We start from the raw sequence: 286,999 nt of genomic DNA on the forward strand, positions 1-286,999 counted from the left end.
GAAAGTTTTAGCCGCTATTAATTTCCCACTCCACCCCTTTTTTCGAAACGGGCAAAAGCTGGGCTCTCTGTGGGGAATATGAATTGCAGTTGAAGAGATTTACCGACCATTCGGGGTCCAGAACGAAAGAAAAACAATTTGATTTCATTTGATAAATGTTGGGTGAGGAGAGATATTCAAGAATCTGCTATATGAGTTAATCATGTTGGTCTAAAAACAGATTTCACTCCTTTGTGATACTTAATAGAAAGCAGAAAGTTTGTCTTAAAAGTTTTTTTTTTGAAACTGCAGCTTTGCCCTAATATACAATCAATGTTAGTCATAAGAATAAAGATTGTTAAAGGATCTCAAAGTGCAGTCAAGCAATATGTTGTCCTTTCAATAGTCGTGTGTTTCAGGGTTCTCGGGAAATAACAAGAGACAAAGTAACATTTTATATTAACCCATGGCTTGGTAACATTCATTTTCCTTCCAAATTACCAAGTAACTCCATTTTGCACGAAATTTCGAAAACCATAAAACATTGTGAACGATAAATTTCATTTTAATGGCTGGAGAATTGCTGGGGAACGGCCCTTTTGGCCCTCTCAGTCGCACTCAGTTACTTTGTGTGCTGGAAACATTTTATAAAACATTTATTTGCTTGATTCCTAGCCTCATTTCCGCCAGACATTTCGCACCCGCTTCGAGTTCCACAACCCCCCAAAAGCCCAAAGCCCCGTTTTCCTCATTTTCAGCTGAAAAGATATATATTTTGTCTGCACTCCAAGCGCTATTCCTTTTTTTGGGCCATAATGAGGCCATAAAAAGGGTTAAATAAAATGTGCAGCAATTGCTTTGCTAAAGCCAACGAGGTCTAGTGTAACACACCCCTTTCACCTCGTTTTCCCAATGCCAACCATTACGTTCCGACCACTGACAGCGAAAATTTGCCCGATTTTCGCGCCGTTGCTTAAGAATTATCGACGTCTTTTTTATTTGGTCGAGGAATGTCAGAAGTAGAGGCGTTGGCTCTTGGGTTGGAAAGGCACTTGGAGGGAAAACTGGGAGGAAGAGCTATGAGGAAAAGTGTGTGGCGGGTGGGACGTAGAAATTACAGCTTGTAGCTACAAATTGCTTCCGTTGCAGGCACTTCGGGGCTCTTTAGCTGGGAGGAGGGCTGCCCAAAATAGACACATCAATGAAATTTATTAGTTTGCATGTGCAAGTGCAGCTGGCGGTGGTCGGGATTTTCCATTTCCCGCCGGACCGAGGTCTAATTCGCTTCCCCGCGACCTCTCTTCTCCTGTAAAAGCCCCGGCCTCGCCCTCCATATCCTACTCTTTAACGGATGTAAATTGCTGCTAATTTGCTTTGTACACTGAAATTAATGGAAACTCAAATGAGAGCCAGTTCGCTGGAGTGCCGGTAAACATGATAAATGCATTCTAGGGCTTCATTTATTCAAAGGTATATTAAGTTCTGAGTATAATTTACCTTCCATTTTCTGGCAATAAGACTTTAAATTTAAAACTGTTTATCCTGGTTGTGTGACATCAGTTTTTCAACAAAAAGCAAAATCTGAAATATTTATTTTAGTTTGGTTGGCAATATTATAAAAAATTAAAATTAATAACTTTTAATTAGGGTATGAAACATCAGGGTTATTAAATTTTTGTGATAATATTCAATAATTTTTATCAAATTTTTAGCTCTAACTTCATAAAAATGGGCCACACAGCTATTAGAGTGAAGGAAAGATTGGGTTAATGGCCAATATTAACGACCCATAAAACGATTTGGAAAAATGGCAATTTTTGGTAAATTTTCGAATTTTTTCAAAGATTAATTTTTGCAAAAAATTTGCTTAAAAAGTGCACATTTCAAGGTTTAAATGCCGGTCGATTGGAAATTAATTTAATAATTCAACGATCAATTTTTTTACTTTGTTATGGGACTAAATGAGAGTAAAATCAGTGTGGACTTAACTTTAGCATTTTTGAAAAAAAATTGATCAAAAGTTTAAATTCTAAGCTTTGGATTCAGTTCGTTCCAACGAGGTATGTCATTCCATAATCCGACCACTTTTTGGTTGTTATGAGAAAAATACTTAAAAATGTCGGTTAATATAAATTTTAATGTAATAAACTAATATTTAAAAAATCCGTAAAATCCGTATTTTCCATTAATACAAATTTCAAAATTTTTTCGTTTTTTTCTATTTCGCGAGTTGCGGAGTTTGTTTCCCGAAGGGCTTTGATCTTGCCGCCCGCCTTTCACACATTTATGGGTTTATGATGCGCCCCATATGCACGACAAATGCAGCGAAATGAAACTTGAATTTGGCTTCCCGAAACGCCCACCACCCCCACCAATCCACCCACCCATACTCTCCCCCTCTTGTTACCTTTGGCTGTCTCGCTTTTACGATGCCTCAAATGGTGTGATAATTAGGTGAACAGACGTCTGCCAACGTGTGTCGGGGCAACATCAAAGCGAGCACCGCTTCCCAACGCCCCTTGCCACTCCCTCCGCCCACGAACTTATGTAGGTGGGCGTGTGCTCGTCGCGTTTCCGCCCCTCTGAAATGTGCGATGACGAATTCCCAGAACTGTTTGCTATGTCAGTTTACAATTGTTGGGCATTCCGCGGAACTAGATTTCGAGATTTAACAATCCCGAGGGCCATGTTTGACTAGGCGTCGACATTTCGGATGTTTACTAGCTGATAGGTTGGTTATTTATTTAACCGACTGCCTCAGATGTGTAGTAAAAGTCTGGGTAAACAAGAGTTAGGATAGGAAAGATACAGGTATATCATTTAAATCTTGGCATCACTACCTAAAATATCAAAATAGGAACACAAATAAAGAGAGGTTTTCTAAATAACTAGACAACATATGTCAATGCTTCCAATGAAAACCTTTTTGAATAAATTATACACTCTTAGAACCAATTCAGTATATCAATTAGCCAGAATAAGAACCTCAGTTATTTATTATTACTACCAAAAGTGGATGTGGTTATAACCCACTTTGTTTCGAGATTTTTGCTTATGATTTATGTACTGGACAATCAAGATCAACCCTATTAACCATAGTAATAACAGAGGTTAAAACGTGCTGCAAACCTTGAAGCCGAACTGACCAAATAAAACTCATGAACAATGTGGTCTGGCCTGCCATATTTAGTGGGCCTTTCCACCTGCAAACGGCAAATAATGTTGCAGGTCACAACGATTCAAGCGCCAACGGAACGGAACAGCGGTGTCAGCCACTTTGCAACTCGTTTGTTGCCCCTCGATGATCCGTGGACACATGTTGCGGCATCGTTGTCTTGTCTGTCGTGAATATATCTATATATCTATATATATATTACTCTATCCAGTTGGTTGCATGCAGCGAAGGCCTGTCGTTGATTAACATCGCCATCGTCATCGCCACTCGTGTCAGCTCCGCAGATAAGCCATTGCCCCCAACATACTGCCCCCTCTTGATCAATCCCATGAATATCTATATATATATATAGATATCCACTGCGCTGCGGACCGGCATCGATGCCACAAATCATTGCCAAACATGATTTCTTATTATGGCTTGGTAAGGTGTGGCTGGAATTCGTGTCTGCCTTCCAGTTTAGACTTGTTATTTCTGATTTAAATGCTTGTAAATTTAATTATAATTAATTAGGTATTTATAAATGTGTACAGCTTGATTTATCCTACAGGAAGTTAGTCGCACAGCAGGTGTACATTTCAGAGGGATATGATAATATAATCATATATCTGGTCATTCTGTGGCAAATCTCTTAAAATACATAACCTTTATGAACCGTAGTTCAACTTTCTCAAGTTAATGCTTTGAAAAATGTTTATTTTACATATCTGAATGGGCCATGCGCTTAAGTAAATATATCAATTTCGTTTTTAATCCGAACGTGAAAGCTTCCTGCTGAGTTCTCCGCCCCTAAAAAGTGTCTTCCTCTATCGCTGCCCACATGGAGTGGGCCTCCGCTCATTAGCTGCTGCATTCGGAGATGCTGAACAAGCCACTTAATTTAAATTTAAATGTTTACTTCTCGCTATGCGTGGTGTTGTGTGTGGGGCCAAGTATTTTGTCTGCTTTTGCTTTTAGTGTTTCCACCCCTCCCCAACCGATGTATCACTCCTTTAATACACTGCGAAAATAAACAGCAATCAAATTGTAAATAAAATTTTAAATTTTATATGGAAACAAAAGTCACGTTTTCCCATATCTTTGAAAATGTGTTAATATAATTTCTGTATTAAGATCAGCTATCTTTTTTCTTAAAGTTGTAATAAGTTTTTGGTAAACATCATTTCGAACAGTGCATCATCCGCTCTGTGTCACGACAGGGCAAGATTTATTTTCGGTATTCCATGGGCGACTAAAATGCGCTGTCAGCGCAGCAGTTGCTGCCATACGTCGCCATCGCCATCGCCATCGCATGACTTCAGCTGTGGCTATGGCTTTGGCTATATAGATACATTAGCTGATGGTGGTCCGGATTCAGAGCAGGGGTAGTGGGACCCACAGAGCGATCGTTCCCCCTCATTGCACTTGACACCCGAAATTGATGCGCCACTGCACCCAAGCCGGGCCACATTAATTAGGCAAAATATTGACACGCTGACGTGTGGTGTTGGCTATTGATTAACGCATCTCTTTGCTTGTGGGTCGGTTTTATTGGATTATTTTTAGTGGGATTATGTCGGGATTGGTTTGGCTTAGTTTGGATCTTCAATGGTGCATTTTGTGAGTGTGTGCCTAGCTATTGAAGAAATCTAGTGGATGCGCTTCTTTTTCGGCAGGTGGCAGGCAACTGGGTTGTCTGAAACGCACTGAGCGGAATTCTTCTTGTTCTTACTGCATCCATGGAAAGGACGAAGGATTCGAATGATCAATTGCATGAAGGCTCCCCAACGCGCATGACCTAAGATTTAGTTAGTACTTTGGTTTTACCTACATGGGATTGATCCTTTCTGCTAGTATAATAGGTTCTTACCATATTCCTGGGCATTACTCTTACAGTTGACATCCTTCGGGCTCGATACCTCTCCCTCCTCTGAACTGGTAACCACATTTGAGTGCAGTGATGGAGATGCTTTAGCCTTGGATATCTTAAACAACTGTGGACTAGGTTCTGGTACCACAAATGTCACCTCTACGATGCCCGAGGTTGTCTCTGATGGAGAAAGTTCTTCTGTGTTCATGCCACTGGCACCTGCGAAACGGGCACAACTTTCCGTGCTCTTTTTCAGCATGAACCAGGAGTGCTGAAGAACATTGCCGTCTTCTATGAGTTTCTCATAGCCATTTAGAATGCGCCGCACATCCACGTTGATCAATTCCTCTGGGACCTCTGGCAGATCACCAAAATCCTATAGAAGTTTATAATGTGTAAGTATCGGGCATAATAAAGCAATCTTACCTGGGAGTTCTTGCGCAGATCCTCGAAGCGCTGGATGAGCTGTTTGATATTAAGGTTGCCCTTGGACCTCTTGGTGATTCCGGCCACTCCATCAGTCTCAGGGTTCTCGCCCACATTTCCTTCCGGCAGGTTGTTGGGCACTGGCTGGGGAACTAATGGATCCAAACTGGAGGAGCTCATCCGGCTGAGAATCTTGGCCGTCTGCTCTATGAAACTGGCCTGCCGATCGCGAAGCTCCTGCAGACGCATCTTCAGCTCATCGAGGTAAGCCAGCTGGCGGGGAGTTGGGTGCTTCGTTGCCATGGTCAATTTTGCGGTCCCGGTTTTAGAAAAACTCAAACATCTGATTGGGTACCAAAATACAAAACCAAATTTTTTTGGGTTATTTTTTTGGGCTATGGGATTTTGTGTTGGGCTTGTCGGACCTATTGTGTCTTGATGGAGATGTCAAGGGATGAATAGGAGACTGTAATGGGAGTGACTACTCAGTGCTTGTTAACTCTGTGAACAGATGTTTTAAGTTGGCCACCTGAGATTGTATACCAAGTACTCCAGATCCTGCATTTTATGAAAAATATCCAAGAGTAAGCTATAACGCCCCAAAAAAGTATGCAACATACTAGGAAAACTGAAATCAGAGACAGGTTTTCCAAGAGGATGGACCTCTTTCTTAATTGATTATAAAATAATTATTAAGCTAATTAATAATTATATTTTTAAGCACTACAATAATACTAATTCCAAGAGTATCTCCTGGTCGGAACGTATTATTTTAGGCCCCGTGCTTTGGACATGGCCTATTACTCGTTATTTTTATGAGACCCAAATTGAGATATCGCCTGCAATTCTGGTTGAGCTGAGCTAACTAAGTTGTAACTGCCCGCTCCCTCGCAATACCCGGCCCTCCCCCGCGACTTGGGACTTTCATCCGCCTGTGGTTGAACAATGGGGCGATGTGGCAAGGACAGTGGGTGAGGGGCGGGGCTCTATTCCTGATACACCTATATATCTTCGGTTTAGCCTCTTACTTGACTCGCCTTTGCGATGCTGCGGGTGGTTGGGGTTAGTTTGGAATTTCACGGTGGAAAACGTGCCGCTGCCAACGGCTGACGCCTACAATGAAGAAAAGTGGGCGTGTCGGCCACTCTGTGACTCCCAGACTGCTGTTGATTTCCCCTGGAGGTGAGTTCCACCTGCCCTCCTGCCCCCCTCCTATGTATCCTCCTCTCAACCGACGAGTGTGCAATTGTTGTTTTCATATTTTAATGCCTTTTTGAGTTGGTAGGCGTGCCACGACACGATTCTTCTTGCCGATAAGCTGTTATTTTTATGGGCCCCCGCCGAATCGGATCGAGTTGGAGTGGAGTTGGTGGTGCTGGGCAAGCCAGGGTGGTGCCGGATGGTGCCGGGTGGTGTGCCGTGGTGTGCGGTGTGGGCTGGCTGCCGACTTAAAGAAGTTAAAATTATTACACCGCAATTGTCTTGATCGTTGATTTATGTGCGCTTTTGTTGTCGGCTCACGGCTCTGGATTTTGGTTTTCTCGTTCCTCGTTTTTTGTCTTATTGAAGTTTGCAGTTGGCCAACAGGCAAATTTGTGTGGCTGTTGATATTTATTGGGCATGGACCGGGCATTGGCATCAATTGTGTATGCAATATGGGAAGTTGATTATGCCTCTCATTAGCCACCGTATTTTTGCCTTGTGCACGAAGTGGCGACAATTTCATTCCCATGGATAGGACCAATAGTTTGAGATAGGATGGGTAGTAGTTGAAGGATAATAGGAAACTTTAGAAATCAGTTTTTGTCGCAAAGTGTGAGATGGGGTGGGGGTTTAACCCAGAAGTAGAGTAGAAAGCCTGTGAAAACTTTTTATAATTATAAACCATATTTGGATTAACACAGGATATTCAAATAATACCCCTTAGGTATAAACCTTTTCCCAAACATTATGTTAATCCTTCTTTTAACCATTTTAAAGGCCTCCTCTAATTGAGTTTTTGTTTCGGCGGCCCTACTTCCTCCTTAACATTTTTCGGTGAAGTGAATGTCTGGCCTGTGTCATAACAGCCGGGACAATCTCATCGCCTCCCTCCGACCAAGCCAAGCCAATGCCAAGCCCAAACCCAAACTCAATTCGATCCGATCCGAGGCCCATTGTGCGACTCCGGCACGATTAAAGCCAACCGCATTCGTAGCCGCCTTCAATTGCCTGCAAACTTAATGATTTCATCTTTCATTGAATTCAAATTTGTTTCCCCATCGGGCCCCCACGATGTCCGAGTGCGATTTGCAGCTGTGCAGGGAGCACGATGTTCGTTCGGACTCCAGTTTTTTGGGGGCTGCTGAATGTGGGCGTGCCTCTATCATACGCCCCTGGAGTTATTGTCGTTATTCGCCGACTGTTGATAGCCACCACCACCACCACTGCTGCCGCAGTCTTGGTTGGCCGAGCCTCGAAAAATAACGAATTTATTATTTATTTCACCTGACAGCCCGAGCAACAGACTCTATAAATTTCCCTAGCCACTCGACTCCGGCCAAGGGGAATCATATTTATGGCCCCATCTGTATCTTCCTGACGATGCGCATATGAAAACGAAATTATTGATAAGGCTTGCATAGCACCATATGTATATCTGTATATATAAATCTGGCATGCCCTTATTTTTCAGCTCTGATTGAAATACCGCTTTCGTCTGGCATTGCAACAGCTTCATTTGGACAACCGTGCAAAAAAGAGGAGAAAACGAAAGGTGGAAATCAGCTGCAGCAACAAAGTTTATTGGCAACACACAAGGAGGTAAGAATAATAAAACCTTAACCCAATATCCTGCTTATGGTCATAATTTTTATGCTGCTTCCAGCGAAGAAACCGAAAAAAGAAGAAGTGGAGATCGACCGCCTGGGCTCAGCTTATTGCAGTTGGTCCAGGTCCAGGTCCCAGTCCAGATCCAGGTCTGGAGAACTTTCCCTCCAATCCCCAACATGCCGCGTATTTCATTATGAATTGCTCTTAACGATGTTCCATTTTTCATGAGCGCATTCATAAACCTTTTTCTTATTTTCGACTTGAAGCGGATTGTTGTTTGCATCTCGCCGTTGCCTTTGCGTTGCCATTGCTATTGCCTTTGGTTAAAAAAGAGGAGATTCTGTCTGGCGGTTTGGTTGCCGCCAGCACCCCTCCTCCGCTCCGGTTAGCAAGTGAATGAATAATTGCACCAAGGTGTTGTAAGGAGAGCTCGACTATCCGCTATCTTCTTCAGTACAGTGGTTATTCTTTAACAAAAACAAGCATTTTGAATATTCAAATGGATATATATTGTAATATGTAGAAAAATAACAAAAACTGTAAAGTTATAAATTAAAATATGTGAAATAATAGGTTTGTATTTTCAATAATAAATTATTATATAAAAATTTATTTAAAAATTTCTAAGCCATTCTATCTTTTTCCTTCGTCACTTTGAATTGCCTTAATGATTGACAATCCGCTAAAAAATATTTTAACTAGCTTTGGTAAAAGTAATTTTTCAAATGCCAAGCAGAGGCCCCTAGGGAGACTTCACCCCTTGCAATGCCCTCTGTTTCCGCTTCCTCCATTCCCTTCCGTTTTGGCGAAAACCAATTCTCTTTTACAATTCCGCGGCTCTAAGGCAAAGAGTCTTGGGCTCTGGACTACACTGAGAACAATTGTATATTTATTCTGAGAATAAGTAATATATGTTGCCCATTAAAAATACACTCCTATCTTTACTAGCTTTATAATGCAATCTTTTTATATGGAATGAGTTCTTACCAAACTAATCTAAATTTCTCTCTGTGCCTGGAAGGGTTTCCTTTGACCGGATCGGTTCGGGCTGCTGTCAAAGGCGCAGCGGGCAGTCGTATAATCGCGGCAAACACAATTGAAAAACGAGCGGGCCGTGGGAGCGAGACGGGCCTAGTCGGTGCAAGTGAGACGGGGATATTGGTGAGTGAAGGAGTGCGGCGGCAAACACTCCACACTTGTCAGCAGCGGCCTTAGCCGATTGTGCCCCGTCCAATCCCCTCTGCCAAAGCCACCCTCCCCCTTGGATGCCCCTGACTCACGCTTATGCCCACAAATCATAAATTGCCGCCTTAAAATTTATCTTCAATTTTCGAGACCCCATGTGGTGCTTAGCGAATGGTGTTTTGAAATTTATTGCTGCATTTGCAATAAATATTGTCAGTTGAGTCGGGCCAGCAGAGAGGAAGCGAGATGGGGGAGTCCTGGCCTGGTGTGGGTCGGAGCGGGATGGCCATAATGGCGGCGTTTGCTTGCTTTTTGCATGATTGCCGCTGTAACGCCTCTGCCTGAGCCCCTTGGCCCCCTGCTCCATGTTGGTTTCTTCTCGCCGTCCCCTGGATTGTTTATTGTTTTCGTGCATATTAATGTACGCTGATTGCGGGCCATAGTTAGCTGCAAGAGGGTCCTTCTGCCGCAGGGGTATTCCCCCCCGCGTGGCAGTTAGCAGCTGCCGTGCTGTGTCCTTTCCCGCCGAAATCCAACCCCCTAACCCCACACCGGCGATGATTGTTAATTTACAGCGCGAGAAATTGATTGCCATTTTGTTAAGATAGTGTGTGCGAACGAGCGGGGAGCTGGGGAGAATTGAGGGCTGGCCAAGGGGGAAAGTGTTTGGCAGGGGCGTGTCCTTCAATATTTGCGGGTTAATTGTGGTTCCCTTTGTACTAACATATTATTTATCGTCTGGGATTGGAGTTGGGCTAATTGGGGTGGAGCTTTAATGAAATCATCAAGATGAAAAGATTTGACAGGCCAGATTTTAGCTGGTTTGTCTTTAACTTTCCCTGGAAAGTTAAGTAAAATAGGAAAGTAAAGAAGTTCCCAATGTTAGTGTTAATATTAACTAATCAGTGGAGCTCTCAAACTTTTTTGCACACTCTAAAATCTATCTGCAAATCGATGGGTCATATTTAGTGCACCACCGCTTATTGAGATCTTCGGAGTACTTTTGTTTTTTGAGCACGGCAACTATAGTAAATATAAGTAAGCTCGGAAAGCTTCAACGAGTCGTTGGCCGTCAGGCGGCATTGGCAGACCCATCAATCAATTGACGGAGATCCCAGACACGGACACTCGAACCGTAAACCTCGTAAACCTCGTAACTCGGGCGCTGCCTATCGAGTCCGAAAGAATGGAATAACTTTCCCTGTGGCCCCCGCACTTCCTGTCGCCACAATTTGTTTGCACTGCTGTCAGGCGACGATGACTCTCTCCGTCTTCCTCTGACTCTTTCCCTTTCCGTTGGCTTGTAAAAAAGCGAAGCGGGACAACAGGTACACGGAGAAAAATTGAATTAATATTAGACAAAATAAGATTTCCAGAACTTGAGAATGTTTCATTAAGATAGTTAAATTGGGTTTAGTATCTCGTTTTTCCTTCAATTCTGGAAAATAAAAACATTGAAAAACATTTCTTCCAGTGCAGAAACAAGCAGGCCTTGCACAAACCCATCGATTCGAGCATGTGACAGGCATCAGGCAGAGCTCATCAATCTCCTGTCGGTCCAAACAAAATATGCAATATGTTCACATTGCGGTAGGGAGAAACCTCAACACGAAAGGCGAGCATCGAAGGGTTTGGCGAGGGAGCGGTGGAAGTGAGATATACAAACAAAAATTAGAACTAAACCGAGCCGAACCGAACCCCTTTCTTGTTACTGGCGGCCTAACCGCATTCAGTAAATATTGTACTGAAACCGAAAACAGAAAAAATTAGAGAGTATGTGTTGACAGCAGTCATCAATCAAGTGACACAACTTTTGACATGTCAAATGAACGAGCGAGCGCATAAATTACAATGGCAGCAACCATTTAAACGACCCCGAAAGTTACAGAATCGAGTAAGATAGTGGTTTTGGGCCTCCTCCGGTAGCCGATGGAAAGGTAAACATGCCGGCAATTGGAAAACCGATTTCATCAGGGGGAAATCATGGGTATGGGAAGGTATATGCGGCGTGTTAAATGTCATTACACTTATCGATAAGATTGATAAGTGTAAACGGTTTTGCGTGTCGCTGCTTTTTCTGAGTCATCCGCTGCACAACAGAAGCGCCGCATTTAATCACTCCCAAACTGAGATACTCAGTTGCCCAGATATACAGATTCCCGTACTTACACCTCAACGCAAACCATCAGTTTCCCGGCAGACAATCTGTCAAACAGTCACGCTGACAGGCATTTCCACTTAAAACAATGCCAACAACAGCAACAGCTGCGGAAAACTCCTCATTTCACTGTAATTTATCCGGGACTCGGCTTTTGGGATGTGGGAAAGTAGTTGAGTCGGCAAAAAATTCAAGATTGAGTTTATCTGCTGGAGAGTACTTAACTTGATAGTTTCGAATACGATCGGATTGGGTATATTACAAAATATCGTATTAAGCTGGAAAGATATTATCTAAGAGAATGACTTTATGAATCACTTCATACATTGACCCTTTTGTAAGGAAAACTTTTTGTTATTTATAATAAAGAATTGGAAATAGAGCTTTTCGAACTCCAAAGCAATCTGCTCACACGACCAGAGATAAAATGGTTAAAATGCATAATAAAAGCAGAGTTGGCAACAGTTTGGAGTTTGTTTTTCACTTTTCGCGTTGTTTCCGCCGTGACAGATTTTACTTTTTGGCAGGGCGTGTCGATGGGTGTGCGGTGGGTGTGCGTGTGTGGTGTGTGCGCCGCTGGCAGTGACAAATCCTTTAGCGTTATTTGCGCATGTCGACACTTTGACAGGCGCCGACACATGCGAGTCGCTCCACGTACGCAGTCGGCCAAAGCCCCTATCATATTTCTTGGGGTCTCAGTGGATTCTCTTTGTTGCCGTCGCTTCCTGTCTGCCCAGCTTGCGGCAAAGTTTTTAATAAATTTGCGTCGTTTTCAGTGTGTTTTTTCTGAACGTATTTTTTTGGCTTTGCGGGTGAGCGAAATCCACCGAAAACATTTATTTCAATTTTCCCCTCATGTCGGACAGGCAGCGCAACATGAGAAAGGAAAATTGCTGCTGCCAGAGTACTTTACAAATTTGTTTCCGTCTCAAGAGCGGCGACAGGCGAGGAGCGTTGACAGCTGTCAGTGGAGCTCGGCTCTTGAGCCGGAGCCAAAAAATATTGACAGTTATCGTACGTCACATGCAAATCAAGTTGGACGCGGTTCAGTCGTGCGATATGTTTACCGTTGCCTCTGCACCAAATTGGAAAATGTTTGTCTTTTTGGCTCTACAAGTTGATTTAGCTGAGACAGGCATATATCTTTTTCGCACACTCCGCAAATCTCACAAAATATTAATCTTTATTAAATTGAAATTCAAAATTTATCAAAAAAAAACTGATTATAATGATCTTTACCCATTTGCCTGAAGTGAATCAACAATAGAAAAACGTAAAGCTAAAAATTCCACAAGTTCGGAGGATAAAAATAAAAATAAATTGGCAAAAATGTTCGAAAAATTCACGGTTTGCCAAAATGAAACGCAGCGAGACGAAACGAGACGAATTGAAATGAGAAAATCCTTTGCAATTAAGAACTGTCAACGGTCTTTTGTACACACAACATTCTTGGAATTGTTTGCGAATTCCGAAACACTCATTTGATTTACGATTTACTGCACCGTGTTGAAAGTAATTTGGCGCTCGATTTTCCTTTCCGAATTTCCCTGCCGTCGTCCATGCCGTCAACCACTTCGCCTTGACTGTTGTTCGCCGGGCTGTTTGTTGCCTGTCTGGGGCCTGACATGTTGGCATCTCTTTGTAATTGATTTGCCAGCGGGGTTATTCACTGACACTGCTTGTCGAATCCAATGAGAACAGTCTCCGCTCCTCCTCAAGGGACCAGATCTCGACGAGAGTCTTCGGGGCGTGAGGTGGGTCCGGGTGTTTGATTGATGGCACCGATCGCTAAAATCAATTGATCAGCCAACACTTTTATGAACTCCAAGAGGTCATGAATCATTCAGAAAACAGTTTGTAGTACTGATCAGTGGATATATGCATCTTTTAGGTTTTTACTAAATTCATTTAACCAATCCATATATTCCATAGAGAGGAAGCCAAACACATATTTGCTTTTAGATTTCATCTTAATCAAATAACTGAACAATTGCTTTGTTTGCATTGGAATTATGTGGCGGTTTACCCTCATCCGTCCCCTTATCTCGGCCAATGTTGATGTTAGATTGTCGCATTCCGCTCGCCGAGTGATCGATGAGAGGCCATAAAGCTGCCAAAGTGTAATTCCAGTAGGCGCCGTAGTCGAGCGTCGGCGACTGCACTTAACTATATAGTATCTATAAATCCTATTCGACCATATTTATCTTGTGGATATAGTGATAGATAAGCGGCAAGTAAACCCAGTGATTTACAGTCCCTGGCCTGCGTCCATCAATCAAAACCGGAAATGTCAGATCGTCGCCTTTAAATTATGATCTCTCTTTGGTTTCTCCTTTCGAAATAACCCTCTTTTATGCCTCCAGCATCGATCAATAATTCGCCGCTTATCGGGAATGCAATTTATAATACAAAATGGCAGTCGAAAGCCGCTCGAGAAAAAGGGACCATAATTAATATTTAAAAGCTGCAGCAACAATACTCTGCCCCCGGCTCCCCATTTCCTGGCCCATCTGGTGTGCTCTCCTGTTGCTTCATCGGCGATTCCAATCAGATAACATTAGCACGTCACATCACACAGCGTGCAAAAATTATTATTCATTGAATTTGTGATAAATGTGACAGGCCCAACAGCACTCCGAGGGGTCTCAACAATGCAGACCGACCGACAGGCAGGCCGACCCGCCTGCATATCGAGAACCAGACCAATATGGCCAGGCCAATACGGACCAAGACCGAGCCAAACCAGGCCGCATCGAAGCTGTCAAAAATTTGTTGCAAAAAGATATTATCTGGTATGGATGGGAAGGACCGGCGATGATGATGACGGACCCTGTCTTTGCCTCTGTGTGCGAATCAGTGATGGCAGCTTAAACATATTCCAGCGGGATTCGACATTATCTCCCTTATGTCTTTATCAATATAGAAATGAGCCTTTCTTTACATCCAAAATTGATATAATTTTAAGTATTTTAAATATATTTAATCCTTTTACAACGAGCTCTCATTTTAGAAGATTACCTTCAAATCATGGCTATATTTTGGCCATGTTTTTCTTGATCCTGAGTTTAAAATATATTTCCCATCTCTGACCAGTGTGTGTGTGTCTGCTTCGGGCTCATCAATAATGAGGCGACGAGGATGTGGCTCGTCGGCTTCGTTGCTGATGATGGTGATGACCATGATCGATGATTGACCTGTTTTTGTTTTGCCCATCTTTAGAGTGACGATTGCCGGCGAGTCTTCCTCTGGCTCTGACCACACCCATTGACAGGCATGTGCAATGTGCAATTATTTGCGGAGAATCACCGCGGCAACAGCAACAGCAACAACAACAACCACAAGGGGAGTACTCAAATGGAATTGCCACATTGATTGATGTGCTCAATAAATTGCACGACGAGCATCAACTGTTTCTGCAGTCTGGCACTGGGAATGTGGCATGTGATAAGGCCAATGGGAGGTGACAAGAAAATCGAGCTGCGGAGCCTTTAAATGTCCAATAGCCGTCGTAACAATGGCATCAAGAAAAAGATTTAAGAGAGAGCTAAAATGGAATAGATTGATTGGCCAAGATAACTCATATATCAATTAAAAGACATTTGCATACCAAAAGTTGAGGCAGTCGAAGTAAAATGGATAGCCAAATTTTTTCTGCTTTGATATGCTGGAAAATCTTTTGACAAGCTAAGAATTATTTATGAAAAGTTGCAGTATTTAACAGATGGTAAATTGTGATTTTGTAACCCCAACAAAATGCTATGACCTTTCATAAGACATCTTTTTTTGTTTTGCAGTTTTCGCATATGCTGCAGGGATTGGGACTTGAATACCCAGTGGAATGCCTTTTGGCGCATGAATCATTGGCAAGACCCCACAGTCTTCGGGAAACATTTTAATTATGGTTTTTAATTTCACGGCCCATATCGTCGGCTGTCAGGTGATTTCCCCTGAAATATGCGCAGAACACACATCTATCAAGAACGCTTGGTCGAAGGCACTGGCTCCTCAGCGAGGAATGCGCACTGAGCGGTGAAATATTTCACTCTATTTCTGTTTTCGTCTTTCAGAATGAAATTAAGTGTTAATCTCATTTGATTTGTCATTTTCACATGACGTGATTTGGCGGCCTTCGTAGCCACTGGCAGCAATGAAAACGATCGCCTCTGGGCCGTGATGTATGGGAAACAAATGTTTCTCTGACACATTTATTTGTTTAATGAGACGTTGAATAATTAGTTGGATATGGCACAGGCTGAAGAAAACATACAGCCGAGTACAAAGGCGAAATGCACAACTCGCATCGATGTGGATTTCCATCCTCACACCCCCACACACACACACATCAGTTGGCATAGCAATTTATAAATTATGATTGACGACTCTCTGTGTGTGCGGAATTGTGTGACCCATCGCAGTTAGCTCCGTCCCTTGCCCCTTTCTACATTCCCCCACATCGAAAGCCCCCGGCTCCATCATGTGAGACTCGTCTGACATTTTTCTATATAGTTTTTTGCCCTGGCCTCGGTCATTATGGCTGACAGCGCGCCTTCAAAATGATGAGTTTAGATTGATGGCCGCACATCACTCAGCGAGATGGCAGCCACACCGAGTGGAGACGGTGAGCTGAGTGGATTCGCCGAAGCTGAAATACCCTTTCTTAAGGACACACTATGGGTTCATGGGAAAGATCTTCACAGAGCTAAAATAAAACTATATTAATAAAGAAAAACATATTTCAGATTTGAGATGAGAAAAGGTAATTTCTACTTTTAGCAAAATTTTAAATTAGTCTATATGATTTTTATTTATATCTCTCTTAGGTTTGACTAACAAACCCTTATGTTAGTTAGTTAATCCAATCCGATTGCAGTTCTTGTGGCTTCGGGCTCAAATACTCTTACCCATCTGGCTCGCCTGTTGACATGTCACTAATTTCGGAATCGCTAAGCTGATTTTGCTGGAAATTTGATTTTCGCTGTGAGCCAGCCCTTGGGACATGTCCCCACTCCCCTTTTGAAACTTGGTCGATGATTGATGTGTTTGGCATATGAAAAACCGAACCGAAAACAAAAACCCTTTTTCGAAACATATTCTATGTCATTTTGTGTGTGCCACAGCAGAGGAGACAGGGAGGAGTGGAGAAATGTATTAATCATTCGTGGCGAAGCCAAGCGAGCCGAGGTGATAAATTAAGTTTGAAGACGATTGGGAAATGTCTGTCGAGTAATTAGTGATCTGAGCTGGGTCTGGGATTGGGGTCTCTGTTCGGGTCGTTCGTAAATCGCAGTTTCTAGGCGGCAGCGGCGGCGGCCTAAGAGAGCAATAATGATGTGCCTGACAGAAGAAATGCAAGAGACCGAAATTAAATATGATAAAAGACCCACACAGTCTGTTGCCATAATTAAGTATGACATGCAAAAGTATGAATTATCACTGAAATGTCAAAGTGTCACAGCTGCCATCAGGCAGAGATGGAGAATCTGGCGGAAGGCATAAATAAAACGCCAGAGGAGAGAGTGCAAGAAGCCGACAACGAACGCCGCGTGTGGGATTAACTGACTTGAAAATTTATGATATGAAAAATTACTTTAGCCTGGCAGACACACATACAAAACTGCAAAACTGAGAGATGCAGAGTGCCATTGCCGTGGATACTCAGATACTCAGATACTGAGATACAAAGAGAGATGTTTATTTTGTATTTTATTCGTCGTCTCCCATTGAGCATCGAGAAATTTGTGGCCCGAACAAATTTCCCAAAGTCTCTGTTGAAAAATTAATGTGCACAACTGTCAGTGCAGTGACAGAGATGCGATGTGAATGGGGTTCATATTCAGATGCGGATTGTGATGCGGATGGATGCTGATGCTGATGCCGAGTCTCATGCGGAACGGGGCGTGAGGGTTGCTGTTGTGAAAGCTCTTGATAAATGATTTTGAAATGTGACAAAATGCTTACGAGCGGGATTAACGGGGACGAGACGACGACGGCCCAAGGATTGTTCGAAAAAGAGTTATTTGCCATCTAAAGGGACCGGCAAAGTTTGTTTTGTGCCATCGGAATCAGATGGGATTACAGAGATTTGCTCAAATGAAGTTGTAACAGAAGTGGATGTTGAGATACGTTAGGGGAAGGTGCGTCATGTCCTTAGCTAGACGAATAAAATCTCTATGCCAATAAAAATCAAATGAAATTAGATTTGTTTTGTTAGCATTTCCAGGAAATGGATATAGTATTTCACACAAGATTATTGAAAGAAAAGGAAAACGGTTCGGTTTTTGGAAGAAGGTGGATAGAAACGCAAGGAATTACTGATAATATTTCCATATTTCCTTATATAAGTACCTCTCATAATTTATGTATTCCTTTTCCGTTGGCCATAGCTCATCAAGGCATCCATCAAGCAATGTCGCGACATTATAACGACTCGAAATCAAAGACACCACGAGTTAAGGTCTCTAGACGCCCCCAGAGATATCGAACTGCGACGTAGACATCAACGATCACTTGATCGGTGATCGGTGATCGGCGATCGACGCCTTCTGGCGTTTCCATGCCATCGATCTTGTTAGTTTTGACGCATCTGTAAGTGGCGGCGACACAAGTCGGAAAGTGAAATGCAAAGCGAAAGATCCCCTGCCAGATCGATGGCCGGATCGCATCGGGGCCACAACATCATCAGTCAAATGGCGCGACTGCGTCCGTGGCCGGGTCAATTCGCGTGACAGCTCTCTTGATTTATGCGCCAGACACTTGAGTTGCCCACGAGATAATCACCGAATTCCCCGCCAGGGCGCACACTATTTATCAAATAATTAACCGATCCGATAATGTTATTACACTGTCTATAAATCGGACACTGTGAGATCGGGACTCCCCTGATAGATTGACCGTATATAGTGTAGAATGTGGCAGGTGTCTCGACGGGTCTGTTGGGAAGTGGCAAGTACTTGGGCTGCATTTGACACGACGGTAAACACAGATATAACCCAAGGGTGGAGTCTCAAATGCTGGTCTAGCTGGGTTCCTGGGAGATCGGAAAACACGATGCCATTCAGTTAATTGAAAGCCCATATCAATATATTTAAATGACAGGGTATTAAGGAGATTCCAGGGTATGCTAGATTGTTGAACTGACTTGGGGTCCTAAGTATATATATATAGGCAATATCTACTGTAGAGGGATTACAAAGTATAATAGGCATTTATGGGATTTTTAAAGGAAGCTTGTTATGTACCCAAACTTATCACATATAACAATACAGAAAACTTATATTAATTTCGAACAGTGGGAATCTTAAAGTCGATACAATCGACTCGCACATCTCTTTGTTTGGGGGCGATTAAGCGAAAGCGCCACTCCCTAAACTCCGAGCAGTGTCCACTTTCCGTTCCAGGCACCCCATATAAATCAATTAATTTAAACTGTCAGGCAGCTGTCAAATTGTGTTGCTACCGGGAGCGTTTTTCGTTTCGCTTTTGACTCGCTCGGCTTGGCCGGGGTTTTTGTTGTACTTTGTTATGGGTTCTCGAGTTGCGGGGGAAGCCGGTGGCGAGTCTTTTGGGTACGGCGACATGTCGAGATTTACTACTGAGTGATTGACGACTTCATGTGTCATTAAATACCGTTAGCAGTCGCTTTTGTATGGCGAACACTGGACCGGACCGGAGTCATTTTTCATGCCACATCGCTAGTGTTTAGTGAAAGTCGCCGCAATGCCTTATTTGCCGCTTCGGCACTTACAGCTGAACATGAGGCTATCTGAGTGTGATTAGTTGCAATTAGACATCCCGCCGCGGGGGCGGAAATTACTCTCACGCATAAATTAGTTAATACAGCATTCCAGGGCTAACAGACATATGGAAACTAAAGGAAGTAAAAAAAGATTCTGTATTTTGGGGTCCCTTCTCCTATACTCAAATATTCTTTATTCGATTGAATCGATGGCATATTTCAGGGTCCACTCACGAGCTTTTCTTAAGGCCTTATCCTCATCTTCCTTCCATAACTGGGCAACGTCGTTGACCAGTGGATCGTCCGGATTGGGAGCACTCAACAAGGCCTGGATCGAAAGAAGAATGGTGCGGATTTGAAGAGCCGGACTCCATTTGTCCTTCAGCACATCCAAGCAGATTCTACCCAAACGATCGATATTGGGATGATAAATCTTCGTCAAGAACCGAACCTTCGGGGCCTTCATTGGATAGTCATCCGGTAGAAACAATTCTAGTCGAAAGATTCCGCCTTGAAAGGGAGTCTCATTAGGACCGGCGACGAGGACATGAAAGTACCGGGCATTTGTTTCGTCTGGGGCTGCACTAATCCCAGGAACTGGGTCTTCGATGAGGCGCTGTGTCTCCTTAATAATTCGACGGGATAGTCCAGACATTTCCTTTGTATAAACTATTATTATGGTTTTTGTTTTAAGCTAATATGTTTATATACCTTCTTCTGGTTTCTAGTTTAAAGCAAAAGAATTTCCCGCAGAAACTGATAAATCTAATAATTTGTCTGGTTTTTAACTTCCCTTCTCAGTTGATTTAGTGTGAAGTTTCCTACTGAAAGACCTACTTCGTTTCTCATATAGGTGATGAGTTAGCCTGCCAATCAATAGTCATGGCTAATTCGATTACCCAAATCATCTCAATAGTAACGAATCAAACGCTCAATTGCCATACAATTATCCTTCAGAGGGCAAAATTGAAATTGACTCGAGACAGTCGCCCTTTCACCCCCATTCCCTAGCCACACAACAATAAAGCCGAGCCAATGCATTCCCATCCCGCAATCCTTGAGTCCTTGCGAAATCCCGGGTGAACTGGCAATGTTAACTGGCACTCAACTAGCAGCTTATTAGCAAACTTTCCCATTGGATTATATAGTTGAATATTATAATAATCGAGTTAGGTTCGTGTAAGTGGGTGCTCCGCTGGCCCCGCAATCCGCAGACTTTGGGGGCATGGTTAGCAGTCAGCTTTCATGCACAATTTCCGTTTTCATGGCTCTGGGCATGAAAATAAGCCCACAGTTTACGAGACGACGACGACGACGAGGACGTGGACGTGGACGAGGACTAGGACGAGGACTTCTCATGTTGGTGTAACAAAAAGTGGGCAACTTTTTAGAGCGACTAGGAAATACTTTGCTAAATTGCCAGGGCAGTGAATGTGGCTCCCTCCTTCTGCTTCCCTTTGGGCCTGCCCTCCTGGAATGGCTACAAAAACCAATAACAGGACGTAATACACTCATGTGAGTGTGTGTGTGTTGAAGTTGGGGGGATTCCAACTTTTACAAATCGTAAGCATTTCGCACGTTTATTGAGTTGTTTTTGTATGTAAATTGGTTGCATAACTTTTGCCATGGAAAGTGTCGAGTGGCCGGAATGGCAACACAAACGCAACCTAACCCTTTCACTGCTCCCGCACTATTCTACACTGGATTATTGTCTGTAGATTTCCAGATACGCAAACGAACATTCCCTGCCCGCCTGAATGTCCTCGTGTGCATAAACTTTGATTCCACATTGAATGCGCCAGCGCATGCTAAACACATTGGAATCTCTATGTAGGGAGTTTTGACTTCAAGATACCCTTGAAGGGAATATATTTCAAACTTATAGTGGTTATAATAGTAAATTTGCATTTAGGGATGCACTATATTAGATGTGTTTTTATAGATCATTATAAGAACTAATTCAGGAAGTTAAAAAATGATTGTTCCTTAAGATATGATCTTCCTTGATTCCTTTTACATTTTCTTTAAAGCTCAATATACCCTCATCATCCACAACTAGCAGCATAAAAAGTTTAAGCTATTTTTGCGTATCTCGCAGAGCAAAGGCTTTTCCTAGTGGGAAAATGATGAGGGGAAAGGTCGCTCTGCCTGTGGTTGTCGGTTTGGTTTGTCTGTGTTCGCTTTGGTTTGCTTCGGTGGTGCATATTTGTCGTTTGCGGGTTTCAGTTGCAAATATTATAGCAAATTGAACTGTAAATAGTTTTTATTGCCCTTTTAGCCGCAGAGCCGGAGTCAAACAGAGTCGGGTCGAGAATATGGCCGGGATGAAGTGCAGCATACTCGCAGCTCTGTTTTTGTTTTCCAACTATATCGTGGGCTTGCCAGGCCGCAGTTTGTCGGCAGAAATTCCATTTTCTAGCCAGCCCAGAAAAGCCAGCAAAATGAAGTTGTGGAAATTCACAAAGATGAACTCGGCGGAATACCATAGTAAATAATTGACTTAATACGCGGCATTGCTTTAAGTTTGGAAGTAATGAAATGTTTTGTAAATCAATTTAGTAACAAAATCTTTACTGAGAAATATTGAAAGTGCTTTTAATCAAACAAACTACTTAAGACCCCTCACTTACTAAAATTTAGAAGTTTGTGAGTTTGCTAACGAATCACTTCCATTGTTTCAATTATGGAAATTAGGCAGCATGAATTCACTTAAGTTTAAGCACACTCCGGCAACGAATTGCCACCTTTGACACCGAACCAAAAGAAATCAAACAGCATGGGCGACACCCCCTCATCGGGTGATTAATGGCTGGCAAATTAATATGAAATTCCGTCGCCCGACTCGAGGGGCGACGTCGTCATCATCCTCGCAGAACACGAAACTAATAATTTGTGTGCCGTAATTTGCATAGATATATCATTATTATTATATTTCTTTCCTTTATTTCGTACACGCCTCGCATTTTCATCAATCAATCGGAGTGCAGGCCAGGCGGGGGGAAATGACATGACATGAAAAATATGTTTGCCAGTCGATGGAAAAATTATAATTTATAAAAATTTTAAGAGCAACTGCAACGTGCGCCACTCGCGCCATCAATCAAAAAATCTCGGTGGACTTTGGAGACGGACGTGGAGGTGGAGTGGACAGATGGACGGGCGTCTGTCTCGGATCCGATATTACGACGGTAGCCATCAGTGGATCGGACCAATGACCGACGCACCATTCACTTACGTGAATCTTAAAGTTGGCAGTAAATTGATACCCTGCAAAGAAGTTTCTTTAATATGAATTATTTTTCTGAATTTAAACATTTTATTAAAAAAAATGTTTAGAGTTAAATTCCTTTTTTATATAATATATAGTCTTTTATAAATTACTTACGTGGTATTCTAAGTGCCTTACCTGTAGATACTACTTTTCTGCAGTTATAAATGATTCGAATTATGGAACCGACAATGAGATGAAGACCATGACGATGCTGCCCGTCTTCTGGCGATGATGATGTTTGGTTCTCGCTCTTTGGCCATTGTTGGCCCGCCATGGCGGATGTTGAAAAATGTGAAAATTGTGAAAAATTCTACAACAATTCGAAATAACAAATGCGCCCCAGACGGAAATGGCGGAAAAAAGAAGTATATTACATTTGTTCCACGCCACGACAGGCCCGGTCAGGCGTCCAGGGGCATCAATTTGTTCGCTCTGGAGCGAGATTAATGATGTTGCACAAACAGGGGGCTCCAGGGGCCATCTAACATTAAATGCCAGCTAATTAATGATCAAACTGTTGCAAGATACGACACGCCCCCAGAAACATTATGTGCCCACATTTCGCACGATTGGAGCTGAGAACTGAGAGCTGAGAGCTGAGTGACACAGTAGTCACTCCATATGGATGATGATTGCCCTCCTCAGTCGCACTTCCCTTCCGGTTTTGTGTGTCCCATGATTAATGAGCTTATTATGTACTTTGCCACTCGCTCAATCTCTCCTTCACCCGGCTTTAGTTTCTGTGGACAAGTCAGAATTTCTTTTCTTTTTGGCACAGGCCTCATTACTCTTCATTGTTCATTTGGCGTAGTGTGCCAGAAAGATTTATTACGATCCCACTGGGTTGGCCAGGGATGGAAGAGCTCTTAGATTATTCTTTAAGAGGATGGGAAATTTACAAATTCAATCTGTTTGCTGTTAACACATTAAATATTTTACTGTGGTTTTTATCGATATATATGTAGTAAGATAATTAACCCCATTAAAACAGTCCCATTGGATTTCACTTTGATGCCTGCAATTTATTCGCTCAACGCAACATCGCGTTCCCTTTGGTAGTGGATTAAAATGTTTATCGGCCACTGAGCTCAGCAATTTGCAGTATTCCCCAGCTAAGGCTGCTGCAACATCGCAGTGGCAACAAAATCAACGAACGAACGCGCTGACAGCTGTCAACGTGTCGTATGATTAATGTTGGCCAAATGCGGTTGCATTTTTGTGCGTTTCGCGCTGTAAATGAAATGATAAATTGGGTGTGCAAGCATTTTTGCCTCGTTCCCCAGCCATTGGAGCGATTTTCAGCTTAGTAACGAAATGAAAACAGAGCAGGCAGCGAGAAGTCCCTCAATTAAATTGCCTTTCACCAGCAGAATGCCATTCAGGAAACTTTGCTACATATCCGTTCGTTCATTCCACACATGGAGTTGCACAAACAGTGGATATTCTTGTTGTTATTGCTATTGCAGTTGTTGTTGTTTGTTGCTGTGGCTGTTGCTGTTGCTGTGGCACACCTTTGTTGACACCTTTGGCCAACACAACCTCAACCTCGGGCGCTTTCGTGGCGTGTGTGAAGTGGCATGTCCACATCCGTTTCGCCTCGCGTTTGATTGATTGAAACTGCAGTTGCAACTTGCTGGCACCAAAAGGCGTTGACAGCTCGCCTCCAGCAATCAAGTAAATAGAGGGGAAGGCAGTGGGGGTACACCTTACAAAGTGCACAAATCAACACTAATAATGTGAGACCTTTGCTCTCGTGTCAGTTGAACGCGACTCGGGACACGGCAGAATTCACTTCAATGGAAATCAATGAATGAAATATCAATGGAAATTCGCTGAATGGGAAAATCGAAAGAGTTTGACGTTTGCTTCCCATTTATTTTCATTAATGAAATAGCTAAACATCCACGGAAGTAAGGGAATTAAGATAATAATAAACAACGGAGTCACGTTAGTTTTTATTATTGTGAGAACAAATCTTTACTACTTTGGCTATTCATTTTATGGCACTTCAACAGCTTTTAAGTTATCCGCGGACCAGCTTGTACTGTTAGGAAAGTAATTCCCTATCGGAATTGGCTCTTTGATGTGGATTTTAAACGAGGAAGACCGTAAGATGAACTTTATATACTCAAGGACTACAGATACCCAAACACCTCGTATTACAGCTAAACTTACGGGCTAAGTCCCTGCTGACTAGTGTAGTTAGTCATTTTAGCTTTGTCACTCACAAAAGTCATACACCTAGAATGCTCCTCTACCTGATTGTACAAAACCTTGCCAGTTCTCTAATGCGTACAAATTGCCCATTTACATCTTCGGATGCGAAGTCCACACGTCACCCAAATCGGGCTGCATTTGGATCCAAATTCAGTCAATTTCCTGTTGCAACTTCAAATGCACAACTAATAACATGACGAGCCGGCAATTTGGCTTGCCAAGGCAAACATTATAAATGCAACCATAAATGCGTCGTAAGGCAGAGGCAGCAACACGGAATCAAGGATTGCGGGGTGCTGAGGGATTTCATGACGATGATGGCAGCAGCGTCGCAAAATATGGCCGAAGGCTGCAAGCGGCAACAACATAATAAATTAATTATATGCAACATCAGCAACAGTAACCACCGTCCCCTTCCCCATCACTTTCGAACATATTCGCTTGAGTGATGTGTGGCATAAAGTCGTGAGCGTGAGCGTCTATTAGCAGTCAACGTTGACGACGTACAACAGAACCGGCAACGATCCGCCATGCCCCCTTTTCTGTCTCTTCTTCTTCTTGACAAGGCGCACACGAGCGCGAACAAACAAGGGGCGTGGCACGGACGGGGCCAAGGGGGCAAGGGCAGGGCAGGGCAGATAGTTTAGCATGTGTGGCATCTCGGAAAGGCGAGCCAAGTCAAGACAAGTCAAGTCAAGTCGGGAGTGGAGTTGAGTTGAGCTAAGTTGGTTTTTGCGGGGCTTGGGGTATTGGTTATAGGGTGCTCGGTAGATAGGGAACAACGGAGCCAGTCAAACGGGCAATCCATCCATCAGCCGCTGGCAGACAGCAATTGCAAGCTGCAAGTTGTGCGGCTATGTGGCACATTCGATGTTGCTCTGCACTAACCACAGTGAGCCACTTATTACTACTGTAATGCTGCTTTGGTTTCTTGGGGATTTACTTAGCGAAAGGGATTTTAATTAGTCCATGAAATCATAAAGGTTGTGGTGTGCGGTGTATCTTAGAAACACCTCTATTGGCAGATTACTTTGTAACTTGGAACTCGGAAACTTTGAACTTGGCTTGATATTTTATATATGGATTATCCAAAAAAACCCCCGGCCGTATTTAACATGGAAAGTTTTACCAGATTTGAAATAACTTAGTTACTTACTGGTGCTTATACACTTACCTCCTAAAAGAGTATTCCTAGTTCGGTTCCTAGTTAGTCACTTCGCCTTAATAATTCTCGGATTGTTGCTGCACAGACGTTGCCACAAATGTTGCTGACGTTGCTGACTAGCCAACTTGAAGAGACGCTGGCCGTAGATTGCAACGGGCTTCGAAGGGGGGAGGCAAGGAGACTGTTCTGATTGGAAAATCAAGTGTGTGCATCGGATGGGGAGAACGCTTGCTGCCGGGGCATGTTTGCCTGCTTTTAATGGCCCCAACTGACAGAGACTGCAGCTCCGCTAATTGCGAATGCTTGACGCATGTTGCAGCCACTCATGGGTAGACATGGACGGAGGGCTTTCGGATGGGATATGGGTTGGGGGCGGAGTGGCAGGTCTTTTGCTTAGACAGCTCCACTTCGTTGCGCTCCTCACTCAATTCGTCTCGAGTCCTCGAAGCTCGAAGCGCTGCGTGATTTTTAATTAGTTTTCTTAGAAATTAAATTGTTAATTTGATCGACGCATTTTCCGCACTCGCCTCCACTTTCCGTCTGAATCCCAATCCCAATCGCTGAGCTGCTAAGTGGCCTGTTGCTTTGACTTCATTACGGTGTTTGGTGCTTGGTGCTAGCTGTTTGCTGTTCGCTTGTTTGAGCTCTTTGTCTGCTCATTAATGCCAATTCTGGCGCGCCGGAGTTGACGCCTGCCACCATATTGCCCCTCTTAACCCATCTGCCGCCTTTGGTCACGGCCATCATGCAAGACAAGTTGCACTCGTGACTGAGTGCGCGATTCTCGGTTGTTTATGGGTCTTTCGGGGAACGAGCTATTCGGAAATTGCGGCTGCAAAGGGAATGGTATAGGGGCAAAGTGGTCTATAGTCAAACATATTTTGCAGTTAAGGGAATGCAACGTAAGAAATTGCTTGTTGACATGCAACTTGTAAAAAGTAATCTAAGAATGGATTGATGGATGAATCATTAGGCAGGACCAGGATGGTGGAAACAGAAAGGGAAATGCTCTGAGTTATGATTTTCCATTATAATGATTTCAATCTTTATAAAAAATATTTTTCATGATACTAGAAAAAAAATGGGAAAACATTATTGAACAAATTAACTTTCTCAAAATTAGACTTACATTTTATGAATCGATAGCTTTGGTCACTATCTAATCAGTCAGCCATTTAGCTGTACGGTTAGTACTGACGAAGTTAAAAGTAAATAGAAACAGGAAATAAAGACACTTTTTTTATATCTTTCGACAACAACCGAACAAAAAATATTTCGACTAGATTGATTTTTAGTGCAATATATAAAAGGTTTATCCTTTGTTGCTACTTGCAAAGCGCTGTCAAACAAAACTAGTTTACCAGTAACCCCTTCGCACACAAAAACGTCCACCCTGAAACATCTCAACTGAATGTTGCCGACGACCAAACAACTTTCGCCTCCAATCAGTCAATCAATCAATCAATCAGCGCTGAACTGACAATTTCGAGACCACTCTCCTGGAGCAAATGGCATCACCACCACCACATCGGCGGCTCAGTCACGCCCTTTACGGTGGTGCAACGTCCACGGCCAGGTGGTTGGGGTTGTGGTGCATGTGAATGTGCATGTGCCACTCACTGGCAATTAAGGCCGAAATAAAATAATACACCGAAAATGCCAATTAACCTTTGAATGCCATGCATGACCACGTAGCCTGTGCTGGCTCGACTGTGCCGTGTCCACAGGATGGGGTTATATGCCATTGTGTGTGTTTTCGGGGGCCAAAAGATAAAATAATTACCCAGACGCATAGCTCGAAAGTAAAATATAAATTTAATTTATGCATGCATGCAACAACGGCCAAGGAACAGGACAGAGGGAAAAGCACCCGGATCCGTAGCCAGTGCAATTTATCTCACGCGGATCGCAGATATATATACATCCATATCCATCCATCCTCCTCCCGATCCCTTTTTGGGCCCACCACTTCGACTGCATTTCGATGGCGGAGCCCTAAATATGAAATAATTTATGATGCGACATTTTCATCAGCAATTCGTTAAAATTCATGCATGCATGCATTTTTAAGCAGTTGTTGGGCCCCCCTTCCGAGCACCTCTCACTCCGCCTCTGAACCACCCCTTTGGGTGCCGTATTTATAAATTTATTAAGCCGCGCATTGCATTCGCTCTGAAAGGAGGGGATCACTCCTTGGCCCTGAGTTCGGCAGACAAAGCCAGGCGACGACAACACGAATCGCATGTAAAATTCTTATTTTAATCGATGCAAATATGCAGCAGCAGAGGCAACAACAATTGTTGATGACGCCGATGGTGGTGCATGCTACATGACAGGCGGTGGTGCAGTGGAGCGATGGTGCAGTGGTGTGGGGCATGTGTGTGTCGCCGGGGAGGCCTGCAGGCCTGAAGGGAAAAAGAAACTCGGCCATCGCGATAATAAATCAATTTTCACAATAAACAGTTGTGTGCCCTGACGGCATACGATGTCGACGTCTGACTGTACAGTAGAACCATGTACAGTGGGATCAGTCACAGAAAAATGTGCTTGTAATCAAGGATTTTTAAGGCGACCTTTAAAGGAGTGCATACTTAAGTTCAAGGTACTAGAAAAGTGATGGTTGTGAATTAAATTTGTTTTATTTGCCCTTTCAATCTTTTCATTGTCAGCTTTTTTAGTATCGCCTTCCGAGATTATAATTTACAGGTCTGTTCTGGGCGTTTCGCCTTAGATCCGTGATTGGGTAGCTACCGCCTTGAGCGGCTGTCTCAACGGGTGGACATTGTGGAATAACATTTCCGAAGACTGGCAGGGCAGCCATCGCGACAACAGCCAGCATGGCAAAGAGAACAACCTGACGGATTTAAAGGTGTTAAATATTTATTATATTACTTCTTAAGCAAATGCACTCACCATCAACTTCATCTTGAACAGGACTTCTGAATATGGCTTCTGCTCAGGCTGCAACAGCTTTTATACCCCATAACATCGGCTTATCACTTTCAGAAATGATGAATTATCAGCTTGAGCTTCGATTGACACAATCTCTTTTCGCGGTAAAATGAAATATATATAAATAATTCCTGCTAATTTGAAATAATATGAGAAATATTTCGCTTGAACATAATCTTAAAGTGCATTATATGCAATCAAGTGACATATTTTTCCACGGAAAGAGGCAAAAGTGCAGTACGTTAGGCATTGGGAAGAGTTTTAGGAATTTCATAAATGAATAACTTATTCAAGTTACTGACTCCACTGTGCATTTCGTTCGAATACGCTGCGAGGGGCTTACACTTCTCGCACCACTTAATGTCTTGGCAGCGACATAATAAATTAACTGCACTGCAATTATTTTCACATTTTCGCAAAGTGAATAAAAATTATAAAATTATGTGGGAGCGATGAAAGGGGCGGAGTGCTCTCGAGGGGGCAGGTCGATAGCGTGGACGCGAAAGTGAGAGCTTATGTAAGGGATTATCCGGGGGCCAAGCAGCTGACGTCTGACCCTTGGCCTCGGCCAGCACCACTGTCACTCCCCACCACCTTGAGCGTGAGTTTTCCCCACTCAGAAAAACAAGTCCAGCCTGCAGTTAATCAAAATATCAAATTAACTGTCGTGTCTGTGGCAAATAAATCAAAATAAAAGCCGGTCCCAGGCTTTGAGCCCAGCTGAACTGAATCGGGCTGGAGGAGAGAAATCCTCCCAATCCCCCCTGTGAACCCCATTTGGGCGCCCAGGGCCACCTCCTCAATCAAGCCAACTGATGACGCTCCCCTATGAAAATTTCACATGCAGAGACTGGCTGATGAGTGAGCTGAATTTATTATAGGCCATGGCGATGGCGATGTACGTGATTTTATGAATGAGCATCGAGGTGTGAGGCGGCGGCAGGAGACGGCGAGTATTGGTGTGTCGTCAACGCCTTTGGCGGTGATTATTCAATGTCAAAACTTAATGTCCCCAAATTGCAGTTGTTGTCAGCGGTCAGCCATGAAATTGAATGCATGTCGCCCCGGTGCAGAAGGCGGGTGCTGCGGCAGCTGTTGCATAGTTTTAGGCGTGACACATGTCAGCTCCTCCAACCCTCGAACCCTCAATCCCGACATTCTGCGATTATCCCCAAAAAGCAGCCGGCAATTTAACCAAGCCGGAAAAACGAAATAATAAAATGGGTTGCCTTGGTTACCAACAAAGTTGGTCAGAAATCAAATACTCTTTTTTCTTATTTAATTTATAAATATGGACTAACAATTTGGAAAAGACCTTTCAGCTAATTAAACCTATTTATTGTAAAACATAAAAGGTTTAAAAATACCACCGAAACTCCTAACTCAAACTTTGTAACCCAATGTTAGGGTATCAAAAATAAACCCCAATCCCTGGCCGGCCAAACTCAACTCGAGCTCAACTCATTTGCCAGCAGCTGCCATGGGGCATGTCCAGTTGCAAGGAGGGAATGGGAATGGGAATCGAGATGGGGAAAGGGGGCGAGTCCGAGCTGGGGAGAAGCTTGTTACCATAAAATTGGTGTAAACGAATTGCAGTCATCGTCATCGCCGTCGTCGTCGTCGTCGCTCTGTCGGCATTGCAAAAGTCCAAATCGCTCGTGGAGCGGGGGGTGCGTCATTGTGAAATGTCTGTAATTTGGACAATTTGATGAATGGTTATTTGCCACGAGATGGCAAAGTGGTCATTATTCTTTATCTCCTTCACTGGCTCCTTTTCCACTGCCCTGCTGCATTTTTTCGGTACCATTTTTTTTGTTGCTGGTTTTGTGTTCAACGTTTTACTAACTTTTTCATTGCACATTTGGTGCAGCTTTTTAGCATTTTTTGGTCACCTCTGCAGCAGCGGAACTAAGTGCATTGTTTGTCGGAGGGTATCATCAGTCGGTCATTAGGTTGATGGAGGGCAGTGGTCTTTATTAAAAAAAGGGTATCAAATTGTGAAATTTCCTCATGGTATTTCGAGCTATCGTAGAGACCCTCCACTGGGCTATACTTATATAAATTTCTTACTTAATGTTATTCTTCGTTAACTAATATACATTTTTAAACAGTTTTTTTGACAATGTGCCTTTTTTATTTTCATTTAAATTTTTATATAAATTCTCCTTTTTAATAATCAAATAGTCTTTATATAAAACTATCATCACAAAGTGAGTATGGAATATTTTACAGGGTACCTGTAACATTACTGATATAAGCTCAGTTGCCCTCCTTGGTGCTTTATTTTAATGACTCGCTTGATGGTCGAATAAATGGCATTCGCTTGGCCTGCAGCTCGTTTCATAATTCAATAAATTCAAAAGGCGTTCACCTGGCGGCTGAGGAGCCGTAATATTGTCATTAACCCTCTTTTCCTCGCGGTTAATGGGGTTTTTGGGTGTAGATGATTGGTTGATGGGGCTGGAGATGGATTCGTGACCCGTTATCATTTGGGCCCAGTGATTGCAGTCCACAAAATGCATCCACATTGGTTGGTTGGCCGTTTCGGCCTGGTTGGCTATGTGTGGTCGCGGTCAGCTGGAAGCCATCTGTTTAGCAAAGCTCCCCTGTTTGACCACAAGCCGGTCGGCACAGCCCTTGGCACGCCCCCGCCCCTAGAACGCCCTTGGGCATGGCCCAGAATGCGTTCCACATGGCGGCAGGCCTAATTACATTTCTCGGCAAATGGCAAATGGAGAATGGCGTGATTGCACACGCAAATGCGCTCCGTTGTTTATATGCGTAGCAAATAGATTTATGCGCTCGTAATTTACACGCTTAATTCCTTAAGGCAAAGCCCCTAGAGCAACAGCGGAAGAGGCAGCTGAAGCACTTGCTGCACTGCACTGAGAGAAATTACTAATTTAACGTTTGGAAATGCTTAATTGAAATATTTATTTTTCTTAAAGCATAATTGTATACTATATAGGTTACCAATCTCAAAACTGATTACTAATCTTAAAATTGGTACCATATTACCAACTTCTTTAAGTGCTTTAACCCTCTCTCCTTTCTGGACATTATCCCACTATTCAACTGAATGGATATGCCAGTTCCTGCCTCTTTCTGTGGCCATTCTCAACATAGGGTCCATCTTTTGGTTTGTGGAGTACGTGAGACCCGCGACGAACGACCAACTCGTGCAAGTACTTAAATTACCAAATGAGTTATGCCCTCGCAAATACTCCAGAAATACCTAAGAAAATACAAGGGGACTAAACGAACCAAGCTAAATGCAATGAAATTGAGACTAAGCTGAAATAGCAAGAGATTCATTTAAACGATTGGTAGTTTGGTTTTATAACATGCTCCAATTTGTCCGTGTGTTTTATGAAAGTATAAAAAAGGACTTAAAAAAGGCTTGCTATTGAGTCAAAGAGACCTCTTGAAACTCTCTTAGCTCATAGCCAGCCCGGGAAACTCATTGACCTGATCCCCTACCATCCGAGTGTCGCCGGGCCGGCACTTGCTTTGCTGTTTAATTTTCCGACCCAATCATTAATCAAACGTTGCCTTATTTGCATTGGCCCAGCTTCATCCGTTCGGGCCTTTCCCCCAACGGATCCCTCACCAACATGGTATGCGAATTCCCGGGTTTTATAAATGGGCTATGAAATGGCCTAGGCAGTCTCACCCAGCCACCCTGCCATACTCCCCTCTCTGCCCCTCAGGCCGCTTAATTTATTTGTAAATATTAACACATAAATTTTTCAGAACGAACGTTTCGCGATGTTGTTCTGGGGATTTGCGTGGAGCCCTCGGGTATTTATCAATATTTTATTGGCCCCATAAGCTTATTAATTGTCCGGGTTACCTTTCTGTGGGGGATTTAATTAGCCGGCAGTGGCATTGTAATTGCATTACCAATCCATCTCCATGGATTGGTTTTGTCGGTGGAAAGTCTCTCCACATGCGAAGATGCGTGCGTCAGTGGTCGGCATGGTAACACTGACCACAAACGAACTGCAAGGACAACGGAGATGGGGAACGGAATGGAATGGAATAAAAGCGAATGATATGGAAGGGGATGGGAGTGGAACGCACCGGACTGGCTGTTGCTCCTGACAAGTGCACACGAATGAGTTTCATGAGCTGGACTCATCCGGACAGTCTCCGGGAATCAGGGACATAGGGAATACTCTCCCATCTACTAAGGGGTATGGTTCCCTACATTGCAAGATATGTAAATATCGCGAATATCTATAATTGAAATTTCGTTAAATTTTAATATTTATAAATCTATAGAATTAAGTTTAGTTATTAGAAATATTTCTCCCAACTGACTTTCTTAATAATTTACATCCTCTTTACATCCTTTGCCCAACTTTGTTAGGGTATCCCGGCATTCTTCCTCCGGCCTGACTGAGTGACAGCTGCTTGCCAGTCGGACATTATGTGTGGCTCCAGCTAACCGTACTCGTATTCCTACTCCTACTTCCAGCCCCAGCATCCAGATGGCTCCTCCGCCTGCCTGGACACATGAAGATGACATGACTTGGCCCGCCCCTGGCTGTAAACTCTGATGATGGCCTCTCCTGGCAGGCAACTCATGCTGAAAAATCCTGTTGACGAGGATAAAATGCAAAAACAGACCGAGCGGGGATAGAGGAGAAGGAGGATGAGGATGAGGCGGAGTTAAGTGAAGTGTAGACACAGTGTCGGGCTTTGCATCCAAGGACGGGTCTTGGCTTGGGATAAGTTTATTGTTGTATGTGCCACACGAATTGTTTTCTGGTCAAATCTGTCACTCGGCCTGTCCAACTGTCACAGTCTAAAAACGAGAACGGAAAGCCAAGTTGGGGAAAGGAAAGGACATGACATCGACCCTAAAAACCAGGACCAGTTAGACTCTAGACCCACTCATTGTTAGGTTTTGATGCCAGAGATTGATGATTGTATTGTGTTGATTGTGGAGAATGTGTCATAATCTAATGGCAGGGGAAATTGAATATGAAATCTTCACCTGATGAATGAACTGGAGTTACGTAGCTATTAAAAAAATGTAAATTAATCCAATTTTATACCCAGTTCATTGTAAGCGAAAACTTTTGGAGTTCGGCTGGGCCTAGATGATTTGAAGTTTCCTTCAACAGATTGGGCTGAGAAATAAGCCCCTGCGGCTTGTGCTTATGCCCGATTACACACAAAGACATTTCGCCGACGGCTGTCTGGGATCGATCCCCGATATATACCGCCTTCCTGGGGGGCACCATGCTGATTTCAATTTCTCGCAACGCAACATGAAACGCTACAAAATAATAATGATGACGATTGGCCCGTTCCCCGGGCATTACTTTCCAGTCAAGTATCTCGAGGCCTTGCGCATTTCTTGACTTCTCAATGATAGAGCCCAGCATTTGTCGGCGTCTTTTCTTTCTTTATTATTGTTCAGTGGATTTGGATTCGTCGATCAATCGAAGCGACCGCATGTGGTCAAAACTCACGGCCGAAAAGAAAAGAAGAAATATATGAGCCTGGGAGAGAAACCGTTTGGATTCATTCATGAAAACCCTCGACTAATTCGAGCTGAAATGTGTGAACAACAACGGTGGAAGGCAAGCCAACCAAGCAGCCTCGTCTGTTGATTAATGTATGAACGCACAGAGTCGTCGGCGATCCCGCTTCTTTCCTTCCTCTCCAGAAATCCAGTAGCCATGCTGCTCTGTCGATCGGGCTGAGTGTCATTAAGGTTGACTGGAGCGCAGCTGGAACCGCCTGCGGATTCGAGTCCCGGACTCCTAACTAGAACTCGGGCGCGGAGAAAATGTCAAATCGCTTTTAGCGCAAAATGCGATTTGGTGTAACTCAATACAGGCCCAGTTTGCTGGCCGTAATTGCCGGCCAAGTGAGTTCATTTGAGCGATCATGCATCATGCATGATGATGATCGAAAATGGGAATGGTACGGGTACAGCTACGGGTATGGGTTTGGTTACTGGGGATCATAAGTACTGGATCTCTGCTGACGGGGCGTAAATAAATCCAATTTGTTGCGCGCGTGAGCGTTTGACTGTTTTTCTGTTTTTTTTTTTATACAAAGATCTCTACAGAGATCGGTCGTTGTGCCTCTTCCTCGAGTTGGCCATCCATCTACGATCGTATAATGTCTTGGCTTTCCGGTTGCCACAACATGTCAATCATGCTCCATGCCATATCAAACGCATTTTCCATTGTTCGAATTGATATTTTCTTGTTGATTTCTTTGGCTTCGTTTTATTTTTTTGCCATAATTTATTGTGATCGTTTCGTTTTGCAGCTTTGGCTGATGATTTTATAATGGGATTTCGGTTCATGCTCGCCTTGGCCAGTTAGATGAACAAGTCGATGACGGGGCACAGTGCGGATGAGTTATGGCCGTAAAGTGTGACGAAGCTGTCTTGATTGGGTGTAATTATATATTTAGTTTGGGGAGAAAAACAGATCATTAGTTAACCAATGTTGTGTTCCACTTTTAAATACAAATTTTATTTGTTAATTATATTTCAGGGTTTGTTAACATATTCATATCATCGTTTATTATAGTTTATTATTATATAGTTTATTTTTAATCCATAAATTGATTTTGATTTCATAACCCTCAAAAGGGGAGAAAATATGAAATACTTATGAATCGAAGACCCTTCATAAACATGGCAACCATACTGTATCAACAAATACCCTAATACAATATATATGCGATATACCAGATCATAAATAACCGGAAAATGTAAGAAATTGCTCGAGGGAAATGGATGGTGGAAAATGCCTTCGCATAATATCAAAGTTTTCGTTAAACGATTGCGGGTCGAAGGATGGTAGGGCGAGTCAACGCAATGGGAAAATCCAGACCGGGCCAGAAACCCACCGAGAACCACTTGTTTTATGGCCAGCTATATTTTTGCATGCTGTGGAAGGAGGGGAGGAAGGAGTATCACCACCGCCGCCGCCGCCGCCGCCTGAGAGCGACAAAAAGACGTTAATCACGTTGAGTTATGTGACATTCTTATATCTCTGCGCCACCAAAGTGTCACGTACGCATTTGTTCCAAGCCAAACCGCTTCGTGTGTGGGTGGGTGGTTCAGTGGTTCGGTGGTTCAGAGGGTGGATGGCAGTAGCTGTTGCTGCTGCTGCTGCTGCTGTCAGTTGGCCATTGTTATTTGCTGCAATTTTGCAGTTTTCTTTTGCCGCCTCGTTTCTTTTCAACCAGTTCGTTTGGGGTTTTATCGCAGGGATAGCGAACAGAAACCGAACTGAACTTCACTACTGGCAGCTTCTTCTTCTCCTCCAGCATATGCCACATATACTCAACAGAAGGGGTTTTATTTTCCTCTCCATTCCCCTTGTTTTTTCTCTTTCTGCAAAGTTTTCCGTGATTTTTTCCACACTCGTGTTACAAAACACAACACAAGACAAAAGAGAGTTTTCTTATTTTGCCTCTGTCATGTGTGTTTGTGTTCGTAGAATTCGTTTGTTTGTTGATTTTCGTTGTATTTGTTTGTTTGTCATTTCTTTTGTTCTTTCGCTGCTCTCTGCCATTGTCAACACTCTCTCCTCTTGTTTGCGGCTGTTTTGGGTGCAAATTGCACTTTTGTTGGAACAAATGCGATGGAAACAATGCCACCAGCAACAACGACACATTTGAAAGGAAACGAAAGATAGACATAGGCGGAGGGGCTCTTGGGTGGAAAACTCCTTTTCTTTTCATTTCGCTTAACTTTTCACTTTTTCAACTCATTTCAGGCAACGCAACTTCACCCGTTCCCCAGGAATTGCTGCTCTTGTCTGATTGTCTGCCTGCCGTTGACAGTTTGACTTATGCGACTTATGCAATCTGGAAATTACTCTTTTAGTTGGTTCTCCTGGAAAATGACATTTTTCTGAACAGATGAGAGTGTCTGATGCTGGATGATAGGGTTAGATATGGCAACGAACGAAAGGTAAGTCTTTCTTTAAAGAACACTCTTTGAACATATCATTTTTGAGTTCTTTCCCCAAAAAAGATGAAGTCTCTTTAAATCTTTTGTTTTGACTTAAAAATAATCTTAATCGTGTTTCCTAGACAAACTAATTTTATGTAATAATTAATAATTTCAGCCAAGCATTTTTTCCGTATTTTCCGCATCAAAGCTTTGCCGCCTCTGGACACTTTCCATAAATACTTTTGGTAATTTTGACAAATCGTTGCCCATCAGCGGCAGAAAGCGAATTGTCCCAAATGGTTTAGAAAAATGCTCGAGGCACATGAAAACAAAATGAGCCGACCAACGAAAAGTAAATTAATTACGCATTTCAATCATTTTGAAATGTATCTTTTTCCTGCCCCAAATTGGGCGCATCATTTGTCAGAGGGCAAACCCCCCCTGCGGAAACCCCACGAGTCTTGCGTGCTCGTGTCAGTTGGCCTGGTTGAAAGGCGTCAATGGCGTCGAACAAAGTATGGTAGAAGGGGTAGTATGCCTTCAGGGGAGTGGGTTAATCGAAATCCATCAATTCGAAGGCGGCGGCAGAAGCAATAATCAAAAGTTGTAATTATGTATTATTTATTTTTTATTTATTGTGCATTACTCACAGCAAGAATCGTTACCGATACGAGGGACTCGTCGATTCCCAGCTGATTTATTGTTGATAAATTTATGAAAATTTTTCTTAACCGACCGGAGACCCTTTCTGGCCAGAACTGCCCTGGCTGGCTAGCTGGTCGGCTGAATGGCTGACTGGCTGTATGGCTGTATGGCTGGAACTCATCAATATCATTAATCATAAAATTAAGTATCATTTATATTAATTTATTATTGTGCCACAGAAATTTCAACAGAGCATTCGTTGCCATCCTCAGCACCACCGCTGGCTCCACTGATTTATCATATAATGCTCATTATCGTCCTCATATTTATCATGATGATGTTGTGCTCATTTTCGTCAGTCTCACGTCTCTCTAGCCCCGTCTCGCTTTGCCCGGCTCACTCTGTCTCTGTCTCATTCGCAGGCCGTCATTAATCAGCCGCCGCTCGCTCCTCATTAGCCCCCTCCCTCTCTCTCTATTTCTCTCTCTCTCTCTATATATCTCTCGCTCGCTCCTTTCGTGCCCAGCTCGAAGCGGTGTAATTAATTATGGTCTTTTGTATTCCACCGACAATTTTCAGTGCTTTATGGCTCTCCTCTCCTCTGTGCTTATGAAATATTGTGTATAAATTGGAAGCACTTAATCATTTCGATTTACATTTTAATTAAAATATTATATATCAAAATGGGTCCCCGATGATCGGTTGGCGGGTGCTGGACGCCAGGGGGCGCTTAACCCCAAAACATGTGTCGATGGATGAGGCCGCAAAGTGTCTGGCTTCTGCGGGGGTTTCCCCAATTAAAAACAAATATTTTGTACTTTATAAACAGGCAAAAGCAGTCAATTAAATAAGCCAAACTATGAAAACAGTGTACATTCCAGTTATTCTCTTTATGGAAGGACATTTTAATCTACAACATTGGGTGTCAAAGGGCAGTCCAATGAAAAATAATAATGGAATCCTTTTGGCCCACTCAACAAGAAAGGGACTCAAAGGCAGGCCAGGAGTCAGACAGGAGTCATTGCCGAACAAACAATGAATGGCATGAAAGGACCGGGGCTCCGGGCCAAAACAGGAGCCAATCTAGCGACCAACTAAAAAATTAAAACGAAATCCAATGGCCAGGCCAACACACACAAATCGAAGAGGGAAAATGTCTGGGGCTCCTTGGCCAATTCACAATTTAACAAACTAATAAATATTTTGCTTTTGCCTTCCGGTGCTACAGGCTCTGAGCAATGTGCTCGCTCCAAAGGACATGGATGCTTGTTCCTGGAAAAATGGAGCAATTCCTTTTGGCATCAGCAAAGTGCATGGTACTCAGGGGGTGAGCAGAGGAAAGCACGGAGGGAGAGGACGTTAAGAAGGGTAGGGCAGAAATATATAAATCAAAGGTTGCACTAAACTTTAGCCTGCTCGATGTCGTTGCCAGGATAACAACAAGAACGATGAGTATTGCTGGTAAAATGCGTCTAGAGATGGCAGCGTGAGTCGTGCGGGTAAGTTAAGCGATGAAGAAAGTAATAAGTAATATATTTTTAAACTAATAATTTTAGTTTTATATGATTTATTGTATACATTACTTGTTTGTTTCAGTGAAGAGGGTGCAAGCTGCCGAAGCTCGTGGCACGCTGACATCGCCAATGGGATCAGCAGTGGAAAGCCTTTGGCTGCTTGATAACTTGATAGGTGCTGGCTGCATTGTTGGTGCCACCGTTGTTGTTATTTCTATTGTTGTTGTTGTTGTTGTGCTGCTGCCAACAAGGACACTTCGGTGTTGGCCTTAAGAAGGAGGGCAGGATAGCGACTGGGGCTCCGGGATCCGCACATGGCTTGCAACTGCCAGGCTGTCGGATATGCACTGACATAAATTGCTTCAACTGACAACGCCAGCGGACAAGAAGAGTAGGGGGAGGAAGAGAGGTGGCATGTGGATCGGCAGGATGGATACTGCCGTGCCCAGGACCTTGCCCCATGATTACTGCCTCTGTCTCTGTCTCGGTCTCGGCGCTGGCAATAACTTTTCTGTGTCCGGGGCCCCGTCTGCTGCTTTGGGGTAAAATTAATATTAAAATGGAAGCATCGCCTTCGCCCAATGTCCGACGCATTGCAATGCCAGCAAGGACCTCCATTTTCCACTACCACACTTAAAAAAATACTCCCAACATACGATAAATATATCTTGGGTAAGGTGATACACCCACTTAGGAGATGATCATTTTTGAAATAAATTTTAATTTGTAAATTACAAACTTTAATGAAAAACCACTTTCCCAAGTTTCCTCTAAGCAATCAACAAGCTATCATTTTTCTGAGTGCACTCTCCGAATTCCCCTCTTGGTAGCTCATGGGGGCACTGCCAGGGCAAAGGACATTTCCAATTTATTTACGCTCAGAGGCACTTTGTCTGCTCCGCTCTTCTTGGCCGAACTCCTCTGATGCTCCTTGTTCGGACTGCTCTGCTCCTCCGCTCCTCGTTCACTGCTTTCTCCTAGTCCTTTCCCGCTGCATATGACAGTATTTGTGTAGCTTGTCAGGGGGCAAACAGATTGGCAGGAAGGGAGGGATCAGAGGTCGAATCTCTTTGCCTCTTTGCTAGTCTGCCTTTTATTTTTGACAGCAAAATGTTCCTTCTGGTCGTGTTAGCGTGAAAAGTGTTGAAAGGTGTGAAAATGAAAATTTACTACTTGGCCGCCAAGATTTATGCTGGCCAATATTTTCGCTTTTTTCTTGAAGAGCAAAAGGGAAATGAAGAAAAACTTTCAAGGGACTAGAAGTGACCAAGGACTCTGGTGTCATGATATTTTCATCTAAATAAAATGAAAGGAGTGGCACGTTGTCCTTGTCGTTATTATGTCTGTAACTTTTTACTTTTTGGGATGTTTTAATTTGTCTTCACTGTACCTAACTAATTTGTAATAGTACTACTTATTCGTAAATCGCTGTAAAATAGTTTTTCAATTCCTTTTCAGCGTACATCGTTTCTAATATATTTTTTCTGCAGATATTAATTTCCTCTACTGCAACGCTCTAATATCAATTTCCGCCTTCGCCTAGGATCCATGCAAATGTCCTCCCACTGATTGCCTTATCGATTGCCAACAACCTGATCCAATACTTCACTTCCGTCTGTCACTCGCACTGTCGTCGATTGGCATCCCGACTTGACATATCCCCACAGCAGCAGCTACAAATCTTGTGTCAAGCATCCCGACACGCACTTGATAAATTATTATCTGCAGTCTGGGTGATGAAAGGCAATGAAGTCAGAAGTAAAGGAAGGCCAACTGCCCCCACGGAGTTCACATCGTTGCCCTCGTTGCCCTGCACTTTGCACTACGGCACAATTTATATTTAAAAGACAGGGGGAACTTGCAGCGGGATCCAAATGGATTGGCATGCACAGAGAGAAATAATGGTGATGTTTCTACGATAGTTAAGTGAAATTTGAAAAATAGTCCTATATCTATTAATAAGAAAGCACCTAAAAATTTCCAGTTCAAAAGTTGCTAAGAGTGGGTCGATTTTTATAAACATCATTTCCTAAAACAGAATCAGTACTGATCATGACAAAGGCCAGAACGGCGAATAGAAAAATCGGTTGGTTTTTTTTATGTTAAATATGTGTTTATTAATGTTTCTTAATCAAATACACTCACCAACAACTTCATGTCGGCAGGTATTAAAATTCTAAGTATGAGTTCTCCTCAGAAGGCAACAGCTTTTATTCCCCAAAGAAGCGACTCTTATCGCATCCACGAGGGATTTCTACTGAAAGATAACTTCAATAGTTCCACAGAATCTTTTTTCCCATATTAAAACTAGGCTTTCTTAGTATTGATCGATGATTAATTTATAATTTATAAATATTGAAATACATTATATTTTAAACCTAAGTTTAAAGTTTTTCCTTAGTGAACCTAGGGTGGGCAATCTCTAGCAAGAATAAGGATGAAATGGGAAGGCGTTGGGCCAGTAGTGGCCGGAAAGTGTCCAGCAGTTTTCAAGAACGACGCGTAAGTGGAGCGGTAAACAAGTGACCCGACCACGCCCACTGGCCACCCACAAAGAGGCCACAGGATGTTAGCAGTCGAAGGAGAAGGGAAGAAGCTGAGCTATGTGGCTAAAATGTTGGCTGCAGTCGCTCAACGGGCGGGCGCCATTTACCAAGTGTCAAAAGCAAAGCTAAAGCTATTGTCGACATGACTTTGGACGACAACAACAGCAAGAAGAGTGCTTTTTCCCACCGAAAAGTGAAATGCTTTGTTGGCAATTGCCGAGGAGTTTCCCGGAGCAAGTCGGAGAACTTGCAGCTGTGCAGGACCTGCAATTCCTGCTGCAGAGAAAAATGGGAGAAGGAGAGAGCAGCATGTGTCAACTTCTTTTCAGACCGAAGAAGGGATTTTCCTCTCCGGCGGGTCAAGAAGAAGGCGGCACCGATAGAAAAGTGGGTGACAAGTAACCGGAAAATGTATTTTATTGTTTGCATCCGGACATTTCGTTTTTCCGACCTCTGCCCTCTGGCTGTTCGGGCATTTCCACCCCGCAGCAGCCTCGCAAAACCGACCAGTGACTTGGTCTTCTGGCACTAAATTTGTCGAGTAATTGATGATATTGCACTTTTTCCCCAAGTAGGTTCGAAAAGGAGAGCTGCAGATGTTCTGAGAGTTGTGGGCGTTATTGTGGTAATGTCCTGGTCGAGAAGAGTGGCAGGGTAATGGATGGAGATATATCCGCGTGGATACAGGGAGCAGGAAATGCTGCCTTCGACGCCTTGAATAGAACTAGGACTATAAAGCCATTTTTTTTTGACGATTACGCATTAATCTTGGTAAATTTATCACATATATTATGTGATGTTCACTTAAATGAATATTAACTCCAAATCTTTCATTATTATCATTGAACTCGGGCTTTGGTTAATATCTTTTTCACTAAAAATCCATAAATCTTTATAGAAACTATAAAATTTTAATGGATTTCATTAGGAGGTTAATGTAAATATAGAGAACAGAAAAATTAATTCGATAATTAGTGCCCAACTTGATGGTTTTGGTGCATTGAAATAAACACTGATTCCTAGTCTCTGTGCACCTCCCACGTACCACCCATCAGAGCCAGTTCGAGCCAGGCTAACTTGATAGATTGTCTAAATGTGCTGCGTATGAATGAATGAATGAATAAGCGAGTGCGAGTGCGAGTACAGCCCCTTCTACCAAAGCAACCCCCTGTTATGTACCATCAGCCAGTTGATGGCCACCTCGAAAACGCCCGATGGGTCCGCCTGATGCTTCTCCGAGATTGATGGCCAAAATGGCTGTTGAAACAACGGCAAAGCGAGGCGGGGCGAGGCGAAGCGAGGCTAACAGGCAGCAGCGACTGCCGCTCAATGAAGAAAAATAATCACCAACATCATTTATTTTCCGTTTTGCCTGCCGACGTCGTACAGCACACATCAATCTTTTGCAACAGCAACAGCCAACTATCGACCATGACCAGGCCTGGACTTTGGCTGAATGGGAACTGGGAATGGAATCGGGGGACTAACAGGGAACTGGCAACTGAGAACTGGGACTTTTCGCCGTGATGTATACTTTTGTGAGCCTGACAGCTTCTGACGTGGATGTGGACGTGGACGAGAAGCCAGGCTTCAGCTTGATGTTTGATGTTTGATGCTAGGAGCCTGGAGGTTGGTTAGAGGTTTGGAGGCTGACAGACGACTTTTGACGTTTGCCTGCAATTAACGATGCCATCCCACTGGCTCAGTGTTGAAAAATGACTGCAGCTGCAGGTGAAAATGGCACGCCAGAGTGTTGGTTAATGACACGACAACAGTTCGAGTCAGCCAGTAAAGCAAAGGACCCCTCCCCCGCATTTAAATCATTAATTCCAATGACGAGGACCCCACACACGCAGCCCCATCACTCAACCAGAGTGATGTCAAAGATAGACGAGCAGCCCGGAGCAGCGGAGGATGTCTCTGGTAGTGGAAGTGGATGTGACCGGGGCAGGGGGCAGTCATCATCAAAGATGGGGATCTAGAGACGGCGTCAGAGTCAGAGTCGGTGTCGCGTCCTCGTTTGCTAAGACTAATTTGTGGCCCTCTTCTGAGACGCCCACAATGAGTGCCATTGCACTCAGAAGAAAGGTTTTATAAAACTTTTTTTATTTAAAATACCAAAGAAGTCCTCTTTTGATAAAATATTAAATATTTTTCATAGCATACTTTTTAGATTATAACCCGCTACAGAAAGGATCGTAATTAACAAAAGATTTTCCACAGTGCAGGCCCAACTTTTTGATCCTTGCTGAGGCTCGTTATGTGACTGGTGACTTGGTTTTGTTGCAAGTCACTTGAAAAGTCATTAATCATTTTGGGGGATTTCGCTTTTTGCGCCATTTGGGGCGTAGTTGTGCGCCGAGCTGTCGGAGTCGCTGGATTTCGACTCGGAGTGCTGCAGAAATCCATCACGCACCCAAATGGCAGCCACTCGCATCAGCCACCACCCATCCAAACAGCCAAACAGGCAAACGGCAACAGCCAAACAGCCAAGAGCCAACAGCTAACAGCCAACATCAATGTCAACGTCAGGCGGACCAGGACGCGGATGTGTGCGCGGATGTAAGCGCGGACAAGGCGACGGCAGCGACGTCTGACAAGCGGAAGAAAAGAGCCACCCATCAAGTGAGCTGAGCAAAAAAAAAGAAGAAAAACGCAGGCGGGGTGGAGCAGTCACTGAATGAAAGTGCTTTGTGATTAGGAGTCAAAGCATATGCTTTTTAATTTGCATGTCAGCTCGCGGTGCCAGTTGACGTTCTACATGCTCGGCTTGGATTAGGTTGCCTGCCCATCGTACCGTGAGATAGTCAGCAGGTTACTATTCGCAATTTGAGCTCTTGTTACGCGGGTTAGATGGAAGATACTTTAGTAGGACTGCAGTATGTTAAAAGGACACTAGAGACCAAGACATAGAAAGAGATTATAAGCTCAATAGTCAAAGATGTTATTATGAAATTATGCCAAAATTGTTTTTTTTTTTATTTCATTTTTATATCCTTTTAAAGACAAATTACTTTCACGATTCCATTAATATTTTCTTCCGGTATTGTAACGTATTCTCGAGTTGCGCATTAAGTCAGTGATTGGGTAGTTACCGCCTTGGGCTGCGGTTTCGGCAGCAGTGGGTGGGCATTGTGGAATGACATTTCCGAAAGCGGGAACGGCAGTCATGGCGACAACAGCCAGCACGGCGAAGAGAACAGCCTGAGAGATTTATAGGTGTTAAAAAATAATGCATTATATCTTAAGAAGATAAACTCACCAACAACTTCATCTTAAATATGACTTCTGAATATGACTTCTGAATGTGACTTCTGCTCAGAGTGCAGCTGCTTTTATACCCCAGAGCAGCTTCTTATCATAAGCTTACTCCTCTATTAGGTGGCGATAATTCAACGCAAGGTTACTTCTGGTAAGTAAGAATTGCAGTAATATTTCAAAATAATTGCAATAATCAAGAATTCATATTTCTTGGTATTCTTGAGTGAGAAATTGTTCGCTTTAGTTTTATACGGGTATATTACATTTTATTTACATTCTAATATCAAATAATAAAATACTCTTTTTTAATATACAGAAATTCACAGATTTGCAATAAACACGACTAACAAGATTATTAATATAGAAATAAGAAATAAGGAATTATTAAAATTTTCCTACATTTGTTGTTTTGTGTTTTCTTATCTACATGTGTTTATGGCGCCATCTAAGGCAGACCCAACGACTTATGTATGTATTTTAATCTTACATTTAGACTGCAAGTTATCTACATTATTTTAAACTTATCAAAGTCATATTCCAAACATGCGTTGGTTCTTGCCTTTGCTATATATTTAACGAAGTACAGAAACTGCTATAAAACTGAACGACACTTTAACAGAGCTGTTAGTTCTTAACAGAATGTTTTTAACATTTACAATTATATTATATTTTAAAAAATAACATAAGGAAAATTTTAAGATGTTATTTACATCATTAAAAAATTTGTGTAAAAATTTAAATTAAATCTTAAATATCTTAAATGCATTTTCAGTTTCCAACGAAAATCCCCAATCGGATTTTATGTTGTTATATCAAATTTAAGACTGAGTCAAAATAAAATAATTCAAACAGATAATAACAATATTTTAATCAATAATTTTATACATTTCACTAACATTTGTTTTCTCTTAAAAATTATAAATAATTAATTTTTATCCATAAATCTGAACTATATTTTCGCTACAAATAAAGGCTTTAAAGATGTAAGATGTAACTTTAAAATGTAACTTTAAAATGTACGTATTTATTTTAAAGTATACAGAACACAGCCGGAAATGTAAAGGGACTCAAAAGGAGCTATTACCTGTCACCTGTCACTCGGCTACGAAGTTTTCTACTAAAAGCCGGCCAATTAATAACGCTCACTCCATCTCCCACCCAAAGCCAGTAACTTAATGCAGATTCGCTGGGTGCGGTGGCTAATTAAAACAGCAGTTAAATTAGCCAAGAAAAGCTGGGCGAGCAATTGACAAATTGTTAACCAGATCTCCATACAAGACCAAAACCGAACCGATTTAAGTCGAATCGAAACTCGGCGCATCGATCAGCGGCGACAGAAACACTTTGCCTGTCGTCTGTCGGAGTTTGGTTGGTTGGTTTTGGCCATCTGGCGGACACTCGGACTCACAGAGTCCACTTGGCCAATTCCTGCGCCATAAGATGCCGTTAAATGGACACGCAGCGCGAGCCACATTTAAAGAAAGAGCTAATGCCAGAGCCCCAGACTTCAGACTTGCAGCAAGTTCTCGGTCTGCGTAGCCAGAGATGCTTCCTGTTTGATAAATTTGAAAATCAATTGAAAATGCCCGAAAGGCCGACGCATCTTGGTGGCAGACAGACACACATACAAGTCGAGAGAGATTCGCGGAAAAGCAGCTGGAAGCTGTTCCGAGTTGAATCGGAGATGCTGCCCCCTCCGGGAACTGGAAACGCCAGTCACTGCTTGGCCAAATTAAGAGTGTGTTTGTAGGACAGGAATTCGTTTAAAAAAATAATTCATAATAACAAATACATGTTTTTGGATTGTTTCGTCTTTATTAACATGAGAAATAAGTATCTTTAAAGTATTAAGTACCCGATTCTCGTAATTTATCCACCTGCAACTTTGTTTCCACCTGTCACGACCTTCAGTCACCAGTCACTACCACGCACTTGCAGCCGCATCACTGGCACTGGCCATAACCTAGAATATTTTAGTTTTTTATTGATATTTTCTAGCCATCTATTTACCGCGGCTGGATCATCTACCCCGATGCCCGATCCCCGCGCCAATCGATGCAAATAAATCACTATGGAAAATGCAGTCGATGAAAAAAGCGACGCGTAAGTGCCGCCAAATAAATTTCGCAATTTATTTATTGCAGAGTCCGCGCGGGTTGCCGTTCAATTAGGTTGGGAATGGGGGATGGGGGATGGAGAATGGGGATTCCCCTTGCACTCCCTGCCTTTATTTTTGGAGTCCATCGTTATGGTCAGGTTTTTGGCTATCGACAACAAACAGGCGCGTCGCGGAAGAAAAGTATTTTATTTCATTGCCAGCAAATTGGCAATAAGTGAAATTTGTTGGCCCCGCTTGGCAGGTGTGTGTACGCCTGCGTCTGTGTGTGTGAGCCAATGGCGATTGAAGGAAAAGGAAATTTGAATCGCACGCGTATTCCCTTACTGGGGAAATTGGGTTAGCAATGCCAAATCTTTTTCAGGGGGCGTATTCGGGGCCTTTTAGCAGGTCCTAAGGAGCCACTTAATATATCATCGTATGGTTTAATTCACCAATTAAACCGCTGCAGCAGGCACCTGCAAAATTCCAGGGAAGTGCAACCGTAACCGATCGACTCTGACCCATTTAGTTATTGTTAACATTCACTTTTGTGTCCGTAATTTATTGTTATGCCTGCACCTTCAACGGCATCATTTTTGCATAAATAAATCAGCCGTGGATGGGAGTTGAAGGTGAGCGCTGTTTGGTTGGGACAGGAGGGGGCCAAAGTGCAAATGAATTAGCATTTGTATTCACCCGATTCCCATACGCATCATTAGCCTAAGAGGCGGGCTGCATCAAGTGTAATTTAACCGTTAACAAAAGCCCATTGTGGGCTAACAACCCATTGTTGGTGAGTGAGTGTGTGGAAAGCCTTTTACCCGCCATCCCAGAGAGAGAAAAGAATCCGCGCAGACGCAAATTGATTGAACGCCGCCGCGAAGGAGTCCCAGTCGAAGATGGAGTCGAAGCTGGAGTTGGAGTTGGAGATGGAGTTGGAGAACCTGGCTAATGACCGCAAATTAACACTGGCCAAGGAGCCGCAAGACGAGTGTCATTAACAGAAGTGTTTGCCAGGCGGTCGAGTGGCAGCCACTCACTTTGGTGGGGCTTTTGGCGCGGGCTTTTAGCATATCTTCTAATAGATCGCCAACTTGGCATACTTAACTTACGTTCCGAGTTAGTGTTTTCCTTAACTCTTTCTGGCCAGTTGACCATGCTAAGTTGGGCCATAAATCGGCAGTTAACGCTAGAAGATCTCCAGCTACCGTCCTCGCCGCGGGCATTCATAATTTAAAGATTCTTTAGGTTCGGTATGGTTGGCGAGAGTAGTCTAGGCGAACGTATCGCAAATGGAGCATGAGTTAAGATTTTAATATAAAATGAGATAATAAATGTATTACCACATTAATCACTTTATTCAATACCAGGAAGAACAACCAATATTAAAGATAATCCCTGTTATAATGCACTTCCTATCTGGCTTAATATCCAACCTTCACTTGCTTATATGTGGGAAGTATCGCCGAACTAACCCAAATCTCGGCCAATTATCTACCACTATATAAAGCTATCCGGCCCACCCCGCTCTTCAATTTGCAATTTTGAAGCGAAAATCCGGGGAAAATGCAAGATTTCGTTTGCAAATTGCTCGTGTGTAGGTTTTGGACAACTTTTTCTGTTAGCATCTTTCTATTCCTATAATTACCACAGAAATCGCATAACAAGCTGCTGCCACAACGATAAAAAAACTGAAACCAAAAACAAAAAAACTGTACGAAATGGGGGAGTAACTGGGGAAACTGGGTCAGCTGTGTGGCATTATTGGTTTAGTGGATCAAACCGACAACGACTACGCAAAAGGCAATTTGAGTTGCAGAGGAAAACGAAATAAAACAAAAAGCATGGACCTCCACCGGCCACATTTATTAGATCAATGTCTCGGCAACAGCTAGGCAACAACGAGAGCAGCGGCAACCATCTAGCTATCAGGCTAAGGCTACCCACAAGACGTTAGTCTTAGACTGCTGAATAAATTGCAGAGGCTGCGGCCTACTCGAGTAGCAACAAAAAATCAAAAAAAAACTAAACTAAAAACAAAACAAAAAGCTGGGGAAAACACAAAATCAAACGAATGACTAGCATGAGGCCAATATATAATAATGGTTAAACGCCCAGGCAGCAGCAGTCTCTGCACTGCACTTTGGCAACATCTAATAACAGCAGCAACATCTGCAACATCGCCAACAAGAGCAACAAAACAAGCAAACATCGAAACAACCGGCAACCAACTGCCCATTAAACGGAGCTCCAGAGAATCCACCTCGATTGGCATTGGCGAAACAATTTAAATAGAATTCGCCAGCTTGAATGGGAAATTCGAATTGAATTTGTTGCTGATGCATGTCCATGTTGCTGCTGTTCATGTTCAATTTTCCAGCACCACCCAACCAAAAAATTCAGAGAGTGAAGATAATCATTAAAATAAATTGCTGGCTAAATAAGTTAGAGATTTATATACTCTTGATTACTATTACTGATAAAAGGGAATTGTAAATTTAGATGTTTAATAAATAATTTTATATTAAAATTTTCACAATATATTAAAAAGATTTATCTAAGTAATACAATCATTTTAAAAACTCTTTCAGAGGTTCTTACTCAGAAATAACTTGACATATATTTGGCACTTGCTGAGTCCTTTTAATAAACCCACTAACTAAGCAACTGACAAGCTGAATAAAAAGTTAACTAAATCTTCTAGAAAATTGTTTCCATATTTTACCAGGAAGAATCTAGTCAAATTGGATAAATATCCATTGAAACCTTCTTTCTGCCAGGGTAGAGAGCAGCATTCGTTGGTAACGCATAGGCACACTTGCCGCAAGATTTATATGCATGCATGATCGGTATTAGAAAATTGTCTGAGCAAATGTTTTCGGCAAGCATGTTGCACATGTTGCTGCCGCAAAGCCGCATAGTACATACTTGCAGTTTCTCCAGCAAGATCAATAAAACCTGGCCGGCTACTGGCCTTGCCTTGGTCGGTTCCGCCTATTGCCGTTTGTTGCCTGCCTGCCTGCATATTAATTTATGTTTCGACATTTGCCTTGGCCCGGAGAATTTCCAAACCAAACCAAACCACACCCAACTACAATTTGTTGTTTGGACTCTGCCTGGTTGGCTGTTTTTTTTTGCGTTTTTTTTGGCCCCTCGCCTGACAGGCGAAGCCTAAAATTCAATTAAAAATATTAAGGCTGAGCCTGGGCTACTGCTTATTAGACTTTTGGGCCGAACATTTCTTTATGGCATTTGATTTGGGGTTCTCCCGCCCTGCCCTCGCCGGTGGGTTGGAGAACATTTTCGATCAGAGATCTCAGATCGACCCCTTAAGCCCCTTTAACCAATGGTTTTAAAGATTGCTTTGGCTACCGATCAATGACCGAGAGCTCCTCCAAAAGTGTGTTTATCCAGGCCGAACCGCAAATTATCACTGCTCGTAAAGAACAACAGCTACTTTTTATGAGTTGATGGATTGGACTTATGGTGACGATTCTCAAGAAGAATCTAGCACAAAAATAAATCTCAGTCCTTAAAATATAACATTTCAAGTTTTGAGAACTACATTTAAGTCAAGCTAAGATCCAAAACCTAAAGTAGTTGTTAGCACCTATTTTAAACCAGTTAATGCTTACATTTTTTACATTACATTATGATTAAACTCTCTAGTACTGCTTCAAAACGTTTATTTCCCAACGTTTTCCCTCTCCTGTTGACGATCTTGATACTTCAAGAATCCCGACGATGATCTTGACCATGTTAATTCCCTTGGGGGTGTGTGCTCTGTTACGTTAACTTTAGCTTCGAGCCGAAAAAAGACACGCACTGTGCACGCTCCGTTAACCGGCAGAAACGAGAAACGGTCGACAAATTTATGACTTCACAGTTACCCACGGATGCAGATGCAGATCCCAGAAGGGGGAGATCCCCCTTTGACTGTGTGCCCAACTACCGCACAATTTACGATCGGTTCATTTAGGTGGCCCATTGTCCACCGATGCACCGATGTTTATGCAATGTTTTTGTGATTTCATATCGGCCAGCTGGGAATTTGTAGCGGCAACGCCTTTGCCATCGCCATCGCCTTTCATTGTGGGCGTTGGGATCTGGTCATCTTCCTTTTTCTCCTCCCAAAAAACTGCAAATATTGCAGTGCCATCTCCATTGGATCTTTCCCCACATTTTTCTTTTTGTATTTTGTTTTTGTGGGAGAAGCGCATCCTAGCCAAATATGTGCGAGCCAAAAACGTGAGCCGAACAAATTGTTACTGCCTTAAATAGTAAACAGATTTTTTCGTTCATTCCTGGCACGGACAAAAACGGGGTCTGCGTATTACGGCAGCGACAGGCAAGAGGCTGAATTCGATTCTTTCCAGCCGATTCCCATAGGGTTGAGCTGGGTCAATCCTCCTCGCCAGAGGTCCCCAGGAGCATTTAAAAATCAATTTGGGCGCATTTATGTTTCACACGATGGCCCAGAGAGAACCCGAAACAGAAACAGAAACGCTGTGAAGCCTGAGCCGGGGAAGTCTCGTTTGATGATTATCTCGGTTTGTGTGACTTTCGGTTTCCAAGCTCGTGTACGATCCATGTAGTATATGGTGTGTGCCTGGAAAATGGATGGAAATGTGTGTCACCGGGTCTCTGTGTCTCCTCCTCCTTCTCATCCTCCTTCTGGCTGGCAATCCTCTAACTTTAGCTGCAACTTCCATTCCCAATCCACTGGCACTGCCTCTGCCATTTCCATTTCCATTTCCATTCCCAATTCGAAACAATTACCAATTGTTTATTTGTTCTTACAACTTGTTGTCGACTTCCCCAGTGGCCCGACGGTGCTAGTGATTCCACCCCCGTTCCCCTCGCTTTCCACTTCGCCTCCACGAATTCGTCAATTGCCACACTATCTTGATCTCGAGTCGGCGCACAGAAGTTTACTCTGTCGAAACGGTCCCAAAACGAAACTTTCCTTGGCCACTTTGACAGTCGGCACTTTATCTTCGCCAGCTTTTAATTTCACTAATGACAATTGATGACCGTACACGTTTATGAAAATGGAAAATCTAATGAAACTGAATTTTCCCAATGAGAGCCAAGTCAAGAGAAGCCAGCCGCCCGAAGTCCGATGTCAATGTGTTCAATCAATCAGGAAAAAAGTGCAAGAAGCTGTCCGTTTTCAAAATTATATATTTTTTACATTTTAAAATATATTATTTTAGATATTATTTCTGAAACTTTAAGCTGTTAAGTTCTATGTAAAAGTCTTAGAATCTTGATAAGAAAACAGTAACCAGCTAGGTTCCGACTCTTGAAAAGTCTGCTAGTTTTGTAAGCTCTTAAAATGTTTATTCAGTATTTAATGTATAAATTTATGTTAATATGTTTTCAATCTAATTATTCATAGAAATATAAAAGATTTTTTTAAAGTGGTTTTTGAAGTATACCTTCCAATTAGCTCAGTTATTGAATAAAATGTGGCACTGCCACACACATTTGGTGAATGCTCGTGGAGGCATTTCAAGATCGCGGCACTCGTAAATCGCCGACCAGCCCACAAAGCGATCTTAAAGACAATCCGCAACAGGGTTGACTAGAAAAGTATGCCAGCAGCGTTTTCGAGTTGGTATTGTTGCTGCTGCTTCTGCTGCACAGAAGTTGTCATCGTCAATTAGTTTAAAGGCAGCATAAATTTATGTTAACAGCTACCAAACATAATATCCCCTGAGAGCCCGGAGTTGCAGGCAGAGCGAAAACGAAACGAAACAATTTTCCCTTTTCACCAACATCAACGCCAGCTACCGTTTCTGCCACTGTTGCAAGTTGCAGATGTTGCTGTTGCGCTGCTGCTGCTGTTGCTGCTGTTGTGGCATTGTGTTTTGGGGCGCGCGATTTCGTGGCCGTTATAACAGGCCCAAAGAATCCGAGGCGGACGTTATGCCTCAATGAAGTCAGACTCTGAGTTGGATTTCTCGGATGCCCCTTGCCTGAAAAGAAGAAGGCCAATTGGGTCGTGGCTGGGCCTTTGATGTTGTCGCAGTTTGTTAGATTCTGTTGCGGCAAGGAGCAACAATAAGAAACGAAAAAATTGCACATGGGCCCAGGCGTAGCATTATTTAATGTAATCGATCGTGATGGGTTTGTTCTAATTTGCGGTGATTTTGTTTTTGGCGCTTGTTAAGAACAACCAGAGTGAAAGAGCCATGCGAAATCCTTTGAAGTTGGCCAAAGATTTAGTGTCGTATCTTTTATGGTGTATCATAAAAGTTTACGGGCCCCTGTTTAATTAGTTGGTGGGCATAAAGGAATCAGTGCGGGACGTGAGTGGCTGACGTGCCATAAATTGCTTTTGCCTGTCGAAATTTTAGCGTCTGAAACTATGGTTTTATAGTAATTGGATTAATGAAAGAGATAATCGGCTGAGAAACCGAAACTTTTCGGTTGAATTTAGTTTGCCTTTTCTAAATAAATTTTATATTTCAATATATATTTAATGCTAGCAAACATACTAAAAGCGTATTTAATTTCTAACAAACTATTTGACTATGAATAATAAATAAAAATGACAGCTTTATGAAAATGTTTTCTTATTAAGTTCGAGTTTCTTTCTCTGTGTATTACTGGTTTCGTGATTTGTTCTTATTTCTAGTTGCGTATCACAGCCTAATCAAAGCTCGTTGGTGCATTATATACATATGCGAAGACTTTTCTCAATTCCAGGCTTGGAAATTGCATGGACAACTAGATGGTAATTGCAGGTGTGCAACATGGTAATGACGACTTTGGCCAGAGGCCAGGTATTGGGTGGAAGTGGAGGCCCCAATTGGGGGATGATTGGATGGGATGGAGCGAGATCGAGAATTGCGTTGGGAAGAGGCGGACATCCACCCGATCATGCTCATTAGAGGGAACTCGTTATGGTTACCAATGACCAGATCACAGCCCCCCGAATCATAGGTGACCCGAATTTTGTGCCGGATATGAATTACAAGCTGCCAAAAACAAGGCGAGAAGCTTTTGTGGATAATTAAGCTTAGACAAAGCACAACAACACTTTTGTTGTCCAACGGCCAATGACCATTTCCAAAAAGTATGTACAGATCTACCCCGAAAAGGATAAAATGCCAGTATAATGACCTTCGATTGAATCACCTGCCTTCGCTCAACCCCGTTTGATCCGATGCCACTGAAGTCGGCCTCCCAATCGGTTGAATTAAGTAATTTCGATACCGTCACGTCAGTCAGCAACCCACGCGACGGCAGCTGAGGAGATAATCAAATAAAATGGATTGTTAGCCAGGTTTCGAAGTTGAAAGAAAAGCGCCACTCGGGATTATTTGCTTTCTTAAATGTCCCCACAAGGGTCAGGGACAGGCAGCGAAATGAAAAGCCGGGCAGAGCGAGGGAAAAACCCAAACAAATTGTATCGATGGCTTGCCAATGAAGTGAAAATCGTGATTCCAAAGTCAAACAGCGGCCTGTAATTTCCACTAATTTCTACACGTTTTGTTTTCCTTCGCTTTGAATTAGCTTGGTTTTTTGGTTTTGCCTTCGTCAACATTTTGTCGAATTGCTTCCCAAGTAGCTAAAACAATTATGCGAATTAACGGCGACTGGGGAATGAATCGCACAATTTCAATAGCCATTCCAATTGGCAAAAGTTCAAATCAATTGCGACTCATTTAAAGTGACGTCACAATCGCTATGCCAAAAAAGGCAATCGTTCCAGAAGGAAAACACAACTGCAGCCCAAGTGACCAAAGCAGATATCCCAGAGTTCTCGGGAAAAACTCCATAACAGCAAATGCATTCTGCATTTTAAACAGACCAAAGGGTTTTTAGTCCATCACAGTCGCACGTCTCAAGGGAACGTTAGTTGACATTTATGGAATGGGACTTCTGTGTTCCATCGATTGCTCAGTCCATGGGCGTAGTCCGACATGTATGGCTTAGTTTAAAACCTTTTTATATCTTTGATCAGTGTTTGACAAATCCTGGTTACTACTTATTTAAATTTTAATATGTATATTATCTATATTTTTTGGGCCTAACCCCCTCTTGATAAAATCCTTGCTACTCCCTTGTCCCAGTTGATGTTCTTTTTTCACCTTTCTGAAAACCATTCCGATGCGGCAGACTGCTTGGAACCATCGATGTCTGAGCAAGCTCATTTATTCAGCTGTTTCAGTTGTTTTTTGCTGACTGCAGTAGGAATTACTTGAAATGGCTTGTAATGAGTCGAGTGCTCTTGGTTGCCCTTTTGTTTTTTGCCCGCGTCTTCAGTTTTCCTGGAAAGCTTGCGACAAATTTAGATGGGACCAAAGCTTTATTTGCACTTGCGCATGGAGTGGCCTCCATAACAAAATGGAATTTTAGCAAAAACCGCCCAACTGGCTCGTTGGTCTAGGGGTATGATTTCCGCTTAGGGTGCGGGAGGTCCCGGGTTCAAATCCCGGACGAGCCCAAGAGATTGTCGATTTTTTTTTTTTAAGTAATGTTTTGATATTAGAAAATGCAATCTAAGCACTTTCACGCACAAGCACAATAGTAACAAGTAAAATCATCATCAAATCATTTTCATTTTGTTGCTTATAAAGCCTACTTAATAAAATCAACCAGTACGCAAACTCGCTTATGTTAAAATTAACCCAAAAAAATAAACCATCTTGGGCTCGTCCGGGATTTGAACCCGGGACCTCCCGCACCCTAAGCGGAAATCATACCCCTAGACCAACGAGCCAGGTGATCGTCGCGGCTCACTAAATCGGACCAATTTCCCGCTGTAAAAGTTGGTTTTGTTAACGGTTTCTGCAGAAATATTGGTGAAACGCAAGTAAAAACTGGTTTCGTGACGAGTTATTTTCAATCAAGGCCAAAGCTTTTCGTTGACCATGAAAGAGTACTTGCAGTAAGTCATGTGGGCATTTTGACAGACCACCAGCAACTGGCTCGTTGGTCTAGGGGTATGATTTCCGCTTAGGGTGCGGGAGGTCCCGGGTTCAAATCCCGGACGAGCCCAAGGAAAACAACTTTTTTATTTTATTTTTTTCAAATTATAAACATTGCTTATAGTTTTTATTTTTGTTGCACAAATAACGACTTATGGGTAAATAATATTAACATTTGTTGTTTTGCCCCTCTTATTTAGTATGATTAAAATTGCATTAATTTAGGTAAAATATATTTGATTAATACCAATGGTTAACAAAACAAAAGTAAAATTAGATGATTTATTGTTTGTATTTTCTTTATGTATAATGCATTTACATGTATGTAAGCTGAAAAACAATTTCGATATATTTAATACAAACGAAAAAAAGGGAAGCAAATAAGCATAATTGCCTGTCGCTCGCTTCAAAGCTGACCTATGAACTACATAAACATAAATAAATGACACATTTTGTGGACATAGAGAATTGGATAAACGTACAGTAGAATAACATACAGATACAATGATAGAATAGATGATAAATACATAAATTTGGCCCAAAATTGTTGTTGTTTTTGTAGCTGTTGATGACGCAGTGGCTGCTGTTGTTATTTTTGTTTGGGGGTTAGTTTCCATTGCTCGACGTCCCTTCCACATTTTACATTGGAGGGGGGTGAACAGTCGTTGTTAGCTTAACTCCGTTTGAAATCTGAAGCTCCTGATAGATTTTTATGTTTTACTCGTCTGCTACATCACCAACATCATCATCATAATCGTCATCGTCATCATCATTATGATCTTCAACCAGTTTTGCGCTCTGTTAGAGAAATGTTATTCGTTTTATGTACATACATCATGGATGTTGTGCCGTTCGATTTTTGTCTTGCATTTGGTTGCTTGGTTTTTATTAATATATTTTAAATAATTATAATTATTTAGTTATTATTAGCACTAATTATTCTTTGGTTGTTCCACTGGTTCGGTTTGTTGTTTGCTTGCTCTTGGTTATTGCATTTCATTTTCGATTTGTTCATTGTGCTTTTTCTTCCTGGAGTTCCTGTTGCTGAATGTTAATGACGGCAGCCGTTTTAAACATTTGCTTGTGACTGGGCTTATTTGGATTGGTTGTTAATGCTGTTGCTGCTGTTGTTGTTGTTGTTGTTAGATCTGATGATGCTGGTGATGTTTGTGCAGCGGATTTTCTCAAACTCTTGCCAAACGTGGAGCTGCCCTTCAGACCTGTAACGAATCAAAAAAAAAAAACAAAAACAAATGATAGCCAAAATTAGTTTCTTTCGTTTTTTGCATTTTACAGCCAAATTAAAGTACAGATATAAAGTATATACATATGTGAGTATTTATATTGAGAGGAGCACTGAAAAGGGGTCAAGAGAGACAGAAGACAAAAGCAGAGACAGCCGTGATGATCATGATTGTGTGTGTTGTAGAATGTAGAAGGAAGAGTGCGCTGCCCCAGGAGATTATAGAGTTGATCGAGTATGGCGTTTTAGCGTTTACCTTGGAAGCTCAAACGATTCTGATAGATGGCGAATATATCGAAGGGCCTGTAGCATGGCTCGTAACCATCCTCGGGCCCATCGAGATCTCGATAGAGTAGGGATCTCTCACTCTGATCAGAAGCGTTTGCGGCAGACACGGGGGAACAGTTTAGCATATGGGAGGGTATCACGAATAGACTTTGCTCCATTTTCTCGGGTGGCGCTCGCGATGAATCGGCGGTTTCTGTATCGGAATCGGGATTGGACTCAGTTTCGCTCGAGGCCGCTGATGTGGTTGCTGTGGTTGTTGTGGTTGTGGTTGTGGCAGTAGTTCTTGTTGCTGTTGCACCCTCTATTTGTGGTGCAGGCTTGGGTGGTTGTTTGTAGTTGTGGTGTGTTTGTTGTTTGTGTTGTGTTTTTTGTTTGTTTGATTTTTTGGTTGGGATAGTGGAAGATGGTAACAAAGTGGATTAGTTGTTGTCTGCTGTTGTAGTGATTAGTGTTAGTCACAATTTATACTAATTGAACTAGTGTTAGTTTAAGGGCTCTAAAGTAGTTTCATGCTAATTTCTTACCTCGCTATCTTCACAATCGGTACCTTCTCGAGCGTCGGTGGTCAGGCCCTGCACGAAGTGAACATCGTTTGATGGATCATCGGAGGCCAAGTGGGCTCGAAATTGCTTGTTTCTGCAGGATATCATAAGTTGAAAGATCATTTAGGACACAAGGGGGGAACCTTACCTTAGCTCCAATTGCTGCATCTGCTGAAAATGCCTCAGCTTGCTGTTCGCCATATGCAGTTTCTCCTCCAGAGCTGCGTTTTCCACGCACTTGATGGAGTACTTTTCAGAAAAGGAAAGAATTTCCATTCGAAGCTCTCCGAGATCCTCCCTGAGTTTAGAATATATAGTTTATTATATAAATTACAAGCTTATTCTAAAAAACATTCTCATTTTTCTAATATATCTAATGTTTTAAATCACAAACTAAAGTCTTTACTTACTCCTTAAGTTTGGCTCCATCACCCCGCATTTGTTCACCCCTTTGGACCTGGCGCAGGAACTCCTGCTTGAATCTTGCGACTTCCCGCTGAACCTCACTCTGGTGTGCCTTTCTCATAGCATCCAGAGCAGCCAAGGTGGCCTATTAATAATAATAAAGTAAGGAAATACAGAATTTTGAAGAGTTATGTAAAAAGTGCTATTCCCACCTGAGTCTCCTCGGCCAACGCGGTTTCCTTCTCGGCAAGCAGGCGCTCAATCTCCATCTTGTGTTTTTGCTCCAGGTCGCAAGTAAGCCGTCTGTGCGAAGTCTCCATGGCACTCAGTCCCTTTTCGCAGAGAGTCTAAAGTTTAAGATTTAGAATGAAAAGTTGAGATAAGTGAAGTTTAGTTTTATTCTTACCCTCAGCTGCTCAATCTCGGTTTGATAGCGCTTTCGGAAGCTCTGCTCATCGGCTGCATTGGCGTGTTCGGTGTGGTAGACCTCCCTCAAGCACTCCAGTTGCTTGCCATGTTCCCGCTCGAGGAGCTCCAGACGCTTTTCCAGCCGACGACAACGCTCCTGTTGCCTTCCCAGTTCCTCGCTCAGTTCCTGGCGCTGCTGCAGGAGTAGTTCCTGCTCCTGTTCTTGGCTGGCGCACTTCTCCAATGCCTGGGCTAGATCACTTTCCCGCTGCTCCAAGAGCTGCTCACTCCTTTGCAAATCAGTTTCTGTTTGCTGTTGCAGGGCGGATAGTTTCTCCACACGCTGGCGTAGATCGCAACACTTGTGGCAGGCATCCTGCAAGCAGGTCAACTCCATCTGCTCACTGACCATCACACAGGTCTCGGCCAGAGCTCGTTCCAGCTGCCTCAGGCCATCCTTGCGATCGTTCATGGGTGAAACAGAACGACGTGTCCTTTGACCAGCCCGTATTTGCTGCAGTTGGGTGAGACTCTGCTCCAGACGCTCCTTGCTGCCCAAGAGCACGTGCTCCAGGCTGTGGAGACGCTGCAAAAGATGGGCATTCAATGGTGACTGACTGCTGGATTCGCTGCTGGAGGATTCGGGTGGTGTGCCCTCTTTCCTTTCCACCGTTTCCCTTTGCAACTCGCTTAGTTTCAGTTCCAGTTGCTCCTTTCCCTTTAAAGACAACGAACGCCGCCTCTCGGACTTCGCCAACTTCTGCTTAAGAGCCCGCACCTGACGCTCTGAGCTGCTGTATTTCAAGGTCAGATCCTGAATACGGGCTGCCATCAGTTGCAGTTGAGCTCCATCCTCGTGTTGTCGCCTCTCCAGTTTCTGTTGCAGAGCAGCTTGTGCTAGTTCCAAGGCATCATATTGGTTTTGAGACTGCTTCAATTCCCGCTTCATGGCTCGGATTTCGTTGACAGCCTTTTCGAAGCGCGATCTCAGCTCATTGTATTCCTCGGCCAGCGAATCTCGTTGCAGGCAGTAGGGATCAATGTCACTGATGGTGGTCAGATCGCTCAGCGAGTCCATGCGTTTGATTTTGTGACGCTGCAGGTTGCTCAGTGTGCCACCGCCACCGTGATCCTGCAATTCCCTTAAACGCTTGTAGAGTCCTTCGTTCTCCTCGATTCCCTGGGCCAGACGATCCTCCAACTGCTTGATTTGGCACTGACTCTCGGTTAGCTGCAGTCCCAGATTGTGCATCAGTTCGGAGGCACTCTGCTTGGCCTGGCTCAGTTCGCTATTCAACTGCGTTTGCTGCTCCTGCAGCCGGGCAGTCAATTGCTGTTCGGTTCTTTGGAGGGTGGCCAGTAGCTCAGACATCCGTGTTTCTCTCAGAGAGGCTTCTGCTCGCAGGGTCTCACACTGTTGCTTGAGTTCCCTGCTCTCGGTTGGCTGCAGTTCCTCGGGAACCACCAACAAGGGCAACTCATCACTGGCCACACTGTCCACGGTGCTGCGCCGTGAACTTGGTGGTGAACTGCGACTCCTTTTGTGCAAACTGGCCAAACTGCGATTGCGCAGGCAACTTCTCAGGACAGGTGGAGAAGGTGACAACGGGGATCCCCAGTCTAAGCTATCTCTTCGTCCGCCCTCCGATGCTGTTCTGTACTCCTCATCTGACGAAAAATGCGGACCCGCTGGTGTTCCTGGAGTTACAGGACTCGATGATGGCTGTTGCTGCAGTTGAGCCTTGATAAAGTCCTGCTCAATATCCGTCTGTTTAGGCGGAGTGTCCAGTTGTGGCAATCCAGCGGCACTTCGTAAGACCGCCAGCCAGCTATTCCTTGAACTAGGTGACAAACTGGCCAAAACCAAGCGCTGTTTGTCCCACGTGGTCAGCTGAAAAGCGTGCTGCTTGCTGGCTGCAGGCTCCGCCAAAACGCTGGTCAAACTATTCACATCCAGAACGCCGTCGAGGACACCTCGCTCTTCACACAACGGATCCCTGTAGTAGAAAAGCGCCGCGCCACTCAAGGTGAACCAGTGCTTGGACCACTCGCCCGTCCGGTTGTCCTGCTTCATTAGCCAACCCTTCTTGGCATTCAGGGACTCCTCTGTGGCCTTTACTGGAGGCTTTCCTTGACCGGAGGAGGTCTTATTATTCGCCTTGCCTACCGATCTCAGCTCATCTGTTTTGGCCATATAGTTAACACACAGCTCGTCCAAATTGCATCCGCCATCGGGATCGCCCCTCTCGTGCTGGTAATGTTTCGGGGACTTCAGGTGCAATTGCAGCCTGGCAGTGGGTTTCGTTTTGTCTCCCTGCTCCATGACCGTGGGTATCTTTTTGACTATGGCTGACACTATCGCTGGTGTGGAGTTGGATGCCAGTGGCAGGGATTTTGGACGCTCGCTAGTTGTGTTCGGCGTTTTGGTGTTGCCGCTATTGGAGGATACTTGGAAGTCCGTTTCATCTCTGGATGTCACTTGGTACTGACTGTGATGGCTGAAATGATGCTGGTTGTTCAGGGCATTGTTAACCGCCGTGGACCAGCGTTTGTTCTGCTGCTGACTCAGATTCGTTATGGTGTTGGCAATGTCCTTGATCGTCTTCTCATCTCGACGAATGTCCTCGATCAGCAGGCAAGTTGTGGGTTGGGAAACTGAAATGGATAAGAATAAAATGGGTTAGGTAACAATATTTATTAACTTAAAATAGCATCAACAAGTTAACAAAATTTAAGAGTAAAGGTTTCTAACTATTGAGTATTTAATGACCGCAATAAAAGGAAATCACCATCAAAGTATAAAGGAAAGATCGTTTAACTAGATAATCAGGCAATTATAACTATACGAGCTTGCCGGTCATCAAGGATCATAAATTCCCCATCAGCCTTTGCCCAAAACAAACCCTGGTCAGCAATCTACGCATTCTTTTCTTATAATTGGCTCAACGTCTTCATTAAATACTTTGAAATATGAGCATGTCGGTAATTTCATTTTGCCGGCTGTCCAGGTTTCTCTCTTGGCTAAGCAAACCATATCAATGCCATTGACTGAAATTAACTTAGACGGAGGATCGTGTGGATGGTGAATGGTGGATTGAGAATTGAGGATAGCAGATTGAGGACTGAGGATTCGGAGGTATACTCCACACCCCTAACAATATTTATGCCCAACATAGGGCCGTAAAACGCGGCGAGAGAACCAAGTTATGTGCGGGCAAATATAATAAAATTATTAAAACGGGCACACGGTGTATTGTAAGGGGATCCCAGGGATCGCGATAAGCCTGGCCAGAAAGATCCCGAGAGGGCTATGGCAGAGTGCCATAATTTTATTAACACCCAAACAAGCTGAGGAGGACAAACCATCAGAGACGAACGAACCAGACGAACCAGAGAGCGGTCAGCTCCTCCAAGTTGTCCCATAAAATATGTGATTACAAAATATATATTTAGACCTGTTCCAGTCAGCCGCCACATTTAGGTTTATTATGATTATGATACAAATTTCCGACTGGCCATAAAGTCGACCGTCTGAGGACTGGTACTGAACCTGAACCTGAACCCAAACTGGCGAGTCTGACTCTGATGGTCTCTGAGTGCGCATCAATTCGGTCAGTCGAACAGGTTGGTCGCTTTTCGGCTGCTCCACCGGCGTTTATCTTGATTATTGAGCTGTTGCGAAAAGCGAAAGGAGGTGGACCAGCAGCCTCTGAACTCCAGCTGCAGATACGGATGCTAAAGCTACAGTTCCAGCTTCAGCTCCAGTCGCGGAGATCGGTATTGGGGAACCAGCTCAAGCTCTGACAGAAACAGAGCTGGCTGGTGACTGACTGACTCACCGAGCAGGTTCAAGGTTACTGTGCTAACTGCGCCAAAGGGGAGGTTACGGGTTACGGGCTGATGACGATGGCGATGGAGATGGGCATGGGGTATGCCTTTAATTGGTCGACTTGTCGGGCCATCGCGCACAAAAGCAAAAGGCTGACCAAAGTGGCCCTGGCGACTATACGTCGATTAGGGTTTGGGGCCGGGACTATGTCAGCAATGGAATTTATAATGCTTATGATATTACACATAGCCGAGAGGTAGGACAGAAGGACAATGGTTCTTTACTCCCTGAATGGGGTTCATTATGTTTACGATGCTGGGATCTCAGGGATCAGGGAACTAAATACTAATGATCCATAGAAAAACTAAACAGCAACAGCTTGAAAAACATATGATCTTAGTAACTAATTCAAGGACCCTTTGACCCAGACAAATTACTTTGCAATAAATCAAATTTTATTTTTAAAACTTAACATCTTCAGGAATAACCCAAATAAACATAAACTTTATTTAAAAACCCCATGGCGTAGGCAATAAACAGCTCTTTTTAAGATCTAAAGCTTACATCAAGGAGCTCTCCGCTGGATTACAGGTCATTTCTTATTCGTTACTGGATGCACCAGCCAATTGGCCCATAAAACCATCCCCACTTGCTGCTTTATTATCTGTGGCTCTTTGTTTCGCTTTTGTGGCCTGCCCTTGATGTGTTTTGCACCATTTAATATTTATTGTGGCTTTTACTACGCGCTTTCAAGTTCAAGATCAAATCAGAGACCAGAGAACAGAGAACAGCGAGTCCAGTGGGGCAGCCAACAAAAAAAGACGCGTAAGGTGCTAAGTGTAATTAAGTTGATAAAAACAGTGTTCGCAGATACATGGGCTGGCAAGTGGCTTGATGCCGCTGCTGATGCAGAGAGCCCTATAATTATGGTTCCTTCAGAGAGAGATGAGGAACTCTTTCGATGAGACAATGCAAACGGTTGGGATCTGGAGAGGGGAGGTGGATTTTTGAAATTGTCTCTGGTGGCGACTTCTACTTTTTTCATTTCTTTAATTAACAGCACTTGATTAATTATGACCACAATTAAGCGCACTCAGAACAACCCACTCAATCATGCCCGGGCTTCCTGCAAATAACTCCCGATTTCCACCCCTCTGAACTAACCGATATTCCCCCTCGCTAGGCCAACGAAGCTCCGCCTCAGACGCAATAAATAATCAAATTGCAAGTTGATTTACCTGCCCGGCTCTGCCTTTTGGGCGAACGAAAGCGAAAATTGCCTTTGGATTGGAATCGCTCCCGCCCGTCGAAACTCTGCCCTCCAGCCCGAGGGCTCCCTCACACGATGACTTTGAAAAATTTCTAACTTGCCCCGCTGTATATGTATAAAAAAACTCTGCCAGACCGGACCCCAGCTTGTTGCATAAATTTTGCTTGCAAGTCGTTACACTTATGAATATTGATTGGTTATAGGTGATGGTGGTGGCTTCTACTGCCGCTCGTTCTGCTTTCGAGCTCTAAAGTTCTGCAGCTCAGGAGTTCTCCCCAGATCTTCAGTTCTCCAATTCTTGAGTCTCGTAAATCGCACAACCTGCATCGTTAGCTGCCGAGACGCCCCCCGGCCCCATCCACTGCTGTCATTTTGCATTTGCACAGAAGTTGTCCGGCCTGAATGGACCTGGGTCCATCGTCCTAACCACGTTTGTTAACATGCTTTTTCTGTGTGGCTCATAATGGGGCTTCTCAATAGAAAGATAATGAATTCACAGCAGAACTAATGGAACTCTCTCTCCTTAGTATCCTTTAGTATTTTACAAAGTTGCAAAAGGGTTGTAATTAGCGATTGATATAGTATGAAGGTTAGGCAACGATAACAACGCTTGCTAGATAGTTCAAATGCAAGTTCTATGTCAATTGAACACTGAGAAAAATAGTTACAGATTATTAAAGTGACTCTTATGAAAGGTTTTAGAGAGACATCATAAACATCAAGGAATCGAAAATAACGACTTCCTCAGGAAAAATGTGTAACATCTTAACGATTGCTTAAGAGAAGTCTTAAGATATTTATAATTTATGATTTCCTTTAATCTCCTAATCGATTATCATTCATTCTTTAAGAAGGGAAACCGGCAACCCTTTTCTCAGTGCCACAGATTAATGGATTGTGCAGCTACTTTGTTGCAATCATAAGTAGTTACTTCTGCCCGTACTCTGGTCTTTTACAATTTGTCATTGTATTACAATCTTGCACTTAATTCTTGTGAAACCCAAACTTCTTCGTAAACTTGTTTCGGTTGTAATGGGCCCTAGGTTGATGCTTTGATTGTTGGCCTGGGATTCGTCTGGTGATTAATTTTTTTTTGGGGCGTTTAATCGCCGGTTAGCTGAGAAGCTGTGGAGCTGCATTTCGTCACCTTTTGCCGTAAGGCTGTTGAAATTTCTAAACTAATCCACAGAGCAGGGCCCTTCCACACCAGTCCCCGAGATTTATTTGCACTGTAATTATTCACTTTGCCGTGAAACTTTGCCCATTACAAGTCCCAACACACATGGCTAGAGAAGCCACATGGTAGATGGTGTACTCATGTCCAGAGGGGCTATCATGTAGCGCTGACTTGGAAAATATTTCAACTGGCCCCGGCCTGACATTGGCCTGCCGACGGCTATTAGGTGTAGACAGTTTATAATCTTTGTCGTTGTGCATTTTAAGAGCTTTTTTTCCCTCCATCCTCGACAGCCTCTGTATCCTCCATATCCTCTATATCCTAACACCCATTCAGAAAGTGCTTGCCCCAGCGTAGAGACCAATGAATTGCCTCATTTGCCGCACAATTTTGCTTATTGATGGAATGTAATTAGTCTGTGTCAGCACCAGTGAGCGAAATGCCCTAAAGTCCTACCATGGTAACTGATCTCGTCCTCTCCAGACAACCAGACCCATTACTAGCCAACGGTGCATCGCTAATCGAAAAAGGTGGCAAATGTGAGTGTGAAAGCTGGCCATTAGAGTGGCTCCCAGAAGCGGTACTTTCCACAGGTAAATGCAATAATGAAATGCATTCTTCGGAGAAATTATTATTATTACGATTTGTCTGGCCAAGGTAAATGACTATATATGTAATTTTGGGCGATTACTTACGATCTAGAAGAGTAGTTCCACAGATATGAAAAAGTTTTCATCATTTTATTGGAAAACAAAGTGCTAAAAGTCCATAAATAAGACTAATTCTTAGTCTGTAACTTCTGGGATCATAGCTATAGTTGCGTAGTAAATTTTCGCTTTCCTTTTCGTGGGCTACAACAATTCGAACTGGTTCACGTATTTAACTGGCGATTTATCAACGGAATAATGCCATTTGATGTAGACGCTGAGCCTTGAATTTGCAACTAAGAAGGGAGTTGGCCAAAAGGTTCACCACTACCACCCTCTTTTGACTCCAACCGTGATGGCACAACAACGGATCTGAGGGCAGACACACTATAATTTAAGCGTGAATATCATTTTTCCATGAACAAGTATCCTGCAGCAATGTATGTGAGAACATTCACAGTAACTGCAATTACCGACCCACCAACCAACCGACCAACCGATCCTCACAACGGACCAACTCAGCTCGAGAGTCTGCCTGGGATCTAAAGAAAATTTATGAAGCCTACCATTATACGATCTTAAGTAGTGGCGGGGATTCCTCCCCAGCCAAACAGAGCGAACCAGCCAACCAGCCAGCCAGCTATCCAGCCCTGCTTCACGTTTGTCCCTGTCTTTGTGTGTGAATTCAAGGTTAATTTCGTGGCTGCGGCTTTAACTAGCTGCACGCACTGCCCTCCATCTCCATCTCCATCAGCCGGTTCCCTGCCCCGAATATTCCTGCAATCCCTCAACGGAGTCTCTCTGACTCCGTCTGGGCCGAGGTTGATAATTTTGATTGCTGCAAGCCATAAATGATCATAAAAATTATAGCAGCCGATACGAGCTCAACCGAACTTTACTCCTCATCCAAGGAAAAAGGAGAGAGAGAAAAGCAGAGCAGAATTCGCAAAAAAAGGGTTGGAAATACAGAGCAAAAGATAGCTAAACTTAAAAGCCATTTTCATCAAAAAGTAAAAAGTAAAAAAAATAAAAGAATATTAACTACTAATTTTATACTTAATATTTGTAGATTTACTAAGAATTACTATATTACTAAATAAAGCGAAATACTATTTTTTGAAAGCTTTCTCTCATTATAAGGTTTGTGTTTTTGCTAAGCTCCAATTTTTCTGATCAACTTTTGGGAGAATTAATTAACTAACTAAGAAATTAGTTGAAAATATAAATTTTGAAAATAATATATACAAATTTGATAAGGAAGTATATATGAAAATATATAAAAAATATAATCATTTTAGGAGTTCTTTCTGCTGAATATAAAATTTTAATAATTAAACTCACCCCGATTTGTGATCTCATTGCCGGCATTCCGATTGTTCTCGTCCTGGCCACCCATACTGACAGTCTTTGACTTCCTGGGTACCGTTTCATCTTCTTCGTCCTCCTCATCCACATCCTCGCCCGTTTCCACGCCATCATCCTCCTCGTCGTCGGCTAGAGCTGTTTGGTTGGTGGTGGTCATTGGAGAACCACCTGTTTTCGTAGAGCTTGGGCCCAGATCCAGGGTGCTCAACAGATTACCAGCAGATTGCGATGACGTCAGAGTGTCCTTGTGATATGAGCTGTGCCGATTGCCCAACTTCGTGGAGAGTGTCAGATCACCATTGTTAGACTGGCGAAGACTGCCCACCACTTGACCTCCGGGCAAGGTGGCGCTCCTCTTATGGCGACCCTTCGACTTGGGAAAGGCGGCCAGAATGTTGAGCCACCACTGGGACTCCTCCGAACTGGTGCCCTTCACAAAGGTAACGCGCTCCGGAGCGGTTATGGCGATGGAGTTGGGATGACCTGTTACCTCCACGGCGCCGGTCACCTCCAACACTTTGGTCATGTCAACGCATGCCTGCGGTATGGTTTCGGGCTAAAAAGAAAGTAATAAGCCATAAAATAAAGATGATTAAGGGTGTGCTAAATTAAATATGGCATAATTCTACTTAATTTATGGCTTATCATCTTTATTTTATGGTGCTATTTAGAAAGCTTTAAGGAATAAATCAATCTAACAGCTATTAAAAAAATCCACTTTAATTCTTTCACTTCATAAATTATTTGCTGATTAGAAGTGGGGAAAAGTGTTGGTAGTGCACGTTTGCACGCTTCGTGGATCTACTGATAAGGCATTTATATGGTGTCAAGAGCAAGGCCATAATTAGAAACTTTCCTAGTGGACCGTAAAATATTTAATTAGCTATGTTATCTTTAATTTTTGACCACATCATCTATAATAGTTTCGAGTTCTTTCTGTTGTGGTTTGCTATCAGTGGGGAACTTTTAGTACAGTATTCAAAACAAAACAAATACATATAAAAGAATTCTCGTTAAGTAATTTTTAGTACTGAGACGTTCTAGCAATCTTTTAAACAAAATACTTACATAATCATCAACCGAATACGTCAGCTCGCCGTCATCATAGAGAACAAACCATCTTCTCTGCCAGCGCTGCAATAGAAAATAAATAACATTTTGATTAGAAATTATTTTGTAGTAAAGTTATTGAAATAAATGTAATCAATATTAAAATATTTTTAACCGTTTGTTGACAATAAATATTTTCCATTATTTATTATTTGATCTGCACTTATTCGTAAGTCTAAGTTTATCGCGATCTCTCGATCTCATCACTCTAGAACAAATTTGCATTGTCGCCTGCAATTTGCAAAACGAAAGGTGGGGCAAGAAATGGCAAGGTGAGACAGAGTTGAAAGGGGGTGGTAAATATTGTTCAACGCCCCCGACAGAAATCATAATTCCTTTATAATTCGTTCTTTCATATATTTTCTGGCGTTGTCATTCCCATGAAAGGCAACCAAGCCCCAACGCCTTCGCCTGATTCGGTCTGGATCTGGATCTGAATAGGAATCTGGATCTGATTCTGATTGTTATTGTTGGTTGCCAGAATCATAACAAACGTGCAACAGCCACAAGGGTATAGGACTCAACGTGTGTCTGATATTTATGCAAATTGCTAAAAGTCAAAGCAAATTAAGCTCAACCTTCAGCGAAGATGACGTTGCCCCATTGCGTTTGCAAGTTGCTAGTTGTAAGTTGTAACTTGCAACTCCCTAAAGTTGATTTCTCCTCTCAGCCAACAATGTGAGGCAAGTGAGAAGGAGTGAGTGTGGTGCTGAGTGCTGAGGTGTGTCGAGCGTTTTATTTATAAGGCCTAGAAGAAGGGAACCTTCTCGCTCACGAATAATGAAGCCTCAGCACCATTTTTCACTTTACGCTCTAGTTCTTTATATTTTTCGTACTTTTTTCACTTTGAATTCATAAATATTGAATTGAATCTATTGTATGTTCGAAGCCACAAGAATGTAGGTATTAATGAAGTGAGAGGTAACGATTTCTTTCACATCTGATGGGCTTTCTTTTGGCTGATCAGAATTTGCGGAGGTAATAAAATCGAGGTGGTTATGATTGAGAAATATGGCTAAGACTGTATTTTTATGAAGATTATTTCCATGGCTTCAGGGCATATGAATTTAACTAATAATAATCTTAATACAAATTATTTTACTTATGTACCCTGTATTTAATTATTTATTAGCAATAGAACATAATATGAGTGAACAGTTTTGCGGTTTTTCCTCCCGAGACCTCAATGAAAAGTCAGGAAAGCAGAGGGAAACCTGATCAGCTCGCGGGAAAGATTCTCTGCACTCAATTACGTCAAACCAGGTTGATTTCCTCCTTTTCGCTGTCAAGAGATTGCCAAGAGTCAAATGGGTCAGGCAGTGGAATAGTAAATTAGATTATGTTTGCATCGAAATGCAATGCGCCCCAAATATATCATGTAGAACATGCGTTAGGATTCCTCTGACCCCTCAGAACCCTTCGAAAGCCCACCCATTTTCCCGTTTTTCCGCCCAACGCCTCTTTAGATTTCTCACATTCACCGTATATAGTCTATTGTATAGTATACTTGAGGTAAGCTGCTTAGAACCCGGCGTTTAGAAGCCCCAGTTTCGTTTCAATAGGCAGACACACTCACAGCGGGAAGACAATGCCAGCGGCTTAATTAGCCCGAGGAACGACATCTCAATGCTGGCGAGCGTGTACTTATGGGCATGAGTGTACGCGAGTGTGCGAGCTGGTGTAAATAGGTTTTGACAGGTACGCCGTTGGCGTCATTACCCCCGCAGAGGTTGAATGTCACCGGCGGCATGACTTGGGGGCCAAGCCGATAAGGCCCACACACTGGCCACTGTACAGTGTGCACATGGAGAAAAAATAATTAATCAAATCATAAATAAGATACTGTACACAGGTAAAGTAAATATAGTATACATCCCCTTACTAGCATTAATGCCATTTTTTTTACTTAATAGACAAACTAAACTTAAGTTATTTATTACCAAAACAGAATTATATTTCAGAATATGTTAGCATCAAAAGCTTCAAATCCACAAACAAAACAAAAATCTATAAATATTTTCCATTGCTGACGTAGGTAAAAAATAAGATCAACAAGTTTGTCAATATTTTTATTTACTATTCACCATATTTGCATATTTCAGTCATACTTTAGTGCCATATTTTTCAGTGTAGCTAATAAACGTAAAATATCGACGGGTTTCGTTGTGCCCCAAGCAGTCCGAAGATGTTAGGCACGTCTGCTGATAAGGAAAACTGTATCCCAGACTAGGCCAGACCATATTATATTAACGTCTGGAGGCGGGAACAGTCATACGATGTTGTTTATATATGTTTATTATTTCCCTGGCCGTTGCCAAGGTAGCAGAGCGCAACTCGTTCGATTAGTGGGTCAATTCGGAAAATGAGTTATTGATGGTGGGAAAATTTTGAGCCTAAAATCCTAATCAGTGACCGAAATTTTCCAAACATGCATTCTCCAAGTGACCAATGCTTGGTTCAGTGATAACGCACTCAGAGCGACCCCCAAAGATTATCAATAGAGTATTCTTAATATGAATAAATTAATAGAAATAGACAAAGTAAAAATAGGTTAAACTTTTATGTATTAATAATTAAGCAATCGTTGAAAGCTTCCAGAGATCCCGGCCATATAAGTCCCGACTTCTGTATGGATTCTAGCCCACATCTTTGCAGCAAATTAGGTGAACATATGCATACGTATGTGTATGTGTATACAATAAACAGGTTCAAGTTTTTTTATGCAAATTGAAAGCTTATTTCTTCCGCATGCTTATCTCTTTCGTTCTCATCACACGTGCCATTGCAAATACAGAAGCCTCCTCCCTCATCTATTTTAACCCCATAAGACCCAATGATGCAAATTTCTGATTTTTCAGGCAGTTTAAAAAATATTTTAAAATATAATAATAAATAAATATTCTTTACAAATATATAAATGCAATTTAATATTAATACTTAAAGACCATTGGGTGCAGCTTAATTGATATATTATATATACATACATGGGTATATATTATATATTAATATAAGATATGATAAAGGATTAAACATATCAAGATATGATTTAAGGATAAATTAATACTTTCTACTTTAATGGGTTAAACTTTAACGTCAACTGTACGATGTACTGCTGCACTTGAAACCGCTATTCCAGCTCGGCTACAAAGTGGGCTTGGTCGCTGTTGTGGACAAGTGAGATTGCTAATGAGCTGCTTTTAGGGGGCGTGTTGTGCTTGCCTTCCTACTTTTCTAGATTGATTCTACCCTGCCTCCAGCTAGCCCCCTTCAACCCCTCTTCGAACCCCTTGGACTCCCTCTATTTGACTTACACGTATGCAAATTAAGTCGAAGTTCAATTGCGACCACAGCAACAACACAGCCTGGAATCTTTTTACACTTCTGCTAGCTATGCTTGACATTCACAAGGTTAAAGCTCATACTATTCTGTAGCGCGGGCTCTACACTAAAGAAAATTATAGAACATACTAAGTAGAAATATGGGTTTTAAAATAAAAAAAAAAATGCTGTTACGGCATAAAAAATTATTAAATACCAACTTAAAAATAAAACCGACGATTTGAGTGTTTGCAAATGCCTGCCAGTTTCTTTTTCAGTGCACTTTCTGTTGCTCTATTTTCTATTGGGCTCGTACCCGGCATTTATTTGCAGATCATTTGTTTGCGTATTTTTATTGCATTTTACATATTACAAATTATTTGAGCGTCGCTGCCGCTGTCGACGTCAACGTCAATCGCCCCCACTGGAGAACAGTATTTAAGGAGCTGCAAGAGCTGAAAGCGCCGATTATTGTCTCAGTGCAGTTGTCAGTTGCAGTTCAGCAGACCGGCTAACGAGTACTTGCATTTATTCAAATTTACTCAATTGATCAAGTAAGTGAGAAGAAAGGCTCCCACTTGATGGGATAATAGGACTCAAGCTATTTCAATTTGTGCATAACAAAATAATTTCATTAACGTGGAAAAGTTCTATAAACTTGTAAAATTACAATTCAAGCATATAAATCCATTTTATAGGATTAGCTTTCAGTGTAACGCGGCATCTTTTAAACTCAAAAAATAATCAAATTTTAATTTGGAGGCCTGTGCTTTGCTCTAATATTCTTATTTGGAAAATCACCTGTTAGTTAATTTCTAAAAATAGCGATCTTAACATAACCCGCCCCTGTTGGCCGGCGCCGTGCCTTCGTTAGCTATCTCAAAAAAACGGAGCGCGTGCAGACCAGCAGTAATTTTCCAAACATCAGACATAGTTCGGTATAAATTATAAACATACAAACAGAATACTAATCTAACCAAAAAGCTTTGCCGGTACAAAATCCCAAACAAAAACAAACCGAAGTGTGCCGAAAAATAGAAATAAAAATAAACCATAAACGAGGCAGCTCTGCCACCGTTAGCTTCGTATTTAACGTAATGAAGATCACGTAATAATAGAGATAATGAACAAAAAGCTTAACGTAAGCGAAGCTTCGGCAGGGAAGATCTTCCTATAAATACGGGGCCATTCCGAACTGGAAACCAACAACTAACGGAGCCCTCTTCCCATCCAAACAGATCGAAAGAGCCAGCAAAAAAAAAAAAAAAAGAAGTCACCATGTCGACTACATTGACCAACAAGAACGTGATTTTCGTGGCCGGTCTGGGAGGCATTGGCCTGGACACCAGCAAGGAGCTGGTCAAGAGGCCCCTGAAGGTAACTATCACGATGCATTTGGGTCTCCACCAGATGGGGGTTTAATATGTATGTATGTAATCCCTCCCAGAACTTGGTCATCCTCGACCGCATTGACAACCCGGCTGCCATTGCCGAGCTGAAGGCAATCAATCCCAAGGTGAATGTCACCTTCTACCCCTACGATGTGACCGTGCCAATTGCTGAGACCAAGAAGCTGCTGAAGACCATCTTCGACCAGCTGAAGACCGTCGACATCCTGATCAACGGAGCTGGTATCCTGGATGATCACCAGATCGAGCGCACCATTGCCGTTAACTACACCGGTCTGGTCAACACCACAACCGCCATCCTGGACTTCTGGGACAAGCGCAAGGGTGGTCCCGGCGGTATTATCTGCAACATTGGATCCGTGACTGGTTTCAATGCCATCTACCAGGTCCCCGTCTACTCCGGCACCAAGGCCGCCGTGGTCAACTTCACCAGCTCCCTGGCGGTAAGTTCTTAGAGAGAAATAACTATTATGGGTTTAAAAATAATTATGAAACCTACAGAAACTGGCCCCCATCACTGGTGTGACCGCTTACACCGTGAACCCCGGCATCACCCGCACCACCTTGGTGCACAAGTTCAACTCCTGGTTGGATGTTGAGCCCCAGGTTGCCGAGAAGCTCCTGGCTCACCCCACTCAGCCCTCTTTGGCCTGTGCCGAGAACTTCGTCAAGGCTATCGAGCTGAACCAGAACGGTGCCATCTGGAAGCTGGATCTGGGCACTCTGGAGGCCATCGAGTGGTCCAAGCACTGGGACTCGGGCATCTAAGCAAAGTGATACTCCCAAAAAGCATATAACATTAGTTCATAGGGTTCTGCGAACCACTAGATATTCACGATGGCAATAAGGCTGATTCGATGCACACTCACATTCTTCCCCTAATACGATAACAAAACTCACCATGAATAAAAACTGAAAAACAATATAAATATAAATATGAAAATTGAGAAATCCTAAAAGTGATAAGCTTTCTACTTAATTAAATTAGATAAACGGGTGTGGCAGGTCGAGGAGGAATGGAGAAGTAGGGCCAGTTGCTCCAACCAATCAGTCGTAAAACAGAAGTCTTGGAAAGCGGAAAGAAAGAATGTTCGATTTGACGGGCAAGCATGTATGCTATGTGGCGGATTGCGGAGGAATTGCACTCGAGACCAGCAAGGTTCTCATGACCAAGAACATAGCGGTGAGTGGCTCGGGAAGCTGGGTGCTGACTGCTAACTGCTAGCTGCTCTGGGCTGTGTTTATTGCCCAGATCGAACTCGAAACTAGTCCAGCCAGTCGCTGTCGAAACTAATTAAGTTAATGAGTTTTTCATGTTTGTTTCGCGCGCTGCAACAATTAAGTTTATGTTTCAGTTTCGGCTTAGATTCGGTTTAAGGATTTAGCACTTTTCTTTGTCAGTTTGAAAATATATTAAAAAAATATAATGATTGTGGTGTACTTAAAGGTGCAGTAAAACTTAAAGTAAACTAAATATTTGTATTTGATTATAGGTGCCAATGAAGTCTTTTCTTTCAGAAATGATAAGAACTTTATCGTTTGAATATTTATATTTTTTATCAAAAGCTTTTATTGACGTTTCGATATTAACCCTCCAATGAAGTCTATTTTTATTAGGCAGATAAATAAGTTTGTTGTTAAAATATTTGTATTTCCAATCTTAAAAGGCATTCGAATTGGATATGATAAGTTAAAATATTATTTGGTTTTTATTTTCCTTTTCAGAAACTGGCCATTTTACAGAGTGTAGAAAATCCCCAGGCAATTGCCCAGCTTCAGTCCATAAAGCCTAGTACTCAGATATTTTTCTGGACCTACGATGTGACCATGGCTAGAGAAGAAATGAAAAAGTACTTTGATGAGGTGATGGTTCAAATGGATTATATAGATGTTCTGATCAATGGGGCTACTTTGTGTGATGAAAACAATATCGATGCCACTATTAATACAAATCTTACGGGAATGATGAATACTGTAGCCACGGTATTGCCTCATATGGATAGGAAAATGGGGGGATCTGGTGGACTTATTGTGAATGTTACCTCGGTTATAGGATTGGATCCATCGCCAGTTTTCTGTGCCTACAGTGCTTCGAAATTTGGTGTTATTGGGTTTACCAGGAGTCTAGCTGTGAGTTCTAAATTCCTATTCAATTTTTTAGCTTAATATAATATTATTTTTAGGACCCTCTTTACTATTCCCAAAATGGAGTTGCTGTCATGGCAGTTTGTTGTGGTCCCACCAGGGTCTTTGTGGATCGGGAACTAAAAGCTTTTCTGGAGTATGGTCAATCCTTTGCCGATCGCCTGCGTCGTGCTCCCTGCCAATCCACATCGGTTTGTGGCCAAAATATTGTCAATGCCATCGAGAGATCGGAGAATGGTCAGATATGGATTGCAGATAAAGGCGGATTGGAATTGGTCAAGTTGCATTGGTACTGGCATATGGCGGATCAGTTTGTTCATTATATGCAAAACAACGATGAAGAGGATCAGGATTAAAGTCGAATCAAATAAACCAACGAATTCCACCAAAAGTAGGCAATTCATTTTAAATATGACAATAGATATGGGTCATCTATGGGGTGTGAATGAATAATGACATATAACGGGGTGCCTAAAAGTATGCAGCAAGTTTCGGTGGGAACTATAATTTGATGCGTTTAATTAGGTGGTTCGGGAAATCTTTTTTCACTGATTTCTATAAGTCAACAGGCTTTGGGAAAATGCACACAAAGAAAGCAAATTTCCAATAGTTTGCCTTGATTACTTTTACACCTCCTTGCACTTCCTATCAAGTGCTTTCATTTAAATTTTCTCTCCTCAACCTTTGATCTGAATTGCAAATGTAAAATCAAGACCAACTACTCAAGGCTTTTCCGCCATCAATATCCGCAGCATTTTCGTGCACATTTCTAGACCGTCTCTAGTGCATCTCAACTATGCGAATGCGAGTCGAAATTTTGCCAGAGCAATGCCGTGCATTGAACTTTGGCACATTTCCAAACGCACAGCCAGCCAGGCAGCAAAAAGGAAACCCAATCGGACGACCGAGAATTGAATGAAAAAACAAACAAATCTGCCGACACATTGCCCAGGAATATTCGGAGTGAGTAGCTATAGTTACAGTCAGAGAAATGATATAGTATTTTGTAATATTTTCAATTTTTCGTACTGATTTAGCCGCAAGAGCGGCTAGAGCTTAGTACGCTGACTTTTTCATCTTTCTAATCAATCTTTTAATTTCTGTTTTATGTATATCTTAATTAATTTTTGTATTAAAAGATATAAATAATTTTTAATTACAAAAGTATTCAGATTTTCTCTGTATGTATATATATGCCAGCTATATAGTAGGGTAAACTGTGGGCACTCCGCCTTGGCATACTTCCCATTTGAGTGCGTTGTCTTCCTTCTAGCCCCTAGCCGGGGCCATTCGGATCGTAAAAAAATCAATAGCCACCAGACCAAAAAGAGCCATCGGACATTGAGGACCCAACGCAGCGGAATGGAACCAACGGAATCGCATGGATTGGAATCTGGCCAGGCCATATCAAACCATTTTTCCAGAGTGTTCCCCGTCCCCCGACCCCTTCATTTTACCTCTTCTGGCGTTGCAAGTTTGCTTTCCTTTCCGCGGCGCAACTTAATTCCAAAAATCGATTAGTCACTGTAAGCGAACCATGCAATTGTCCAGCATTTTTCATTTATAACTCCTTTTTTTCGTTTAATTTTTTGCTGGTTTCTTCCTCTTTTTTTTGGCACACGCTTGATTAATTTGGTCGGCAGCCAAAAGAGGGGGAGTAGGGGAGGACATTTAAAAATGCAGGAAGTAATCGATTGGCTAGGGCACAATAGCCAAAATGGGAGAGGCCTTGAGACGCGAAAAATGCTGGGGTAGGTTGGCTTAAGGAAACGGTGAAAAATCTTGAAAATTACGATACAAGAAAAATGGCTTTTAAATAATAAATATTCTTTGCTGGTAATTGACCAATCACACAATTATCTTTGACACCGATTTCTATGGCTTACAATTATTCTTTATTTTTTTAAAGCAAAGAACTAATATTAAAGATCTATGTGCTGTGGCTGTTATCTTTCTAGATATACTATTAATTTTTGTAAAACTACACTCATATATTTTAAGAGACAACCATTAATTTAGAGAGTATCTAGGCTTCGACTAGTTCTAGTATTTATGCCACCGCTGTAGATCGAACAAAAACATGCGACCGACCGGTTGCCGGCAGTAGGTGGAGATTAATCAACAAAAAAATTTACGGAAAAATGGAGGTAAAAAAATAACTGATGCTTTTTAAATGGCAATACGTGCCTGGTCACCAGGTATTTTACTAATTAACCTGACGGATGCACGCCACCGCCGAAGAAGATAGTGATTATGCAACTGCATGGATCGGCGAGGCAGCAGCTGTCTGTACATAGGCGTTGTGAGATAATAAAGCTCCGATTTGATGGGAGTTTATACCGAACACTGATAATGTACTCATTATGGAACGTAATTGCCATTCATTACTTACTGGCAAAAAACTAAAGGTATTTTAGTAATTAAGCAAAGGTTATCTAACTAAAGTTCAAACAGGATGACTGATTGTTTCTTCTAATCATTTTGCTCTAATAATTAGTAGCTAGTACTAGGCCATAGCTATATCCGAGATCTATATCTGCGTAACTATAAAAACTGAGTTGTGATAATAATTACTTTGACCTTATTACATCGTACATCGACCTTAATTTCATGAATTACTACAGGAAACATTTAAATGTTATTCGTTTTAAAATTTCTGCTATGATTTGTTCTACTAGCTATAATGCTGATTTCCTGATCTAGTTCCCCACGGGTAGAGTTCACCAATCTCGGACTCGTTTCATAAGACATGAGGCAGCTTGGCAAGAAAACACATGAACACATGTTAGATATGGCTAGCACATGCCCCGTACCCGCACAATTCGCTCTGATAGTTTGAGACTCTGAAAGCCTCTAAAAGCCAAGACCCATTTGTATGGCCAACTGGTAGAGTCTATAACTTTGGCTGGGGCCATAGAGACTCAGATTTAGACCGAGTTTGGAGCGGCGCATAAAGATTATCTACGGCCGCACATGGCACCAGGCGGTCAGACAAGATTATATGCGAAATGCGAAGCCAAATAACAAGTGTTACTCAAGGCAGCAAATTAATAGCCAACATTTTTCTAAACTAATCACGACAAGTGCTCCGGGTTTGGGGCTGACACAGAAACTCAAACAGCCGGCACAAAAGGCAAAACGCCAACTTGGCCAAAACTGGCGGCCAAAAAAAAAAAAAAAAAATAAAAGACAGATAGATCAGAGCCTGGCTTAAATGCCAGAAAATGCAGTAAGCGAAAAATAAACATGAAGAAAAATGACAGGCAAAAACGTTACTTGCCCTCCGGGGGTCGTCGCTTCCACCTCATTCCCTCGTCCCGCTCCGAATTTAGCACCATACGAGTACGAGTATACACCATGGACCACCATTCCTGATTCGGGAGTGGAGCACAGAACCTGAGCCGTCGATCTCAGATTCCGACACGTGCCGGGTGACAATGGTTCCGCCAAATGCCCATAACAATGGAACTCGAGTACAAAACAGCAAACATTTTGTAAATTTGCGTCCATTGACACTCTTTGAATGATACAGATCTCACGCTGCTCTCGATCTTGGTTCCGATGGAGAAGGGTCACCCTGTTTAACCGGGAGGGCCACCTAGCCGGCAGATTGGCCCACGCAGAGTTCCTGCCCCTCCCCTATTTAGATCCCCCTCCTCCTGAACACCACTCACGGTACCCATTTCAGCCTTGAGGCAGCAAACCACTTTGTATGTACAAGAGACGAATGTGAAATGATGTCGATGCACTGCGATGATAAGGATCCCCAAAAGGGCTTAAGAATTTAAATTAAGAAAATAGTTTTCTTAATAATTTTAATTGGAACCTTTAAGGCTATCAGTATGAGAAGGAGGTTCATTTTTGAATTCATAGGTTATTAATTGTACATTTTAAACCTCATCTGATTTAAAGTTTTTGCATCTTTTGAATGCTTCTCTTTTTGCAGTGTGAAAATAAGCAATATTCTCAGAGGGGTAAGCGGAAAGGGTGACGACTGAAAAGAGGGGGGACTCGGGACCGGTCCTGGGTGCATGTAACACAATCAGGAAGTAATTTTTATGCTATGTACCCATAGCATGTGTCGCCGTCATCGTCGACGTAGCTGATGTTGCTGCTGTCGCTGTTGATTTTGATTTTGCCCAGTTTGTTGGTGTTGGCCCCAGCCGACGTGAATGTGGATGTGGATGTGGATGCGAGTGATCTGGCCAGTCAGTGGAGGCAGTCGCTCAGGCAGCCAAGAAGTTGGCAAGTTGGAAGTTGAGCTGGGTTCGGAGTTCTCTCTGGCGAGTTGAGTCGTGGGGAATTGCATTCGCTTGCTTGGGCACCCTTCTCCCTTTGGGAATTGCAGTCGAGGAAATCGAGGGGCACGGCATTGATTGCCAAGATGATGATGACGACGATGATGTGAGGCAATCGCTGAATCAATCTTGGCCAGTAGTTCAACGTTTACTGTTATTAGTTGCTGGAACATTGCATTTTGATCGGTACCAATATGGTTTGCTCTTCGTTTTTCGATAGAAAAATGCCTTGGGGCAACGAAATGGGTTGTGCACTGGCAATAGAGCTTGGAAAGTAGTTTTTCAGTTTCCATATGATTGAAATTTATTTAAAATATTGTTTATGATTTTTTATAATCTCTTTTTGCTGAAGTCATTACAAATTGAATGATTTTTGAAAAAAAAGAAAGGTTTTGTAGCTAAAATATCTTTACAAACCAAATCGAAAGTCATTAAAAAATTTTCAGATTATGCTTTAAATGTTTCCATTGCAGGTTTGATTTGGTTTTTTCGTCTCTGTCCCATAGTTAATTATGACACTTTAATAAGCGGAAAATGAAATCGAAACCACTCGGGCTGAACCATCCAATCAACAACTCTATCTAAATAACAAGTATCTCGAATGCAATTTAAGCTGCCCCACGAAAGACCTGCGAAATGGGAAACTAACGGAAAAACAACGAATTGTGAAATAATTTGGCAATTTCAAAATTGATGCCAAACTTCAAATTGAGGCAATAGAAATCAATTAGCGCCACGCTTCAGCTGACCGGACAAAACTTGGAGCGCCGAAAAAAAAATTAAGTTATCGAAAATGAGGAAAATGTTAAGTAGTAAACGGACTCGTGCGGAATGCGTTTGGTCTATTCTCCAGTTTTCCTCTCCGGAAAACTCATTCAGCCATTAAATGCCGTTATCTGCTGATTACACAATAAAAACACAACCACAAAGCAGCAGCAACAACAACAATAAATGCTACTGCAGCAGCGCCCAGAGCTAGGAGACCTAATTCGAGGCGCATCTGTAGAAGAGTTACGGCAACTGCAACAGCAACGGCAGCAACAGCAGCAGTAACAACAACAACAGCAACATGCAATACTATAACGTAACATTTAGAACGTCTTTGTTGTTGCTGCTGCTGCGGCTGCTGAAACTTGTGCTGCTGTTACCCACAGAAAAGCTGACCAAGAGAAAAAGCTGCCGCAACCATTTCTCGCAACATTTTGCTGCCTTGCATCATTTAGAGCTGCACTCAGAGAAAAAGGGGTACTTTTTTACATTTATATAACCATTTAACTGCAATTCTTAAATCGTTTTTCGATATTTTAAAATACCTGAAGCAGATCTCTTACGGATTACTTCTTTCTTAATGAAGATTCTTGAAAATTATATCCTTTCTTTCTCTGTAAAAACTGCGTTTACTTAGTGGCATCTGAAGGGGAGTGGCACACGCGGTATGGAAAAAGTATCTGCAGCTGACTAAAAACTGAAAGATTTGTGGCGTCTGCTTGCTTGCAAGGATATGTCCGAAGAACTTCCCCAAAGAATACGTAAAAGAAAATAAGAAGATTGGCATGAAGAAATTAGAGAGCCTTTCACCACATATTTTCTGATTTTTTATGGAGAGGTTTTCCAAGAGGGTTTGTCTTTTTTGGAACTTGGAAGCATTTAATCTTCGTTTCATTTCATAAAAAGGATTCCTAAAAGTTAGAATCACCAGAAGTTTCCGGGCGTACTTCATTATTATAGGAAAAGCTTCTTTGGGGATCTTTTATGATTGGATTTCTTTCATAATACTCCCTGTTGCCAACTAGTTTACGAGACATGGGCAAGAATGGCAATCTTAACATAAAGAGATACTTTAAGGTCGTTTCGTATCTTTAGACCTAATATTGAACACAGGCTTCTACATTATTATACCCTTCTAAAAGGTTACATAGATTAAGGAGCTGAACCTATAATAAATAAAAAATGCCTCATTTACTACACCTCTTTAGATGCATGATTTACCCTTAAAGAAAGGTAAGGGTATCTAATGAACCTAATTCCTTTAGCTTTCAGCTTTCCTTTCTTGTTTGGAGAGCTGAGAAAATGCGGTTGGCGATTGCCTGTTTGCCTTCCTACCTGGGCTGCCTTGTATCTAGGTGCAAGAAATCGAGTCTCAAATTGCGCCAAAGCCGCAAACTGGCCCGCTCCGCTCTTGGCCATTAGTTATTAGAGCTTGGTCAGCAGCAGCGTGTGTGCCGTGTGGCTTAGGAGAGCGCCTTTGTATGGGTGTCTTGGAATTTTCAACAAGTTTTGCTAAAATATGATATTACCCAAGCAGGTTGCAGCCGAAAAAAAGAGGAAAAAATCAGCAACAAGCGCTGCAAAAATATTTGTATGGATATTTGGAAATGGCGCCCCGTTCCCAGTCGGCGTGGATGGGTGAACAAACTCCAAAAGTGACTTTGGTTGCAAGACCCAAAAAATGCATATAATGTTTTTGTTTCTCTTACGAAGAGTGGCGGGGTGGGGTACCATAAACATCGCCAGTCAGCTGACCAATTGATTGACGTTGATTGTGTTGGCCCGTTTGGTTTGTCGCGCGTTCAGTGAACTCATTTACAGATTCGGTTTCTGGTTTTTTGCAGTGACACGGCATTAAATGTCAGCCTGGAGTACTTCCAATTTTTTCTATCTTTTTGCCAGCCAATCTGACAGCTCTTTGTGTGAGTTGTGACCATGGCGGTGGAAAAAACACTTGCGAAGGAAGATGGGTTGAATTAAGATAGAGTCATAGAGATAGCCATGCACGTGGCTAGGCCACCATTCGGCAAGGCATTTCGCACGATAATGAAGCTTATGCAAAGTGCCGAAGGTTGAAGGTCTCTGCTGAGCTTCATTTGTTGTCAAGATTTTCACGTTTGATTTATGAAAATTGCAAATGTTTTTCCTTTGTGCAAACAAAGTGGGCAGCCCTCACTGCCGCCGGACTTTGGAATTTTAAGCAGTTCCAGTTTTCTAGCTGTACTAACTATTTTGAAACTAGTTATAAATTGGCCAAGTCGTCGTTAAGTTTTCTGGCAAGATTAAGAAATATATGCAAATGTTTCTGTTGAACTAGTTTTTGAAATGTTTTACTGGAACATTACTAAACATCATTATTTATAAAAGTATGTTTCATTTTTCATTAATTTTTTCGTGGCAAGACTCTGATTGCAGGGGTTATCTAGGGTTTATAGTACTTAAATATTTTACTAGGCGCCTTGCCATAAGTTTATTCTAAAATCCTCAGTCAGTTATATTTATAATCTCAAGTCTGTAAGACGAATATTTCGATGGATCGCCAACTGATTAAAATCTATACATTTTTCATTACTTTCCTCTGGATCTATATAGTGAAAGACGATAATGAAATCGCTCTAGGACCTCGCGTTTTGCATTTCTTCTGGAAAGTAACAACTCGAAAAGTGTTAAACTACGAATATTAAAAGCAAATATTGTACTGCCTTTAATATTTACATGGCTAAATCTTCATTTATCCATTCAATTAACCCACTTCTGATGTTTATATCTCAGACGTAAAAACAGCTTTTTTCATAGTCCAAAGTTTGCGCAAATAACTCCCACAGTTCAGAGTGTAATATGCCATAATAAATTGATGCAAATGAACTTTTGACTAACGAAGGTCAATTGTCTTTTGTCAGTGTTTTTTCTGTGTTGTTTATTACGGTGTGTTGTCATAGCCACAACATAGAAATAGATGGATTGATGGATGGATGGATTCGATGAGGCTCCCCCGAAGCACACACAGATAAGCTCGGGCTAATTACGAGCCACGGACCCCCGGTCCCTCTCAACTAATTGAATTGGCCAGAGTAACGAAAAATATATAACCAAAACAGAAAAACAGAAAAGATCGAAGAAAAATGCCATAATGGGTTCACTAATTGCTTCAATTAGACATCGACTGTAGCTTTTGAAGGCAGCTCGGGCACAGCAACAGAGCAACAGGTGTGCAAAACGGCCAAACGACCGACAAAGTTGTGCAATATCTATGGGACTCAATTGCAGTGGGTCTCTCCGTTTGGGGCCAAGTACTCGGATCTCTCTATTGTTTTCGAAAGTTCACGATATGTCTGTTGTTGTTGCTGTTTAGCTTTTGCGGTCACACCTTTGTGGATTTTTCAATTAAACGATCAACTGACCTTGATACTTCTAGCTTCGCAATTGAGTTAATGCGATATTCTCTCTTGATTCTGTATTTGATCTTCACTCACCTGAAAGAAAAGAAAACATTTGAAAAGATTCATTAGTGAGTTATTAGATGCAAGAACACGGACTTAAGGAAAACAAACACACTTCCTCATTGCCAACGGGGAAGATGCCTAATCTGTCCGCCCGTTAAAAGCCCAAGAAACCTTGATATACACTGAGAGAAAAGTAGTAGCTATGACCTAAAGCCAATTTGAATACAAATTCTAACTTAAGGCATTCACTTCCATGCTTTCGTACTTAGTTTATTAAATTAAAACCAAATCTCTTCTTAACTAAACATTCTTCTCAGTGCTATTAACTCCTTGATGCCTAAGAGATCCCAGCAAAAAGCTGGCTGGCATAATGAATTGTCAATCATTATGCAATCTTCGAGTGAAAAATGATGCAGCAGGTTTCCCTGCCCTCCACTCGCTGGGATATCTTTCAGCCAAAGAGAATGCGTGGGCCGCCAACATTTAGACAGACTACGAGACAGAAAGACAGTCAGTCGGACAGACAGACAATCTTGTGATGTGCAACATGGTCTTAGATCTTTTGCCGTGGCATGTGGCGCTAGAGTAAAAGGCTTCAGAGAGAAAGAGGCTTGAGCTCGAGCTCGAATCTCGACTTGGAGTTTAGGCCCCATCATTTATAACACGGACAGCTCGAACTGGCGTTCCTTTTTTTCGGTTCGCTTTTTGGCGTTTATTATGTGGCGTTCTCGTTTGCATTCAGAAAAATACGTATACGCATATATATCAGGTATATATGTAGCTTCCAAAGAGCTGGGCCCTTTTAGGAGACAAGACAAGTTGCGCGATGATGGATGCCACAAGCTGGGCTCATAAATTGAGCTTGTTTTTAGCCCTGCCACAGAAGATGGACAGATCTGCGGGGGCGTCTATTGGTTAGCCTTGTCAACACACCCAGTCTAAATGGCTATTGGGAAATGCCTTTGTGATCTGTGTTCGATTACGAAAGAGTTGGAGATGATTGAAAATTGGTAGGAAATTGAATTTGTGTTAACATGTGCATGTTTTCTATGGTTATGTAACCAAATCTAATTATTTTTTTTACAAAATTAGGGAAGTACAAAAACTCTCAAGACAAGCTTATAAAGTTTATTGAACAAATTTGGCACAAACATATTAAGTTCTTTTTATGCACTGAAATAGATGCTAACAAAAAGTTCTATTCTGCCGCTTTAATTGACAATTAAAAGTTGTCCCAATAACCAATCACCGCAAATTACATAACAAACTGAAACACTAATCAATGCCATAATGATCAAATGCGATTGGCAAAGCACCGCAGGAAGTCAATTATTGATTTAGTCATTACCAAACAGCTCGAGGCTCTCATTTTCAATATTCGTAAATTGATTATTTCATTGTTGTTGTTGTTTTTCTCGGGTGAATGCAACTTCCTTTGGGGCGACAAAAGAGTACTTGTTGTGGTCATAAAAAGTTAATAGAGTTGACTATTAACTTGTCAGTGGGCCCCACAGCAGTGCACTTTGTTGGCCATTTTGCAAGAGGCAACACCATTGCAAAATCTATATATATATATACGAGTATATACACATATAGGAGATGTAGACTGAGAGAATGAATCCAGTGTGTTGGCAAGTCGTCAAGTCACCAAGTCGTCAATCATTTTCATTTCGTTAAACGTGTCAAATGACGGTCGCGAGCGGAAATCGTTCACTAGTAGTTATTTTCTTTTATGGGGGAATGGGCTAACTGCCGGCGACTGGGAGAGCGGCAATTGGCTTATTAAATGCGCCTTAATGCGATACGTGTTAAGCGGTGAGTGAGCAGCAAAAATAGCAAAAAAAAAAAAATGCAGCATAAAAAAAAAAACAATTGCCACATCGCTCGACACGCCCACAAATCTGCAGCTGCCGGAGGCGTTGTTTTTCGTAATTAGTGCGAACGAGACACTCTCCAAACAGAGCTGGAAAAACAATACCCCGCCCCGAAACAGAGGGGTAACACAAAAAAGGTAATTACGCGGAAATCAAACATCTCTAACGTCTCCCTGGTGATTTTGCAAAAGTCGTTACCGTTATGATGAAAACTTTACTGTGACTGTTTCCCTCCCCCCTGCCATAGTTTTTTCACCCAACTGCATTATAGTATCCCCATCTCTTTTTGTTTGGCTGCACAATATTGCAGACATGGGCCAGATGACAAAAAGCGAACTGCTGCAGCGTATGAAAAACACAAAATGCCGACACAAACGATATACGAACTTGCATAAAACAGCAGCCATCAAATGAAAAAAGTTGAATAATACCTTACGTTGGGGAGGGGTGTGCACAGAGGGGGGATCAGAAAGATGAGTAGAAATCTCATAAGCGTTCAAGTTTCTCAGTTTCGAATGGAGTGTACGCTAGAGCTGGCCCAAATCATATGTCTAGAATATACCGGAAGTGTTACGTGACAAAAGCTTAGATAAACCTATAAATACAGTCCACAAGTAATGACTATCAAAAAGGTTAATAATAATTTCTGCCTTTTAAATCTTATTTAAACATTTTATTGATACATCCCAAAAGCTGTAAGTCGTGTAGGTATATGTTTCGTCCTAAACAATCATCTTCCCTTTACTTCGTTTGAAAACTTTAAGTAGTATATATTATTCTTAAACAAATTCCATTCCCTAAATGATCATACTCCCCTATTTCCCCATCTAGGGTATCCACCAAACCGAAACAAAAACCAAACATTTTTATTAAGGCTGGCCCGCTAGGCTTGATGAGCACAATAATAAAACCACACCACAGTTAGAAATATAGCCTCTCTTTCCGCCGTCAGACAGTTCGTCAATGCAACCACACATGGCCTGCCACTACGCCCCTCCCTGCACCACTGCAACATAGCAAAACCACCTCTCCCTCCGCTGCCCATCACTCATAGCGCGGCTCCATTCAACGACAATGACGGCGTGGAAATCCAATACGCGATCTCTCCAAGTCAACGTCATCTCCGTTAGACGCTCGGTCTACGTAAGTCTCGCCTTGTCTCCAGCTCAGTGTTTTATGTAATGGCAAGAAGCAAAAAGCATGGCAAAAGCACTGAAGGCGAAGGAGACTAAAGCTAGCCATATTCCATTGACAACGCTGTATAGCATATAACACTCAATGGAATACTGACTGAAACTCTATCGAAGCTCTTAGACTCTTTCTGTGGTTATGTAATTGAAATCAGATAACTTTTAGCTTTTTAACTAGTGATCGAAGTTGAAAAATACAGTTCTTTAGGTTTTTCTTATCTCAGCTAAAAGTTAGCCCTAACCTTTAGTTTCTGTAAGTAATGGAAGTTCCATAGTTTACACGATTGGCAGTGTCGTTATTATCTCCAACTACAGGGTATCAGAAGAAAACCGATTGGTTCTTGGATGATTGTCATTTTGAAATATGACTTTAAACAATGTGCACAGGCAATACTTTTGTTGTCTAGTTTTTGCTGACTTTCTGGATGGATGGCTGAACGACGGCGATGAGTTTTGTTTTCGCAACTTATTTTCCCCCTGGTTTTGACCTTTTTGTTTTCCTGCCATTGAATTCTTGTAGCATTGGTGGCCTTAGCCTGCAGCATTTACCGTTAGCAATTGTGAGCCCTGAGAGACGCGAGCAATCAATTAACACACCTTCAGGTGGGTGGAAAAAGCTAAAAAAACACAAAAAAGAAGGTGGCAGGCGGCTGGCACCCACGTCGAGAACTCCATCCACAACGCTCCATCCACTCCATTGTTGACAGTTGCAAATGCATCAGTCGGTCGGTCGCGAGTCGTGGGCTAATTTGCGGTTTCAGCTTGCAGCCCAACTAATTAACATATAAATTTAGAGGTGTTGCACTTTTGTATTTATTTATGAATGAAACTGACAGAGACAAAGAGACGAGTGGTCGTGGAGGTGGAAGAGGAGGCCGGCAAGTGGGAGAGTTTACTAAAAGTGTGCACTGGCGGAAAGAGGTAGGTGATAGTTGCATGTGAAGAACTACTTCCCTTTCAAGAATTTGTCATGGCATTTTCTCCTTCTAACTTACTTTCTGAACCTTAAGATGTGTTCTAGTTCTTCGCTTTCATTATTGGTCACACATTTTTTTGCCAGTGTAAAAATCTCCAATATCCATCTCAGACTCATATGCGAACCAAGGTCGCCTTCAGTTCCGTTCAAATGCAACAGCAAAAGCACCAACAGCAGCAGCAGCAGCATCGACAACAGCCGATTGCAGTTTATGGAAAAGAGTTTAGCCAGCCAAGATTTATTGGCATGTTATTCTAATTGGTATTTATTAGCGGTGGGAGCAGAGCAGCTGCCTGGCTGTCTGACAGTCAGTCATTCAGTTAGTCATTCCATTCAATCGTTCATGCAGCCATTCTCAACTTGGCAGGCCGTCAAGTGTGCAAATTAGTTTGTTTGGTTTGCATTTTATGCATGTGCTTAACCCACTTGTGCCGCTGTGTGCTCAGAATTGATCACCACCAAAAATAACTGCATATTTCTTAAATATTTACAAAATGTCAAATAACACTTTGTTTATGGTTGCCAAATAATAATTGTTAATCAAGATATCTCATTACCTAGACGGAAGTTATGTAATCTTACTTAATACCTGAATTGCTTTTATTGGCTATTAATCAAATTAAGCTGTTTTCTCACTAAAATGCAATTAACAGCTCTTAAATCTTAGTTGTGATGTAAGATTTCAGTGATTTCTTTACGTTTAAAGTCCATCATTAACACCCAATTAACAGGCACATAAATTTGAAAAACAACTTCTTCAGACTTACAGCATCGTGATAGATTTGTTTGGAGGTGATCGATTGTTATTTCCCTCCCAGACTGCATACTCATTAGTTCTGGATTACAGATCTCTCACCCATTCATCCGCAGCACCCACATCCTCACCGGCAATTCATTTCCACTTCCAACCCATTACAATCGCCCACATCGTATTCGACTGAATGCAATCCGTAGCAAAGTTAATCGATAGTCTCCATTCCTATCATCCGTTAATTGCGACTAATGAATTTGCTTACGTGTAGACAATTTTCAGTTAATATTCTAATTTGTTTTTCACGATTCAGATACCATCCTCCTCCTCCGCCGACGCTCCTCCTTCCATCCCATTTCGTAATTAGTTTCGAGAGGAAATTACAAACGACTACGCATACTGTGGGCGTAAAGCGAAAAAAATCGAAAAAACGAAACCAAATAGTTTCTAGTCTCTGGATTTTATTATTTTTTTTTTTAGAAAGAGAACGGGCCGGGATCGTAAAATGTTAGATGCTTATTTTTATAGCGGATTCTCTTGGCTATCAAAATGCCATAAACCGAGTCTGGGTCTAAGCCTGACCGCAAATCGCAGCTATTACCGCTAGAGAAACTAAATTAATATGCAGCATTTCGTGTAATTCGCCCACCAAGCCAAAACACTTCCTTAATAAAGCCCAGGGAGACCGCCAACCGCCAGCTAATGCGTGCATAATTTTTAATAAATATTTTTCAAGATCTTCACCAGCAGCTGCACCAGCAGCTGGGTCTTGGCGAGTGAGTGAGTCAAGTTAGTCAGAGGACTGCCTGCGGAGGCAGGCCAAAAACGCTTCCTGGTTTAATTAATAAAGCCACCGAGAGAGAGAGCAAGGCACCGGCACAGTCCAACTCCTGGTCAACTTGTCAATCAACACAGTGGCCAGCCAGCATAGCCATGACCATGATGATTGTGATTATCAATTTCATTATCAGGCCCAAGCTGCAGATCAACCCGAGGCAAACACTTCCGTTTTTGGTTGGGGGGCTGCTACACGCTTTTAAGGAGCAGGTCCATTGAACTCCCCTTGATGCTTCCCAACTCAATGCCTCCTCACGCAAAAGTCGTCATTATGAAAATATTTCCCCGCAACTTCAGCATCTCTCTCCGGCAACGAAAAAAGAGAAGAAAAAGCTTATCGGCTGCTGCTCAGCCAGCGCTTATGTTGCCCACGTGTCCGTCCGTCCGACGTCGCCGTCTTCGTCGTCGTCTCGGGAGCAGGTTTTTCCTTTCTGGAAATTATGCACTTTGTATGCAGAAAAGTTGGCGAGGCGATAAAAATCTGCATAATTCCAAGCCGTAAGTTTATTGCCGTTTCCTAGCGCATTCGGGTGCAAGGGAGAAAGATGCTCAGCGGGGAACGGTAGAGCAAGATAGCTAGTAAAGGAGGAAAACAGAGCCAAGAGATTTCCCCCTTACTTCTGCTTTTTGCCCTTTTATAATCGTAATCAATATTAAGTTATATGATAAATTATCGGATACCAAATTGCAGCATTTAACTTGTCAAAGGAAATTATCGGAAATTATGCTAAAAAGGGTTTCAGCGCCGCAGAAACGGGGAAATTACTTTCGGAACTCCAGACGCATAACTTAACTGTCGATTTGTCTTAAGGGTTATGAGGCTGATCGAGGGTAATGGGCCGATGTCTCAGTAAACTTGTAACAGTTGTTAATTGATTTGTTTAAGAATGTAAAGGGATTATCTTAAGAGTAATATGAGAAAGATCATATGATATTCATACCAAACCAGCTTTCTCCTGATAAACCATAATTGATTTTCACTCACTTACCACCCACAAGGCCTGCATCATGCACCCTGCAAATCTAATCAAAAAACCATAGTAAAACATAGCCAGCTAAGCACCTTGAGGCCTAACAATCAAGTTCAGGTGCATGGCCAAGAGACCCACAACAAAGCCAATCCTAATAATGTTCAAACAAAAAAGTGCCAATGCAAAGAGTCGAGACAATAAGAAATTGGCTCCACCTGCACCTGATGGCGGGGAAGTGGTTGGGGTCTTGGACTATAGAGCACGTAATTGCCCCACTGGAGGAGGCACATTATGGCGGAAAGGCAGGAAAGGAAGCAAGCAGAGCAACTGTTCTTTGTGGGTAACCCAGAGCCCAGAGCTGTGGATTTGCTAAAGGCCAGGAAAGGGGCACCACTTGATGACTGCTCAACGGAGATAAAGAACTGATGGCCAATGGAGATATTCGCCGAGAAGCTGGGAAAGTTAAGCAAAATGATACATGGACTTTAGTGAAATGGAAATTGAGTGGGGAATTAGCATCGAAAGAGGAATTTAGTAAGTGATATAAAGTTACTTTGAGGGAAGGAAGGTGATAATAAGATAATAAATAGGAAATCTAAAAATCTTAATTAAAAAAAAAAACCTTTATTATTCTTTCCTTTTTAAGCTGAAACTTGGTGAATTTTCATCATTAATTCAATTATTTTTTCACATTCGCCAAAAGAAAGTCACCGCCAAACACTGGTTAGTTGGCTGAAATTTATTTCCTTCCCATTCCCGCTCCAGCACCACAATTAGCCCCGCCCTCGATTCAAGACACTTGATGACTGCCTTCCCCGCTCGTTGAATCTGAGTGCTTTTCCAGCTTCGCACAAACACAGCTCGACTCTTGGCAGAAAACAACATCCGGTTTGAGAGCTGGAGACTGAAACTAAGACTGAAACGGCGACTGCGACAGCAACTGCTTCTGCACAAATGTTAATTAAATACCTGTCCATCTATTAAAAAACATACGTAAATTTATGTTGTTAACAAGGAAGTGCGCTCTGCGCATGCGCACACTTTTATTATTATCATCAGCATCGCTGTCTATTGCTAGAGTTTGACGGAGTTGAACGTCGCTCAGCACAGATCAGTGGAGGCAGTGTTGGCCATTTGGCCATTTGGCCATTTCTACTTGGCCAACCCACCATAACCACCTGCCTCTCCCTTCCTCGAAACCACCAAGCCACCTGTAACTGTTTGCAGCCATTTGCATATGTCGCCGAACGTTTGCGTTGCGGTTTTAACGATGCGCTGCTGTCGCCACGTCGCTACGTCATTCGCTAATTGGTCGAGATACAAATCGCCACGAGAGAGTGAAGTGACGACGTCGAAGTCCCCAGTCCATAACCAAGAGCAAGTCCAAGATCCAAGATCCAACTCCCAGGAAGAGGATGAGGATGTAGAAGAGGCGTTGCCGGTATTGACTATCAGCTGATGCAACTGCGGGTGCTGCTAACAGTACAGTACAACTACACTGTTACAAAAGTCGTAAACTAATAAGGTATCCCATAGATCATAAACCTTATCAAATATAGTTATACTCTTTACATAAGTTTACCTCTTAGATAGTTTTCTTCCTCCCTAAAAATTATAAAGAACAAATGTTGGTTTTATTTTCTTTAAGTGTATCAACTGCCAAACTGTCATCATTACCATACTCTGTCCCCTCCCCTTCGAGTCACCTTTCCCCTAGCCAACAACCTGCGGCACTTTCTTTGCCAACCGTCTAAAAACAAATCGGTGGCTGTGGTGCGTCGCCTCTGTACCGCCAGCCAGATGCTGTCAAATATTTGCTCAAGTGTTTCTGCTTTTCACACCACCCCGTCAAAGCCGCCAAGCCGCCAAGTCGCCACCCATGACCAACCCAAGCCCCTCCCCCCTACACACCCCGTTTGGGGTGGACAAGGCTGGCAATTTGCTTTATGGGATTTACTTGTAGTGGGGATAGGCGGTTTGGCATTTTTGGGAAAGTGGACATCGGAAATTTGGTTAGCCTTAATGCATTCAAGGTGTGATTTTCTTCTTTTCGTGTGCCCCCAAACGAACTGGTTCGCCAAGTGTGGAACTCTTGGGATGAGGATCTCTCTAAACAGTCAGTTTAGTGGAGAGCTCTTCCGATGAGATGCTACACTGGCAGCGGTCATTAGGTTCACCATATGTACTCGATATGAATCTAAGTAGTTTTTCCTGAACTAGTTTTTAATGGTTTTGAGTATTCTGCTTAACAAATAAAGTGGAGTTTCTAAACAAACTAGTTGGGTTGGTCTCCAAACTTTCTATCTTTAATTTGTTAAATTATAATTTATTAATTAGTCTCTTTTGTTTGTCTGACAAATGACTACTAACACCGAAAGCATTTCAAAGAACAAATCACCATGTTGTTTTTAAAGAGGTCATAAAGATATCAATACCAATATTATCATTAGAACTCACCTTTGTTCTGTACAATGGATTGCTGAAGTCCCAGTCTGGCGCCACAAATAGATATCCGCATTTGGAGACCTTTCGCGAAGCCTAAAGAAATGTCGAAAGAGAATAAATAAAAATTATGTTAATAACTTGGTTAAGCAAAAGTGTCACATAAGACTAATAAACACATTTCGATGCTGATTGGTTATGGAATATAAATTACATAATTTGGGCTTGAAAATATTTTCTACCATGGTTGATAACAAATGTTCAATAAATTACCGAAAAATACATTTAATCTTAATTAGCAAAACAAATTTATACGAAAATATCATTGGCAAAAAACCAAAACGAAAAAATTGAAAACCAACGCAGTTATCATATCTTGCTTATCGCTCTACCGAAAAAAAACACAAATTTAAATGTATTTTTAATTAAAAAATGCCAAATTTCCTAAGCCCCCTTTTTGGCTTGCTTATCGCGCACGTGTTACGTTAACAATGCCGCAGCCACACATACAAACTTTTATATAGATTTTAGCCGAACTATTCGTCTAAGCCATGACTAATGTTAATGACGTGCGCCAATTTAACTGTCTGCGTGGTATTTTTGGCTTTTTGGGGCGATAGGGGGTTAAAGCAAATAAAATAAATTACAAGTAGAAACAACAACTACAAAAACCAGACCACTGGCTGCCACACATCGGCGGGGTTTCAGGGGGTCTTGGCCTTTGCACACCTCTAGTCTAGGCTCTAAGCTGGCGAACAATAAGCGACAATTGGGCCGCATTTAAAGTGGATTTCGGTCGTTAGTCGCGCCCGCCATTAAGCTGCTGTCGGTCTCTTGTTTAGGATTGTTTTGGTCTGCTTTTCTGGTGGGTGGTGGTCTACTTGTCTATATATATAAATACTTTTTCGATTTGACAAACTGCAAATGAGAGTGCCAAGTGGGGGGATAGCTCAGTGCTCCCTGCCAATTGAACCCAACTGAACTGGCATTTAATTTGTGGCAACTCCGACGGTGGCCTTAGGTTCATCAATCAGCTGCTAATTAAAGAAAGTGAGGCAATCTTGCAATGGGCACTAATTTGTGTAGATTGGCAAGTAAAAGAAAGAAATTTAAGGAAAATAAAATACAAAATACAAAAGTTCTAAGTAAAATAAGGATAACATTATGCAGTATATTGTGCTACTTTTAAATCTTTATTTATTTTTTCAAAATTTCTTAACCTTACTCAACTGTTATTTAAGATTTTTTACTGTCACACCGTCTACATTACCAACAGACCACCAATTAAGTCACCTTTTTTCTTTGCAAATGACCAAAGCCACCTCAAATATTGCCTGGGATCCCGATTTTTGACTCGATCCCAGTCGACCCCGATCATGTCTTGTAAACCGACACCATAAAATGTTAACAAAACAATAAAATGGGAAAAACGAAATAGGAAAACCAAAGCCCAAAAACGAAATGTGTAATTCGGTAGGTAGTTCCCGGCCACTCACTCCAGAGCCTCCAGAGCTCCAAAACTAACCAACAACTTAACAAAGTTGGTCAAACGAAAAAAACATCAGATACCTCCCACTCCTCCTCCACGGAGGTCTAATCGAGGTACTCTATATACATTTTTTTATATCTCGTTTTTTTGGGCTGTCTGGTTTGCAATTACGCTGGCTAATTTTATTTATCTGGTTTGTGTTTTTCTTATTTTTTCTTATGATATTCTCTGTGGTTGCTGCTGTTGTTGGCGGTGGTGGGTCGTTTAAATGCGCCATTAACATTGATTTATGTGAAAAGTCGCACGTTTGTATTCAAATAACTTGGGGATCGAGAGCAAGAGAGAGAGAGAGAGAGAATGAGTGAGAGACTTGCAACAGTTGGCCGCAACAGTAGCTACAATTGCAAGTTGCAGTTGCAGTTGCAGTTTTCAGTTTGCAGCTGCTGTCAGGCTTTCATCAGGCTAAGCCAGTCGACACGTTTTCCACATAAATTTCAATGGGTCCGAGAAGTTAAGTGACAGAAATAGGTTCAGGTTTAGTGGGTAGCTAGGTAGCTAGGTAGCACCTTCTAACGACCCCTTTTCCGATCGTTGGCTCACACGATCACCAAATTGCGATCTACTTTTGTCACATTAATTTTGCCACCGCTAAACTGTGCGACGTGTGGCAGCGACTCCACTGGAGTACCGTTGGCCACTCGTAATACCCGTAACCACGTAGCCAACGGACTCCACAGACATTCAAACATAAATTATCAATGCCAGCCAGGTCGCTGTTTTGCTTGTTTGCAAAAAATACAAAAAAAAAAATGGAAAAACTAAACAAAAACTACAGGCGAAAAAAATAGGAAAAATTCGTGACTAAATGAGTCACAATTGTCTTCCAAATTGTGCGAAATGTTTGTCATTTTTTCTGTCCCCCAGAATAACCGATCAAAAACTACTTATATGGAGGTTATATACCCCCAGTTAAGAGTTTTTAATAATTGTTTTGGCAAGCGGTGGTTGTGGGAAAGAATTTAGTTCTCATAAGGTCAATCATGCACTAAGATTAAGATTATAGGTTCACCTTTTACACAGTGTAAGCATTTAGTGCCAATTAAGTTTAACTATTTAAATTACAGCTTTGAGAAGATTACAAGTGGACGATATGTAAATTATTGCAAATCTGTTAAACCAACAAAAAAGTCAGAAAAATGAAGGTTAGGTAGTTTGGAAGTTACTAGTTAGATATTACTAAGAGTTAAGTTAAGTTTAGAGTCTTAATTTAAAGCCAGCTTTGAAGAATTAACCCCACCCAACTTCTGTTTTTAGGGTATTTCGAATCAAAACCAAGCCATATGCTGAATATTTATGCATGTCGCTGCTGACACACAAATGGGAGAAAATGGGGCGTAGTAAGCGAGGGGCGGTGACAAGGGTTAGCTGCGCGTGCAGAATTTTGAGTGAGCCTCTGGGATAATGGGCGTGGCTACGCCCACGACTGCCGGCAGCTAATGAAGCAAAGTGCGCCGTGCAAATGTGGTCTGAATAAGACCAACTGATTGATCACGCCGAGTGAGTAACTCAGTCAGTCTCAAATACGAATGCTAATGACAAATCAAAAGGTTTTGACTGTTCGAGAACTGGCTCCCAAGGTAAAGTAAGGCTTTTTGGGCAATTTGTTTTCCAACAGCTCTTAATTGAAAACCATTACCAATCAGAAGGTTTTGTTTTTTTAAGGCTGAAACTACTTTATTTGCTATTTTAAGTCACTACAAAGTGTTGGTTTTATAAATAGAATAATTTGAGACAAAGGTTTTTATTGATTGATATAAATAAACATCTGTAAAATAAAAAGTTATTATTGAAAAATATGATATATATGATAAAGTAATGTTTTTCAAGTTTACATTTTGAAAAATATAAAAATTTAAACAAGAATTTCTAATGAGAAACCAAACCTTGGCTATATATGAATAAATCACATACAGAAAACACTGGATATGAAGTCATGCAAACGCAATTATGTATGACAGAGAGGCACAGGTAACGATATATTCGATCTTAGCTCATACTTATCCGCAATATATACTATAGAGTATGCAGTCTTATACTTACTGGTTCTGCCAGATTCGACGTGGAACGCTATTGCGCAAGCGTGCAAGATACGAATAGAGAATGCATTCGGTTAGTTGGTGAATTAAAAGAGTTAATGGAAAAGAGAAGGGGCGATGAAGAAGAACCAAATGACTCAATTAGCAGCGGGGAAGATGTCTCAGATGAGGCAGATGCATTTTGACATTTAGCCATATCCGAGATGACATTCAAGACGCTCGAGATGGGGCCGAGCCCGCAACTTACCCCCAGCTGCATCGGCCAAATGAATTTAAATTGCATGAGACCGACTTGTTTTCGATTTAATTTGATAAGAAATAAAAACCTAAGGAGAGAGACGGGTCGCGGTCGGCGTCGTCATCGCATACTTATGACTGTGAAATGTCAAATCAAAAGTCACGTTTTTCACTCACTGCCGAGCAGCTACTAGCTGATTTATTGGCAGCAGTTGGGGCTATTAACTGAATCCGTACCACTGGCCATAAATCGGAGCCAAGAGCTTTGGAGCTGAGAGCTTCACTTGCAGTGTTGTGGAAAATTTCACTTTTGCTGCCGCAGCGGCTAATAAGCCAAAAACCGATTGACAAATAAACAATTTGTGGCATCCCCTCCACATATCACATATCTATCGTTATATATATAGATATACGTATATATATATATATATATATCGCGTTTAGTTAGTGAGCCGCACGCACACGTGGATCATGTCCAAGTCCAAGTCAAAGTCAAGTCAAGTCAAGTCCCAAACAAACCAGCCGCTTCAACTTCGAGTTGGAGTGGAAAGTTGTTTGCAGCTTCAATCTCGTCGAATCTCTTGGGCTTTTAACTCAATTTCAGCCCCAGCTCTAGCTGCCTAGCTTTGTTTGTTTATTTATTTTTGTTTATTTATACATGTGTATTTTCAATCTTGCCATTGCAGTTGTTGTTTCGCTTCAAGTTTCTAAGTTGCGGCTTAATAGGCAAGCCATTCGACCAACATCCTCAACCGCAAAAACAACAACCACAGCCACCGACTAACTCATCATTAGCCACCACATCCATCCAGTTGGAGTTTAGGTGGCAACAGGTTTTTCAACCGACCCCGCATGCTATAAACAATTTTTGGTTTTCTGATCACTAACTTCTGCAAAAGTTACCGAATAGTTTTTATTTCGAATTTGATAAAGCCATTAAAGTCAAATATTATAATTAAAACACGCGCCCAACATTGCAAGTTGTTAAACAATAAAAGTCGCATGATTAATGTTCTTTAATCATAAACAATCAGAAAGGCTTATTTTTTAGGTTTATTGATGCGCCTTTTAATAGAATCTCAATGAAACTTCCAATCACTTCCGCAGAACTTTAAGCAATATGTTAATTAAATGAATTCCCTTGAAAAAAAAATAAATAAAAAACTGCTGGATAATCCCAAGCTGCTTGAAAATTCCCAAACCCAAAAGCGATTCTTCAGAAAGCGAAATCTTTGCGGCTTTTGGGAATTTCTTTTGCATAATGCTGTATGGGACATGAAAATTACATGCCATCAATTCTTATAATTGAACCATCAAATTGTTAAGTGGAAGTCTGGGCCTTTGTCATACGGTTTGTACCTTCAGTAAAGTGGGCCAGCGCGATCGAGAAAAACAAGATTGAGTGAGACAATTGGAGTTACTTGACTTGGCCATCATCAATGAATGAAAACCATTTTTTTTTTTAGCAGTAACAGTCATTTTTCCGGTTATAAATCGTATCAATCAATCGATTGCGATGGGGAGGTTACCGAGGAGCATAATTAATGTGTGAGAACAACTTTCTTCGCTGACCATGAATCGAAGCGTTTCAGTGGCTTGGCATCCGACTCCGAGCTGAAATAAAAATGAAAGTGGCCCTCGAAAATGTTGTTGGCCAAAAGGGCCGTCGCCGATCGTAGGTCCGATTAAGCCAATGATGGCTAATCTCTGGCTCATTCATAAGTATAAGTAAGGCTACCTACCACCACGCATGGCGGCGTCTCCACCGACATGAAATATGATTAATAAGTTTCGCACGATTATTAAGTCCCCCCGACTCCGATCAAAATGTAAGAGACAGCAGGCTGGGAGAAGAAAGTGGTTTGCGATCTGGCCAAGACACAGGTTGATTGACTTCAAGAGGGCAGGGATAAGGGTTAATGCCATGGGCATATTTATAAACTTTTTTGTGGGTAGGCTTTACTAGTACGGGAGTTGGTTTGAAGTAAACAAAACTGCAGGTAAATGTACTTTACATATACCAAAAGTTTATTGAACTAATATTTAAATACCATAAAACCATAAAGCCAAATAAACTTCCTTCCCACCTTGATTTCCAATTTAAAAACATAACTTGCTAATTGCTTTCTATTTTCTTAAGCAATATTTATTAAGACATATCAAAAGCTACGGTACCAAGCACCATAAACACCTTTGACAACTTATTCAAGGGTATGGAAATCGAAAGTACAAAAGAAATCGAAAGCGAAACTGCGCAACAGTACAAACGAAACTTGAACAGCAAACCGAGAGACGAACATCAAGTGCAACAAACCGATGAACCGTCGAGCTGCGAAGGGGTCGCCGTGGCTTGGGGAGCCACCGAAAAGGTGCAGAAGGGGAGGGGGCCGTGTGGCAAGTGCATGGCACGGCATGGCATGAAAATATGGTGTGCTATGGCACTGGGTAGCAAGTGTGACTGACCAGCAGCTCTGAGAGAGGCGACTGCAGTTGGAAATGAAAGCGAATGTCGTCGTTTTAGCGGTTGTGTGTCGACGGTTTGGTGCACTGAGAAAAATAGTCTCTATCAGATTAGTTACATATTATAAAAAGATTTTGATGGAAAGTTCGTATGCATTAAAGATATATAAATATTTTATAGGGAATTTAGTTTTACTAAGTATAAGTTCGATTAAAATTTTAAGTTTAATAAATAGGCGTACTTTAGTATATAATTTATCTTATACAAAAGTTTTTAAAATCATTTCATAAAAGTATATTATGATCCCTATCATTACTACGAATTTTGTCTATGTGTATTCGCTTGATCATCGCCTGCGGTGCGCGGTCGCGCTTCAAGCTCCATTTACGAAAAAAAAGCGGATCGAAGCGAGGGCCAAAGAGATCCAACTATATAGTGAAGAGGAAGGGTAGAAGAGGGGCCGGCAGACAGTATGTCTGTTTGTCCGATCCGATCCGATCCGGAACCGCTGGCAGCGATCGAATCCGATCCGAGGCGAGTCAACGTATCCCAACATCCGACCAGTTCTGCATTGCATGCCAAGAATTTCGCCTGCATCGCCCAGCTCACAGTGGGAAAGTTTTTTTTTTTTTTTAGGCGCAACTTTGTGGCGCGGCCTCGGGAGTTATTAACATAACATAATATTGACTTCGATGGGCGTTCGGCGGGGCCATTGTGTAATATTTAAGAAAAACAAAAATGAAATAAGAAATATTGGAAATTTTCGACTTTTTCCGCCTCTCTTCCTCATTTCTTTCTTTTCCCGGTTTCACTTTCGTTGGCCGCTCTGTGGGCAGTGCATGTGTGCATCATGCTGAGTGGGAATGGAGCCGACTCCGATGAGATCACCTGCATGGGTGACATCGTTTAGGCCCGGTAATTAGTCACCATTATGAAGTGGAGAAAGGGTGGCCTTAATAATGTGGGCATTGGGAATGGCATATAGGAAAGTTATTTAAAAAAAACAACGTATAGGTAAGGTGCTTTATGAGTTTTATCGATAATAGTTAATAGGCAATTTATTACAAGAAATCTTTGAATGTGTAAATAGAGGAAATAACACCAAAATTCGCTCAGATTGAAGCTTACAAAATTGAATTTCTTTTTTCTAACGTTTTTAATATTTTAATAGCAAATAAAACCCTTTTGTCTTGCCTCCATTATTACACCACTCTCACTTACAAATCATAAACAAACTGAACAACAATACCCCTATTTAAGCATCTTAGAAAATCACAAGAAATCTAGACCCCTCCTTAGATCTCTTTGTAATAAGTCTAATTGCGATTTCCGTCGATTTTCACATTATTGCAACCTCAATAAAAGACCAACCGCAAAATCAAATTACACAGCCATAAGGCAACAATTAAAGCCAAGATTACAATTGCTAGAAAAGGAAATCTCGACCAGACCAAACTAATTAAAACTCCGCGGGTAGGTCGTAAAAAGCCAAACCAAACAACTCATAAAGAAGTGAATTAAATAAATGAAATAAAAATCCAGTCATCCAGGCGGTGACCACACACAAAGCCAAAGGAAAACGCAATCCTTTTTTTCGTTTTTTGTTTTTTCTTAGAAATTACAATAGAAAAAACTGTCAGAAATTGATTTCCAAATGGGAAAACAACGCACGGGGCAGCAGCAAATAAAAAAAATAAGACAAAAAATTACAAAACAATAGTTTAAAGGCAACATTTCACTTTCAATGAATAAATGGTGAGGCCAGAAGGTGAAGAAGGGCGATGAGGAGGCGGAGGAGGAGGCTTTTATTGGTAGCTTCATCATCTTTCGCATCTGGAGAGACTTCTGCGTGGATGGATGTGGATGGGGATGTGGATGTGGATGTAGATGCTGCTGGTGGTTGCCTCTTCATTTGAAAGCTCAGCATTTGAAATCGACGTCCGATGGTGGAAAATCGTGCACATGAATTTCAGTAAGTAAAAGTAAAAATCACCTTCAACGTTTTTGGCTTCTTGTGCGCCACAGCAGCAGCAGCATATGTTTGCATTTGATTGTGTTTCTTTTTTTTGTTTCTTTGATTTTTATTTTTATTGCCGCACATGAGTTTGCAAGTTGCCGGAGACTCAAACTCAACTCAACTCGACTCCGTTCCGACTTTTGGGCGATAGACATCGCACATACACTCGCTCGCACAGGTCGTGTCTGGCGACTTCATGTTGGCAGTCCAACAAAAGGGGGGCAGACGGTATTACAATTCATTTAGAAATGCATTTAAAAATACATAAAATACTCTATCCATCGGCGTGGAGTGAGGTGAGTAGGGGAAAGGGGAGTGGGCAGTGGCAAATGAAAATGAAAGCGAAAAGAATGCGAAAATGAAATGGAAAGTTTTCGCAGTCCATAGTATGCATCATATGTGCACGGAAAACTGGTAAGACTAGCTCCTCAAAGACATTTTTGCTTTCGGTTTATTTCGGAAAAGGTTTTATTGAGTTGGCCTTCAGATAAACTTGAAGTATATGCCCTTGAAAATGCTAATAAAATTTATTAAACGTTAAAAAAACACTTCAAAATTTTTAATGTTGATTCTTATATCTAAATTAAGTTTAAGCCTTCATAAAAATAAGTTGTAACCATTTCTTTTTTTTTTAAACAAAAATAAATTATAGTAGTTGCCAAAAAATGCTTAAAAATTAAAAAGAACACCAACACCATATTTTTGGAAATCTTGAATAACAAATCGAGGTTTGAGACAGACTGACAGCAATTTAATCTCACACCAAAACGCCGCTAACAGATTTCCCAACTTTTCAAAATATATGCAATTACATGCAATTGCAGAGTGGCCAGCTTATTTAGTTATGCACAGAGGACAATCAAGATTTCCCCGCATCACTTGCCGCCGGTTACATTACCAATCAACAGCAATCATCGTTATTTATGAGAGTTGCACAACGATGATCTGTAAGAAAAGAGCCAAGACCGACAACAAAACCAAGGAGGGAGGCGACCAGGAGGACCACCTGGATCGATTGTCTTTAGGTATCCCCAAATTAATCATCTGTCCGATTTCAAGGAAAACAACGCAATGAAGGGCCATGTCTGAAAGGCAGAAGGGGGGAGCCTGACAGATGACCAACAGCGAAATGATTCGTTGTCGTGCCCTTGTGTGTCATATTCATCATTAAATGTCAACGCTTCGGGGGACCTCATGCGAAACTCTCGCCAAGTCACAAAAACCAAAAAGACCAAAAAAAGCTAAAAACCAAACCAATCCAAGATCGAACTGCTGTGTAGGGGGAAAATCGGAGAAGGTGCAGCCAAAAAGGTTAACAACTCGATGCCAATTGAGTAACTTAACAAGGAGAGCCACAGGGCGCTTAAACGGAGCCAAACAAAGGCGGAAAACTTGACAGGGCTAGGGAAAATGGTATGAAATCGATTTGCAGTTACCCTGGATCTACTGTATGTGTTATGTAATAAGATTTAATAACAAGCTCAAGGTTATAAATATTAATGATTATATATAATATATTCGGGTAATCGCGCTTAGGTTCACCTGCCATTTCTTAAACCCTTTACTGTTCTCATAACCTTGACAACAATATTTCCCTTTCTTCATGAAGTTTCTTTAAGCTATATACACACATATACATATTTATATACATAATCCAACCCATAACAAGGCGTCTTGCTACGCGAGAAAACTTGCAGCAGGAGAAAAAAGCGAAATAATTGCGCGACTGCATAAATTTTCGCAGGCCAAAAGACGACGGCCAGACAGACCAACTCACAGCTACTTTCGTTTTTAATTTAAAAAAAAAAAGTACGGTACTGAAGGAGGAAAAGCGCTTTGCGGTTGTGTGTGTATATACATATATACACACATATATATATGCAAGAGATCGTTGATCGTCGATCGCCGTCAAATGGCAACGAACCTTCGACAGACCGCAGTCAAGTTTTGCCTTTGCACATAAATTTTGTTTGGCCATCGAAACGGTTGAGGGGGACAACCGAGAAAAACTGAGGAAAAGCGAGGAAAGCCCGAGGAAAACTGAGGAAAAAGGGGCTAACCTAGGGTACTGCCGATGAAGATCGATGATTGTCATCGTCAGCAGCAAAGCAGCCGCTGCTGCTGTTGACACTAAGTGAAAGTGAACTTGATGGGGCCACGTCATGATCGCCGTCATTCATGATCGACTCCGTTTGATCTTAGGTTTCCGTTTGGCCACAACTGCAGCTCTGCATTTTCCCTACCCCTTTGCGTCCCCTGCATTCATCCAATTAGAAATGTTTGACATTTAACATTGTTCCGGGATACGCAATATACGAGTATTTTCGTGGCACCAACAACCACCAGCAATTGCAGCATTTCCCAACTGGGCGGCTTAGATGAAAACCAAAGCTTTTCGCAATTTGAATGGAATTTTCTCTACACTCGTATATATTGAGCCACATGAGCCTGTGTCCATTGCCAGCAATTTGCGTTCGATTTTGGCCAAGCAAAAAACCGAAAAACAAGAAGGTGAAAAGTGAAATATGACAAAGAGTGACGATGAGGGGGGCCAAAAAAGTCTTATCTGCAGCTGCAATTCAATTTCTGGTTATTTTCAAACCTCCTCCTTTTTCCGCCAAATCGATGTTGTATTTTACAATTTGGTTTCTTTTTCAGTTTTTTTTCAGAGTTTTCAGTTTTTCGGCCAGTTTTGATTGCACTTGGCCAGATTAGATAAGCAAATGTTAAGTTATGCGATCGTAAACTAAAGCTGCGGGTTTTTCTTTTTTCCTTTTTCCCCTTTTCCTCTTATATGGTTTTCAATAGTAAACCATAAAAAAAGCGCCGTAAAATATAGGAATGTTGGGGGTTTGAACAATTTACAGGGAAAGCTATTTGAGAAAATGGTACAGGCTAAATAAGCCATTAGTGAAATATATTTCTGGCTAAGTGTTAGAGGGAGTCATAGGAGGAGGAGTACTTAAGTCCTAACATTTTTATTACAATTGGTAATAAAAATCGGTTATGTTTTACTGCATGTGGAATTCTTACTCAGAGAAAACTTTTAACGATTACAATCGTTTAGGGAAAAACTCAAAAATTAACAATTTTACTATCCACTTAATTCCTAAATACTTTAGTTAGTAGAATCAGTTTTCATTTATTTGTCAAGTTATTTATAATTTTTTAACTTTATCCTCTTAGTCTTGCCAAGACTGAGTGCCGACTTGGTAATCTGAAACATTTTGTAATGAAATTGTTGATAACCAGAAATTAGATGACCTCTAACTTATTTTTAGTGACTGCCACAACATTCCTTAAGCCCTTACCAAACAAGAATTTTATCTCAGTTTTTTTTATTATCAACAAGCTTACGTATGTTTTTCTCTTCTGACCGACATAGATTGGGAATGGCATTATCGCTTGGGGTCTACTGGTTGTTTGTGCTTACCTGCAATGAGATAAAGAAAACGGTTTAAGAAAATTAGTTCAGTTTGTTTGGTTATGATAAATACTATTATTTGTGTCTGCTGCGGGGCCACCACAGACAACATTCATTGAGTGGTGCATTGGAAAAACTGGCACAAATGACTTTATTCGTTTGGCAGTAACAATGCACACACACACACACGCACACAAAAGGTTGGGTTAACTTATATGGTTTTGGGGCCGATCCGGACTTGTGTGTGTTTGTTGTAATTACAAAATTGGTTCGTTTGGTAGAGAGAGAGTTTCCCGATTTTCCCCACCCCGCGCACAATCTACTAACCATTCTGATGATTTTTATGAATGAAAACAGAGGCCAGAAACGGTTCAGTGTTTGTCTATTTATGGCCAGGCGGCAATGCATGTTGTCTTTTGGCCGGTTTCACATTTCATTCACTGGAAAATCAGTTGCTCAATTAGCGAGAATCGAAAAAGTGGGACACTACCGCGTCGGCGTTGCAACTTCCTTTTTGCCTCTCTTTTTTCTTTGTACCACTCCTCCACCTTATTGTCGCATTATTATTTAAGCCAGAGAAACCAAAGAGAAACAAACAAGCAAGCCAGCGAGCCAAATTCAACAGAAGAAGTCACTTAAGTGCCAAACGTAAAAACGTTTAAATGCCATTGCGCATACGCCACGTCGAATGGCGTTGCTTGCTATGGCGAAGGGGTCGCCAGACGGTCGCTATGCTATTTAACATAATTTGGTCATGCCATTGCAAGCGTTATTACTTTTACGGCAAGGTCTGTATTACTTGGCATTGCTTGGAAATCACTTCAAAAAAGATTATGCAGGTTGGGATTTGAGATTGGAAGCTGATCAGGGATTATGGTTATATAGTAACATAGGAAGTTGCTTAACATGTTTGTTAGACAACATTATAGAAAATATATTATCTCTCTATATACAATAATTTGTATTTTTAATATTGAAAGAAGTCTCCCACCTCAAAACCAATCACTTTTGGCTTCTCTAACTTTACATTTTCCTAGGGCATTCCTCGTTCTAACTTGGAATTTCCTACCATTTCGAGAGGCATATTTTCCTTTATGGCACTTCAGGCCCCAATTCATTTCTCAACGTACATAGATGGCTTAGGAGTGTGTCTCATTGTTGCCTGCCTTGCTGGGCAGTTATGTTTTTTTCGTTGTCTTTCGGAATGTTTGTGTGTCAGTGGGCCAAAGTTTAATGAAACGAAACTGCTGCAGTTTTGGTTATTTTTATGGACTTTTGGTTTTCGGCTTTGAGCCAATGCAATAAACCCCACGTCCACGCTCAGTTACATAAAGGCCGAAACTTATATTGCCTTGGGCCTGATTTTTTTTTTTCGGGTGTCAAATGCATCTTGGCCGAAGAGAAATAAAATCTTGAGACGTGGGCCGAGCTGGACTTATACTTTCGCTGTTATTTACGACCACATACTAATTTTCGAATCTTCAAAGCCATAAAGATTAGAGGGAGACGGAGCTGGGAGCTGGTCAAGTACCGCTAGAATGAAGTTTGCGCGCGCCAAAACAATTCCACAAAACCGACAACAAGAATCGCAAAAAGGAGCCAAGACGTTGCAGCCTGGCAACAAATTCGCATGACTTCCGTCATTGACATACAACATGACAGTTGATTTCTGTATTTGATATCCCAGCGAATTTACCACTGTCTTTCGTGTGTGTGTGTATATTGGGAAAAGACTCCAAAACACACAAAAAAATAAGCAAAAGAATCTCTTGAGGAAAATGTGTGATGAGTGCCAGCCAAGTCCAGAAAGACAGGAGACTCCCGGAGTCATCTTCTTGGCCATGTGCTGTGTGCAGTTAAAAGAACATTTCGCTGTGCCCCAGCAGTGGCATCTGAAAACTGGGAGACTCTCGTCGGGCAGTCTTCGGGAACCGTTAAATGGTACAATATTGAAATTTATTTTTATGCTGATGATGATGATGATGATGACGATGAGCATCATCATTTGGCTTTTGTGGAACCGGTTGCTATGGCCCTGCTCCTGGCCATGCCAATGCCATCCATTGCAAAGTTGCCCGTTTGCCTGTTTGCCTGGTTCCCGGGAACGCTGTGTTTTGCCGTGTCCCAATGCCAATTGGCCAAATGTCAAAGCAACGCAAATTCATCATCAAGACAGTGACAGCAAAGCCAGAATGGCAGAGGAATACTGGATGAACTTTAAATATGATGGGAATTTGGGAAATGAGGAATGATGTGGAATTTTGGCATTGAGAATAAGGAATGACTTGAATTTTCAATTAAATCTTATGGATATATATCTAGTCATGGTAACTTCAAAAGTCTTTTCGTTTAGGTTAGTTTCAGGATAAAATTAATCACATTTCTCGATATAAAATCAGGAATTAAAATCTATTTAAGAACATATTTCCAAAACTAGAACAAGAACGAGAGTTCTCCTTTATTCTTTTCATATCATCAAATTTCGGGCTCTCAGTTCAGCAAGTTCAGTGGAAATATGCACATTAACCCATTCCTGGGTGCCATGTGTCCCACAACCCGCACAGTGGCTACAAAACATAACCAATCGAGAAGAATTGGTTGTTAGACGGTTAGCTAGCCGGCTAGCTAGCCACTGCGTGCTACTTATCGCCGTCACTTGGCCAAGAAGTCGAGGTGGAGGATGAAAATTCAAGTATAAATTACCAAACCAAGCAAAGAACCTGCTACCAAGACTTATGACCGTATTTGATATTGCCTAATGGTCTGCTGGCTGTTTGGCTGCTTGGTTGGTTTTTCTATTAAATGTTTTTCTCTTTCTGCAGCGCTTTAAGGAGAGAAGCAGCAACTTGGCTACTTTTCAACTAGAAGTAGGAGTTGTTGACTGGAATTGCTCAATTTGTGTGTGCAGCAGCAGCAGCAACAGCAACAGCAGCAGTCGCACAAACAAAGCCAAACAACAAGCCAAGTTAGATGACGATGCTGCTGGTGAATGCTGACGTACATTCGAAGCTCGTCCGCCTCACAGGCCGGCGTCTTGCCAATCGAATTCTCTTGGCTTGGTGACGGCATTTCCAGCTAACATTGTTGTCCCAAACAGCGGCAACACCAACGTAGCGCGTAAACCAACAGCAACAAACAGTAACAACAACCATGGCCACAACTTGGCAATTGCAAGTTGTATAATTTATTTATTTTTCCTATTTTTCTTCTATTGTGGTTATACACTTGTTAGAAAAACGGGCATTGCTAGCTATCAGTGGAGTTTAGGTTTTAAAAAATAATAGTAATAATTTAAATGAATATCACTTTTAAAGGATAAAATATTTTAAAAAGTTATTTTGATAAATTTAACCTGTACAATATTTTCATTTTAATACAAAAACCAGAAAATCTTAATCACCTAAAAATAGCAACTCAATGCTCTATAATTTGCAATATTAATCAGATTAGTTTCTTAGTTTTTTTTAGTATTTTTTCGCTGTTAGTGTAATCAATTTGCGTCAAACTTTTGTAATTAAGTCAGCCGCCTATCTATTCCTACTCTATTCTGCTATTTTTTGCTGTTCGAGTCATTTTCAATTTTAAATTGTACAAAAAACACTGGGGGCTGCCTCTGAGCCTGGCGTTGTAGTTGCTGCTGTAGATCGATTCAATGAATTTAAAATGCATTTAACTTGAAATTTAGGTCAAAAGTTGTTGCTGCTGTTGTTGCAATTGCTGCTGCTGCGGCAGTAGATGTTGCAGTAAGGCAGCCGGTGTAAAGCTGCTACTACTGCAGTATCCACTGCACGTTCATCAAGTCTGAAATATTCTTTGGCTGGCATTTGGAAAACAACTTGCGAGTTAGAATTGTTTTTGCCATTTTGCAGTTAGACGACTGACTGGTTTTTTGACTTGGCTATTAAATTGCGTAGTCCCGGAAAGTTGGCAAAGTGCGGCAATGCCCTATGCTATCCTATGTCTTCTATTCCCCACTCCCCGCTTTCCATTCTAATTGCAAGCTTTTACCCCCTTTCTATCGACAATGAAACTCTGGTGGAATTACTTAAAACTAGTTTGCCACTTGTTGCAATTGCGATTGCGATTTGCGGTTCGTAAATATTTATGAGTTTTCAACTGGCCAATGGAATCAAGTTTCCAGATTTGCCGGCATCCTAAGATACCGTGAAAATCTTAATCAAACAAATAATTCGCTGATTTTCCAGGTGAAAATCATCTAATTAGATGAATTTCAAGTTCTATTTGTCTTGGCCAGACTTGAATGTAATATATCAAAGCTAATTAGTCGACATCTGGCTACTGTGGATGATGCTGCTGCTGCTGCTGCCTGCCTGCATTTACCAACTTTCACACTTTCCATTTTCACACTCGGAAATTAATCAAAAGAAAAATTAAGCACAGGCGACTCTTATTTATTTAAACTTTTTTGTTGTTTAGCTTTTAGTTTGTTTTGGTTTTTGATTCGCTGGAATGCTTTGAAACTATAACAAATATTTTTATTGTAAATTGTTTTGGGCCTTAAATGGGGTGAGCGGCAAACAGAAACAAAAACAATACAATGGGCATTGTGGCCAAGTGGAAAATAAAACAAAAGCCATTGAAACTAAATAATAAACAGAAAAACAAAAGTAATGGGAATGGATTTTAGTAGTAAAAGAATTAGAGATGAGCTATATAGAAAGATTGTTAGATATTTCCAAATTTCATAGTTACAAGAACGTATTTATCAAAAATTGTTAAATAAATAATACTATAATTGAAGGTCTATATTTATGATCATATTTTCTATATTTTACATCAAAGCAAATCTTTATTCCTCAACCAAAAGATAGGTTCCCCTTTCAGGCTTTTTACAAATTTGCTAAACAAAAATATTTATTTATTTATTCCACCTGGAAAGCTTTTGCGTCACCTGGAGTTGTACCTCGACGAAGTTGGGCAGCTTTGAGGCGTTCCATAGATCACTGCACATATGCATTTGTGGGATCTGCCCCCGCCACCCTATATATCCCACTCTCACATCAGCTAACTGCGGTTTTCACCAGAACTCTTTGTTCAATGGGAACAATGCTTTGAACTGTTACCGAGTCCAACCAGAAAACCAAAAAAAAAAAAAAAACATCTCGTAAATGGGTTGAGATTCGGGGGCGTTGTCGTGTGGACAAATGTGTTTTGTGTCGAATCCCAAAAGGCCAACTGGGTCAGTCACACTAAACCAAAAAACAAAAAACGAAAAAAAAACCAAAATGTGGCTTATATATAAATGAAAAGTATTCCAGAAAGAAGAAAAACTTTCTCGCACTTGAATCTAATGGCCTGGGATGTCTGGAATACCTTAGGAATTCTGGCCTGCAGAGCAGGAAGTAAAGATGGAGGAATCAAACGGAGACAAGATCACTTTTCTGGACTTGCATTATCAAAAAACAAAAAGAATGGGGGACTAGGCAATGGACTGCACCGACTTGTCAATCAAGCGATTGACTTTTGCACAAAATCCGCAGACAATCTGGATGCCAATGGAGTAGAGAAGACCACGACGACGACTACGACGATGATGATGATGATGATATCTAAGCTGGGCTCAGCTCTCCACAGACCACATCGAACGGATCGAAGTATCCAGTATCCAGTGACCAGGTCCTCCCAACAAGCCTAGCGTAGTTGTGGCATTTCAGCTTGGCCTTAAGCGAAAAAATTATTCCTTTGCCTAATTTGGTTTAAATGGAAATTCCGCACACCATATTGTACCAAGGACTTTAAATGACTGAACGACGACGACGACCAAGACGACTGCCCAATGGAAGGGCAGGGCAATGCCAAAGACTTGAGGTTCGTGTCTTGTTCTAAGTGAACTATTTTTGGTATTTCTCCTCTTAGCGGAACGTTTGCGATTTGGTTTGGGTCCTCCGACCAAAGGGGCCCAAATTGATCTGGGGATGCGTCCAATCACTGCGAAATGATTTACGATCACGATAAAGAGATTAGTGCTGGCCAGACTTCGGTTTCAGTGGAAAAAGCGAAAATAAATGAGTTTGGCAATCAAATCGAAATCAAGAATGTTTTTCACTTCTAGAAAACTTGTAAGAATGACTGAAATATAGGCTATAAAAACGAACTGATTCGCAGTTCATGTCAATAAAATTAATTGAACTTGATCTTAAATATAATATAAATCTAAGTCATAGGAAGTTTATTTAACAAATGTGCAGTAAGGAAACTTGTTATACCAAAATATGAACAAAGGCCAAGACAAACGATCTCTGGCGAAGTGAAAACAAGTTTCGTATGCAGATCTTATCTCGATTTAATTAAGTTGATATATTAACCATTAACCAGTAGTAGTTGCATATAAACTAGTAAATTAACTTGTTCAGATGTTAAGTTTTCCAATAGTTTATTAAAAAACTGTATTACAGGGCCTAAGATCGTATATTTATATAACTTAACTCATTTTTTAATCCTTTCTCTGGCAACTCATCCTCGGACTTACGATAAATTCGCTGCAATAAGCCGGATTAAATATAGCAGGTCGAGTCAAAGACCAATAAAAATGCATTTAATCCCCCAACCATATAATTTATAACATTCGCCGACGAGCCAAAGGCAAAAGGCAAACAAAAGTAAAAGTACAGAGGTCCCCGCCGCAGAGCCTATAAATACCGCATACTATATGGTTTTGGGCCTGGAAACCCCAATGAGATTGAGATACCTTCACATATATAAAGATATATATACTGGAAATATATATATATATAGGGACAGACACAACAGAGACTGCAACGACGCATGTGGCATGGGGCACATTTGAACTTTAACACACGACCGAGCCACAATAAAAATTTCAAGTTTGTCCAAGAGACATATGGCCAAAGATCCCCTGATCCGCGGGGTCAACGTTATAAAATCGCAAGCGGCAGCAACAGCCATGGCAACCAAAAAGAAGAAAAAATAAACAAAATGAAAAAAAAACAGAAAAAAAGGCAGCAACAAGCAAATAATTTATGACCAACTTGATGCATGGTGGCCATTTAAGTTATGGACTTCTCCGAAGGGAGCCGACGGCGGGGTGTGAACTGCCCGATCAGCAATTTCAATTGCAACTGCAATTGCAGCATATATAACAGGCTATATATATAAATATATATATCTATCTATATATACGTATAAACAAAAAACAGATGACGCATCGTCTGCGTCTGCAATGAATGCACTTTTTCTGCAATTTGACTTTCGTCTAGAGGCAGTCCACAGCCCAAGCAGACGAAGCGGATCGTAGTTTGGGGATCGGAAATCGGGAATAGGGGGAACGTTTTATTGTCTTTGTTGTTGGTTAGTTGTCAAAAGTCAGCGGATGAAAGGGGTCCAAACTGACAGACACAGCTGGCCCGGCCCCTCTTCTCTCTTAGCCAAAATCTAGTCAGCCTTATTTCCAAGTGGGCGTGCCAGACTTTACTTAGACGCACTCAAAATTTCGTAAGACAACAATGTTGAGAGAAATATATTACGAAAAGTTTTCAAGGAGCGGTCGAAAAACGAAGAGGGATGCCCTTCAAAGAAATTTTTCTTTTTGAAAGTGAAAAGTGGGAAAACAAGACTTACAAGATAGATTAAAAATGTTATTAAAAGTGTATAGATATAAGCACAAAAGTATATCAGATTAGTTAATATAAAAGCATTTATAACAATCTGTACAAAAATATGTAATAAAATAACTCAATTTTAAGCCTCATGGAAAATAAAGATCAAATAATTTCCTAAAAATATCATCTCTTAGGAAATATACAAACTTAGAGAATATGAAAAACTGTGAGTTTTTAAATTTCCAAAACGATTACAAAATATATATACTTCAGCCACAGATCAAGCGAACTTAAACATGATTAATGGGTCGGTGTCCAAGGGATTTAGTAAATGACTCGTCATCCGCCTCTTCAGCCTCATTTTGCTTCTTTAATTTTGGGTTAATTAGCATATACGCATAAATGCATTTCACCGAAATCTGAAATCTGTGTCACCCGAAATGATGGGGCTGAAATCTTTCTTTTGGCACCAGAATCGTGCCCAAGAAATTTACCCACCAGCAAAATGTCTGTCCAATAAAAATAAACAGCTCAGAGCCGCAGAAAACAAAACAAAAAGGCGAAAATGCGGGGAAAAATGCACATTGATGTTAATTATTTTGGCAGTTGAATGCAACAGCCAACCGCCAGCAAAATGTTTATTTTTATAATTCTCCTTCTCACTGTAAAAATGGGCGCAAAGTGCATATTAAAATGTCAGTCGAAAGACAAAGATTCAGAGGACAGGCTGCAAGCTGCACAGGTTAAAGAAATGAAAATACAAAATAAGAAGCGCTACTTTTCAAAATTACCCAACTGCCAAGCTGAATTTTCGCCAAATTTGCCAAATTTGGCTGGAACAAGGCAAAAATTAAACGACACAAAAAACCGGAGAACAAATAAATAAACAAATTCAGTGCTGTGTTGAGTGCTGCTGCTGCTGCTCACTGAGAAAACAGTCGGTTCAGCAGAAAAAATATTTATACCAAAAAACCGTTTTTGATGCAAGATATCAAGTTGTGTCTCGACTACTCCGGCTGCCGAAGTCAAGATGGCTGGCCAAGCCAATGGGTTGGGCCCTGGCCAAAGTAGACCCATTGTCGACATTCATCTGTCCGTCTGTCTTTATTGGCGGCCTCTCTGGAGCGGGCCAATTAACCCTTATGCCGGAAAGATCCTAAAAATTTAATTTCATTTTTGAGCTGCACTCACACACAACATGACAAATGATGTGAAACATTAAGATTAATGGTTGATTTTAAGTTTAAGTTTAATTTTAAGAATGCAATTTAAAGGTCTGAATTTGTATACAGTTTGGTTTTAATTTAAAACTGCTTAATATAAATATTCATGTCTACAAATTCTTGGCCATTGTTGGGTTAAGGCATTCCTTTTGGCTAGTCAAAAGACAATCCGACAATGTCGTAACTTGGCGCTAAGTTAAGCGGCTATGAAAGCCAGTTACTCCACCTCCTGATCGTGTCGCTTTTGTGGCCAATTGGCCCGGTGGCAGTTCCAGTTTTTAGCTGTTTTGTTTTTTGTTTTTTTTTTTGTTTCTTAGTTGTTGCCAGGAAAAGAAGCCAAGAGCACTAAGAGCCAAGAGAAGAACTGTAGAGTCCGCTCATCAATTGACAGGTAACCGCTACGCTTTGGACATTGATATGATTAGCGACTTTTAATTTAACGCTTCTCTGAAGCGCGTTAGAGCAGCAAGACCCAGGATGACTTCGACTATGACTCCTCTGGGGCAGATCAGATCTGGAGTTTGCATTTCCGCAACCAAATGCAACACAAAGTTGTACGTGTATACGGAGAGTCGCGTAACCAAAACCCTGACCAGACCCAGACTCTCGGAGTCGTAATTTGTCAGCTTTTAGTAATAACTTTGGACATTTACCGTAAGCGACAGCGATCGCGATAAGTTTTCAACCTGTTGTCTTGGGGCAGCTCGGGCTCAGAGCTGGTGCTCTCCTGGAGCAGATAAAAGACCAGATAGCCACGATCCACGGATCCACCGATCCACCAGATACTTTCCGAGTCCGAACTGCGGCGCCTAATTGATTTTCGCATGCGACGTGACGGCCTCTTTGGCCAGCCTTTCGGTATTTTCGCTTGTGATTTTCTTATTTGGTGGCATAATTATTGTCATTCATAAATTGTGGGCTCGTTATCTATAGGCCAAGTGAGTGGACTTCATTGGCCTGGTCTGGAGTGGACTGGAGAGTAAAGTGAAGTGGCTCGGTGCGGGAGATAAATGTGCAAATGATTTGCCAACTGAGATTTATGCCAGCAACGGCTCTTTTTCTCGCTTTTTATGGACTGCCATAAAATGTTCCAGTCAACGGAGCTAACTCCTCTCACCAAAACAAAACCAAAAGAAGACAAGAATTTTTAATTCGCTGTCGGGTGCAGGAGTTTGGGCCAAAGACAGTTACGGTGTCTATGAACTTTAGTTTAGGCAAAGAAAGAACTTACATTCTTCTCAGAAATTTCTTTTGATTAATAGTAGAAATATTAAAAGAAAATGTTTAATAAATATTAAAATGTATTTAACCTTTTCTACGTTGGAAACGTAGTAAATGAAAAAAAACTCTGCAACTTTACTTTGGCTTACCCTTAAATAACCATTTCCCTTTCTACCTTCTTGTCAGCCTATAATTTGCAACCTACCAACATGATTATAGCATTTTCTGTGCGAAAAACCAAAGACAACCAGTTTGTTTAAGTCCCCATTTCTGTGTCGGTGGTTATCGTTGAAAGCTCATCTCGATTACACAATTCTCTGCCCAGCACAAAAAAACCGAAATTGCAATTGTTGCAACTTCAGACTGGAGGGTAAACATTTTGTAAATATTTGCTGCATGTGAGGCTTTCTTATTTATTGAGTTCGGCAGTTTTTTGTCTGCTCTGCCCGCTGCCCGCTGCTGGCTGTTGCATTTTGTATTTTTTGGCTTAAAGTCTTGTTAATTTCAATGTGAAAAAGAAGTCAAGTGAGGTCGAATCTGGGTATGAACATTTAGTCGTTGAGGCTAATAACAACAACCTCGAAAAGAGTCTGCGACCCATTGCGGTGGGTGAGATGTTGTGGGTTTTGCTTCTCGTTTTTTTCCCCTCTTCTTTTTTTCTTCTTGTCTGAAAACTTTTTAAATTGTTTTCCAGCTTGTTTTTGCCGCTTGTAATTGTTGTTATTATACAATTTGCAAAAAGCGGCAAAAAATGCCAATAACAATGTTAACTGCTAAGCAACAATAAAACTTTACAACCAGTGGCTGTTTTTTATATTTGTTTTTTGTAGTTTTTTGTGGTTTACTTCTTATTGCATATTTGACATTTCACTTGTGCAGCTGTAATAGTTGCAAGTTGCAAGTTGCAACCGAGGGGTAGCTTGAGTTTTATTTATTTACTTTTTTATGTGGATTTCAATGATATTTTGTCGAGATTTTTCATGGCAAAATATTTAAGATTTCTGCGATAGATTAAACAAATAGAAAAAAATCAACGACAGGGCCTTTGTATTGTTGTGGTTGTTGCTGTTGCAGTTGCCTGATTTATTGATTTTTCCGAGCAGATAATGTGTGATTTTTCTCATAGACTCTTGCAATTGCAATTGTTGTTGTTATTGTTATTGTTATTGTTTCCTAATGTGAGAAACTTGTGTGTCAAGAGAGCTTTACCTATTGTTGCATAAGCTTTCTGGCGCCTCCCTCCTCTGCTGCTCTGCCCCTCCAAACTCAACCTAACCGAACCCAAAGCCAACCTACGACGACGTCAGTGGAACTTATATCTTATGTGAACTCCAAAAGGCGGTCTCGGCATGCTCGAAAAAACAAAAAATAAGGAATGAAAAGATACAGAAACGTTTTAAACAGGCTAATATGACAAAATTTTCAGACAGCTTGTCTGCCGAGTTGAAAAGTGGGGGGCCCTACAATCGAGGGTGAATTAAGTAATTGCTTTCGTTATAGGGATGATAGTTTCTTTTAATTACTTTATATTATATTTAACCAAGAAAATGTCAAATAAATTTTTAGTATTTAAGATTGTTATTATAATTTTTAAACCATATTTAACTGCATTTTATTGTATTTATTACTATTTAGCCTACCCTTAAATTTAGTACTTAAAGTATTTAAGCCTTGCTCAAGCTATTCAAGCCAACTCATTAAACGCCCCTCGCCACCTGTACAGGGGGAGTAACCCAAGCTGCTGGAAACTATCTTACCTAGCCTGCAGCCAAGTAACGTAAGCGTCGCCAACAGCCACCATAAAAGGTAATTTGCATAATTTCTAATTAAAATATTTTAAACTGGCAAGCCAAAAGCTGCAGCCGCTAAGAGAAGGCAGACAAAGTTCCATTCGGTTTCAGGTTTGGATTTTCTTGCCTTTTTGTTTTGGAAAAACTCTTTTTGGGCGTCTAGATAAAAATTTCAATTAATTTAAATTTGATTTTTATAAGCATTCACCTGCAGGAGAAGACAACGAGCCGACAAACGACTGACCAAAGAAAAAAAATGTTAAAGTCGGTCTATGCATTCGTAATTAATTAAATCGCTTTGAGCTTGATTTTTTTTGTTTTGTTGCTTTTCGATTTCAAATTAGAGGAGTGGCATTTAAAAGGGGCGATGGGGAGGGAAAAGACTTTTCTTTTTGTCAATTATTTGAAGTGGGAACGTGCTGCGGCAATGAAGTGAAAGTTGTTTCAATATCGAATCAAACTGTCTTCGCTGGAAGTGAAAAAATTAAGTAATTTTTCTGTTAAAAATAGAAAATAGAAAGAAAAATAATAATACCAACATTACAATGCTTTTGGGGTTTCTCTATAAATATATATAGAGATACCTGTAATATAAAAACTTGTTACAGTTTAGTTAGAGGGTTCCAGACCTACAATGAAAAATAATAACAAAAAGCTACGGACCGATCATCATCACTTCACCTGTTTTTCGTTTTTATTTCTCATTTTCATTTTCTTATTTGTTCAATGCTATAATTTCGATTTTTTTATAGCAGATCCCATTGATAATGATCTTGCGCCAGTCACTCATCCGAACTTGACTCGTCAGCCGGTTTTCGTAGTGTTTCCCATTGTGTGATCGACTTTGTCCGTTTGTCAGTTGATCAGTCGCTCAGTCAGTCAGTCAAGTCAGCCAGCCCGTCAGTCTGTCAGGTGTATTGAAGCATTCGAAAATTGTATCGAATTATAAGCCCGAACGTATTGTAATCAACTTGACTGGACTTCAGCGCTAAGATCACAAAGGAAAATATGATATGGAATGTGAAATGTGCAAAGGTATCAAGGAAAGTTGATTCGGAATGCAAATCTAGGGGTTTGGGGTTTGGGCTTAAAAGGGGCAACTTTAATAAAAACAAACTATCTGAAATCTACTTGGAAAATAATGAAATATCTCAAAATTAACCCATTTCTTAATAACTCTTTATACTGATGAACGTACGATGTAGTTCAGAGCTTTCATCTCTGACATCTCAATGAACCTGTAAACTGTTTTGTAAAAACTGACCTAATTAGGGTATTTAACCTTCGTCGGTAAAACGTTTCAACCTTTTTTTTTTACTTTTTGCTGTTGTTGCTGTCTGACTTGCCATAATAAGCGCCCCTTTTTTTTTTTTTGCAATGCATCACAATTTAGTGCTTCTACCTCACCGTTGTTGGAACCCCAATCCCTGGCTCCGTTTATAAATCATTTCTCCGGTGGATCAGCAATTACAAACACATGGCAGATGTTTAAGAGAGTGAGGGGAAAAAGAGGGGGAACCCTGATTTTGATTACAAACGGCGGATAATGGGCAGATATGTACTCAGATGTACGGGTACAGACATATAATTTAATAGAATTGTTGTGTGTAAAAATGTTTACCCAGAGAGTGCGGTTTGAGGTTTTCATTCCGATTTCGATTCGGAATCCGATTCTATAAAGCTCGACTCTACGACTGCGCCTGAAGGTGGTCGCCCAATATACGTACAGCTGAGTATTCAGTTTTTATTACGGCTAATGATAATGCCATGAACATGAAATGCCAGAAAGCCAGCCATTTGGCTAGCCAGCGAGATACGCATTCGAAGGTTGCTAAACACTGAGGAAAGTCCTACACGATTTGCATGTCTAACGGTGGTTTCGCCGCTCCGTATATGGCCAAAAGCGTATCTGCCAACAATGGTGAATGTTGTTTTACATCCTACGATTATTTATTATTGCCACTTGAGACAATAAAGTCAATAATTCAATTTCACATTGTAAACTGTATACTGAGTATATTGCAATACATGTGAAAGTGCAGCAGGGGCAGAAACGTTTTTGGCGAAAGGCTCGGCCGGACCCAAAATAATCTAATTAGTAATGCATTAGTGAGCCCAAACATGGTAAATCGGGAAATGGTAACGGTTCGCCTTATTGTTTTCCTATTTTCCAAGCAATGTTTTCTTTATAAGCAGCGCCATTAAAACGAAAAATAAAAGCTGAAATCTGAAATTCCCCGAATTCGAAACAACCAACAAAAACTTCAAAAGTTTCAAAGCCGCATTTAAAAGAGATCACTGATCAGTGGGTGTTCCTCCATAAATGGGTCATGGCTATATCTCAGCTCTCCCCTATATCAGTATCTCCATAGTTGGGGCTCCTCATTACACCCGCCATGACACACTTTCGATCGTGCTAAGAGATCGTGAAATAGGAGCACACAGCTTTTGTTTGATAAAACTTGAATTGAAATCGAAATCGAAATGATTGATTGATTGATTCAATGATAATTGAAAAAGAGAGTAGAAAGATCTTTGATAGTGGAAAAGAGGCTGAACGAAGTGGAATAATGAGATCTAATAGGGCATTGATGTGATGTTCTAAATAAAAAGTTTTGATGGGAAAGCCAACTGTGGCGAATGAATGGAAATTGTAGAAGGAAAGTTTATTTGATTGGTTCTTTGTTTAAGTTTGGCTTGAAAGAAAGTAAAGCTTAAGCTAGATGGATTACTAGTTCTTAACTTTTAAAGGAATTTCTAAAAATCTTAATTTAATGATTACATCATCCGTGATCTAAAAGCCAAGCTAACAAGCATTTGCATTTATCCCAAATACCATGGGAACCCTCTATAATGGTTCCTTTTTCAATTGGATTATTTACGATTATTCTAGATTATGTTTTCCATTTCCCTTTGAGAACATCTCAATCGCGTTGAAAGTGCCTGCATAATGACAAGCCACAAAAGTGAATGAACAAAAATAAAAATCGTAGAAGTAGTAGGAACCAAAATCATTACAATGGCCAAGCCAAGTCTTTGGGCCTTTGGTAAGAGACGCACCGGGGCAAGGCAGGCTGTTGCAAACACAATGCATTTGATTGAATAATGAAGCCCAAGTAATGGCAAAGCCAAACAACATCGACACAGAGAGGGGGAGAGAGAGACCAACATACAAAATAAAAACCCGATTCCAAGGCAAAACGCATTCGTAAGCAGAGGTAAAGGCAAAAGTCGAATGATAAACAAATGCAGATATAAAGAAAAATAAAGAGACGAAAAGAAAACATTCGAATAACAAAATAAAGTAGTTACAATTTCGAGGAAATTACATAACATTAGGCATGAGCATTTTGAAGCAGCCGCGCGATTGTTGGGCAAGGCAAAAGTCATCGCGCGAATTAATGAAGTGGAAAATAAACAAAATCGTATACTATAATATAATCTACGGTGCGGGGAGGGGAGAAAACTCAAGCAAAAAGGGGACCCAGTTTTCCTTTACTCGACCGACAAGGCTGACGGAAAATGAAATTAGCTGCGAAAGACAAAAGACTATGACAATTTTCCAACGTTACATAATTTTACTTCTGCTTTATTGTCATTAGGGTTAACCCATTGTGTGTCTTTAACCCTGGTCACTGCCCCCCTGATGGGCTTTTTTGGGTGGGTGGCGAAGGAGGGCAAGGTTCGGCCGGCTGTTCTGGCAAATTACCTAACAAATTGCCAATGTTACACTTGTTAACTCGTTTCGATTTGCTGAGCCAGAAAGTGAACTTCAACTCCGGCTTATAACAAAGACTTTTCGTGTACTTTTTTTCTTTTCCTTCAAACAATAAGACAGTTTTTTGTTAAAAAAAATGGTGTGAAATTAACATTGAAATTTGAATAAGAAGTGGTTGGGCATTTCTTTAATAAGCAAATAAAATAAATTCACGTTGATATACTAGAAAGGTAGTAAATCATTTCTTGGAATTACTTATTTATTTTGAGAAATTGGTTGCTTTCTTCAATTATTGTTTTCCTGGAATTTTATCAGCTTATTTTAAAGGTTCATAGATTAATTTTGACTTTTAGCACCACTTTAATTTAAGTTCATATAAGTTTATTTATAATTAATGCTCAAACTTCATTAATCTGTCAATTAAGATTCATTTATTTTTAAATTCTTGCGACTTATCTTGAATTCAGATTTAATTATGCTGGGAATATTTGTTTTTAGGGACAATCACCTTTACTTCAGAGTAGGCGCCTTTTCGCTGATCATTCAGAACACGAAACCGAAAAAGAAGAAGCAGTCAGAAGAAGAAGAAGACTCTTCAGCTCTCAGCTTTCTTCAAACGCTTTTATTGCTTAACGCTTTGCCACGCTGAGTTCTAACTGTCATGATGGACAAACCGAAAGACGGGACGGAAATAGGTAGAGAAATTGAGGGAAGAGTGCTATGCGAGTTCTCAATGAGTTTTACAGTTAAATGTGTTTATTTTTTCCATTATAATTTTTTACGAAATGGGAATGGGTCAAAACTCCCGCTCCATTTTGGCCACGTGTGATGGCCGTCATGGTTTTTTTTTTATTTGGGACTGAGACTCCCAAAAACCACTTGCTACATGGCCCCTCCTTTCGACACGTTTTACTGATCGTGCCAATAAATCACTATTTTTTGTCTCCATCTCTTTTCCAAATCGGCTAGCCGTCTCTCTCTGTTTTCGCCTGCTACGGCTGCTGCTGCTGCTGTCCAGACAAAGCCAATAAATCAAATTGCAACCGTCAATTGCTGTTAATTTCTTTGGCGTTGCATGAATATTTTTGTATTTATTTTTTATCTTTTTCATTTCGGTTTGGAAAACTTATATATACATTTTTTTCACTTTTAAATGTGTATAAAATATATGCAAAAGCGAAAAAAATGCATAAATTATTTATTGCTAAAAACCAAAATGTCATAAGTGTCTGTCCATGTGGACACTGTGGGAACCTTTCGGTTGATATTTTCTGCATGAATTGGGTTTGGTTTTTGTTTATTTTTTAAGGGGCCCTCTCTTTCTGCGGCTTGTGTCGAAATATTTCGTCGTTTTGTTGTGTCAATTGGCGGTCTTGCAGATAGATTGCTCGGACATTGGAGACCCAAAAAAAAAAGAAAAGAAAAATCAACCAGCTGGTCGATTTTCTTAGTCATGAGGTCCATGGTCTCCGGAAAGCTTGTTGTAAATTTTGATGTATTGATTAGAGTAGGTTCATGAGACTCACTTATACACCGAATGACCAAAGGGGTGAGAGGTCTGACTCGGCCAAAAGACATAAATTCAATAGTCAACTAATGCAGTGAACGGAAACGAAAACCATTTATTATCATGTGAGTTTATTGTGAATAAAATGTCACTTCATGTCAGCCAAAAATGCCATTTTTATAACCTTTTGCATGCTTAATCACCTTAGAAAACTTTAATTAAATTATTAAAAATTCATTTTCTTCCCAACTCAACACTTTCTTCTCACTAAAAACTAAAGGTTCTATTCTTAGAGCAACTCGCATTAAAATTAATTGCTTCACATGTACGGGAAAAACCTGTTAGCGCCGCTCTGGCCGGCTTTTTGAGCCCTGAAACGGCAACAAACAAAAAAGGTCAGCATTTTTTATTGACCCAAAAAAAAGGCAACAAACGAAAAACCAAAACAAAAACAACAGAAAAACTGAAAAGCAGAAACAGCTTGAACGCCAACGCCAAGTAAAGTCAAGCATTTTTCTAGTTTTTATAGCGGCAAAAGCAAAAAAAAATAAAAACGAAAAACTTTGAGATTCCAAACGACAGTTGATAATTCTCAGAGGTCTTTTAATAGACGAGGGATCAGCTGATAAGAGCCCCAAGTTGTCGTGAGTTTCCCGTCTATTTGGGTTCAATTGAATTAATTTGGTTTTTATGGTTCATTTGGATGGGCCATTTCGGGGCGCTAATTGAAGAGCCCAGATCTCCGATAAGTTCAACCAGATGTTGTGGGAAAAATAAATACATAGTTTGAAAATCACTGTGCTTTGAAGGGGCAAACAAGAAATTAGTTTAGAAATAAAGTGTCAACACAGATAACGGTGTTTTCTTCTTTGAGGGATCAATTTCAACCTGTCAATCAAAGAATTTATTTGGAATTCGGTTTTATATGGTCAGAGGTTCAAGGTTTCCAGATAAACATAATAAAGGTGTGGACTGGCCAAGCTAATGACTTGTAAAATACTTTTCTTATGATGGGATGGGGGATTCACTCAAATTCAATTTCGGGAACCTTTAATTTACTGATCGTGAATCAAGAACCAAATTCAATATTAATAAAGAACAAGCAATGCACTCTTACGAAATCACCTTCCCAACTGCAGAACACAATCTTGTTTCCATGTTTTCTTTGAGAGCAATTTTACAAGAATTTCGCAAATTTTGGTATGAGAAACAGGGTAAGAAGCGGGGTAAGAAGCAGAAACCTTATGAACGAATATCATCACCTGGAGTAATCATAAAAATTTGCATAAGAAAAATAAAGGCTGCGTGTAATAACAGTAAAAATGCCTGAAATAAGAACAACACAAGAAACCAAAACAAAACAGGAACGGAGAAAAAAAGAGCGAGTGGAGTACATAATAATAATATAATTTTCTATAATAGAACTCAATGTGGCGGGGGTAAGAGATCGTTGGGGGGAGAACAAACGAGCACAGCAGCCACTGATTGAGGGAACACAACAATAACAATAACAACATTGCCAGAACACACAAACACACGAGACACACACACACACGGGGACCAGTTCAACAACCTTTATTCTGAAGGAGTATCTGAAGACAACCAGAGAGATAGTGCACTGAGAGAAGTTAGTGTAAAGTTATAATAAATGTTGTTAAAAAAATGACGTGAATTTTCAAAATCACACTTTTTCTACCTTTCACTAATTCCAAAATTATTTAGTTCTTAGTACCTAAAACCTTTTTCTTCCAGTGTAGAAGGAGAGAAAGAGAGATCAATTGGATGGGGAGGGCTGGTGAAAAGTTGAAGGGGAGTGCAGGGAGGCGAATGGGGCGATTACTTCACTCACACCACGCATTCGGGGCATCCACATCCACATCGATGATGATCATCGGGAAGAATCAGAAGAAACTCAAGAAGTTCAGGAAGACAAGGAGAAAGAATAAGCAGAAGAATGAGGAGTAGACTGGGCGAAAATTGCCCACAAAAGGGCGCCAACAGAAACCACACAATAACAACAACGAACGGTATTACCTCGAGGAGAATCTTGAAAATTTTACAAATCAAATCAATATAATTGTTTTTTTTTCCTACTTCCCAGATGGTTATTGATATATGAAAAGAATGGGTTAGGCAAGGGGGAATAGTAGGTAGAGAGAGAGGGGGCCCAACAATTACCTTGTAAAGATGAGAGTAAAAAAAAAGATTTCCAAACGGAAGTTGCTAGCCCATGGCGTTTGTTCTTTTACCGATTGGAAAAAATCATCATTCTTCTGGTTTTTTATTTACCCTTATGTGGTACTTTCTATTTGTAAAGTGCAGAAGCCGTGCTTCAGTATCAGATACAAAGATACATTAGCTCTTGGCTTACCTTGCCCTAGGTTGTCAGTCATTTGCATTTGACGAAGATTGCGCCATGAACCGTGGCATGAGTACTCATTCACACTCATTCGCACTCACTTCAGTCACATTTCCAATGACTTTTTGTGCCGACTGTGGCGCGTGCAAGAAATCGAAAATGACTGACAAAAAACGAGTGTATATGGTATATATATATATATATATATATATATATTCATATTCAAATCAGTTGTCCAACTTCGCCATCTCAACTGACAAACGGGGCTGCACCTAGACCTTGTCAACGGGTCCGCTTAAAAAACGTCCAATCGCAAAATCAAAAGCCCAACTCCTTCATGGCGCGATTCAAATTGAACGCAAAAAAACAATGAGAATTGATTTTTTTAATTTGTTCAAAAAGTACAAAAAAAAGAAAAAAGAAAAACGAAAAACAGTTCAAGTTAGCAATGCACATAACAAAACTTATTCACTGTGCTTTATGTTTGGTATTTTTTGCCAGGTTAAGTTGAATGTGTCATAAGCTATGATATATATAAAATATATATTTTATATTTTGATTTAAATACTTTAGAAATTAGAAACACAAATTATGATAAACAAACAATTATGAAGAATAAAAATATGAATATTAAACTCCCTATGAAAAATCATCTGCTAGTCATCTTAATTTCAAATTTCTTGACGCCTTTTGTTTAATCTTCACACTTGCTGTACCTTTTCAGTGTATTAACCGTTTCCATTTAATAAAAGTCCAACTTTTTCATCTTGTTAGTGGATTTTTCTATTGCTGTAGCTGCTGCCTGCTGTCTGCTGGCTTCTCCTATGCCCCAAACAAGCCACTCAGACCATAATCTAAACGAATTGAATGGAAATAAAGTGGGCCACACACACACACTCCACATGCTGCTGCCACATTTGTCAACTCAAATGAAAATGAATGAAACGCAATGAAATGTAATCGAAATGTATCGAATGTGTGAGTATACGAGTATGTACAACCGTATCAAGTCAAAGGCCAAGCCCACCTAACGCCTCACAAAGAGTGAGTTGAAATTGGACTTGGAATTTCTGTCTCTGTGTCAGACTCAACCTCAATTAGGTCTGTCATTGTCGGAGTTGAGAAATAATCATGTTAAATGCAAAATAATTTGATTAATTAAATTAAAATTACTTAATTTGTGTGAAGGAACATACGGAAAGCCAACGAGACTTTCACACGAAATTCAGCTCAGCTGATGAAGCGACGACATTAGCCCAATTCGCTTTGATGATTTATTAGATTTTTTCTAGGTTCTGGAAATTATTTTTTCAGCTGCTGCTGCTGCTGCTGCTCTTTCTTCATTGGCAGCCGCAAAAAATAAATTAATTTCTCTTCTTTTCTTCTGGCGGAAGTAGGTTAATAACTGATAACGCTGCGAAAATGTAAACATGGCCAGAAAATGAACGTGCAACTTTGCGGGCTAAACGGTGAAACAGTAAAAAAGTGTTGAAAAAGAACACAGATTTTGTTTGAAAATCATATTCTGGTGAAGGAATACACGTTGTCTTTTGTATCTACGTAGGTGTTGTTGTATCTTTTACTTAATTGATTTAACTTTTTACTGCTTTACAAACGAAACGTTGCCTTAAATTTCTGGAAAATTATTGCCCAAAAGTTGAACTCATTTCGGTACATCAAATAAATCAGACAAATAAAAGCGAACGAAATTTCGGTTCTTCCTTTCTTAATTAATTAATTTCACTTGTTTGTCACTTTTATTTATGTTGACTTTTTGCTGAACGACCAATAAAAACGTTATTCATGCCTTTTATATGTTTTTATTTATGGCTCTGGGCCTTGCTAAAAAGCTTTTTATATTTTTGACTGATTTTATATAAAGCTAATGGCTGGAAATAAACAATGTTTGTCCATATAAAAGCATAAATATTTATTGACCGGTGGTATGTAAATAAATTAGAAGCCAAGAGTTTAATGGTATATTGCTAGAATGTCTCATCAGCTATAAAAGAAGATAAAAAACAGAGGGAACTAATGATCAATTCTTAGGAATAAGCCTTTTCTTTTTAAAACATTAAAGGTCGAATGTTTTGAATACTTTTTAAGGGTTTTTCCTAAACCGACATTTGCGAATATGTGGTGATTATTAATCAATAAGTTCATTTGTAATCCTTGAAAGCGAAAAACCTTAAGCTAATACCATTAGAACCTTCCAATTTGTTAATTTGCAAAAAAGTTTTTTTTTACTTAGCTCCCGCTTAAACGTAGAACATGTTATGGCTTTTCATTTTCGTACATACCTGAAACGAGAACGAGAAGAGAAACGTAGAAACAAATTAGTGAGTTGATGTGAAAAGTTTGTGAACGTGTTCGAAAGCCCCTTGGCCAAATATTCTGCGGGACATAGGACCGGGGGCGTAGGGAAAGAGTTAAGATAGCTAATCACCATATAACCCAAGACACAGCATCATCAGAGGTAGCATCATCATCAGCAGCTCAACCCGTAGAGACGAAGCCAAAGTTCTTATCTCAAATGATTCATAATTGTGCAGAAAGAAAACGTGTTGTTTTCCTGTTTTTGGGGTCAAATATTTGCTTTCGAAAAATATTGTTATTTCAAATTTCAACAACAACTAATTATGCCTCGAAAATGCCTATTAATGGCCACCATGATAAATGGTCTCGGATAAGGGGGCAAAAGACAAATTAGGGCCGCAATTTGCAAGTCAACGTTTAGCAAGCTATGTGGTAGTTAATTTTTGTTTTTTTTCGGTTTTGGGTTTGCTGCCTCGTTTTCTCGATTGCGGCATGCCCCAAACAATACAACAATCGCACTCGCAATCGCTGGCCAAATATGGCCAAACAAGAAATATATCTAAAATATCTTTAATTAAAAGTACAAACGTACTGGGAAAATTATGCAAGACGTGCTCAAATATGGCAAACACCTAAATATTTCATGACTTGATAAATTACACGCATATCTCCAAGCCCCAGTGACACCCGCAAAACAAAATATTTCCGTACATATATATCTTGGATCTGTTCTGTGCACATGATAATGCCGACTGAAGCTCGCCCATTTAAAGCCCAAAAGATTCAGATACTGGGTAGCTAAACCCAAATCGACAAATCCACAACGACCCACGTACTGTGGCAGGCAAAAAACAAATCGAAGACAAAACATAAACATCGCAAATTGTGGGTGACTTGGTCTTGGTGGTGCGGGTTGTGGTTGGGTGGTTCAGTGGTTTGGCAGTGGCTGGAAGTTTGGTAGGTTGGAAGTTTGGTAGTTCCAATACAAGTACACCCACCAGTTGCCATCGTCACAGCATGCGGAATCGAAAAGCTTATTAAAAATGCATTTTTCTTTGCGTTTCTTTTTTGTCTGCAGCAATGTTAAATGTTTGCAAAAATTGTTCATGAGTTTTGACAATTTCTTGAAGCTCAAAACAAAGATCTATATATCAAAGTCAGCCTTGCATATTTATTAGTTGAGTGTATAATAGGAAGTGATGATATATGGGGATCTAATTGATAAACATGAGATGAAGGTGACTGTTTGTTATAGATTTTTATTGAGTTTTAGGAAAGGAAATTTCATTTTGTTATATTGTTTTACATAGGATATTAACGTTCCTTTTATTTCTGTAATACTTTGTACGCAACCTCTTAATTTTTATTTAAATTAAAAGTTCAACAAAGAGCACCTTTGGCTTCTCTTTGAAAAACCTTTCAAATCATTTCAATTTCACCCACCGAAAATGAAACTCTTGCCCACCAGTTGGAAGCTCTAATTAATAACGCCTTCTGCCCCAACTTTAAGCCACCCTTTTATATCCGATTTTCGATCACTCATCATTTGCATTGTAGTTGCCACAAATTTACAGTAATTGCAGACCGAGTTTGCTTTTTTTTTTGGCCAGCAAGACAACAAATTTATTTTATTTAAATGAAATTCCCCCGAGGGCAATGGCGGCGGTGTTTGCTATTTTTCAGGGCGCGGCTTCAAGCTTGGATTTTGCGTTCATAGGGGGCTGGCTGGCTGTGTGTGTATGTTTTCAGGGTGTCTGCAGCAAAGCGAAATTATCATGTCCACCTACGTAATTTAGCATGTGTTGTTGTTGCCGTTGTTGTTGCAATTGCCTAAATTATTGGTTATAAATAAATGCCTTTTGCCTGTGTCTTGTTCATTTTGTCTATTTTTGGGTATGTAATTGCCAATTTCTTGGGTTTATTGTTTTTGCTCAGGTTCCCCTATATGTAGTGGGAACTCTGTTCGTATATCAATTTGAGTTTATTTTTTTTTGAAATATTTTTTGGGACTGTCTGGGCCTGTCTGAGATCAAGCCAAAAAGATCTTCAAACTTCCATTGTTTCCAAAAACCAAGTTTCCGAGAACCAACCAACCCATGGCAAACGTTTTTACGCACAGCAGAAACAAAAACACAAAATCACCAGAAATTCTAAACTGCCAAATAAATGGAATGTATTTTAGATGATTTATCTAGACGCGAGACAACAACAACAAAAACAATAACAACAAAAACAAACATAAAATTGAAACTTCTACCTGGAAGTGTTAAAGCTCCTCAGCTTTATAGGCCGCGCCCGGCTCGCTCTTCCTCACCTGCCCGTTTGGATTCCTATTGAATTTCGACTTGACTCGACTTCAACTCGACGCGGCTCGATCACCTTGACCGCACACCGAACAAATACAACAACACAGACAACCTAACAGATACTTAGATACTGAGATACTAAGAGAGAGAGAAAAAAATTTACATATCGCCATTTGCCACGGCCCCAAAAACCGAAAGAATCTTAAAAAACAAGCTAAGCGCGAAAAAGTACGGCGATCAACAGCAATAACAACAAATTGGCAAGGCGAATTTTGGCTTGGAAAAGCTGGGAAATGGAAATCTTTGAAAGCAGCGCAGATGATCATAATCATTAAAGTTGCAAAGGTGAAATGCCAGATGCTAACAATAGATTTTATTTATATGCATAAGCATCTTAAAATTAATCTGAAAATCAATCATTTTTGCTGCTTTATTGGGGAAATGCTTTTCGTTTTAAGGAAAATTAGAACTGTTTATAAAATCTATCTTTTTATGGCATTTATTCGATTGTTTCTCTTATGAAATTCTCCTACTATCATACCAAATCATTAATCAAAACCTTAGTCGCAATAAAAATCTAGCTTCTAGCTCATGGCTGCTTGCTATTTGTACACATTTTGACAGGTGATTTTATGATTTATAAGATCTGTCTAATGTTTATTCATGAGGAACAGGCATTCTTCGCATTCAGAGTGTATAACCCTCGAAAAACAACAACCTGACTAATGCATACATAAATATTTATTTATTTATTTCGTTTTAATACGATTTTTTGTGTTAGTTATATAGGAAATTAGCATTTGATAGTTAATTGCAAATGCCCGAGAGCCAGGCAATTTTTCAATATATATTTTTGTATTGGTTACTTTTTGGCCTGTTTTTCGGTGCCAAAATATGCGCAACGTTAAATATTTGGCCAGGCAAGCAATTCACAAATAATTGCGGCGACGAGGAGGTGTGGAAATGTGAAAATGTGGAATTATGGCATGCAGCGAGCTCTTGGACTAAACTAACGATTTCCAGCGAGAGAGCTCCGCTTCGGCAGAGCTTCCGATATCGTGCAAATTACTTTCCAATTAAACAGCAATTTCAATGGTCGAGGAAGAGAAAGAGTGGAATGGCAAAATACAGGTTGCAGTCGTGGCAAAATCATAATTATAAACTAATTTGAAATCAAGATGCCCTTCTCAACACGTCATTATTTCAGGAAAATGCCAAGGCGCGATACTCTGTTACCCAGCTCCCCCCTCTTTTGGGATCTCTTCCATGGCCACCGTCTTTATCGCTGGCAATCTAATGGTGTTTGCCCGGTGTTACCCCTCTGGAACCCGGTCGGTCTTATTATTCCAACTCTATCTCTTTCAAAGCGAAGAACCGTGCCCAGGGGCAGGTGTAAAGATGCCATAACTCAGAAGATTTCGCAGCGCGGCATTTGAACTGGAACTTGGGTCTGCTGCTGGTTCTGGTGCTGGTAGAGATGGAGATGGAGGAGCTTCTTTGGCCCGGAGTAGGTAGTATTGTGTCTTGATTGAGTGAGCCCGGCAAAGAGAATAAGAATTCAATTATGCAGCAAAATGTCACATGGGACGGCTGGCGAAGGGAGGAACAATGGACGGAGGCAGTTCATCTGCCCCCTTTTACCTCGGGCTCTTCCCCAGGCTAATGATGATGATCATTATGATTCTGATGATAATGATGTTGGCTGATGTATGAAGTGGCAAAATCGTTGCAGCCAGGCAACAAGTGAATGTGCAACTTGGAAATCTTCTTGGACTGCTCTCTTCTTAGCCAAATGCTGCGGCAGCGGGAATGGGAATGGGTATGGGGATGAGTAGATGGATGACTAGATGGCATGGCTTGGAAGTTGGAACTTGCAACTGCCGCGGCTACTGAACAGAATTAGCTTTCAATTTGAACAGCAAAAGGAAGCAGGGCCATTGCGATAGATTATGTGTGTGTTGTCTTTCTCGGCACAGTGGTTAGAAATGGAATTGGCGTAAGGGATATCTAATTGGTTAGTTAATTGCTAGGAAATGTTATAGTTTAGCGCTAGCCGTAAATCATAAGTTCTTACTCTGTTTTCAGGGTTGGCCTCGATGTTTTGATGGCCATACCAAAGCAATCTCAGATTTTCATTAACTGGTCGTTTAAATTACGCTTCTTCAGAAACTTTTTAGTTCTTTAACAACTATTACTTTTAGGATTCCTTCACTTTTTAATCTGCATACGAAAAGATATCAACTTAAACTATAACTAAACCGATCGCTTAAAAAATAACTGCAAAACTTTCGAATTCCCTGGAAAACGATATCAGAGCTTTTCCACCTTATCTTATCCCACTGTTCGACTGGCCTGAAAAGCCGACTTAATTAAGGCATAGCGCAGAGATAGAATAGGTAGACAAAAAAAAAATGAAAAAACAAATAAATAAATAAAATGCCGCCGAAGCGGAAGATGTCGCCGGGAGTTTATAAACTAAACTCTTGAGAGCTCAAACTGAATCAGAGAAGGCGGGTGGCGGGGAAACTCAACAACTAAATCCGCAGATAGGTCTCTCTTTTTGCAGATCTTAGTTTGAGACTTGAGTTTTGCCGACTTCAGCTTGTTTTTTATGAGGAAATCTAATAGTCAGGCAGGGCTAGGAGAGATGAGGCTAAATCTGAAGCAGCTGCAGAGATGAAGCTGTTGGCGTTAAGAAGTCGATTTGGTTTTGCCGCTGCTGATGCCGCTGCTGAAGTAGATGGTTGCTAGTGGAATGGAATGATTGATGATTTGTTGGCTGTGTATCGCGATAAGGTTGGTGGGCCCATTTGTTGTTGGCCCCCATAACTGAACAAAGGCAGAAAGAGCGCCACAGATTGTGGAAGAAGCAGCCGACTTTCTGGGCATTGTCTTGGGTTACCTTTGCTCATGTTTTTGTTTTTTGAGCGACAGAGAAGTTCGTGCTGATAATTGTGACACGGCCCCATGCAAAAAAGAAAGACGGCGCAGAATCGAGAGCCAAAGTGCAGACTGTCTTCAAGAATATTCAGACGGAGCCTCCTGCTAATTGCAACCACAGACACGGGCAGGCAAACTCCAGACAGACAGCCAAGTACAAATAGCAGCAACAAAGTTAGATAGATAAGCTCAACGGCCAAGAACGGGAGAATTCTTAACTAATAAGTCGATCTTTAGATGCTCTTTTGTACTAGCTTTGTATTTGGAATAACTCTTTAAGGTCAGCACTAACCATTATATTGCCTAACAAATTCAGAAACAAAAAAGGGAAATTTAAATATAATTAAGCATAAATACGTACTCCCATCATTTCCTTTATAATTATCTTTCCCAACATTAACTAGACAAGGTGGAAAATTGTGATATCCATTATCTTCAAGTTTCGAAACACATTTTGCTAGAAAACATCTGTTGCAATATCTAAAAACAAGCTTTCACATCAAAACGGCAACATGATAGATAACCTATTAGAAAGATTAGGCCAAATATTATATAAACTCCAATGGGCCACCTGGACCAGGTTTCTTAACTTCGCGGCAGAAGAGTTGAGTTCTCTTATCTGGATTGATGGTGCTTAGAATGCGCCAACTGCCAGCTATACTATGTATATAGTATCTTGCAGAGTGCCTACTGCAGAGCTGAGTGTATCTAGCAGATACGTCTTTGTTTGAAATTTATTTATCAGGTCTTTAGCTAGTTCTTTTGTTTTCACACTTGCACAATTGTTTGCCTTGGCCTTATCTCTTCGAAGTGTTACCTTGATGTTTAACAATGCAACTAACCAACTATAGATTTAGATAGCACCCCCCAAGATGACCCCAAAAGCGATCAGGTGAGTCCCACTAGAGCGGGTTCAATGCACTTGACTCCGGCGGAGGCAAGATAGCCTGCCTATACATAACTAATTAACCTAGAAAAATGCAAATTTCTGCAACACACCCACTTCACATAGAGAAAGGGAGAGAGAGAGAGACGTGAGGAAACAGAACTGAGAACAATTTCTAAGCCAAACAATCAATCAACGTGGCTTGTTGCTGTTGTTGGCCACTTGAGCACGTTGAGACTGGAAACGAGGATACACGAAGGTATGCCACAGGTGCGGGGATGGGTGTACAGGATGGGTGTGCAAAAGTAATATTTATTATGTGTATACTTCTCTGACAAACAACACACACAAGAACTTGGCCCAGGCCCGGGCTGAGCTGCCACAAACTGGGAACTAGCCTCAAAGGGCCAAAAGGGGAACACGAGGGACCCCGAAGACCAATACCAAGACACCACGAGAATGAGGTCTATAGCGACTCCATTGGAGACGGAATGGTGTATATACCATGGTATGGGAATCCCAGACCATGCCTCGTCTCCACTCTCATGGCATGCTGCCAATAGCTCAATAACACCCCGGGGACCAATTGAGATCTTTTTGGTGGGATAGGCAGGCCAGCACCTAGGACACCGATGATGGCCAGCCGACTTAGACAAACAGTGTGGCATCAGCAGCGAGGTGGTAATACAGGAAAAAAAGGCAGAATCATAGACAAATACTCAACGGGGGCACATAGTTCACAAAATGACACCCGATGGCCAACAGTGAGTCCCGAACCTTTTCTTCATTTCTCTTTTTTTTTTTTTTTTTTGTCATAAAATATTTTAAACAAAAAGTTGTTATAGTTATATTTTGCAATGTTAGAATACAAACTTCCTTCAACTTTGTTTTTAGTTTTCCTAGTTCCTAAGCCCACGGTGTCCCATGCCAATTGTTTTGCCAGACAAATAGACGGCCGCCGAAAAACAGCAAAAAGTCCACAATTACTGGCTATAGGTTAGACCTCTTGGTGGTGCCCAGGTTTAGTTTTAGTCCAAGTCTACGTTGAAGTCTTGGTGGGGTGCCCAGTCACGCGCTGAAAGATGAGATTTTCTCGGGGCCTTTTTGCCTTTTTGAGGCATCAGAACCCGAAATGCTGCAAGCCTTTGACCTGACCTGTCAACATGGCACAGCCTCCTTACTCCCACCACCGCCAAAAAAAAACGAGCTTCATCTTCTCGAATATAATGGGTTTTGAAGTGGATAGGTTGCCTGTGATAACTGAAATGTTCCGCTCCATTGACTTGACAATGCATTCTGACATCCGTTTTGCACCTCGCCGCGTTTTCTTAGCCTTTGTTTTTTTCATGTTTTTTTGCGCATTTTCCTGTCTTTGTATACGGTTAACTACAAAGGGAACCCCTAACGATAGGTGGTCCCTATACACTATATATGCCATCCCATCCGATCCCATGGACAGGTAATCCGAGAGCCGTGTTAGGGACGCTTTTGCCGGCTTCATTAGCCTTCAGATCGGGCGACAGACAATGCAACAATTATGGCCCAGCATTTATGCACTAGTCAAAACCAAAAGCAGAAGACAAGCCAACATGGACACTCTGCTTGGAGAGCGAGAAACAAAAGCAAAAGTGTTGCTAAATTTAGAACAACTCTCGGAGAGTAGGAAAATCAGGGGGCCTCAAGGGGCGGGGGCTGAGCCTGTGAGGTCTGTCGGTTGAGTAACCGCAAAAGGGGCACCTCTGGAGGGAGTGATGGAACTCTTGAGGGGTCTTGGGGAAAGGGAAGGGGACTGACTGCTGCCGACGCCTTCTAATTGTTGCTCGACGAGCGGAAGCCAAGAGTTGAGTTCTATTTTTACATACATATACATATTAGCTGCTCGGAGCAACTGCATCGTCGAGAAGGAGAAGGGGGATCCAAATGTGGAACAAACTAAACCGAAGGAGTAGTGCATGGCGAACATGGTTTCCAGTGTTGTTCCCAGATTTGACTTTAAAATGTCTACAGCCAGAGGGGCTGTTTAACGACAACCGTAACGAGGTTCCACAGTTTTAAAAATAGTTTCTTAGATTGACTATTGCAGTTGCTTTTTTGTGGACTAGAAACTGAAAGATAGATCTTAGAATATCTTAAACAGTTTAAATCCATGAACATTGACTTACAAACCCACACCTTTACGCATTCTAGGAAACACTTGAATAGTTTCTTAGTTAGGGTGTTTAACCTTAGATCTGACTACTTATGGTTAGCAAACCCCCGCCCCGGTTCCACTTCCTCTTCCACTTCGCGATCCCCGACTTATCCATCGACTTGTTGACACAGTTGTTCTACCCACTGGCTATTGACTCAAATGACTTTCACACTCAAATAGTAAAGTTTATTTATTTTCTTCTTTGTGAACACTTGACTCCAACGCTTCGCTCAACGCGGGTAATTCAATATTGTAACTCGAGTTATTTATAAATTAGGAAATGCTGCCAGGAACAGCAGCTAAGCCAACAAATCGATCAACTAGTTCTCCAGTTTATGGATCATTAACATACTGTACTATATATATACCAAATACCCCCTGCACTCTGAATTCTCATTTCTCAATTCTCCCCGAGAGGGCGACATTTTTCACGGCTGTCAAGTGCTGTTGGCCTCGACTCTTTCATAGGGTATTTCTCTATGAATTCTGCTTGTTTTTCGGGTCTGTGACTTCCTCAATAAATGGTTAAAAAACAATACATTTTGTATTTGTGTGTCTAAGCATTTTGTGCTAATTTCATGGGGGTCATTCTTAACACTGTTTTTTAAGATCAGTCACGCCGTTGAAGTATGCTCTCCCCTCCTTGTTCACGGACACATTTGAAGCTTTTGGAAAACAAAAATTTTGATTTCTACTCGCACTTAGCCAACAAAAAGCCAAACATTTTACCCCTCGGGCAAAACTGCGCTAGAAATCTTTCGCGTATCCGTAAAATTTTTTTGGGTGATCAATTAAGGCAAAACCTATTCCAATTTGGCAAACAGACAAGAGGCAAGCAAGAAATTGTTTTCGACAATCGTATAATTAATTTTTGCTGGCTTCTCGAATAAAAACCCAGCACTTGTGACCCGTCAATATCAACTATGAGAAAAACTGAATAATAAAACATTTGTCGACCCATAAAACACAGACGAAAACTGCACAAAATTCCCTGTCTACGAAATTGAGAACGAGCACAGCTATAAAAGCAACAACAGATCACAATTTATTAGGGTCATGTAGTTTATAAATACATCTTCACAAACTTAAAACGAGAACTAAAAATGAGAACAGAAATTATAAATTATTAATTAATGATGTGACAGAGCTAGTTTAAAATAGCAGAAAGAGAAGAGGGAACCTTATATTACTCAAACCTTTTCTTATATTTTTACAAATCTTAGAATATCTCCTACATTTCTATCTGTATCTCAACTCTTCCATCTCTTACACTATCTTAATCTTCATAAGAAATAAGATTAGATATTGTCTAACCAAATGATGCCTAATCTGGAATCTGGAATCTTTATCTTCCGACAAGTGTTTAGAAGCAGTTGACATATCTTTCCCGCTGTTATTCTACCAACTTCATTTGCATAGTTCAAACTGAAAACTGAAAACTCGAAACTTTCCCAAAAGGGTAAACCACTCTTCTGGTTTTATTTTTCAAACAGGCGGGACCGCTCTTAGTTTTCTTCGATGTTTTACGACGACGATTTTATGTTTATTAAATACAAATTCCAAAACTTATCATGGGCATAAAAAAAAGGCCTGACTAAGGGACTCTTTCAGTTTGGGGCGTTGTATTGTCGTAAATTTTGTTGGTAACCCAACCTCGAACCCGAGTAAACATAATAAACGATTTTCACTTTTTCTTCGGCTTCTCTCCCAACTAGGTGGGTTTTTTTTTATGTTTTCTATGCTTTGATTAGTTTTTGTTATTTTAATTAGTTTTCAGTGGCATTTTTTGGTTCGTATCGGCATTTTCTTTCCCAAATTCTAAGCTCAGATTCCAGCGAAACGAGAAAGCGAGAGTTTTCCTTTGTCGCGCCGCGATTTTGTTTGTTTTTTAAATGTTGGTTGTCTTCTGGCCTTTTTTTGTTTTTGTAACTTTTTGATTGAACGAAAGTTTTAAGATTAGAAAATGATTTGGCCCGAGGGCGATCGATGCTTTAGGTCAACTTGATGAATTAATCGTGGTCAAAGCTAAGCTAAGAATTTCTTTGAATCAAACTAAATTGTGTCAGCTTCGACAGCTTTTACTGATCAGATTAAGTTGTTTTATTTTAACATGTTTTAATTAAAATGAATGATATTAATGATGCCCGGTCATAGCTCATAAATAACTAATGACAAATATTTACATAAATTTAAGAACATTCTGGATTGTAAACTTTCACTAAAGAGCAAACTAATTGCCATTAAAATTGAATCTTCAAAAAGAATATTTCTTGTTCACAACTGAACTTAATCCTGGGAAAGAAATTCCTAATAAATTTTACCAAACTTCCTAAATGTCTGGCAAGAGGCACAAAAACCAATATTTGAGATCAAGAAACTAGAAACTATAATTTCCCGAACAAAAGAATAACAAAGAAAAGCCCGCACAGAGCTGGAAACTAAATAAAGATTTATATAGCACACACGAAACTAAATTTATGCACTCGTTTTTCAGGGGGGCGACTTCTTTTAACTTCAAAGTACAGTGAACATTCGTGAAATTGAAGTTTATAATAAACTATTTTGTAAAAAAGTGTTTTTAAAAGAATTAATATTTTTACCATTTTTCACAAATTTTAACTTTTATAGTAAAAACGGTTTTATCTTAAAAAAGGTTAGGGTTTGGACTTGAGATGGTGGAAATTGGTTACAAGAAGTCCCATATACTCCTTAAATCTAAACTCTTAAAAACAGTTTGAATCCTTGGACTTACCCTATTGCATTCCAAGGCGGCGGCCGAGTGCTCCTCCCGCTGTCGAAAGCAGTGGCTGCACTTGCTCTTGTTGAAAATGTTCGGTGTGAATTTGCGGCAGTCGGCGGTGCGTGCGTTTGTTGTTGCTGCTGCTGCGGCTGTTGGTGTGGGTGGTGCCGACTTTGAGGGGGCGGCAGGCACCGTTGTTGTTATTGTGGCGGTTGACATTTCGCTGCTGCGGCTGCTGCGTTCAATCAACAATAAAAAAAAGGTGGAGAAATTGCAGAGGAGAAAGAGAGTGCGGAAATGGAGGGTAATGTTAAACTTTTCCCAGCAATTGCATGGCTATTTTTTGTTTTGTTTTATTTCAATTTTCAATTTTTGGTTTGTTTTGCTTTGTTTTTTTCTTGATTCGCAAGGATGCTTTGTTATGTAAGCCAAGACATTGGCTTGTTTTTGTTTTGGCCTGAAAATGCCAGCCTTTGTTTACTATCTCACTTATTTTAGCCTTTATCAGCCTTTGATTATTTTCTTATTTTTCGGGTATTTTGGTTAAACACTCAGTGAGTGTGAGAGAGATAGGGAGATGGGGAAATTATTCAATTTCGCTTTGCACTTTGATTCTTGGCTTTGGCACACACGCACACAATTACGCACAGAATAACACACACAGAAAGATGTGCGCGTAAGCCACAGAAATTCACAAACACACGCGCGTACGCAGAGAACCAGAGCAGAAGTTTTGGGCTTTTTCTTCTTTTGGCCTTCTTCGCCGCCTTTTGTTTTGTTTTTTTTTATCTGTTTCGTATTACTCGTACTTTTTCGCTATGGAGCTGTTGTTATTTTTTTAGTGGTATTTTCGTCGACCCGGTATTATTATTGTTATTTTCGCGCAGAAAGCGCGCTCTTTTTTGAAGCGACCGAACGCGCACGCTGCTCAAAACGGAATGAGAGCGCGTAAGAGCACCCGCACCGTTAAGGCCAACAAATACCGACAAAATACCGAGATACCGAAAAATACCGCAAACGAGAGAGATAAATATTTGCCTTCGCCACGTCGAGGGACTTATACTCTTTCGAAAAACATTTAAGTGGACACCTTATAGAAGCAAGGCACTAAATTCCTTAGTTATAATAACTGGCTGACTATAATTTTTTCTTTATTGTGAAGAAGGGAATTAGTTTATTTTAAGCTTTCAGGTTAAATCATCAATATGTTCGAGTTATAATAATTTTAATGTTGTTACAAACATCTTATTAATAGTATAGTAAGTTTTGCTTATAGGGCATTACAGTTAGCTCTTTCTCTCTGCTTATGTACTCTCTCATCTGAAATGTTATGTTAACCGCTTTTTGCAGCAGTAACTTCTGTTAAATAAATGTTTAGGCAGCAAACTATGCCAATCTGAATTTTTCTTTAAACTTTGCATCCTAGCGTAAAATTACCGTTATGAATATTTGGTCCTTGGAAAGGGGAATTACCGAAGAACAGCTTTTAAAAGCGGAAGTAGATTGGTGTAAGGTGAAAAATTTAAAAATAAACATATTAATTTTAAATTTTTAAATAAAGAGCGTCTAATCATCAAATTTAAAAAATTAATTAATAAGCAATTAATTTATTGTTCAAATGTATTCTTTAATTTATATCAAACATTGAAAGGTATTTAATGATGTTACACGAAAATGTACCAGAGAATATGTATCATATTTAAATAATTATTTTTTATGTTGGTTAAATTAAAACTAATATTTCTTAATAATTAATCTTATATTTTATGATATGGTAAGATTATTATTATATTGTTTGGAAGGATCCAATAGGAATATTTTAACCGGTTAAGTCTTTAACAGCGCAATGTTATGTTTACTCTCTTAATCTCTTATCGAGATGTTGCTAAGTCAAGTGCACTTGTTGCGCGATGTTGCCAAGCTGAAGCCATAAGTGTTGCCAAAGCATTTACTCTAATAAGATAAAAAGTAATAATAATGATATGATATTGTTATGCAGATGCTTAAAATTCGTAAAAATCATTTAAATACCAATATGCCATTTATAATTTTTATACCATTTCTTTAAGAAAGCTCAAAATTTTCGGTTTATTTCCTTAGCAACATGTTGCTAGGCCTGCTACACGAATGTTGCCACACTTCCGACTTGTAATTGATGAGTTTTTTGACTCTCGAACTGGAAAAATGAATTATGCTGGTGGAAAAATCAAAGCCGGCAAAGGCAATCATTTCATTTCACAAACAATTTGTTTACTGATCTCCCCAGAAGAGACCAACAACACAACAACAACAACAACGAGAGCAGAGCGGTACCAATAACAATAACAATTAACTGCACGCTTCATTAACAGCCTCGGTCAACAAATTTTCAAGTGCGATGCAGAACCATTAATGGGGGCAGTGGCAGAGGGAGAGGGCAACTAAGATGAACCCTTTTCACGCACGAGAAAAAAACAAAATGTATAAAACAAATCTACACTGGAGAAAAAACAAGATCTTTTCGTTTAACATTTAATCTGAAAATTCATAATATGTTATTTTTCTTAATTTTCTGTTAAAATTATTTATAAAATATTGATAAGAACAATATCAAATACTTTTCAGGTAGATTTTTTTCTCAGTGCATTAACAAAAATTGATTAATTGCGCTGGTCGAGGGTTCTGGCATTTGAAGGGGCTTGCAGTTGAAGAGTAAAGACCCTTGAGGATGGGGGGAAGGGGCAAAAGGAGTCGGCCCTCGATCAAATATTTTGACTGCCACCTACCTTCTGAGGCTCTAGGTAATGAGGGGATAGGGTTGGGGAAAGGAAAGACTAATGTGTGGCGCTGCCCTCAAAGAACGAAAAAGGAGGAGCAGCTGAGAACGAATCTAAAAAGAAAAAGCAAGAAAATTCAAGTTTGATTGTAGTTTTACTTATTTATGTTTCATATTGGTAAACATTATGTTGCTAAGAAATACAAATCTGAACATGAAGAAGGTTACTACGAGTAATGATTAATTCTACCATTTTTCAAATTGTTTTGGTCAAAATACTTTTCTCTTATCGAAAGTGTAATCAGTTCGCTCAACGAGGTATAACGTTCCATTTTCCGACCATTTTTGGCTTTGTTATACCAAATTTTGAATTTTCGGAATTTGTTCGTCAAAATTTTCAAAACATGGCAAAATTTTTACAATTCAAGGCTTGAATGCAGTTCAACTGGAAATCTGATAACGAATAGAACGAGGTATGATATTCCTTAAACGGATTATTTTTGGCTTTGTTATAAAAATAAAATCACTTTTTGGAGTAAACAAATTGGGAAAAATGGTTGTGTCAAAAATACTATTTATTAGTCTATTTCCAAATCATATATTTAGAAAATGAACTTACTACTTACTTACTTACTTAGTAACTAGTAAGGTCATCGACCACCTTAGCCACTCGGTCTGGCATTTACGGTAATTAGTTGATTTTAAATTTGATTCGAATTCGAATTCGGCTTGGTCTTGTGCAATTGCCGAAAATGTTTTGATTGCATTGGCAGCTGCCTTGCAACCGAACGTTGCATGATAATGGCTTCTTTTTGGGTCCATTGTTGTGTTTAGTTGTTTTTGTTGTTGTTGTTGTAATACCTGCATAGCTGAAAAATGCATTACCGAATATTGATTTCGCTGTGGAAGGGGGACACACTTTGTGTGCGAGTGTGTGTTGTTTTTTTGGTAGCCACCGCCGCTCGTTTTGCACATTTTCCACTCTCATTCAAATGTCAATCGAGTCACGAGTTGAGTTGTCCCCTTTTAACGCCCCCTCGACCCCGTCTCCAGCCAACCGCCGGCACTCAAAATGAATGCAAAGTAATGTGGAAGACAAACAATGAAGAAGAAAAACCTATTTCCCTAAATATTTTCCAGGAGATCGTTAAAATTCTGCGGCTTTCAAATTACCTAAGAAATGAAATAATCTTTAAGGGGCAGTAAAATGACTTCATCAGGTTTTGGTTTATTGTTGGGAACATGAAAACTAAAAACTTTTAATAAAGATATTAGCTTTGAAGGCATTTAGAAGCATAAATATTAATCTTAAAACAAAACTTATTAGTTTCTGATGGAAAAACTGAAAAATATGACTTTCGAATGCGCATAAATCCAAGCCCATAGCTGAATCTGGGCGAATGTTTCCCAAACATAAAATTTCATGTATCATTAACTGATCCGCTGGCAATTAGTCCGTTGGACTTAGTCATGGCAAGCTGGCGAACATGCAACATGGGGGCAGGAGCAACAACAAGTGCATCCGATCCCGCCTTCGGGGTGTGTGACCAAAAACTTGGATCACGCTTCTTGTCGGAGCACTTGGGTTAATAAGTATCTCGTCTAGCCATGCAAATCGTGAACTGAATTGAAAATCAAAGCACTGAACTTGAGGCAATCTGAGCTGTCAGCCCCGAACCCCTCCCACCCCTCCTACAATTTTTTGTAATCTCCGCGTGGGCTGGCACTTTCCATATCGCGTCTGAGGCATTTTCCCAACTTAGAAAATAAGTCTTTAAAAAATCGAAAAGCAAAAACAAAAATTATCCACACTTTGAGCCCTTTTGACAGCGAGCGAGTCGCGATCCATGGGTAATTTAGAGAGAAGAGGGCGAGGTCTAAACGCTGCACATGATGTTTGGCTGGGTTGCAGCCGCTGCTGCTACATATTAAATAGATTGCAGCTGCAACACTTTCACTTTTTTCTATGCTAATTTTTTCAAAGGAAAAAACAAAACGAGTAAGGAAAATGTTTGGGAATTTTGAGAAAGAGCCTTTTTATTTAAACTACCTTTAAGATTATCCCATTGTAGTTAAATATTTTATTAAAAATAATTTAAAATCATTTATTAAAACCAAAAAATGACCTTTTGGTTTAATTTTAGGGGAAATTGTAGTTGTGAGAAGTCATGGAAATTTAAAAAATAATTTGTTTTTGAGTTAATCTTAGATAAAAAGGTAAAGCCTATTAAAGATTTTCCACTTTTTTGGAAACAGTTCGCTAGAAGCTCGCTAAACTATATGTTTTTTGTTGGTTTTTTGAGTTCCCAATATAAGTAATTCTATAAATATTCCCTTAAGAGGCAATGATTTATGTTGAACTTGCCACCAAATTCGAATCAAGCAAGTTTTGGCTTAACTTGACTTAACTTGGAGATGAGTTATGAATAGATTAAAAGTCGAAAATAGAATTAGACGTATATGGAATATTTATGGAGACATTATTGTTAGATATTTTATGGCATTTTTCTGAGAAACCGTAAGAAAAAGGGATTTTTATAAGAATTTTCATGTTTTTTTTGTAAAATTTGTTTACAAGTTAGAGAAAAGTCTAATAAAATGGTGATATATCCAGGTGATTTATCAGATAAATGTTTTTTGTTATTATTATTAAGTTGTTAAGATTTGCCATATGGTAATAAACACAACCCAGTTCAGTACTTAAGCTTCGTTTTCTCTAAGCATTAATTTTACTTTTCAAGAAACTGCCCGTACTTCCTGCATAAAAAAAACACTTGCGTTTAAAAAAAATACGCAAATGTTTTTTTGCATGCAGAGTCATGTTTTTTGGGCGTCAAAATGACTCCATAACTGACCGAAGCCAACTGAAACCTATAACGAAACCGATCCAAGGCCCCGGCCGAAACATTTTGACTCGACTAACGGAAACCACCTGCGAACAATTTTCATTCGGCAGCAGCGCTAAAACGAAGAAAAGCCAAACGAAAAATGCGGCAAAATCGACGTCTGACAGTCTTTTCTGGCTGGTTGGTACTGGTACTGGTACCAATTTGGCAGCGATTCGCGACTCACGCCAATTCCAGGGTGTGGATTCGGCAGGGGGAGGCAGAGGAAAGGGGCTTCAAACGTCCATAGACCTTTTTGTGAAAGTGAAATTTTTCGCAAACAGTCCGCTCCAGAGTTTTGCGAGTTTGCCTGTGTCTGGCTAGCGTCCGTCTGCCAGTCGGTTTTCCTGCACTTTTATTAGGGTAGCATTACACCTCTCTCAGGCAGTAAAAATCTACTATTGCTTAGAAATTGCATTATATGGAAGATAATAAATTTCATTTATATTTATTTTAATTACTTTATTGGCAAGAGATTTTTGTATTATAACTATTTACGAGAGTTTACCCAGGGAAAAAGGTGATTCAAATGTTTTTAGTAGAAATTTATCTTGGAATTTATAAAGTTGAAAAATTATTGAAAAAAGCCAGTTTCTAGTCTAAAAACTTTACCAAAAATAGAGAACAAAAATCTTGCAAGAGCATTCCCAGTTCGATGAATTTTCCGGCACAGTTTTCCGCTATCCGGGCCTATATATTTTTTTGTCGGTTTTGATAATTGACTCTAAGCGCGTGAATAATAACAAACAGCAACGGCGGCAGTTGCAACAACAGACGTCAGCGGCAACGCCGGGCAGCGCTAGGAAATCGCGTTTCATTAACATGGAAAAAGGAAAATGGAAAATTGAAAATTGGGGAGGGGAAAAGCGTCACAGCCGTGACATGAGACGTGTGTTGGGAGAGGGGTGTAAGGGGTGAGGAAAAGCGTTGAAGGCTGGCCTGCAACCGGCTAACATTGCGTATACTTGTTGCGGTCGCCAAACTTATCTATTTGAGTTGTTTTATTTTTGGTTTTTCACTGGTTTTCCTTTTGATATAATACCTTTCGTTTGCTCGTTTTTCGGGAAAGCAGAAGCAGAAAAACTGCAGTATATTTTTTATTATTTTCTTGCGACTGTGTGAGTGCGACAACATAATTTACCGTTAACTCCTCATCAACGCAACTCGGCACGCAAAGCAACCAAAACCGTGGTGCGAGGAGTTTCCCATTTTCCGAGTCTCCCATTTGCCCGCTCAGTTTTGTCGTGTTTTATGATTTATTTGACATGACAGCCAAACGAACAATGATTTATTTGTCAATGCAGCGTTTTTAATGAATTTTATTTTTAATTAATTTTATTTTATTTTTTTTATTTGTTTTTTGTTTTTGTTTTGTTTTCTTTTTGCTGGCAATTGGAAAAATCCAGATGCCGACCAAACACGCAATTCCGACGCCCAGTTGAGCAAACTATTCTGCACTTTAAAGCCACAAACGTGGGCTTTCTGCTAGCACCAATTTTGTGCACCTGCTGGCCAGACATCGAATAAATAAACTAAAAACACAGCCGCAAATAAAAAAAAGGAAACAAAAACACATACAAGTAGCAAAACAGAATTCAATTATGAATCACTGAAGTCGCTTTTTATATTGCCAATGAAAAAGCGTAGCAGTTGTTAGAATGAAAAGTTACTCAGCAAGGTGACAGGAAATAGAACGCTCTACCTTGGATGTATAAGTTGTGATTTAATATTATACAAGAATTATTTCCAATAAGATCTTCCAAATTTATATTAAGTTACTTAGGATAATGCATAATTATTTAATACTATATTTTATATCATATTTTTTTGAGGTGGCTTGGCAAAAGTTTCAGCTTTCTCTCTGCAAGCAAATTATGCAATTTGAAGAACAAATTATATTTACTATTAGGCCAAAATACATAGTCTCATTCTAAGGCTATTGATTCGATTTATTTTATTGATTTTTCTAAATTTTTTGGACATCTAGAAATAATTTTGATAAATATTGCAAAAATGTTAAAAATTGCAGCTAACCAAAAATTGATTTAGACGTTCTTTTTTAGAAGTTTTTTTTCGTGAATATAGGCAAATATAACGCTATGATGGCTAATTAAACATTTATTTAATTTATTCTCCGCATTACAAAGTTAATTTTAATAAAAAATTAAGCTATTTAAGAATTTCTTACACCAAATCAACTTTAAACTAGAAATACCCAAAGTTTATCTTCCTTTTAGCAAGGGCGAGCAAATATTAATTTCACTTTTGACTGCACTTGACCCACTCTCTTTTTAACTCAAAGTGAAGTGCATCTTCGCACAGCATCAGCTACAGCAACAACAACAACAACATCAACACAAACAACAACAACCAGGCCCAGAGTAGTATGCAGATAAATCATATAATAAACAGAACACAGCAGGATATCCCATCGCTGGGTAGGATGGTCTCAGCAGACTTCAAGATTTGATTCGATGACGAGTTTTTCCACTTGCAGACCAAAAGAGATTTCACGAGTTGCTCTTGCTGTTGCTGCTGAGTCACGGATGCTAAGGAATCGGCTAAAACAAATTGAAAGCGGCCATAAAATTGCACAAGAAATCGATAAACTTAAGGCTGTAAAACAAATTAAATTATGCTCTTGAGGAGTTTTTAAAACCGAAACCGAAAGGCGCAAAGTAAAAGTCTAGGCCATAAAGCCTCATATGATATGCGTATTTAATTGAAAATTTTTTTCTTTCCACATTTTCCCTGCTTTCCTAAGTCGCCTTTTTTTTTATAATCCCCAATGAAATTTTTGCCCTGTGGGATGGTAACTCCAACTTCCAACTCCCAACTTTTGCCATTTACAATACCCAAATCTCCTGTTGGATTTATCAATCTTACATAAGCCAAGCAACAACATGGGATTGCAAGCTGCATTTGAATACAATTAGCAGTTTATGATTTTCACTTTTTACAACATTTCCAACATTGAGGCAGCTCTGAACAGCACTCCTTTCTTACTACCATCGAAGTCCATCGATAAAGTGCAATGGCCAGCGGACAACACGTGTGCCGGCCGAGGTAATTTCGAGTCGAACAACTCATTTTCGATTGCGAAACAAGTGGCAAAAGGGCAGGCATGGCCATCCAGAGAGCGCTAGACAAAAAGCCAACTTAATAGGACAATTGATTGCTTTGGGAGTGTTACAAAATCTGGCTATAAGACAGAAACACCGAACACCAAACACCAAACACCCAATGTAACCAATTACAATCGGTTGAAAATGGAAAATCAAAATGATGTATGAGTATGTGGAAACTTCTATGAGGGTCCGATGATTGGACATGGTTTCAGAGTTGCCAAATTTTGTGTAATCTTGGGAAAGACATCAAAATGGTAAACTCGAAATTATAAGTATCTATCAAATACTTACAGTTTCTTAATTATTTCTTTAAGAGTCAAAACTTATTACATTGCATTTACAACAAACTCCAGCTGAGGTCTTGGAAAATTATTTTATCCCTCGGTCCGTCATCAACTTGACCCAAACACCTCATCAAGTCTGTAAGTATCACTTTAAAACGTTTTACAAATTACGACTTAATCGCGTGCCAGCCACCACAACAAAAAGCTACAAGAAAACAACAGACAGAACAGCGTCAGCAGAAACGCCGTCAAGTTCAAAGTAACAAACTCAGACCACAAGTTGAAGGGAAACTCTTTTTAGGCCTGCGAAGTGGATAAGGTCATTGGAATTCCCCGGTCTTCAAGTTGAAGTTTTTAAAGTTAAAACCGCTTAATTCACACCAGTAACTGCTAAATGCAAATTACAAAAGGTTTTTAAGATTTTATTCTACCTTTCTCAGATTCTTTTCAAGCTGAATGTTTCACTGTTGACTATCCAAAAGCTTTGGCCTTGACTCTCTGAAATATTAATGGACTTGGCAGCTGAATGATGACTTTGATTACTTGATTTGATTTTAATAATTCTAATTGCTTTTCGGATGCATTTCCTTCTCAGCCGAGCTCTTGGCATTGATTGATGAAACGTAGCTTTGACTTTGAAATTGGTTCTTGACATTTCTGTCGTTGGCAAGCCACGGCCAACTAATACAGATCCCAGAAAATCGGAATGCAAACAACAAAATTGTTAGGCAAAAGAGAAAATACAAGCTAGACCAGCATTTCACTTGTTAAAAACGAAAGACAAGTGTCAGGCGAAATTTCACACGACAGAAAATGGCAAACGGCACTCAAATCAGAACACCGCATGAATATGAATATTCGATTAAATGATGAATGCACCGCCGGCCAGACCACTGTGTTTCGCCCCCACTTACAGTCAAGACCCCGAACAAAGACGTGCCAAATGTATGAATGACGGACTGGTTGACGGAATGAGGTGGCAAAAAAATAAACGCCACGGTTAAACAGTGGGTAAAATTTGGGTTTTATTGCCAATAAACAGGGTTTAAAAATGAGATATTATTTGTGGAAATTGAAGTTTATTTTAAATGGATGGAAATGTTTACTTTATCTGTGAAGAACTTTACGTTAAAATCATTTGAGTTGAACATTTTATTCTAATCATGACAAAATTCAAATAATATTTATCAGCGACAACTTTACCTTTAACACCTTAAAAGAACACTTTTTCCCACTGTATTTCCGCCAGATCATCGAGTAGGAGTCAAGTGGCAGTGGAGTAGTGTAAACTGAAAAAGTGTAAGTAGCTGTAGCCTCTGTCTTGCCGCTGCCTTTGGCTTCTTGGCGGAGCAGCTGTCGCTGCCGTTGAAGTTTCCCTGTCTGACAAACGCCAAAAAATGTCGGCCTCTTCCTCGCCAAAAAATCAAAAAACGAAAAAAATAAACTCAATATAATAAAAATTGGAATTGCGGTTCCTGTGCCACACATGAATATTCCGCTTGGGGAGAGTGTTTTTGCCTCTTCTGCCCACTGCCCCCTGCCAAACGGCCACACGGCCACATTTGCATTCGTTTTCATTCGGCGATTCGCTTTTTGACAGTGTAACGGCCGCAACCTGTCATAATAAAAAATAAAAAATAAAACGTAAAAAGTAAAAAAAAAAGACAAAGTTACAATTTATGTTTGATGGACATTCGTCGGATTGGTTGGGTGAAATTTTGATGGTGGCGACGACGTTGATGACGTCCACAGATGGACACTGATGGCAGTGAGTGCGCTCTTTAATTAGCTGCCCAGAAAAAACGAAAAAGAAAAACACCTGGAAAAACGAATGGAAATGGGAAACTTTTGACTTTGGCCTGTCAACAAGACAGCAATGGAAAAACTGTGTTCGAAATGTTATATATGTAAATGGGGAATATGGCTTACAATCCGATCGGAGCTTGTAGATTAGCCAACAGCTCAACACTCTCTGGCAATCTGTCGACACTTGTCGGGGAGTCGTAAAAGGCCACACCCAGTCAAGCCTAGGCACTCATAAGTATTCATATTCCACGCTCTAAACTCAACTCCACCCAAAGTTATGTTTATGTTTTACCTCAAAAAAACGTTATTCTAATTTGATGTTTATAGATTTTCAATGGCTGATAATGATGATCAAAGGGATAGCTGAAACAGTCTTTAAAATATTCCTGCTAGGCTAAGGCCATAAATAATCGATAATCAATGTTTGATCAGTTATTTTTCTGGTTTTGTTATTGTCACAAAAATCATGAAAAATAATCAAAATCTTTTGAGTATTTTATGGTTATTTTAAGATATTTTTACAGATTTTTTGATAGTGGTTTAGATCTAACAAGCTGGCTAGAAACCTAGCCAAAGTGATTTATAAAATGTGGCGCATCCGCCTAGTGGCCAAAATTCAAAGAATTTTCTGCAATTTCTTAATAATAGCTAAGAGTAGCACTCTTTGCCCCTCACCATCTTTGGTTCTACAATTTCCCTTCCTCCTAATAAGAACTATAAATATCCACAATATGCACATAAAAATTATTCCCATAAACAAATAGAAATCTTAGGCATGCCTCATAAGCTGCCTAGAATTAACAACAAATGAGAGAAACGAATTTGAATGCACGTGTGTTAATCATAAATTTTAAACATGTTTCAAATGCAGTCAGTTGTTGGTGGATAAATGGACATATGGATAGATTGACAGAGGGACAGACTGCCAGAGGGACAGACTGATGACTGGAAACGAAACGGCGGTGGCGGCGGCGTCCAAAAAAGCGAACCCAGCTATAATAAACGCATGAAAATATGCCTGAGGCGTGCGCCAACCGATTTCACCTACAGATATATATATATCCCAAGCAGGGGTGGAGTAAAGGGGTTTTTTCGGGGGTAAAAAGGGGGCTGGTCGCAACCACGTCGGCTTGTCACTTTTTTGCATAAACGCACCCAATTTTCGATGCGTATATGAGTGAGAGCCAACATTGCCTTTGGTTTTGGTTTTGGTTTTGGTTTTGGCCACATGCCAGTGCGTAGTTGTTGGTTTGTGGCAAGGGGGGCGTTTAAGAGGTTTGCCGCGCCTCAGTTTCAGTCTATTAAAAGAGCTGCAAGCTGGGCTCGGTGGTTGTCAATTTTATACCATTTTATTCCCCCCTCCCTTGTTATTGTTGTTGTTGTTTTTTTTCTTTCTTTTAGCCTTAATGCTGTTGTAATGGGCCAACAAATTGGCATTGTGGCCGTTGTTATCCGAGGTCTTTGCGCCTGCCAGATCGTGTTGTGAATTGGCAATCCGATGTGTTTTTAGCCAGCTACAGTGGCAAATGTCACAGAACTCCGTAAACGTGATGGATCAGCTAGGAATAGAACAAGCCAAGAGTGATTTTAATTTGTTTTGAGCTTAAAGTAGATATATCTAAGGGTTAAGTCTTAACTGCAAATTGGTTAATAAACATGGTCTTAATCTGGATAAATAACATGGAATATTAATTTCGATGTTTTAATTTCATTTCTTAATAAATAAATATATGATTTTTCATTATAAAGAGTTTTTAAAGGCTTTTCGTAGTGAAATCATAAACTTTTTTTGCAATGAGCTACAAACCAACAGGGTTTTGACTAACAAAAAGTGCAAATGCTTCTCATATATATCCCCTCTAATTATAAAAATTTCATATTTGTTGACTTCAAATTATTCTGCTTGAAAATCTTCAACTGCTCCTTTTTGCTCTTTTGTTTTACCACCTATAATTATAAAGCAATTATTTTATTTTGCAAAGAAAAACCAACCCTAGTAATGTCATTTGAAAGAAAGAAAATATCTCATCGCCCTGCCAGAGACAATGTGCATTTTGGCATGCAACGGTTTGGCTCTTTTCCCATTGTGAAAATGAAAGTAATTGTAGGTAAGTTTTTCTTGTGATTGCATTTTTGTTGCCACAGACGTTGGACAAAACGATTTTCAACAAGTTTTGAGAGATTGCTGCACATTTCCACACTTCAAAGTGGTACGAAAGAAAATGAAATTAATTAAATACATAAGCAACACGAAAGCGGCTTTTCCCCCCACTGCCTACTCCTCTCTGCAAAGTTTTCCTCTTTACCTGCCACCTGCGAGTCACTCAATCAACTGTGACGCATCGTGCACAAAAATTGTTTGTCAACAAATTGGAGCGCGACCAAGCCCACAAACGGCCAACTAAAAATGCAATTAAAAAATCGAAATGGAAAAACAATAAAATCACAAGAGAGAAATATGTGCTTAAAGCATATATTTATATCTGGCATATAGAGCCAGATGGAGCAAAAAGCGAACAAAATATTTTACAACACTTTCGCTCGTTAGAAGCGGGCGGGTGCAGCCTCGGCAACAGCTCTGCCACAGTGCTGCACGAAAGTCTACTGCTGGGCATTGGTTGCACTGGGAAATATAAATTATATAAAATTATATTTTGAGTTGGAATTTAAAAGATATTTCTTAGGTAAATAAAAGCCATTAAACCAGTTAAAAGTCTTAAAAGTTTATTCACAGCCTGAAATGGTGAATATTGAAAAAAGTTTTTTTGGTTGAATTTTAGTTAGAAATCTGTGAAAGAAGTTCAATATTTTGGGATTAAGAACTCTCTGGAAAAGATCACTAGTTCTGTTTTACAGGTAAGCAATTTTAAAGATGGACTAAAGCTAAAAATCCAAACTAAATCCAATTTAAATATTTTTTAAGCAATTTCCCAAATCTTCCCTTTAATATTCAGAACACTCAGTTAGTTTTCCTGACAGTGTCGCTACCTGTCTCCTCTCTATGCACTCATTGCCGCTTTAATTGCCCGGTGAAAATGTGCAGCAACTGCAACTTGGAGGCAACAAAATACAACAATACTAAGGCGCTTACCTGCGGCTCTACTCTAATTACCCTCAAAGCTCTTGGGAGTCGTCGTCGATGCCTCGCCGATCATCTGTGATCCCTTTCTGTAAAATCTTTCGAAAAAGAGATGCCGCCGACGCCGCCGTCGAGCAAGTGAAATTCAAGTGAAATTAATCAAATTTTGTTTTTGGATTTAGGTTGAGACGTGGGCTGCCACGGCTGGGCTGTAATTAGATTGTAGGCAAGGTTTTTTAACAAGGGAAAACTTCAAGTATTAAAAGTCTAGTTTTGAGTTCCTACAATAATCTAAAAACACCTAAAAGCCTATTACTTAAACATTTAAAGTCCAAAAAATATTATTAAAAATATTTCCCGTTAAATTTGGATTCATAAAATTTCTTCTATAAGTAAAAACCACAAAATAAATTTGATGGCAATAACAATTCATCAAATAACGCCCATTCAATGCCGCAATTCGCCGACTGTCGAGGCCTTTCTTCTGCCGTTGGAAACTCAATTTCAATTTGCGGCCGACACCCTCCGCGGCCAATTGACAGCTTTTCTTGGGCCAGCACCTTGGCGAAACTTGGGTCAATTGGTTGCCATAAATCTTCATAGAACATTGGACATTGTTGACTGCCGGCGACAGTGCGAAATAAAACTAAGAATTTCATTACACAGCTCTTTTTCTCCCTTTTTGCCATTTAAAATATAGAAATGAAATAAATCAAAATCTCGTTAACTCCTTGCGACGTTCGAATTTGTTTCAGGTTAAAGTCAGTGGGAAAAGGAATCGGAATCGGAATCAGAATCGAAATCTGAATCTATTCTAATTAAATAGGTTTATTCGAATGGAATTGAATGGTTAGAAGGCGAGTAGAGCGAGGAGGTCGGTCTGATTAATGCTGTCGAGCAAGATAATGACAAGACAACACCCAGAAACCCACCCAATGGCATATGGGGGGATATGCGAATCTCGATCATCTGTGCTGCTCAGTCGTGTGTGCAGCACAACAACAGGTTGCCTGGCTGTGCTGCCTCCTATGTTATGTTGCATGCAACCGATGATTAAAACGGGGCAAGCTCGAAACTCTTAATTCTTGGCCATTTTCACTGAAATTGTAAAATATAATTTCCAAAGAAATTCTTTCCTTCACCCGACTGCCAATTACTACTACGTTTCTCTTGTTAATTTTTGTTTTCTTTTCTTTTTTTTTTTGCTCTAAACTATATTTATTTTTTATGCTTTTCCTTGCTTTCATTATGATATATATACTCGTATATATATAGACTTTTTTCTATGCTGGCGCTTTTCATGCGCGACTTCATTTAACTGTGCTTTGCATGATTATTGCTCCAGTTATCAGCTCAACGACAACAACGGCAAGAGCTGAACATGAACAACAGCTTCTGGGACGGCGGCCGGGCAGAGTTATGTTCAACAAACTGTTGCATGCTACAAATATGGGCAACGGATTGGCTGGGCTGTGGCAGCAGCAGCGAAAAATAAGGTGCAGCTAGGCGGAGAGCTGCGGGCTTTGTCGAGCAGAAGATGGTTTTTTTCTGCATTCGAATCTTGCATTTTTGTTGGAAAATATGAATTGGATTATATATATGCTATATATGGACGATATTCTATGAAAGGTGATATATACCTTAATCTAGAATTCTTCAAAAAATTGCTAACTAATTTTACAAATATTTTATTTCAGGGTTTTTTAAGCAAAAATGTATCAAAAAGTAGATATTTGCTTTTAGTTGTGATTTTTGGCATAAAACAAGTATTGGGCAAATCAATCTTTCTTTTTTAAGTAACTTCACATATAATAATCAAAAGCAAAATAACCATTAAATTCCCCTTACACTAGTTAAACTAAAACCATTCCAAACTTTCCCAATTCCTTGGACATTTATCTAACGTAAAATATTTCCAAGCTGGCATTCGCACCCAACTGCAATCAAAATCGTAGACGTCCGAGCACTTAATTAAATTTACATTGCTGCAAACGTACTTCAGTTTAGTTGTTAGTGTGTGTGTGTGACTAACTTAAAAGGGGAGACTATTTGTGATTTTACATTTAAGATTTAACCATTTGAGGGAAACTCGCTCGGGCTCACCTGCTGCTCGTTATCTTCAGTATTTATGTCATCGTTAAATTTGGCTTCCAGCTGCTTTTACCTGCAACTCGAAACAAGTGCACACGAGGCGTTCTTGTTGCCTTTTTCCTGGCCTAGGTGTGGCACAAAATATTTAAACACAGCATAAAAATTAAAAACTAGTCTAATCACAGACTCGAGCCAGTTTCCTAAGCCTGGTCTGTGTGTTCGTTTGGGAGGCTGGCAAAAGGCTTCAGCCGAGATCATTTACCGTAGGCCAGGTGATCTGATATTCAAAGGAAGATATAAACTTAAACTTAATAGCCATTTAAGGAGAGGAGTGTAGTGTTTTCTTTCCCTCCAGAGAAAGGTTGGAAGTCGAAGCCAAAGGTGTGTTTTTATGTAATGATTTATTTGCATTTTACATCACCATATATCCTGAGATGTCTTTGATCGTTTTGCTTAACAAACGTATCGAATTCAGCGATTAACTTTAAGGACTGGCAGATACTTGTTAAAATTTCAACTATTTTAGAGAGAGTTAAGAAACTTACTAATATAGTAATATTAAATCTAATTATTTTCCAGGACTTCTCAACTTAAGCCCACTTCTCACGAGAGTAAAAATCCGACTGGCCGAGGTGAGTGTGGAAAATGGACCATGTGCCATTTATGGAGAGGCCATGGAAATCTGATTTGCGATTAAGACTTCAAATGAACACTAATCCCTGCGAGCACAGAGCTAGGAGACCACAAATAGTCCAACTCTCAAACTATCGGCCTGGCAACAGGTGTAAATGATTCCGGGACGTGAAGCATTCCCTCTCCACCTGACCAGTGCGTTCTGTTTTTTTTTACTCAAGAAACTGGTTGCCTCGCCGAGTCTTAGTACGTCGTATTAAGTTTAATTTGCATGGCGAACTGAAACTTAGAAAAAAAAATAAGAAAATGGAAATACTTTTAAAAGACCTCCAGGCGCCAGCGTCTTGACACATTTCTGCGGGCCATGAGAATGAACTTTTTGCATTGCAAAATGCTTTTCCAATAGTTGACCCAATTGCCGCAGAGACAGAAGTAAAGAGAGAGTAAGGGCGACCCGGGGATTGACATCAATCATTGCACTATGAGACATTATTCTTAACGTCATCCTCTTGGCTCTTAGCTGGGTCAATTAGAAATGACTTGGCAGCTTTTTGGGTAAAAGTATCCAAGTGCAAGTTGGTAGGAGAACCCTGCACCTCCACCCATTCGATGGCAAACGAAGAAAAAATCTGCAGCTAAACGACAATCGATTAAGGTCAGCCTTCGCCCGGGCCCTGGAAAGTTGCCCCAATGAACGCCCAGCAAGTGGCGCCCAATGGTGGAAAACTTCAGCTGGTAGCCAAGCGTGGCTTTAAGAAATTTCACACCGAAAATAAATTAGATCAGAGATTAAATTGTTTGTCTAACTACTACTTCGATCTTCTGATAAGATTTTCCTTTTGATTATCTTTTCTTAATTTCTTGCCAGAAGAGGAATGTTACAAGGTTATGTATAGAAAACTGCAACGATGGAAAATTTGGCAAAACTGATTTTTCCGATTTTCTAAAACAATTTAAATATTTCTCAGTGCCAAATGCTGGTCATGCTCGAGTTCAGTATGCCAAGGAGTAGCCAAGGCATGGTCAAGTGGCAAACGGCAAGTGGCATGCAGCAAGTGGCTGCGATTTGCATGACCAGTCGATAGTCGATGGGTGTGCGTGAGGCGATCCCCGAATCGAATAATATGGATCCCGAGAGAGAAGAGGAAGATCGAAACTGGAACACTTCAATGTGCCACAGCAATTACTGACGCAGTTCCAACTCCTCAGTTTCCCAGTCATGCAAGCGATTTTCCCGGTGGTATTGGTGCTGGTGCTGGTGGTATCAAGTGCACCAGGGGATCGGTGGGGGAAATGGATTTTCTTTCTTGGTTGGGTTGAGTTCTCTGCGATCTCCCATCGCTGGTTTTTTTTAGCAGCCCACCAGCTGGCATAGTGAACCATTTGATCATTTGACCATGGAATTTGCATACAGTCCATGTCTGTGGTGGGCACATTTTGTGGTTTTTCCTAAGATTTGCTGAAGGGAAAATAAGAAATTAGAAAAACAGATTGGCCTGTTAAGTAATTTAAATAATTTTGTATATATAGTTGAGATCATGAACGTGGTGGTGCGTCCTCTTTTTTCTCCATCTTAAACATTTTTCTTTATTTTTTAAAATCATTTTAAAGAAAATTGTCTTTTAATTATTTTTTAGCTCCATCTGCCGGAATTCAGTGGTAAGTAAAAAGAATTACAGCTTTTAAGCTTTAAACGCTTTGTGAACAGCGACATCTCTTGGACTTTATTTGAAGTTTTGAGATATGTTTTTAAAAAGATTGCATACCTTTGGGGATGCAACGTAAATTATATATAGGCGCCACCTCTTGGATTACCTATCAAAAAGTATCGCCCTCTATGAAAACTTAGTTGAACTTTCATAGTTCCTATAAAAGACGACTAAAAATATTTTTTTTTAAATAAATTTTAAATTATTTTAAATTTATTATCGCATAAAAATAATTTCTGTTTTCCTTTCCAAGGAGAAATATAATAACTATAACTACATATACTTCAAAAATCAATAAAAGAAGTTTATGTACAAATTGATACATTGTTTAGGACAAGCCATGCGAATCGAAGCATTGAATACCCTACTATTGCCATTTTTATTCCTATGTATTATATAGCGGCCATATCCTGATAGGGGAACGTTGAACCTTGTCACTGCGATTGCAAATTGCTGATAGACAAGCCAAGAGCTTGCATTTTAACATTCAGGAGAATATCAAGTCAGTCTTCAATCCGAATCATTGGTGTAATCACGGATTTTTAATTTAACTTAAAGATATGTTAAAATACGCGATTTCTGTGTTTACTATAAGTCTGACTTTATCACTTTGTTATGGAGACCTCAAAGAAGATCTTGAGGTATTTATTGATTAATATTCTTAAGATTTCCTTATTAACTAAGATTTTTGTCAGTCCTGTTCAATGTCGGACGAGCTAGAAGACAAGTGCAGCACCGTTTGCTATCCGACCATAAAGCCCCTGCTTCAGTACGTTGGAGAGTGCCATCAAAAAAACGGAATTATCTCGCAATTGGAGGAAACAATCAGAGAGCAGAAAGTTGAGATAAATAAATATGTGGCTGAAATTGATAGATTGAAAATCAAAAACAAGGAAGATAACAACTCAACCGATTCATTAAATCAGCTTAATCAAGCTCTTGATAATAATAAAGCTATAATTAATCAGCTACATGCGGAGTTAAATTTCTCGAATAAACTTAATGCATCGGAAGAAGCGGTCACAAAACTAAATGAAAAAATTTTAGAGCAACGAAAGAAATATATTGAACTTTTTAAGACTGCTAACGAAAGGGCACTCAAATTGAGGAGCTGTTGTAACCAGGAAGAGGATTCAGAGGAATCCTTGGGCTTACCCACCAGTTGCATGGATATCCCTAATGCTCAAGGTGTTAAGCGAATCAAGGTCCCTGGAGCCAAGTCCTTTGAAGTGCTGTGCGATTCAGAAATTTTGGGTCACGGCTGGACACTCATTTTGCATAATCAAGGTGGCGAAAACTTTAATCGGAATTGGACTGAATATAAAAATGGATTTGGAGAAGTATCCTTCTTCTGGGGCTTAGAAGCTTTGTATTTAATGACGCGATCACAGCCCCATGAATTGTTCATTACGGCTGGTTTTGAGGACAACTCAACAATATCAAATCACTTTGATAATTTCATCATAGGAGGGGAGTCTGATGGTTACAGGCTGAAGTCTGTCGGTAAACCTTCGAACGATGGATTGCTCTTCATTAAAGCTCAAGTCAACTCCAAGTTTTCGACTTTCGATCGAAACAATGTTGGAACCGAAACGAACTTAGCTGTTAAAAATAAAGGCGGCTGGTGGTTCTCAGAGGATAGCGATTTATGGTATTTATTGATATATATAATATATATCTTAATATTTTTTAAATTTCAATCTTAATTTTTAGTTTGACATACTCGCAGCCTAAAAATGAATGGTATGTAATGATGGTTCGAGCCAAAACTGGGGAAAATTAGAATTGTTCCTGAAATATTTGTGATGTAGAATAAAGAAAATAAAATATATTTTTTCCAGTTTTTTGTAGTAAATGTAAAAGTGTTTAATTTTCTTTAAAAAATCAATTTGGTTTAATAAAATAAACAAAAAACTCTTTTTAATCTGTTCTTATACCTAATTTACATTCCCTGTTTAGTTAGAAAACATTCTAAGGATCTACTACTATTATTCTGAACATTATTCACTCTTCTTATACAAGTCCATTAAAATGTAAAGCCTAATTTATCAAGTCCTACCCTAACAAGTGGAAATACTTAAGAATGTTTGCAGGTGCGTGTACATAGATACGAGTACTTATCAAACAGGCCCCCATTTGCTGGGCTTAGTGAGGCGAATAATTCATGTCAATATCAAAACTCATTTACCTGCGGTTGCCCCAGACTCTCATCAAAAAGCTTGTGAGGCAAAAACCAACTAAGAAGTAGATCAAACGAGGCCATGGCATGGTGGCATCTCAGGGTGTGGGCCGTATGGCAAATTCTAAGCCCAATTGAGGAAAATGCGTTCAACCGGAATGCCGCTTATAAGCCAACGTTGACAACATAGCCTTGGCGACCGCAGGAGAAACGAATGTTTCCAAATCTCGATTTGAAATATGGAAAAGTTTTTTGTCTCAGCAAGCCCAGAGATAGGCAATCCGGACAACGTAGCGATTTTAATTACTTTCCCCCAGTCATTTATTCATTTCCACTTGTTGCCCATCAGTTAAAAGTCAAAAGAGGAAACTCTCCAAATGGTAATTCCATTTCCATTTCGGACATTTCACGCTTGAAAGGATTTCATTCCACACCACCACCACAACCACTGGCTGATGTCTATCGTCCTGTGGCCATTACAACTTATTGCTACTACTGTGGCTACTTTTAATACACCAAATTAACTTTTTCGTTGGGGTTTTCCTCGAGCCACGCCACCATTTCCTACCCATCTAATACCGAAAATCAAGGACGCGTTTATCTGTCGGTTATCTCGCCTTTTGTTGATTAATAGCTTTGCGGTAATTAATTTGGCACGAATGAGGTGCATTTGTATAGAACGCGAGATAGATTGGTACGGAAATGAAATGGAATGGAGAGGCAAGGGTTATGGTTATCAGGTATCAATATGACTGCTTTATGGGAAAGAGTTCGAGAGGTTTTTGATCTATAAATATATGAGATTTACAAAGTGTTAATGAACCCTAATGTGATCCATTTTCTACTTAAAGTAAAAGTTTTTAACATACAGCAAGTCACCTTCAAGAAGATCATTTTATACAGAAGAAATATAAATAAGTTAGTTAACTACCTTCCAGGATGTGATATTAAATTTTAAATATTATTGAGTATTCAAATTCCTGCTGATTCATAAAATCATATAATTTTGGTAACATAAAATGAGGAGATGTAAATACCACTGGAATAGATTGAATCGACAGTGAAGTGTTCTTACTCGAATTACCTGAAACTTTTCTCATTATATCTGCACTAATACACAGCGACAAACAGGAGGTAACCAGGGAGTGAACTTTCAGCATGCCCACAGCTTCAGGTTTTACCAATGACTTCCGTCATCACCGACACACTCAAAGTGTAAATTTGCATTTGCTTCTAATTACGAGCCGGGAACAAGAAATTGCCCAGACCTGAGAATCTAAGAACCTGAGAACCCGAGAAGGCCCGCATTTGCAGCAGCCTAGAAGCATCTCCCGGCATCTTGGCAACTCGAAAACTTGGCATCTGCAAATGGAGGAGCACTTGCGGCAATTGCAATTTAGAATTTTCAATTATATTTATATTTTTTATGGGGCTTTTAAGGGTAGGCCATGGTAATAGTGATGGTAACAGAGGAGGAGAAGGAAGGGGAGGAAAACCTGCCCGCACACACGGAAGCACTGGAAAACTACAAATCAAGTGCCACGCACGCAAATTTCCTTTAATTAAAACCAAACTTTTAAGAGCCCCTCGTCGGCATCTTCCGCAGATGCATCTTCACTTGCATCTTCCACTGCAAACTGCAACTACTCGGGCTCAACTTAAGCGAAAACCAAGGCGACATAATCTTCGAGAGCGGCCCAAAGTGCGGGCCGCTTTTGTTGGTCGCCGGGCGAAGGGATTAAAGGCAAAAGTTTGCTTAGGTGAAGAAATACAATTAGTGAATGAGGCGAGGACACTTTGGATACAAGGGTTTGCAGATGGAGTGATGAATATCTTATTAAGTTATAGGAATCTATTTTATATATCTATATGTTGGCCAAAAGTCATAGAAAGTGGAGCATTCCAATAAACCTTATGAAGTCTCCGAATAAAACCTTTGGCAAAATTAATATTTATTGGTTGACTTTGTTAATGATCTTTAATGTAAAAACTTCTTCTTCTATTCTTCTTATTGAATAACCTAATTACCCAGCAAGTAACTACATACCTGAACCTTAGATACCCGTACTAAAAAAATCAACCTAGATAGGGATTAAGAAAATCAAGTCAAAGCCTTCAAAAATCTCTTCCAAGCTGGGTTTCGAAATTGCTCCCGCACAAACATCCATCAAAAAGTAAAATTCAGTTTTCTTCGCGTTTCAGCCGGAAGTGCACTTAGCCAAAAAAAAAAAAGACTAGAAAAATAACCAAGGAAAAGAAAATGGCAGGAGAGGCAAACTTCACCACCCACAAGAGGCGAAGCAAGTGCAGTGGGAAACTTTTCTAACCCATATTAAAACATATTTGCGCAAAAATATGCAGATGCCTGGAGAGTGCAAGGAAGTTTCCACAGATATGTATATATACCATATCTATATATAGGCAGGTGGCGGTGGTGCGTTGGCAGTCAATTGCTCATTGACTCGACTCAAAAATTGTTGAGTGTCGAGTTCTAAGTCCTAAGCCCCTGCTAACATGTTGGCAAAAGTTCCTCAGCATTGAGCACCCTACCACCCAGATACGGAAGAGCCAGAGCCGACATCCTCCTCTTCGGAATACCATTTCTTTCGGGTTTAGTTTCTAGTTAAGTTTACGTGAGCGTGGATTTCAAGCTGTGCGCGCACATAAGTTTGCGGCTTAAGCATGTGAAATTCATATGGTTGGAAATGGAGCCACCCACCTGCAGTTAGGGCATAAAATACTGACAGGGCTAATGCATTGCCAGCCACCTAAAATAACCTTAGACATTGTGTCGTCGACGGGGGTGCCGAAAAAGTCAAACGAACTTACTGCCACCCAAAAGTTTAAAATTAAACGAAGTTTGAACCGGGAACTAAGAAAACACTGCTAGGATGGCCAACAATATGTAGGGTATTAGGGGGTTTACTACATACCTGATAAATTAATAATACTCTGAAAACCCATATTGATTTTGGTAGAATAAATTATCATGTTGAGTTCTAAATTCATTAGTTTAGTCATCGGTTCCCATCCCAAAGTTGTTTACCTTTTCGGTGACGCAAATTTTCTATTAAATATTCAACTTCGTTAAAGTTTTAAAAGAGCAAAGAATGCCCCTTGCGAAGGCTAATTATGTTTATGCAAAGCTTATTTTTTTGGTCTTTGAACCTAATGGAATATAATTTGAACAAAATTATTGAAAATTGACGGTAATTGAAATGAATTTGAACAAATTTGAGTGCAGGGCTTCGGGTGTCGTGTTGGGCCACCATCAAAGGAGTCAAATAGCGTTGAATGTTGAATGTTGCAACTTTGACACGCGACGAAGACGTTGCCCCTACAGTTTTCTCTTATTTTTTTGTAATTTTTGAGAGCCTAGGCTTGCCAAAAAGGGTTCATTAGACATTTTACCAAAATTACTGCACATTTCGAAAAGCGACCGCTCTATGATTAGGCTTGAAGTGCAGGATTATTTGAAGTAAAGGGTTTCCCTTGCAAGGCGTTTTAACTTAAAAGCGAATGAAGTCACTAAACAGCTTACTTACCAACTGAGGGTAAAATGCGAGGAACTCTTGCCCGACTAAACACAAATTCAATGAAAATAAAAATAAATTAGCCGCTTTAAATGAGCCAAATAAATTCATTTAGGGCTTTATGCGCTCCACTGAAGTATGCCAAAAAGACACCGTCATCGTCGTCGACGTAGTCGTCCCCCGCGTCATTCACATCACCCTCTTCTTGGCTGGCAGGGTTAAGAGCCAAGTTAAAGGCAACACGTATTGCCAAACTCGATTGCCGCTGGCGCCGCACAACCAAATGCAATTTCACTTCACCCTCGTCGAGGTACGGAAAAATTTCCAGGGTCTTTTGGCTCCCCAAGTATTCCCCATTCGAAGCGGAGACTCGCAGGTGATTCCCCCTTTCGCAGCACTTATCTATTGAGTGAGCTCCGTTTGCTCCGTTTGCTTGGACAACTCTTGAAATCAACGACAACAAAATAACGAAAACGACAAAGTTTCTTTTGATTATGTCAATGGAATTTGTTTATCTTTTTACAAAATGTAACCGAATTGAAAAAATATGTTTTTTGCTGGAACTCATTTGCATTTATTTTTGCTCGAATACAAAATCAGTAGGTCACATCAAGTGGTCTCGTTATATAACAAATGAGTGACCTTATCAACTGGAAATTATCTTAAGATATCTTATCTTATCTTTAGATTTAAGGAAGTATTTGCGTTTTGATTACATTCAACCCAAGTCAGTAAAATGGAAAAACATTTCGGTTTTCTCAGAAACGTGCCCCTACACTCGAAACCACTTTGTCATAAATTCCAAAAATCCTATTTAAATACAGATAGCAAACTGTTAAAATTCAAATCAATGGACACGCACCTGGTGCCTGTTCACCTAACGAAAAAAAATAATACAAAAAAAACAAAAACCAGACAAAACCAAAACAAATTCAAAACCGGCTTGAAAGAGAAACGCTGGCCAGCTGCGAGGAAAGCCCCCCAAGTCTGGTCCACTGTCTGGGGACAAGTTTTTTCCTCTGCGGGTAAAGAACCTCCGAATATCGAGCATTAGATGATAACGAAAAAATCGTATAAATAGAGAAAGACTCGACAGAAAGGGCACAGTATCAATTGCAACGTCGCAGCATCCTCATCTATTGGGATATTTCTTCACATCGAATTTAATTTCAAATACAATATGAAATTCTTGGTAAGTTACTTTGATAACTCCCAGGACCAAAAGGACTATTTCATTTTCAAAACCCACTTTAGGTGATCGTTTTTGTGGCTCTAATTGCCTTTGCCTCCGCTTTGCCCCAATTTGGATTCGGAGGATTCGGCGGCGGATTCGGTGGTGAACAGCAACAACAGCAGCAAGGAGGATTTGGAGGATTCGGAGGAGGTTTCCAGCAGCAACAACAGCAAGAATCATTTGGAGGAGGATTTGGTGGATTTGGAGGAGGTTTCGACCAGCAACAGCAGCAGCAGCAGGGAGGCTTCTTCTAAAGCAATTTCATAATGTGAATCTTCACGTTGAAGCAAAAATAGTTTAAATTAAAAATAAAATAGTAGATAAAACAAACAATGTGTGTTTTAATGTGATTTTTTTATTTTCATAACTCAGAGACCATACGAAGTTTTTATATTTAAAGGTTTTGAGTTGCTTTTTAATACTTTCAGTAAGCTTTCTTTAAATCTTTAAAAATAACTCTATTAGTTGGATTTCTAATATACATAAAGAGCAATATAAAATGCCCTCTAATATCGAGGAGAGAAATTATAACATTTTGCCGAAATGTGCTATTTTTGAAATTTAAATTCATTTTAATTAACTCGATAACCATAAAACCAGTTCCAGTAGTCGTAAAATATTCCCCAGAATAATTTGGTTAATCAAAAATCACTTTAGAGGTTAATAGTATGATAAGTTCATCGTCACTTTGCGGAAGTTTTCAGCAATGTTAACAACATTAGCAATAACAATGAATCCCAAACAATTGTGCACATGCTTATGAGATCAAAACAAAGAAACTAAATGACTCATGCAAAATTGTGAAATAGCTAAATGTTCTGACAAATAATAATTTAACTAATTTGATTAACGAAGATCATAAATTCAGTGATTGAAAACCTGTATTTTTAGTGGGCCCGTCAGCTCCAGATACTTGAAATTTTTCATTAGCCGAAAAAATCCCCCGTTGAACACAAAAATCAACGATCATCGCTAGAGGGAAGTCCGAGCACCGGCCCGTGTCCAACCAGTTTTGAGTGGCTAAAAGCCAAACAAAAATCAGATAAATACACATAGCCAGCAGACTAGCTCAAACAGTTGAATTTCAGCAATTCGGCGAACCAAGATTATCGACTGGAGTAATAAACTTCGAAAATTCAATATGAAATTCGTGGTGAGTATGTTAAGATGATCCTGATGTTTCTCAGCTCATTTTGGTGAATTAAAGTGTTCTAATTTATTTCATGTTTTTTTGTTATTAGATATTCGTTTTTGTGACTCTCCTCGCTTTTTCATCGGCTCAGTTTATAGGTGGATTGATTCGAGACTTTGAGCGGTTTGAGGGTCAACAGCAACAACAGCAGCAGAGCGGCTTTGGAGGTGGCCAACAGCAGCAGCAGCAGGAAGAGGGAGTCATCCTTAGAGGTCCTTTCGGCGGCGGTATCGAGTTCTTCGAAGGACAGCAACAAGAGCAGCAAGGAGGTGGTGGTCAGCAGCAACAGCAGCAGCAGGAGAATCTATTCAATTTCTTTGGCTAGGCCTTTTTTAAAAGGATAACTAGCCATAGACTGATTACCATCTCAGCACTCAAATGGAAGCCATTATATAAAGCCATGATCCAAAAGATACATAATAGTGATTATATTAAGAAGAAAAATATGAATAAAAAAGGCTAAGAGCACAAAAATAATAATTTCAAGAAGATTTCTGAAATTCTGAAATGAAATGAAATCAAATAAAAGTAATTTATTTACGAGACCAAGGAGCAGACAATTTGCTTTCTATTTGAATGTGAATTTCCCAATGGTTTTGTGTTTCGTGTCAAAATCGCGATGATGGCCATGGCCAATTGTTATGGGCAAAGTTTTGAGCCAAAAATCGCAAAACTCTAATGAGTGCTATCGTTGGAAATCAGAGGAGAGCCAGTGGGTGTTTTTAGGAGGGGATTTTTGGTTCCTTTATCCAAAAGCACCGAAAACACCATCAAAGTCATTAAGCGGAAAACCCTTTTGGCTTCTTTTCCACGCATTTTCATTTCGCCTTGTAATGACTTCATCCCAGCTTCAGAGTCTTTGGGGTTTTGGTTCTGGTTTTGTTATTGGAGACAATTTCGAAGCCATCCTGTTGTTGGCTATCTGACAAAACAACGGCAGCCAGCCAGCCCACCCACCAACCGCCCACTAAGAAAGCCAAGAGCACCAACACTCGTAACTACAAAACAACTTTTTAATTGCAATTAAATACGTAACAAGTTTTTAGTTGTAAGTGCGATGAGCACACAGAGAACTCAGACGTGGCAGTAGTGCCCATTGGTGCCAGAATATTGTTGTTGTGGGTTACCCTTATCTATCCCCTGCTATCTGTACAATATATATAAAGATATATATATGTATGAAATTGGCATTGCCCCACTCGCACACACTGTGTGTGTATTGCAAAATTGAGTTGTGCGCTTTGGGGTTTTAATTGTTAATTGTTGGCTCAGCGGGCAGCGCTTTTGACGTCGTTGATGACAGTCGTCTATGGGGCCAGAGAACGATGTGGATTGGGTCGTAAGAAAGGCGCGCTTTGGGGATTATTTTGTAGCCGGTGGAAAGTGGAAAATGGAAGAGTTGAGGGAGAGAGAGAGAGAGCATTTCGGGCCCAAATACACTTGGCAAAGGGGGCGGATGAAGAAAAGGATGTTGTGGATTAGGGAATTAAATGGAAACCCCTAATGACTTTCGGGTTAAGTGGGGAAAGCACATTTTGCGGGAACTTTTAATCAAATCATCAAGTTCATCGAGGCATATGTATCTTCTAATCATTACCGAAACGCCTTTATTTTAAGATAAATGAAGAGACAGAGAGTGGGAGTTTGACTATTTATAGGTTTCTTGTCTTGGCCTTATAGTAGAGAAATCATCTATTTGATATCTCAATTATTTCTGTCTTATTTCTAAAATGTATTCGTTAGATTGCAATCGCTATTGTTATGGGAAGTGAAATGCATTGGACATTAGCATTCTCACTGTTTTGAGTTTCCTTGATTTGCCATTTAATTTCAATGCAAATTAAGATATGATGGAGCCACTGATGTTGTCGCTTAACCACTTACCCAAAGCATCTAATGGATCTTTATGTACACCCACTTGCCCGGCGGTTAAGTAATTCCAACGGAGTCATCTCCGGCAGACCAAAGCTGTCTTAGTAACCTCTAAGTGTCTGTTTTTCTTTACCTGTACTGCGATTCTTTTTTCCCTGACTCACTAATTTGGCCGCAATTTACATAAAGGACGCCCGGCCCCAAAATGTTGTTAGCCATGGTAATTTTCCGTTCCTTCATCGTTTTTTTGCAGTTTTTTTTATATATATTTTGAAGTACCCGCTGAAAAAAAAGAAAGCGTAATTTCTTTTACCATTCAACTTGATTAAATTAGAGTAAGGGAACGCGTGGCAAACCGACTGAGTACTAATGAGAGGCAGCTGCATTTTAGTGCCGGGTCCGAGAATATTATCCAACTTCCCAGCACCGCCACTCTCTCCAAATAGTGACAGATGTATGACTTGGCATTTATAGTTTTGAGTCGCAATTTTCGGTGATTTATTTATGCATGAAATGCAAACAAAATCTGAATAATTACCAACAAAAGCTAACTGAACTGACAGTTAGACAGACAGCCCAAACAAAGCAAGAAATACGATACGAACCAAAGAGCCAGTGAGGATAGACAGGGCTACAGGCAGGACTCTTGAGCTGTCAGAGGGCATCTCTCTCCCTCTGTGTATGAGAATATTATAATGTTTGCAATCTGCAAAATGCTGTTCTACCTCGTTGTTTATATGACAAGAAATGAGCGGGCTCAGACAGCAAAGCGCTGACATGCATAAAACTGACGGAAGCTGCAGGTTCTTGTTATGGCCATTAAAATGTGTTTTTGGTAACAAAAACATACTATTGGCTTGTTAACAGGATTTAATATCAGCACATATAAATATTGATAACTTAAATAAAAAAATTATTATTCTGTATTTATTATAAAGTAATCAGAAAAAGTGAACCTCAAAACCTTTAAAATGCCTGACTAAGTCAATGAAATTAATCTAATCGTTTAGGAAAATCTTTTCTTAAACTTCTCTTAAACTAATATCACTGTCAACTGATTTATAATTAGTTTAGTGCGTGGCTTGAATAACAGCTCAGTTCATTTCCGGCCAAAGATCATTGTGTTGAACTAGTGACCGCCGGCAATCTAATAACAAAGTTTGGCCACTTAAGCACTTTGGCCTTTTGGCTTCAACTGGATCTGGCCACGCCCTGTTAGATTTCAGCCCCTATATTTGGATGAAGGGAATTAGACGGAGGGGGATCCCTATTATAACCTCGACTTTCTATGCCTTTGCAGTGCAGCAGTAAAAATGACTGCACACAGCTGTGCTTCATGGCTCCGAAGCTGAATCTGGAGGAGGCTGACGGTACTGCGGCAGTAAGATTTTATTAGCGGTGGTATTAGCAGCGACAGCAAGCCAGGAGGGAAAACCCAACCATCCCTTCCAGCCTGCCGCCACTCACACCCAGTTTGCTATGGACAGGGCCGCCCCTACAGTGGTTGGCGTTGCATATTAATGCAGGCATAAAAATATTTACAACTTTTTTATGCAGCAAACATTTTTCGCCACACTGCTGCCGCTGGGCGTTTTGTTCTTGGCAAATTTAATATAATTTCTGGTCGTTTAATGAGGGTCATTCAAAAGTGTTCGCTGACTCTCACCAGTACCAGAGAAAACTCCCATTTTCGCCGAGTAGCCGACGGGCACAACAAGTGTGCCGGCCATTATGAATGGTGGTGACCCCTCAGTATTTTGTGTCGTAAAAATTGCTTAACAACATTATGCAAAGTAAGAGATGCGGTCATAAAGTGAAGAGCGATGCCCCAAGATTCTCAAGCACTTCAAGTACGTATTGAGCCCACTGTGCTGGCGATTTTCGGGGGAAAACGGCATTGTGAGCAGTGAACAGTGGAATCCGCATTTCGGAGTCGCCTCCGGTTTTTCTCTTTCGCTTAATCCCTGCGCCGGCTCGCAAATTCCATTGCTGGTTTCTGTCATCCCCGAAAGTTACTCGGCCTCTCCGCACAGAGAAAGGATGCGGGTGCGGGTGCGGATGTCGTGGCCCATAACCGAAAGGATTATACAAATAAAAATAAAAAAAAAAAGGGAATATTTATATATATAAAGAAGAGGCCCTGGCAGTGGGTGAGGTGTTATAAATTTGGGACAGCAGGTGAAAACAATTTGGTGCATAAAGTTTTCGCTTAGCAGCTCAGCGCGTTGGCGACCCAAGGACCTCTTGCCAGGATATGGCTCTGACTTCTGTTTTGTGGCCCAATGCGGTTTGACACAAAACAGAGCGAACAAAAAGGGGCCAAGATAACAAACAAAAAAAAAACACAAAGAAGGAAAACACCTAAATCGAGGGGAAACACAAACAAGAAGGAGACCACAAAAAATTACTGACTTGGCAGGCATATTTTTGCATTTGGAGAGCTACGATTGCTAAAAAGAAAATGAATGGCACAAAAAGGAAAAGACTCATACACACAACCACGCAGTTGAGGTTGATTTAAGGTGATCATAATATCTACTTAATTTGGAGAAGTAAATCCTAAAAGGGTTTTTTAAGAACTTAAGGCCTACTTATGCTTAAGTTTCGTTTTTTCGTTCTTTCTCTTTAAAAGTGATAACACTAGTCAAAATCTTTTCTATTATCTTTAAACATAAATCAGAAAGAAAAGAACAAGAGAAGCAGCCTTCGCTTAAGTGCTCTAATCAAAGCATATATAAAAGCAAAATCTGTGCGATTACACCTTCTTAACCGTGGCAAGTGTCCCACGACAGAGCCACCTAATGCATTTCCCAATGCAGGTCTACGGTCAATGCAGCCAGTTTAGATGACAGAGAGTAGACCAAACCGGCAATGACAGCGATTTCTCAAGTTAGACGTGCCTTTTTATGTGGCTCGGAAATTAAAGTAATCATTTTTTATTGCGCGAACAAACAAAGGCATTATACTTTACAGCTCTGGCTAAGAGGGAGAGATGACAAACACAATGCAGAAAGCAGAATAGAGACCACCGCAAAATGCACTGAAGGACAATTGAGTGCAGAAATATGGCCAGAAGCCGGAGAGAAACTAGCAAGCGGATACGCTGTCCAAACAGGCAAACCAAACCGAACCGAAACCGAAGCGAAGCGATTCGGAAACAACAGCAGCCACTACCAGTGTTGTCAAATATTATATTAATTTGGAAAAAATATCTTTAAATACTAAATATTTTTAATAAATCTAATTAGTTTTTAGCATTAATTTTGACATATATTTAAAGTGTAATATAAGTGTTCTGGCATTTTGTAATATTTAATGGAAACTGTTGCAAAAAATTCTTTTAAAAAAGCTAAAAAATCCCAACACTGTCCTCTAAACGTAACCAGCCGATGGTAGAGGTTGGACTTGGACTTGGACCCAGATCGCCCAACTACTGACTTTTCCCCACTTCCCTATACCCAGTACCCAGTTTTCTGTTCTTAGTCCCCAGCTCTTTGCGATGCTCGAAACTCGGACGCGACACCACTCGACTCGGCCAAGAACAAAGACTTTGGCAGCTGCGACAATGACAGCGGCGAAAATAAAAATATGTACACTCAAACAAACGCAGAAAGGCTGCTAGGGCTGCTAGGGCAGGGCCAGCCACCCACCGCCCGCCATTGAGAAAATTGCATTAAAATCTATGGAGTGTGCATAGAAAGCTGGAGGATGTTGCGCCCCCTCCCCTCACCACAAAAAAAAGACCAAGGACTGGTCGGGAGGGGATACGGAGTGCCGGAGTGTTGGATAGTTTCAGTTTTTCGGAACTACGAAATGGCGAATTCGTGAAAAATTAAAGGAAAAAGGATATGACGCCACATTGCAACATGAACGCAAAATTGCAATTTTATTATATTTTAACAATGCACTTCGTTACGTGATTCCCGCCAGGAATTGTCCCCATCCCCCCCTTCGCACTCGCCAAGTAAAGCCAAGAGACATACTCTTACCTTGTACGCTCCTCCTCTACAGATAGACTATATATATATATCTAAGGATTTTTTTATTTCGGTGGTTTCCCTGATGGTTTTATGCATGCAATCTGAATGGAGGACAAATTCACAGTTAACAGTCATATTTTATTGAGTTTCTGTGAATTGTAGTCATAAATTCATTTAGATTGTGCATGAGGAAATGCATTTCGCATGTGCTCTCTGAGATTTATTTCGGTTCGAATGAAGACAAGTCGGTTGGCAAATGTACAAACGAGCCGAGAAAGCTTTCACAGGAAATTATTATAAGAAAAATTTATACAAAAGGCTTACTAAAATGTCAATCAGAATTGAGATATTAGACTTTAAAGTTTAATAGCAATTAATAAAGAAAAGGAAATGACCACTCCTTGCTCATCACTCATGCCCATTTGCCAGGGTATGGGCTTAGACAAATTTCTGCCTTTTATTTTAAATATTTTGTGTAACAACTAATGGCTTTCAAACTGATGGCTAGCTGTCGGCCAAAGAGTTTTCCACTCGCTCTCTCTCTCTTTAAATGCCAAAACAATGACAGCCGTAAATAATACGTATTTTCTGTCCAGGCCTGTTATGGCGTCTTGTGGCTTGCCCTGCTTGCTTTTCATTTGCGCTGGAAAAATATTATTTACACTTTATGATTTCTTTATTTAGCACTAATTGCTGCCTTTATTTTATGCTTAAGCTCTGAGCTCGGCCTTTGCCTTTGGCCAGTGAAATAAAATGCTTAAAAGGCAAAAACCCAGTAATAAGAATAAGGAAAACAGGTCAAGATGAAAGGCAAGACAAAGGAAATACTATGACTAAGATAGAAATCTTGTCTAAAAGTGGCTCCATATTATTAAATTTAATAAGAATAGCTGAAGATAACGTTAATTATTAAAATAGTTTAGTTTGAAATCGAAACAATACATTTTATTGATAGATTTAATATTTAAAAGTAAACTTTATGACAGCTGTCAGATGCACAGCCTTTATTCAGTCCTTCTTGACGGATACTTAGGCAACTGAGTTTGATCTGCAAGACACACACACTGCCACATCCATCCTAACACACATACACACACTCACACGAACGTAGTCAGATAATATCAAAAAGTTTTCCCTTCTTCGGATTTATTTTTATGCCTTCTGCCTTAGCATATGCTTGTTTATAGCCACTGCTACTTCTGCTTCTCTTGGCTCCTACTGCTTCTGCTTTTCCTTTTGCTGCTTTTCTTGGGCGTGTAAAGTTTATTTTTGTTACTTATTATTATTATTCCGGCGCTGTTCCTTGTGTTGGTCCTTTTCCTTATTATGCGTCAGTCTCCGTCCGCGTATGTGTGTACTTATTTTCCGTAATTAATTTCGTGCTTCGAAACATCTGCAGCTGGATTTTTACTGCATCCGAAATTACGCATACGCCCCATGTAATGCAGACATGATGGTTTGCTTTCATCTACAGCCACAATTTCGCGCAAAATGTAGCTGCAAACGACTTCTGTGTTTGGCTTAAAGCCCTCCGTTCCGTCACAATAAAAATGCCAATTTGTTAAGCAAAATTTAAGGCTGTAAGAAGGTATTTGCCAACTAGACAAGTCAGTACAGACAGGCAAAGGGCTGAGGGAGGTAGAGGGTATGGGTACACAATTGACACAACGAATTCTTGAAAATTTTATAGGCAAAATACCGTGAACGAAACTCAACTGCACCACACGGCACACGGTATGTGCAATGCGCCGTAGAGAGCGTCGGTGGATTGGGAATAGGAAGTTGGAAAACTGGGAATTCCAAACACGACGACTCTGGCGACGTTCTGCATGAGCAGTTTGGTTTTGGCCATATGACTGCAGTTCACTTTCTTAGTGACAAATTTTAAAAGTTTTTTTGATTGTTCGCTAAGTAATAATTAAATAAAAGAAAACGCAGGACTAATATTAAATAGATAAATAGAATCAATAACTTTGTGTATCTAACTTAAGAATCATTTTTATTTTGAATCTGAATTACCCTTAATGTTTCTTGATTCTTATTCTTTTTTCTCAATTCTATAAGTTATAATTAAAAACTTAAAAGCTTTCAGCTATGTCTACTAATCCCACTGAAAGAGAACTCATCTGACAGTCACTCAATCTGAACATTTACCTGGCTCAACTTAAGTTTCTGCAACAGCATTTGCCTATGTGCCACCGCAGTGTCGCGTCGTTGCCAGTGTAAACAAACCGCTGGGAAATGGGTGGGAAAACGAATATAGGGTTGAAGTAAAAACTGCCACCGATATATATATACATACAGGTAGCTATCCTCGGGAGATTTGCCAGAGCTGCTTATGCACCAAACAGAAAACTTCTCTTTGAATTTCATTTTTGGTGTTTGCGCCCCGAGGGCGAAATCTTTTTCTGCTTGACTCTGAAAACTGTGCAAGCTGCATAAGCTGAAAGGTGTCGTCCAAGGGCGAGTGAGTGCCGCAAATCAGAAGGAAATTTGCCAAACGGCAACAATTCTCAGGATAACTAATCTACTCACACACTTCACACTTCAATTTCCGTTTGGTTTTCTTACCTGTCTCATGGCCGGGTGAAAATTCGAAGCTGTTTGTTATTGCCGCTCGTTATTGTTGCCATGTTCCATGTCGTTTTCCATTTCGATTGTGTCACTAACATGTTGCGCTCCCACAGGCTACGATAGGTGGTAGGCGGTAGGCGGTGGGCGTGGCAGCGGCCAATGATTTGAGGAGTGCGCCCAGGCAATTTCACAACGGGCACGTATGCAAACAGTGGCCAAAAAGTGGGCGTTGTTATGCCAGCTCCTCGAAATGGGAATGTGCCAAACTGTCGGCTGCAATTTTGTCGGCTGGTTGTGGCTCCAGAAAAACGCATAAACAGAAAAAAAAATCAAGTACAATGATAGGTTTATACGGTTTTCTGATACCTATTACACAGTTTTTCGATTTCTATTTGTTAAGTTTTATTACAATTTTTATAAAAGGAATACATAATTATGAAGAAATTTTTTACTTGGTTTAAAATGCAATGTAAAATTAATATTCCGTCAGTTGGAGATCCTATTAGCCTAATAAAATGAGTTTGGTGGATTTATTAGTCTAGTATTTAGAATATCTATGCCTCCTTAGTTCCCTCACCAAATATGCCCAGTTTAAACTTTCCTAGTAGCGGGCACACAGGACAGGCATTGCAGCCCAAAGAACTACAATATGACAAATTCAGCTGCGTATGCCGTCTCCTTGGGCTTCTGGCAGAGTGAAGAGAATAATGTCCGTGCCCTCAGTACAATTTTCGTTGCATCCTCTGTACGACATTCACAAAACACAAAAAAAAAGATGAAATCACTCCAGGCAAATGGGTGGGTTGAACTGCAAATCTATGCCTAACTAGAAAGTAAGCCAAAATCGGAACTGGTTGCAGATTGAGCTGTTGCCTAAAATTTCCAAAATCCACGAATGCGTTACAGCCTCAAGGCTGAATACTGAAGTGGATGATTGAAATGCATCGAAATTGCCAACAGATTTACAGCTGTTATCAATAGTTTAGGTCAATTTGGATATTAGATCTATGTTTTCAGAGCCATTTAATAATTTCTTTACTTTTTAACATTTAGGAAACTTTAAACTTTACTGATTAAGCTCAACACTTTACCCAAAGTCTTATTTTTCGGACATTCTGAAATATTTCCTCAAAAGGCAAACTATTCACGACCCATTCCGCCCCAACTTAACACATTTATAATGCCCAGTAACGTTATGAAAATGCATTTTTCGACTGTCCCCACGACAATGAGAAACGAGAACATCAGCAGGGAAGAAAAAGGAAAAAAGAAACCGACTTCTGGCATAAAATATCACACGTTGAAAACGTTTTTCGCAGCATTTGTGTGGCATTTAATTAAATGCATTTTTATTTTTTTTAAATTTCACCCAACGTCACATAAAATATGCGAACAAAAAAAAATGGCAGGGACCACAAGAAACAGGTGTGAAGGAGAGACAGTGCAAAAAGGTGTTAATGGTGACTATGAAATTCCATTTGCATACACACTAAAGTTACAAAAAATAATATACCAAAAGCATAGTTTCTAAAAAAAAGCGATAATTTTTAATGCAATTTTTACGTTGGTGTCTGTGTTTTTTTTTTCTTGCCCCTTTCTCGGCTAAGTAATGGTAATTAGGCGTGGAAAAATCCATTAGGCCAGGCCCGGTCGGATACAGTGGCTAGAACAGAAGGCGGAGAGCCCTTCGAGTGCTAATTGGGGGTATTTCAATTTAAAAACTTGCTAGCAAAATCCAGTCGTTACGTCTATATATGGCAAATGAATGAATAAATCCATCAACCAATCCTTGCAAATCAATAAAACGTAGCTTTTATTGAGACAATGAACTAAACCTGTGGCCAAAGCCAACGTAATATAACGAATTCAAACAGAAAATGTATAATTGTGCCGACGATAAATGCGTAGAAGGCCAAGGCAGCAACCAGGCTCATTTTAAGATTATGATCGATGTTCTGCCGTGTCTCCTCCTGAATGGACTCCACAGTGCTCTTACCAAAGTACAAGGTGACCACAGCCAATGTGGTAGCAGTCTTACAGATCAACACGCAGGTGCGTTCGAAGCGATTCATGGTAATACCTCCAACGTCAGTGTGCCAGGGTCCCGTGATCGCATTAATCATAAACCAACTGACATATAACTTCTCTACGTGAATCCTAAAGCGCTTGCACCACGTGTACTTCGGAAACTTATGATAGGCACCAAAGCTGAAATATTTTGATCTCATGAAATGGGTGTGACCCCGCTCAATCCACCTCTCGACAACGAACAATTGTTCGATATTCAACTCCAGATCGAGCACTGTCACGGACCGACAATACCATGATGGATACCGGCCATTCCTAGTGATGCCCAGGGACAAACGGGTCGGTATATAGATGGTGCTTCTAGGAACCACCAATATATTGGTGCTATTCCTTACCAATTTCGGATGTCCAGGATCCTGGGTGATTTGATACGATGTCTGCGGATGACTCCGCGACTTGAAGTAGAATTTAATATTCGATGTAGTGCCCGCAAACTCCTGACCACCAGTTCTAATCACAAGGAGGATCTCGGGTCCATCGCTTTGCCAACGATCCACTTTTCCCTTGTTCGATTCGCAGTGCAGCATGCTCGGCTCCCTGAGATGGGCACTTATATAGTCCAAGTTAAAAACGCACTTTAGGATCAGCAACACAAAGAGCAGTAGGAATATTAAAGGCACTATCAAAAATATCAACATTTCAGGTACGGGTATATGCTCCACAATCAATTCCGCTGAGATGGGAAAAATGCGTGAGGACAATGTGCCCAAGGTGTGGCAGGTACACTGAACGGATGTCCCATAGCTGTGCTCAAAGGTTGTCGTGCAAAATTCCTTGCTCCAGCCGGGGTCCAACGAACGATTCTTCCAGAAGTTGCACTGATATATCTCCAGGAGTATCGAGTAATTTAATTGTTGTTTCTTCTTCCATCGCTCGTTTTCTCGTTCCTGAAACTCCTTATATTTATTCGCTCGCATCCTTATCACCTTTTTCTGTGAATCTTCGATAATACCTGGTCTATGAATGGCTACATATGCCCGGCTCCGACTACATGAGTTGGCCATCCAAATGCGTTTGCCATTCATATCGGGGTGTAATATGACAAGCCCTTTGCCTTATCTGGTTAAGCGTTGGCCACCTGTGCAATCTCATCTTAACGTACATCAGCTCCGAACAACTAACAATTCGCACCGCCAACATGGCCTTGGTGTTCAGCATCAAGCTATATATGTGGATTTCGGAACTGTTCTGGATACTACTGTTGGCCATCCAATGCCTCAAGGACTCATCATTAAACAGGCTAATGTTTGTTTTGTACACCAAGGGATTGTCCAATGAGTTCTCTGCTGCGCTCACAAAGAAATGAACGGGACTGTAGGCATGCATGATAAGAACGCTGGTCTTGGAGGGCAATGGATCCGGATACCACCAAAATATATTATGGTGGTTCTGTTGCGAGATAGTCTGGAACAGAATAGTGCTATGATTCAGGTTCTTTTTCAATTCAAAGAGGAGCTTTTTCGATAACTGTATTACGTGTATGTTGTCGATTGTTGACAGGGTGATCTTTTTGGCGTTATTCGTTACCTCCGTTACATTTATCTGGGAGAAGAAGTGCAAAATATTTTTATATAAACTTAGGATGTAATTTAAAATAATACTTCTACCTGATATGCAATGCCGCCCATATGGATGTTCAAGGCGTCATCGTAAGGATGATGCCGTTTGGTGGCCAGGACGCCTAGAAAGTAGACGCACTTATACAGGTACCATGTGTTCATCATCCAGCTATTTATGCGCAGTAGAATCAGGGGATCAAACTCGATTTCGAAATTCGTCTCAAAGTCAAGTCTCTCAAAATTTAAACACTCTGGATCATAGGTCTTGCACATGGCCAGTGAATGAGGCTCCGATTTCTTGCCAAGAATGGACATAAAGTACATATGTGCGGCTGTTAATGAGTAGTAGGCATCTCTATGCAGCCATTCAAATTCCGAAAGGAGAGCTGTAAAGACATCGCTAATCTGACTGAAAAGTTCACCCATTATAATGGCATCTTTATAATCGATTGGCGTCAGCTTGGTCAACATGTGAGTGGCCAGCGAGCTAAGCTGCTCCAGCTGTGAGCCCGTTGAGCCCTGTTCATTCCTTAAAGGAGAATAGAGGTCGCTTCCATCGTTCGATGTACTTATCCACTTGGTGGCCACTACTGCCCTGGTATACGCTTTATTCCAGTGACCATGCTTAAACATTTTCGGCACATCCGCCATTACTTGGGAAACCGTACCTACAAATCGAATATCTATTGGCAACACAAGGAGATTAAGCTTTTCGTCCACGCACATATCTAGGGTATCACATATGGAAATTGAGAGCGATTTGGTAGCAGGTAGGGTGAGATGATATTTCGTATATGGAACATTTGAAGCCACAACACCCGTAGGCACTGTAAAACGATAGCTTAGAGGGGAGTGAGGCGACTCGAAGCCCAGGCATTCGATCTCGAATATTGTCAAGCTCTCGAGGCCAATAGTTGGCAGTATATCGCATGTTCCCTTGGTAGGTCCATCGTTCCGACGCAGAGTGTAAAAGGCCTCTGCCCACCTATTGCCTTTCAGGAACACCTTCAGACGAATGGATAGATGAGCCTCACTGTGCTGTAGAATCAGATACTTGTACCGCGATTCCAGATATGGTCGCTCTCCTTTCACCATCACCCACCACTCATATTTTTGAATCTTTCCTGGGCAGTCATCACATTTGGGTATCAGATGGACACTGTCCACCGGGGCATAAACGCCCATATAACAGTTTCTTCGGCAAAGGATTTCGGGAGTGAAGGCACTTTTGGTGATACCCTTAACAATTTGGGAGAAGGTTTTTCGTTTTTGTGGGTCATGTCGCGAAATTACGGTCAACTTGAATTCATAGGCAGCTCCTTCCTTCAGAGCATAAGGCGGCATTTTGAAGCTGGGTCCTTTAAATACAGTAAATAAACATCAATTTATCAATAAATTTTAATCAAATATTAATGCTTACTCATAGACATATCTCTATGGCAATATGGGTTCGCTGGATCGTCTACACTTTGACAGCTCCAAAAGAAATCCTTGGAGTCAAGAGTTTCAAAAATCCTGACTCTGTCTTTGGAGCTGGAACCATCGAGGGAGAACGATTTTCGTATGTCGACATTGCGACGTTCGTTGCCCTTGATTGTTGGCTCTAATTCGGGTGTTTTGTACGTCACATAGCACTGAAATGAAGATCGAAGTCTGAGGGGTTATACATTTCTCCTAGACCTTATCCACTCACACGAGCTACAGTTGTGATGTCATTTATCTTTGCCTTGCCCCGCAAAATAAAGATTCTTGACTTATCCGCATCGTATACGAAATTGAGCTTGTATGGTAGTAACTTCACTACGAGCCCTGCGGCATCTTTCACATGAGCGATAGAATCTAAGGCCGAAAAATACGCTTATTAATATTATTAGTAGTAATAGTTGTAAATTAACTGGCTTACTAATCTCTTCGGTATCATAAAAGCCCCAGTGGATACTTTTTAGCTCAGCTATATGACACTCATCACCAATCGTTGCAAAAAATTCCATGTGCCCCAATGGCGACACTTCAACTGGCTCTTCAGGATTACTGCAGAATTCTAAATGCAAAGATGGCAGGCAGTCCACACCCGGTGGCTTCTGTACCTCAATTCTTTTTCGCACCACCCGTGACATTAGCAAACTCCTTCTTTTCAGTGCACTTATCATGCCAATAATGTACTTATGTTCCGTACTGTAGAAAGTAGCCGAAGTGCGGTAAAAAAAACCACGGTTATAGTAAAGTCGTTGATCTAGTATGCCATTACTTCGCAAAAGTGATCGTAGATTATTTGTGTACCCCCAGCCCGGATCTTTAATGTTGACAGCTGTAATAAATTCCTTAATTAAATAATCATTGGTATCCACCGTAAGATTGACCACAAAATCAATATATCCCAAGCGAGGCAGGGTAGTGAAAATGGAACATCTTTCTCCGTAAATAATATTTTTGTTTAAGAATATGTTCAATCTTAGTCGATACCTTCTATTTATCAATCTTCGAACAATCGTCCATTTGCCTGGCATTTTTTTCTTCGTCAACTTCATGCTCGTTAAAAAAATTATCTAAAGAGTCATCCCAGTTGGAAATCGTATCTTCCTCAGTTCGTGAAATCTGAATAAGTTCTGTATCATTTTGATGTCTAATATCATTTTCATTCGTTAGATTTCCGTCATAATAGTTATCTCGGACCCTTGAGTTGGGATATTCATTAAGAACAGTGAACAGTGAGTTCTCAGTCCAATTTGGTTCTTTTTCTTCTGAGATATCTTGAGGTGTGCTTTCTTGATCATGCAGATATAACTTTTTACTTATTCTAAAAGGTTTTATTTCAGATGAGTTGTCATAATCCATAGGGCTAGTAAAATCGTAGCTTTGATTAAGAACGGGATCCCATAAACTCTTAATTCTTTTTCGTTCCTCTTCGTAGGACATTATTCTATATCGTATATCCTGATCTGTTCGGTTCAACATTTTACTTAATCTAGTGGGTATTACTTTAGAGGTGTTTCCAATTTCGGTTCGTCTTGTATCTTCATAATTTCCTGTTGAACGATTGTAGGTCTCAAGGATGGTGCCATCCAATAATGACATCAATGGGGTTGCATCGTTTTCCATGATCCACACTAGCGATATCGTTGTCGTCATGAGGTACAGAAACAATTGCATATCTTTTGTATTCAAAACTTGCCTATTTCTCTCCATTTTGGATTTTTAAGTTTGACTGAAGAAGCAAGGTGTAAGAATTGTCGGATGTGGCTTGTAAATTTAACCAAACCTGTTCTTTCATTTTTATAATTGCATAATACTCGAACTGGGAATGTGTGGTTGACAGGCGACATGACATTTTACCGCAGACAATTTTCGTTTTTCTCGTTGGATTTTGTAATTTTAACTGGCCTCTTGTTTGCCTTTTTCCTGTTCCTGTTACTTGTAGTCGATGTTGTTGTTGTTGTTGCCGTGTTACTGCCTACATAATTGTTTTAATTAATTGCGAATTGTGCATGCAAAAAGCATTAAGTGCACTTCAAATGTGTGAAAAGGAACAAAAGCGTGAAAGGATTTTCTGCACAGCTGGTAATTTATTGACCACAATAGCATCCAGAATCAGCGTCATCAACAAGAGCGATTACAGAACACGGCTTAACCCCAACATCCAAAGCCAAGCTCATTCTTATTCCCATTCCCGTTTCACATTTCCCTTTCCACTACCATTTCCACTTGCACCACCATTTTCCATTTTCCATTTGTACAATCCATATAAATCAAATGAAATTAACTGAGAGGGAGCGACCGAACGACGAGCAGCAAATAGAGTGTTGAATTTTTATAAACCACAAAAACAACGAGCATTGACAATAGACAATCATACTTTATTTACTATAAACTTCACACATGCATAGTGTTTTTTATGCCAGGAGGTAGTGGCCAGGATGCTGGGCCAAGACAGGGCGACAATTTCTTAAATTGTTCGAACAAATGAGAATGGAATAGAAGTAATGGAAGCCAAGGAGAAACCCATTTACAGGCGAGCGCACGTCGCATAAAAAATAAGGCAACGGGAAAAAGTAGAAACTGATTTTGGTCCTTCATATCGTTTGGGAAATACTCTTACCAAATCGGTCTTAAGAAAATCAATCTTTAATATTCCAACTAATTGGAGAAATTATATTTAAAAGATTTTTTAAAAAATAGTAAAGTATTTTAAATCAAATTTAATACCTTAAACTTGATTAAAGCTTGGATATGTTTTTAGAAATTTTTTACTTACCCCACCAAAAAAAAGAGTATAAAAACTTTAACAGTAAAGAAACTGAAGGAAAAACTGAAGGAAAGAATGGAGCATTTTACGATTTAGCATGTGTGGACCAACTGTGAGTCGGTTGGTTTGGGGCCTGATGAACCGGCGGACGGACGGACGTAGCGCCAAGTGGAGGACCGCCAAGTTCAGCACTTTGGCGCGTCAAGTGCTTTTCATTTTCCGAGCACGTCGCCGCGTCATAAAACAAAAACGCATGAAGCGCAACGGCAAAAGACGACGAGGGGCGTTCGGGCACGTTTAGCATATATATTTTCACACTTGCAATCATACTTTAAGCAGAAAAGTACACTCTCACACATGCCAAAGTTTTCACGGTAGAGATGGAAACTCCTTAAGAGAAACATCAAGAAAAACAAGGCCTTTAAATTCCATAAATCTAAAATTTTTAAAAACGAAAAATCCAAAAAAATCAGGTTGTTTCTTTTATAAAGGTTTTTAAACCTTTAAATTTACTTTTTATCTTTGTTTTTTTAAAGACTTTCTCTGAATCTTATACAACAATATAAACCATTTCCTAATGCTTTAGGTCTTAGCCTTAACCCTAACCTTTTCTGTACAATGTTCTCTTTGCATTTAGACTAGTTTTGCCTTGTACCATCTCTAGGTTGCTTCCACTCATGACACTGATACCAAGTTTGGGGTCGGGTCGGGACTTTCTCGTATCTTCATTTTCACTCGCAGCCAAAAGCCGTGCCATAAAAGTGCGTCGGGATTGTCGCCAAACTTTTGCTTTCTTTACTTGCTGTTCTTTTTTTTTTAGCCATGTTTGCCTTCGTGGGTGTGATGATAATAATTTCAAGAGACATTCGACTGGGGCGTTTATCTTTTTCGGTTTTTTTTCTCGGTGCTCCATGGCGGCGGCTCTCTTAGACTGCGGCTTTTGGTTTGGCTTTAATTAAAATGTCATAGACCCCGTGAGCGCAGCTTAATTACAACAAAATGATAAAATTTCATAAATAATGTACTCAACTGATAAATTAATATTAATGAGAAAGAGGTCTGGAAGGCTGGCAGGATGGCTGGATGAAAAGTGTCTCGCAGTCGTCTAATAGATGTCAGCTCTGTTATCTGCTCATTTGAAGGCCTGACATTATTAACTGAATCGACTTATCAACTGTCGCCGAGAAGTAGATAGTCCTGGGCCGTGGCGTTAAAAGGATTTTGCTGGATGTGCCATAATTTCTGACACTAATGACAGATAATGTTTTCAAAATTCAGTACATTAAATATTCCAAATGCGAAATAGTTGAGACGCACGTCAGCCTTCCTGGATAAAGTTCAAAGCGCTCTGGCACTCATCATTCTCATTCCCAAACTCGTTATTATCATCACCGGATTGGCATTGAATGCTTAATGGATCTGAAAGCAGCGTGAAACCATTCGGCAATCCTTTTTGTACCCATTACCATGCCAGCTCATTCACTCCATCCATCACTTGGCTGGAAACTCTTTATGCTCACAAACTTTCTGGTTGAAGCTTTTTAGCATCGTTGGTTGGCCTGAGGGGCTGGCGGTCGGTTTGTTTTGGCCCGGACTGGTTCCGGCGGTAACGTCTGTTTCGGCCACGTTGGCAACTTTGCGTGCGGTTTGTCTCCGGTCCAAAGTTCTCGGCCCTTTGCACCCTTTAATGATCCATGCCGCAAATGAATTGCAGTCCAGTTGCAATTGCTGCACTTGATTTGCGGTGCGACTTAATGGTTAACAATTATCTGGTGGCTTTCCTAAGGGGCCAGGAGCCCTGAATGTTCCTGCAGTTGACACTAAGTGTGCGGCAGTTGACACATTGACCAAATTCAACAGACGGTTTCGAAATCCACAAGACTTAAACAACCTAAGGTCGGGAGCTATTTTCTGCAGGTTGAAACTTTTTATGTCTTTCAGAAGTTTTTTCTTAAGTTATTTAAACGGAAATTACTGGGTGTATTTCATGAAAAGTATTTTGTTTGGCTGTGTTTGTAGCTATTCAAAGAACACAAAACCTTTATCAACAAAATTGATAAGCCGTCCTATGTTCCTCAGCTAAGCCTTATTAAGATAACACTCTTAAGATTATTCTTATCCCTTATCTTTTGAATTGTTTTCTTTTGTAGACTTAACCACTGATTGACGGACATCCCTTTAGATTTATCAGCGGCTTCAACCCGCAACTAAACCACGAAAATGTGTCAGCGACAATTACAAGAATCCGATGCTGCCGTACCCAGGCACTTGGTCACGCCCACTCCATCCGTAACCCACATCCGTAAACCCATCCTCGGGCTGCACAATATCAATTATCGGGCTTCAAGTGTCGCTCAAGTGTCACGTCAAACACCAACACAAAATACGAGCAAAGAGCATCCAGCATCGAGCATCTAGCATCGAGAGACCCGCGAGCACACACATGACAATCCAGTTTCCGCCCCGGGCTTCCTGGCTGCACTCTCGAACCCATCCTCAACCTCCACATCCTCCGATCCCATCAGGAAATGCCCCTTTATAGCCACCCAATACGTATATGTAAGTAACATTTTGCGCTTTTGACTTTGATTGATTACAAAAGCAATTGAGCATATCGTCACGCTGCGAAAAGAAAAAAAAAGGAAACTGAAATCGAGGCAAACGAATTAACATAAATAAAAGAGGCCAAAGAACGAATTTTCATTGACAGCTTCTGCCAAAGAAGGAAATTCGGAGTGCAATTAGAAGAATCCATTCCTCGTATCCCTCTACCTACCAAATATTTAATGGGCCAATGCCTTGTAATTTTCATTAGGACGCCTGATTTTCGAAATCGCTTATGGCTGTGCATTTTCACTGGGAACTTCTCAGACAGGCTTGCCATTAATTAGCACAATTGAAGCGAGCTTAACGACACCCTTTTGAAAGGCTAATGAATATAAAATTTCAATTACGTTTAATTGATAAACTAATCAACAAAGGTCGACGGAAGTTGATTGATGGGCTTTCTTTTCGTTTTTTAAATTGTCGGAAAAAATATTTCGACCATATCTAATTAGGCTTTCAAACGTTTTCAGGCGATTAGGAAGTTTCTAAACTTTTTTATAAAAGCAAACAAAATAACACAAAAATCCAAGTACCTTTATTGGGAATACTAAAGTGTATAAAGAGATTTCCCACACCGGCCTTAAACGGGACACCTTTAAAAGCAGCATTTTCGAATAAAAACCAATGTGGAGCACTTAGAAGACTGCTTTGGCATTAGAGAACACACGGACATACATACGTGTGAAGCGGTAACTTGATGTGCGGCAGTTGCTGCAGTTTGCCTTTTGCTTTACTTTTAATTACCAACTGAAATTACATGGCCAGACGGACGGACACACAGACATACGGACAGACAAAGGCGAAACAGCTGTTTGGCTTGTTCCTGGCCAAAAGAGGACAGCCGGCGGAGAAGCGTTGGTATCGCAATCGCAGAACTTGCCGGAGTCCAAAGAACCAACCGCAGAACTCGACTTGCTACAGAGAGACCGTCTGTAGACCATCGTTTGCTGCACTTTTCATTACAATGCCATTGTATTCAAATCCTATTATAAAGCGTAAAACACTAGGTGAGGGGGTGGCGGCAGGACTTCATGTTTGCAGCACGTTTCCACTTTCGCACTTGGTAAACATAAGTTGCCCACACATACAGGCGAAGAGAATGCCTCCCGTTCGCCACACTCCATAAAATAATTACCAACACCATTGCAGATACAGGAGCTCTGGTCATGTACTCGAAAAAATCATGTTTACTTATTATTTTTCATTATAGAATTTTACATTTTCAAATTAAAAGTTTTTTTTTTTTAACTCTTCTAGGAAGAAAATCACAAAAAATAATATTTTCCCAAAGTATGAGCTGAGCTTCTCAATTTTGTGCCTTTATTTTTCTGCGTGCATTGTATCCACCAGGATGGACTCCGAAAAGGGTGAGGGACTCAGGCGGAGGTGCACGAAGCCGGAAGACTTCCATTACAATTGCCGCGCACCCAGCTTGGAAAATTGAAAAGAACAGAGCGAGATGGAGAGTGAAAAAGAGACAGAGACAGGAGAACCACGAAGGGAACAACTGCCACATTTAGAACCAATGTGCTTAACCCATTACTGACTGGGTGCCTAATTAAATAAATATATATAAGTATATTTCTTGGAAGATTATTCCCACACAAAATTTTATTATAATTTCACGATTATTTATTTTGAAAACTTAAATAATAAAAAAAAATGCTTGAGCAGATTTAAATATTTAAAGATTATTTCTTAAGTGAAATCATTGATGATAATGGAACATGTTTTTTGACTTACTATCAGCTATTCGCTTTCAGGAGGCTTGCTTTTTTTCTGACTCGAGATAAAGTTGATTTTAAGGTCAACAATAGGATTATTAAGTTTCTTATCGGACGGGCTGGGCAAATATATTTTACTGTTATCGTTTGTAAGCCCGACACGTGTATTGAAACTTATTACAGATAACAAAAAATATTACAGTGCCGAGAAGGCTCTTTGATATGAGCTAGTTAAATATCGAAAACTATAAAGTCAACATCCGAGCATATTGAGGAAAAAATGTCATTGTTTTGATTCGAATAGTAGAAATTCCAAACCCTTTTGCATAGTTTTTCGACCAAAGTTTAAGCAAGGATCGACGATGGGCCACCGGAACATTTGCTGTGACGGCTGTCAGAGGGAGAATTTCTCAGGACGTCGCTTTCGGTGTTTACGCTGCGCGAACTATGACCTGTGCGGCGATTGCTACGACCAGCAGGTGGAGACGCTATACCATCGCATCGATCACCCCATGCAACTGATTCTCGACCAGGACGATCGGGAGCATGATTTGCTCCAAAACGGCGAAGTGCCGGAGCTGGTGCACCTGCCCAATTGCTTCACCTGTCCGTATTGCGGCCAATTTGGGCACACGGCTAAGCGGTTTATCGAGCACGTCTGTGGGCAACATCGGTTGGCCGATGGCCATGTGGTTTGCCCCATGTGTGCCGGCCTTCCGGGCATCGAGCTAATAGCAATTCGCAACCTATCGCGCCACCTACTGCTCAACCATATCGATCATGCCAATTTGCTGGAGCCCGACACACCACCACTGCGCCGGATAATTGCCCGAAATCGCATCCGACGACGTCGCCAATTACAGCAGCAGCAGCAACAATCACCACAGCAGCAGCAGCAGCAGCCTCAACAGGCGCAGTCAAGGAGATCCGGTGTGATCCTACAGTTGTCGACTGGCCCTTGGCTCGCCGATCCCCAGCTGGCCAGCAATATTGAGCCAACAGAGGAGGTAGCCAATAATGATACCCCGACCCTCAGCGTGACTGTCGTAGAATCACCGACAGAACAACCGCAGCAGTATCTACTGCTGGAATGGATCGCGCAACAGGAGCTTCGGTGCCAGGACCCAGAATTGGTCAGTAGTCAACGTAGGAGGCACGCCCTATTTGCAGAGCACTTGATGGTCTCCATGCTGTGCTGCGAGGAACTACTGTTGCCGCAAGATAGGGAGACGGGTAGCGGAAGTAGGCGTGAATTGGACTGGGACCGTGATCGGGAACAGGAATGCCATCGTGGCCTGTCTAAGGTCATGTCGGTAATGTCCTTGCCGTGGACAAGGGCCTGGCAGGCCACCCAGATGAACGGATCGGAGGGGGAGGTCCAGCTCTTGGACACACCCAAGTATGGGTTTGATCTGAATGACGGACGGGGACAGCTGGCGGAAGAAAGAAAAGCCAAGTCGGAGGAGGCCATTGATTAGGCCAATGAAGAATTTTGTCTTTGTTATTTTGTGGTTTTGTTTATTTTTCAATCAAAAAACATCTAAATTTTCGTGCAAATATTTATTATATTTATATTATTAAAATTTAATTTTAACAAAAAATATGAAAATTATTTCTGAAAGCAAACATTTTAAATTATTTGTCTTCATTTTAAGAAAAGAAACCAACTTTGTTAGTTCTAAGGCGGCAACATCTACTAATCAATTTCTAAGTTATTGTAATATTAACGGCAATTTTGATGCAACATATTTTAATACAAAATAAAACCAATTTGTATTTATTTCAACCGGAAAAGTTATTTCAGAAAACTTGAATTTTATAAGAAATCACATCATAAGTCTACGTCAAAGTCACCTCATAATTTGATATGATATTTCTCATTGTATGGACCTTCTAAACCATGACTAGAAAAAACTTAAAATCAAATGTGCGGTTGAAAACCTATGTGAATGTCTTATGAAAATAAGAAATCAATTCGTTTTGGTGTGAAAAATAACTCAGATTTTTATTAATGTTTTTTGTTTGTCGGCGCTTTTGCATTTCTTATTCAGTGAATAGCGCGTCTAAACCAGCCTCCCTGCTGTTGCTGTTGCTGTTGATCACCAAATCCAAATCCACCTCCGAATCCTCCCTGCTGCTGTTGCTGTTGATCACCAAATCCACCTCCGAATCCACCGCCGAATCCTCCCTGCTGCTGTTGCTGTTGATCACCAAATCCTCCACCCCATTGTGGTAATGCAGCCGCCACGGCGAAGAGGGCAAAGAAGAGGATCTGCCAGAAAATGAAAACCACTTAGTTTCGTCGATCTACCATTTTAAAGATTCTGAAGAACTTACCAAAAATTTCATGGTGCTGATGCTTTGGTTGTTCTCGCTGTTTTGAATGATGTATTCGGTCCCCGAGGTTCTTTTATACTCCGCGGCAATCTCAATATGTCGTCACAAACACAACTTACTATCAAATCCCAGACGGACCTAAGTACATTTGACCCAAAAAAAATAAACAAAGGCGAAAATTTCCATACGTCTGGGGATTTAATGTTTGACCACTGATAAGAAGCCTATGCCCAAATTTGACAACCCTTCGATGTTGAACGTATCAGCAAAAACCGGCCTCATCTGGCTTCAAGCCAATGTAAAAGATTAGAAAAATCCATGGGCGACTTAGAGGACCACGTTGTGATTACTTTATAATATTTCTTTTATATTTCCACGCATTGATAGCGTGCCAAGGCAGCTGTGTATTGCCCAATATTACTCAAGAACAATCTGCAATTTTAAGTACATTAACACAATAATCATATTGTATTTAATGATAAATTGATGATTAAGCTCAGGGTTAAAGTTAACATATTCTTTCTTTTTAAAAACAAATAGTTGAAGTAAAAAGAGCTATACATTCTAAGTTCTTTACGCGAAGCTATTTATGCATTTAGAGCTATCATAATTTTTTTACGCTGTAAATAAAAACGAAGTCAGCCTAAAAGAATACTATACAACTCCAACACTTAAAATATTATTCGCCAGTTAATATACTATTGTAAATTTGATCCAAAATAAGAAAGCTTTCAATCGGCGCTTAGCTAATCAGCTCCGAAATAAGCAAACAAATTAATGAAAAAGAAAGATCAGGCTAAAGGTCCTCATCCCTGATCAGAAATCAGCCTTGTCGATGTCGGGCTGGAATTCTGCAGCATCATCGCAGACTTTTAATCTAATTACGACAAACGAATTCAGCTTGGGGTATATAGATTTCGATAGGGAATCATGAACAATAAAAAACAAACAACTGAATTAATTACCTTGTTTTGTCGTCGGACGCTGCAAGCAGTCGATCATTTGCTATAAAAGCCCTCCATCTTAACACTGAATTAGTTAGAACGCTTTCGACAGTGTAAACAAACAAACAATCAACCAAAATGAAATTCTTCGTAAGTTCTTTAAAGGATTTATAAGGTTTTTAAAGATTTTAAAGATATTCTTTATCATTTATTCTCGCAGGTTGTCTTCTTTGCTTTGATCGCCGTGGTCTTGGCCAATGGCTATGGAGGTCATGGCCAGCAAGGATATGGCCAGGGAGGATATGGCCAGCAAGGATTTGGACAAGGAGGACATGGCCAGGGAGGTTTTGGTCAGGGAGGACATGGCCAGCAAGGATTTGGACAAGGAGGACATGGCCAACAAGGATTCGGCCAGGGAGGTCATGGCCAGCAAGGTTTTGGCCAGGGTGGATACGGCCAGCAAGGTTTTGGCCAGGGTGGACACGGCCAGCAAGGAGGACACGGCGGACGTTACTAAAAAGATCGACTGAATAAAATATATTGAAAACAAAAAACCCTTAAAAGAATTCTTTTCTTTCTCATTGCTACAAAAGAAACCAAAAAAAAAAAATATAACATTTTTTATAGGACTGTAGAAATTTTACATAAAATCATGATGTCGGTAAAATTAAAGCTTCCTGATCAATGTTGATTATGATGAATACAGATATTTTCAAACTTTTGTCAAACGGTCATACAAGACAAAATAAGATTGTTTGTTTTTCAAAATATATAGTACATATTCCTGGAACTGTCATTATCTTCTCCTCAATATATATAATGAAGGTATAAATACCATGCATTCGCGTTCTGAAAAATGCATTTTGAATTCGAAGCGAAATGAATTTGCTAGTAAGTACAAAAGATCTGACCAATAACATCGTTTATTAACTATTTTTATTAAATTTATCCTGACAGTTTATGATATGCTTAATTGGCTTGGCGTTTACGCTAGCGAGCTGTCGACGACATGAAGAAGAATTGTACGAGGGAAGCGGTGGAGGATCTTACGAAGAAGGTGTGTTTGGCGGAACAAATGAAAGACCAAACAATTTTGATAGGTGGCCAAATCAGAATAATTGGCATTACGCGGGAGGTTGGCAACAGCCAGGAGGTTGGCAAAGACCGGGAGGTTGGCAACGACCGGGTGGATGGCAACGACCCGGAGGTTGGCAACAACCGGGACCCTGGCAAAGACCAAATCCTGGCTGGAACAATCCCGGCCCATGGCGGTATCCAGGAGATTGGAACAATCATGGATATCCCGGCAGCTACTATCCATCCGGTGGATCTACAGAAGGTGGTAGACCGGATCCTGGTAAAGGTGTTCCACCTCCCGAAAGTGGAGGCAGTGGTGGTAAAAATTCAGATACCGAAAGCAACGATAGTCAAGGAACAAAAATTGGGAGCAAATACGAAATCGTTGATTTGAGGGCGTCTCCATATTATTATGGATAAGATAAATTCATATGTTAATCACTTTTTTTTATTTAATAAAGCAGAATTTTTATATTAAAAATTTTTATTTTAGTAACGGGAAAAAAACTTTTTACAAGCCTTGTCATAAATTAAATCCTACTTATCTTTTTCACTTCTTAAGGGTATGTTATTTATAACAAGACAATAAACACCGAAAAATTCTCTTTTATTGGCGTTAAATTTCACAATTTCAAGGAATTTTTAAAATTTAAAATTTTCTTATCAACATTCTACTGACGACATTCCTCTTCTACAAGTCAAAGCATCACCCAGAATGAGATTACTGAAGAGTTGCAAGCAATTATTTGTTGTTTGACAGTAAATAAGATTTCATACTTATATATACTTATATATTATATTGGGAATCTCCAATTCTACATCATCAGATTTAGTTTGTGTTGGCGAAGACTTCTTGGATTAAAGGTTAATAGATTACTCACAAGAGCGGGCAGTAAGGGGAAATTTCCCTCATGGCTGCGACGTCTAGAAGCAGAGTTTCAGTAGCAAGGTCTCAACCGATGCCTTCGAACGGAAAAGCTTTATCAAACGGAAAAGGAAGTGGTGTGTAGTAAAATTTTACTTGAATTCTTACCACTTCCTGCAAATATATACAAATAAGTTCGAAGACTCTCCATAACAAGAATGATTTGATGTTTTTTTACTTCTAGAAACGCTTGTAAATAAATTGGATTACTTAGATTAAAAATTTTAATATATTAAAATTATATTGGTTCTTGGCCCATAAGCAAGAGTGCAGCCTAAAAGCACACTATCATTTCAGCGCAATAAATACTTGAAAAATTATGATCAAGTAAAAACTCTTGGAATGGAAAATAACAAACACTTTAATTCGGTTCTCGGCTAATTAGAACCAAAACAAACAAGACAAGTAAACAAGAAGCAAGATCAGGCTAAAGGTCTCTTCCCTGGTGAGTTAAGGCTTGGTCAATGATTTGCTGAAATTTATGTCATCTCATCGCACTGAAATAATCCAAGTGTGACAAGCGAAAACTAAAAATATAATATATTTGTTTTGAAAGTGACAGCTGCATGGAATCACATCCTTCCTATAAAAGCTCTAACGATCGACTTCGATTCAATTAGAACGTTTTCAGCACTCTAAGCAAACAATTTACCAAAATGAAATTCTTTGTAAGTTCTTTAACACCTTGAAAGGATCACAGAGTTTAACTTTCTGTTTCAGATTGTTTTCTTCCTCGCCTTGATCGCTGTGGTCCTTGCCGCCGGAGGACGTGGACAAGGTGGACAGGGCCAGCAAGGATTTGGCCAGGGAGGACAGGGCCAGCAAGGAGGTCGTGGCCAGCAAGGATTTGGTCAGGGAGGACAGGGTCAGCAAGGATTTGGCCAGGGAGGACAGGGCCAGCAAGGCGGTCGTGGCAAACAAGGATTCGGCCAGGGAGGACAGGGTCAGCAAGGTGGTAGGGGACGCTACTAAAGGGTCGACTACATAAAAAATACAGAAAATAAATAAATCTTAAATAGGTCCGATAATTTTTTTATTTATTATGCTCTGATATATAGGTCAAGTTGAAGAGTTAAAAAGTAAGAAGGTAAGATAAAGTAAATACATTTTCTATTAGGAATTCAGTCGCTCTAGCCATATCATCTTATGAGTCAGAAAATTCAGAGAACGTCTTATATATGCGGAGTTCTTTACTTATATAAAATTCATGATAAGAGTATTCTCTCACATATAAATTTCTGAAATATTGTTCATGCAGAGTCAAAGCAGAACACAGATTTATAGCTTTCCCTTTGGAGCACACATATTTGTAAATTTATAAAAATGAAAATATATAAAGTTTAATCTACATTTTGGAGTATAAAACAAGCGTAATAAAGAGAAATCTTGTTATTAGTATGATGAAACTATTGGTGAGCACTAGACATGGGAGCGATCTGAAATCAATTTTTGAATTCTGTGTTACATAATTTTATTACAGATTGCTTCAGTAGCTTTAATGGTAATTGGGTTTACCATTGCCGAAGTCGACGAAGAGTATAATTTCACATCCCAAATTTTCTGCTCGATCAAAAATGGAAAAAGAGAGTGCGTTCCCTGCACCAAGTACAATGGTGTAGTTAATTGCCCATTTATAAAGAGTGGAGGTCATTCTGGTAACAATGGATTGGAAAGTAAACCTAACAACGGTTTTGGAAATCAATCACCAATCACAACTCTAAGACCAATACGATATGGATCGCAAGGAAATGGATATATCGGAAACCAACATAGTTTTAACAACAATGGAAATAATGTTTTAGTAGGGTACTCACCTACGAAAACAGTTAACACACATAACAATGGAAGAAACTTTAATCCAACTCAAAACTCAATTAAAACTATTGGGTACAATTCTCAAGGAAATGTCAACGTAGACGATTATGTTGATGGTCCGGACAATATTCCCGATTTTGATTAATAAATATTTACACTTTAATTTGACTTTTAATACATATATGTATTAACGTAAAAATCATTATAAGTAATTGTATAATTAATTTGACAAACTGCATTAAAGTACCATGAATTCACAACCAAATACTGGTGTTGATTTTGATTTTATTTTTGGGAAAGTACAAATGCTTACTTTTGTATATATATAAGCATAATTGTATATTGTATTTTTTAAGTTCTGCTTTGATTACAAAATATGAGTTATTTCCAGATCATATTCCCTGATAAAGCCCTGTACTTTCCGCAAATTTGTTTTATATATAAAATTAAAAAAAAAAATGTTTTTCTGATTCCCCGATCATTGAGAATTCTTGCAACAACAGTAAGTTCTTGTTAAAAACATTCAAGCAATAAAAGTTTAATTCTCGGAGAAACTGTCAATACTCTTTTTAAGGTAAGAGTGTTTTTATTTTCAAAATCAACTGAGCCATGTATAACATAAATAATTCATCAATAAAGAAAATATAAACAAACCTTTCCTAAGACCACATGAATTTTCAACCTGGTACTATAGCCAAACTTTATATAAAAAAAAGAAATATTGTAAGAGGGAAATATTGTTAAAGGGTATCCCATGATTTATGCAGACACCTTACTGATTTCACTATAAAAGGCAAAGATTGCAAGAATAAGCTCATTTTATATACAAGATGCAATCTGTGGTAAGTAAGAGTCAAAGGATTCTAAGATATATATATATAATAATAAACTTAAATCTCAGCTTCTGCTAGTCGCCACTGTGACCATTGCCACAGCATTGGTCTTTCCTGGATCATCATACCGATATTCCTGTAACTGGAATACAGGTCAATACAAATGCACCCATGTGCGGTGCTCACATTCCTTCGATGGTAAAGAAAATTGCTCCACCAGCGTTACGAGTCCAAATGTTTCAGGAGGTCCTAGAATTATATCCATGGGAACTCCTGTAACTAACCGGTACTCTTGTGACTGGAATACAGGTTCATATAAATGCACACATACTCATTGCATACATTATCACGATGGCAATAAAAATTGCACTACCAAAGTTACTACACGAAACAACTAAGCCGGCGCAGCTCTAAGAAGTAATCAGAATTATCAAATCCCTGGGGCACACGGAGGTGTACCGCCTTTCAGTCCATCACCCAGTGGTCATAATTAGAAAAGAACTAAAAAAGGCAGTTCAAGAGTGCTATAATGTGACAAACGCCTTGAAGTAATAAATAATTACAAAATTGGTCAAAATGGACAAATGCTTTGGATAAACAACTTGGCTTAAATACAAATCAGTTATTACAAAAATGTATTCTTTAAATTTTATTTATTTTTCATAAGAGATCACAATCCCGGTAAAAAGTCAGTTAACCGCTCCCGGTGGCGGTGGGGGCTGTCCGGCGCACCAGGGCGTGCAGGGCGGCAGCGTGGGGCGTGGCTTAGCTGTCTCTGGACGGCCCATAACGCCGGCGAGCAAAAGCGATAGGAATATCAGCTGCAGAGAAGTATTATTAATCAGAAACGGGGTCACACTCGTGTCGCGTCTATAGATTCAGCTTCATGTAGCTCTGAACTTACACAGCACTTGAAGTCCATTGTCGCCAAGTTGGATTGTTGTTATGAATTTGCTGGGAGCCTACTGGTCTTGCTTATATACCAGTTCGAGATTAGGTTACGAAATAAAAGCAATCAAAATAAAATCAAAAGCACTTAAAGAAACCACTTTCCGATTTATTTAAATGCCATTGTCCACACCAGATACTACATTTAAATGAAAAATATTAATTTATTAAGAATTTTATATAAATCGCATTTTTTTTTGTCAACAATTTGACTAGATCTTTGTGTGAATTTATGAAATTATTTTGATTTTAAATGTTTTCTTTCAGTGTATGGTTTGTTTATTCTTGCCCAATATTTTGGCTTTCAACGCTAATGAGATTAAAATTTACAGTTTCCAGTTTGGTTCTGTTTTTTGTTAATTGCCGCAATTCATTTGAATTCCAAGTTTTTGATTAGAATATCTATAAAGTCAAATTATATTGAAATCGATAATAAGAAATTTCTTAATTAACTTTTAATAATATAATCATTAAGGTAAAATATATACGGATATCATTTCAGTAAAGATACAACGTTAGCTTTTATTTTAGTTCGTAAGAATGTAATTTCTCGAAGCACTCCATATTCCGTTGCGTAAATCAAAAATGTTGGAAAACAAACCGGAAATTTATTCGAGTGGGTGTTGGGTAGAGTGTTCCAGTGGTGGGAAAATAAAGAAACTGCAAATGCTTAAGTGGCATTTTCAGGTGTCTTCGAATGTTGCTCCAGCAGGCGGTTCGAAAATGCAGTCAAGTGTAAAAGACCAACTGACCAGGTATATTCTGGCCAACTGGAGAGGACTGGCCCACTGGGTCAGCAGTTGTTGTATCTGGAAACTTCCGGTTCGTCACTCCTATTTAACACTGTGTCGAGGAGGAGGAGGAGTAGGACTACGATGTAGAAACAATGTGCAGTCATTGAGCGCAAATGTGCCAAATAATGACTTGCAGGCGAGCGAGTGCAATTTATATGATAAGCAACAAAAATAAATTGCAAGCAATTCATTTTACTTAAATGCGGTGCAGTGCAACACAACTGCCGAGTTGGCAGCTTTATTTGTGGCCCCTTTTTTCCAGGTGGAGTGTGTAAAAACATTCTTCGGTTCACCTGTGCATACTCGTGCGTAGTGTATATCATTTTAATTTTTCTGCTACGTTTGCAGCCTGACTTGATTTACTTGGGAGTCAGTCTAATGAAGCCAGCGCTGGCAATAGCAAATGGAAATCAACAGCAAAAAATTTCTATCATTTAGACTTTTAAAATCGAATAATCGTTGCATACTTTCGGGGATTCGATTAAAGACCTTACTTCTTTGGTATCTATGTTATTTGATGGAAAGGGTGGATTATACTTTGATTTAGCTGGAATATAACCATTTTTAATTCCAAGAATAACTTGTGTATAACCGATTAGCAGCTTTTTATTCATTTTATATCTCTATCAAACATCATATCAGATTTTGAACTATTTAACACAATTCCCTCTTCATAGCAACGGCAGCCACGTGGAAAACTGAAAACCTTTGTACATGGTTTCAGGTTTCTAGTTTAACAGCTGCCAAATTTTCTCATACCTACTCTGCGTTCCGGAAATCCTGCGATTTTCCTCTCGTCTTACTAATGAGCCAACTGCGACAGCTAATTGGCTAAGGCTAAGACTTCAACAGAAATTGATGGGAAAATCGAGCTTTGCCCTCCAAACGCACACAATTTTAACAGCTTAAAGAACTTGTAGCACTTTTGGGCTGGTTGATGGGCTTAGATGGATATATTTTTCTTAAATTTATTGCATGCAATAAACATGACGCGAGGGCGAAGAAAAGTAGCTACATGAATGAGAATGCTGGGAAAAGTAGCAAGAGTAGCGGCAATGCGCAGAGCTGACAACAAGGACACATCCAGTGGTCCATAGTGCTCGTATTCATATGCAAAATTAATACTGGCTAGGGACTCCAGATGGGGACTTTGGCTATGGAAAGTTCAAGCCTCGAACAGGCCAGGTGCGATGTCATTCAGCGACATTGCAGCGGACACACAAAGGATACCTAGAATTGCAGGATGTTGGTCCAGGGGGTGCTATGAAGAACCACTGTTTATCGAAAATGTAATGCTCTTTCGAAGCGACTTAAGGGTGGTGAAAAAGATATCTTGTTCAAATTTAATAGCTGCTTATATTGAAACTCTAATAAGAAATAATTTGAAACCAACTCAAAAGTGTTAAGAAGCCCTGAATCGAATTTAAAGTAACAAAATTATTATCCTTGCGACCTTCACTAAAATAATACTCTAATTAAATCTATAATTTATATGCTTATCAGATCGAAAAGCTGAAGGACCTACCATGCTGAAACAGCTCGACCTGCAGCAGCGAAGTGCAGCACATCCGTTGACCCGACAGCTATAGCTGAGGTAACGTCTCCCGTCATCACTCTTACCCTCCTCGCTGCCCCATCTTTCACATTTGCACCACCCATTTTCGCTCCGTGTATGTGCTGTGTCCTTCATTGTTGAAAGCTGAACCTTGGGAGCAATCAGTGGATTATACGCTGCTTTACAAAAGCGGACGACGCGTCGCCATCCCAGAAGACCTATGACCCAAGCCCGCTACATGCCCCCATGATGCATTCAACACTTTTTTTGCTCTGCCTCACTCATTGTTCGTTAAGAGTTGGGCCTGTGTGTGTGCGGGATGAAACATAAATTTAACTGGGAGCTCATGGAGCCGTGTGACAAGGCCGCAGGAATTCAAAACAAAAGTTGCAACAAATACCGAACACGCCATAAAGACAACAACAGCAAATACATAGACATAAATTGCAGGCTTGGCCATTCTCCACTCCACTCCACTCTACTACCAGCAAATGTTGGTCGGCCCTTTCTGTCTCTGGCAAGCAAAAAGCAAAAGCAAAATGCAAAAAGCAAAAGAATGACAGGAAACCGGATGTGAGTGCATGCCTTTTGTGCATGCAACGAATTATTCAGTTGACACACAGGATGTGTGCTTTGCTGTTCATGTTGTTGCCACTGCCACACTGCTGGTTGCTGGTTGCTGGCTTCTGGCTGCTGCTACTGCTGCTGGTTTGTTTGCCCGCCTTCCTCAGAGGATCTGCTTGCGCCCGGATCCTAGCCCAGTTTTCTCTGCATTTTTGGTTAATTTCGTAACCATGACAATTGGTGAAAAATTAACACACCCCACACACCCGGCAGTTGTTAAAGTTAAAAGCACGGATTGAGCCAAAGGAGCTTAGCTTGGTAAGCCAATGTAAAGGGTAACATTCAATTTTGAAGGTATTTTGGTTTTTATTTTAATACGTTTAACATCAAGTTCTTCATTATGTTGGGTACTAAAATAAAAAAGAGTGTCAAGCTTAACTAATTCAGCTAATGATAAATTACAAAAATATTTTGAAATATTGGCAAATTTTAACACAGGGCTATATTACAGCCTATGGACTAGACGTTAGGCTTGAATTTATGAAAGAGTATAGGAATTAAAACCCGCTTTATGATCGCATCTGCGTTTACCCATAAACAAATTATTATTGTAAAGTACCTGACACCCTCTACTTATACACCGCAAAAATGCGGAAGCATTTCATTTTGGCACACCCACTCTCGTATGTATATGAGCCCAATTTTTTAAGCAATTTTTCCATTTTATGTGAACAAAAGTCATAAATAATAAAGGAAAGCCAAAGCAAAGTAGAAGGTCGATGCCGAACAGAAGAGGAATGGCTGGATGCGATGAAAAGGAAGAGTAATCAAAAAGTGCGTGCTAACTAAATTGTTATTGCTTTCAAATGTCACGTATCATTATCATAATTTTTTCGCTTGACATTTTTAAGTAGCTGCCATAAATGTTTATAACTTCTGCACTCACACACATACACCGAAAGTGTTTCTATTAACTTGGCCCAAGGTTTTTCCCCTCCCCTGCGGGCCGGCGGCCTCTTAATATTATTGGACCCGAGGGACGAGAAAGGCCCAACAAGGAACAAAATGGAAAGGAAAGGACGAAGTCCTCGGGCCACACACGTACATAGGCACCTTGACATTCATAATTCATAATTTATGACTGCATCTAAGAGAGGGCCTTTTTCCCTACATACATATAATATATATTGTAATTCAACTGCTGAAAGGTGCCAGATGGCAGGCAAAAGATTTTCATGTACTGGAAGCACACGATTAAAAACCATTTCAATTACAGTCACCTGGATGCTAAAAGAGTAATTATCTTTTCAGAATTTGGTTCAACGAACAGGTTTGAACTTTCAAATTACTTTTTTTTACTTTCAAACTAAGAATGGGAATTTTCGCAATAAAATTTCTGCAGAAAATATAAGTTTGTTTTGTAACCAGTAAAATTGTCAAGAATTGATCAAATTTTGGTGTATTGAATTGTTAGTCTTTGTATTTGAAAAGCATACGATGCAAAGGCAGTATTTTAAAACGCAAGCAATTTGCATAATTTTATTCATAAAATTTCAAATGGGCGGCGAACAATGTGTCTAGACAAATGTTTCAATTTATGAAATTGCTATTTTATGCAATATGCTTGTGATTAGTTCGCTTATGGCTGAATAGGAAGTATATGCTAACACATTTAGATGCAGATACACAAAGTACCAACCGCAAATCGAATCAGCTTTATTGAAATTACAAAAATTCAACAAAAAAAAAGTAAAGATGATGAAGGAAAACTTGCCCTACAAACATTAAAAACTAATCAAACTTTTAAATACACTTCAACCGCAGCAGACTTAAGATTGAGATATTGCAGTCGGGTATAGTCGAAGGGAGCGTGGCGAGCCTTAACGTCCAGAACAATTCGACAGGCGTCTTAAGAGGCATCGGCAGTGGCATCGACTTTGATTTGTTGCCTCGTTCGCGTCTCATCTCATCTGCCTTGGCCTCCACACCCCAAGACCGTCTCTTTTTTGGCCTTAACTTTAGCCGGACTTTTGCCTTGTTGTCAACGTCAACAGAAATTGATTGCTCACCAAGAACACCAGCAGCACCAGTCTCCCCGCTTTTTATACCCTATTGGACTGCCTCTGTGGCATTTTCATTTCATTCAGAGTTGAGTTTACTTTGTGCTAAAACTTTTACCCAGAGCCGTAGAGAGAAAGAGAGCTTCCGACTTGCCCCATGCCACCACATCCTCCAGTGAATTATCCTGAGCCAGCGGACCAAGGAAGCCTACTCCCCGGCCAAAACTTTGACACAGTTTAGGAGCCAAAAGTTTAATGGAATTTGTCTATGGCATCGTCTTGCCCCCAGGCCTTCCGTTCGCTCACTCCTTTCCACTCCGCGCTACGCCAAAATAAATAAAACAGCATTCAACTTGTTTTTAAAGCAATTAAAAATTCTTTAAGACGGCGGAACACTTTTACCACTTCGTCCTGAGCGACTACAACCCTGCATCCAGCAACGGAAGGCCAAGGAATTTGCGATCGCGCCGCGGGTTAAAAGGGCGTCGGCGGGGGAAGGAAAAGTGCTGGGAAAATGTAAACAAATGCGGAATTAACTCAAGTTTTTCATTTTAAATGACTTATATATATTTTTGATTTATCTCGAGGTCGGAATTCCATTTCCCTTCGAGTGGAATTAAAGTGATGCTGTGAGTTATAAATTATGGAAAAAAAGTGAAATATAAGTTACAATAAGGTTACTTAATATTCAATCGGCTTTTCATACTTTACAATGATTTATAAATATCTTTCTTAATCTATTCTACAAGAAGTATCCTCATATGATCCGAAAACGTTCTAGCATTAAATAGTTTTACTATTTTTAAGATTTAATTTAATAGACTTCCCAAACAATTGCAAATCTAATTTAATTAACCAGCATTTCCTTTCATGTCTTTTCCCTTTTTTATATTGCAATGCTCCACGCGGCGTATGAACAATGCGGCTGGTTTATTGCTTACGCTCCCACAGAGAAAGCATAAAACACACACGGACACACAAATACCCGGCATCATTATCAACACTAATGCAGAGCAACAACCACACACACTCACACACTTGGAAAATTGTATAAGGAGAAAGTAGGTTCGGAGAAAACTGGTCTTAACTACTTTCTGCACGTCTGCAGATAAAATCGATAAATTCCTTTTCGTAAAACGAATTAGGAAACTAATTGACTTGGATTTCGCTTAAAGAATCTCACATAAATCGTTAGCTTAAGCGTGATTCTGGCAGTTGGTTTGGTTTGGTTTGGGGTTTCTGGTCTTTCGGTGCGGCGTTTCTTTAACTTTTCCAGTAGTAGTCCAATGCCAAACTGAAATTGGAACAGAATTTGCTTGCATTTTATTATATTTGATTTCTTTCAAGGCTACACTCGTGTTTTCTCCTCCATAAGTACACTGCTTTACAAAGTAAAGAGTAGAAAACTATGATTAATACTTAATATTTGAAGTAAATATCGTACGAATACTAAAATGAAGGTTACTTAATTGTGTAATAAATTGTGTTTTTTTGTTGCTAATTTTTATAATTTTACTTTGTAAGCCAGTGTTATTTAGCATTTTAATTACATGGCCGTCGTTGTCGGCCGTTAAATGTCATTAAATATGAAACATTTTAGCCCAACGTACCCCTCCCATTTAACTCTTTGGGGCAACCCACTCAACGGCAACATGGCATTCGTCGTCATCATTCAGCTCCAGCGAAGCGTTGACAAACTAACAAGGCGCAAATATTATGCTCACATTTCCTGGCTCCATGCATTTGCCTTTCAATTTAATTTAACCCATGGACTCGAACACCTGCACTTGCAGCCGCAGCTGCACCTGCTTCTGCTCCTGGTTAACATGACTCCTCCACATCCAGGACATCCTATCTGTGCAGGCATTTTATGCTCGGCTTATTCGGGCAGACGTCGTCTAAGCCACTTGAAGGCGCGCACAAAAATTCAAGGGGCAGGCATTTTTGCACAGTGATACGGGAAACTCTCACTTAACTCATTTGCCTGGCGGAATTTTCGGTTTTCACTTCCTGGTTAACCACTTAAAACCTGATTTACATTCACTGAATGGATAGCTATTTACAGTTTCAGAAGCACTTAGGTAATAGTAAACTTAATTGCAACACATATTTTATTTTTAATTTACAATGTTTACCAATTATTTTTAAACTTATGTTATAAGTTGGCTCGATTTTCTTTTTATTAAAAGACTCAAGACATCAAAAACTTCTTTTGCAAGTTAACTGAAATGGCTTTTCTTATTTATAAATTCATATGAAACTGCCATTTTCTTTTGCATTCGTGCCTTCACTGAAATTGCAACGAGCATGCAAATATATAATTTTAATAAAGTCCTGGAAAACAGGACTTTGTTAGACATTCCGAGTGCCACAACCCAAGTACAGCTCATCAAAAATACCATAAAAAAAAGGATGCAGGGGGAACCTGCCGTGGCAAGTCATTTGACAAGGTAAAACTTGTCGCTGCTTTACTTTCGAGCTTGTTGTTGATTTTGTTGTTGTTCATTTGCTGACAGGTGGAGGTGGTGTTTGCGGGCGGGGCCAGCCCCTTGATATGCTCCGGAGAGTAGAAGAAAATTGCAAAATTTGAAATTTATGTTCCCACGAAATATTTTTATGTAGATTCCCTATTTTTCGCTACATCAGTCCCAACCCGCAAATAAATGAGCGCAATTTATATGCAATTTGTTTGCGAAAAGCGCAAATTCCGAATTCCAGCAAAAGGAAACGCTATTTGACTAATTGTGTCAGCATTTCCCAAAAGCTGACAGCATGCAGCGAAGGGTAAAATTTTAAGCTAAGGAATTTTTTTTGCATTTTAAATGGTTTTTTGACATTTTAATAAGAACAAGAAAAATCAATTTATTTAAAAACTGAAAAAATATTATCTACTGATACTCTCCCGAAGATCTTCACTTCAGTGGAAAAGAGTCTTATATATTATTTAGCAGTATAAAACACATTTTCTTACTATTTTCCAATTAAAAACTTCCTTAAATTCCATTATTATTTTCCTCTACTGAGTAATTTTAGAAACTTCGAGCCCAATACCTATTAAAAAGTGTAAACTTTGCTTCCCTCTTTACTACCTTATGCTCGAACACTTTTAGTCATTTTATCCAGTTTTATTAAACTGGGGTCAAAGCTCTCGACTGGGTTAGACTTATACCCTTCTCAAGTTCAAAAATTTATTGTTTCAATAGAGCCCAGCGACACATGGAGTTCGACTAGAACAAAATAAAATAAAACCGATATAGGAGAAATTGAATTTCTATAAAAGTTTCGACAGCATGCAAAAGACAAACTTTGTCCACTGCACGAAGGAAGGAAGGGAGTGTGGGTGGCGAAGGAAGTTGATGGGAACTGGTTGGATCACATACGCTGCCGCCACGCCCACCATTTCGCCAGCGTCTGAGTCAGGAGTTGGCAAAGGAGTTAAGTAGCCAATCACCATGTCCTCTTTTGTCCTTCACTCAGTACTCCTTCCTTTGCACTCTTTCCAGCTCCAGTTTCGTGTGCAGTTCCTTCGGCGGTCCGCAGAGGACGCTGTCAACACTTGGACTTCCGGTGGCCGTTGTCGATGCCACTGCCACTGCCTGCGCCACTGCCACTGCTGCTGCTGTCAGCAAAATGTCACCAGCATACACATGGAATCGGTTTTTCCGCTCTCCTGTATTTGATTGGGTCTGGGTTGGCGATTGGCCACCGCCATCCAGCCATCCAACCATCCTTCGATCTCTCCACTTGCCATCCTGACTGTGCCTGGTCAGGAGCATTATTTGCTTTTATTTCTGCAAGTCAATAGCTTTGGCTTTTAAATTTATCGACTGACGTTTGATGCGCTTCATTTAACTTGGAAACATTTTTCAACTCAAATTTCTCAGCCCCGTCGACGCGTCGCCTTTTTGGTTTTTAGAAAATACGTCAGTGGTGACATTTTAAGCATGATCTTCGAACTTGAGGATTTAGTCAAAGGGAGTTCGTGTTTTTTGTTACAAGAAGCTTAATCTGAATGCCTTAATGCATAGGTGAAAGACTCGGATAACCAAAAGAAGTTTAGAAATAAGGCTCTTTAGTATGTTCTCCAAAACACCTTTCAAAAATTGTTCTTCAAATTAAACCAAACCACTAGTATTATGCTTTCTAACACATCCATGTTCTGGATTTCATTTTGGTACTCGACTATGGACACTGTTTTGCAGCTTATTAAGTATTTATGCAGCCAGAGAAGATAGGATCCGGAAACTGCTAATATCCCTGTCCAGACAATGTCCAGTCTGTGTGAAAGAAAACTTCCATTTTTGTCGATTTTCACCGGTAACAAAACACAATCTGAACTAAAACTAATACAGAGTCTAGCCTGTTTTAGCAAAAAAGCACAGAAAAAGAAAACCAAATAGAAAAACTACCAAGAGAGGGAGGTGCTGGTAAGAAGATCAGAGTACGAGCACTTCTAACTGGGTTCAGCTGCTGGCATCCCATCCATTTGGTTATCTGGCAAAATGCACTTCACAAAAATAGTGGGTTAAGCTTTTGTTAGGGGGCAGTCATGGCTGCTACAATAAGCAGAATGCAGTGAACTGCAAAACATACAACTTCATGGTTATTTTGCTCTTTAGTTAGCTGCCATATTTTTCTGGCCCCTCTCCCACCAAACCATATCCGCTCTTGCCATTCGAATACTGGACTAGGGGCGTTGCCCACGCCCACTTAACAAATATCAACTAAAATAGCTTTATATATATTGTTGAGATAATAAAAATCCAGCAAGGTTCGCTTGAAGAGCCCAGACAGCAGCAATTGTATGTGCTGGATCCTGCTGGGGTCCTGCGGAAGCCAAGAGATAAACGATATAAAAAAGGAAATTATATGAAGTCTGTGGACTATAAAAGTTTCAGTTCAATGAACTTAAACATTTAAGGAACTGTATTATATAATCTGGATTATCTGGCTATGATTAGGGTATAAAGGAATCAAAAGTAGTTCGGTATCAAAATTAAACTTAAAGAGATTCCACATCCTTCTGGATTTAAATAACTTACCCAAGATCTACATATGTTTTAGGATTTTATTTATTCAAGGCATGGGTCGACATTGGCCCTCCGACGAAACTCAATTTTAACAGTAGCAGACTGCACTCTGTTCTACTCCGTTCGATTGTTTAATGACCCTTGATTGCAATAAGCCAATTTGCAATGGGAAGGTGTGGGTGTGGGTTTGGGCGAGTGAAGCGAAAATGCTCTGCATTTGAATTCAAAATGCGGAATAAGTTCATTAGCAATAAGGTAAAAGAGAGATGGAGCAGGGGGATTGGGAATTTCCAGCTTTTAGCTGCAAATGTTTGCCAGAACCTTTTTTACTCTAATTAGAGTTAATGTTACTTTTATGCTCAGGCAATCATATTTTAATTTCCTTTTGAATAGGCTTTCAGGTCACAATGGCCAATCGAATTTGAATTTAAATTACCTTGATTATTGCCTAGAAGTTTTCAGTTTGGCAGTGACCACCACAAGCCCAGTTATTGAATAACGCATTGGCTAATTGACTTCAATGAGACAGATTGCGGGGTTGCTAATATTAGCCTCGATGAGAAAGCCGATCAAAGTGAGTTGATTAGGCCGTGGACACAAAAGCCGTTGACAAGAGATAAACCTTTGACTCGTGTCCAGGATTTTAGCCCCATTTACCACCCCACCGACTCGCCATGCAGTCTGCAGCTAAGTGGGCGTGGCTGGCTTGTAATAACTCACGCCTTTTGACACAGATTAAACCGGCATAAAGACAATGCTGGGATAAGGAAACTGCAACGATGACGAGGACAGAAACAAACTTGGCCAGGGTATCGGGATTGCATGTGTATGACCCCTCACACATGTACGCCTATGAAATTGTAAATGTAGATGTACGAGTTTGTGCGTGTGTGGGTGGGTGGCTTGTATAAATGTTAGCCCTTATTGTTTGCCCGACTGGCCATGCAGGCTGCACATATCACCAGGCGGCCAGACAATCCTTCACCACCTCCTCATCCTCATCCTCATCCTACATACATACATAACTTATATATATATATATATACATATTCCATACCGAGCTCATTCAAGCCAGTCTGCTGCTCATCTTCATTGTAGATGACAGCTCCCATTGTCCTTTGCCGACTCCTGCAGCGACAGCAGCTGCACTTTTAGCCGCCCGAGACAGAGCGCTCGGATCAGGCAGTATACCAGTGCCCATATTCAGCCATATCACAGTACTCCCTCCCCCTCACATACTCTATTTCCCCATTAACTTGTTCTTTTTGTTCTTTAAGCCTTTGCTTTGTCCCTGGTATGACTCATAAATTTCCAAATATTCATAGACATATCTTTTAATCTATTCCCCAAAGAGATGAAAATTTAAAAATTATAATTAAGAAGATTTTAAAAGTATGAAGAACATATAATGGGGAAGAAACAAATTTTAATCTTTTCATCACTTTGCTAATTTTCTAGCACGAAAGCTTTGCCAAATCATTTGGAAATATCTTTTTATCAATAAAAATCTATAAACCTTGAACTGTAATTAGTTTTCTCGAAAGAAAAATTTCACAATCTGTGAACTTTTTGAAATGATTTCCATGTTGCCACTCTATATTTGTTGTTTTATTTTAGTTGGTTCGGTTGAGAAAGCGCCATGCATAATATAAATTTAAGTCAAAACGCATCGACTAAAAAGAAAATTCTATGCATTTTATATCGAGCCAGAGGGCATTCATACGATGAATGTAACTACATGCAGCATACATATTATATAGTAAGTATGCAGATGGGAGTTTCATTTTGCCGTGCAGACGCGGAAGCCCACGGACAGGCAGTCAGGGGGCATTACCTATGCTCTATGGTTCCTCAATTGGTGCGTGGCAAAGAATTCATCATGTAAATAGGTTTAGCGTGTGAAGTCAGTGAGCGACTAGAGCCCTGATGCATAATGCATTCGATGTCTGCTCTAGAAATGACAAATTTTCTTATTCCAGCAATGGCCAATTCTGGGAGAGGTTTCCATAAAGAGAAACAAGAAATTTGTTAAGATTTTTCAGGTTATATCGAGAGGGGTGTTATGTGGGCAAAAATGTATAAAGGCCAATAGACAAAAACAAGTTGAATTGAAATTATTTCAATAACTATTTCCCAATATTAGTTTTTCAAACAAATAAAATATTAGCTTTAACAGGATATGCACAGATTTCTGCCCCTCAGCCATGGATGGGAACATTGAAAATATTTCAAGCCACATGAAGCTTTTCGGGATGAGAGCGCCATGGTTGCTGTTGCAATTTCTGTTTTGAAATTGGCTTATTTAGGTATTTTTTATGCGCTCGACATTCAACGTCGACCGTGCTGTGCTGCAGGGGCCTGTAGTCCCTGGCCTTTGTTTTGTAATTGTTTCGAAAGTGGGACGGTAACGAGGGGTCGGTGGGATACAGTAGGCGGCGAAAGTTAACGTCATTGTCGTTTCCGAACTCGACGACGTTGGGTGGTTGTCGTTGGGCCAAAAGAAGAAGGACGACATTAGCGGCAACTGTTTTGAGTGCTGCTTCCTGCCGGTCTGTTCTTTATCGTTCCTGCACCACAAGCCCACTCCCACACTTACCACCCACTGGCCGCTTTCAAGTGGCATTCGAGTGGCAGCCATTGTGCAGCATTATGATGAAAGTTTGTGTCGCAAAATGCAAATATTTGAAAGGTAATTGAATTTGAACTTTGCCGCTCATCGTCCTCGCCTCCTACTTGCCTCCTCCGCACTGCCTCCTGTTCAGTATGTCAGGTGTACGGGGCAAGAACACCAGAGAAACTGTTCATAAATTCAGTGCTTTATCACGTAAATATTAAATCGTTTTCTCTTTTTAATCGGAAAATTTAATTTTGTGTCATTATCAGGTTTTTCATATTAAATTGGTATAAATAATTTTGAAATTTTAAATATATTAATATGAAAGTTTTAATATGATGGAAATGTTATTAAGAAACTTCGGGAAAATGAAAAATATGAACAAGGATAAGATCATGATTCATTTCTAATTAGTATCCAAAGTAGTTTATGCTTAATAATCAATATTTACGATGGAATCTTATCGATGAAAATCCATAATAATACCAAATACAGTCTATATAAGTCATTCATAACTTCAGACCGGATCTTTAACTAATTTATCCATTTGAAACTCTTTAATTGGATAAGATTAAAACTATATTTGACACACAATCAAAACTTATTAGCAGGCTTTAATTAACTTTCCACAGAGAGAGATAAAGATAATATGCAATTCTTGCAGAGGTCAGTGTAAAAGGAATGGCTTTAAGTGTCCGATATCGCGTATGCAATGGCATTAAAGTTCCGATGGTAAATATTTGACAAACAGCTTACATGTTTTATTTACCCAAGCTGAATGGTCAACACGGCAGAAGGCCTAAAGCGTACTCTCTCTCTCTGTCGCACCCACTTGGTGGCTGTATCGTTCTGGCAGTCATTTGTTTGTCGTACAAATTATATACAAAATTTGCACACTCATGAGGGCATTCAATTTCCATGTTTTCGAGTGCAAATGAAAATCTATACAAGTCTGGAAAACACATCTGCCCCCTCTACCCTTTGCCCACTATGTGCTCACTTTTGGGGCGTGCCGCAGGTGCAGTGAACAATAAATTTTGTTGAAAATAAACAATTATTTAGACATGATTGGCTTGTTGCCTGCCATTTTTTGAGTTGTCAGTTCAACTTCTATGTGAATTCGGCTTTTGTTTTTAATTAATTGCCTTGATTGGACCAACAAGTTTAGGAATATTTTTTAAAATGCCTGACACATTTCATTTCATTTCAATGTTAAATGTTCACCAATTGTATTGAATTTATGAGAGCTTGAAATAATTTACATTTATTTTTTGAGTGATTAAAGACAACGAATAAAGTAAAAGTAAAGAACTTTGGTATGAACGTCCTTAAGTAGTGCTAAAAGTAGCTAAGGGAAAGTCCAAGCAGATTTTTTTATAAACTATCCAACAATTTTTCAATTTTCATTCTCCCTCACAAAGTGTTCTTATTAAAGGCAATCACAAACTTAATTAGCACAGCTAGAAATTCTTATTCTTTCCCATTCACCCATTCTGTGTTGTGGTTACCGCCCCCGTTGCTGATTCTGGGGGCGTGGCAGCTACTGTCTAGCTTCTTGGACCGCGTCAAAGACAGTAAATTGGAGTGCAAAAAGTGGAAATTCTCTTCTACTCTGGTCTCCGCTTCTGAGTCATCTTTTGTTTGGTTAATTTCCTGCTGTGAGAAAAAAGGAAAATGAAATAAATTGAAATATAATTAAATTTTCACACAACGGAAAGCGTTTAATGAAAATTGCATTCAATTTTTAAGTGGTAAACAAACTTTAAAAGAATTGACTGATAGAGGAACTTGTCATAAAGCAATGCTATTTTAAACTAAACTTATTTGGCATAAAAACCCTAGAAATTGTAGTTCTTAAACTTAGTACATTTTTCCAGCAATCCTTTTATCTTGTCCTTTGACCTGTCGTCTCTATACAATGACTTTTGATTGAAAGTAGCAAAAACAACGACAAAGTTGGTGTCCAAGTAGACCAGATTGACGTTAAAAGTTGGCCGGGTGGGGATCGCAGTTTTCCAGCGTTGGCAATCAAAGTCAAAAATGCCTCACGATTGGCAAGAAATCGAAGGGTGGACGAGACTTTGTATCGTTGGCATCGTTTTCAGTTTTTCGTCGGCGCGTACAAATTTCTAATTTCATTAAAATTTGTTCAAAGGGCTGACGGCAAAAGGCGCGATGGATGGATGGATGGATGTAGGAGCCCCAGACGTTGACAGACACAAATCGACACAATAGACGTCAAACACAGGCGGCTGGGGATGGTGTGGGCGTAACAGCCGGTTGTGGGCGGGTCAGCTTTGGCAATCAAAGAGCGCCGATCAAAGTAGAAAATCGATTTTAATTGCAATCTGGGCCCAAAAGCCTCGGCGCTCTATTAGCGGTCAAGTGGGCGAGTGTGTGACGGCCACTGGATATTAAAGGGGCGTGGCATGTCGGCTCTTGGCCCAGTGGATGGTTTTCGGTTTTTATGTGATTTTTAAAAACAGCTTTTGAGCAAGCTTTTATAGAAGGAAATTTTGTATCATTTTTTATATAAGAATATGGAATTCTACAGTTTTATCAGCCTCAACCATTTCTATTAAACTGTAAGGATATCTGAAGTATTATTATACTTCTTTTAGCCACTCACAAACAACAAAGTATATTGAAAACATACCCATGAGTTTTGTTTCAGTCCAGATGTCAAAGTTATGCCCTCAAAACGACTGTCTGGACTTCAGTCTTTTCAGCAGCTCCAAAGACCTCACATCTAGAACGAAAAAAATGCGGTGCGGTCAGTAGTAAAATTTTAGTGCATTTCGACGACCAAATTTTCTTCCTGGCGTTTTTACAAATTTTCCTTTAAAATTTTATCGTTGTAATTTCCATATATAAAAAAGACTCGCCAAGCAATCGAAATTAAAATGCTTATGAAAAGCAAAACGCTTATCTCGCATGTTCTGCAAAAACAAGTTTCGAGCCTGCTGCTACAAGCGTCATGTCGCCATTTAAGTTCTGAAGGCAATCTGTACTCGCAGGATGGCTACGACAGTGGGTACCTGGCACCTTTGGGTATACCGCGCAAAGACCTTAAGAAAAATGTGCCTATGGACAAGTCAAAGGTCTACGATGCCTGCTGGCAGTCAATGCGCCGCACAGAGTACAAATGTCGCTCGGATCCAGAGTTCAATGTGCATGCCTTTATTGATTACCGGAAAAAATGTTTGGCCGATCCCTGTGCCACCGAAGTGGATGCCATGGATCTGACCCACTACAAGCCCTCGGATATGCACAAAAGGAAGTATCCAAGGACATGGTATGAATGTGTGGTCAAGCGGCGTAAAAGAAAGGCTCATTGCGTCCCGATAGCGCCACCAATGCCAAGACGCAAGCGCAAAGTGGTCAATTTGAAACCGAAATGCCCTGAGAATTTGTGCGTTTTGGGGAAACTCGATCTAAAGTTAACCGAACCCTGTAAACTGATGAAACCAACCAAATGTCCCCGATTCAAAATGCCTAACTGCAGCGTGGCCGCCCGCAATCCCCCCAAGTGCCGTAAACCATTCAGACGATGTGGCAGCAGGCGCAAAACCAAGTATCCAAGCTTTTCAGAGTGCAAGCGAGATCCCTTCTCGGATGCCCGACCTATAGAGTGCAACTGTCTGCTCAAGCCGGCCATCTGCGATATGTGGCGTCACTATCGCCGTCGAAATGGCTAATAGGCTTGCGATTTTTCCGATTCAAAGATCCCCTGCTTTTACTACATTTTGACCAACTAAATTTTATGTAAGAAGAGCTGACCGGAGACCTCGTTCGTTCGATGTAGACAATTCTTTACCAACGATTATCTCATACTCTCTTCTAGCAATTTTTATAAATTGTAATATACTTAGTAATGGAAAGCAGATGAAATACCAAAATTAAATGATTCCTGAAAACTATTGAATTGTCTTAGTGCAGGTGTCAAGTTGATATGAATTGGTAGCCATGTGGCCTAACATGCTAGCAAAAATGCAATATGCAACAGCCCGTGCGCGAATCTGTATCTGCAGATTGTCCGAAATGGTTACGATTCCCGGGGAATAACCAAATTCCATTATACAGATACAAATCAAATTGGCAAAAGGCATTGAAAGGGATCAACGGAGGGTGGGTTGGAGAGTTAGGGAGGAATATGAAAAAATCAAATTACCAGAACTTGAGAAATCGCAGACATCAGAGACCCATAAATCAGTAAACGAATGGTAGGGAATCGAATCGTATATATATATATAGATATATAAGAAATTGTTACCGCTAGTTAACGGTTTATTGATGCGTCGCTTTTGGCTGAATTTATTGGCCTGGTCGTTGGTCTTTCGCTTCCTCACGCAAATGCAAAATGGCCAAAACCGTAAAGGAGGAAAATCGTGCAAAAGCTTTGAATTGATTTGCCTCTTAGACGTCCTCTTTGGCTGGCCAAATGTTATGCAAACTCCCTGGAAAAATAACGGGATACCAAAGTCTAAAATATCACAAAATCGATGATTATATTTGATAGATTTGCAGTTTTAAAAATACTAGATATTGTCAAAAGAGACAGAAACTCTCTCTTGACAGGAGTAACATTATTTTTAAACAAATCAGAGAGATTTTAATATATATTTTTGACCCTCTTGAAAATATATTTTCGCGCATCTCAGAACACTCTTCTCTCACAATCACAAAAACCTTTGGAAACTCCCGTCTAAAAATTTACAGATTCAGAAACAAATTAAAGCAATTGTTCCATCCAGAAGGCACGGATGGATAAGGGAAGTAGTACGGTCTTTAAATCGTTATCCAGAATGACGGATAATGAAGAGGCCATGCAGGAGGGGGCCGTGTTGCATCTGCCCAGTTATGCCGATCGCTATACGGATATTCCTCGGCTCATCCGCTTGAAGTTCATTGCCCAGGTGTGCCCCCAGTTGAGTGTTCCTGCCCTAGAGCTGGCCATAGCTCACGTGAAGACCACCTTCAATGTCAAGTTGTACGATGAGCTGTACAAGACCCTCTGCATTGAGATGGACAGGAAAACCCACAAGAACCTAGACGAGAGAGGAGCATTTCCCACTACTGATGGAAACGAACAGAGTACATCAAGGGGTAGAGGTAGAAGACTGGTGCCCTACGATTCGTACTGGGTGGAGGATAACACCATGGAGGCTAATCTTGCACTCCAAGAACTGGACGCTGAACTGAATTTCAAGAAATCGAATTCGGGTAGCTCTTATGTGCGACGCACTCTGGAGGAGATCGGAGATCATTACGAGAAGAGCGGAAATCTGCAGAGGGCCGTCAAGTTTTATGCTCGAGCCAGGTCCTATTGTACCAGCAGTGATAATGTGATCAATATGTTTCGCAATCTGATCAGGGTCTCCATTTACATGGCCAATTGGTGGCATGTACTGACCTACATCGACGAGGCCAAGCAGTATGCATTCGGCTTTGAGAACCTGTGCCAGGAAGTTCCTGCTCGTCTTAGCTGTGCCGCTGGTTTGGCCAACATGGGTTTGAAGTTATATAAGTCTGCCGCCCAGTACTTTCTGAATACTTCCTTTGGGCGGTATGATTACGATAAGATCGTTGCTCCAGAAGACGTCCCCTTCTATGCCGGACTCTGTGCTTTAGCCACTTACGATCGGGATATGTTGCAGCTGCGCGCCATCAATTCGGAATCGTTTAAGCCTTTTTTTCAGCTGTCACCAAAAATGTGGACTATCTTGGCCAAGTTCTATGAGGGCCAGTTCGATACCTGCTCGGCCCTATTAGGCGATATTGAAGATCATGTCAGGATAGATGTTTATCTATCTCCTCACGTGGACACTTTGTACGATATGATCATGGGCAGACTGAAGAAGAATGACAAGAAGGTTATGACCGACCAAGTGACAAGGCATAAGGGTAGATATAGACTTTGAAAAGTAATCAGAGTGCCTCAAAGCGATTTGGTTTGACAAAGATTGATTTACGCATTCAATATTTATTTTATAATAAATTAAAATATGGTGATTTTTTAATAGCTAGTAGTTATTCGCGTCTTTATTAAAGTAAATCATAAAACTCTGAAAATAAAAACCCGCATTTGGGAGGAATGTCACATTTTCCATAAATCCTTCAAAAGTTTCGTAGTAAAAGCGCCATCAGTTTATGCAACAATATAGGCACAGCAATAACAACAAAACATATAATTAAATTTTTCGTGTGTTCAGTAGAACGAACGAACGAACTTGGAATCTTACAAAGAAAAAAGTATAAGGAAAAGGAAGGCTGACAAGATATAGTGGGTGGCATCCAGTGAAAGGTAGTGAGCGAGTGGGGGGAGACGGTGGAATCATGAAATATTGCACAGTTGAAGTGATTTTTATGAACTCTTCAAAAGTAGCTCAGAGAAAGGCGAATAGACAGTGGAAGAAGTTGGGCCGTTTGCACAACATAAAGGTTCCTGGCACGCTAACGAGCTTAAAGATGTAACACAAAGTGCGCACTGAAATTGCATCCATAATGGCGCCCCAACGGAGGTGGGATGATGTAATGCTGCTTTCACTCTCCTCTGACCGTCATCTTCTTCAGAATGGAAGTGATTTCCATGGAAAAGCTGCGTTCGAGACTGGGAAATTCGGTTAAGAGGGCAAAGGTCAAGAGCGGATCAGTTTTGAGAGAAGCTATAGTTGAAGATGGCTAATCTTATTGGTTGAGATAAAGACCTTTTCTTTAGAAAAACTAATTTAATTGGCTGTATTACAATATTGGTTGTCTTACAATATTAGTTTTTAAAAATCTATAAATTTCGTTGTTTTTTTGTTGTATGTAAATTGTAATCAGCGCACCAAAATAGTGAAAATGTTGGATTAAAAATCTAACAACAGTTTTGTGAAATTGCAATTTCTAAGGCAGCTAGAGACACCTGAGCTGGGAATATGAAAACTATTGGAGGAAAACGGTGGGGAATGATCAACCTCCATTTGGTAGTTGTGGAAAACTTCGGCCAGACATTGTGTTGAGTAATTCTTTTGTAATGCGGAAGGAAGCTCAAAAAACAACACAGTGCACAGCGATTTCCGTGAAAAGGACATGGAGCAAGCGGCAGGGGTGGTGGAAAAAACTTTAAGACAAAGCACAGAGCTGACCTACGTTCGGTGGGCTGGGAGAAATGGGTTGGGCGGTAAAAAGGGGTTCGCAGATAAATTGCTGCAGTGTTTAGTTAATACTTCTGACCGTCCGACCGACCGTCTTACGCCTTGGCCTTTCGTCCTTGGCTGTTGCTGCAATTCAGGAGGATACCGGAGGAACAGCGACGCAGCCTCACAGCTAGATACAAGGAACAAGGAACAGCAGCTGGCTCGACAAGTTTATCTTTTGTTACATTGACTTCCGCTAAAAGATACTAAACTAGAAAACATTCTTCTCCGCCTTCCATTCACTCTTTTTCAGTTATTTTTATTTGTTAGGGTTTCTTGCAGGTTAGCGTCAAAATCCTGCAGGAGAAACCAGGGCTGGCAGGAAAAGTTAAACAGAAATTAAAACGCAGCTGGGCACTCTACAGTGGATAAATATAGCAATCGTCGTCGGAATTTGTCAAAATTTATTTTTTGCTTGACAATTTCTTCAGACTTTAGACAGTTGACACAAATTGGAGTATGGAAAATGGACTCGACAGAAAACCCAAGTACCCGTATCTTGGCCATCATAGTCCGGCTGTGCGCTATGACCGCACTTACCTACTATAGTGCTAAATGGGTGGTCAATGCTCTGGATCCCAATAACAGGATGCGGAATAGGGCCAAACAGTTGGCGGAAAAGCAGCTGAGTAAGCTCAATTCGTCGGCTAGAGATACAGCTGAAAAGATACGATCCCGAGACTTGAACGAACATGAGTTGATACTTGCATCCCATCTGGTGACCCCGGAGGACATCGATATTACTTGGGCCAATATTGCCGGCCTCGATGCGGTTATCCAGGAGCTGAGGGAGACGGTGGTGATGCCAGTGCGTCACCGCGATCTTTTTCGTCGATCGCAACTCTGGCGGGCACCCAAGGGAGTTCTTCTCCATGGACCGCCCGGCTGTGGCAAAACCCTCATAGCCAAAGCCCTTGCCAAGGACGCTGGTATGCGGTTCATTAAATCTGGATGTGGCCGTGCTGACGGACAAGTGGTACGGTGAAAGCCAGAAGCTGGCCACTGCCGTGTTCACACTGGCCAAAAAACTTCAGCCCTGTATCATTTTCATTGACGAAATCGAATCCTTTTTGCGGATGCGCGGCAGCTGTGATCATGAGGCAACCGCCATGATGAAGACCCAATTCATGTTGCAGTGGGATGGCTTGCTGAGCAGTGCCGATGTTTGTGTGATGGTCTTGGGAGCCACCAATCGACCGCAGGATTTGGACAAGGCCATTCTGCGCCGGATGCCTGCCCAATTCCATATCGGAGTACCACGCGATGGCCAACGACAGGCCATTCTTAAGTTGATTTTGCAGAGCGAGCAGCTGAATCCCTCGGTTAACCTTAAGGAGCTGGCCAACTTGACGGCAGGGTTCTCCGGATCAGATCTGCGAGAGTTGTGTCGCCACGCCTCCATGTATCGCGTGCGCCAGCTCATGCGCGATCAGCGCAATATCGGTGTTGGTGGACCTGGTGAGAAAGCGTTTGATTGGGACTTAAAGGTGAAGGATCAGAGCTTGCAGGAGTGCCAGCAACTGGAGATTCACATGGATGACCTGCTCAAATCGCTGACTATCATGAAATTGTCTAAGCTTCAGATAAGCAGCGGACTAGTCGAAAGGGATCTTGAGTTGGACTGAGCTTGCTAATTATAATTGGATGAGAAAGAAGGATCTATGAAAGAGTCTGCAATCCTTAAATAAAAACTGCATGTTCTTTGTCAATACATTGCCAATTTTTTCTTTTCTCTTAAATAGTTAGATAAATTATTTTTTTCAGTGCTTTGGCATTATCTTCACGTTTTATACCACCTCGGTCCATCCTATCCAGTTAGTAACACCCCATTCTGTCAGCCTGGCCAATATTTTTCACATTTCATGGCATGCATGAGGAGTTTTTGCTGCCATGAAGAGCACAGCGAGAAATATAAAAAAAAGGCGGACTGCACAAACCAGGAGCTACAGCAGCACAGTGGCAACAAAACACTCAAAATAACAACAGCCAGGACAGCAACAACAAAAAATCTTTTATGTAAAATTGAATATTCATAAGTTGTTTCACAGAAGCGGCAGAAGCCTAACTACGAGCCTCAGCCTCCGCCTCGTTTGCTTCTGGTATACTCTTTTCAAATGGTATTTTTATTTTAACCTAGCATCTGCAAGTTAGTAATGAGAATTAAATTAAAAAATTCACTTATATTATATAATGAAGATCATGTTGTTGTTGTCTTAATTTTGTGTTTTTCAGATGCCATTGGTTGTACACTTTGTAATAGCATACAATTTTGAAGTTATTTCTAGGATCGAACACATTTTGAACCATTCAAATACTTAACTTCTTATAAAAGAACTTCCAGATTTGAGTATAATTCCCATAAGTAATGCAATCCATTATTTTCCCTTAATCTATAATTTGATAGGGTGTTTCAAGATTCGGTTTTTAAACCAAAAGCCTCTTTTCTTTTCGTAGCTATTGTTGTTGCGTTGGACTGCCCGTTGATTGTTTTTGTGTGTAGTTTTGTTTGGCTGAGTGAACCTGCAGACGCTTCCGTGCCACGCCCCCACCTCATCACCCGCCCACACACACTTACGTACCGTACGTATACGTACTCTCGAATATACACACATACATGCATATGCGAAAGCTGCCGTTGTTTGCTATTTTGTCATGCAAATTGTATTTATTGCGGCCGAAAACCAACAACAACAACAGCAGCAGGAGCAGCAGCAGCAGGGCGTACAGAGATAGGAGGCGGAGACAACCTCGTCACGCCCCCCTGTAATTGTTTGCTATTTGTCATTGTGTGTGCGTGTGTGTGGGTACCAGTGGGAGGTGGAATAACGTACGTATGTGTGCTCCATTGTAAACAAGAAAATTGACTGCCGTCGGCGACCTGTAAACTTGAGAGCACATTTCCCGAATATCCTGAATCGCTATGCATTTCCCCAAATTCAAAGATTCTAAGCTTATTCCAGTGCCAGAAGATGGTAACTCTTTTTAAAAAATTCAAAACTTTGCATGTATTATAGGAAATATCATTCTTATAAAATAATTAGTCATAATAAAATAATCTCTAATCCGCAATAGGTATACAAATAACCCACTTGATTAGTAGGAATTGAAACTTAAGATTAATCTCTTTAGTAATTTGTTTTTTTCTTAATAATATTAATTATTCATTTCTGATAATATAAAAGAGAGAGCTTCGACTGATCGAGCGACAGTAGCGCGATGAAAGCCTAAGTATTCGGAATGCCAGCACTTAGCTTCCTCTTGTTGATTGCCTTCCCATTCTCAGTATTAGCACAGTTTCTCGATGGAGATTGTGCAGTTCAAACAAATGCGAATAATTCTTCCAGTCCCTGGATTACTTTTCTGCATACGACTGATCTGATGTTTGTGTGCCTCGGAACTCTGATCTCTCAAAGTTTGTATAAAAGAAGATAATATTTTGAAGGTCTTGGCATTGTACTAAAAATTATATTTTCTTTATGTACAGAACTGATAATGACTGCAGCGCATTGCGTGTTAAGTAACGCTCAACTGTGAGTAAATATAAAAGCTCAAATAAAATCAAAATATTTATATCCTTCTGCAGAATAGCTCGCTTTGGGGAGTTTATAGAAACCTCAGGAGAAAACACATTTACTGTAGAGTACAAGGTAAGGGAAACCTGCAGTCACCCTTATTTTGACATAGATACATATGACAATGACATAGCCCTTCTTGAACTAGCTACAAATGTAGTTTACACAGGTGAGTTTGATTCCAATTATTTTAAAAAAACCATGATAACAATTTTCTCTATAATAGACTACATCAGACCCATTTGCATAGTTTGGAATCGTTCATGGAAACGCTACATCGATAACATTCAAGATCTGAAAGGCTATGTGTGGGGCAAGCCGCTCAATGGAAAAGATAGTGGTCGAAGGCTCGTGGAAATCCGGCGTCAACCAGCAGAAGTATGCCATAACTATATTAATTCCACTATGGGTAACATAATGAGCAACCAGTTTTGTGCCGGAGACTCAGAAAGTGATCTATGTAATGCTGAATCCAGTAGTCCTTTGGTAGCAATAATTTCATATAGAAACTTAAGGAGATATGTTCAAATTGGCATTGCCACCACGAATCAAAAGTGCAAAATGCCTAGTATTTATACAGATGTGATGAGTCACATCGATTTTATCCTCCGGATTTGGCGTTTTTATGGCAACGGTCAAAGTGCCATGATCCCAAGTTCAACAACATAATCACTTTCGAGTAGGGATTAGAAAATTAGAGTTCAAACCAATAAAACACACGAATTCCTATGTTTGAAATCTGTTAATCTTCATTTTCTATAGTTAATAGCAACTAAGACTAAATATTGTGAGTACTTGCCTTATAAGGCAAAATATACTTGGAATTGTCCTCGGGGTGAGTTGATTTAGCCGGCTAATTTGATTGTCGCTGAAATTTACGATTATATTGCGGCCATTTTCCTTGACGGTTTTATGTAAATCGCTGTAATAAAATCCAAGCAGCTGGGGCCTCCTCACAATTGTCTGCTGGAAGGCATAATTGAGCTAAGAGAAAGTTTACGAGAAAGGATTTCAACAGCCAGCAGCTTAAAACAATCAATTTATTTACATGGCGCAGTTACAGTCATATGAAACTTCAGGCTTACACTCGATAAATTTTAACGAGGCACTCTGTTAGCTAAATCTAAGGAGACGGAATTAAAATTTTAAATTAAAATAAGCCTAGTTTTGGAACACCTCAATAGTTATTGCTGGAACAGAAGTTTTGCTCATCGTTCAGTGGAATGTTTAGTGTGGTTTTCAGCTTTAATAAATAATTCATATTTAGCAATTTATCAGTTGATTTAAATATTAATCGCATAAGTCCTTCAGTCGGCCATTTCAATTAAAATGCGTAATTCCGCAAGCCACTTGACAATTAACACACTCTTTAAATGACAATTTCTTTGGCTCGGCTGTTGATAAACTGCATAATTTATGTAATTTGCTTCACCAACAGACACTCTCATGAGCACTTATTGATGACAATTATTTGAAATACTTTTAAGTGAGTGGGCAAAAGTTTATTGAATTAATAATTAACTGCAATTGCGTAATACAAAATTTATTTTATTGCTGTCATCGAGTGGTTGGGAGAAGTAAAACCATTGCGAATCGCAAAACCCCTGTGCATCATTAAATTATTTTAGTTGCATTCATAATTTAATTGATTTAAATGGAAATAGCGATTTCTCTGTCAATTATCGCACCCCCTCGATTTTAGCACAAGCTGTCCCCACAAATCGTTTTGGCTTAGAATAATTGATGACATTTGTTATTAATTACACTTTGCAAGCCAACTTGAAACCTTTAATTGTGAATTGCACATCCTATTTTTTGTGCCGCTGCATTCCGGCAGATCTCGAGGCTTTAACTAATTTCATTATTATGCATTAATCATGCACCGCATGTTAATAAATATTAATATCCTCCGGCCAGCCAGCAAACTGCCAATTTTAGCCCATAAAATTTCCGGAAAATTTTGCATAAAAGTGTACTGATTTATGGCATTGGCCAGCAAAAAAACCGACAAGTTCATTCAACGAGTTGGGTTGTAAAAATTCATGCACAAATAGCAATTAATTATCTAGTAATATAACGAGACTGTTTCGTTTAGAGTTGAATGGACCTTTCTATGCCCTAAGTAAAAATCTATGATTAAAAAAAATATAACATATGTATTATTTAAATTAAGGGAAAACATGATTAGCCTTTCAACTTTTAAGCACGAACTTATATTTCCCATTTATATACCAACATGCCCTTACTAGCTATTCCACCTTTTTTTTGACTTCAAAAGAGTATCATTTTGGTGGTTCCTGTGGCCATTTGTTGCATTCGGTACAATACTGGTTGTATCAGTCTCTTGGTCATTAAACGCATCTGTGTGACTGGCAAAAAAAAATGGTGGGAAAAAACTATAAAACTCCTTTGTAAAGACACAAAAAAAGAGAGACAAAATAGAGGGAGAAGAGGGGACAAAAGGCATGCAAGGACTTCAGTCTTTTGAGGGAAATGGTAAAAACTGTGCTTTTGCCCATGACCATTTCTATTTCCTTTGGCCATTTCTAAAATTTGCATTTTTCATGCCACAATGTATAAAATTCATATTTATAAATCTTTTAACTGCACACACCACACCACACCAAACACAAAATGGGACACATCAAAAAGCCAAAGCACAGACAGAAGTAAAAATGTGAAAATAGGAAATGAAAATGAAAAAAAAAATAAATAAAAACCAACTGCCGTGCAGTCTGAGTACGTTAACTTTCTCAGTCTTTCTATTTCATAAAATATTGTAGGAAATACAATGTTTCCTGAACTTAAAATTTAAAGAGTATTTATATAAATAAGAGTCTATAGTAAGTTCGGGTAAGTAACAATTTTTCCCAATGATTACATAATTTTCATCTAAAAATTCCTGAAAAGTGTATCCGAGAGACTTATATAAAACTGATACAAAAACCATTCACACTCTGCGCACGGAAAAAGAGCAGCACCAAAAGAGGAGATATAAAAATGTGTTGCAAGTCAGAAGTGAATGAATGAATGAATGTGAATGAATATGACTTTGCCACACCGAGCAGAACACAATAAAAATGTTAGGACCTCGCTGGCCAGTGGGTGAACGGAACCCAGAAGTCAGGAAGCGGAAGTAGGGCGCACGGAATGAGACACCACTGCACGGCGCTGTGATTTTTCATTTGGAGCGATTTTCCTTGGGCTTCCTTGGTACCAACAGTTGTGGCCGCAAAAGGGGGAAACTGAACGCGTGCGGCATGCAACTGCAAAGTGACCAAACGGCCAAGTCTACTGCATGTTTTAAAAAAAAAATTGGTTAGCCTTTTAGCCTCTTGCTTCTGAATATATAAGGTATTCCCATACTTTTGGCCTTTGAATAATGAACAAGTCTTGGTCTTTTTGGGCCTTTCAGTTTATGTACTCTTTTCTTCGGTTGTTACTTGATGGCGAAAAATTCTTTTTAAGAGCAACTTAAATAATTTTTAATTGTTTAACATTATGTGTGAAATTTATCAAATGAAATTTTGATAATAATTTCATTCCTACCAGTTTTTAAATGCTTTTTTATTTAACAGTTTTTATTACAAAAATAATTTTTAATCTTTTTATATTTAATCTATATACGAGGTGTGTTCAAAAAGTAAGGTGACTCTTCAAATTTCGCGAATTTCAAATTTTTCGATTATCGAAACCTTTTAGAAGTTATACGAGGTGTGTTCAAAAAGTAAGGTGACTTTTCAAATTTCAAATTTTTCAAATTTTTCGATTATCTTCAGTTTTGGGAACAAGAAAAAGTCACATGGGGCCAAATCCGGTGAATATGGTGGCTGAGGCATTATTGTGGTGTTGTTTTTGGCCAAAAAATCCAAATCCTTTGATCCATATTTTTCGATAGCAAACAAGAGGAAACGCTATAGTCGAGTGCCGCGACTATAAGATACCCGTTACTGTTTTACACAATTTTAAAATATTAATTTTGCTAGTGGAAATTCACAAGGCGCCACCTATTGTCAGAGGAAGTATGTTGAGTATGCTTATAGTGACGTCACTGCCCATGTGGAGACTTATAACCTTAATTTCTTCATAAATAGCGAAATAATGTTCCGATTTGAAAAACCTTTGGTAAATCGATAGATATTAACAGAAATAAGTTACACAAGGTCAAACGAAGGCATTCATAATAATATTATAGACTCCACAGTTTTCCGCGGTTTGTGGGCGTTAGAGTGGGCGTGGCCGGATGCAACTTTGTGGAAAGTTGCAGAGGCATCTCCTAAATACGTGTTCCTAAGCAAAATTGTGTAGCTTTTATAGTTTTTAAGATTTTTGCATTTTTGGTTTTTCGGGTTTTGTGGGCGATAGAGTGGGCGTGGCGTGATCGGAAAAAAAACAATTCGCATTGGGAGCATCATAGAAACATACATGCTTGATCCGAACTTTCTATCTCTTATAGTTAACGAGATATCAGCTTTTCTAGAAAATCCGAAAAGCTTCTTTTGAGCCTTGTGGGCGTATGGGTGGGTGTGGCCGGATAGTAGTACCACTATAAGATGCGCTGTCATCTAAAGATTATACTTTCTGAATTTCAACTTTCTATCTGCAATAGTTTCTGAGATTTCAGCAATTTTAGTTTTTTGCGATTTGTGGACGTTAGAGTGGGCGTGGCAGGATGCTGTAATAAACTTGCGCTGTCCCGGGACCTCAAGAATCTTCATGCTTAATCTCAGCTTTGTATCTGCTATAGGTCCTGAGATCTCAGCGTTCATACGGTCGGACGGACGGACGGACGGACGGACGGACGGACGGACGGACGGACGGACGGACGGACGGACGGACGGACGGACAGACGGACATGGCTAAATCGACTTCGCTATTGATCCTGATCAAGAATATATATACTTTATAGGGTCGCAAACGCTTCCTTCTATCTGTTACATACTTTTCAACGAATCTAGTATACCCTTTTACTCTACGAGTAACGGGTATAAAAATCGCCGAGCTCGCAAAACAACTTGTAACTTTACGCCTCTCACAACCAAACAAAAGAGGATGTTCCATTGAAACTTGGTACAGATGTTAGGGAAGAGTGTACCAATATAACAAAACAAAAAAATCGATAATCGAAAAATTTGAAATTCGCGAAATTTGAAGAGTCACCTTACTTTTTGAACACACCTCGTATATACCATTATTTTCTGAGGACGTTATACACAAATTGTATTCATTTCACATTCATAACATTTTTATTAGAAGAGAAGGAGATGGAGCTTGCACAAATTTCGTTGCACACTTTGCAGCGCACGCCACCTTTTATTTGCTCCTGATTCTGAAAGAACGCATCTCTGGCGTTGCTATTTTAATTTTAGCCTGCCACGCGTTTGCAGAAATTAGCGTGATGCACTCCCCCATTACCAACCCACCTGGCACTCAGATACATTTAACTTTCGGTCTACGTTCGAGGCGTTGACGTTGCATTTTTACCTGCACGCGCTTAAGAACTTCGCTGCGCCAAAGTTAGTCAAATAAAATGGCAGAAAGGAAGTTTTGCACGGAGGCTGGAAGTCAAGAAGGAGTCTCTCATCAACTTTGCCTGGCTGGAAGAACATTTTTTCGACACGGTAAATAAAATGACTAAAACTTTCATCAAATTTTTTAAAATTTTTAATATAAATAATAATAATAATAGAAATAATAATTTTAAAGAACGTTGAGGCTCTAATACCTAAAAAGCATATGAAAATAACATTTATAAATGTTTTAAAGAAGATTTTCCTTTATAAGTAAGTAATTTTGCTTTGAGGACAAGAGAATTCTCCCTGTGCAGGATGTAGGAACCTGCTGATGACTATCTCTGCTACTTGGTGCCTTCTACCTGACGCTGGCATTCTAATTAGCGCTGACTCGGCCCACCTGGTCCCTTCTCCTCGTAAACTGCGACTTCTTGGCCGATCATGAAGCGCTTCGTTAGTCGCGTACCTGTGACATCGTGTACATGAAACAATTATGCAACATTTACGCGCAACTCATAAAAATGTCCGTATGTACTCATGTGCAGAGTAACAATCCTTTCAGCCAAAAAAGTCGACTGAATCGAGAAGGCAAATATGTATCAAAGGGAACAAATTTTAGTCAACATGAGTCTTTTGCTAATGGGAAGAGTATGATGCAGCCTTTTTGTAATTGTGCAGGTTCTACTTATAAAATTATACAAAAGCTTTGCTTGTTGTTAGATTGGTAGGCAGGGAAAATAAGTACAAGTATAAGGCTATAAGGTATTCGCTGTCGCTATATTTCGCTCAAAATCTGTATTTTTCTCATAATAAAGCCAATAGTGGAATATAATACGTCGTTCAACTCGTAATTTAATTTTGAACTTCATTCAAAACTTTGACCAATTTTAAGAAAAGATAATGATGTCACCCATTTCAAAGAAACGCAAATTTTGGCTAAAAATTGATTTTTTAAAATGAACATTTTTGTAAAATTTCTGTTAATCGTCTTAAAAATAATTTTTTTGGGACAAGATTGAAAAAAGTAATAGCATTGAATGTAATATCACGTTGAGATTGTTCTTTAACTCAAAATTAATTAGTTTTCAAACTTATAAACTTAAAATTTGGACCGTTTTGCGTTAAAATAGATGATCCCATTAGAGAGCTGAAAACGAGTATCGTTTTTCCTTTGTAAGTAGTTCCAGCTTAAATCTTACAGTAATTAATCATACTTCTCTTAAGAAAATAAATGAAAATGTCTGGAGAATAACTAGCTTAACGACTGACTCTCATCTTAAACAGTTCCCCCAAATTATCAGCGAAAAGTTCAAGCAAAGCGAAATTAAAAATGAATTGCATAAAAGCGAATGCCAAATGCGCGAAATCTTTTTCCCCAATCGCAAAAATTTCCTAACTTCAGCCACCACCAATAATTGCTAGACCAGCGTAAAATTTTGCGCTGACTTCATTAAAAAATAACACAAAAAAATCTAACTGGCAAAAACCAAAAAAAAAAAAGAAATAAAGAAATAAAATTGCAAGCAAAATGAATGAGTCTGGGCCACAGAGTGTAGAGAAAGAATGGCATCGATTGAGTTCAATTGGGGGGCATCGGATGGTGAGGAGGCAATTGTAAAATGGCCAGACCATGAGCTAAGCCAATAATCAAGAGACGGAGAAGAAGGAGAAGGAGAAGCGTGGTTCCCGATGTCTGGCAGGTGGGCGGAGTGGGCAATGCCGGACTTTGCGGTCCGGGAGGCGGCAGCTAATTTATTACGAGCATTTAACAAGCATACTCCTGGGGTCTCTCACGAGTCCGCTTTGATTTATTAGGTGTTTGGTTTAAAAAAAGCATGGCAACGAAATGAAAAGCACAAGAGGACGAGCACGAGCTGGCCAAAACGAAGGCATAACAAGGAACAAGGACTAAGGACCAAGGAGCCGGCCGGATGGGCAGGCTGCGAAATTCCGAAACACTAATGTGAATGTAATTTGTAGTTAATGTGCTGTCGGTTGGCATGTGGGCGGGCACTTCGGCTATTCAGGCATTTTAATTGTTCAAACAAAATCGGGATTTGCAGGAAATTTCGAAGGTCTTCCTTCTTTTCACAGCGCCACGCCCGTTTTTTATTTAGGTGAACACAAAGTACTTATTATCAGATGTTTTCCACTCTATTTTTAAATTTTGCTTTAATTTTTATTAATATTTTTTATTTTCCTCCAATCAATTAGCATAAAATAAGCTATAGCCAATAAGTTATTGTTTTAACTGGAACTCAGATGTTTAATTTTCCGACAACACAAACAACCTGTTATTATCTTCTTCGGGTAACTGTTTTGGAACGCTTTTAGTTTGTGTTGTTTGAACTTTTCCGAACTGCCTCCATACCGTCAGGATAAACTGAATGTGGCTTAGGATATCCGTGTAAACACTTGGTTTGTTGCACGTTTTTGTTACGGTTGCCACGCCGATCAGAACAAAGCGACTATAGTTTCTGAAAGATATTACTGCCCCCAAAGGAGAACTAAAGTCCACATTGCAAAAATTGCTTTCAGAGTCTCCAGCGCAGAACTGAGTGTTTGAAATTGCAGTGCCGTCGTTTGTGGAACACATTTCTGCTGGTTGCCGTCGAATGTCTTCAGTTCTAAATGCATTGCTTTCCGTTATTTTTGTTGTCGGGCCCCATCTGGCACCGGTTAGAACCTGGATATTATCGATATACTTCCTCCAATATGTCCACCAAGGTATGCAGATTGGCCTTATGTAGTCTAAACAGTGAAACAAATTGTGTTATTATGATTCCAGATAATACCAATAAAGTCAAACCCACCAGAATATACAACATCCGTGGCCAAGCCGAGAATAGCAATGTCATTGACGTTTGTTAATAAATTATAAAAGGGGTGAACGAAGGTTTCGTTTACTAGGTGCTCTGATCTAATCGTGCCATCTCCATTCTCGGATTCTATAAACTCCCCCAGACGAGCTACTCTGCAAAGGAGAAGCATATCTTTTTAATCATATTTAGTTTTCCTTAGATTTTATTTATCACTTGCAGTTCTTGGTTGCTTAGGATACAATGCGCTGCAGTTAGTACTAAATCTGAAATTAGAAAAGATTATTTAGTTAAGGACATGATTTTATAGGGATTAACAAACTTTTTGTGATTAGTGTTCCACCGCACACGTATAATAGTTCTGTGGTGTGTAGATATGCCATCCAGGGACTCGAGATGTTATTTGGAACCCTGCCATTCGGTAGAAATCCGCACTTCCCATCGATATATTGGGTTAAGCCCGGAACGAAGAGAAGAAACAGCAGTGCTAAGATTCCGATGAGAGCCGACTTCATGGCGGTACTGTAGGTCGTTCGGTCGAAGATCTCGTTTTAATAAGGTCGACAACCAGGCTTATCATGCTTTTTGTTCCAAGAATTTTAATCAATCAGCCGTTGGGCAAAGTATAATTTTCCCATTGCATTCATAGAATATTATTTAATGCCAAGTGTTAGCATTTCATACAAAAGAATAGCTACTAGAAACATTAGAAAATATTATGCAAAACAAAATTCTTAAATAAAAGAAGAAAAATTCGAATTATCATAACAAGGCAATTTACACATTTTAAATCATAGGCTATTATTCCTTTGAAAAATTATATTTGCTAGATGGGATGTTCCCTTGTCTCGATCATGATTAACCTCAAGGGAAGCCATTCACCCAAATTTCGGCATTCTTTTACTGCTTTTCCGTATTGTGTGACTTTTGTTTTCACGTTTTTTACAACTGCCCAATGTTTAATGTTAAATCACATTGTTGAATTTCTACTGCCTTTGTCGTTCAACAACGATGGCGTTCGCATCGCAAGCTTTTCCATCGGCGGCCATTAAAGGTCATAAATCACAACATAGCATAGAAATAAATCAACCCTTTATTATCAACACATCGCAATGTTTGTTATCGAAAGGGTTATTTATAGTTCTCCTGGGAATGAAGGGCAGAAAGAATCGTCCCTCGCCCGTTCGAAATTTTCGTGAATATATTTACCGGAATTAACTACGGTCCACAGATTGAGTTCAAGGTTGAAATTCGCTGACCGAATTGCCTACTTATCGGTCTGTCTATGTGTATGTGTATGAGCTGTGCGATTTTTTGTGTCCTGGCAAGCTCATTAAGCAAATCGCATTATTTGCTCATACAAACTCAAGTATCTTTCCAGTGCACTAAGCACACAGAACGCTCTGACAGCCCCACAAGGAGCTTCATTTGCCGGCAATTGAAAGCCTGAAAAGACACACTGGGGCAGAGTGAGAGCTGCACATGGAAAATGAATACATCATTAGCTGCATGAAATGTCCTTGCCAACTCAAACGTACCCATGCACAGAGAACATTTCTATTTACAAAATAAGCCAATTATTTATCAACAACTTGTGCTGTTTTTTCTAAAAAAATTCAAGGTGAGAAGCATACATATACAAATGTTTGCTTCATTTTTCTTTTGAGACAAAAAGTTTATAACATGTTATAATTTTGATCCGTGTAGATACTCTTATACACTTGTGTATAAACGTGTGTGGTAGCTACAAGTGGACAAAGCCGACTCTAAGTGACTGAAGAACGAAAGCCCAAACGGAGGACGAAAACATCAACGCTCCATGGCTACTTAAAAGGCTTAGGTTTGAGGACTTATGCAACTTGTTAACTAATTACGTGCACAGCAGCATGAAGTGGCTTAAAACACACCCCCTAAGCCACTCAGCCATCGTACAAAGAGCCAGTTTGAGTTGATAAGACCAAATTGATATTTGGGAAATTCGTTTTAATCTCTCAAGTATGTTGCAAGGTAAAGCTTTTGGTCTTGTGGCTGGCTAGTTGAGCGATATCACCTTAAAGTACCTTTTATTAAGTGCAAGCTATAAATTTATCTTTCAACTAAGGGCTTTCTATTCGAATGATGTTAGATTTTAAATTCTTAAGTGAACTATTGGAAAAGGGAGTCATAAGTTTTCAGTTAAGAAAATTAGCAAACGAAGTAAGCAACAAATCATCTGGCTATCAGCCTAATAAGCCAGAGCTCTGAGCAATAATTTACCGGTTTTATTATTAAGGAGGTTCAAGGAAAGAAGTTTACGATTAAATTAACGTGCTTAGCAGGATACTTGAGATAACTATTTGTTTAATTAGACAATCGATTGTTTAATTCAATTTCCGATTCTTTTACGAAGCCAAATCTGATTTTTCTTTTATACATTCCGCTTCTCCTCTTTTGCTTTTTAGTACGGATTACAGCTTACCACAACTTTTTCCCTGAAAATCCTTGATATTATTTCTGTACATTTTAATTACATTTTAAACATTATCTAATTTTGAAATTGTGAAACTCTGCGAGTCCTCCTTGACAGGTGTTCAAAAAGTTAATTTCCTGTTTATTTCCTGATTACTCTTTACTGTTACACGAATCAAGTTGAGCTGTTCATTGACAAGTTAACAAATGTTTTAATTAATCTCATCAAGCAGACGTATTACATTTTTTGATATCAACTAACAAACACATTTAATTACAATATTTAATTTAATTTTGAAGTCGCTTTAAACGAACATTACAAAAATCTTTAAGCAAACAAATTTCATTTGAAATTGCCTGGGAAACCAAATCAAGTTGGAAGTAATCTAAAATAAAAAACTTTTCAGACAATTGCAGACAAAAAACTGGGGAAAATGAAGAGCAGAAAAGGGTTTAAAAAAAGTCAGAAAAAGAAGGGGGGAAGAGTGATGAACCAAACAGCCATTCAATATAATAAATCACACCTTTGTCACTCAATGCGAAAACGTATTTTTCCAATTAAAAGCCATAGAACGTTTCCCTGCAAATTACTTAAACCTTTCGTCGGCCATCGGGTCACCGACATGTAATTAGTTGACAAAGCCGTTCGTGCCAGTTGTTGTTGGCTGGTCTGGGACGGGTTTAATTGAATTTTTATCTCGGCCAATGTGGCACCTTTCCACGTGTTCTTCAACCAAAAACTGTGGATAGAAGGTATCACAAATAAAAGATTTAATTTGGAAAAAGGTCGACACTCAAAGGCTATGCAAATTTCTTCTAATTTAGAAAGTTTCTTATTTTAGCATCGACTTAGTTTATATAGTTATTGTTATTAAACCACAAAAGCCTGGACATGGCATAATTGAGACAGATCCTAAATTTCTATTTTTATTTAAAACGCAAGGAGGACATTTTTAATTACCCTGAACTAGGCACTACCGAGCCCTACCTAAATGCGAATATATTTGTCAACATTGTTGATTTTGCGAAAAGCTCCTCTTTGTTTCGCATTTGGAAGCCATGTTCGTTGATTGTTGTTGGTTTTCGCGTTGTCCTGCCACAGAAATGGGCAGGTGTTCAAAAAGGGGCAGGCCCTGGGAGTGGCATCAAACCGCAGCAATGTCAACAGCATAAGCCGATTGCGTGGAATTTCGCCATTGTTCCCTTCGATCTCTCCCAGGGGTTTGGCTGCTCTGTACAAAGTCAAATGATAAGTCAATTGTTTGGCTTGAAATTTCAGTTGCCACAGCAACTCTACCTTCAGCACTCGGAAAAATACATTTAAATAATAGCAATCCTAGGGCGTTCTAGGCAAAATAAATAGAACTCAAGAATCTTCCAGTTAGAGGAAGTTATTTTTAAACAATAAGTACACCCGCATATTATAATATATCATAATTTCATAAGTGCATTATTAATATTTCCAAATTTGTTACCCACATATGTTTTCAGTGTTTGAGCATATTGCAAAAAGGAGCGGAGCCAGCATGAACAAATAAAAGCCATTGGAAAAATGCAACTAACTGCAGCTTGGGGTTTGCCTATTATTAGCCACATTAAGTTTCAATTTGCGGCCAAAACGATCTAATTATTTATTATCCCTGGCCCTTCCCCAGCTAGTTGACCATCCCTTCGAGTCGAGCGCGGTGGCTTTTATGGCCACCAATTGCGCTTAAGTGGGAAAGCAGCAACTTTACGAGCTTTCCTCCAGTTTCTCCCACTCAAGCCACCTCCGATTCAATTCAAATTGGCACGCAAGCCAAATGAAGTTATGAGTTTGGCCAAGAGAGAGGGACTGGACTGAAGCGTGTGTATGTGTGTGTGTATGCCCGGTTTCAGCTCAAGCTCCACTCCTGTTTGCTTCAGATTCGCTCAGTGGAGGTCTTGAGGAATCGGTACAACAAGTGTGCACTTTGGGTAAAGTATTTCATATGTATAGACCTTTGCATACCCTAATATTACAGAAATATTTACGAACTCAATGAAAGGTTTCTTCTAAAAGTTTTTCTCATATATTTTAAAATAATTCCTATTTAATCTACATTATTTAAGTTTAGTTCAATAATTATAAAGTTTTGTGGAATATTTTTCAAGTGAAGTAGATAGCCTAAGCCTCTTCCAAAATTTAGTATACCCAGTATTCTCCACAGTCTTGGCCAACATTTGCAGAACAAACAGTCGCCGTGGGAAATTATTAGAGACAAATAAATTAAATTTTATAGCTTGGGTGCGCTAACACGGAAGGAAGGAAGTCACGACAGAGAAGGGCAGAGGTCGACGGATGAAGGATCCAAATTTGATTGGCGATTGTTTGGGGGCAATTATAGATTTGGTTCGCTTGTTTTCTGGGAGCTTAGTGTGCTAAAGCTCATCGATAGAAGTGCTATATATATAATATATATATAATATATATAGATGTGCAGCGGTAACTGGTTATCCCATGCCCGCCAGGACAATGGCCACTTCAATTTCCTTCAGCTCCATTTATGGCTGAAACATGCAAACTAAAAGTTAAGTTTTGTGCGAACTCCGAGCCCAGCAGAATAACAACAATAAGCCGCTCGACTCGATGGCGTTTAACAAAGTTATTGGCTTCCTCTCCCTTCCACCACCGCATCCCCCAGCCTTCTTGGCCATCATCAACACTCTCTCTGTCTGTCCGGTGCGATGCGCCGGCCCCAACAATCTCACTCCCACTCTGCGTTCCATCGGTTTCTTGCCACCTTTTGTTTTTTACAAGCACTTTGCAAATATTTATGGCTGAAAGCAGCGTAAACAATAAACTCATAAACTGCAGCGACGACGTCTGCGTCACAGGACGCAGGACACTGGACACAGGACCCAGCGGGTAAATCGATTTTTAAAATGAATTATGTTTGCAGTTATGCAATACCTATATATATGTTTATGGATACAAGTATGTACCCGTCATGAAACGATATGAAACCGGACATTGAATTATATATATATTACAGTTAAAACGAAAGACCGATTAAGGTATGTCCTACAATGTACAGATGGTAGTGAACATGATTTTCTTGATACGAGTAATACAAATTTAGAACGGCTTTAAAATTATTATTACAAATTTTTCATTTATATATGATCATAAAGAGAAATTTCCCATCGGTCATTTTCCTGCCTTTAATTTTACAATTCAGACAGGCAAGTAAATTTCCGGCTGTTTGTCAAGCACTTTTGTGTCATTTTCCTTTGTTGGCTGAAAACCTCTGAAAAGAATGAACGTACCTACGTATATGCGTCAATGGCAAAGGACAGTCTGTGCAATTTATAAATTAGCTAAATATTTTGGCAGAGACGCCACTGCCACCTCTTGTTAAATACGACAGCCACATCCTGCTCCTTCTGACCAAATAGAACGCATATGCATATGCATTCTAAAATTGTATTTACTCAAAATTTTGAGTGCAGAATTTACGCCAGTGCTGGCAACTGTACTGCACTGTCAGTTGTTATGCAAACATTTACCAAGGAAGGGGATTCCCAGCTATGGAAATTAGAGTCTACATTGAAATTAGCAGGCGGCGCAGCGTAAACTATGTCCCCAAACTTTGAGGTAAACATAAAATGGAAGTCGGCGTATCAGTGCGATAAACATATAAACAATATTTTCAAGAGACACTAGGTGTAGGTTTAATTTGATTTTAGTTAGCTGATAATTACTGTACACTTGTATTTAAATTGGTTTAAATTTAAGTATGGAAACTGCATTTGAAATCTGGAAAGTGTAGTCGATTTTTTCCCTCTTGAATTTTTATTTTCCATGCATTTATTACATGTTTTGACAATGACAATTCGATTGCTGTCAAAGGCAGTGTAGCCCAGGGCCAAAATCATTTATAGTAAAAAGTTCGATTTGACTGTTAACTGATTTTATATTTCTACACTTTTACATGCGATGTCTCCGCTTTTTCCGACAATTGTCGACTGCAAACTCTTGTAATCCTAATGAATCCAGCACCTATTTATTTTTCATTGTGGGAAATTGTGCAAATGCCATGACAACAGTTCGTTTTTGGGGGGTCGAATGCCACGCATACCCGAAGCCACACGGCCTGACCATCCTACGGATGCGAGTGTGTTCAATTGTTTAAATGTGCCGTAACAACAGTGCAAAAAAAGCACACACAACCGAAAAGGACCTTTTAATTTCAGCAGACCGAATCTGTAACTCTCTTTAGGGTAAGAAATACATTACAAAAAAGCTTGCAAATTATTTTTAATTCTTCTTAATGCTGTCTGGTTTTCATTCACTTCTCGAAACCTATTTTCCAATATTACAAATACGAACTTAAATTAAGTACTCTCCGAAGATATAGCCCTTTGAACAGATGTATCTTCCGATCTTCAGGGTATTCAAAACAAGACAGATACTGATGTAGATTCACTCCTGGCTGTTGTTTGCATACATCAGTCTGAGCTCGGGGAATAGGCAGAAGTGTACAGGGTGGATTGCTGACAGATAGACAGTATTTGCTGCTATTTTGTTACTGCTTGTTACTGTTTCACATGAGGCTTTGTCTCTCATCAGTTTAATTAGTTGGCAATGGTTTTGCTTTGCTTTTTGCTCAATCTCCTCCTCCCTCAGGCGGAATTTCCATACCACCGGAAAAACAAAAGCTTAGCCAGAACAAAAATAATAATTGCTCTGCATTTTACTACATATAAAACGGATGTTCAGACGATGACATATGACTGAATTTATTTTTATTGATTTAAATATTTTATTTCAGAGATAGAATGGTCTTTTATCAAATTTGACTTTTGGTGCAAATCTTTTATAACTTTTGGTTACAATTTAAGTTAACCGTATAAGACTTATCCGAAAAATCCCACAGTTTGCATAGGATATTGAACTACGAATTGACCTCCCATCGGAAAAGTTTCTATACTTTCATACGAATCACCATAAGATCTATCCTCATGGAATTCATCATCCCATTCTGAACTATCGGAGTTCCAATTGCCATCTTCGTAGTGTGATGGTTCCGGTGGCGGTGGAACGAAGGGTGGGTTGGTGGGTGGTGCAGGAGGTGCAGGAGGGGGTACATATGGCGGTGTTGGCGGTGTAGTTGGCGGTATAGTTGGCGGTGTTGGTGGTATAGGTGGTATAGGTGGTGGTATGGTTGGCGGTATAATTGTCGGTTTAGTTGTTGGTCTAGTTGGCGGCTTAGTTGGCCGTCTAGTTGGGAGTCTAAGTGGTGGTCTAGTTGGCGGCTTGGTAGGCCGTCTAGTTGGGGGTCTAGTTGGCCATCTTTTTGGTGGTCCTGTTGGAATCGTTTGACCCTTTCCGTACTGCCGCCAAACTTTTAGGATAAAGCCGATCTGGCTCATAACGTCTGTAAAAACGCTTGCATACTTGCACATTTGATTCGTATAGCTAGCAATACCGATCTGGACAAATCGTTTGGTTTTCTTATACGGAATCATGGCTCCTACAGGTCCGCCAGAATCGCCATTGCACAGATTACTATTCCGGTTTCCAGCGCAGAATTGGTTGCTCATAAGGTTATTACCGATATAGGTTCGGCAGACATTCGGTGATTGGCGCCGAATGTCCAGGGTCATGAGATCATCGCTGTCAAGTCCCGACTCAGTTTTGCCCCATCCAGTTCCGACTAGCCTTGGGATGTTGTTGATGTACTTTCTCCATCTTGTATCCAACAGAATGCAGATTGGTCTGATATTATCTGTTCAATGAAGACTTAAAAAACGTATTAAACAGAGGTTTCCTTACCAACATGTTTGATCTCACCTCTGTAGATTACAGGTGTAGCTAGACGCAGTATGGCTATATCATTCAGAAAGTTTTTTCCAGTACTCGTATAGAGGCGATGTCTGAAACCTCCATCAACTTTATGAGTAGCTCGAATGTGGCAGTAATTTCCATTGCATACGTCTTTTTGGCTTCTTTTATACTCACCCAGGCGAACGAATCTACAGGAATTAAGGTTTATTAAAACATAAATTTATGTGATTTATTGCAAATCACTCACAATGTTACGTTTGGTAGAAAGCAATGCGCTGCAGTAAGTACCAATTCTATAGGAAAAGTAAAATATTTAAGAAGTCTTAGATGAAGTTTTGAGGAAAGTTAGGGTAAATACTAACTATTTGTGATTAAAGTTCCGCCACAAATGAATTTGTTCTCGGTGGACTTTAAGAAAACCATCCAAGGACTAGAGTTGTATGCCGCGATCTTGCCATTAATGATACGTTTCACCGCCTTCGTTTCAGATCGTATTCCACAGGCTGGGTCAAGAAACTGACTAGATCCGGGGAATGGGAAAATAAATAACAGCAACAGACTAGGAGAACGTTATGTTCACCATTTCTGCGGCCTTCTTATGTGAATGTCAGTGGATCGGTCGAGTATCTTAGCTTTATAGTGTAGACGATCAGGCTTATCAAGCTTTTGGTTCCATGAAATGTTGTTGTGCGAAATTTCTTAGTCACTATTAGAATTAATCAGAAATTTTAAAACAATATTTCCAAGTTTGTTTCTTACAAGAAGTTAATTTTTTTTAATGAAATCGATTTTTTTTTTATTAAATTTTAATTTTATATGTAGAACACAATAAGATATTACCATATTGAATATTGGAAGTATGGCCCTTGAGTCCACTTTATACCTTCCTTAACTCCCTGCTGATCCGGTGTTGGAGTTTTACCTAGATTCGGCAAACTTTGACCGTCACCGTACTGCCTCCACACCTGGAGGATGAAGTCGATGTGGCTCAGAACGTCAGTGGAAACACTCGCCTTTTCGCATGCAGAATTTGTATAGCTGGAAATGCCGATCTGGATGAAGCGTTGAGTATTATTATGTGTGACAATTGCTCCTAGGGGTCCACCGGAATCGCCGTTGCACAGACCGGTATCCCAGTTGCCAACACAAAATTGCTTTGCAGTGATGTTAGGGCCGATGAACTGAGAGCACACTTCTGGTTCCTGACGACGAATGTCCGAGTGTCCTAAGTTCATCACTAGCTTCGGCAAACATGGAGCTGCCCCATCCAGTTGCGGATAACACTTCAATGCTGTTTATGTACTGCCTCCATTTAGTATCCCACACGATGCAAATAGGTTTAATATTATCTAGAGAAATAATATAAAAAATTAAAAATTATATATTGTTTGCAGATTATCTTCAAGACAAACCTGTGTACACCACACTCTTGGCCAGTCGAAGAATAGCAATATCATTAACAAGTGAGTTTGGATTAAAAAATCGGGTCCTAAATGCTGCATCCACACGATGCTCCGCTCGAAAGTAGCAGGAGCTGCATTTTTCATCAGGTGTCCCTTGATATTCCCCCAGGCGCGCTACTCTGAAAGATTAAAACACACATTTGAAGTATTTCATTTTATATATAATTTTTTTTACTTACAACTTCAGATTGGAAATGATGCATTGTGCTGCAGTAAGAACTAATTCTGAAAAATGAATTGCACGTAGAATAAATAAGTTAAGAACACTTTAGCTAGGGAAAATTTTGTATGTTGAAGAATGCTAAGTACTTTTTGTGATTCAAAGTTCCGCCGCAAACAAAAGAACCGTTTGTTGGTACAAGATAGACCATCCAAGGGTTCGAGCCATAGACAGTTTTTGTTTTAGATCGAATTCCACAAGCTGAGTCAAGAAATTGACTAGATCCGGGAAATGGAAAAATAAACAACAGAAGAAAACTGGCTAAAGCTCTGAGCTTCATTTCTGCGGTCTTTACGATGGGAATGTTATTCACTCTCGGAGGTATCTTCGTTTTATAGTGTGGACGGCGAGCTTATCAAGCATCTGATTCCAGGAAATTGTTGTTGTGTAAAATTTCTAAGTGATGATTTATGAGGAATTTTGCACAGAAATTTCCAAGTTTTTTTTCCTTTGTAATGGACAAAGTTATTGACATGGATTTTACAAGAGAATATGTATACAGTTTTATTAAAAAAATAACTCGCAAGAAGCTCTGTTTACCAGATCGCAAAATGAAAGTATCCCCCAGGAGTCCACTCAATATTCCCACTCCAATCCCTATGCGATTCGTAACCATTTTGAGAATCATAATCCTCGGAAGACTCTCTTGAAATCGCAGTGGTCTGCCGCCAAAACGGTGCTTGGGTCGTCGTCGTTGTTATTGTCCTACGGATCTGCAATCTTTGACCGTTGCCGTACTGCCTCCACACCCGCAGAATGAAGTCGATGTGGCTTAGGACATCCGTGAAAACACTGGCTTTCTGACAATTTCTGTTCGTATAGCTAGCTATGCCGATCTGAATAAAGCGTTGAGTGTTCTTATATGTAACCATTGCTCCTACAGGTCCACCGGAGTCGCCGTTGCACAGATTGCTATCCCAGTTTCCAGCACAGAATTGATTTCTAGTGATGGTTAGACCGATAAATTGTGAGCACACTTCGGGTGGCTGACGACGAATGTCCAGGGTCCTTAGGGCATCACTGTCACTCTCCACCTCGGTCTTGCCCCAGCCAGTACCGGTTAGCAAATCGATGTTGTCGATGTACTGCCTCCACCTAGTATCCCAAACTATGCAAATGGGCCTGATATTGTCTAGGAAGATAGTATTGTATAACATAAGTTAAATCTTTTTTTGTTTTTACAAAACCCACCTCTATATACCACACTCTTGATCAGTCGAAGGATAGCAATATCATTGGCATTTGTATGTGGATCGTACAGACGATGCCTAAAGCCAGCATCCACATGATGTTCAGCCCGGTAATTGCAATAGTATCCAACGCATTCCTCACTACGTGTTCTTTCATACTCCCCCAGACGAGCTACTCTAGGAAAAATAAATTAATAAATTAGACTATTTATTTTATTATTATTTATTTTTTATTTTTTAGTACTTACAACTGTTGATTGGCAATAAAGCAATGTGCCGCTGTTAGAACCAATTCTGAAATTAGGATTTCAGAATATTAAATTATTTTTAACTTCTAAGAAAACCTAATGAACCAGGAATTTAAATATGTATGAGTTTTTTCTGATGAATTCCAGTCATTGCCCTGTAAATACGAACTGTGTGTGATAAGAGTTCCGCCGCACACAAATATATTTGTAGTTGAGTGCAGAAAAACCATCCAGGGGCTCGACGTATTGTTCGCTATATGGCCATGGATGATGCGAGTCGCTATCTTCGGTTGAGCTCGAATTCCACAGGCTGGGTCCAGGAATTGACTGGAACCGGGGAGTGGAAACAGAAGAATCACCAGAAAACTGACGGCGACCTCGGGAATTCCGATTACTGCGGACTTCATTGCGCGAATGTCCGCCGATCGATTGCGAATCTAGACTTTATAATTCCGACAATTCAGCTTATCATGTAGTTGATAACGAGCACTCATATCAAAAATACATTAAAATTAATCGTGTAATGCAGTTCGATTTAAAAATATAGCACAAAGATTTCATTTTAAAATTATTGTAATTTTTCAATAGAAAGCGAAAGTAAGTTCTACACTTCAGTTTAATCGAATTGCTTTTACTTTGCACTTTTTTGCATTTTTACTGTTTCGAATTTTGTTTGGATAAACAATTAGAAACGTTTTCCCTTGAAAAGTATGAAATGTTCAAACAACAGGGCAATAATAGGAAAAAAAACTAAATAAACTGCTGAGAACGGGCTTACAGACTAAAATGTGCATTTAATGGGTTGCAATTTCTAGCTTCACTTCGGAGCAATTCAGAAATTGGCGTAGATTCGATTTAACTGCCTCGTTAGCGGAGCTAGCGAAATATCTGCGAAGGAATGCTGAAAGCGAAACCGCTCCCCTTCTCAAACATTTCCCCGCAGCACCCGGAATCATCATCATCATCGGACTACCCATAGATTTATCGTTTTTTTTTCGCTGGAAATCACATTAGCCGAGGGTAAAACCAAAGGAGCGAATAAAAATAGTTCGGCAACTGGGAAGGAAGAGCTCGAACTCTGCCCGAACAAGCCCCAATACAAGATATGTACCCCAAGCTCTTCAGCTTAATGGGTGTTCTTTAAAATGGTTGCCAAAAATATTTAAAGAAATGCAATATAAGAAGATATTATTGGGATAATTCGGTTTCTTGAAAATATCATTCTGTTAAAACAAATAAACTTTTATTGTTTACTTAAGTTAACTTGTGTATAAAACTAAGACCTATAATAAAGGAAGTTTCCTTTTAGAACTATTATAGTTTTTTTCCTATAACATCCTAAACATCCTTTTTGATACCCTGTTTTCCAGTAAGATGCACTTCGCGTCTGCCTTAAAATCATTTGGAGTGAGAAAGGTGAGAACGTGATGCTGAGATGCGAAGTTGGTGGAAAATGGCTTATTGGAATGAAGAAAGGGGGCGCTTAGCGTAGACAACGTCTAAAATAAAAAGTGTTTGAAATTATAGCTTTCAGGCAGCCGGCTTACCCGCTCCCTTTCAGATGGCGTTCAATTCCATCCAACCGCCGAGAAGAAAGTGCAGACCTCTGTTGACTAAGTGGGTCGAGCGGGTGGTGTCTTGGATGGGTTGCACATGAAATATGAGTTAAGAAAATTGATGACAAACATTTCAACGTTTATTGCATAAAATTACCATAAAATATTGCATGCAAGTAGTTTTTTGTCTCTCTCTATCTCTATCGCAGTTTTCTCTTACGACCTCTGCTCGTTATAAAAATTTTTCCAATGATTTGCCAGTAGGTAAAGGCCAACATAATTGCAACTCGAGATGGTTAAGTAGAATTGAAGAAAGCTAACATTAAAGTTCAGTGTTTTATTGTGATAAGGCTATAATTTATAATTTTCTAGTGAGTATTAATTCATTAGAAAAGGCATAGGTAATCTTTAATTTCCTTTAATTTTACAACCGACCCTTAGACTCACTAGAATGCTTCTCTTGTTTCGTCATGGGCATAATGAAAATTAACGAAGGGAAGCGGTTTTGACTGGAATGCACTACTCCTCTCCTTTAACTGCATTCTTCGCAGCTGCCTTTTGGCCATGTCAAATTTATCAGTATACCTTCTTCGGTTGCCACTATAAATTGTTGCCTTTTGCCGGTGAAGATGCTGGCTTTGGCATCCTTTTTCGCAGCTCCTTTCAGCCAACCCGCCACCGTTCTTCTTTGCCATCGCTTTATGTTTTGAGTCCTGGACAGCACCGCAGGCAACATTATTTGACGTAACCAAAGTAATTTTAATTTTCACCGCAGCACTCGCAAAACATCAGCGACGGGCCGCCCCAGGAGGCTAAGGGAGCCCACCAAGTGGCACTACAATGCACTCCATGGAGTGGGCGGGTAATGGGTTGGTTTGCTGGCCGGGCAACTGAGGGAGTCTGGTTACTTAAGCATATTGCAAATAGACTGCATAATGAGCTACGCTTTGCTTTTCAAGACACTCAGGTGGAAATCGAGTGAACGAGAAGGCTAACGAGAAATGGCTGAAAACGCATTGAACCAAAAGCTGGCTGGGGCTGGTTTAAAAGGTGAGTTTTTTATGAAAGTTAAGTGAGAGCGAGATGAGATGAAACGCAAATTATACCCAAGCCTCTTCAATACGATGGTCAGCTAATGTAATTGGTAACTTAAAATATATATTCTCAGAGTTATTTAATTTAAATGACAAAGTAAACTAACTTAAAAGTAGAAAATATTCGTAGCTTAACTTCAATCCTTTTGTAAATCAATAAAAGCATCGACAAAATACAAATGTTTTCAGAATTAACAGCAAAAGTGCTTAACAAAAACCAAATACAATCTAAGTATTTTATTTTCTTTCTAATACTGCTCATGCCCTCTCAAAAATAAACGTAATTCACTTCTAGAGATTCCTAACATTCAGTATACACACATTTGCATTGACATAAACTTGCACCGAAATTTGCATAAATTTAAAATGTATTCTGTATTCAGTAACGCCATAATTTAATTTAGTACCGCAATCAAGTGGTTCAAGCTGAAATCGTTTATTTTTTGCGAGAAATGTTTGGAAATTCGAAATGACAAGCGACGAGACCAGAGACCAACAAACACACACACACACAGAAATGTTCTAGGGTGAAGAGAGGGCGACGGATAGTCCTTCAATTTGGGTGATCTGCTCGTAAATTGGTAGCCAAGGCAAACTCTTTCCCTATATTCAGTCGTAAAGCCAACGTATGCAAATTTCGTATTCACTTTGTCACACATGCACACAAATAGACAAACACACTCGCACACACACACTCACGCACGTTGGGATGTCCCTTTTATTCGCACTCACACAGGCACAGGCACATCCTTGTGCATTCATCATCAGCCACATCATCATTTATACATTGTATTTGTCTGCTCCTGTTGTTTCTGTTGTTGCTGCTGCTGCTGCTGGTGGTCTGCAGTACATAAAACTGCTGACATTTGTTGTTTCCAATTTAGGGCAGTGCATACCCCTCAGGCCACGCCCCCGCCACACAAATCCTCGCCCTCAAAAAAATTGGAAACTTTCGGTTAGAGCTTAACATTAATTGATTTAGAATTTGTGGAATTGAAATTATGTTGAGTTGGCAGTTTGGGGATAAAGTCGCACACAAGCGGTCTGATGAATGTGTTTTCATCTAAATGGATAAAGGTTTCGCCGACGGCTTACCGAATTAATAGGGTGCATGTGGGTATGCAGGTTAGAGCCTATGCGGAGAGAATAGGGAATTTAAGGCTTGTTAAATTTGTAAATTATTAATTATTCCAAATCAATTTCAATCGTTTATTGCATAATTGATATAAATATTGTTTGGGTTATATGATATTACTCTAGCTGCATGTGGTAAAATCGGTTATCATTCAATACTCCAACGATTAGATAAGAGATCTGATTACAATTGGCTACATTGATTAGTATTGGAAATCAGACAACATTCGTACACTAGTTCTCTACCCTAACAGGACTAGCAGGCAATTCCTCAGTCAAAAGGCTACAAGCAGTGCTAATTAGCGTAGACAAAAGGCTCAAAAAACTGAAACAAGCACGATACAAGGAGTTGCCGAGCACCGAAGACTGGAAAACCCCAGAACAAGCTCCGTCCGAAAAGAAAGGCCAGAAATATGTGGGTTTCTCTATATGTGTGTGGGTACGATATGGCCGGAGCAAAAGCAAGAGCAACGTTGGTAGCGGTAGCAGTAGCAATAATTACAACCGTCGGCACACAAAAGACTTCAACACAAATACACACTGGCAGGCATATGTATGGACAAAAAGTGGAAACATTACGCATACGCCCCGTTGCACGTCTGAACCTTTAGCCGCTGCTGTGGCTGCTTCTTCTTCATATTCTGCTGCTGCTTCTACGGCGACTGCCCCTGTTGTTGTTGCCCAAACAAAAGCCCCAGCGCACAGAGATAAAGAGAAAGCAAGCCCCTTTTCGACTCGGTTTGGACAATACGTCTGCGAGTAGCAGAGAAAGCCAGGAAAGATGGAAAAACTGGGTGGTACAGAAAGGCAGAAATGGGTAGAGAGAGAGATGCTGCTGCGTGGCACGGATAAAAGCTTATTTACAAAGATTGTGTTAATGCAGCTCGCGGCTATGCAGCACGGACTTTAGTGGCGTCATTTCGGAGTCTCCATGGCGCAGTTTTTTCTGTTTATTTGTGCTGCAGCCACAAACTCAGATAGTACAAAAAGTATCCAGATTACAAAGCAATTTGATCAAATATAGACAAAAGGAGGATGTTGAGTTACTGAGCTTAATGTAATGGTTTTATTGATTTACAAAAATATAATTATTTCATATATATAAGTAAAGATAATTTTGTTTTCTCTGTATATTATATTAAATTGTACACCAAATTACCTTTTCAATATTTACATTATATTTTCTTATAAAATATTATTTCTAACACTACTTATTAATATTTTTTTGAACTTCCGTCGGTTTTCCTCTGCCCAGAAAGTTAACACAAACTCTTAGAAATTTCTGCAGCTCATATCCAGAAAGGTATAAATATATATAATATATATGGAATATCTGTATTACAACCTCCATTACACCATTTCCGCTTCTAGTGCAATCCCTCACCAACTGTTGGCTGCTTGCATTGTGCGTATAAATTATGCAGGAGTAGCAAGGAATCCATAGACGAAATCAGATTTTCCTTAAATTTGCATTTGCACCTAGGCAAAAATGCGAGATGCGGAACCAAACCAAAGTCGTAGGGCGTCAACGAATCACGTTCCAGCAGAACCAGCCGTGATATAGTGGGTCCATTCCCACCAAAGGGCAGAGGAGTGGGATATGGTCGTGGGCATTGGCATGGCCAGGGGGAGCTTCCCATCCACACCCGTGGAGATGCCTAAGCTTAAGTGCCATTAGGCACTAGCACTGAAGGCGGCTTCTCCCCAATCCCTTCAGTGCCTTCCAAACCTCTGCCTCGGGGCGTGCTACAAATGTACATAATGCATATTTAAAGAGTTGGCTGGCAAGTGCCAGAAATCGAATATTTTAACCGGGGAGCTCTGCTCTGGGATCTCGGTAGGCAGTAGCACCAGCACCCGTACTAGCACAAGCAATTGCCTGCAGCAGGGGAATCTCCCATTGGGATGCGAAAACCTGGCACTTACGGGCAAATGGCAACGTTTCCCACTCTCGTTCATCGCTTTCAGTTCGTTGGATTTTTAGTATTCAGCTTAAAAGTGGCAAATACTCAAAGAGATTTAAGATAGTCGTTCAGTTAGTTAGTGTAGATTATGTTTAGTAATGAAGTTACAAATTGTAGCCGAAAATATTTTAAAAATTTTACTTGGCTCATGCTTAACCAATTTTTCCCTTACGCTTAAGAATACATTAGTTAATGATAAATACAATTTCCGCTTAATATCATTTACCTCATTTGTCATTTCGCAATCAACAGTTAAAGAAGGAAAGAATCACAACGGGGAAATAAAATCAAGGAAATAACGTTGCATTGTTCTTTCAGATTGCCTGCCGTGCTGGCCATCTTTCTTTCACCATCCTTGGCGGTTGTTCGTGCTTGTGTTCGACATGGAAGTCACAGGGAAAAAAAATTATATCCAATGGCCATAAGTTGGCCATAAATTCACACACACATACGCATGGACGCGTATATATAAATGTATATATAGTAAACCTTTGGTAGTACTAACTTCTTTCCAGGCTGTTTTTTTATGTCCCTGCCACTTGAGTAATTAAATTCAGCATCGGCGAAATGGGGGCCGTGCTGCGGCCAATGGGCGTGGCATTAACTCTTTTGTGGCTTGACATTTTTGCGGTTAAATGAATTTAAAACGCGCAGTGCAGCGCACAACTTCACAGGTGCCAAATGACAACAACAAATTGCCCGATTGCCTTCGCTCCTGGCCAAAAGTGTGTTGTCCTTTCCGCTCCTGTCGATGACGATGTCGACATATGGAAATGCTGATGGATGCATTTTGGGCGCGGCCAGGAATTCGACTCGAATCCTCTACCCATTGATATGCAAATTGAAAAGACAACTGAAACAACATAACGAGCAGAGACACACAGAAAGCGGAAATGTATTTGCGGATATTTACGAACGAATATTATGAAGCCCTCGGGATATTCAGGTTTCTGAAAATTCCGATTTATGTACAAGGAAAGTTCTTAGATGTTTTATGTATATTTTTTATAGAAAAATAAATATCAAAATATTACATATTTTTATCAAGAATATATCATTGATGGTTTGCTAGAAGCCTTAGGGATAAAAATATTTTAGTGGTCAGAAAATCATGTCTTAGAGGGATGCCTCTGGAGGATGATAAATTCCTCTAGTGCCTCAGAGTTGATGAGTACTTTCTTCTGTATTTTTTTATTGGGAAATATTTTCAGTTTACGTAACCAACATTGGGCTTTCTCTGATGAACTTAAATTGACACGACTGGCATTTAATTTTCGCTGTCTACGGCAACGTACACGTTTCTCTGCCTATTTTAATGTAATTTATTTGCAGTTGTAATTGTTGTCGTGGAAAAAGTAAAAATGAATATAAAAATCGTTTAAAATCGTATGCAAATTGTTTCTTTAATTGAATCATTTAAGGGAAGCGACAGTTTGAAACGACAACATTTGACATTTAACATTTATTTTCAATAATTTGCGCTTATCGCAAGATTGTTATAATTAAAATAGGACCATAAAAATCAGAATAAAAACAAGAAATAATTATATGAATTATTTAGTGAACCACTATAAATGTTAATATGAACTTTGTATAAATATATTTTCAGATTAACACTGCTTTAAATTTAATAAACGGTTTAGTCTATGTTCATTAGTAGAGGGACAATATCTCTTTGTACCCCTTGTCAGCTGAGAAGGATTAACCAACAATCTTTTGCTCAGTTAAGGCTTAAGTCCTTACAATAACCCCACCTTTTCTACCTCGCCAACCCTCTTAATTTCGTACAGGGAAAAAAAGTACAAAAAAAGACACACTCGTTCTACTACTCCAACTTGCACAAACTAAAAACATAGAAAAGTAAACTAAAAAGCTTTCCGTCGTCAACTTCCTAGGCAAGTTGCATCTCTGCATGATAAATGCGGTTTTTGATGTGTCCATGTGAGATGTAAAGGATTTGCTGACAGTGTGTGTGTTCTCTAGAAGTGTGTGTAGATTGTGTGGTGCTTTTAAGGAGTGACAAAACATAACGCGAAATGCTTCATTTGTTAGAAAAACAGGAAAAGGAATTTCTTGACTTCAAAACCAACAACCTAAAAGGAAAGTTTGTTCAACTTTTGCGCTTGTCAGTCTCGAATGGTAAGGTATGTAAACAATTTTTTTAACTAGACTATATTTTGTACATTCTTGTACATTCGAATTTGTAATATTAAATATTGGGTTTAGGTTCCTTTTTAATCTCTACACCTCGACCTGCTTTAATACTTTTGCTATGGCACCTGGCACGCGGAGTCAACACCTATGTTTCTGGCATTTGGCCCAAGTTTTCTAGCCGAAAATTAGCACTCAGCTTCTTACAGATTAGGCACAAGCTCGGATTGTTGCCAATTGTGTTGCCAAGTGTGTAAACACGATTAACTTTAAAATTGTATTTAGCTATTATCTGCAAAAAATCTTTAATATAATTAAATTTAAACCGAACAAAATCAAGGCTTTCATAAAAAGAAATCACAAATATTTAAGTTTATTGATAGGTATCCGATTTTACTGTACAAATTCCGAAAGCTCAGGAAACACTTTCCTCTGGCTAAGAGTAAAAAATCCTGTTTTTTTGCCATCTGTGAAAATGATATCTTAGATTTGTCCTTTTTCGCTTGTTTGGACTTGCGCCGTTGGCGTGTCTCATATTGCCTTGTGGAACATGTGGGGAGAAACTCATTCGCGTAGTACCAATTATCGTGATACTGGGGCAGAGTTGTTGGTGGATTCGTTTCACTGTTTGTTGCAGCTGCCTCCTCGGGGGGTCCGTGTTCTTGTTGTGATTGGGATTGTCACGGCAACTGCGATGGACACACCAGCTCTGTCACACACTCACACGGCGATATGGCGATATCGGTCCTCGACAAAATCAGAAGACCCGCCACCAAACGTGGTCCTGGCTTTTTCCGATTCTGATGCTCCAACTTCCCATTTTTTCTTTGTTTTCACTGCTTGTACATCCTACGTGATGTTAGAATTTCACTTTTGTTACAACGCGCTGGCAGACAATTGCAACATATTGTTGCGCTTCTTTCAGCGTCTCCCTCTCTCTCATTTATGGAAGTGTTTTTCACGTTGTTTTCCTATGGTTTTTTTGTGGCACGATTTTCCGGTCCTGTTTTGTCCTGTATTTTGATGTGCTTGTTGACAGTGGTCGAAAAGAATTGAAGCGGATGGTAGAATACATGGGATATGAAATAAGCTGTTACGGTTTTAATTGGAATTCTAATGCGGAGTAGTCGTTGAAGTGTTGTGGGAAGTTTAAGGAGACATAATCCTCCGCAAGATGATATCCCTGATTTTTGCTATTAGTTGTTAATTTTTAAAAACCAATTATCCTTGGCAGTGTTTTGCTAACCTTGTATGTCAGCATTGGAAGAAATATCACTTAATTTTTGAGTTTTGTTAACTTTATCCAAATTTTATTCATAATTAAAATTAAATTTCTTAACCGCCAAAGCAAAAACTTAATCCGTATTGGTATAAACTTTAAAAGATTTTCCTGCTTCCGCTGCACATGGCGTACAGCAGGGCTCAAAGCTCCCCTAGTCGAGCTTTGAAATTCATTTGAAATTTATTAAAAATAAATTCCTCGTCTGCAATTTTCTGCTTCCTGGTTCTCTATCTATCACTCACTAATCTGTCACGTAAATTCGTAACGTTTTCTTGATGAAATTGAGAATGATGAACCAGCATTTATATTTATTTATTCTACCCACAGTTTATATGTATATATTTTTGCTGCTTTCTATTATGTGAAGGCAAAACCGAAATATATAAAGTCTACAAAAAGCAAACAAAGAGGAGCCAGCCAAAGAAGAATCAATTTAATTTTACAATATCCGCTTTATACCTGAAACCGGCGACGTGACCAATTTACTCAAGTAACAAAAATTTCTGTGTTATTTATTTAGCGGCGAAATCAAAAAATCTACGGAGAGACAAACATAATAATACAGAACAGCTGTGTCCTTGTGGTAATAGGCGTTTAGGAATAATTAAGCCATAATTTGATTTCTTTTTTATGTCCTTTTAGGTTTCCTTGGTACTTCATTTAATGGCCTTGTCTGCGGAACAACTTTGCCGGATGTAAAAAGTATGTTTTTGGATTAGGCGGACATTGCCCCTCTTAAAGGTTTTCATTCTTAATTTTCCTAAATTTTTGTTTACCTAGAAATAAATAGTGAGAAACTTAGTTCATTTATGTACCGATTTTGCACGTCTTAGAGACCCACATGTCAAAAATAACAAAAGAGCATTTAATAATATATTTTCTGTTTATAATTTATGAAGCCTTCTGTGAACATAAGCCTGCCTAAATTGAGAATACGTGGGCGCTCTTTTACCCACGTAGAGTCGTCTAGACAGTCTTACTTTTTGTGGGTCAAATGGAATGAAAGTGAAAGAAAGCATAAGGTAAAATTTTGCCTAACAAAAATCAATTTCTTTTTTGTTTTCTACAGAGATGCACAAGAAATCCGAAGTCATTGTTTTCATAAAGCCTGAAGCAATCGATGAGTTGGCAAAAAAATTTACATATCCACTTTGGTTGTGCTTTTTTTGCGAAACATTTTCTTTGGGATAAGAAGTAAATTCGGAATTGTAAGCCAAGAAAAAGGATATTTTCCAGACAGCACCATTTTCCACACACACATTTCACCCGAAGAAATTCTTTCCTTTGGCTCAATTAACATGCATCCATGATGACACTTTCGTCCTTTTGTCCCATCCATCGTCTAATCAGCGCCTTTGTTGCCACTTTCACTTGCACTGCTCTTTTCTGTTTTGGGGATCAGTGGGATGCACTCAGCCCAAGGCATTTTCAATGACTCTTAACTGCACTTCCCCAGCAAAGGTGAAATTGCAGACCCATTTAAGGGTTGTTAGCCTTCCATTTCATGGACCTTTTTTTTGTTCTGGGTAGAACTTGGAGAGTAAGTTCGCTGCTGCCGGGGAGACATTGTCAAAAATTCATAATTGAACACTTTCAGCCATCGACTGAGAGATGATAGAGCAGGAGAATATGCATGAGGGTGCTACGGACTACGTACATGGTGTGGATGTTGGCCAAGTGCTTTTACCGTAGAGCATTTGGCCAACTGAATATCTTCGTCGTTAATAATTCAAGAGCTTTTAATGCCATGAATATTCATCAAATTTTGAGCATGATTTGATTTTATTGCGTATTTTCTATGACGTGGCGAAAATCAACCACCCCTTTCGGTGTAAAGGTTTAACCACCGTATTTACAAAATTTACAAGAAGGTATTATATATGTATATAAGATATAGATATTTCGATTTAGAGCATCTACACTATCTAATAAGCTCAAATGTTAATGTGTTTAAGTTCAATGTTCACCAGGGTACAGGAATAGTGAAGTTCCAATTAAGATCTAGTTCATTATCTGGCTTGGTCAGACTCTTATCATTGCCGTTATGCTGAGAGTGTAATCTTCGGATAAAGTCAATATGACTCATTACATCCGTATAAAGACTTGGTCTTTGACATTTTCTGTTTGTAATAAAAATTCCGATCTGAACAAAACGATAAGTGTTGTGACACTTAACGATTGCTCCCACTGGGCCACCAGTGTCACCGATGCAGAGGTTACTACCCCAATTTCCGGCACAGAATTGATCCTTTGAGATACTAGCGAAACCACACGCTTTTGGAAGCTGACGGCGAATGTCCAAGGTTCTCAGTTCATCGGTGTCATGCTTTGACTCGGTCGTGCCCCATCCAGTTCCGGTCAGGACTTGTATTTTGTCGGTAACTGGCCTCCATTTTGTATCCCACAGAATGCAAATGGGTTTGATGTTAGCTGTAGGAGAAAGTTTGCCAAAAAATACTTCAATACCTCATAAAATCCATTAAAGTGTAACCTACCTTTATAAACCACACTCCTAACCAATAGAAGAATGGCAATATCGTTGATATGGCTTGCTGGATTGTAAGAGCGATGCTTATAGGTATTTTGTACTTGATACTCCTCTCGAGGTCGTTTTGTTTCTCTCCTGTTATATTCTCCCAATCTAACAATGCTGGAGAAAAGCATAAAATATTTATTTTCTTTACATACATTCATTGAGTTATAAGCGTCACTTACATCTGCACTTTCGGAATCAAGCAATGTGCTGAAGTTAGTACTAGTTCTAAAAAAAAAAATAACAAGTGAATTGGAAATACTTTTTTACCGATAACTCAAATCAAATCATCGCATGCCAAAACCCGAATATACTTACTACGAGATATCAGAGTACCGCCACAGATAAATTCATTTCTAGTTGAGTGTAAAAAAGCCATCCAGGGACTTGAAGAACTGTCCGCGATCTGTCCATTAACGATGCGTGTACTATATTTACTGGATGAACTTACTCCACAGTCAGCTTCAAGGAATTGCGTTGATCCCGGGAGTGGGAAAATAAGCAGAAGAAAAATGATTGAGCTTCCGATTGCTACGATCGTCATTGCGCAAATGTCAGTAAAGAGCAGAAGAAATAATTTTATGATGTATAGAATATCTGTTATCAAGCATTAAATTCATAGAATTTCAAAACCAAGAAACGTAAATGCAGTTCTTAAAGATCATAATGAAAGTCATTATCAATATTAAAAAAGAAAGATTGAATTTCTAACTAAAGTTCAGCAACTTCAAGATAAAAATGTTTACTAGTTATTGTTTAAAAACGTTAATCTGTGATAATATTGGGAAAAATGTAAACGAGAGCTGCTTATATTTCTTATAGACTTATTTGGGTTCCCAGGTTAAAAATAAGTTACCCAAAAAAGTTAAACAAAATCTAGGTCAGGCAACCCGAAATATTTTTCTAGAATACAATCAACGTTCAACGGGCGTGAGAAAGGACAATCCATGTAGCCATTTTTATGGCCACACGTGGCTGTCTGTTTTGTCGTCAACCTGGCCAACAATGTAAGCTCCGATTCGAACATTCCCATAACCCACCCATTTACCCCTCTTAACGGAAGGCAAGAATTTTTATTTCAAAAGTTTCCATTTTGGCGCATCGTAAATTTGGTCGAAAATACAACATAAAATATATTGATAGATGCGTTTATCGAGTGTGTGCAGGAGGTGTTTTGGGAGCTTTCCTGGCCCTCTCAATCGATTTTCTAAATATCCAGATCGTGATAAGCCGAACAAAAAATTAGCCCTTAACCCCATTCGCGGCTAATCACTCTGATTACTTTGAATATTCAGTTCAGGCCCATTAAATGGCTATTTGCTTATCAATGCCGTGTCAACCTACTACCTCCTGCCACACTCTAATGCCCCCGCGACCCTTGACACTCACTCATCAATTTCTGGCCAGTCGTTTGACAATCTGAAATCATTTTGGTCTTTGGGCATTAAAGCCCAACCATGCATGGAGTACGTGAGACAAGTCTAAATGTCACTAGCTCGAATGCAGAGCAGGCAGGTTCGTCAAATGAAATCAAATGATTTGCCGTGCAGCTGATTTATGTTTAATTTATAGAGCATACTCCAAGGGGCAAGGCCTGACCGGCATGCAAATATATTCCAGCAGACACAATCCGATGAAGACATAAACTCAAACTGACACAGAGCGACGCGAAACACGACAAGGCCCACAGAGCCACAGAGAAAATCTCTGGGAAACTGAGAGAAAATGGGTACGAAAGAGAGCCAATTCAGCGAGAATAGTGGACAGGCTGAATATGGAGAGCTGGAATAAGTTGACCAAGTTTTTGCTTGTGGTAGGCCAAGGAAAACTCGGCTGCCAACGAAGCCAATAAGTGGAGCAACAGACAGGCCAACTGGAGCTAAAAGCCGGCTAAAGGACTCTTAAGGACTCGCGGTATAAGAGAGCAAAATATTCGAAGAGAAACGGCAGTTAGCGTAATGTTATAAATGTATAACACTTTTATTCGATTTGTCTTATATTCACCTTTTGGCTTGATTCAAACCTTAGCAGTTCCATTTCATTTTTAAGGGCAATTTAATTTACTCATTTGGTAATTGGTGTAATGTTTGTTTATTTTATAAATTCAGGCATCTTTATTATCTACTAAATAGCAAATGTTACTGTGATCTTAAATAATTACTAAAATCAATAACATGTGGCTCCAATTCAAAAACTAATAAGAACACCCAAGTATTAACTTGTCAATCACTCAATATTTAAAATGTATTCCCTTCTTGACAATTCCCATTGCAATTAAAAAATAAAAAAAGGGAATTCGACGGGAATCTCGTTCGAATGGCACAGTTCCACTCCCCTTCCAAGCAGCATCCATTTCAAATAAAATACAAGAGTCGATGGCTACGATGATTGCGATGGGGCGATGGAATGTGGGGCGCAGCAAATCAACAGTGCCAAATTCAATTTCAAATAGTGAAACACATTGTTCTCGTGTCTCACTGTTTCGTTGACAATTTTTTAGTTTTTATTATTTTTCGCCTCGCTTCGGTAGAAGACACTCACACAGGGAGTGTGAATTGAGGGAGGGTGAGAGTAAGAGTTCGACTCTGTGGGAATTTATTGAAAATGCTTCGATTTATGTTTAGTGCGATATTTGCATTTTGGCTGACGAACGGAACGGCAACGGCGACAAATGCTGCAGAAATATGTTTTCAGCTATAAATGTGTTAGCGAAGAGAGATGAAAGTGCGAGGATTCGACAATCGGAGGATGCCTGGAAATAAATAGATTTGAGCTAAGGTTTGCCACTAGGGGAATCCGATTGGTTGAGATGACAGGATAGATAAAACCTTGAGCTTCCTATTTTGAAAAATAAAAATTTAGGTTGGGGAAAGCGCTTAAAGTTGGTCGTTAAAGGGTTACACTTGTACTTTTAGACTTTATTGTATTTAAAATACTCAATAAACTTAAAGATCTACGGAGATATTTTCTCAATGTTAATTGTCGTTGTAAGAAAAAGAAAAAACTTACTTATAAAATGTCATCTGGAACCTATTCCGCTATTTGAAACAGGAAAATGGAAAAGCAGCATCCATAAAAAGCAATTCGACTTTGCGGCTTTTAGGACTGATTGTAAGAGATGCCGCAAACAAATGAAGTTGTCACCAGTGGTTTCATACATATAGGCAGACCGCGAAAAGCCGCAAACGGAAAATTGAGCTGGCGAGTGAAAAAAAATAGGACCTGCAGGCACAGTCCAACTAACGAATAGTCTTTAATCTTCTTAAGTGAGACTGCCCTCGCATCGGGCACAGCTGTTCTGCCAGTAGAGGACTGTCATCAGAAGCGAATGTGAGTCGGCAATAAACCAGGCCAAGGAGCTAACAAGTCAAGGAGCTTTCAGATCCTCTCTTACTCTGGCATTTTTATGACTTTCCTCCTCTTTCCCAAAAAATCCTTGATTTGGATGCTGGGTTATTTCTTTCGAAAGGCGAAAGGCATATTTAAGGCATTCGATTGATAACCAGAAATTAGGAAAACCTAGTGGATTTCCATTTGGGAATCATTAGACCTCTGCTTTCTATCATATCTTAGTTCATTCGGTTTCTGACAACAAATTAGTGAGATACTTTACGCATTGCTTGATTTTTGGAATACTCTTTATTTAAGAAGTTATTTTGTAAGGCTATAAACTTAAAGCTTAAAACCTTCCATCAACATCAAATATCGATTTACTATAATTAATGAAAAGGGTGTACACGTCAGATTTTTATCAATCATTCTGCTGATGCTAAGCACAAAAGATAAGTTCAGTCCCGATCAACGGGTATTCCAGAGCTCTTTTTACCTATCGGAAATTCCGCTTCCCTGATTCGGATTCAATCTCGAGTGGCATCAGGAGAGGGCAGTGGATGTAATTACTTTAATGCGACCATTTGCCGCTTTAGTTGCTGCTGATGTAGCTGCTGCTGCGAGTTGCTGCTTTGGCCGAGATAAAGATAAACTTTTGCAATTACAAGAGGCGAGAGTGAACGAAGCAGAAACAAGCAATCGGTTGGGGGAATAGGGACGCAATCCGATAGCATCGAATTGAGTTTACTTTTAGTGCGTTTCCCATTGGCATTGCCTAATTAGCTGAAACACCTTCTTCGACTTTTGTTTAACTCCCTTTTCTCTACAGTATCCAAGTTAAAGACCAAAACCCAACTTGAATTATGCCCACTTAAATGAACTCCAAAGTGCGACGTCTTTAAAAACTTCTGCCTAACTTGCAAGCGTTGAAAATTTCCCTGTTAACATATGCAAAGTATACAAAAAAACAGAAAGCTGGCAAAAAACTGTGCTGCGACTTAGGTGGGTCCGCCTAAAATAACTTTTGATGACTTTTTGAAAGTTTTACGCTTCACCAGAAGTAAAACTCAAATTACACGAACCAGTATTACTTATGGCCAACAATAACAGGAGCAAGAGCAACAACATCCGGAAAGATATAAACTTGCTACCCTCGCTTCCGTCCTCGTCATAATTTGACGGTCGAGACTTTCGGACTTTTGATCCTCAACAAGTGAGTGCAACAAATGAGCAAAAATTCCAACTAATTGGGCCACAGTTTGGAGTGGGTCCTGAAAGTAATTGGTTAATAGGTGGAGCCAAGCCAAAGCAAACTTACCGGGAAAATTGAATAGCTGGCATAGTCAAACAAACTATAAAATGTAATAAATTCAGTTAAATTTTTGTAATAATTGAATCAATTTATTTTTGAAATGATACGCGCAAAGATTCGGTTAATGAATACTAATAAAATTAATTAAATTTTCTTTTATAATTTATGGTTATTCAATAATATTTATTTAATATCGTATATTTTCCATTGCCAGCCTGCATTAATTTCACCTTTGTTGTGCAGAACATGGCATACATTTCGCTTAACATTTCGGGGTCTGCAAAAAAGTTAGTAAAATTCACCGTTAATGAACCCCGAATCCAGATATACGTTCTTTCATTCAATATTCCACCGCTGGTCTAAGCCGCAGTCCGAAAACCCAACCGGTATACAGAAGATAAACCCTCACCGCAGAGTCACATGCAAAAATTCGTGGGCTTTTCACCATTTTTTCTAGCTTCTACTGCTTCTACTGCCGCTGACCAACCAAACATTTTGTTTGTGCAAAAATTTTGTGTGATTTCCCCACGGAAATTGATGATGGTGTTTGCTGAGTCGCAAACGTGTTGGCGGAGTTAAGCGGGATGAGTTTGTGGGCCAGGCCAGTGCCATACCCATCGCTGGGCCCACCTACAGTGAATTTGTCATTTCCAGTTCTAAACGTGCGGACAAACACTGAATCAGTCGTGCCCGGGCCTTGGCCTGGGGGGCTACGGGGCTACGGGAATCGGGAATCGCAGAAGGCCGGTCAGCCCAGGCCAGGAGATGGAACACGGAAACCCCAGCCAAGCTGTGCCTGCTCAATGACGATTCAGTGTGCGTTGCTTCTAGAGATGACGGCGTGATTGGTATAGCGATTATTTGTAAATGGTTTATGGTTTCGCACTTTTTATTGTTATATCTTAAATTTATATTATTATTGATGATTTTTACTTTCCAGTATTAAGAACATAAAATAATTTTAAAGATGTTTATTTTTTTTAGGATTTTTATTATTTGTAAGAAATATGAGAATGACTTATTAAAAAAGTATTAATAATTAACATTAACATTACTTAGGTATTCCTATAACTCAAGATCCTTGTCAGGCAATCGTGAGTGCTGCTCATATTTGGGCTTTTTTTTGCATGGTTGTCAGCAGCAATGCCAGAGGACTGGAGCCTGGAACCGAGACTCGAGGACGAGGCCGAGGACGAGGACAAGAGCACAGTGCGTGTCGCTTTAACAAACCGGAAGCTACATGCGATGTAATGAAAAAGGACAGGGCGGAAGTCGCAGTGGGGTTCCCCATTTCAGCAAGGGTGGCGATTGGGCCGAGTTCAGAATCAGGACTATGGACTATGGACTACCGACTACGAACTACGGCCCTATCCGAATGAGTTTGCTTTAACGCTGCTGGTATTTATAGACAATTGGTTCGTGATTGTTGACAGCGCTCAGCGTCGCGTTGAACTCTCCACGGACCCAGCCGTCGAACATCGACCATCGACCACTCGAATCGAATTGACTCGGCTCGACTCGATTCTGCACTGGCAATTTTTTGCATGCCCCATAAAAATAGCACGAAATATGGTTGGTTGTGGGCAGAGGCGAGTTGGAGCCAGATGAGTGGGTTTAAGTGAATGACTGTGCACTGCATGCAGGAAATAGCTGGCAGTTTCCCCTTTTAGGCAATTGAGTTAGGCCCCCAGGCCAGGGGATAAATCTGAGAAATCTGCCAGGGATTGTTGTTACAAATTTTCATTTAACACGAACTGTTCGTTTTTGTTTGGTCAGAAGCTAAAAGCCAAGGATAATTCTTACAATCGTACCGATTTTATTTTCAATCGTATATTCAAGAAAAACATGTCATATTATAATTTATATCAAACATATTTCAATCTAAATTTTCGTTTTCCAGGTAATTTTAAAGCTGTCACCAAATTATGTCGGAAACAGAACAGAAAAGCTTAAATAGCTTGGAAGCTAATGGCATGCCTAAAGAAATAGAATCGGACATAACGACCATTGAAAGATCCTCAGAACTGGAGAAACTTATAACAATAACCTTGGAACAGATTGAATCGATTTCCCACGAAGACGATCTTACCGATAAAAACATATTGAATGTTTTAGAAAATTTCAATAGAAAGGAACTTTTGAACTTTGATACGGTCTACAATGAGGTTCAGAGTATTAAAAAGTTACAGGATAATAATAATAAGCAAATGCAAGCAGTGGATCAGGACATAGCTGATATATTTATGGATTTGCATAATATTTATATGCGTCTGGAAAAACTGGATAAAAGTGGCAGGAAGTTAAGCAGTCCGAAAAAATCACAGTTGTTAAAACATGTCAAGGAATCTGAGAATTTGCTGAGTCGTTCTCGGCATTATCTTTCAAACGATCCCAGGGAAATGAATGCCATGCTTGTGGGCCCACCAAAGGAACCCGAATAATCTTCCATTTCTAGGTTGTATAAAACGGAAGTATCTGAAAGTACCGAAAGTACCGAGAGGCATGCCTTTCTGACCAATAATGATTAAGAAATCTGCTAATCAAGACTTAGCAGATGTTTTGGAAAATAATTCAATGTAAGAATTTTTCGAATAGAAAATATAGCTTTCAATTTGTATATTATTTTAAGTGAGCAACAGGGAAAATTCGAAAAGGCCTATCCAGATGTATACACTTAACCATTATCCCGATTACCTCACTTAACTGGGAATAACCTGCAGACCTTTCCATTTCATTTTTCCTTTTCAATTGCTGGTTTACTTGCTCCCTCGAACTTCTTTGTTATTTTTCTGTTTGTTCGTTCGATGGCTTTGTAAACAAAGCAAAGTGCAAATTTATGTGGTAAACCACTTGAAATCGAACATTTTTGCCATCAGAGGAGATGCCCTGCTGAATGCAAAGCTTTGATTGTTACTTAAAATGTATCTTGAACCGTATCTGTATCTCACTTTTTGCCCTAAACGAATCCAAATCTGAATCCGAATTCGAATCCGAGCCCGCAACTGTTGTGCAAATGTAAATGTTGGCAAAGTGGCAAGTCAGGTGGTTGGATGATGCTCTCTTCCATTCCATTAGCCTCAAGTTAAAGCTTTGGCTGAGCTGATGATTGTTAAAGTCGAAATTTGCATTTTGATTTGTGCCTAAAGAATATACGTTCTAAACTGTGTGTTAAATCTTTAGCTATTTAACTCGCTTTAATTCAAGTTCCCATCATAGCATCATTGATATATGGAGTTTAGTTATCCCCTTAGCTCGTTGTTATTGTTGAGGCGAAACGGGGTTAATTCGATTATCGTCAATCGGTGTGTGGTAGTTCTTAATTGATTTGAGCAAACGCTGCAAACGAGATTAATTGATGAGAAAGGGGGAAATCCAAAGCCGATGCCAAAGCCCAAATGGGCAAATGGACAAATGGCCAACCAAGCCCCCAATCAAAAACGGACAATTCAAATTGTGTCTATGCCCATTCAGAGGATTCCATTCTAAATTGTGTTGTCTTTTTTACTGCAGCAGGTTGTGTGCACTCAAAATAATAGAGCACAGTTGAGCGCAAATACGACAAAGGGACAAAACGCAAACTGAAAATGGGAAACTGAAAGCTGAATACAGAAAACACAAAACTGGAAACTTGCAAGTAGAAGGATCTAAGGATCCAAGGATCTCTGACTGCTGTTGCTGCCTCTGTAATGGCAGCGTTTACTCAATTTTAGTACGTTGTAAACGTATTTCTTTTATGGCCCCGTAGGTTATTTGTGCATCGCTCTGACTCGCTGGCACGGTCCTCATTCCGGGATTCTAGCATGCTCAGACAAACAATTCAGAAAAGATATATATCCCTGACACAATAAACGAAGTTCGTTTCCTGAGTGGCCATTTTACTGCGAGGCCTTTCAGTTGTAGGACCATTCCCCTCCTGCCCTATACATATATATATATATATATCCAGCTACTCAACCCCTATCTTGGGGCCAGAACTAAGCAAATATTCGCACACAAATATGATGAAGTATCGGGGGAATGGGGCTGGGTAGGTGGCTGGGTGGTGTATATGTTTGAATTCCTGCTTCTGGTTTGCTTTTAATTGCTTTCAAGTAAACAGAATGCCCCTTGGTAAATGGGAACATAAATATAATTGCCAGGTTGCTTCGCAATGCTTTAAAATTTCCACTCTCGAGGCCATATGTGCCAGAGTCAAACATTTGCCGGTCCAGCCTTTCCTTTGCATCCATTTGCCAGTGGATTCGCTTGTGTTTGCCACTGCCGAAGGTGTTATTTAACTTAATGCCATGATTTGACAGATTACATATTTACCACTCTGATTATTGTGGTCGCTAATGCCTACGCTTTTGATTTGACTACTAAACTGCTTAATACAATTATCAGGAAATTGGATAAGGACTGCTTAGCTTAGATAAATCCCAAACGTATGGGGAGCTTAACTAATTTATAGATTATAATATTTATAGTTCTCATAGGTGTTGCCATGTTTCGTCAAAAATAATTTCTTTTAATCAAATCAATACTAAATTTGAATGCGATTATAAAAACCATGTAGCTCATAACATTTTTAGAACAATAAATAAGTGTTTTATTTTTCAAAAATTGAAAACCTATTTTTGTGGTATTATTATGTGCATATAATGCAAATCACTTATGTTGCATTGTGTTATTTACATTGCCAACCCGCAGTGTGAATGATTTTTTTGTTTAGTCTTTCTTTTTTGTTTATGGAGTCGACTTTGGAAGGGGGTTGGTCAATTGCCAGCTGCATTAGGCCATAAATTTGCCAAAAAGTAAACAGTAAACATTTTATTGTTGCTTTCCACCCCCCAGCCCCCTCAGCATTCGACTGTTTTAAATAATTATTTAACATTTTACATTGTTTAGCTGGCGTTTTTCGTGTCGCCATGCGGGTGTTTTCAATGCAGAGGGGCGGCTTTTGTTTGTTGTAAAGATTTGCACGATTTGCATTTGTGCCAAAACGATTCATGAATGATTCATGTGCGCCAGACCAGAAGCAGATGTCGACAATACTCATCCCACTTCGATTTATGCATCGGGCACGTGCCAACCGTTTGGCGGTGATGAAGGTGGAGCTTTAAAAGGATTTCAAAACTTGCTGGATAGGTTGAGGGATCTGTACTTTTGAAATGAACTTAAACGGATTCAATAGTGCTCCATGCCTAAGGGAATTTATTATTTAAATTGAGAATTTTGGAACCTCAGTTTGCTTTTGGTTTCAAGTAACCCTTTCCTTTCATTGTTAGAAACAGTATTGCTATTAAAACTGTAACATAACTGAAACCTTAATCTCCTCGAAAAAATGGTGGTAAGTTTTTTATCTATTTTTGGGAATATTACCTCACTCCTGTGATCATATCTCTTTAACAGATAGAAGCAAAACAGACGCTGAAGAATGTAAAAGCAAGCAAGGGTGGAATTTTCCAGCAAGCACCGAAATGGAAAATAAGCCATGGCCTCGGTCGAAAGATGTCTCTCATAGACCTAGGTCAGAAGCTAAAGTATGATAAAAAATATAAACCAGGAGAGGAGGATCAAACACTATGGTTGGAAACAAAGGGACAGATCATTGCAGTCCAAAAGAAGCACATAAAGAATTTTAGAATGGACATGGACAATTTTTTTAAAACAAATACCAGGATTGTCCCTCTGATTTCTTGGCAAAAGCCAAAAAATAGTAATGATGCTTCATTGGAAATGACCAAAGAGTCAGATAATGAAAATGTTTTGGAAATGGAGATAGTGGCCAAAGCACCTAATGACTCAAAAGATAAAATAATAATCGGACAAACAGTTAAAGATCAGAAGAATCCTCCTGCCAAAAGGCGAGCTATGTTAAAGGATATCCTCAGTCCAGACATTGTTAAGCCCGTGCACAAACTTGCTTTGGATACGATCAATAAAACTTCTAGGAAGTCTTTATCGTCTATGGGAAACAGAATTCACAAGCCTAAGTATGGAGAAAATCGTTTTAAATCATTGCATAACAGAAAATCTATCAGAGAGGAACATGATTGTGATGATCTCACTCTTTGTGATTTTAATATCACGCCAAGAAACGATCCGAAATTTAATGTCAAAGAAGATAATTTGACTTATAGTGCCAATGAAAATAACTTGAGTTGTAATTCAGAAAATCTTGGAGTGATTGAGGAAATTTATGATAATACTTTAAATGATATAGAGCCAGATCACCCAGATAACAGCTTAGATCAATTTCTTGCAAACTTTAGCTTTCCTTTAGATGATGAAAAGCCCATAGATCTAAATATATTAGATGAACAGGAGGCAATGCAATTGGAAGTCGAAGAGCTGTGCAGCAATGAAATTGAATGTCTTTTAATAGAAGATCAGCATAGAAGAATAACCGTTTTCCCAAATCAAGAAAAATATTCATATATTGAAGGACAACTATCAAAAACTGAACAACTTGTGAATCCTGATGCGATGGAGGAAATTGATTATAAAACTTTAGAAGATTTAGAGCCAGAAAAGCCAGATAACAGCTTAGATCAATGGTTTTCAAACCCAAACTTTAATTTAGATGATGAAGAGCCCAAAGATCTAAGTAGAATATATAACGGAGACGCAATGCCATTGGAAGATGAAAAGCCTATAGCCTGTGAGCCTAAAAGCATTATCGGTTCTCAAAATCAAGAAAAAAATATGTATATTCAGAAAAAGAAATGTAAAATTGAACAACTTGTGAGTCCTGATAGGATTGAGGAAATTGATGACAAAACTTTAAAAGAAAAGCCAGATAACAGCTTAGAACAATCGTTTTCAACCATAAGCATTACTTTAGATTGTGAAGAGCCCAAAGATCTAAGTAGAATAGATGGAGAGGCGGCAATGCCTCTTGAAGAGGAAGAGCTGAGCAGCAAGGAAATTGAATGTTTTTCAGAAACGCATGAGCGTAAAAGCTCTATCGGTCCCCCAAATCAAGAAAAATATCCATATATTCAGGCTAAGCCCCTGGAAAAAATAGCTATTGTGGATCCATGTCTTCATAATTCGGATCGTTTTACACGTTTGAGTCCTAGAGAATATAATGACAATGATGATTTATATTCAGAAGTTCAGCCGATGGAGAAACGCAATAAGAAACGTGTAAGTTTCGAAGAAGATAAAAGTCTGGTTGAAGAAATTGAATCTAATGATTCTACCCAACAAATTAGGAACCGAGATTATTGGCTTATATCCATTAATCCTCTTTATTTTTTGTTGCCAAATGTATTTTACTTTTTGATTTATAGCTACTACTATAATTATTATATCCAACCAAAGCCAAAAACGTTTTGGGAAAACGTCTGGCTAACTCTTACATTCCAATAACTAAATTAGCGACTTCAATATATTATATTTTATATTCCGTTTATAGACTTGCCATATTTTATACAAGATTTATCTTTTAAATTAAAAAAGTTTAGCGTTTCAGTAAAAAGAAATTTTTTTTTATAAGAAATAGTTGTGGCCATATCATTTCCGTTTTTGGCATAGTCATGCAATGCAAGTGCCTTAAAAACAAGCTATTTAAATATTAAGTACCAAGTCGATTTGCCACACCCGTCCGACTCCTTTCCCTAAAAACCACGAGTTGAGATGAAGATGGAGATGGCAGGAACAACAGCCGGCCTGACAGCCAATCGCACCAGTGAGCGTCAGCAAATGCAAATTTAATGGTCTATGAAAAAGGTAGCCGGGCAAATGCTTTTAACCACATCCGCTGCTATTAGTTCACCGTCGGAATGGTGAATGGCGAACTGTGAACAGTGAACGGTTGCTAAACAACAAGAGCGACGGATAACAATGGAAAATGATGCCAGTGGAAATGCGAAAATCAATGCGCATTAGAGGATGCCGTTATTTCATCCTATTCTTCTACAGAATTGGCAATATCCCTCGCTTGCCTTCGCTTAAATTTTACATTAGCCTAGGCGGATGTGAAAATCAAGCATCACCGCAAGTGTATAGCAGTCGATTGAACATGGAAATCAATTATAGGTTTTCTAAAAATCAAAAGTCACGAACTTTTACATTTCGTAACAGCGTAGACTTCTTACTTGTAGTACTTAGGCCGAAGAAAGAAAATGATTTAGGAATATGGAAAGTAAGAATAATTATTTAAAAATTTGCTAAAGTCGCAGAAATTTTTTAAAAATTAGAAAATATAATAAATATTTAAGGTAATGTTTGTGAAAATTGTTAAGACAAAAGCCTTTCAAAACTTCCGGTACTTCAAATTGATTTAAGTGCAAAATAATACCTACAAAAAGGTACCTTCGCCATTGTTTTGATTCGAGCGCATCAATCAAAGAATGATGTGTATATGACCGACATTTGCGGTAATTGTTCTGCTTATTCCAGGCCAGATCGCCAAAAACTGGAAACCGGCAACTGCCAACTGCCAACGACCGCAGTCAAATATGAGCAATGGCCCGGATCGGATCGGATCACACGATTCCAAACAAATGCTGACTGGGCGGAGGACTCTCGTCAGCTGCAATCCGCAGAGGGGATATCTGTGTGTATGTGTGTGTGTGTCGCTTTTTCTTTTGGCATTTCCTGCCGTGTCCTGCCATTCGTGCATGCAATCCAAAACACATAGATACAAGCACTCACACACCTACATCAGCCAGGACAACCACACACACAAGCACTCATTGAGGGGCAATGCATTCAAGCGCAAATTAAGCTTGACAAGCAAAAATTAAACTGTGTACGAGTATATCTGTGTGGCTGGGTATATTCGTATCTGGCAGATACATTCGACTCTCACTGTGTGCGTTTGTGTTTGTGTGTGCCCACGTGTGTGTCTCCATGCTTGTTGGGCAAAATATAATTTCTTCATGTTCAGTTCATTAAACAGAGCAAACCAACTTGGAAAAGCACTTACCATGAATAGATTTTTAGGTGCCCCAACTGCGAATCCAGTTGACGGAAAGCCCACGAAATGGCCCCCTTCATCACCATTCCAAATAAATATGCAAATCACAAAATGGTACGATACAAATGAATTTCGAATGTCTCTGCACTTCCTAATGAACTATTTGTGTTTGTCTCCATTGCTTTTATTTGTTTTTTTGATTTCTTGCTGCACAAGTACAAGAATTGAAGCTTGACAATTATCTCATATCTGCCAAACTTGACCTCATCAAATGGTTTCTAAATTCAAAAGCATAAACTATTGAAATATTATATAAAAATGTCTGCTAATCGATTTTTCATAGAATTTTACTTTTCTACAACTACTTTTCTCAGTATTCAATCTCTTTAAAATTAAAGAAGAAAAGGATGAACATAGTCCTTCTTAATTGTCCTGCAGTCCTCTTTCCAATATTACGTAAGAACATAATTTATAACTAACGCATAAAATTACAAGTAAGCATTCTTGTACTAGTACCAAGATAATAATAATAAATAATGAAATGGATGACAAATAGTGAGTTATAGTATGGCTGATTATACCCTGACCCACTGAATTAGAACGCAGATAATTCATTGACCAAATAATCGGAAAACAAAGCGGACATAAATTCATCACGCTGAAAGAAAAAAGGCTCTGCAGTGGAATATTATCTTTGATATTACTTTTTGGTTGGCCGAGGAAATGACAGCGCATAAGCCATTGTACCGAGTTAGTGGCGTCAAATCACTTAAACGCAAACCAGACAAAGGAAAAATCTCTGGCATAAAAAAAATCTCAAAAACCGATTGGCATGGCCAAAAGCAATTCCCCACGATGACAGCCACAAAATGATGAACTCTGTTTTTGAGGTCGGTTGTTAAATCAGAGGCTTGCCTGATATATATATATATATATACTCGTATATATATGTTTATGTTTCTTATTTTAGCAATTTGATACTGAGTCGCATTAACTTTGATATTCGCCTGATTATGACTCTTAAGAGATTTCTGCGCCTTCTCTCCTGCTGCCCATGACTTTTTCACTTTGGCAAAGTTAATGAAATTAATATTAGGCAATGCTCAAGGAGCTCTCAGCAGAAGTTGCAAGCTCATTCAATGCCTTCTTATCAGTGGCGAGCCATTGATAGGCAAAAACTCAATACGAAGTGCATGACTTTGAGGCGGTATAAATAGCAGAAGACGTGGGATGGTTATTTATGGTTTTTCATCGACGAGTGTTCAAGTAAACATAATCACAAGCTGAGTATTTGGGGTTATTCTGTAGGTATATTAACGAAAAATAAATCAAGTATATGTGCTTAAGTAAAAGATAGGATATAAGAGCTACGACAAGAAAATAACCAAAATATATTGCCTACATAACAACATTGACCAGAAAGGTCTTGGATAAATACCGAGCATTTTGGATCTATAGATACCATTTCGATTCACCTCGCCATTAAGTATACATAACACATAAGATGACTGAATCGCATTGGCCTGATTACACCAAGTCAAACATAAAAAGATCTCATCTATGGTAATATGCCTCTGCAAATACTCACTAGACAAATGCTATCTATATGCAATCAGCAAATATGTGCTCAAAGGACCTCGGGTTCGGCGTTACAAAGCCCATAACGAAGGCATCTCATCCATCCCATCTTTTCAATGCATTATGCAGGCACTTTTGCAGGCAAGTGGAAATTATGTCAAAACAAAACGTGCAAGTCAAGTCACTCGTTAGTCTGAGAGGCATTTCAATTAAAGGCTCGCAATGTGGAAGATGGCGTAGGAGCATATCCAGAAAAATACACAGAAATGTGAATTGCAAGCACAAAAGTTCAACTAATACGATATGCAATGACAGGGGAGTGAGTCTTTCAGTTCAGACCGGGCTAAATGGCAGAAAAGGGGCGGATAACATGCCACAAAGACCTTTGAGTTGCTATTTATCAGAACCTCGCAATCTGAGAATTTCAACGCTGAAAGATCACTCTTCAAAGACCATCTCATATAGGCATTTGGTATTATATTAAAATAATTTACGCAGCTATTTTTGTTACTTTCTTGTTTTTAAATTTACAAAAATTACTACAGTGCAGTTTTATATTCTATGTTTAGTATCTATGAATAATAATTTAATTTCATAAATAACATTTCCTTATGCTTATATATCCTGATCTGTTGTAAATCAGAATGAGTATATATATTCCTCAAATATCGTTTTTCCATAAAGAGCATGTGCGTTCGTCCTCGATTTACTAGCAATTTCTGGAGAATCCTCGCTCTGCATTCGAATTTCTTTCTTTTCTTTCAGTTTTTCTGTGCATATGTCTGGGCAGCATTTGTAAGGATTTTCCATGTCTTCCTTTCTTTTCCAATGCACGACTGGGTGGGTGTGTGTGGGTGCCTTTGCGAGTCGACTTCATTCATTCATTCAAAAAAAAGTTAATTCATAAATCGCACAAAGCGCGCTGATACGAAAGACGCACACATGGCAACCCTTATTGCTCCGAACCCCCATGCAAAATGCATTTAGTCGGTAGGAAACTTGGATGCGCCAGTTGCCTCCGTCTCCGCGTGGCCTTCTCGTCTTCCCTTCGGCCCTTGTTCAAATAAAAGATTTCTATCAGGTGGCTCTTATGGCGCATAAAAGTACTTAAATTTGTTTGACTTTTGGCCAGATCTGGGCGGCAGATGGTAGTTGCATTGGGAAGGGAAAAAGAATGGGGCGTGGTCGCTGGTTGGGTTGGTCGGTTGTTTTGACTCGTTATGCGAAATTGCTAAGGCAACTCACGACCCTCGCAACTTGTTTAATTTTTCACCCATCGCCGAGCACGGCGACAGAAACGTTTTGTTTGCGAATGCGTTTAGCGAGATTGCTATGCTGCGATATGGGATATGGTTACTAAATCAGAAATGTATATATGTTCACATCTCTACGACATTATCGAGGGTTGGCACAGGGCAAATTTGCCATTAGGGGTTTTAAGATCAACTTTATCTTGGGGGTAAAATCTAAAATTTGATGAAATCTTTGAGATTTCATGAATAAGTAAATAAAAAACATTACCCTGATTAAATTGACGCTCCAAAATTTGTAGTAATTAAATACTACTTTAAAACTGGAGAAATACTAAAGAATAAAGCTTAAACTTAATTTAACGAGCAAGTAAGATATTCTTTAAAAATAGAAGGAAAGAGCACGCGTAGTTCTTCTGCAACTTCGAGCATTAAGTGCACCTGGAGCCAAACATTACGATTGACCCACGTTGACCCCACCTGCCGGCAGTCAGCCATGAAATTGAACGCCTTCTTGGCGGCATTTTCAATCAGTGGGCGCGGCTAAAAGGGCCGTGGCTAAACACCCGTGAAATGGTGACAAAACCCTCCGCAACTCCATCGAATGCACTCGTCGCACATGTGACTTTATCAAGTTCTGTAAACTGCTTATTTCTCACCACTTCAGCGCCATCTCAAGTGCCACCGATGGCGGAGGTCTAAAAGGGCTTAAAGAAGGCTGATGGCGGACGGTGGGCGGTGTGCGATGGGCGATGGGCGTGGTGACGCATCGACAACAGAAAGAACAAAAACAGCAATACCAAACGACACTTGAGGCAGACAACAAAATGGCGCAAACGCTTCCTTTTGTTGGGCGCAAAACTTAAGGCTTAAGCCTTTCTGGAGAGCTCAGTGCCTGAGGAGGCAGTACGTGATTTTATCAAAGGGAAAGCGAAATGGGGATCTGAGCCACCCATTTTACCAGACTACCCCCACACCCACCACGAACCTCCATCCCCCTTGACACCCTTGGGCTGCGTCAAAATATGCCGCAATCAGGCTGCAAAACATTTTCATTTATATTTAAATACAAAAAAGCGCAGAAGAAAAGGCAGAAACAGCGGGGGATTCGGGAATATGGAAACCGAAATGGTACAGGGGGTTGAGGAGGGGTAGAAAGGAAACGGAAACGCGTTTTCGATTATGTTTAGCCGCTTTTCGGGCAGCTTATCGACGCCCACGCATATGGGCTATCCTCCCTGCATTCCATATTTATTGCGGACCATGATTTATTATAATTTTATGCATGAATCTCGTTCCAGCACTGATGTGCGTGTGTGCGTGCGTGTGTGGGAGTCGTATGCATAGTGGGCGTGGATCCACTCCAGGTAAAATAAGTCTGCTCGATTACGCAGCCCAAAGTCTATCAAAGTGTTGACTCACTCGACCTCTTTTTCACTTAAGCACTCACTCACTAAACAAAAATGCCTCAACTAAAATTAGTTTAAAGCTTAAAATATATTATATAATAATATTCAAATTTACCAACAATTTGTTTGTATTTATTTCAAATATTTTAAGTTTCGTATCTTAAAATTGACTTGTATCTCAATTTTTTGGACATATTTGGATTACATTTAACACGTCTTAATAATAGTATTTACCTAAATGCTTTGTCTCATGATACCAAATATTCTGTCGGAACATTTGCCTCTTATGATCCTTCTAAATATATGTTGATTCCAGAAATATCCGATTCACCTGCCATTGAAATTGCAAATCGAAAGCTTAGGCAACACGTCTGAATGAATGGAAATTGGTCGATGGGTTTCACTCAAAGAGGGAAAATTGGTGCATCATTTACGGACCATATGCAGCGCATGAATATTTGAAACGGCCAAAACCATTTTGGCCAAAGTGAAAGGAGAAAAGCGAAAGCGTAACGGCCTAAGGATTATCACACTCAATAGTGCCGTTCGATGCCATTCGATACCGGTCCGATTTCGGACACCTTCCTGCCTGCCCCCTGAGTCGCAGGACTCACTTTAATGCTCTTATTGTTGTTGCGGCCGGAACGTCTGCTCATTAATTCATACGATGGCACTTTGCTTCATTGGCAATTCAATTGCAAACTCACAGGAGACACAGGTAAGAAGCGATGAGTTGGGTGTGTGTGGGGGGTCCGAGGTTAAGTGCCAACTTGCTCACGTATTTCCCCAAGTCACCCATCGACCCCAATCGACCCCCCCACCCGAAATCCGCCGAAATGAGCATTTTGTTTATGCATGCATAATTGCTTATTTCTGACCGCCATACGTACACATATGTATTTTCTGATACAACATTAAAGACATTTAGCTGATTCGCATGGGAAGTGAAATATTTAACTTCATTTATTGTACTAAGATAGATAGTTACTTCTTAGGATACACCTTAGAACGCTCTACGTCATCATATGACTTTCAAATACAAATATTACTCCTATTAAAAGTGCCTTAAAAATCCTATAAAATACCAGTAAGGAGTAAGGGTTATATATATAAATGTATTATAATATTTAGAAATATCTTATATCTCCACTTTCTAAAGTTCATCCCAGAATAAACTCCTCCCAACCCAACAGGCCATACGAAAAAAAAAACAACACTTAATCAATTTCCATTACAATCAGGCCTGGCACTCAATCTATTCTTCCCTTTGTACATATTATTTAGCAACCTCTCAGTCGGCACCTCCCACGATTGGCGCTCTGGCCCATAAATAACCAAAAATAAATATAAATTATCCAACATTCGGCGAAACTACAATGGGAAACAACTGGAAATAGACCAAGTAAACAGAAATAAGCGGGGTGGAAAAAACAACAGCCCAGTTGACTAATTAGGGGGCATTAGTCAACACTGGCACTAACCGACAGAGTTCATTGCCAAATCGAATGTAAAGCCTGCCGATAAGAAACTCGATGGGTACGACTGTAATTCAATGTAGATAAATGGCCGCGAAAGATATTTCAATGGTGGTTATGCGGAAGGAGGTGCGATTATGAATGATAAGCAAAGAAAATGCACACAATTACGACAATTGCTCATACGAATGGGCACGCCCACAACTCGGACCGCCCAAATCAAATCCGCTGGAGCCGCAGTAACTAACGGTTGCAATTTAGGAAATTCAATTATGTCCCCACGACCAGGCCAAATCGAGCAACTTTGTCAATTCCTCAGCTGGCAATGAAGCGTGCTGGAAGCGGATGAGCTGAAGGATGTGGTGGGTGGTGTTCGATGTCGGGTTGGTTGGATTGGGTGGCTTGGTGGGTCAATTGTGCCGACTGAGGTCCTTCTGCCCACATTGCATGTAATCAAACAGTTTGCGTAGCAATTTTCGATTATCGTTTGACTGATTTCGTGTTAAATCAATTAAGACGTTGCCATCAACGTTCCCACATTGCACAGTCCGTCCGTGTGTCCGTGTGTCCGTTCATCGTGTGCCGTAAACCGTATACAGTAGTCCGTGGTCCGTATTCCGTGCCATGTGCCTATTTATCGAATGTCCTGTCCGCCGACATCCGCCCAACCGCAAGGACGCACAATTTAGTTGTCTTCAAGCCGCCTTATTGATTTCTGACCAATGGGGTAAAGCCAAAGCCAAGCGGAAACACAAACTTCTCAAAATAGATATATTTCTTTCGGGCCTTTTCACTCTTCCCTTTGATTTGGGGACTGGGAACGTACAAAAATTTGCAATTTTAAATTTATGAAAAATGTTTTTCTTTACTTTTCCGCCAGTCTTGCAAGCTGCCAACTGCAGAAGTTTTTGTGACCAAAAGTAAAGTTTGTCAAAACAAAAAAATAAAAATAAAACGAAAACTTTGCTCTGCTTCATTTTGTAGCCGCATAAACACTTTGAAATAGACCAAACTCCGAGTATCGTGGGCGGGGATAGAGGCCGGAAAACTTTGCTTTCAGTAAATGGTCGTTAACAAGCCGAAAAGATTGCAACTGGAAATTTAAATTGAAAATTTTTCACCGTTGCAAGTATTTGTTTTCCTTTGTCATTTTCTTGGCTAAAGTTAAGTTACCAATAAAAAATATGAGCTTACGTTGACAAAGTGAATATAATATTTTGTTTATATTGTTAAAACATTTCAATATATTAATAAAATAATTAAAACTAGGAAACATTGTTCTTACTATTGGAAATGCAATTGGCACGGTATTAACATATCGACTATCGATAGTAAGTCTGATAATGTTCTTCTAACGAATGTTTTTCTTTACCACTATCGACATGTGTAAAACTTATCCTCTTGTCAATTTCCTAATAAACTTTTCACAAGCTAAATAAACGTTACTTCCTATTTTGCATCAACAAAAAAGTAAGAAAGAAATAATTTAATGAAACATTTTATAATTTTATTGATCCATTGAACTTCAATTTATTTAAAGTATTTTAAGTTTAGGTAATTAATTAAAGCAATCGAAAGTTAGTCAACTAATTGAGATTTTCACCTGTGAAATAAACGACCATCCACTTGTGGCATGTCAATAAGCTATTTGATGCAAGCTTCGCTTAATTTCGGAAACATCGCCTCAATGATTTCGTGTTAAATTAATTAAACCCGATGCGTGTCCACCAAACATTTGGCCAGTGAGTCCGATAGTGAAGTTCAGAATTAAATCAGCCATAAATCGGAAAGTCCTTGTAATTGAACACGACAATATTACGCGTCTATTTGCAGACCATTCCCTTCTCAAATAATAGTTGGATTTTCAGAGGAAATGATACGACTTCGCTCTTTTACAAACAACTACAAAATTACATCTATATTGGATTGCATTTGCAATTATATTAATTAGGAAAGCATATAAAAAATTAGACTTACATCTACTTCCAGGATTATCCAATTTAATAAATAATGAATTCATCTCAATACTATGCGAAAATTTGCAATTAAAATTAATTAAGATTGTCGTAAGCAAAAAGTGTAACCTTTTTTATCACAACCCGTAAAAACAGGGCATTCTATTTAATTAACTGTGGTTTTATAAAAAAAAAGCGTTCGCCACAGCTAAAATTGTACTATTTTGAAAAATAAACATGTTTAATTGATATATTGCGATATTTACTTTGGTTTTGGTTAATATAAAAATGGATTTTAGGATGTATGCGGTCGACTATCGCCGAGGTGGCCATCCTCATATTTTTGCAAGCATCTCTCTTGATTGTTTGCTTATTTGCAGCAGCTGTTCAAATTTCTACACCGCGCTGAATGCGTTTTCCATTCCATAGATACACACACACTCGCACACACACCAAACACACGGTTACCACCATGAATTTTTATAGTTTTCCCAGCCATTGGCGAGTAATTAAATTTAACGCTTAAAACAACAGCGGGCGAAAAAGCGAGCACACAAAAAGTAGAGGAATTGACCACGCAAACAGAAAACAGAACTGCAAATGCAATTGTTAACGGCAGCCGACAGTTGGTTTTGCAAATCGTTTGACAAGCCAGAGGGAAAAAATTGAAAAATTCCAAAAACAAACAAAGAAAAAGGAAAAACAATGTGAAGAAAAAATGTATAAATATAGCGTGTATATAGAATAAATATTCTGCGGTCGTGTTCGCATTGCAAACAAATGATGCGTAGAGTCGAAAGTATAAGCCCGAAGCCCATTGGTTTTGGACGAAGGTGGGCGGGCCAGGCCAGGCCAACGCAATGTTTTTGGATTTAAATTGCTTGTGAATTACGTGCTAAATGCATCCCGGGCACACAGTCTACAAAGCCTTTTCAAATTGCGGTCACTGCGAAATGATTATTAATACTATTTGGCCTTTTTGTGTGGGCTCTTTTTGCCGCTTGATGATTATTAATATTTATCGCAGCTGTCGCCTTTTGACTAAGGGAGCTTACTATCTGGCATTGCCTTAATGACGTTGGCGTTGCGGTAAATGGGAATTAGCCGCATTAGCGGATTTTTAAATAGGATATTACAATCAATTGACACTAGCTGCGGTTTGGGAAAATGAATATGGCTTATAAATATTTTGATGCGATTAAGTTTTATAAATAAATGATTACAAATTAAGTTAAGTTCCTTGGAATCAACTAAATGGAAAGAAAGACCTTTGTTATTTTCTTTAATTCTAAAAATTATTAATATAAATCTCATAAATTGTAATATTCTTTAATTTGTGTCCCCAAAAATAGAGGCCATATCCAGATTGGTAGGGACGGTTCTTTCAGTTCGTCATCTCCACCTCCGCTGTGCAAATGTCTGGTCGTATTGGGCAAACAATTGCCGCTTTTATTGCACTGCATAAAAATCATTAATTACAACAAGTCTGAATGAAATTTAAATGTCGAAAAAGGAAAAAGCCAAGTAAGCACAAGGAAGGAAAGCGGATGACACAAACGACAGAGGGGCGGTGGAAAAGGGAAGGAGTTTGGTACGAAACACAAATATTGAAGAGCAAATTGAATTTTCATATGCGGAGCGCAAAAGGTAAAAATGCGTGTGGGCATGGCTGCAGGGGGTGTGGCAGGGTCCTCACAGGGTCCGAAGTTGGGGTTTTATTTTATTGTTGTTTTCGTGGAGAACAGCACTTTGTGATGGCCCCTCGAATACTCCACACATACACACACACACACTCGTATAGAGACACCCTCATACTTGCACCTTCAACAGTTTTTTTTTATGGTGGGTGGGTGGCAATGGGTGGTGGCTCACCCAAAGCATTTTTGCTTTTTATGTTCGACAGATTTTCGTGTTGGTATGTGAAACATGCTGATTCCCAGTGATTACAATTGTTGTACTCCTGGACCTAGACCAGCATCCCATCCTACCTTCACCTACCAACCAAATCGTCCTGCGCCCTTATCCCTGATGCCACTCACAGAATGGCGAAAAGCACAGCACATACAGATAAATAAAAAGCACAACAAACATTCGGTTTGGCAATGTGGGTGTAGCAGCAGGCATTGCGAAATTTTTGCACACGAATCCCTGGCTAAATGGCACCAAAAATATTTTGTATAAAGGAATAACATCAACTATATGATATCTGGTATGGAAAAGTAATTAAACCCATTTCCACCTTAATGAGAATATGGAATAGTTTTTTGAATAATGAATGAGAGTTTCACTTCCCTACTTGCCATCTTTTGTATATAACTAGAGGAATATTATCTTTATTATTAAAGGCACTTAGTAAGTAATTTCTAGTAAACCGCAAGATTACATTAGATTATTGTTTGCTTACTACTTTTAAATGTAAAGTATCTTTTTTGTTCCGGCTAACATAAACTAATCTACCCCACTGGCTCACCTAATAGGTACCTGTACAGAAAGAAAAAGTTTTTTGCGCCGCTCGTTACAATTTTCGTGATGTTCTGCTGACAACTCAACAGAGATCAAGTTATTATATCCGTATGTGTATGGGCTGTAGGGAGATATAGCTATATATAGATATGCGTAGGGACCAAGTGGCCGAGGGATAAATAGAGGGGGATTTTGACGCGGTTGTGGCTCTGGCTCTGGCATTGCGTTCAGGACGAGATCGAGCCAGAGACAGTGACCATTGCCGGCCCAGCACCGTTGACAATTAAGGTGAATGAATATTTTAATATTGGCAAACAGATTACACATGTGGGCAATGTGTACAGGCAGTCGTGACTGGTATGTCGTACGCCAACGGATGGAAATGTGGATATGGTTTTAAGGGGTGGTATGGAGAGCGGAGAGTGTAGGAGGGGTAACGACCGAAGGGCGAGTTCTCTTCGAGTAATGGCGTAAAATTTAATTCAATTGAATTGTTGGCACAATGCATCATGAGCACGTGGAACGACGCATTCGATCAGGTTTTTAAAAAATATATATTTTTATTATTCACTTTGCCGACATCAGCAGAAATAAAATCGAAAAAAGAAGGATGTACTCGAGATGAAATGCGATTTCTGCCTTTAATTATGGTGTTACTTTATTTACTCATTTCTCCAATATGTTCATAATTAAACGAAAGCAAACGAAGCACTATTCGTTGAGCGGTTTCTGCCTTCAAGAAGACAATCATTATTAAAAGTGGAGAAATTTAATCCAAGTCCCCATTTCAATTCTTTGAAGAATTAAAATTTAAAATCTTATGAAATTTGTAGTAAGATAATTGTTGTAATTTCTTTATCATTTCCATCCGGGACTTTTAGGTTCTCTTCTTTTATTTCCCAATGCCCATCGAATGCTGCTGCCTCTGGTAAAATTATGAAAATATCCTTGTCAAAAGCAGCAGACTGCATAGCGGGAGGCCCTCACTGCTGTCCCTTTTGAGCAGGCATCAACAGTTGTTGGAAGGAGCACATCGTCGACTAGGATGGCCATGATGATAATGGGACGGAAGTTCCTTTTTCGAAGAGGTGTGTGAAGTGGGCACTGTTCAACTGGCAGATTAATTTGCACAGAGAAAGAGTGAAGGGGTACGTGCCGAATTTCTAATCAAAATTGCCGCAAAACAGCAGTTGCATGAGGCAAAAACGGATTGTTTCGGGGCTGCACTTTTCGAAGCTGTCATGGTGTGGGTAGGTACATGGCCGCGTGTGTATGTGTGTGTGTGTGTTTGAGGGAAAATCAAAAGCGCTTTGGTTGGCAGTAAAACTTGATGAAAATCGATTTTAATTACAAAGTCAATGCGCGTAATTGCTTTTGCACCTAACTCAAGTGGGGTAGCACTTTGATATGATTTTTCCTGCCACTGGACATCAGATTGAGTTTCTAGCTATCCAAATTAAAGATGAATTCTCTTTTCGAAGTGTTCAATCAAAAGGGCAGTTACTGTATTTTATATACAGTTCTTAAGTCTGTTAAAACTAGCCAAAACTAAATTGGAAAATGAAACGCCATTCGCGGTTGTGTAAACATTTCACAAAATTCAGTTTTCTACCACATTTCCAATCTTTTTTAAGCTAGGAGAAAATATAGTGAAAGGCACTGGCTTAATTTGGTCCGTCAATTATTGCTCAATAAAGGAAATTGTTTGTACTGCATCCAGAGAACCTAATTTTGAATTGAATTCCAACAGTATACAGGGCGGAAACGCGATACACCCAACTCGAAAATTTAGCGATGGGGAGGCAGTGAAGTGCAAAGGAATTTCAAGCGGTTGCGTTTGGAAAAATTATGGCTAATAGTACGCACTGAAATTCGGAGCTTCCTTTTTGTTTGCCTATTGCAATGGTTCAGGCAAATTTACTGCAGAATAATTGCAGAATTTCTAGTGGAGAATTATTGGTGAATAAAACCCTTAAACTTAAGTTAATATTTTGCTTTTCATGCGACTTTTATGTAGGTTTTAATTTGTAAAATGTCAAAGAAAAAACCACATAAGCTTCTGCATCAACTCGAATACAGACAGAGCATCGCATCAGGCGTCTGCAGCAGTCTTGATTTAAATGAAATTTAACTTTCTGCATATTAAAAAAGTTTTGCATTTTTCATCCGAAATAAGAAAAGTTTTCCGTTTTTTTCGTTTATTGCCTTTCTGATGGTACATTTTGTAGTGATTTTTATTCTTACAGAAAAACGTCATGATTTTCTTTGAATTAGAAAAGTATATTTATAAAAAATATTTATTTAATCGGTTTCGCATTGGAAAGATTACTTTTTAGAAAGAAGTATATTTGTGACAAAGGTAAACGTGAGGAAAATCACTTTCTCATTTGTCAGGGGAAAAAATATATTTGCTATTAACTTTAAAAATTGTTTTAAGCACTTTTAGAAAATTTTACTTTGCTTCTTCCATGAAATTTAAAAAACGCTTAAAAACATTAAAAAGATTTTAAACTTTTCTATAGATTTTTATTAATTTTTTTTTTCACAGTCACAAGATAAAATTTGGATCAAAACTATCGCTGCACTTCGTTGTGTTTCTTTGGTTTTCAGCAAACTTTTCCAAAGCTTTCCAAATGTGAGGCAAAATAAAAGAACATTTCCCAGGCACTTGCCAAACTGTAGAGCAGTTCGCTTCGGGATTCCCCTTTCTGCGGAATCTCTGGTCTGTGCGTTATATTTTATGTTGAATTATGGCGCCTATTGTGTGCTTGTATGTGGATATCTTCTTCGGGGGCGTGCCATTTGCAACGTGTTTTATTTACAGACGAGGGCGTGCAAAAAATTAGCACTAACACTGAGAGCTTGGAGTGGGTGTAGTATCGGGTGGCCAAAGCCAAATGGCTGTGCTCAGGTAAAGGTAAACTAACCAAGCCAGCCGAGAGGCTGCGGTTCCTTCGTTCTGCTCAAACTTGCTTATGAAGATTTATGTGATGTTGTTCTTGCATCGCTGCCTTTGCCAGACAACAACAAAAATAACCAAAAATAAACAAAAAAAGCAAGGAAAAATCCATCGGCAAAAAGTACAAAAACTATGGCAAAGCAACCGTGAAGACGTGAGTGTTGAGCAAATTTCTTGTGGCACTTCCCTCGATTTTCCTACTACGTATTTATTTTCGGTTTTTGGATGAGCATGCAAAATAGGAAATACGAAGTTACGTTAGCTACAGTGGGGTTTCTTTTTGACTACAAATGTGACAATGTAAAATTTTTATGTAATCTTACAAACAAAGAATTTAATTAAGACCAAAAAATGCAATACTGAAATTATTAAAATACTTCCAATTTTCTGCTGAAAATATTCAAAGGTGTCCCTGTATCTGTATATAAATTATCTTAGCCAAAAAGTTAATCGGTTAGAAGCGTAACCCCTATAAATTTCCTGATCAAAGAAACAATCAATGAAATGGCCTAGGCCACTTTCCACTGTGCTCAGCGATATCAATTGCAATAAATTCCGAGTCATAAACATGCCCTCAGCCTTGCCTCAGTGTCTGGTTAGGTGGCCCTCGAAACGGAAACCTGATCGCACTTTTTGTTGGCCTTTTCACACGGAAGTGATTTGCGCTTTTCCCGCCGTCGTTGCCGTTGCCGTTGCCACTTTCGCCAGCTTTCCGCTTTATTCTTTTCTTAGCTTTTGATAAATCAAATGCGCTGTTGATGTCAACGATGCGTCGCCGTCATTGAGCTCCGCTTCGAGCACAACTCATTGTCGGCGGTAAAGGAGCCATTGGATTCGGGGTATCCCTGGTTATCCCACGAAGGAGCTAAAGCCGGAGCAGGACCTAAGGAGCAACCGGAGCAGAGGAAGCGGCACGAAATTGAAGCTCTCATTGGAAGCCGGCTGTTGTATTGGCACTTGAAAGCTTGCGATAAGGAAGTCAAATTGTATGGCAGCCCTCAACAATGGGCCGCACACTCCGGCGTTTAGTGCAGTCGAGGAAAAAGGCATTAGCCCCGCCACACGCTCCAAGGCACAAGTGCATTTCCCTTCACTTCCTGCCACTCCGCCCAGTTTTCAAGTCCAGTTTCACGCCATTTTAGATATCCTTAAGAGGGGACATCAAGAGTTTCAACCTCTATCTCCTTTTCAATATAACACCTTTAGTTTTCGAAGGGAACATCTCACCAATTAGATAAACTCCTTGCCTTTTCTGGCTAAAAACCATTGATAAATTAAGAAAGAGTCTTAGAAAAAGATTTTCAGTGTCTAGATGAAAACACTAAATCATTGACAAAAATGTTTGCACACAAAACGGTTTGTCTCGACTTCCGATGTTTGTGTCATAAATCTCCCACTGACTGGCACTTTATTAATTCACGATTAGAGCGGAGAAAGAGGAAGTTGTGCACCGATTGTAATTAACTGCCGAACTAGCATCGGTGTCCGCCTTACCGTCGTAGTCCCGCTTTATTCAGCCACCGCATACAGATCCACAGGACTCGATACGTAAATCATTTTAAATGGCTTTTTGAGCATTCGTAAATGGTTCGGAACTCTCCCCAGACATATCTGCCCTTCTATTCGACCCTGTCCTTACTGTCCATTTTGTCCACTATCGGATATGGATATCCATCTAGTTATTGTTTATTTCAGTGTTTGTTTACTTCGTCGGAGGAGTTCAAAAACATGAGAAGAGTATTAAAACTGTTAGCTGTATTCGACTTAAACAAGTCGTTTGTTACTCAGCTTTATAGTAAGTAATAGATATTCTTTGGTATGCTTCCTAAAATACTTTCTCCATAACCAATATAGAAGTGGGCGTTAATTGGTGTCGTCAAATTTTGACACTTTGATGTGGAAATGTAAAATAAATCAAATTATTTATGGCGCATCAGAAGCGAGTACCTCGTGCTTGCTCGTAGGCGTATACGTGATATGTTATGCATATAATTATAAAATTAAAACGTGTGGAACAGCAAGACAAGCACACACGATGACAGCAAGATCTCACACTCTAAAAAAGGACAACCAAAAACGAAAAATATCACGATGTTCTGAAGCAAAACAGAGCAACACTTACATGATGGGGATGGCTTTTATAAGGGGCGTGGACGTGTAGGTGGTATAAATTTATTTCCGCCACGCACGCGACCAAACAAATTAAATTGCAAATCATGATTAGCTTCTACACGGAGAGAGCAAAAGCAAATCATAGGGGACTTTGCTAGTAAAAGTGATATCAGGTATGGGGACAATTTTGTAAAGGAAACAAAACAATAGCCTTAGTAAAAATATGTTTATATTAAAATGAAGAAGCCAGATGTGACATCTTCAACTGCCTAAAATCAAAGTTTGCCCATATTCAAGAAATCTTTTTTTCTCATCAAACTGCTAATCAAGAACTTCTACAAATAAAGCAAATATATTCTGAATGGATGTCGGTAGGAAAAATTAGGATGGAAAAGACAGCTCGAATGCTTTCAAAAAACTTTTCCCAAATTGAATTAGCGGACACACACAAATTTCGGTCTTCGCAATCGAGTTGGTCAGAGATCTTCAGAAGTTGCTACGTTCAAATGGCCGCTGCTCTTAACCTCGGGTAAATATTTACTAAGAACCCACTGCCAGTCCACCTTTACCCAGCCAACTCCACTCGTTTGCACACGTCTCAGGTAGGAAAAACATTCTAATTCTATTCAAATCAGGCCCCAGACTTGGCTCATCTCCTGTTCGAGGCATCTTTCCGAGCACTTTAACATGGGCTGAGCGGCTTTTTGGATATTTTGTTTGCACTCTGTGTCCAGTTATTGAATTCCACTTGTTTAGCTTTATTTTGTTTTTGTTTTTGCTGCTTTGCCATGTTGCTGCTGTAGGTATTGTTGTTTTTGGGGCTGAGTAAACGTTGCAAAAAACTTTTGCGTGTTAACAACATTTTTCAATATAAGTTGGCAAACTTTTTGTGCCTCAGACACCCACCCGCACACGCCCTCATGGAACCTTCACATGTTTGCCAAAGCCAAAAGTAAAAGTCTATGGGAGGCAGCAAGTCAAGGATGTCAGGAGGTCGACTTCCTTCGTCTTTCGTCCTGCTGCCGAGTGTTTGTCTGTCTGTGTGCGCTGCAAGTGGCAGCTAAGATGATCAAATAAAGAAAAACTCTCAAGGGGGTTTTAGTTAAAGAAAATAGAGAAAGGAAAGTAACGAAACGATTCTCTATATCTGCGTTCCCCTGTACGAATATCTCTCCCCTTTCAGGTGAAACTTTCGCTTGATGAATTGAATTGTTGACATACGAACGGAGCGGCAAAACAGGAGGAAATTGTGTTTATTCAGTCATGTTACAGGTTACATGGGGTTACACAACCACCTACTCTTAATGTGGCCTTATTTTGGCCAGGGAATAGGCAGTACGTAGGTGAAGTGGTCGAGTTTGAAAACGAATTTCCTTCTATTCAAAAAATTGGTCGTTTAAAGAAACTTACCAAATTACCATTTTACGATGTTTATTTTTTCATAGATAACTAATTTTAATGTTGAATAAATGTTAAAATCTTGAAAAACACTCCTTTGTCCTTCCCAGCTGCTAACTAACACCCATAATATTTACCTGCAGTCACTCGAAGCTGTCACAACTTTGCCAGCACATAATCTACCCACTTACGAGTCATACAAGTTCCGAAAAAAGCCAACAGAAAGGGACTCTAGACCAACCGCCCAACAAATTGTCTGATGAAGTGCACTTTGCGCCAGGAGTCGGACGAGGAGTGCTGGGACGAGCGATGTTTGCCAACTGCCCGTAAAAGTAGACTACAAAATATGCTTAAATATGCATTATGCTCTTATGGACCAAACGCCAAATACACGAAACACTTTTCGTGGTCAGTGCTGCCATTGAATCTAGCCTTTTTCTATGGGAAATTACAGGAAACTGGAGTAATTGTGGTTACATTTTTCTAAACTGGATAGTTTGATCTAATTTGAATCATAATATTTGAGACCGGGTTTCTTTAGTAAATTTCTATGGATCGAAAACTAAACTCTTATTTCCAGTTAACAAATTAAAGAGCTTACAACTGAAATATCATTTCAAGCAACTTCCCATTAGCCATATCCAATGTTGGTATCACTGAATGGAGCAAGGCAGAGCGATGGCAATGGAAAGAGTGAGCAAAAACGGAGTGAAGTAGAGAAAACTCAGCTCAAACTCGACTCGATTGCATGTAATGGCACTTAAGCTTACAAACCTGGATGGCTGTGTGTGTTACTGGCACAGGTGCAAATGTAAATGCATCAAATCTGAATTGGGCGACCCAGAACAGAAACAGGTTCTGATCTCAGTACTGGACTTACAAGCAGTCCAAGCCGTGCTATTTCGTTCTGTTAAAAAGCATTTTCAATTTTCCCAACACACACACATATATACACCAGGGCACGCAGTTTTTGCCAACTTTGTTCTTTTACTAATATGCCGTGCCATACCATTTCCATTTCCCCTTCTCGACTTTGAAAGCATTTTGCAACGGCAGAAATGCAAAACAAAAATTGTGGAAGAAAATTGCAAAGGAAAAAACCGTTGCCAATTGAAGTCCAGTCTGAACTTTCCAGCGTTGTCTTTGTACCCATTACACTTAAAAATATAATAAGCGACTGAAGACGAAAAAGGGCATCTACGTTTTCCAAAAAAAAATGTTTTAGCAACCCAAAAGATTATTACATTTTTAGGTAGAACGATTCTTTAAATTTCTTCAAAGTTCTTAAGATATGTTGATAGAAATATTATTCTTTTTGTTGTAGTGTATTTAAGCAATGAGCTTGCCTTTCTTCCACACATTTGAATTTAAATGATATTGATATTGCTACAAAGAACCGATTACTGCTGCTGTATCCCCAGTTATTGCCTTATCCTGTGCCTCTGGACATGACCACGCTGTGTGATTAGCAAAGATGTCATGTGGCCAACTGAATATCCAATATTGAAAAAGAAAAATTTTCCGGTTTGTTGAAAATGCTAAAGGGAGTTGTATATTTATTTGAAATCCTTCTTTTAACCATTGAAAATCCCAAAATAACTAATAAAAATCTAACAAATTATGAATAGTTATTTCCGAACTCATCAAGCTACCTGTGGTGCTCAGAGCCTCTCGACACCCACTTCCCGTCCTTGTAACCAATGCGGCCCTCATCCGTTTTGGCGTAGGTGCTTTGTTATTTTAAGGCATCGTTTTGTTGCATGCAATATTTACACTAACAGTTGTGAAAGTTTGCCAACATGTTGAGCATATTGCGTTCTGTACACATCGCCGCACACATCTACAAATACACCTGCCTGTGGAAAGGCCGAAACTTTGGGCGTTCTCCATCTAAATGTTTACCCAGGCGAGGGCGTGTTTGTTTTGGAAGCGGTCGCCGTTGCTGCCCAAAACGCAATGTAAATTACTAGATTTTTACCAGTAGCCAATGGTCGTGCAAATATTTTATTGAGGTAGATAGCAACATTTATAACTAATTGAATGATCGTGGTCAGGTAAAATGGTAATAGGCTGAAAGTATTTCTAAGTTTTTTATATTTTTGCACTTAAATTTATCGCTTGAGTCGAGTTCTCAGACATTATTGACGAATGTTTGTGTTTAGTTACTTAATTAGATTCAACAAAACTATTGACCCTCAATTGAAACGGCCTTAGTGTTTACTGGACTGGAATGTTCCACAATGTATATCCAATCACTTTGCTGCCCTCTCAGGCGACACTTTCACCCTAAAACAGAAGCAGTCCCTGGCATAGACACACCATTATTCCCAGTGAGTACTTCACGCAGGAAACAAATAACCTCAGATGCTGGGAGCATCCACTAAATCGTTTCGGACACTTTAACCATCCGCTGGGTTGACCCCCAAAAAATCCGCCGGCAGATGGAAGGTGAAGTCGTGCGCTCAGTACGTAATATAACGAGGGTAAAAGGGGAGGGAGGTGCTTAGATGGGGGTACTGGTCGCAATTCCACGTATCCGATTCTCCAATACTATTCCATATGTTTGCGCAGACAATTCGGACGAGTGAGTCCGGCAGTACTACTGGGGGCAGATGTCCTGCGAATTCGATACCCCCGAAACTGAGACCGGGCTGTATAGTTGGAACTTTTTTGTCTACCCAACCATCTAACACTCTCTAACAAACTAACTACTTGTAAAGAAAATAACTGAACGTAAACCAACCATTTATGTGACACGACGAAAAAATACTGTGGAAAGAAAGTCAAAAATATGAACAAAATATGATTAATCTCTGAAATAAAATGAATAATAATAGTTAGAGCATTTATATACTTATTTTTATTCAGGTCTGTAAAAGTATATATTTTATATATTTAGATAAATCCAGAATAAATATACCTTTGCCAACTTCTATTTTTTGGGTACAAAAGAAGCGACAAGAACAAGCATAGAGATGGCTGCTATTTTCATTTGACCAAAACGTGTTTGGAAAATTAAAACTTTCCCGTAGTGGAAGATAGTGGGGGTATTGAAAATGAAAGTAGAGCAACTTTTTTGGGGGTGTCTCGGGTTACGTTGCAGAAATAAATATTTTCCGTTTGGGTTTTCTCTGAATGCAATTCTCATTGTTTCTTTATCATAAACAATAAAACTTATTTTGACAAGTTTGAAAAATGAAACTAGCAAAAGTGCGAGACAGGAGGCAAAAGAACGCAACTTGAACTTGTTACTCTTTATTAGTTGGTTTGTTTTCCGAGGACCATTTTCAATAATATCACGCATACGAGCTGTTGAACAAGAGTGAGTGTGAGTGTGTGTGTGTTTTGGGGCCAAGCATAAAAGTTTCATAATTTGCATGACATGCATGCTGGTGCCATCTGCCGTCGCCGTTTGTCATAATGCTGCTGTCCAAACAACTCCAAAGTGCCGACCGTGATTAATTTTGCATCGTGAAGCAGCGAAACATCTGGTCCACCGCTACTGCCAGCAAGACAAAAATAATCCAAAGGCAAAACAAAAACTAATATTTAACTTCCTGCTATTCTGGGAACCCTCACAAAACGTCAGTTTTTATTAAAAATTCTATTGGCCTATAAAATAGGCAGCTATAACCTTCGTTTGGAAGCAATGTAAATATACAAAATCATTATTGGCAGCCTGAAAACGTTATTGCTGTGTAGGTAAGTTTTAATGTTAGACAATCTTGCCCTCTGTGGATTAAATTTTAATTACTTTAAAGACTTTCTTATTCTAAAAACTATAGGTTAAACACATTATTTTTTGTCAATCCTATCTACTTAATACTATTTTGTTTTCTTTAAAAACTGTAAATACGATTAAGAAAAAAAATTGTATAATCAATTATTTCTCACCTCTCTTAACAAGCACACACACAAATAATATTTTCATTAACAGTTTTCTTTATTTTTGCATTCCCTCTACTCTTCATCATTTAAGCCAGCGCTACTGCCCTTTGAGGGCAATTTGTGAGGTCCCCTCTGTATTTTTTCGCCTTTATATTTGCGAAATGGAAAAAGGACTTGCCATGAGGACATTGGCGACTCAACGACCACTCAGTGAGAGAATTATTCACGCAATGCGCGGCATTTGCAAGTGGGTCCTCCGCCTCGTAAATTTTTTAGGTAAATATTGAATGGTTGTCGGCGAGCAAAAAACGAATGAAGGATGATTTGCTTTTCGTGGATATGTAAGAAAAAAATTGCAATTCAAAAAACTATGAATATTAAATAATTTATGACGAATGTTATACCCTAACGGTTAGTAAATTGAATAAAATAGTCGCGATTGATATGCTTAGAAAAAATAATATTTACCTGATTCATCACAATTATCAAGATTACAATATTTAAGATTAATATTTCACACATATAACTTACAAAAGGTTTACAAAATTTAACGAAATTCGATATTGGCGCCCAAATAAGGGCATTTTATTAATCACTGAATTCGAAGCTCTTTTATTATTTTGAATTACGTTTACAAAAAGTTGTTGTTGGTCAATTTTTTCGGAGGATTTTCAATTTTTTTCTTACCGAAGTGGCAAATATAATTAATAGCGCCAGCTGGCAACGGAACGAACATGTAGTAAATAAAATTGTTCTGCTCTTTAAAGGTCCAACAATATTGATCCTCCTGCCCTCAACTCTCAATGTTCGAACCGTTCATTCATGGCATCTTTTCACGCTCGATAAATGCATTTGTGCATATAAATTGCTTATTTATTGTTTGGCGACAGCAAATTTTCCAATTCCCTCCGCCGATCCGAAGAGGGAGCAATTTTTTTTTAATTGCCATGGAAAATGGCAACGAATAGAGCGTCGAATGAAACCTGGGACGGCTTAGGCTCAGAGTCACGCAGTCACAGGAAATTGTATCTAAATTCAATTTGTGACTACCCCACGCACATGTGTGTGTGTGTCCTGGATTCTGGGTCCTGGCTGCCGCCTGCTCCTGGGTCCTCGTCCCAAAGCCCATGTCCTGGCATTAGTCGGCGTGTGCCGAGAGCATAGAGCCCCACATTAAAAGTACGTGTCAAATTAAATTCTCCTGCTGCAAAAACAATTGAATATCGTGCCGAGTTCCGTCATCAGAGGTTTTCCCAGCCCTCAAACACAATCCGTAACGTTTAGACGGTTAGTGGGTTTTGTGTGCTGCCTGATTTTATTTTAGCCCGAGCTAAATGCCAGAGATTTATGTTTATGGTGGTGGCACATCAGTTTCTGCTCCTCTAATGTGCGTGGCTATATTTACATTCTATTTGAGGAAAAATCTTCATTATGTCATAGTACCTTTTCTTTTTTTTACATTTTTATAACAAAAATGTGATGGTCTCTATATTGAAGGAGCTTTAATTACAACTACATTCAAAAAAAAATTGATGCAGTTTTTGTTTAACGATAGATGCCTTAAATTTGAGATAGTACCTTGAAGCTGTCCTAAGTTTCTCCAAGAACTCTTAAAAAGATTTAAAACTTTCATTTCCAATTTAAAGTGTAACTACTCGAGATGTCGCAGCCCTTGAATGCCCCAACATTTTCGAATCTCAACGGGAACTCTCTCTCTTTAAGCTCTTTGTAGTGGCCAAAGTGGATGTATTTTTGACAAGTTTTTGCTGGAAAATACGTTTGCCGATTCCCGATGATTGGGGGAAAGGTAGGGGCGATTTTGGCCTCCTACTTTGCCTCCTCGCAGCCTGTCACTCCGTCTGCGGCGAACGTGCCCAACTTTTGTTCGAGAAGTTGTTGATAGATAGTAAACGGGGCCAAGGGTCAGCAGTCGGGAATCGTCGGCGCCACACCAGGGGACATGGGTAATTATCGAGACAATGCTCGCGTCCTTTCTCCACCTCCTGTCCCAGCTCCCCGTGCAGCTCCTTCTGGCTCTGGTGTACGTTGTTTTTTGCTGTTTGCCCGGGCCAGGAAGTGCAGTAAATTGTGCGACACAAAAATAGTACCTCCAGCAGGACAATGGCGTCGCAAAATGCGCCATGCAGTGCAGCCCGGGGTTGGGGGGTGGGTGTTTGTAGGTGGCCAAGGAGCTGTCCTGGAAAGGAGACCAGAGGACATTCAATATGGGGTGTACTGTGCACAACAGACGCTTGTCAACAGCAGACGTGACTAGACGACAACAACATCGGCGACAAGAACAACAGGCACAGCAAGACAAAACCCACATATAAGGACATCGGGACAGGGATAGGAGGAATTGGGATGGCATAGGATAGTATGGCCATTGGGGGCTTCGGGGGTTAAGCCAGGGCAATTGCGCATTAAAGTGCTCTAAGCCAGCTGATTCGACTCGACGAGGACCCTACATGAGATAAATGGTGTTGTGAAAGTGGAAGCTGGAGTGCAGAATGCGATGGGGTCAATGCTTGCTAGAAATATACTTTCCAAAAGTTTATTTGGTTCATTATTATTTCTTTTAGGTAGGTAAATAAAGTCTTAGGTGAAAAAGTCTATAAATTATTTGCAACTTAAACCAGAAATTCTCCAAGTGCAAAGCTTTCTGCTGCACTTAGCAATTTCGACAACAAGTTAGTTCCATCCTGACCCTCTGCAGCCATCCCTTTAACCTAACTTCTTAATGCAGCTCAATGTGTTGATTTCCTGTTGAGCCACTAAGTACATAGAAGGTAGGGAATGACATTTCAATGTAATTGAAGACAAATGCTGGAAATGACAGAAAATATTTAATTAGTTTGAATGGGGGATGAAAGGATTATACAAATGAAGTAAGGGGTTCAACAGGGGAATTACGTCGAGGCGTTCAATTACAAGAAACCTTAAGGGACCACCATTCCTTAATTCATTTTACAATTTCCAATAGGGAGAGGTGTGAAGACAAATGATGTCTTTGAGTTGACTTGGAAATTTGCATATTTCTGTTTTAATAATTGATAAAAAGAATATTTAAAAAATCTTGAATTAAAATATTAACGAAATCGAAAGGAAACGAAAACCTTAATCCTTAAAACTATTTAACTATCACGCCAATGCAAGGAATAAATTAAAGTTTGTTAATGCAGCAATCACGAAACGCTGTAGGAGAAATGGTTATCAATAAATTTCTGATAATCAAATAACTGAAGCATGAATAATGCATTCCGAGCATTTAAGACGTTTGGGAGACTGAAAGTTGGTGAAGGTTTGTTGTTTCAAGGCAATGGGATGGGGCCAATCCGGCTTTTATATTAGCGCGTTGATGCAGAAGATGAATAAAGACAAATAGCCGGGCTTTGGCTAAGTTCTTTCGCGAATATTCATGGCAGTTAAAGCCGAGAGAGAACTATAAGATTAATTTCCAAATTTAATCGATTTATTTTACTTTAAATTAGCTCTATTTTTCGTTTTTGTAATTTCACGTCCACAAATATATTGAAAAAAAAGTAAAGGCAATTACTAAACTCAAGTACAGTGAATATTTTATTTGCTGTTCCACTTTGATAATGACAAACCGTTAAGTCATGTTCTATTTAAACTTCTTTTACTTTCTAGATTGACTATAAACGACGACACATGAGGCTTATTAAATACCTGACAATTCCATGTCCCTTCTAGGGGACTTTTACTGTATGTACTCTGTACATATATGTTCAATGTTGTTTGCGTAGGAAAGTCAATTTAAGCTTGTTTGTGTACTGGCATTTCTCTGTTGTGCCCATATCAAAATCGTAAGCCGATTATAAAGGCAATTTCTATATCATACTCATGTCCCTGATGACTATGTGTGTATATTTATGTTTATGTTGTGTGTTGGCTTTCACATATGAACTCTGGCTTCTGTCAAAATTTTTATATGTATTATATTTGTATTTTGTCCTGCGACCAATATTGCAGCCAAAGCTCCAATTTCCAAGCACTTGAGTTGGCTTGTTAACATCCTAAATACTTTTTAATGCCAATTTATGAAGCACTGGGTAGAAGTGCTGAAGGAACTTCACCTGATATTTCGCAGATAAACAAAAATATTATAATTGGGTTTTAATATTTGTTCAAGATTTATCAATACCCTACCCTATAGCAACTCATGATTTAATATTGTAAGCTGACAGGTATAAGAAAACTGAAATATTTTTCATTTTCTATTGCATTCCAAGGAGTTTAGAAATCTTATTTAAATATCTGAACAAAGTATGCCCTGCACAATGTATTTATAATTACAAGGATCTCAAAATGAGACGAATAGCTCGCTGCTTTGAGGAAAACTGCTCTAGAATTTTCGCCGTTAGCCATGTCAATGGCGTCACAAAATATGCAACTTAGACTGATAAGAGGCAAAAATTCCAAAAAGACGACTCCACGACGAGACGAAGAAGAGGACCACGACCATTGAGAGGGAACCAGGACTAGGACCATTTATAACAAAGCGAGCTGACAGAAAGTGTGCTGAGCAGGAGCAGAGGAGCCATCTTCTCTGGCTGCCATTGTGATGCAAGAATTAATGCACCAGACGTGTCGCAGCAGGGGAAGAAGGGGCTGAATTGGAGCTCCTGTCACACACAAAGGACACTGCCGGCTGCCGGGCGGAGTGGGGCGGCTCACACAAAACAAACGATGTGGTTGCAAATTAGTAGTAAACCACCAACTACATCAAGCGTGAGAGATCCAGGGCTGCAGTGGCTCGGATCCGGGAATTCTTGGATCCCAGGAGGGAAGTGGAATAAGTCAGCCAGCCAGTCGGGCGGGGAAAACTGTGCAACTGGGATCATCAGCAGCATTCCCTTAGCCCATCACCCATCGCCCACACCCGTTGGAAGTACGCACACTCCAGGACAAAAGGATGCCAGGACATTGAGGGTAGAGGGCCGCGCACACACAAATAGAATTATTCCGTGCGTCCTGCAAACGGATGCATGACAGACAGGAGACGAGGAGCGACTCCAACAGCTAACTTCAAGAAGTAAGC

At 39.9% G+C, this 286,999-nt stretch overlaps 27 protein-coding genes, 2 long non-coding RNA genes, 3 other non-coding genes and 1 pseudogene across 37 annotated transcripts; 18 read left to right on the forward strand and 15 right to left on the reverse strand.

Annotated features, from left to right (window-relative positions):
• Positions 1-4,668: 4,668 nt before the first annotated feature.
• Positions 4,669-5,892, reverse strand: LOC108105747. 2 transcript variants are annotated; one of them, XM_017212463.2, is made up of 3 exons: positions 5,430-5,888; positions 5,004-5,379; positions 4,669-4,931 (listed from the first exon to the last, which is right to left on the reverse strand). In XM_017212463.2, exons 1-3 carry the CDS (start codon positions 5,730-5,732, stop codon positions 4,783-4,785), a joined length of 828 nt encoding a protein of 275 aa, XP_017067952.2. In that variant the 5' UTR covers positions 5,733-5,888; the 3' UTR covers positions 4,669-4,782. The 2 variants fall into 2 exon arrangements, with proteins under 2 accessions (XP_017067952.2, XP_017067953.2); XM_017212464.2 differs by having other exon boundaries at positions 4,814-4,948; positions 5,430-5,892.
• Positions 5,893-19,484: 13,592 nt separating this feature from the next.
• On the reverse strand, positions 19,485-20,139 carry LOC108105760 (ubiquitin-conjugating enzyme E2 N). Its single transcript, XM_017212480.1, has 2 exons — positions 20,030-20,139; positions 19,485-19,976 (listed from the first exon to the last, which is right to left on the reverse strand). Exon 2 carries the CDS (start codon positions 19,971-19,973, stop codon positions 19,512-19,514), a length of 462 nt encoding a protein of 153 aa, XP_017067969.1. The 5' UTR covers positions 19,974-19,976; positions 20,030-20,139; the 3' UTR covers positions 19,485-19,511.
• Positions 20,140-28,590: 8,451 nt separating this feature from the next.
• Positions 28,591-28,897, reverse strand: LOC108105774. The gene is made up of 2 exons (XM_017212497.1): positions 28,885-28,897; positions 28,591-28,825 (listed from the first exon to the last, which is right to left on the reverse strand). Exons 1-2 carry the CDS (start codon positions 28,894-28,896, stop codon positions 28,646-28,648), a joined length of 192 nt encoding a protein of 63 aa, XP_017067986.1. The 5' UTR covers position 28,897; the 3' UTR covers positions 28,591-28,645.
• A 15,694-nt stretch (positions 28,898-44,591) lies between these two features.
• On the reverse strand, positions 44,592-44,844 carry LOC108105725. Its single transcript, XM_017212440.2, has 2 exons — positions 44,827-44,844; positions 44,592-44,768 (listed from the first exon to the last, which is right to left on the reverse strand). Exons 1-2 carry the CDS (start codon positions 44,836-44,838, stop codon positions 44,592-44,594), a joined length of 189 nt encoding a protein of 62 aa, XP_017067929.2. The 5' UTR covers positions 44,839-44,844.
• Positions 44,845-55,309: 10,465 nt separating this feature from the next.
• On the forward strand, positions 55,310-55,381 carry Trnap-agg. The gene has a single exon. It is a non-coding gene; the product is annotated as a tRNA-Pro (tRNA).
• Positions 55,382-55,585: 204 nt separating this feature from the next.
• Positions 55,586-55,657, reverse strand: Trnap-agg. Its single transcript has one exon. It is a non-coding gene; the product is annotated as a tRNA-Pro (tRNA).
• Positions 55,658-55,863: 206 nt separating this feature from the next.
• Trnap-agg lies at positions 55,864-55,935 on the forward strand. Its single transcript has one exon. It is a non-coding gene; the product is annotated as a tRNA-Pro (tRNA).
• Positions 55,936-56,133: 198 nt separating this feature from the next.
• LOC108105777 (protein outspread) lies at positions 56,134-138,003 on the reverse strand. Of its 3 annotated transcripts, XM_017212499.2 has the most exons (12): positions 137,085-138,003; positions 96,161-96,187; positions 92,587-92,667; positions 68,108-68,173; positions 67,016-67,595; positions 58,750-61,406; positions 58,556-58,690; positions 58,349-58,488; positions 58,087-58,236; positions 57,921-58,032; positions 57,365-57,713; positions 56,134-57,085 (listed from the first exon to the last, which is right to left on the reverse strand). In XM_017212499.2, exons 1-12 carry the CDS (start codon positions 137,289-137,291, stop codon positions 56,877-56,879), a joined length of 4,713 nt encoding a protein of 1,570 aa, XP_017067988.2. In that variant the 5' UTR covers positions 137,292-138,003; the 3' UTR covers positions 56,134-56,876. The 3 variants fall into 3 exon arrangements, with proteins under 3 accessions (XP_017067988.2, XP_017067989.2, XP_017067990.2); XM_017212500.2 differs by lacking the exon at positions 96,161-96,187; XM_017212501.2 differs by lacking the exon at positions 57,365-57,713 and having other exon boundaries at positions 57,036-57,085.
• LOC108105779 (alcohol dehydrogenase) lies at positions 71,909-73,835 on the forward strand. The gene is made up of 4 exons (XM_017212504.2): positions 71,909-72,021; positions 72,706-72,844; positions 72,915-73,319; positions 73,378-73,835. The coding sequence occupies exons 2-4, from the start codon at positions 72,746-72,748 to the stop codon at positions 73,642-73,644; spliced, it is 771 nt and encodes a 256-aa protein (XP_017067993.1). The 5' UTR covers positions 71,909-72,021; positions 72,706-72,745; the 3' UTR covers positions 73,645-73,835.
• On the forward strand, positions 73,949-76,037 carry LOC108105778 (alcohol dehydrogenase-related 31 kDa protein). Its single transcript, XM_017212503.2, has 3 exons — positions 73,949-74,059; positions 74,602-75,006; positions 75,060-76,037. Exons 1-3 carry the CDS (start codon positions 73,964-73,966, stop codon positions 75,375-75,377), a joined length of 819 nt encoding a protein of 272 aa, XP_017067992.1. The 5' UTR covers positions 73,949-73,963; the 3' UTR covers positions 75,378-76,037.
• Positions 110,673-111,433, reverse strand: LOC108105780. Its single transcript, XR_001772371.2, has 2 exons — positions 111,306-111,433; positions 110,673-111,172 (listed from the first exon to the last, which is right to left on the reverse strand). It is a non-coding gene; the product is annotated as an uncharacterized LOC108105780 (long non-coding RNA).
• An 18,143-nt stretch (positions 138,004-156,146) lies between the features above and the next one.
• Positions 156,147-157,304, forward strand: LOC108105727 (angiopoietin-related protein 6-like). Its single transcript, XM_041818652.1, has 3 exons — positions 156,147-156,211; positions 156,536-157,093; positions 157,156-157,304. The coding sequence occupies exons 1-3, from the start codon at positions 156,147-156,149 to the stop codon at positions 157,223-157,225; spliced, it is 693 nt and encodes a 230-aa protein (XP_041674586.1). The 3' UTR covers positions 157,226-157,304.
• Positions 157,305-162,217: 4,913 nt separating this feature from the next.
• On the forward strand, positions 162,218-162,718 carry LOC108105736 (glycine-rich RNA-binding protein blt801). The gene is made up of 2 exons (XM_017212451.2): positions 162,218-162,346; positions 162,409-162,718. Exons 1-2 carry the CDS (start codon positions 162,335-162,337, stop codon positions 162,640-162,642), a joined length of 246 nt encoding a protein of 81 aa, XP_017067940.1. The 5' UTR covers positions 162,218-162,334; the 3' UTR covers positions 162,643-162,718.
• A 577-nt stretch (positions 162,719-163,295) lies between these two features.
• On the forward strand, positions 163,296-164,057 carry LOC108105735 (cyclin-dependent kinase 8). The gene is made up of 2 exons (XM_017212450.2): positions 163,296-163,541; positions 163,630-164,057. Exons 1-2 carry the CDS (start codon positions 163,530-163,532, stop codon positions 163,903-163,905), a joined length of 288 nt encoding a protein of 95 aa, XP_017067939.1. The 5' UTR covers positions 163,296-163,529; the 3' UTR covers positions 163,906-164,057.
• A 9,729-nt stretch (positions 164,058-173,786) lies between these two features.
• On the reverse strand, positions 173,787-178,839 carry LOC108105728. Its single transcript, XM_041818653.1, is given in 7 exon segments — positions 173,787-175,125; positions 175,127-175,636; positions 175,702-177,011; positions 177,074-177,287; positions 177,347-177,492; positions 177,557-178,199; positions 178,327-178,839. Coding segments are annotated over 7 exon segments (4,626 nt in total). The 3' UTR covers positions 173,787-173,835.
• A 5,617-nt stretch (positions 178,840-184,456) lies between these two features.
• LOC108105897 (E3 ubiquitin-protein ligase KCMF1) lies at positions 184,457-186,286 on the forward strand. The gene has a single exon (XM_017212680.2). It carries the CDS (start codon positions 184,590-184,592, stop codon positions 185,703-185,705), a length of 1,116 nt encoding a protein of 371 aa, XP_017068169.2. The 5' UTR covers positions 184,457-184,589; the 3' UTR covers positions 185,706-186,286.
• LOC108105898 (heterogeneous nuclear ribonucleoprotein A1) lies at positions 186,275-186,657 on the reverse strand. Its single transcript, XM_017212681.2, has 2 exons — positions 186,565-186,657; positions 186,275-186,499 (listed from the first exon to the last, which is right to left on the reverse strand). Exons 1-2 carry the CDS (start codon positions 186,574-186,576, stop codon positions 186,275-186,277), a joined length of 237 nt encoding a protein of 78 aa, XP_017068170.2. The 5' UTR covers positions 186,577-186,657.
• Positions 186,658-188,078: 1,421 nt separating this feature from the next.
• Positions 188,079-189,051, forward strand: LOC108105741. Its single transcript, XM_017212457.2, has 2 exons — positions 188,079-188,399; positions 188,466-189,051. The coding sequence occupies exon 2, from the start codon at positions 188,518-188,520 to the stop codon at positions 188,977-188,979; it is 462 nt and encodes a 153-aa protein (XP_017067946.2). The 5' UTR covers positions 188,079-188,399; positions 188,466-188,517; the 3' UTR covers positions 188,980-189,051.
• Positions 189,052-190,095: 1,044 nt separating this feature from the next.
• Positions 190,096-190,526, forward strand: LOC108105776 (mesenchyme-specific cell surface glycoprotein). Its single transcript, XM_017212498.2, has 2 exons — positions 190,096-190,178; positions 190,231-190,526. Exons 1-2 carry the CDS (start codon positions 190,167-190,169, stop codon positions 190,480-190,482), a joined length of 264 nt encoding a protein of 87 aa, XP_017067987.1. The 5' UTR covers positions 190,096-190,166; the 3' UTR covers positions 190,483-190,526.
• Positions 190,527-190,794: 268 nt separating this feature from the next.
• LOC108105745 lies at positions 190,795-191,590 on the forward strand. Its single transcript, XM_017212462.2, has 2 exons — positions 190,795-190,922; positions 190,991-191,590. The coding sequence occupies exons 1-2, from the start codon at positions 190,908-190,910 to the stop codon at positions 191,468-191,470; spliced, it is 495 nt and encodes a 164-aa protein (XP_017067951.2). The 5' UTR covers positions 190,795-190,907; the 3' UTR covers positions 191,471-191,590.
• A 585-nt stretch (positions 191,591-192,175) lies between these two features.
• LOC108105729 lies at positions 192,176-192,626 on the forward strand (the record flags this gene model as incomplete). Its single annotated transcript, XM_017212443.2, has 1 exon — positions 192,176-192,626. A coding segment is annotated over one exon (381 nt), but the record flags the coding sequence as incomplete, so codon positions are not given.
• Positions 192,627-192,798: 172 nt separating this feature from the next.
• Positions 192,799-193,113, reverse strand: LOC121530165. The gene is made up of 2 exons (XR_005993842.1): positions 193,063-193,113; positions 192,799-192,979 (listed from the first exon to the last, which is right to left on the reverse strand). It is a non-coding gene; the product is annotated as an uncharacterized LOC121530165 (long non-coding RNA).
• A 15,316-nt stretch (positions 193,114-208,429) lies between these two features.
• Positions 208,430-209,643, forward strand: LOC108105751. Its single transcript, XM_017212470.1, has one exon. It carries the CDS (start codon positions 208,627-208,629, stop codon positions 209,419-209,421), a length of 795 nt encoding a protein of 264 aa, XP_017067959.1. The 5' UTR covers positions 208,430-208,626; the 3' UTR covers positions 209,422-209,643.
• A 708-nt stretch (positions 209,644-210,351) lies between these two features.
• On the forward strand, positions 210,352-211,752 carry LOC108105754 (COP9 signalosome complex subunit 1b). Its single transcript, XM_017212474.2, has one exon. The coding sequence runs from the start codon at positions 210,487-210,489 to the stop codon at positions 211,642-211,644; it is 1,158 nt and encodes a 385-aa protein (XP_017067963.1). The 5' UTR covers positions 210,352-210,486; the 3' UTR covers positions 211,645-211,752.
• A 1,553-nt stretch (positions 211,753-213,305) lies between these two features.
• LOC108105749 (outer mitochondrial transmembrane helix translocase) lies at positions 213,306-214,617 on the forward strand. Its single transcript, XM_017212468.2, is given in 2 exon segments — positions 213,306-213,847; positions 213,849-214,617. Coding segments are annotated over 2 exon segments (1,158 nt in total). The 5' UTR covers positions 213,306-213,370; the 3' UTR covers positions 214,530-214,617.
• Positions 214,618-216,116: 1,499 nt separating this feature from the next.
• On the forward strand, positions 216,117-217,214 carry LOC108105769 (CLIP domain-containing serine protease B15-like). Of its 3 annotated transcripts, XM_017212492.2 has the most exons (5): positions 216,117-216,316; positions 216,389-216,434; positions 216,488-216,551; positions 216,625-216,645; positions 216,703-217,214. In XM_017212492.2, exons 1-4 carry the CDS (start codon positions 216,142-216,144, stop codon positions 216,634-216,636), a joined length of 297 nt encoding a protein of 98 aa, XP_017067981.2. In that variant the 5' UTR covers positions 216,117-216,141; the 3' UTR covers positions 216,637-216,645; positions 216,703-217,214. The 3 variants fall into 3 exon arrangements, with proteins under 3 accessions (XP_017067981.2, XP_017067980.2, XP_017067979.2); XM_017212491.2 differs by having other exon boundaries at positions 216,488-216,645; XM_017212490.2 differs by having other exon boundaries at positions 216,488-217,214.
• Positions 217,215-224,255: 7,041 nt separating this feature from the next.
• Positions 224,256-225,323, reverse strand: LOC108105730 (transmembrane protease serine 12). Its single transcript, XM_017212445.2, has 4 exons — positions 225,131-225,323; positions 225,029-225,074; positions 224,803-224,963; positions 224,256-224,740 (listed from the first exon to the last, which is right to left on the reverse strand). The coding sequence occupies exons 1-4, from the start codon at positions 225,321-225,323 to the stop codon at positions 224,256-224,258; spliced, it is 885 nt and encodes a 294-aa protein (XP_017067934.2).
• Positions 225,324-232,134: 6,811 nt separating this feature from the next.
• LOC108105731 (chymotrypsin-like protease CTRL-1) lies at positions 232,135-233,629 on the reverse strand (the record flags this gene model as incomplete). Its single annotated transcript, XM_017212446.2, has 4 exons — positions 232,135-233,006; positions 233,072-233,253; positions 233,313-233,358; positions 233,428-233,629. Coding segments are annotated over 4 exons (1,302 nt in total), but the record flags the coding sequence as incomplete, so codon positions are not given.
• Positions 233,630-233,887: 258 nt separating this feature from the next.
• On the reverse strand, positions 233,888-235,028 carry LOC108105732 (annotated as a pseudogene).
• A 151-nt stretch (positions 235,029-235,179) lies between these two features.
• LOC108105758 (serine protease grass-like) lies at positions 235,180-236,593 on the reverse strand. The gene is made up of 4 exons (XM_017212477.2): positions 236,356-236,593; positions 236,187-236,232; positions 235,940-236,115; positions 235,180-235,880 (listed from the first exon to the last, which is right to left on the reverse strand). Exons 1-4 carry the CDS (start codon positions 236,591-236,593, stop codon positions 235,285-235,287), a joined length of 1,056 nt encoding a protein of 351 aa, XP_017067966.2. The 3' UTR covers positions 235,180-235,284.
• A 10,737-nt stretch (positions 236,594-247,330) lies between these two features.
• Positions 247,331-248,444, reverse strand: LOC108105733 (chymotrypsin-like protease CTRL-1). Its single transcript, XM_017212448.2, has 4 exons — positions 248,219-248,444; positions 248,083-248,128; positions 247,863-248,017; positions 247,331-247,797 (listed from the first exon to the last, which is right to left on the reverse strand). The coding sequence occupies exons 1-4, from the start codon at positions 248,442-248,444 to the stop codon at positions 247,331-247,333; spliced, it is 894 nt and encodes a 297-aa protein (XP_017067937.2).
• Positions 248,445-254,388: 5,944 nt separating this feature from the next.
• LOC108105770 lies at positions 254,389-255,159 on the forward strand. Its single transcript, XM_017212493.2, has one exon. It carries the CDS (start codon positions 254,468-254,470, stop codon positions 254,981-254,983), a length of 516 nt encoding a protein of 171 aa, XP_017067982.1. The 5' UTR covers positions 254,389-254,467; the 3' UTR covers positions 254,984-255,159.
• Positions 255,160-257,756: 2,597 nt separating this feature from the next.
• On the forward strand, positions 257,757-260,000 carry LOC108105744. Its single transcript, XM_017212461.2, has 2 exons — positions 257,757-257,871; positions 257,934-260,000. The coding sequence occupies exons 1-2, from the start codon at positions 257,866-257,868 to the stop codon at positions 259,896-259,898; spliced, it is 1,971 nt and encodes a 656-aa protein (XP_017067950.2). The 5' UTR covers positions 257,757-257,865; the 3' UTR covers positions 259,899-260,000.
• Positions 260,001-286,999: the final 26,999 nt, after the last annotated feature.

This window comes from Drosophila eugracilis, unplaced genomic scaffold (assembly GCF_018153835.1).
Source record: "Drosophila eugracilis isolate 14026-0451.02 unplaced genomic scaffold, ASM1815383v1 contig_353, whole genome shotgun sequence".
NCBI lineage: Eukaryota > Metazoa > Arthropoda > Insecta > Diptera > Drosophilidae > Drosophila > Drosophila eugracilis.

Excerpts from the sequence above, each read along its gene's own strand:
- LOC108105747 (XM_017212463.2), bottom strand. The coding sequence starts at position 5,732 with ATGGCAACGAAGCACCCAACTCCCCGCCAGCTGGCTTACCTCGATGAG. Across the intron at positions 5,380-5,429 it reads ATCTGCGCAAGAACTCCCAG|GATTTTGGTGATCTGCCAGA; the intron begins GTAAGATTGCTT and ends AAACTTCTATAG. Across the intron at positions 4,932-5,003 it reads GAGTAATGCCCAGGAATATG|GTCATGCGCGTTGGGGAGCC; the intron begins GTAAGAACCTAT and ends ACTAAATCTTAG.
- LOC108105760 (XM_017212480.1), bottom strand. The coding sequence starts at position 19,973 with ATGTCTGGACTATCCCGTCGAATTATTAAGGAGACACAGCGCCTCATC.
- LOC108105779 (XM_017212504.2), top strand. The coding sequence starts at position 72,746 with ATGTCGACTACATTGACCAACAAGAACGTGATTTTCGTGGCCGGTCTG. Across the intron at positions 72,845-72,914 it reads TGGTCAAGAGGCCCCTGAAG|AACTTGGTCATCCTCGACCG; the intron begins GTAACTATCACG and ends AATCCCTCCCAG. Across the intron at positions 73,320-73,377 it reads ACTTCACCAGCTCCCTGGCG|AAACTGGCCCCCATCACTGG; the intron begins GTAAGTTCTTAG and ends TGAAACCTACAG.
- LOC108105778 (XM_017212503.2), top strand. The coding sequence starts at position 73,964 with ATGTTCGATTTGACGGGCAAGCATGTATGCTATGTGGCGGATTGCGGA. Across the intron at positions 74,060-74,601 it reads TCATGACCAAGAACATAGCG|AAACTGGCCATTTTACAGAG; the intron begins GTGAGTGGCTCG and ends TTTCCTTTTCAG. Across the intron at positions 75,007-75,059 it reads GGTTTACCAGGAGTCTAGCT|GACCCTCTTTACTATTCCCA; the intron begins GTGAGTTCTAAA and ends TATTATTTTTAG.
- LOC108105777 (XM_017212499.2), bottom strand. The coding sequence starts at position 137,291 with ATGTCAACCGCCACAATAACAACAACGGTGCCTGCCGCCCCCTCAAAG. Across the intron at positions 58,691-58,749 it reads CCGAGATTGAGCAGCTGAGG|ACTCTCTGCGAAAAGGGACT; the intron begins GTAAGAATAAAA and ends CTTAAACTTTAG. Across the intron at positions 57,714-57,920 it reads CCGATTGTGAAGATAGCGAG|CCTGCACCACAAATAGAGGG; the intron begins GTAAGAAATTAG and ends CAACCACCCAAG.
- LOC108105727 (XM_041818652.1), top strand. The coding sequence starts at position 156,147 with ATGTCGGACGAGCTAGAAGACAAGTGCAGCACCGTTTGCTATCCGACC. Across the intron at positions 156,212-156,535 it reads ACCATAAAGCCCCTGCTTCA|GGCACTCAAATTGAGGAGCT; the intron begins GTACGTTGGAGA and ends TGCTAACGAAAG. Across the intron at positions 157,094-157,155 it reads TCAGAGGATAGCGATTTATG|TTTGACATACTCGCAGCCTA; the intron begins GTATTTATTGAT and ends CTTAATTTTTAG.
- LOC108105897 (XM_017212680.2), top strand. The coding sequence starts at position 184,590 with ATGGGCCACCGGAACATTTGCTGTGACGGCTGTCAGAGGGAGAATTTC.
- LOC108105741 (XM_017212457.2), top strand. The coding sequence starts at position 188,518 with ATGAAGAAGAATTGTACGAGGGAAGCGGTGGAGGATCTTACGAAGAAG.
- LOC108105751 (XM_017212470.1), top strand. The coding sequence starts at position 208,627 with ATGCTTATGAAAAGCAAAACGCTTATCTCGCATGTTCTGCAAAAACAA.
- LOC108105754 (XM_017212474.2), top strand. The coding sequence starts at position 210,487 with ATGGATAAGGGAAGTAGTACGGTCTTTAAATCGTTATCCAGAATGACG.
- LOC108105769 (XM_017212490.2), top strand. The coding sequence starts at position 216,142 with ATGCCAGCACTTAGCTTCCTCTTGTTGATTGCCTTCCCATTCTCAGTA. Across the intron at positions 216,317-216,388 it reads CGGAACTCTGATCTCTCAAA|AACTGATAATGACTGCAGCG; the intron begins GTTTGTATAAAA and ends CTTTATGTACAG. Across the intron at positions 216,435-216,487 it reads GTGTTAAGTAACGCTCAACT|AATAGCTCGCTTTGGGGAGT; the intron begins GTGAGTAAATAT and ends ATCCTTCTGCAG.
- LOC108105730 (XM_017212445.2), bottom strand. The coding sequence starts at position 225,323 with ATGAAGTCGGCTCTCATCGGAATCTTAGCACTGCTGTTTCTTCTCTTC. Across the intron at positions 225,075-225,130 it reads TGGAACACTAATCACAAAAA|ATTTAGTACTAACTGCAGCG; the intron begins GTTTGTTAATCC and ends TTCTAATTTCAG. Across the intron at positions 224,741-224,802 it reads CACGGATGTTGTATATTCTG|ACTACATAAGGCCAATCTGC; the intron begins GTGGGTTTGACT and ends TTCACTGTTTAG.
- LOC108105758 (XM_017212477.2), bottom strand. The coding sequence starts at position 236,593 with ATGAAGTCCGCAGTAATCGGAATTCCCGAGGTCGCCGTCAGTTTTCTG. Across the intron at positions 236,233-236,355 it reads CGGAACTCTTATCACACACA|AATTGGTTCTAACAGCGGCA; the intron begins GTTCGTATTTAC and ends TCCTAATTTCAG. Across the intron at positions 236,116-236,186 it reads TTTATTGCCAATCAACAGTT|AGTAGCTCGTCTGGGGGAGT; the intron begins GTAAGTACTAAA and ends TATTTTTCCTAG.
- LOC108105733 (XM_017212448.2), bottom strand. The coding sequence starts at position 248,444 with ATGACGATCGTAGCAATCGGAAGCTCAATCATTTTTCTTCTGCTTATT. Across the intron at positions 248,129-248,218 it reads CGGTACTCTGATATCTCGTA|AACTAGTACTAACTTCAGCA; the intron begins GTAAGTATATTC and ends TTTTTTTTTTAG. Across the intron at positions 248,018-248,082 it reads TTGATTCCGAAAGTGCAGAT|CATTGTTAGATTGGGAGAAT; the intron begins GTAAGTGACGCT and ends GCTTTTCTCCAG.
- LOC108105770 (XM_017212493.2), top strand. The coding sequence starts at position 254,468 with ATGTCGGAAACAGAACAGAAAAGCTTAAATAGCTTGGAAGCTAATGGC.